The sequence below is a fragment of the Dipodomys spectabilis genome, unplaced genomic scaffold (assembly GCF_019054845.1).
Source record: "Dipodomys spectabilis isolate Male_0828 unplaced genomic scaffold, ASM1905484v1 ptg000043l, whole genome shotgun sequence".
Taxonomy (NCBI): domain Eukaryota; kingdom Metazoa; phylum Chordata; class Mammalia; order Rodentia; family Heteromyidae; genus Dipodomys; species Dipodomys spectabilis.
This window is the reverse complement of record NW_024870720.1, coordinates 28016639-28289075: the sequence shown is the minus strand read 5'-3', so window position 1 is coordinate 28289075 and position 272437 is coordinate 28016639. Positions and strand designations below refer to the sequence as shown.

Here is a 272437-nt window from a genome sequence, read left to right as displayed (position 1 = left end):
AGAGTTGTTTGGTAACTAGCAAAAATCTGGAAATATAAATGTGGTTCAAGTGGTAGAGTGCCAGCCTTTAGTGAAAAAGACTAGCAAGAGTATGAGGCCCTTAATCTAAGCCCCAGTATTGGCACACAGAAGAAAAGCCAACATGATCTAACTTACGAAATAGAAAAGATAATTTTCTTAAATAAATTATAACCTTTGAATTTCCAAGAAAGAATGGGCACTATATTTGCAGTCAGTGGCCATCACTGGCCTTTTTTGGTAAAAGTTCTGCAGCATAAGCAAACACAACAGCCTTCTAACTGAACATAGTTATTTAACGAATTCAAAATTAAGGCCCTTCATCAATCACATAGATTTTCTGTGCATGTTTTTTTCATTTATCAAATGAAAAGAAAAATAATGTCTGTCTATAAACTCCACATTGCCATATTATAGTGTAATAAAATGATAATTCCAAAGCTTAAATTTTAAAAAATCAAATGTATCATGTTGGACTAGGAGCTTTGAAGTGGTGTTTCTATACTTAATGAAGATCCTGTGGGTTGTATGATTGTTTCTAAGAAGTCTGGTATAAGAATTTAACAATCATTGGCATTATACAAATTGGTAACACTTAATCTTTCCCTAACACTGTGTATATGGTGTTTTCATACATGTGTCCTTACTAATGCTTAATAGATAAGAAATTAAAATACTACATACTTAAAATTCAACTCAATTTCTTTTTAAAAATCTTTGAAGCTTTTCTCAAAGTAAGAATTCTTACACTTAATAAGAATTCCTACAGTTTTCTCTGAAAGCTTTTTAGTATTTCTGCATATACAATTTATACCGATAAAACTAAACCACTTAATTATTGATTACTTTTAAATATTCTGTTCTTCAAGCTGTCAAACTTTATGTGTACTCAGTCATCCAAATATTTAAACTAAGGGTTCTAAATATGGCTTAAGTAATCTAGTTTCTAATCAAATACAAAAACAGCTACAATATTTTTAATGTGGTTTCTCATGCTTGTGAGAGAAGTTTAAAAATAGAGTAGTTAAGAAAATTGTTTATCTGGAAAGAATAATGGTGTATTAATCATTTAAAAGAGGAAAAATACTCCAGTTGAAATGCGAGTGTAACTGAGAATTAAACATGAACATTTTCCCTTTGCTCGTTTTCATTCATTTTGACAAAATAGAAAAGGCAAATTTTTGAAGCAAATGAATTATTTCATTGGATACTCTCCCCTTCTTTAACATACCCCAATCATAACCTTTTACTTACTTCGCTCCTCCCAGGGGATTCCTGAAGCTTCTCACAAAGTCCTTCAAACCAGGCTGGCCCATTATCTGGGAATCTTCCTGACCCAGCCCTCCTCATGTCCTCTGTATTATATTTATACACCTCCAATTATATTCTCAGAATTTTACCAGATATTTTCTAGAAATAATCATTTAGCCCATAGTCATTTTAAAATATAGTAAATTAGGATTCCTTTGGAAGGAAAATTGGGGACTGGAAAGTCTTTCCTTGGCATTCTCCTTATAATACATGGACATATGCAGGCACCATCTGTCATAAAGTACTGAAAAGCTTTCTAAAAAATGCAGAAGGGTAGAAAAGTGAAAAGCATTAATAATCAAGCTAACCATTTGAAACGCAATAAACAATCTATTTGTTTATGAAGATATATTTCCTATTAAGAAGAGGGTTGCTCCAAATTTTTTTTATTGTGAAAATATCATACAGAGGGGTTACGATTGTATAAGTAAGGTAGTGAGTACAAGTCTTATCAGGCATTGTTGCCTCCTCCTTTGTTTCCCCTTACCTTCCCTTCCTCTCTCCCCCTCCCTGACCTTCTCACCTCCCCCCCCCAGCTGCTCCTAATTTTATAGCTTTATATAAGTTTTGTCTATATAAATAAAAAGTTGTAATTTAAACATCAATTGTTCTCTGGTCATTCCCATAAGCCATCAATATCTTCAAAATATAAACTAAATAGGAAAAAATAGAGAACTTGTGAGGATTTCATTGGAGCCAGGAAAGGAAATGTTTATGTCACACACTCACACACACATACACAAATACTAGAAGCCAGGGCCAATGGTTAACACTACTCAGGAGGCTGAGATCTGAGGATATTGAGCTATCTAGCGCAGGGACGGCTCTCTCACCATGAGTTCAAGTCCCAAGATTGGCACAGGAAAGAAAACACGCTGGAGAAGCCAACCTGAGAGTCAGTCAGTAGGTAGGTGCTTGTTCTCTCACTGGTCTGTAGGTAGAGAATGTCATGACAGATATCTAAGTAACAACCAACTCAGTCCTGAAACTCCTAGCTTTGTTGGACTTGCAAATCTTCCCAATGAAAGGTGCACAAAATCAGTGGCCAAGGGTTTGAGTTCACATAATAGTAGTATGGTCAAGGAAAATTGGCCACATAAGCAGTCTATTCTGAATTGATCTGCCTATATTGGAATAATAACTTGAGCTGCAAAGGAAGCTAAAAGAATTCTTTCCATTGAATCATTGAGTTGAAGGGTTTTGAGGGAGTTTCAGTGGTCCTGATTCTTGGAACTCAGGTATGTCCTTGTGTGGACACGATATTACTACTGGAAGACATTTTTTTTTTTAAGATGATTCCCTGCATTGATGAGTAGATACAATGGTACACAAATGACATGTGGCTTCAACATGTGGCTTCTCATTGGTGACAGGGTCCACTGTTGCCTTTATTTTACTTCATTTATAACGTTTATAAGTGCTAATAAATACGATGTCTATCATTGCAAAAGCTGATATTCTCACCCTAAAGAAACAGGACTGGGTATATTCTAAACAAAGTTGAACAGCACACCAAAATATATCTCTTCTCTGACACAAAACTTAGATGCAGATGAAGAATTTAAAGATTAAATAAAATAAAAAGATGGGGCTTGGAAGGTGGCTCAGTGGTAGAGCACTTGCCTTGCATGCCTGAGGCCCTGGGTTCGATTCCTCAGCACCACATAAGCAAAAAGAAAAAAGCCGGAAGTGGCACTGTGGCTCGAGTTGTAGAGCACTAGCCTTGAGCTGAAGAGCTGAAGGACAGCGCCCAGGCCCAGAGTTCAGGCCCCATTACCAGACCCCCCACACACACAAAAAAAAAAAAAGAAAGAAAGAAAGTAAGAAAGAAATATCGGCAGAAAGGAAAAATGAAAAGGAGAAGGAGGCATACTGAAGGGTGAAAAACATCAAGGATCATTACAAATCAAGGGCACACACACACACACACACACACACACACACTCACACACAAACACACACGAATAAGGTATAATGAAACCCACCAAACACTGAACAAGGAGGGAAGAATGTGCCTGCGGAGGAGGGAAATCTGTTCAAAGTTCTTTATAAACATGTATGGAAATATTATGATGGAACCTCCTCAAACTACAAGTGTGTGCTTATTGAAAAAATAATTTAAAATAAGTGACTGCACACGTAAAAAAGAGGAACATTTTGTTGGGTTAAAGAAAGACAACTTTCCAAATGACTCCTGTAGCTTCATAGTTTCTTGAGATCACTAGAAAAGTGCCCACCCACATTTTAATGAGACCTGAGATTCTGGTTATTTTTTTAACTAATTGTGTTTCTTTATGAAGTTTGCATATCATTCCATTTCATTGCTATATAACACTATTTTGTGAGGTGAGTTTTCATTTTCACTTTTTTCTTCCTTAACTAATCACTAGTATTAGAATTAATTTCCCAGAATCAGCGTTCATACACAGCTAATATTCAATTTCTTTGAATTAAATGATCGGCCTAATAATTACTTTGGTAGAAAAGAGAATGAGAGAGAGAGAGAACACATTTTCAAGTGATCAATGAAAATCCTATATAAGGTTGAATAAAGTATTTGTATGATGAAATTGTTATGTAAAGGAAGAAGCTATATTGTTACACTTCTAGATTTGTAATTCAAACCTAAATATCTACTTTACCTGATAGGCATTTTTTTTTTAGTTGTGGAGCTTGAACTTAGGTCCTGGGTGCTGTCCCTGAGCTCTCTTGCTCAAAGCTAGTGCTCTGCCATTTTTTTTAAAATAAGTTTTTTATTGTGAGAAATACTGTCCAGAGGGGTTACAATCACATGAGCAAGGTAAGGAGTACATTTCTTATCAAGCATTGTTGCCTTCTCCTTTGTTTCCTTTGTTTTTCCCCCATTATCCCTTCCCTCCCAGCTCCACAACTACATTCTACCCGCCCCCGCCCATTGTTGCAATGAGTCCACCTGTAACCCTATTTAAACAATTTGTTTTTTCCCTTCCGTTCCCCAAATTATACCAACATCAAATACAGTGAAAACAGGGGTTATACCATGGGGGACGGACATACAAAGCAACAACAACAAAAATCACATGGTACCTTATAAATATGTTAGAAACAATAGCAAGAAAGAAAAAAACCACTTGTGTCCTTATCTTGGGGTTCATTTCGCTCTGCCATTTTGAGCCACAGTTCCACTTCCCTGATAGGCAATTTTTTTCTCTATGCCTATACAAATGTATTTTTTTATTGTGAAAATACTGTACAGAGGGGTTACAATTACATGGGCAAGATAATATTTCTTATCAAGCATTGTAGCCTCCTCCTTTGTTTCCCCTTCCCATCCCTTCCCATCCTCCCCCGGCCCCCCCACCCAATCCTCCCCGCTCCCCCCCCCCCCCCACCAAAGTTGTAAAGTTCGATACAAATGTATTTTTAAATGTCAGGTGTAGTGGTCTATAGAACCATCTGAGATCTATAGAGGCAGGAGGATCACAAGTTAAGAAGCAGCATGGATTGTATAGAGAGATTCTGTCAAAAAAGGGAGGGAGGGAGGGAGGGAGGGAAGGAGAAAGGGAGGGCAGGAATTTCGAAGATTCTTATGTTGCACACCAATTTTATGTCCATTTCCACTACTTTGTTTAATCACACACACACACACACACACACACACACCACGTGCCTCTGCTTCTCTGCTTGTCCTATGTCTTAATTCCCTTTAACCCAAAGCTCCCTTGACAAAGGGTCTTTTATCTGTCCTTGCCTCAAGCTAGCTTGAGCCTCTGGAATGTGTTTACTCCACTTAGATTTCCTAACCTTTTACTTCACATTTCTCAATTATTTTCTCTGGAGTTTGAGTCAGGTCAGCGCCAGTTTCTAGCTGCAAACTTGGACACCCAGATCTGCAGACATGAGTCAAACTGGATTAACTTGCCTTGAAGGACCCTTCTGCTTTGAATATCCTGAGGTTCTAAACTTCCTATGGACAGTCATAGAATGAAGCAAAGAGCATACTGAAAAAATTGGGATCCAAGTTTGAGAATTTGCTTATTCCTAAGCTGAGCCAATGCTTCACAGGCATTGCTTGCTTTCTAAATCAGCCTCACACGTCTAAGAAGTTTCCAAATTTTTAAATATTTCATTTAAAAAAATTTAAAAATATTTAAACTCTCCTAAATTTTCCATCATTCTCCATATTTCTGTGTCTTTTATGGTTATCTTCAAATAGTTGTACAAGGGGGCTTCAATTTAACATGCACATTTTTGTATACATCTTGATCAGAGTAACCTTTTTCGTTAGTCGTTTTGTCTCCCACTACCTCTTCCTCTACCAGTCTCATCAAGTTTCCTATTTCCATTTTCACGTAGGTTCATTGGTCATTATGACTGTATTCACCAACCATCCCCCCCATAGTCAACCCATATTGTACTATCTATTCCTCTATTAAAATTATAGAAATTAACCTTTCTACATTTAAAATGAAGACAAATGACTATATTGATCAGTCCAAACTGTTTTTATAGTTGGAAAATTAGCAAAAATTTCACATCAAGAAAGATGGTATCCAAAAGCAAATATCTCCCTTTCATCAACAAGCAAGCTATTTAAGAACAACTGTGTTCATGAAGTTAACAGGGTACAAAGCACAAATAATATACTTATTTTTAAGCTTTTATTCAAGCTTAAAATTCATTATATATATATATATATATGTATGTTTGGTTCTGGGAAAACAAAAGATTTATAAGACATAGACCTAACTTTAAGGAACTCACAGTCTAACAAGGAAAGCAAACATATCAGGAGATAATTATAATGCAATGTTGTAAGTTAGTGTGGAATGCAAGTTAGAAAACAAACCGTCACTAGGAAAATAAACAAGCAATAGGGGATAAATTCTAAATCTAAAGATAACCTCAAGCATGAATTAGATTCATGGGCTCTAACCTCTTTAGCTACTCAACAGACTAAAATTCAAATTTGCATTCATTGAGTTTCTTGGTGCTTAGGAAGGAAGTGGGATAAATATGTAAAGGATTGAAGGATGTAAAGACACAAACATGTGATGAAAGTCAGAAGCAAAGATGTAGGCCCCAATTCAGAGCAGTGTGGACCTTTCTACTTTACAAAAGAAAAAGAAGTATTTAGATTCTCAGGAAAAGCTAAGTATGAGGAAGTAGTCATTTTAATAGTATAAGCCTCACATAAAGATAATATCCCTGTTGAAAACTACAAAACTTCCCAAGGAGATTTCCTACGCCAACTGGCAAAGTTGTTAGAACACCTGAAGGATTTTTTGATTCGAGCAATATATAGTTAACTATATCTATGGGAGTCTGAAAGGACTTTCTTGGGGATGTAGTATGAGTTTATGTAGTTTTGAGTTGAGACTTGTTTCATGAGCAGGAATGATAAGAAAAGAAAATAAAGTAAGAGCTGGGCGCCAGTGGCTCACGCCTGTAATCCTAGCTACTCAGGAGGCTGAGATCTGAGGATTACCGTTCAAAACCAGCCCCGGGAAGGAAAGTCTGTGAGACTCTTATCTCCAATAAACCACTAGAAAACCGGAAGTGGCGTTGTGGCTCAAGCGGTGGTAGAGCGCTTGCCTTGAGCTGAAGAGCACAGGGACAGCACCCAAGCCCAGAGTTCAAGCTCCACAACAAAAAAAAGAAAATAAAGTAAGAAAGGCCTACCTGTAATATTAATCTTCCTTTCTAACCCTTCTCTTGATAACCCCTCATTCCATTTTTCTGTTTTCTATATTCCTGAAATACCTGTCTTAGACCTTCACCAGTAGAAATCTCTTAGGTCACTCTAACACCCACTATTAGCCAACCCTTAGTTTTCTTGTGCCTTTTCTCTGATGCATACCCATGTCAAATTCATTTCTTAACTTATTGGCAAATTCAGGTAGGTGCTGAAGATCACCAAACAATTAGCTCCACAAAATCTGAATTTCTCCTTTATCTCAAGCCCTAGTCTCAATTTCTTCAACACCATTTCTTCCTGTGAACACACTGAACATTCCTAGAAATGGAGACATTTGGAAGAGTCTGCTATTTGTCTGTAGTGTCCTAATGATTGGAATCTCAATCAGGTGACAAAATGGAGAGAAAAAGTCAAAGTAGTCAAAGTAGTGAGTTCATGGCTCTTCAAATCTCACCACTTAAATCCTGTCCCACTGGAACGGAAGATTTGTTGTCTTTGTAAACATCCATTAGGGCATGAACTTTGCTGCTTGAACCTTGTAATCTTTTTTAGCTGTTGAAACACTTCTTTTCCTCTCCTTTTCTGAATCATTGAGGTTGTTAGATAATTGTTTCTTTTTTTCATTTTGATAAATATTATTTTATGTGATCAGAGGCACATAATAATGTATTAAGCCTTTGTGTTTCTCCCCTAAGAATATTCTTTCGTCTCACTGTGTGTGAATGTCTACAGTTACATGTAATTTATCATGTCTCAGTGTATTTTAGATCTAACATTTGCATATGAGAGAAAACATTTGTGTCTCTGAACTTGGCTTGCTTCACTTAACATGATTTGTTCTAGGTCCGTCCATTTCCCTGCAAATGACATAATATTACTCTTTCTAATGGCTGTGTAAAATTCCATCGTGAATAGGCACCACATTTTTAGGATCTAGTCATCTATTGTTGGGCAAGATTGTTGTTTTCTTTTCTATTGAAATTCTATATTTTATATCCTGCATTCTCAACATAACAACTGCTGAACCACACACACCATGTGTTATACTCAGTATGGCTAACTCAATCTTAACACATGCCTTGGACAAAGAAGTCATTCAAAACTTTCACTGATTGTCAGTCTAGTTTGATCAAAAGACACCTGCACCAGGCGCTGGTGCTCATACCTGTAAACGTAGTTACTTTACAGGCTGAGATCTGAGGAACATGGTTCAAAGCCAACTGGGGCAGGAAAGTCCATGAGACTCTTATCTCTAATTAATCATAGAAAAAGCTGGAAGTGGCACCATGGCTAAAGTGGTAGAGCAGTGGCCTTGAGCAAGAGAAATCCAGGGACAGTGCCCAGGCCCTGAGTTCAAACCTGAGGAACAGGGGGGAAAAACAAAGACAACTGAATCCATCTTGTAAGTGGTCCCAAGCAACTTTATATCCTCCTCCACATTTTTCTTTTTTTTCTTATCAGAGTATGATGAAATAAAATGGATGTAGACATGTTAGCAGAAGCTGTCTTACTTAAAACCTAATCAGTTGAAAAGGAAACCAAAAAGCATTGTCACCATCAGGCCTACTGGGGGAGGGGGGGGGGGGTTGGGAGGAATGGAGGTCTCTAAAGAGCCTGGTAAAACATCCCGTTAGCCAGCAACCACATGTTGGTTGGTGCTTACACCATGCTGGCACTTCTTTTCCCTCAGGCCCAAAACTAATCCCAAACCAATTCTAATTTCCATTTATACTTCTTTTCTGTTCATTTTGGAATAGTAAAGGAGATGCTGAAAAGGCTGGGGCATGGTCCAAGTGGTACATCCACATAGAAAAAGAGATGCTAGAGAAGTTCAAATAGGAAAATCTTTCTATGGCTGAACCATGCAAGGTCATTTGTAGTAGACAATTTTTTTCATGGCCATATAGCACATACATGCAGGTATTTCTTGATCAGGTAAAAGCTGACAGCCACACACCATAAATCAACCCATGCACAAAGTATGTGTTGACTCATTATGACTTAAAATGGGGATAAGCCTAGGAACATCAAATATAAAATGTGTCAAGAGCTGGGCGTTGGTGGCTCATGCCTGTAATCCTAACTACTCAGGAGGCTGAGATCTAAGGATCATGGTTGGAAGACAGCCCAGGCAGGAAAATCCATGAGAGTCTTGTCTTCAATAAACTACTGAGAAAAAGCCGGAAATGATGCTGTGGCTCAAATGGTAGAGCACACTAGTCCTGAGCATAAAGAGGCTCAAATTCTAGTGCCCAGGCTCTGAGTTCAAGCTCCAGAACCGGCACACAAAAAAGTGTCAAGAATGGTGAGGGAAAGATATTGGTGACATTCCTTATTCAATAAGAAAACCCTGATATAATCAAGTATTAACATAGTTACTTCTCTTTTTAAACAAGAACATACATACTATACTAAATGATCTGTTTGTAGAGATGATCAGTCAGAGAGAACTGATGGACCGGCCAATTTAAACTTATTTCCTAATACCTTACAACACAACTCCACAATCTCTGTTAGATTAGCCTTGTGTTTTCTTCTACAAGACTGCCCAAAATCTTATTGCCAAAAAAATTCTACAATACCACTAACAATATCTTGATTTCCTACTATCTTTATAACACTTTTCAAGTTAGGTCATGCAGTAAAACTTAATATGTTACAACCAGTAAGGATTTTTTCAGTTTGCAACCTAAAGAAATGATAAATGCTTTAAGGGGTAGATATGTTTAACCCAATTGCAACATTTATACCTTTATCAAAACATTCAATCAGTATGAATCTTTGTTGTTTTAGTTTATTTTTCCCACTGTTGGGGATGGAACCAAGGACCTCATACATGCTAGTCAACTACTGTTTCACTAAGCTACATTCCCAAATCAATTTTTGTTCTAATGTCTCAATTACAAAGGAACTTAATTTAAAATTTTTTACATTTATAATTATTTTAACTGTCTATCTCATAATAGATCCAGGACAGAATCTAGTGTTTTATATTACTTTACCACTTAAGCAACAATCATCAAAAGCCTTATTTTATGTTTTACTAATATTCTTTTCAATTATTGCTTTGCCACTGCTGAAACAGTCTTGGAAAAGTTTAAAAACAAAATTTTTCCAACTCATGCTGTCTTTCTCTGTCAAGAAAGATTAGGCTTGAGCTTGTTTTCACTGCCTTTCAAGCTAATAAGGTTAAATGAAACATCTGTGGAATTTGTTTGAAGACATGATTTCTCAGACAGGAAACTGTTAGGTTAAGCAGAAGTAGGACAAACTGTAATAGTAAATACAAATGCAAGCAGGTAAAGATAGCATGCATCAAAATATCAAGTGCTACAAAAATGTGCATACTTCCAGTAATAATAATCTAGAAGTTTTCTTTTGTGTGTGTGTTTTTTATTGTGAAAATACTGTACAGAGGGGTTACAATTACATAGGCAAGATAATGAGTACATTTCTTATCAAGCATTATAGCCTCCTCCTTTGTTTCCCCTTCCCATCCCATCCTCCCACCCCCCCCCCAATCTAGAAGTTTTCTAAGAGAGAAGATATACAACCACTCTATGAAACTACTGTTGAATGTTGTTATTTCTTTATTATTTATTCATGGAGTTCATTCACATGAATATCTGGTATGTTATACTTTCCACATATTTCTAATCTCTTTTATACACACAACAGGAGATATTGTTATGTTAGGTAAAGAGCACAGATTTGAGAAGAGATTATATTATACAAGTTACCAGTTTCACCACTTACTAACTATGCCTTTATTTTGCTCTCCTGATACTTAAGAATAATATTAATTTATAGGGTGACTATGAGGATTACATTAGTTAATGCACATAAACAGTGTTTAATACCTGTTGATGGAGTAAATTTTTACTCATATTAGCTTTATTTCATGAGAAAAAAACAAGCCAGGTCCAACATTGTGTCTTACTTCCAAAATGTTCCAGGGAAATTATGGTTGTAAGATACTCATGTAAGAGCAGTTAATAAAGCAAAATGACACTTGATTAGCCACCAACTATCCATGTGGAAGAGGAGAAAGTTCTCTGGGTCCAGGTAGTTGGAGATATTACTTAACTTTAGTATCAGGAAAGCAATATGACTTAGCCATTTTATCATCCTCACTACAAGACCAATTCAGTCTTAAGAGAATATAGAAGAATCTTTGGATTGGACTCATCCATAGAGGTCAAATATTAGATTTGATGTACTTTATTTTACAGGGGAAAATATAAAGTTCAGTTACCCAAACCGTATAGAAATGTATCTGATGACCAGGCTTTATTTTAGGTGCTGAAAATACATATTCCTGGACTTAGAGAAGCTTACATTCCAGTGAGGAGCAAACAGAAAATTTATTGGTAAGGTGATATGCAGAGGGGGCTACAGTTATATAAGTAAGGTAATGGTTACATATCTTGTCTAACTTGTTACTCCTTGTTTTTTCTCCTTCTTTCCCTACTCTCACCAACTCCCCCCCATTTTTATATTTTGACAGATAAAAATATTCAACATGAACTTTAGAATCATCTCTAACCATATTTACCGACTTTTACATAAAAAGTAGTTTCCTGTAGAAATCCATCAATGTATTAAAGAATATATGAACAGTTTAAAAGTGTGGTATCAGCTTATCTTCCAAGGCCACTGAGCTGATATTTATCTTGCAGTCCTTTAGCCTAGATAATTTGAAAGTCCAGGCTGATGGCAAATACTTTACAACCCTAATCGACAAAGAGTGAACTATGTCCATTGAAAAGTATACTCTTGACAAATGAATTACAGAAAGTACACACACACACACACACACACACACACACACACACACACACACACAAAAGCCTTCCAAGGACTAATCTAGCTTTGACAGTAATGCTGAGTCTAAAATTTTTTATGAACTGGTGAGTTCTCATAGGTAAAGGGTTAACAAATGAGTCATCATTCTATAATACAGGAGACAGCTCTAGATCTAAAAAGTTTCTATGATAAATACAATGAAATACCACTCACCTAAATATGTTGAGTATCTAATTTAGAGAGACACTTAAAAATCTTTCATTGCAATGTTCCACATGATCTACTGAGCCTATGTTAACACAACAGTGGATAGATTTTGGTAGACAATAATATGATGAAGTAAAACTGTAATGTCGTTTTCTATATATCTGGGAAATCACCTTAACTCTTCCAATATGAATATTCTTTAAAAACTGCAGAAAATTCTATATCATGCACATATTAGAAAAAGCTACTCCAGATATTTTAGGCTTGGTATAGAGAATTCTTTTCCTTTCTAATTTATTGTCAAAGCCCATGAACTAACTACAGGAGTACATGCAGCCTTGATATTTCCACTTCTATATTCCAGCAGAGAAACAACCAAGAATAGTCTGCCTGGCTGTTAGCTTTCCTCTACCATTTACTAGTCTTTGCCATTGGAAAAGTTAACTTTTAGGGATCTCAGTTTCCTCAAGAACAAATTGAGGATATGTATTTGTTCTGAAATTTTACTGATTTACATCTGAACTACTACTAGAAAATATTATACATAACAAGAAGAAAAGATTTCAAGAACATGGCAAGGATGCCTTCACTCAATATTGGTTTTTTGCTTTTCTTATTTTATATATGAAGTCCTTCTTAATATAGTTAAATAAGAAGAATTATACAAATTAGTAGGAAGAAAGAAAAGCATTTGCTTGGCAAATATAATGATGATCATCTACATAGAAAATCCAAAGAATTACAAAAAAAATCTTGGTACTAGTAACAAAGTATAACAAAGTTTCAGTATCCAAGGTTAAATATACAAAATGAAACAAAATAATTCTTAGAATTCAACAATAAACCTGAAGAATTAACCTGAGTAGGCCAAAAACATTCTCATCAAAGAAAATATATTGATGACAAATTAGCTAATGGAAATATATTCTATGTCATATGTCACCAGAGAAATGCAAATTAAAAGAACAATGAGTTATCACTATACACATAGTAGACTGGTCAAAATCCAGAACACTTCCAGAACCCAATGCCAGAAAGTATTATTCAGAGCTACAAGAACTTTCTTCAGGGCTGAGAAGGTGGCTTAGTGGTAGAGTGCTTGCCTAGCATGCATAAAGCCCTGGGTTCGATTCCTCAGTACCACATACCCAGAAAAAGCCACATGTGGCGCTGTGGCTCAAATGGTAGCATGTTAGCCTTGAGAAAAAAGAAGCTCGGGGACAGTGCCCAGGCCCTGAGTTCAAGCCCCAGGACTGGCAAAAAACAAAAAACTTTCATTCATTGATGGTGAAATTGCAAAATGCAGTTTGGTAGTTTCTTACAAAATTAAAGAAACTCTTAACATATTATCTAGAATTCACATACCCTGTAAGTATCCAAAGTAGTAAAAAAAACTTAGGTCTACACAAAAAATTGTATACAGATATCTATAAATACAAAATTTTGTTTACAGATTATGCTTATTCATAATTGCTAAACTTGGAAGCAACCAAAAATGATACATACAGAGACTATTTCTTGGGACTGAAAAGAAATGACAATTAGGCCTAGTAGTTAACGCTTGTAATATCAACTATGTAGGAGAGAGGGAAGAACTGCACTTGCAAGGCCAGCCTTGGGGGAAAATAGTCACCAAGACCTGGTCTTCAAAGTAAGCTGGGTATGGTGTGGTACGTATAGATGGATGGAGATAGGAGGATTTCAGATTGAGTCTCCTGTTTGTGTCCAATCTGAAAAATAAACTAAAGCACAAAAGGGCCTTTCCTAGCCAGCCTGAGGCCATGCTCAAAACCCCATACCAAGAAAAAAAAAGAAAACAAATATTATCAATCCGCAAAAAAAAAATACAAATGCAGATTACTGAGTTTAAGAAACTGGTCTGAAAATGCTATAATACTAGATGACATTCTGGAAAGGCAAAAATCACGTAGTTACATAAAGATCAGTGATGATGAGGGGCTGGTAGGGAGGAAAAGATGAAAAGACAAAATACAGAAATTTTAGATCAGGGAATCTACTCTGTATGTTCTACGATGGTGGATACATGTTATACATTTTCCAAACATACAGAATGAACACCGAGAATGGAACTTAACTAATCCAAACTATGAACTTTGAGAAATAATGAATTGTAGGTATAAGATTATTTGTTGTAACAAAGGCATGACTCTAGCAAAAGATATTAATAATGGAAGACACAATTCATGTGTGGGGACAAAGGTGTGGAAAAACTCTGTACGTTCTCATTTTGCTGTGGGTTTAAAATTGCTATAAAAATAAAGAATACGGGGCTGGGACGGTGGCTCAGTGGTAGAGTGCTTGCTTTGCATGCCTGAGGCCCTGGGTTTGATTCCTTAGCACCACATAAGCAAAAAGCAGGAAGTGGCGCTGTGGCTCAAGTGGTAGAGCGCTAGCCTTGAGCTGAAGAGCTGAGGGACAGCGCCCAGGCCCAGAGTTCAGGCCCCACGACCGAACCCCAAAAAAAAAAATAAAATAAAATAAAGAATACTTTTAAGAAAGGAGAATAACATTTTTGCACAGCTGATGTATTTACAAAGCACATAAATTTCATACATACATGTGTTTAAGTAAACTTAAAAGTAATTATACATTGAAAATGTATTTATGTTTTACAACACAAAATTTTAACAAATTCAAGGATCTAAGACATAACATATGAGGGAAGACAATGATACAAATTAACTATTCAGGATTACTTTTTCTTTCATTTGTAAGTCCTATTACTTTTCTAATCTGATTTACTCTGATAACTTAGAATTGCTACATATCATTCTGCTTCTATTCACTGTTAAGTATATTCATCTGATTTAATAATCTATCTTAAGGGTTGGAAGCATGGCTTAGGTAGTAGAGAGCCAGCCAATGAGCAAAAGCAAGCATTAGATACCAAATTCAAATCTCAGTTTCAGACAGAAGAAGGAGGAGGAGGAGGAGGAGAAGGAGAAGGAAGAAGAAGGAGAAGGAGAAGGAGAAAAGGAGGAGAAGGAGAAGGAGGAGAAGGAGAAGGAGGAGGAGGAGGAGGAGGAGGAGGAGGAGGAGGAGGAGGAGGAGGAGGAGGAGGAGGAGGAGGAGGAGGAGGAGGAGGAGGAGGAGGAGAAGGAGAAGGAGAAGGAGAAAAGGAGGAGGAGGAGGAGGAGGAGAAGGAGAAAAGGAGGAAGAGGAGAAGGAGAAGGAGGAGAGAAGGAGAAGGAGAGAAGGGAGGAGAAGGAGGAGGAGGAGAGAAGGAGAGGAGAAGGAAGAAGGAAGAGGAGGAGGAGGAGGAGGAGAGAGAGGATGAGGAAGAGGAAGGAGAGAGAGGAGAAGAAGAAGAAGAGAAGAGGAGGAGGAGAGGAGAGGAGGAGGAGGAGGAGGAGAGGAGGAGAGGAGAGGAGAGGAAGAGGGAAGAGGAAGAAGGAGGAGGAGGAGGAGGAGGAGGAGGAGGAGGAGGAGGAGGAGGAGGAAGAAGAAGAGGAAGAAGAAGAAGAGGAAGAAGAAGAAGAAGAAGAAGAAGAAGAAGAAGAAGAAGAAGAAGAAGAAGAAGAAGAAGAAGAAGAAGAAGAAGAAGAAGAAGAAGAAGAAGAAGAAGAAGAAGAAGAAGAAGAAGAAGAAGAAGAAGAAGAAGAAGAAGAAGAAGAAGAAGAAGAAGAAGAAGAAGAAGAAGAAGAAGAAGAAGAAGAAGAAGAAGAAGAAGAAGAAGAAGAAGAAGAAGAAGAAGAAGAAGAAGAAGAAGAAGAAGAAGAAGAAGAAGAAGAAGAAGAAGAAGAAGAAGAAGAAGAAAGAAGAAGAAGGAAGAAGAAGGAAGAAGATACCCTAATAAGACTTGAGAGAAATCTTGAAGTCTTTTACAAATACATTATCCTCCTTTGAGGAAGCATTATTATTTCAGTCAATCATTCTAGAAATATTTATTGAGTACCAGGAATTGTGTTAAAGGTAAAAGCAAAATATTTCCTCTCAAAGAACAATGTTTCAATAGAGCCAGCAGGAATTTTTTTCAACAGATAACTTTTACCATGTTTTCATAAAATTCAATGTGTATGGTAAGATTGTAAGGTTCATGTTGATTAAGTTGTCCCAGTTTTCAAATATCTAAAGGAAATTAAAAAGACCAATTAGATTAAATTTGAAATAATTAATTAATTGATTAGTTGACCAATTTATGTTTATAAATCATAAATTTTCTTTGACATAGTCGACTGGCTTTACATTACTTTTTCAATTTCAATATGCTCTCAGTTGTAGATACAGCATTAATTGGATGCTTGTTGGAATGAGAGAAAAGAAAAAGGGATAACTAATTGGATGCTTGTTGGAATGAGAGAAAAGAAAAAGGGATAACGTTAAAAATTAATTGTAATAAGCTTGAAGGACATATGTCTAGACATATATATGTATGTAATGTCAGACCTATTACAATTGATTTTATAAATACATTATGTTGACATATATAGATGTATGTTTAGACATATAGAGACAGAATAATGAAACCTACCAAAAGCTGTTTTAAAATGGGAGGGGGGGAAGGAAAGGGAGGAATGGGAATAGAGGAGGTTGATTTCACTCAAATGCACTGTTTGTAGGTATGGAAATAACACAATGAAACCCCTTCATATTGCAAATGGATGCTAACTCAAAAATAAAACATTACTTAAAAATCAGTTGCAAGAGTTGTTCAGTTTTAGAAATGTTACAATGATAGAATAAATGTGCATCTTAATGAGGTAACTGTGGTATTTTAAAGGTCATCTTTTGAACAGAGCATTTATTTCTACTCAATAAATTTATTTGTGCTATTCAGATGAGTGCAAAGCACATAAATCTGAATAACCTTGTTCTTGTAAATTATTTTTTCTGGGAAAGTCTAGCAAAACAGATGCCTGACTGACTGCTTCAAATAATAAAATAGTCCAACTAAATTGCTTTCAGTATTGGTCAGTTGATTTAAACACCTTCAGGATCATATGGATTTTTTCATATACACTATCATTTCTGAATATAGATCACTGTATTCTAGATCATTGTGTTCTGATAGTTTGGTCTCAAAATTTTTTATAATAAAATTTAGCAAATTATGTATGGAGATGCACAACAAGTTTTCTACTCCGACAGAAAAATGATGGAGCTAATGAACTCAGGATACATTTTAACAGAATTTAAATTAAGACAAAAGATGATGGTCCAAAAACTTGGAAAGGTAAACCAAGAGATATGATAAGAATTGAGCAAAGTATAAATAGTATATTAGACTTAGTTCATTAGATCTATTCACAATATCCATTCCATATAGTTTTTAACAATTAACACTTAAAACTGAAATAATGAAAGAACATACAATAGACCTTTAAAATTATCATCTTAACTCTCTTAGCATAACTCTGAATTACCACAATACTGTAATGAGTTACTGGAATAAGCCATGAAAAATAGAAACTCACAATTCAATATTGAAATGTATAAAATGCTGACTAGACTTCCCAGATGACTATATATGACTATATATATTTAATATATGTATTAAATGTATATACTGAATGTCATATATTAAATATTTGTTCAGCAAATGAGAGAACAGTGAATCAGTTCACACACCAATGTCTTCAATATTTGCATACCATAGTACAACTACATATTTGTGATGCACCATATCTATATAGTTGCTTGATAATCATCAAAATGTTGAATGCTGTATCTGTAATGCTCTTTATTTGTCTTTAATCTTCAAAGACAGATATTTGGCTAGGTTTGATGCTAAAGGTCTGAAATTCCAGTACTTGGGAGGCTGAGGTAGGAAGATTCTGAGTTTGAGGCCAGCCTGAGCAATGTAGCAAGGCCTTACTTATAAAGGAAGGGGAAGAGAAATAGGAAGGAGGAAGAAGAGGAAGAGGAGAGATCTCTGTCATCACAGATAATGGAGCATAAAAAGGGATGTAAAAGTAAACTTTTGTCTGAAGAGTTGAGAAGAGATTCATTTGACCCTATTCAAAGATTGTTAGTTTCAAAGAACTAACACAAAACAAGATAGAAAAAAATATTTTCATAGAAATGTTTCCTAGAAGTAATAGCTATCGCTTAAAACAACACAACTACTATAAACCATCTTTCTACTAGAAATTTTTCTAGAATGCAACACATTCTAGAGGAACACACAATGAAAATTCAAATCAAGCTTGAACTTTACTTGAGTTTTCTTATCCTCTTTGTAGCTTTGGTGAAGTCAGAGCTTACAAATCTCAGCTCAATTTGTTGGATTTGGAGGGGCGGGAGTTACACATGCACACACGTGTGTGCTTGATATTGGGGTTTAAACTCTGGAACTCATGTTCACTAGGCAAGCACTCTACCCCTTGAGCCATGCTACTCAGTTCTAACTTGGTGGATTAGGAAGAGTTACCAGCCAGTATCCAAACACCTAAGAAATATTATCTGTTAAACATAGATGTCAAAATTAAATGTCGTCAAGGCAATATTCTTCCCTGCCAAATGTCTTATTTTTATGGTGGGTGAAAGAATGAAATGAGCAGACAATATGAACAATTATGGTTTGTTTCTACTTTAAAAAATAAAAATGCAAAATCTTTCAGAAATCACAAAAGAAAACTGAGAACCCATCACAGAAAAAGCTGTTAAAGGGGAAACCTGAATAAGAAACCTGAAGGTGTTCATGGGGCACACATCCTTGCATATTAAGCACCTACTAAATGAGTTCTGCTTAGGTTCGACCTCATTGATATATTTTCTTTGAATTATCAGTCTGTTAACTAATGTACAACAGCCATCCACAACTCAACGTTTAGAAGGTAAAATTATTGTTTATTTCTGTTTCAGCAACTATGAGATTAACCAAGAAAGCCTAAACTCAAGTTGACAGATCAAATCACAGTACTGTTGGGCAATTTACAAGTAAATCGCTGAAGATTCCTAGGCCATCTTCAACTGAGTTCAATAAAGGGAATTAAGATTTAGACTCTAAAAAGAACAATCTAAAAATGGTGGTGGATATAGAAAAGCAACCATACAATGTAGCTACCTAGTTTTATGAACTAATAATCTGAAGTAACCTAAAGTGGAAACTATGAGTAACTAAAACTAAAGGTAAACATTAATGATTTGAATGTAGATGGTGGGTCTCTGACTAATACATTTGGACTCCTGCTGAATGAGAGTCAAGGTAATCATTGCTTCTCTAAACAAATCCTGAAGCCCACAGATAGTAACCTTTGAAATTTTAACAGTGCAGAGTTCCGCTGATTGCTTCAGCATACATGCCTCTGATCAGAGAACTTTGAACTGGCCATTTTTGTTTGAAAAACTTGTAGATATTGTATCTCCTTAAGTTAAACAAACCCTTGGACATACACACATGGTGTTTAATGGATGTTATTTCCTAAAATGGAAGATTTCACTGCTAAGAACTTGAATGGAATAGTACAGACCTGACCCCAGACAGAAAAAAAAAATACCCTTATTTCCTCATTTCTGTCACCTACATCTTATATTTTTAAAAAACTCAAAATTTCTGTCAGAAATGATCTTAAGTAATAACTATTTTAAATTAATGTAAAAATCTTATTATATCACAAATACTATAAACTTTATTCTCTTTGCTTTACAATACTTTATTGAAATACAGAGGTGTTCTTAGATGAATTTCTGGTAGGATAACTATTTTCCTATTAAATTTTATTAAAATCTAATATAAGAAAAAAATCTAAGTATTATTAAAATACATTATTCAATAGCGCAGATTTTCATGTTGCTTACCCTGCATTGAAAAACTGTTTTAAAAGCATTTTAATCAGCACATCATTTCATTGGGTAAATTTCTATGTGGTAAAAAGGTGACCTCTTGATAAATTTAAGCCATATAAACTCTAGAGCAAATGGGCTTAACTCCTTTAATTAAATAAGTGAAATTTATTATACATAAATGTTGACAATAGAGTTCAGAATATTAAAAGTATTACTGGGTTGTGATCATTACTATTTATCTTGGAGTAAAATACTAAACAGAAAATAAAGATCTATGCTAAAGAATATTTTAAGAATATTCAGTTATTTTGTCCTTGATAGAGGACTGAAATTTGTTTGTGCTTGCTTTCATTCTAGATCGTTCTCCTTCAGACTAGGTTAAAAGTAAGAAAGTTTAAAATAAAATATTAACAATACAAAAACTGCCTTATTCAAAAGCCCTATGGTAGATAATACTGTGGACGGTGACAATTTAATTGAACTATTATTTCAGAGTTTGAAGTATCCAAATGTCTAAATAATTAATAAAGATATAATATAAAATCAGAGCTATAATCTACACATCTACTTAATACAGGCAATCGTGTGACCAGTCTATAATGTGAAATAATCCCGCACAGTATTATTAAATAGCATTTTTCAATAGCACAGATGTTCATGTTGCTTATTCTGCCAGGAAAACAAATGGTTTTAAAGTATTTTAATCTGGGTGCTATTAGGTGGAGCATGAACTACTCAATTCACCACAGAATCTCATTCTCGGTAGGCTAATTCTCAAAGCTCTGTCACACCTGCCTCAGTTTAGTAGACAGTAAAGTTGTAATCATATTTTAAGCTGCCTTACCTTCTGTCAGAGTCAAGAAAGATTTGGAGAGACCCTCTTAAGAAAACCAAGAAGTCGGTTGGGTTTTTAAGTCTAGAAACATTGATCATTTATAATGTCTTTGAATGTTATGATTAAACTTTTTACTTCTCCGTGTTAAAAAAAAAGTCCTGGCCATTTGGAGGAGTTTCAGGAATCCTAGAGCTCTGTAGACCTCACTTCTGCTCTGACAAAGGAGCCCTGGATTTCAGGGACAAGCTCTGCAGAGGGCAACACAGGATGGAAATGTCATGACGTCATGATGGCATGACGTAAGGCCTTTCCTTCCTGAAAGTCATAAGAACCAACAGTCAGCTTGGTTCTTAACAAGAACTCCAGCTCACTGAGACTCTTCCTAAGTGAAAAATCTATCCATGAGGCCAGCAGGCACATAGATGCCAGATGATGGCATCTATCTGACGACTATTCCACTCAAAAATTTAAAATAGCGGGGCCGGGAAGGTGGCTCAGTGGTAGAGTGTTTGCCTAGTATACATGAAGCCCTGGGTTCGATTCCTCAGTACCACATACACAGAAAAAGCCAAAAGTGGTGCTGTGGCTCAAGCCTTCAGCCAAAGAAGCTCAGGAACAGCGCCCAGGCCCTTAGTTCAAGCCCCAGGACTGGCAAAAAAAATTTTTAAATAGCCCCATTTCTGAGAAAATAAAATCCAAACTGTATTCATTTGTTCTGTGTTCGGTACATGAAAGGAAGCAGCCTGGAAATGAAAGCCTTACAGCACTTGAATCATTTGACGAACTTTAGATGACAAATTGAGCTTGATTTGTCAAGCTTGTTGGTTGGGTTTATTGTTTTACTTTATTTTCATTTTATTTTGTTTTTGCAAAGTGTTTTGTTTTGTTTCTTTTCTTTCTTCCTTTTTATTTTTTTGTCAGTCATGGGGCTTGAACTCTAGGCCTGGGCACTATCCCTTAGCTCTTCAGCTCAAGGCAAGCGTGCTACCACTTGAGCCACAGCACCACTTCCAGTTTTCTAGTGGTTTATTGGAGATAACAGTCTCACAGACTTTGCTGCCCAGGTTGGCTTTGAACCGGGATCCCCAGATCTCAGCCTCCTGAGTAGTTTAGGATTACAGGCGTGAGCCACTAACGCCCGGCTTACTTCATTTTTTTGAGACAGAGTTTTGTAACCTAGTCTGGCCTCAAACTTGCTATGTATCCCAGACTAGCTCACAGTCTTCTTGCCTCCACCATTGGAGTGCTGGAATTAAAGTGTACACCATCATGCCTTACTGCAAGCTCTTTGAAAGAAGCAAAATATGAAATGAAAAGTGCCAAAGGAAGAAGGTTATACACAATTGGTGCTTAATGTATGCTCATCAACAAGCAGGAGATACAGGTTTCAAGTAGATCAAGGAGGTAGGTAGAAAAGATACAAAATGGGCTTGAGAAAGGTTGGAGATCCATCATGTAAAAGGGTGAGCCTTAAGAAAGGCATAGAAAGGTTGCAGATCCAAACATGCTATGACCAAAGGGTAGCTAAGAGGAAATAGTGAACTTAGAGCATGAGCTAGAAGGTAAAGGAAGTAATATCTGCAAAGATGAGTGAACAGAAGTGATTTCTAAGTATCTCCTAAAGGAAAGGAAAGTAGAACTTTGGATTGACAGAACATAATCATTTCTTAAGCGAATATTAGATAATACAGGTAGTTTGCTAAAGGCAGGAAGTGGAAGGCAGAGGCAAATAAACAGATATTGATCTAAAAATATGTACATATTTAACAAGTATCATTTCATATTTTTTCCTATTTTGCTTCCGTATATGTCATCTTCTTCCTAATCATTGCTTCAGGGAAGATTAAAATTGTCATAGCAGAAGCAAAAAGAGAAAAAAAAATGTTAACATCCATCTAACATTGTAGCCTTTCCAAAAGACACAATACTCTGGAAACATTTTTGCTGAGAAAAGTTTTGTTCCTTGTTCATCTACATATGAAAACAAAATTCAATAGTCTTCATCCACAGTGATATTTTTCTTTCTTCTATTCTAGACCTTAGAAAAGTCAGAGAGCACTCTGATTGTAAGGAGCACTCCATTCTACCTATAAATAAAACGGAAAGCCTTTCAAAAGGGACAACTTAGCAAAGCAAAAGAGAAATTCAAAAGCAATGAGAGTGGGCTAAATATATCACTGATGGTATCCTGAGATCTGCTCTCCTATGAATGGGAAGTATGAAGATGAAAATTCACATGTAGGGGCTAAAGAAAAAACCAAAAGTGAGTTCTACACTGCTTCTCAACTTGGAATCTGTAGAAAAACTCACATTGTTCCTATCCCGCTGGGCCAACAAAGGGAGACCCTTGTCAAGCAGAAATAAATACTACTGCTTAATGGCAAGAGAGTTCTCCAACTATGTATGACACTGTGACAAGAAAGTTTAGAATCATATCTACATGAATGACTAAGAGGCATATACTCTGAGCTCACATGCCACTGCATGGGTCTGAAGTTGAGGTAGGACACACCAATAGGGTGAATTCATCTTCCATGTTATGTGAGGATAACTAAATGCAGTCGTATCAAAGCTTCATCTTTGGTCCAAAATGTTGAATTGTGGCATTTCCAGCCACACAGTTTGAACCATCCTCAAAGGATGATACACTGTGTAGATAACACAACTGCAGAACCCTATGGAATAATGAAATTCAGTACTGGAGAATTCAACTCAGGAATACTGGAGAAAAGTTTTAAACATACACTCAAGAACTTAGTACCTATAGCCATGGTAGATTTGGGAAACCAAGTTCTAATCATCCTTTAGGTTAGCCAGATTGGAAAACAGATGAAGTCCTGGTCATCATTCTGGTGGTCATTCTGTCCTGGGACAACATTGCCTTAGGAAAAGAACTTGGTGTTCTAGGCAGGTTGCAGAGAAAGTGGCCCAAACCATTCAGAGGTAACAGTCCTTTTGGCAACAGTTTATCAACAAGTCCAATGTCACAGGGAAAAATCATCCAGAACATTCACAACACATCTTATCCCAAAGAAGCCACCCACACATGTTTGTCTACCTTGTACTGTTCGACAAATCATTACTAATCTTATTGCAGGCTTGTTGACTCTAGCCTTGAAATCCTAACCAGAGAAATCAGAGGTCAACTATCAGCAAGTTAAAGAGCTTACCAAAACCACCCACGGCAGAAACCTAAGGCTGGCATCTCTTCCTTCTGCCTTTCTCACTCTTGTTTCTAAGATTTTTCACAGTACTGTGAACAATTTCTCCTCGTTTCCGTCATTTAAATCTATCTCTAGCACTTATTTCCAAAGAGCAAGAGTTATTAACTTTCCTTTTCTCTTACATGCCTCTTTTATTCACTTGCTTTCAGAGATTTGCTCTCTCTGTTGTCTAAGTATGCTGTCCAAAATTTTTTAAATATCTGGCCATATGAGATGGGAGACCGAATGAAAAATAACCAGTAGTATTTATCATGTTGAAGTCACCACAATGATCATGATCTATAAACTAAGACTAGAGGTGTGGCTCAACTGGAGGAGTACCAACTCTGAATGAAAAAGTCTGACAAGAGTGCAAGGTCCTGAGTTCAAACTCCAGTACTGGCACAAATAAGTAAGTAAGTAAATAAATATAAATTTTTAAAACCACATGCATGATTTCACTATTATTCTAGAGCAGTATATGTCAATCGTTCGTATATCTAAAATTATCAGTGGGTTAAAGAAAGAACTCTTAGTAAAGCATATTCTTTTTGTTGTTGTTTTCTATTTTTGTTGGGATTGTAGCTTGAACCCAGGGCCTGGGAACTGTCCTGAGCTTTTCCACTCAAGGCTAGTACTCTGCCACTTTGAGCCATACCTCCACTTCCGGTTTTTTGAATGGTTAATTTGAGATAAGAGTCTCACTGGGACCTTTCAACCCAGGCTGTCTTTGAACCTTGATCCTCAGATCTCAGCCTTCTGAGTAGCTAGGATTACAGGCATGAGCCACCAACACTGGGCTCTCTTCTTTCTCTCTTTCTCTTTCTTTCTTTCCTTCTTCCTTCCTTCCTTTCTTTCTTCCTTTCTTTCTTTCTTTCTTTCTTTCTTTCTTTCTTTCTTTCTTTCTTTCTTTCTTTCTTTCTTTCTTTCTTTCTTTCTTTCCTTTCTTTCTTCCTTTCTTTCTTTGCTGAGGACAAAACCCATAGTCTGATCCATGCTACATAAGCCTTTACAATTCGGTTATGTGACATCTCTGATCTATCTAAGTTTTTGTAAGTATATCCCGTAATATCCATGCTATCAAAATTGCCTAAATGATGCATTTCTTAAAACAAATTTCTGTTGTTAAGTGTCATATTTTATGTATGACAAATTATTCAGAGTACTAATCCCCTGTAACAAAGAAACTTCAAAATACGGTGGCTTTTAAAGAGTATAAATTTCTTTCCCTTTAATGTTACATCCTGATGTAAGCAGTCTGAGACTACTAGCACAGCTGTACTTTGCCTAATGTTCCTTTCTAGAAAGTCACCAATTGGTTAAACCTAGTCCAAAGACAGACTGGAAATGCAACATTATTTGAGTGTGCCTGCTATAAAACTTGAAGCTTTTAATTAAAGGAGGAAAGGAGAATAAACATTGATAGAGTAATCTCTCCTACAGAGAACTATGATTGGACATGAAGGGAATAATTCTGGAAGACTAATAGTTTCTGGGAAACAGAACTGAATCCCAAAGGTCTAGGTTACAGTATGGCTTATCTATTATTTAGACATTAAGGTATATTATCACTACTCTCAAATGTGCAATAAAAATATTACCTTTTTGTTTTCCACTATTGGTCCTCTCTCTACTGGGTAGTAGAAAAAGGAATCAAAATTTGAATTATATTTATTTCACAATAAGATGTCCTTCCATTAAGGACTCAACTTGAGAACTCAGATTTTGGTTTTGTTTTACTTTATTTAAAAGCCTATTCTTGCTGGGCACAAGCGGCTTCTGCTTGTAAACCCTAACTGCGCAGGAGGCTGACATCTGAGGATCTTGGTTCAAAGGCAAGCAGGCAAATCCATGCAACGCTTAGCTCCGATCAACCACCAAAAAGCTGGAAATGGAGCAGTGGCTCAAGTGGTAGTATACTAGCCTTGAGCAAAACAGCTCAGGGACAGTGTCCAAGCCCTGAGTTCAAGCCCCAAGACCAACTACCACAGCCCTTTTCCACCCCACCCCACGCCCCTCCCCCACACAACTATTCTCAGCTCACTCCCATGCCAGTAGCTTCCCTTGAGCTTCAGGAAGATACACAGAGGGCAAAAGGAGAGGGCTCATGGGAAGTGAGAAGTTGCACTAGTGCTGGTCCTGATAGAGATCCCTGATAAGGGCCTACAGAAGCTTTGCCATCTGTTTCTAATCAGGTGCAAAACTATGCCTGTTCACATTATTTTACCCATTCAACCAAACAGCAGCCTTCCCTAGAGTGGGCGCATCGGCACACTAAAGTGGTGGAAAAAAAACACTCTGTCTTTAGAGTATGATCACTAGAATATACAGTGCCATGTCTTTAACTGCTCTAACAGTCTCTTGAGGACTTTAGCATAAGAGGGAAGGTCAGGACATGTGGCCAGCATTGCTTTCTTGCTTTCTCTCCTTCTCAGTCTCCCGGAGGCATAGTAAGTATATTTAGATTGTCTTCTTTGTTCAAATTGCCCTGTGCCTCAACGAAGATACACATTATCTTTTGCTAAGGATATAATTTCAGTTATGACAGTTATTATCTCAAAGTTAGGAAGAACTTCTATAAATCTTAGTAAGGGGAAAATTGTCAATATTTTTTGATATTGTTCTATCTGCAGTATACTTTTTTCTTCAAGACTTTTAAAATAACTTCTACATCTCATATTATTTTTCTTTCTCCTTATATTCCTTTAGTAAGGCTAACTTCTACCAACAACTGACAAAATATATCAGTCAGGTGACTTAGACTAAGGAGAAAGAAAATACCACTCTTAATATTGAAATATTCAGTGGTATTTTATGGTTTCTCGTTTTAGTTTGACAACTTTCACATAAAAGTCTTTTACAGTTAAAACTTTGCCATGAGGTGACATTGATCAAGATGCATTGTACTCATAAACTAATACGTTGACTTGAAAATCCTTTGTGTAACAACATGAAGATAATAATAACAACCCTTAGCCTTTTTTCAGTGATTTATTATTAATTCACAATAAATCAAAGTATTTGAAATTTTATTTTTTTATTTTTCTCATTTGGACATATAATGCTTATTTTGTTATTGAGTAAAAGGAAATCAGAATGTAAATTATATATTCACTATAAGTATAATGGCATTTTAAAAATAAGTTTGAAAGGTGCACCAACTAGAACATTTTTAGAATTGTACAAGAATTTTCCTCTTGAAGTTTCCCAATATTCTCTAACACTACCATGGCACTTCTAGAGAAAGATATATAGATATAGATTTCTTTTTTGGTGGGTTGTGGTGCTTGAACTCTGGGCCTGGGTGCTGTCCCCCAGCTCTTCAGCTCAAGGCAAGTGCTCGACCACTTGAGCCACAGCGCCACTTCTAGTTTTCTAGTGGTTTATTGGAGATAAGAGTCTCTTGGACTTTCCTGCTTTCAGATCTCAGCTTCCTGAGTAGCTAGGATTACAGGCGGGAGCGACCAGCACCTGGCTAAGAAAGATAATATTTTTTAAAAAAAACAGATTCTACGGATTTTCTTAATATAACTCTCTGATCTCTGGTTTTCATTTCATCTTGTGGTCTTGCCAAATTACAAAGTTTTTCCAATGTTTATCTAGTTACACAATGTATACTAAGATTTCCAGATGGAACTCTTATGAAAAGTTAAAGAAATCTTGTTCCTATTAAATACATTCCATGAAAAAGTTCAAAAGATAAATTAGACAAATGTATTTTGGCAGAGAGAGCAAATACTTTAGAAAACTTAAATCTCATTTTTCTTTCTAGGGGTATATAAGCAAGTTCTGCCACATTATTCAAATGATGAGAAAATTCCACTGGCTGTAAAAAAAAAACAGTTGAACAGGAAGTTACAGAACCTGAGTTCTAATCTCTTTTCTGTTCTAGTTGATGACCTTTTTGTTACCTAACCAAATCAGCTATCATACACAAAACCTAGAGAATATCTGTCTCTCCCACATCACAGACACTACTGCAAGGTAGAGTTGACAACACATTAATATTTTAACATTTTTGGTTTGAAGCAGTGTCTAATTTCTAAAGAAAACTGAATAGTAATGATGGAAAGTGTATTGCTGGCAGCAATATTAAAGAGGTTTAATTAAACTCTAAATCAGAATTAATTAATTAATGAAAAACATAATTTTAGCCGGGCGCTGGTGGCTCACGCCTGTAATCCTAGCTACTCAGGAGGCTGAGATCTGAGGATCGTGGTTCAAAGCCAGCCCGGGCAGGAAAGACCGTGAGACTCCTATCTCCAATAAACCACCAGAAAACCGGAAGTGGCGCTGTAGCTCAAGTGGTAGAGCGCTCGCCTTGAGCTGAAGAGCTGAGGGACAGTGCCCAGGCCCAGAGTTCAAGCCCCATGACCGACAAAAAAAAAAAAGAAAGAAAGAAAAACAGAATTTAAGAAGAAAGTAGCACGTTCAGAAATAATCGATGTAAAGAAGAAGATAAGTTCAAAAACCCCACCAATGATGCAGAAGGAAAGCACAGAAGGTTGCAGAAACATTAACTCTGATTAAACAAAAATACATTAATTAATAGTGTATCGTATGAGACAATAGGCTTTCCTAGATAAGTCCTTTCTTATAGATTTAGAAGATAATTTTCTTTTCTTTTTTTTTTTTTTTTTGGTCAGTCATGGGGCTTGAACTCTGGGCCTGGGCGCTGTCCCTCAGTTCTTCAGCTCAAGACAAGTGCTCTACCACTTGAGCCACAGCACTACTTCCTGTTTTCGGAGAGGTTTATTTGAGATAAGAGTCTCTCGGACTTTCCTGCCTGGGCTGGCTTTGAACCACAATCCTCAGATCTCAGCCTCCTAAGTAGCTAGGAATACAGGTGTGAGCCACCGACGCCCGGCCTGAGAGTATTATCCGATGTAAAAATTCAAAATAATTTGCAGAATCAAGAGATAACTCTCAGAATGGCAGAAAATCTTTGAAAGCTATTTATTGGTTAATATCCAGCATATATAAGAGACTCAAAAAGTTAAAAAAAAATAAAAGAACAAATAACCCAACTGTAAGGGCAGTAGAATTGAAAAGATAGTTCTCAAAAGAAGTAACACAGATGGCTAATAAATTCATGTCGAAATGGTCAACATCATTAGCAGTAAAGGAAATGTAAATCAAAATAACACTGATATTCTTTCCCTATCAGAATGGTAATCATCAAGAAAACAAACAACAATAAATTTTGGTGAGGATGTGGGCAAAAGGAACACTGTTGTTGGGAAAATAAACTAGAGTAATCAGTATGGAAACTAGTATGAGTGACCCTGTTAAGTCACTTTAGGGCATATATCCAAAGGAATGTAAATCAACGTACAAGAAAGATACCTAGGGAGGAGATTATATTTGTGGGCCTGAATTGAACTAATTATCAAATTTTTGTTTGTCATCTAGTATATAGGCTTCTGCAAAGAAAGGTACCCAGTTCTGATAGGGGGGCCAACTCTGTGAGATTTGCTATGGCTGTTATCCACAGACAATTAAATGGCTAATGCACTTCAACTGGTACATATATTATAAAGTAAGAAATGTACAAGTAAACTGGACAGAGTGGCTCAAGTCTATAGTCCCATCTATCCAGGCAGTTGAGATTAAAAGGAGAGCAGTTTGAGGCCAGGCAAGACAAAAAGACTTTATATCAATCAATGAAATTTGGGGCATGGTAGTATACATCTGTCATTCCAGCTAAACAAAAAGAATAAAGATGAGGCCCTTGGTCCAGGCAGGCCTGAGCATAAATGTGAGATTGTATTCAAAAAGTAACTAGAGCTATAAGGGTTAGGGATATGACTCCAGGCCCAGGCACAAGGCTCTGACTTCAAATTCCAGTACCACAACCACCAAAAAAAAAATAAAAACAAACAAGAAACAATGTCATTAATGGAAAAGAAAAGAAAATAGCATAGTAATTTTTTTTTCTTTTACTTCTAGGGATCAGCAATATTTCAAAGTGGGCAGATGGAAAACATTTCAATTTCATAATTTGTAAAAGTGCCTTGGGAGAGCGTAAAGGTGAAGATATTACATATCTAAAGAGAGTGTTTTACCTTTGTGCACCATTAAGTAATCCAAATTATTTTTTGTCAGTCTGCCAATATTGCAACCACCTCTGTCTTTCTTGGAGTTTACCCAGGTTTCTTTGTTCCTGTCATGTCTACTCCATAGCCATGGTGATTTTTTAACATTAACTTCTTCTACCTTTGGACTTCAAAGCATTAATTAATGATAAACATTTCAATAATATTTCCTATGAGAAGAAAATATTCCATAGTGACTGGATATGGGAAATTATAGTATGATGCAAAACTGTATTTACCCAACATTTGTCATGTGCCAAGCACCAGCTTTTATAAGTTTTATGTCATTTTAACCTTCACAGAAAATAAGAAAATTGAATCCGGGCAAGATTAGGTAACTTACCTACTCAAGGCTAGAGAGTTATTTAGAAAATAAGCCCAGGATTCAAATCCAGACCTGACTTAACCACCTGCCTCGTGGTATGCATTAGGAAAGCAGATCACTAAGTCTTACACATGTTGAGGGTTTCCAACTCAACATGTAGCACATGCTGAGAATACAGAGACTACAACCTTTCCAGGTCTCTCTTGTGTCTGTATGTGTATGTGCATACATATTCCAGTATTTTCTGTTTACTATAATTATCTTATAAAATACGAATAAAAATTGTAATCTCTGGTAAAGAAATCAAGAAACAAGGAAAAGCACAAATTGTAAAAACAAAATATTCATGACTAGAGCTCCAATAGAAATGTTCATGACTAGAGCTCCAATAGAAATGTTGGGGGAAAAAAACGGGTTTCTGCTTTCAGAAACGACAGGCCGTGTGACTTAATTCTTACAAATCACCACCAAACAAATAAAACCCAAATACCTATGGAAAACACACTAGAACGAAGGGAAGTGTGAAATCAGAACAAATCATAAAGTTTAAAACATTAAAAAATAGAATAGCGTGATGAATCTTGAAGGTAACAGGAGCCTGCATCTCACACAGAGGACACTCCTACAGCTCCTGGCATTTCTGAGGTGTTACTGAAGAGAGTTCCTGGAGTATATGAAGAAGTTGCAGGCTGGGGCTCATAGCTGCTTCTGCAGCTGATCTGAACAAAATCAAAGCCTATCAAAACCATATCATTCACTCTGATAGTGCACAATATTGTGTCTTTGTACATATATTATACCAATACTAATAATGTACAATATTTCTTTTTTTGTAATACCGGTGCTTGGCTCAGGAGCTCGTACATGCTAGATAGGTGCTAGATCTACCACTTGAGCCATGTCCTTAGCCCAATAATGTACAGTATTTCTAAAAGCAATCTGGAAATACATATCAAGAGTCATAAAAATGTTCATTCCATTTGACATAATACATACTTTGCAATTTACCTGAACAACTCATTCAAATGTGCCCCCAAGATTTATGCTCCCAGAGGTTCATGGCAGTATTGAATTTTGCCTCCGTGCATTAACTCATCTTGGGGAGACAGGATTTTCTTTTTAACCCAGCTTCTTAAGTACATACATAACCAATCATTCTTTCAAAGAATAGCTCAAACCAAACTCCAAACTACTCCTTTTTAAACAAACTAATAACATATAATAAAAATAAAATTAAAGACATAAAATAGAAAGGAAGCAAAGAAAAGAAAACTCAACATCCTATAATGTGCAATAGTTATCTAAAATATTAAACGAGATCAATACACATGAGGATGAAGAACAAATAATTAAACATGAACGAGGATCTTGCCAAAGTCCCATTCTTCAGGAAGCCTTCCAAGACAACCTGTACATAGAGTTCCTGTCCTGTCTGTGAACTCTAATTTTCTCCTGTACTTCCCCCCAATTCATGACTTTTCTAGTTCTCCATAAGATGATGGTTTATTCATTTCTTATTCCCCACCTGATAGCATGATATTTAAGAGACTATCACTTTATATCTCTGTACCTACTCAAAAAGAGATTCATATACCCTATTATGGATCAAGAAAACGTGACACATCTTACAAGACACTATGTTGAAAACAAACTTTACAACTTCAGGTGCAGGGGCTGGGGGAGAGGGAGGAGTTGGGGGGGGAAGGGATGGTAGGGGATAAACAAAGGAGGGGTAACAATGCTCAATAGGAAATGTACTCATTACCTTACTCATGTAACTGTAACCCCTCTGTACAGTATCTTTACAATAATAAATATATAAAGAAGAAAAAAAGAAAATTTGACACATCTATACGATGGAATTTTACTCATCTATCAGAAAGAATAATATTATGTCATTTTCAGGAACTAGATGGACCTAGAAAAAAATTGAGTAAATTATAAGTAAAGTAAGTCAGGCTCAGAGAAACAAATGACACATTTTTTTCTCAAATGCAGAAGCTAGATCTAAAATACAAACGTACATGATAACATATACAGAGTTTTAAGCATATGCACACAAACTGAGTAAAGCATGTCCTATTTAGGGGAAGAGTCCAGTGATGTAACTCTTCTGAACAACTGATGAATTGCTTAGCATAGTAAATCCAGGGCAATGTAAACATTCTTTTAGGGGTCTGGGGCAATGAGAGCAGGGCACAGGAATGGAAGGAGAAAGGATGAGCAAATGCAGTCATTACATCCAATGTACATTATGTAAAAATGGAACTATATAACTCCAGGGTAGGAATAGGAGAGAATTCCAGGGAAGGATGGAAGAGGTGACACTGATCAAAATGCATTGTACTCATAACGACTTATGGAATTGAAACTTCTTTATACAACTACTTGACAATAAAACTTTAAGGAAGAAAAAAAGGATGATTCAGTAAGTACTAATTGAATAAATCAATGATGGAATAAGCATTGATTCAGTAACTCATGAACAAACTCATCTCCATGTGCTCCTCTATCATCTGTTCTGTGCTTCTCTTGTTTCCTTAAACCTACAAGATGTCCCCATTTTGCTTGTCCTGACATATTTTGGTTTTCTAAATCTTCCGGGCAAATTTGTGAACAGTTTAGCATGTGTGTGTGTGTATGTATGTGTGTGTGTGTGTGCGCGCGCGCGCACGTGTGCCCGCATGCATGCCCGCATGGGCATACATACTAGTACACAGGCTTGAATGGAAGGCTTCACACTTTCCCTTGTTTTTTTCACTCATGGTTTTCACTCTACCACTTGAATCATGCCTCCAGTCCAGCTGGTTTGCTGATTAAATGTAATGGAGTCTCAAGGACTTTGATAATCAGGTGGCTTCAAACTTTCATCCTCAGATATGGGGCCTCTAGGACCTTCATCCTCAGATCTGAATCTTATCAGGACCCAGACTCTGCACAATTCAGAATATGACCTGAAAAAGGATATTAGGGTCCTACAGTGTGCTATTGTTTTTAATCCAAAGTTATAATAATAACTATCAAGATGAACTTTTAATGCAGTGTTACTGAGCAGAGAGGCGTTAATAGTTTCATTACAAGAAAGAATTTATGTTTCTGAAAAGATTTCAAATAAACAATAGTTAGAAAATAGCAGAAAACAAATGATCTGTTTTATAACCCAAAACAAGCTATAATGCAGTAAAAACATTATCATAAAACATAAAAACATAACAAAAAGCATAAACATTATAGGCTTACACCTATAATCCTAGCTACTCAAGAGGTTGAAATCTGAGGATCATGGTTCAAAGCCACCCCTGGTAGGAAAGTCCATGAGACTCTTCTCTCCAATTAACTGCCAGAAAACCAAAACTTTGAGCGGTGTGGCTCAAAGTGGTAGAGTTTGAGCCTAAAAGCTCAGTGACAGCACTAAGGCCCTAAGTTCAAGCCCCAAGACTGACAGAAATAAACACATCATCATCATCATCATCATCATCATCATCATCATCGTCATCGTCATCATCATGGTTTTCCCCATAGCATAATTGAATAGTATAATTTTAAAGAAAAATAGGCACAAAGCCAGGTGCTGCTGGTTCATGCCTGAATCCTAGCTACTCAGGAGGCTCAGATCTGAGGATCATAGTTCAAAGCCAGCCCAGGCAGGAAAGTCCATGAGACTCTTCTCTCCAATAAACCACTCAGAAAACAGGAAGTGGTGCTGTGGCTCAAGTGGTAGAGCACTTGCCTTGAACTGAAGAGCTCAAGCTCAGCACCCAAGCTCAGATTTCAAGCCCCAAAACTGACCAAAAAAAAAAGAAGAATAGGCATTAATTATCATTAAATAGTAAATGTCACCATTTTTTTTGTCCATTTTTTATCCTATAATCCCAATGCTTCCGACATTGCTTTTTGTTTTTATTGAATAAATTAATCAGAAGCACTGTAAGCAAAATACAAAATTTGTGAATAAACAAAATGTTTGGATAGACCAAATTACTGGTGTTGTATGAAAATAATAGCCTTTGATAAGGTCTGTTAGGTGCTTCACACATGTGAACTTCAATCCTTTCAGTCCTCAAGGTAGGCTTCAAGGAGGAGGTTAAGTCAAAAAGAAGGAGGTGGGGAGGTGGGATCATCCATGAAGATGAAAGGAGACAGAAAGGTCCAGGCAGAACACTATCACACTGGAGCAATTACAGAGACAAAGCAACAGGATGTAATTCAGGTACTGCAGATTTCTGTACGCAAGGAGAAGTGGAAATTAAAAACAAAGCAGGATTTCATCCTGAAGACCAAAAGAAACCATCATTGCTAAATAGAACTTGTCATTATCTAGTATTTCTTTTTTTTTTTGGGTCCGGTCGTGAGGCCTGAACTCTGGGCCTGGGCGCTGTCTCTCAGCTCTTCAGCTCAAGGCTAGCACTCTACCACTTGAGCCACAGTGCCACTTCCAGCTTTTTTCTTTTTGCTTATGTGGTGCTGAGGAATCGAACCCAGGGCCTCATGCATGCAAGGCTAGCACTCTACCACTGAGCCACCTTCCCAGCCCCTCTAGTATTTCTTTAAAGTGTGTATGGACCAGCAAGATAATTGCCAGACTGCAATAAAGAAAAAGCATGTCTGAGAGTGTCTTCTAAGCCATATTCAGTTCTTATGTTCCCTGGGTCCTGCCATACTACATTTTGTCTTCCCACATTACTGTACAAGACATCATTCTAACAAATGCCTCTTGGGGCTCTATGTGAAATGTTTAGTCGGTCAAGCAGAGCCAAAAGGCATGCATTCTAATCACATTATTTTAAAGTTATATGGGTTTTCTAATGTCCTCACACTGTTTCAGCTCTCATTGGGACAAGAGTACCACCTAGTGTTGAATCACTGGCTCTTCATAGTCCTCCAAATGCTTCCTTTTCACTTGAGCTACTTGTTGAAAAGCTCTTTGAAGTCTCCTCCCAAGAGTAACAAACATGAAAGAGAGCATTTCTTAACATTCCCCCCCCACTCCGCCCCCCCAGAGATAACAGAAAAGGAGCTCAGGGCTTTTTTTCAACACAATGACAGTGATAATGTCTAAATCAGTGGATTGACTGCTTCATCCTGGAAAATGTTTGCAGTCTATGCCCTCTGGACTCGCTAGTATTGGTTTTGTGTTTTTCTAAAATATATGTGTCAAAAAATACAACTGAAATCATGATTTATGAACTGAAATTGGTTAGGGGTAAAACTACTTGCTCCTTCTTAAAGTGGTCCTTACCGATAACAAACTCTAACAAAGGATTCCAATGAGGCGGTTTGAAAGTACATTCCTTGATGTTAAAAAAAGTCTACAAGACTTTGCTGTCAGACTAACAATTTAAACTATTTGAAAGGGTTTATTAGAAAGGAAGCTTTCTCAGGTTGTTGGAGAAGAAATTCTTTGTGCTGATGGATTTCTGATGGATTTTTTTTCTGCTTCCTCCCAGACTGCTCCTGGCTGCAATTACACTTTCCCTTTCCCCTCTTCTGGCTTCATAGTTTTCTCGTGTACATTGCGAAATGAACTCTATATATGTGGCTATTTTCTTAGTCAAAATAGAAGCCATATATTTTAAGAATTGAATTTTTTAATGAAAATGACTTGTATCTATAGTTTTAAAAATATAAAAATAGAAGCCAGTCTTCTGTTATTGACATTTAAGATTCCCAGTGGACCTAGACAATCATTACATAATACAGCTTGACATACTACCCACAATAAGAACTATAATTATTAAGTACTTTGAAGTCTGGAAAAGTGATGATCATTTCAAAACTTACTGCAAAGCCACAAACACTAAGATAACATGATACTGACATAAGGCATCAGTGTAAAAAAAAAAATTGAGACCCACACATTTACAATCTATTGCTTTTTATCAAGAGTACCAAGACCATCCAATAGACTTATCAACAAATTGTGATAAGTTGATAGCCACAGGCAAAATAATGAGATTAGACTTTTATATAACAGCAGATAGAAAAAAAATAATATAAAATGGGCCAAAGACCGAAATGCAATCGCAAAACCTATCCATCCCCTAGAAGAAATCATAGGCATAAACCTTTATGACCATAACTTAGAAAATACTTTCTCAGATGACACAAAAAGACTAGTAACAAGAACGAAACACAAGTTTGTAAAGAGGATTTCATCAAGATGGAAACTTTTCATGAAAAGTTTCTGGGACACCAGTGTTTCATGCCTACAATACTAGCTACAGGAGACACTAAGATTTGGAGGAATGAGGCTCAAGGCGCCAGAAAGAAAAGTCCACTAGATACCATCTCCAAAATAAGTAGCAAAAAGCAGGACTGAAGGCATGGCTCAAGGAGTAAGCACCAGCCTGGCAAGCACAAGGCTGTGTTTAAACCCCAGCATAATAAAAAGAATTAATTTACAAAATTAAAAAGAAAGTGAAAAGGAAAACCACAGAATCCTATGGATAGCAAATTGTATTTCTTTTGTGTATATGTGCCAGTCATAGGACTTGAATTCAGGGCCTTGATGCTTTCCCTGAGTTTTTCTGTTCAAGGCTAGCACTCTACCCACTTGAGCCAGCTTCACTTTTTTTTTTTTTTTTTTTTTTTGGTCGTTAATTGGAGATATGAGTCTCACTGATTTACTGCTCAAGCTGGCTTCAAACCTTAATCCTTAGATCTCAGCCTCCTGAGTAGCTAGGATTACAGGTGTGAAGCACCAGAACCCCAGCAAATCTGATTTCCAATAACAAACTTGTAGATACACTGGTAAAAAAAAATTATTATAACTCAATAACAAAATGACAATTTAAAGGTGGACAAGCCATGTGGCTCATGTCTGTAATCCTAGCTACATAGGAGTTTGTTATTGAGAGAATTGTGGTTCCAGGCCAGTCCAGGCAGAAAAGTCCAAGATACTCCATCTCCCAAGGAAAGCTAGCACCTATGCTCCCTGAAATGATGTGAAGCCTAGAGTATGCAAACAGTGGCTCAGTCATGTGCCCAGGAAGGAAGCAAGACTCTATCTCAAAGATAGCCAGAAAATGAATAAACAGAAAAGAATAACCAGACTAGAGGTGTGGCTCAAGAGGTAGCACAGCAACCTAAAAATACCCTAAATTCAAAAGGCAAAAAAATTAATTAGTTAATTAAAAACACATGTTACTTTACGTGTCAGCTGGGGTTGACTGTCTTATTATAATCTAATCCTTTTATGATATAGGAAGGAACAATTTCTTTGGGAAACTCTAAAGGGAAGCCCTTAGGTACTTCTGATCAAGAATGGAAAACATCACTTCTGTTTCTATTCCACTGGCCATATCAAGCTGTGTGGCAAAACCTGACATCAACAGAGAGCCTGGAAGAATATTTCCACTGGGAAGGACATCATTGGCTACACAGTTAGGCCTGGCATTATAAAAGGGCATTATAAATCTTTTACAAGAAGAATAACAAATATGTAAGAACAATAATTGATTGTCTTTCATTCTTCCATGTTTACAGATGAGATATCAAAGTCTGAAAGAAGAAAAATGATTTACTTGCAGTTCCACAACTAATCAGAGCCAAATCTCTCATACAGAATCACTCTTACTCTCCTCCTATAGCAAGTTGCACCTTTGCTTCAAGAAGTTTGTAAATAAAACAGGAAACGAGTGAGCTAAATTAGCTGTGTAAAACACAGCTAGAAGTTACTATTTCCCCCCTCCCAAAAAAAGAAGTTACTATTTCCAGTTGGTAAGTGTGTGTGTGTGTGTGTGTGTGTGTGTGTGCGCGCGCGCGCGCGCGCGCGCATGCACGTGTGCATGTTATGTGTGCATACATGTGCCCAGGCTAATACTGAGGCTGCAAATCAGGGCCTGATATTATCTCTGGGCCTTTTTGCTCACAGCTGGCCCTCTATTGCTTAAGCCACACCACCAGCTTTGGCTTTTCACGGGTTAATTGGAGATAATTGTCTCATAGATTTGTCTGCCCAGGCTCTTTGCTCTTCAGATATCAGCTTACTTAAGTAGCTAGAATTATAGACATGAACCACTGGTGCCCAAATCAATTGGCAAATTCTAATTTGTGCTACTAATTGATGAATATCAATAACAAGGTACTTAAACAGAAAAGAAAAAAGAAACATTGTCAATCAGAGTATGATTTGTTGTTTTGAAAATGGCAATGTTAATAAAATGGATTAAACTTTAAAATGTGCTACGTCATGTCACACTATAGGTAGCACAGTAGAAGTTGAGCAATATTCTCTCAGTATCTGAAATCTGCGATCTAAAGGAGCAAAGAAGCCACACATATGACTTCAAGGGAGTAAAGTTCCAACATCAGTCTTTTTTTTCATTTACATCTACTTACTAATGTAAATACAATACCAATCAACATTTACAATGAACTATACTGTTCATTAAGTGAAAAGATAGGGAAACAATGGATATAAGAAGTTGGTTTAAAAAAAAATCAATGAAAGACTTCTTTACGTTTCAGTTGACATGCTCATAATCCCAGTTCTCTGGAAATGGATGCAGGAGGATCCTAACTTTCAGGCCAGCCTGGCTACATAATAAGTGGGAGCTAAATCTGTACCTTACAGTGAGACACAATCACAAAAAATGAAACTGAACTGGACATAAAAATCATATGGCTACAATGCTTGATAAGAAATGTACTCATTGTCTTGCCCATGTAATTGTAACCCCTCTGTACAGTATTTTCACAATAAAAAATAAATAAAAACAATTACAAGATTGGAAAAAAAACATATGGCTAAAACCAGTTGTTTAAGGATACAGGTGGACCTGTTGCAACAATGAGAAGTACAAGTTGTCATGTCCAAAACGAACTTTACAACGTTGGTGGGGGGGGGCTGGGGGGGAGGAAGGAGAAGGATTGGGATTAGGGGGGGAGGGGGGAGGCTGGGAAGGGATGTGAAGGGTAAACAAAGGAGGAGGCTGCAATGCTTGGTAAGAAATGTACACATTATCCTGCCCATGTAACTGTAACTCCTCTGTACAGTATGTTCACAAATAAAATTAAATTAAATTAAAAAAAAAAAAAACATATGGCTAAATGAACTTCACAATAAAGATCATTCTATAATGTCTTGTTTATAAATTGCTTGCTATTCATCTTTTATATCAATATCACGTATCTCCTGAACTATACGACAAGTAATTCTGCCAGGAAAAAATAGCAATGAAATATCTATCTGCATAGGGGAAAATGTCCAGGACCGGGTCCACAAATGATTTGCACAAAGTAGCAAGCGGAATTTAGCAGAAGTAATAGGTATACCTAAGGTAGGCCAGAGCTGAGCCACAGATGGCATGTGAAATCCTCAGAAGTTCTTGGAACTAAGCTCTGCTTTGGACAGTCTTATCAAAGGAATACAACTCAAGGGAAAGTGAGATTAATCAGACTATAGTGCTCTCTCATTTTGAAATAAACTGAAAGATAAACTTGAGTCTTCTTTTAAGACTGTCAGTTTTTAAATGCTTAAATAGAGATACAGGTTGATCCATTGTAACAATGAGATGTTCAAGACCTTATGTTGAAAACGAACTTTACAATTTAGGTGGGGAGTTGGGGGGTGGAGTATAGTTGTGAAGGACAGAGGGAAGAGGGGATGGTAGGGGAAAAACAAAGGAGGAGGTAACATTGCTTGATGGGAAATGTACTCATGCCTTGCTCATGTAACTGTAACCCCTCTGTACAGTATTTTTACAATAAAAAATGTATTTAAAAAAAAGACTATCAGGGGGCTGGTAAGGTGGCTCAGTGGTAGAGCACTTGCCTTGCAGGCATGAGGCCCTGCAAAAAAAAAAAAAAAAAGGTGGAAGTGGCGCTGTGGCTCAAGTGGTAGAGCGCTAGCCTTGAGCTGAAGAGCTGAGGGACAGCGCCCAGGCCCAGAGTTCAGGCCCCACAACCGGACCCAAAAAAAAAAGACTGTCAGTTTTGTATACATGATTATTGTACCACCATTATCTTCCTTGATGATCCAGTTCTGTAATAAAGATTTCACAATTCCTACTAATTCAAGTATATATATGTATATATGAGTGTGTATATACGACGAATATAGATACATATATACGTATATATATGTATATGTATATATATATATATATATATATATATACTTTTTTTTTGTTTTTTTTTTTTTTGTTTTTTTGTTTTTTTGGTCTGGTCATGGGGCCTGAACTCTGGGCCTGGGCACTTGCCCTCAGCTCTTCAGCTCAAGGCTAGCGCTCTACCACTTCAGCTACAGCGCCACTTCCAGCTTTTTTCTTTTTGCTTATGTGGTGCTGAGGAATCAAATCCAGGGCCGCATGCATGCAAGGCAAGCACTCTACCACTGAGCCACCTTTCCAGCCCACTATATATATACTCTTAAAACGTATTTCTAGCCAGGTGCTAGTGGCTCTTGCCTGAATCCTAGCTACTCAGGAGGCTGAGATCAAAGAATGGACAATTGAAGCCAGGTTAGGCAGTAAAGTTCATGAGACTTATCTCCAATTAATCACAGAAAAAGCTGGAAGTGGTGCTGTGGCTCAAGTGGTAGAGTGCTAGCCTTAAGCAAAAGGAGCTCAGGCACAGCGCAGGGGCCAGGAGGTCAAGCCCCAGGACTGGCATAAAACAAAAGATATTTCTGCCAGGCACCAGTGGTTCATGCCTGTAATCCTAGCTATTCAGGAGGATCTGAGGATAATGTTTCAAAGCCAGCCTGAGCAGAAAAATCCATAAAACTTTTATCATCATCAATTAATCTCAAAAATGCTAGAAGTGGAGCTGAGGTTCAAGTGGTAAACTTTTGGCATTGAGTGAAAAAGCTCAATGACAGCAGCCAAGCCCTGAGTTCAAGTCTCAGAACAGGCGCACACATACACACACACACACACACACACACAAACACACCACCACCACCACCAAAACATATATTTCTTTTTTTTTTTTTTTTTGCTGGTTGTGGGGCTTGAACTCTGGGCCTGGGCGCTGTCCCTCAGCTCTTCAGTTCAAGGCTACCACTCTACCACTTGAGCCACAGCGCCACTTCCGGCTTTTTCTGCTTACGTGGTACTGAGGAATCAAACCCAGGGCCTCATGCATGCAAGGCAAGCGGTCTTCCACTGAGCCACCTTCCCAGCCCAAAACATATATTTCTAAATAAATCATTTAACATCATCCTTCAGGAGGCTATAGATCAGTAGTAGAGTACCTGGTTAGCATGTGGGAGGCCTTTGGTTTAATCCCTCACACCCCAAAAAATTCTACAAGAAAAATCTTTTTTGTCTAATGTACATTTGTCGTATACTGAATCTTGGTTAATACATAATTTTATTTAATTTAAAATGAACACTGGAAAAGGACAATATAAAGAGGGAAAATTGCCAGCACCGGTGCCTCCACCTGTAATCCCTGTAATCCTAGGTACTCAGGAGGCTGAAATCTGAGGATTGCGGTTCAAAGCCAGCTTGGGCAAGAAAGTCGGTCAGACTCTAATCTCCAATTACCCACCAGAAAATTGGAAGTGGCGCTGTGGCTCAAGTGGTAGAACAATCACCTTGAGCTGAAGAACTCAGGGACAGTGCCCAGGCCCAAAGTTCAAGCGCCATGACCAACCAGGGAAGAGGAGGAGGAGGAGGAGGAGGAGGGGGAGGGGGAGGGGGAGGGGGAGGGGGAGGGGGAGGGGGAGGGGGAGGGGAGGGGGAGGAGGAGGAGGAGGAAGAAGAAGAAGAAGGGAAAATTGTTTATGAATGCCAGTTATAAGTATGGATTTAAGATCCTAAAGTAAGGCTGGGAAGGTGGCTCAGTGGTAGAGCACTTGCCTTGCATGCTCGAGGCCCTGGGTTCGATTCCTCAGCACCACATAAGAAAAAAGGAAGTGGCACTGTGGCTTGTGGTAGAGTGCTAGCCTTGAGCTGAAGAGCTGAGGGACAGGGCCCAGGCCCAGAGTTCAGGCCCCACGACCGGACCCAAAAAAAAAAAAAAAAAGGATCCTAAAGTATTAGCAAACCAACTTTAATGAATGGATATAGAAGTGATTATTTTATTTCAGGAAATCTCAAAATTGGCTCAAACATAAAAAATCAATCTTGTGATCATCCATTGATAAATCAAAGAAAAAGCACGATAATTTTAATGAATGAAAAATGCATTAGAAAAATTCAGCATGTAACTATTTACAAATAGCAAACAAGGACTAGAAGAAAATGTACTTAATAATTTTTATTTGCACTTCCACAAACATCACACTTAATGACATAACTAGCAGAAATGTTTAAAGACATTATACACAGATGACTATTGTGGCCTCTGCGTTCCTATAATATACTGCAACGCTAAAGCAATAAAATCAGAAAAGAAAAATATAAAAGAATTATCAAAACTGAAAGCAATGAAGAATCTGATCCATATTCTTCTCTTTGTCTTCATTTATAGTAATAACAAAAACAGAATCAATCACTACAGCCAACTGTTCTCTTTTTTGGTTCCATTTGTCCAGTGACATGAGTTTTCCAAAGCAGTTAATTAACAATGTTCATTTTCAACACAATTGAACCTTGTGTGTGTCCCAGAAGAAACATGTAATATCCTTTAACCATTAAGTAATGTTTCTCATGTATGTTTTACAAAGTAGTACCTCTTAGACAGTAATACCTTTCACCCAGTTAAAAAAAAATTAAGAGTTTTTTTAGGGAAAAATGTTTTTAAATTTTTATAAACAGGATATTTGGTGCAATTTTAGAAGTACTTCTTCTAGTTGTTACTTCTCAAATCTCTGCTCTCTATCAACAAAACATCCCACATCTTGAAGGCTTCAAACGCTGCAGTCTATTAAACAGGGAAATATGCTTATCTCTCAAGCTTTTCCCACCTACTGAGGTGTTTTCAGTAGAACATTATGATAAACTATAAGGCAGGGTGTCAATTGCAAAGTAAAATCAATTTCTTGGAGACAATGCTGAGAGGGATATTATGACTATGAACAAGAAACTCAAAAATCCCAAAAGAGTAATGTTAGCAAAGTCATGGCAGGCAGAGAAATCCTACTTAAATTCTTTGTAGTTACCTTCTCTCCACCACTTTATAGTATTATAGCAAAGGGACTCCAAAGGTAGTCATCAGGATCCCCACTTCTTTGTATCCGTAGTCTTTTGTTACTTACTGGAGTATAGCTGGGATCTGTGGTTTGCTTCTAATCAATAGACTATGAGGAGTGTGATGGTCATTCATGGTTATATGGGAAAGGTAGACAGCAGTTTCATGATTATATCACGTTATTAAAAAGTGTCCATCATTGCAGCCTGAAGCTAGAGACTTCCCTTACAGATAGGATTTGCTGCAAAATTTATGGCACTCAATTTAAAAGCAATATGTAAAGCCCTTTGTCTACATTCAAACAGCTACAACATAATATGAAAGCCAGTATGAGTCTTATATGCCACAGCATCAAATATATACCCATAAAGACAACTCTGCTTATAGCTTTTATGCAAAAGTGGTAATGTGAAAGAAGACATATCAAGGAACTGTGGGAGGTTTCCAAACAGGAGTGGGAAAAAATGAAGTCCCTAAGTCAGACAACAAACCAAACCATGTGATTAGGCCTAGAATTAGATTCCTCCCTAATGGAATTTCACATAGGAATTTTTTTGTTGTTGTGAAAATACCGTACAGAGGGGTTACAATTCCATGGACAAGATAATGAGTACATTTCTTATCAAGCATTGTTGCCTCCTCCTTTGTTTCCCCTTCCCATCCCGACCCCCTCCCAAAGTTGTAAAGTTCATTTTTCGACATAACGACTTGTACATCTTATTGTTGTAATGGGTCCACCTGTATCCCTATTTAAACGATTTGTTTTTGCCCTTCCCCTCCACAAACTATACCAACATCAAATAGAGTGAAAGTCGGGGTTATACTGTGGGGGAGGGACATACAAAGCAACAAAGAAATCATCTTATAAATATGTTAGAAACAATTGCATGAAAGAAAAAAACATTTAAATACTTATTTTGGGGTTCATTTCACCTAACATTAACTTATCTGACCTTTTCTGCTTGTCTCAGACATATACCAGTTATTGCAAATAAGGGAAACTATGGGACCTATGTTTCTTTGGGCCTGGCTTACTTCACTTAATATAATTTTTTCCAAGTCTTTCCATTTCCTAACAAATGGGGCAATGTCATTCTTTCTGATGGAGGCATAGAATTCCATTGTGTGTGTGTGTGTATATATATATATATATATATATATATATATATATATATATATATATACCACATTTTCTTGATCCATTCATCTACTGAGGGGCATCTGGGTTGGTTCCATATCTTAGCTATGGTAAATAATGCTGCAATAAACATAGCTGTGCTGGTAGCTTTAGTATGGTCTTGTTTGTGATCATTTGGGTAAATGCCCAAAAGCAGGATTGCTGGGTCATAGGGGAGCTCTATGTGGATTCTTCTGAGGAACCTTTATACTACTTTCCAAAGTGGTTGAACAAGTTTATACTCCCACTAACAATGCAGTAGGGTTCCCTTCTGGCCACATCCCCTCCAGCATCTGTTGTGATTAGAGTTCTTGATTATAGCCATTCTAACTGGGGTGAGGTGGTATCTCAATGTTGTTTTGATTTGCATTTCTTTTATGGCTAGAGAGGTTGAGCATTTCTTCATGTGTCTATTGGCCATCCTTCTTTCCTCTTCAGAGAAGTTTCTCTGTAAGTCTTTAGCCCACTTATTTATTGGGCAGTTGTTTCTTTGAGGATTTGTTGTTGGGGGATTTAATTTTTTGAGTTCCAGGTATATTTTAGATATGAGACCCTTGTCTTTTGTATGACGACTGAAGATCTTCTCTCAATCCGTGGGCTTTCTAGATAGGAATTTAATCAGTCCCATAAGGCTTGATAATAGCCTTTAAAAAAAATCCTGTACAGTAAAGTATCTTTGGCTCGCACCTGTAATTATAGCTACTTAGGAGCTGAGATCTGAGGATTGTAGTTCAAAGCCAGCCCAGGTAGAAAAGATTATGAAACTCTAATCTGCAATTAATCATTAAGAAGCTGAAAGTGGGGCTGTAGCTCAAAGTGATAGAAAGCTAGCATTAATTAAAAAAAAAATCCCAAAGACAGCACCCAGGCCCTGAGTACAAGCCCCAGTACCAGCATGTGCGCGCGTGTGCGTGCACATGCGTGCGCACACACACACACACACACACACACACACACACACAATCTGAGCAAAGTATATAGCTAAGCCACACACAGACTCAGGCCTAATAGACACTAAAATATAATAATTTTGTCATGCTTTTTATGTAACAACAAACACTAATGGAGAGCCCAACATAAAAAGTTGATAAGTTCTTGACCTTGGCATTTTCAATGGTGATAGCCCCCAGGACCATTTTCAGGAGTAAAAAACGGATGTTACTAAATTCCATTACTTCCATTCCTTCAAGATTACCATTTTATTTTGAGCCTATTCGAAAAGCAAAGGTGTGGTAACAGAGGCAGCGCTAAGAATTGTCATCCTGTTTATTTGATCATCCAGAGCTTTCTCAGTGGTAAAGACCTTAAAGTGAGCTTCACCTAGGACAATACTTTCAGATTCTGGGTTCAGTAAAAGAGATCTAACCATGTGTCTTATCTGCCAACATTTTTTTCTAAGACCCTGATAATTCTAGTGCTAATAGCCAATAAGCATGCATGAGTGTAGTTTCTTGCCTTGGCCACATTTCCAGATACACTGAAAAGCTATTTGAAATACTCACAATCCTACTCCTTAAAAGGAATTTCTTTCATGGTCCTTACTGGCCAACTCTGAGTTACTTGTAAAGCGAGAGCATTCCACTTTTACCTGGTACCAGTAAATGATATGTATGAATCTATTAAACAAGGTTACATATTTAAGTCATAAGGAAGTCACCATGAGACTATAAATGAGGTTGACAGAAAAACAACAGTGTGGCAAAATAGCTTATTCAGAATGTGAATCATCTGCATATGTCACTTACTCATGCTTCTATATATTTTTTAGACTCAAGTAGTTGAGAGCTAGCCTTGAGCAAAAAATCTTTGGCACAGAGCCCAGGCCCTAAGTCCAAGCCTCAGGATTCACACATATACACACATACACACACCATGCAGAGCCAGGGTCACACTTGTAATCCCAGACAGGAAGCTGAAGTAGGAAGATTATAAGTTTGAGGCCATCCTAGACTACATAAGAGTTCTAGACAGTCTGGACTATCTAGAAAGACCTTGTCTCAGAACAAAGACCGGCAAACTATAAATAAGACAAAAATTAAATGATCTAAGCAGAAAAAGGAAATCCTTTAAAAGATTTTTTTTGTAACTTGTAAAATCATTAGGAGTCCTAGCTATGGGGATTTGCACCAAAAACAATGCCCAAGATCACCTCATGGGAGTTGTCTAATGAGACAAGCAACAGTCCATCTGCCCTGAAGGGGCTCTGTTTACCAAATGCCACCAATTGTACAGCTGACACAACTATACAGGGACCTACATGGTTATCCTGAATTCTATTCTTTTCACGCATTGGGTCCCGATTTGCCAAGATCATCTGCTCACACCCTAGGTGCAAAGAAAGCTGACAAATTAAGCATTTGACATTTCTCCAATCTGTGGTAGTGGAAAGAAGGATCTATCTTCCATCATAATTATACTCATGTCAAATTTCTAAAACAGAAGAAGGCAGATTAGCTCATATACATCTACAATGAATAAGTATTATCCATGATTACAATTATAGGGTACTATGTGTAGCCCATAATTTTCCAATACTACTTATAGAATCTATAAACAAATTTCCACATTTGCAGAAAATGTAGCTTTTTTTTAAACCGAGGCTTGCCTTGAACTGCAAGCTCCCTGATCTCCATTTACCAAGTAGCTGGGATTACAGGCTTAGCCACTGCATTTGGCATGTAGATAAATTTGTAAAAGACTGCCTTTGAGGTCCTTCTGAAGGAGAGGAAGACATTCACATGTGTATGTCATTAGGACATACATTGTACCAGAGGCTCAAATGAATCATGTCCTAGTGCTGACATGGTACGGTTAGAAGAATGGAAATGCCTTCATTAGTAAAGGTGTCAGAGAGAAAAAAATACATAGACTAGGACCCACCAGATCTACAAGAGCACATGATGTAAAGGAGGAAAGGTGCATTCCAAGCAGTACAAACTTTATTTGTAGTTCCTAAAGCTTGTTATAACACAACATTTTTCTTAAAAGTGCCTTTAAAGTATTTGCTGTGCTTGATCTTGATACTAAACAAACAAAAAATACTTTGGGGCAAGAAGACAAATCTCCAGAAAAAAAACTTAAGTTTCAAGGAAACTCATCTTAAACTTCAAACTAAAGTTACAGGAAAAAAAAAAAAGTAAATTTAACATTCAAGTTTTTTTTTTCCTATTCCATTTAAAACTACTATGGTTTAATTATACCTCTGAAAAACATTTTATGGATAAACAAATATAACTTAGACAATCCAATGAGTCCCTTTACTTTAATTAATTAATATGTACAATTAATATATACAAATAAAAATTGTCATCAATGACAAATCATTCATAGAAAACCAATCAATAATGAAGTTTTCTGCCTTAAACAATAAAAATTTGAAAATGTTGCCATCTAGTGGCCTCATAATTTTTAAAAAATTGTGACTCAAACTTTTCCTTGCAAAAGTTTCCTTAGCAATTCTCAAATATATAAATCGTACGCTTGTGACCCCATTTTAAGCAAACATATTCTTGATTTAGATGATCAGCTTTTGAAGTTATTGGCTTCATCATTTATTAGCTGAATGATCAGAGGGAAGGTGCTGCTAATATCTCTGTAAGCTGCATGTAGTAATAACACCTCAACCCTGGAGTTTGAGAAAAATAAAGTTCATTCAAAGTTGTTTAGCATAGCTCTTAACACTGTAGTATATATCTTATAAGTAACAATTATTGTATTACCTAATGTGAAAGAGTTGCAAGATATTTGGCCTGGCAATGGGGTTGACATTTGATTGATATGATGCTTTAAAGGAAGGTAACTTTATTGGCTGTTCTGATTTGAGCATTATGTTTTTTTTAAGTTAGTAGAAATGGTGTTTATAGTACATGGTGGTTGTTATTTAGGTATCAGCTATTAATAACTGGTATTCTCCAACTTTGAATGTTATCAAATCAAACATAATTGCAATGTATTGTGACAATGTTTTTTTTTTAAAGATTGACGGGAAAGTTTATTGGGGTACGCTCCTGAGCGAACTTCCTGGTTAGGATCAGAAAGGTCAAACTGAGTATAGTTGCAGTAGAGCTTTTATAAGCAGGGTATAAGCAGCACTTGTAGTGAGCGGGGACTTGTGGCCCATAGCTTGTTCTGCCAGTTTGAGCGGTCTTAGGCCAGTGCACTCGAAGAATGGTTGACTCAGATGGTGTTTTTGGTAGGGACGTGGTCTTTCTCAGCAGCAGCCTGTTTTCCCCTCATGGCCTGACATTTTTCCTGGCTGCCTACTTCTTCAGCAGCTTGTATTGTCACAATGTTTACAAAGTCCAATTCATGCTTTATTTAATTTCTTAGATACTCTACAAGAAAATACAAATCTGTCTATGATAGCATAGATAGAAGTGGAAGAGAAGTGAGCTTTCACCAGTTAATTAAAAACACTGAGGCTCAATAAGATGCAATCAACTCTAAAACTGTGATGCAGACAAGGAAGAGCTCATCTTCTCTAGTTCTGACATCCTTTGATAGACAGTATTGCTCTGACTTATTTTATTAATCCAGACTATCCTCAGGGCTTAATTTAACTTGATTTTACCTGTCCAATGATGCAGAAATACCCTGATTTTTCCATGCATTTTAAGTGTTATTATAAAGTAATATACAGAGGAGTTACCATTGCATAAGTCAGATAAAGACTACATTTCCTTTTGAACAATTTTACCCCATCCTCCATCTTTCTCTCTCCCAGCTTTTCCTGCCCCATTCCCACACACTAGTTGTTTTCAACATAAGTTCGTTTTCAATATAGTGAGTACCACTGCTGAATTTGTTCACCTTTTCCCCATCATTTCTATGTCCCTTACCCCCACAAAACAGATAAATAAACAAAGAAAACAAAAAAGCAACAAAGAAAAAAACCTCTTGATCCCATTTCCTAGACTTAATTTTGATACATATTATTTTATATAATCACATGCACAAAGATATTGCACTTTTGTGTTCCTTTCCTAAGAATATCCTCCTTTGATCTCACTGGGTATAAATGTCTAGAGACCTGCAGATCTATTAAATTTATCACATCCCAGTGTATATTTTTGAAGAAATGTTCAATATCCCTTGTCATAAAGGAAATGCAAATCAAAACAACATCGATATGCCATCTCACCCCCGTCAGAATGGCCATTATCAAGAAAACTACCAGTTAACAAATTCTAGTGGGTTGTGGCCAAAAGGCAACTCAACTGTTGGTAGGAATGTAAACTTGTTCAACCACTCTGGAAAGAAGTTTCTCAAAAGACTAAACTGAGGTACCCTATGTCCCAGAAATTCCACTCCTGGGCCTTTTTGCAATAAAACATAAACAAGGCCACACAAAAGCTACCAGTACAACCATTTTCACTGCAGCAGTACTTATCATAGCCAAGATATGAAATCCACCCAGATGCCCCTCGATGGATGTATGGATCAAGAAAATGTATGCTTATATACACATACATTCTATTGCCTGTGTGAGTATATTTATATTGTGTGTATACACACATACAATAAAATCGTTATCCATCATAAAGAATAATATTGTACCATTTGTAAGGAAATGAAAGACTTGGAAAAAATCATATTAAGTAAAATAAGCCAGACCCAGAGAACAGGTTGCACCATTTCCCTCATTTGTGGTAGCTAGAATGTGCATATAAATCTACAAGTAAACACACTGGATGGTAGACTGACTTTTTAAAAATTCTTTTGACAAAAATGTCTCTTCTCATCCAGGTACCAGTGGCTCACATCTATAACCCTAGCTATTCAGGAGGCTGAAATATGAGCAGGAAAAGTTCTTGAGACTCTTATTTCCAGTTAACAACCAGAAAACCTAAAATGGTCTCAAAGTGATACAGCATTATCTTTGAGTAGAAATGCTCAGGGACAATGCCCAGGCCCTAAGTTCAAGCCCCAGAACCAACCAAAAAAAGTCTCTTCTGATTTGTACAGATGTGACGACAAAATGTAAGATGGACAATAGAGCTAGTAACAATCTTCACAGTATCCATAGTAGACAGGAGTCAATCTTGAGAGGGAGGAAGCTTGCCACAAGACTATCATAAAAACACCCTTCTTCAAGGTTTTAATTTTAAAAAAAACCTTCAGATATATTCTAAGCTGCAGAATATTATGGACAGATAGATATACACAATGTTTAAACTGGCTCTAGCCAGGAGCTGGTGACTTATGTCTGCAATTCTAGCTCCTTGGGAGGCTAAGATTTCAGAATCATGGTTCAAAACCAACCTAGTCTAGAAAGTACATGAGACTCTTATCTCCAATTAACTACAAAATAAAAGGCTAGAAGTGGAGCTGTTAGCCTTGAAGGAAAAAATATGTCAGCAATAACATCCAGGTTTTGAGTTCCAGCCCCAGAACCAATTCAAATTAAAAAAGAATCAAGTTATTGCCATCTCTTAGTGTGTAAACTTCCCTTCTATACGAATTGGGCCTAGAAACTCACTTCTACCCAATATGATACAGTAAAAGCGATAGGAGTCACTTCTAAAATTACAAGTGAGAATAGTGGCTTCCATCTTGAACATTTTCTTCCTGATTATTTGCTGGCATGTAATTCAGTTACTGTACTGTGAACTGTATCACCTGGCAAGAAACATCACAGGTTGCTGGCAGAGCTTAATCAATCAGCAAATGAAGAAGCCCCAAGTCCAAAAGCACATGAATAATTGGATCTTATCAATCCTGATGCAGATGGTTCATGCCTATAATCCTAGCTACTCAGGAGGCTGAGATCTGAGGATCAAGACTCAAAGCCAGCTTGGGCAGACAAATCCACAAGAATCACATTTCAAATTAACTAGCAAAGATGATGGAAAGTGGTTCAAGTAGTAAAGTACCATCCAAAGCATGAAGTTCTACTGCATGTGTGCACCAACACACACACACACACACACACAATTCTGTCAATAACTACAAGAAAAGCTCAGAAGCAAATAGTCTTTCAAGTAGAAGCTTCAGATAAGGCCCAAGTCTCAGCCAACACTTCATTTCAACCTCATGAAGGACCTTGAGGATGAGGTACTCTTAGACATGATCTGGATCCTTGACTACAGAAATACAAAAATAATAATGCTTGCTATTTTCAGCAATACTACATAATAGTTAATAATTTAAGTAACAAGTAATTGTTATCATTTGTAGCAGCAATAGATATTATTTAATATTTGTAACAACAGTAGATAATTAACAATAATTGTAAATTATAAATCTGCAGCCAATGGACCAGGTCTAGTCTGAGGAAGGATATTGTATGGCCTTAGAGTTAAGAATGGTTTTCATACTTTAAGGAATAGTATTTTCCCATTCATTTATATAATATATGATTATGTTCATGTGTTGTTTGTTTTCTCAATACAGAGAATCAAGCTCAGATCCTAGCCAAGTACTCTGCCATTGAGTTGTAGTGAAAGAAAAAATTTTTTTCTGGTCCTGAGGCTTTTGTTCAAGGCTAGTGCTCTACCATTTGAGCCACAGTGCTACTTTTGGCTTTTTCTTAGTAGGTTATTGGAGATGAGCCTTATAGACTTTCTTTCCCTAGCTGGCTTTGAGCCAGGATCCTCAGATCTCAGCCTCCTAGGTAGCTAGAATTATAGACATGAGCCACTAGTGCCTGCTGAAAGAAAAAAAAATTTAAAAACTAGGTTACAAAATCCCCTTACCCACAAAATATATTCACTACTTTTCTTTTTACAGAAAAAGTTTACTAACTTCTGCAATAAATAATATAGCCATGGCAGAATCAAGAATCAAACAATCACCTTAACTGATTAGGATAAAAAAGTGAAGTTTCTTAGATCAAGTTGATAAATGTCAATTAAAAATTCTACCTTTAAGATCAAAATTCTAACCACAGAAATCAAGATAATAATTGTGTGAAAAGAATGGTCAGCTTTTAGTTGATCTCAGATAAATATAATGTGGGTGGTTAAAATAGTTAATGTAACTGTACATTATAATCATAGTTTTTCTATTTGTATATTTATTACAAAGTAATTCATCAGAGATCACTTTGATTAGTTGACTTTCAATGTTCAATATATTTCCAATTGTCCAAAAATTGGAGGGGATCAAGAGTAGAAAACACTCACTGTGGCACGAGGCCCACTTACATAGCTATCACACCTTCATTTTGAATGTACAGCGTTTGGTTATGTTGCATTGGTTACACACAGATTATCTGCCAACTAGAATTAAAACACTTCCAAAATTAGTATTTATGTTTATAATTTAATTATTATCCAACAATGTATTTAATTAATTGGCATTAAGTATCTTATTACAAAACTCCATATGAACATGATATAGAAATAGTCTTTATTTTCCTGGTTTTTATGAAGTAAACAATTGTCAGCAGAGAAAAATAAATATGACTAGCATGCCTGCCACTATAGTACTCAGTTTCCTTTCCCTGTTTCTGTGGTACTGTACCCATGTATCCATGTCTATTTTAAAGTGTTGCTTTCGTGACAGACCCAATGTTGTGCTTTAGCTTGCCCATATAAAATCGCATAAAAATACTTTTGCCCTTGCTGCAAGGATTCCTGAGTATGATCTCCATATGTAAACCAAGATTGCATAAATGAAAGAGGATGTCTCCCTTTGGAAAGTCAATTAATCAGTTCCATCTACAAGGTGTCATTCACTTTGGTAAATTCCCCGGTGCTCCTTCATCCTTATACAGCGAAGCACCATTTGGTCTCTGTGCCAGGACTGACCTCATTAGGGTAGCCCACAAACAAAATGATTCCCTAATACAATTTGAGGGCTTCGCCCTATAACAGCTTCCACTAAGATAAGGGTGTTGCCAGTGAGTCAGTGTTGAATAGGCATGTCTGTCTTCAAGTTTTCTTCTTATTTATTTATTTATCTAGCTATCTATTTATTTACTGGCAGTATTAGGGTTTGAACTCAGCGCCTTAGTCTTGCTATCAATGAGATCATGCTCGTAGTCCTGCTTTACTTTTTCATTTTTAAAAATAAGGTCTTGTGTTTATTCCCAGGCTTTCCTGGATAGTAAGCTTCCTATTTATGCTTCCCATGTAGCTGTGATGACAGGTATGTATGATTATGCCCAGTCCATTGGCTGAGATATGGTCCTGTGACCTCTATTCCTGGACTAGCATTGAACTACCATCTTGATCTCTGCCTCCCAAATAGCTAGGATTATAGACATGAGCTACTTTGTCCAGTTTGACACATTGTTTCATTAAAAGTGTCAGTAAGTTCATTTGGGTTACAGTTATACAATTTGGACCTGAGAGCCACTTTCTTGCTTTACCCATGATGCAATATGCTTTGATGTTGCTGCCTCCCTCTTGGAAAAAAAGGTTATATTATGCCATATGTTATATTATATACGTTACATTAATATAACATATAGTCATAATCATAGTATGTTAACACAGACTCATACTATATTAAGTATAATCATAACATAATCATATGTTACATCATATCACATATCTTAAAACACACTATGTATTATAGAATACAGTACATTTAATTTTACTTAAGTTAGTAAGCACCTCACTTTTGTGTTCTGTGATTCTTAAATAGCCCCTATAAATAGCAGTATAGTATTCCATTCCACAGTATTCCACTGACTTCTTGCACAATTTATTGCAGTAATTCTCTTTGATCATTGGTCATTTATATTTTCCTCTCCCACCCTATGAAATCATTAATACATATAAATTTTTCTCCTTTGGTAGTTTTCACAAGAATAAACTATGTGTGTTAGAAAGTGAAATGGAGAATATATTGTGCAACTTTTTCTAGTTATTGCCTAATAATTACAAACAGTTGGAGCAATTCATACTGACAGCAGCAAAGACAATTTCAACATGATCTTATCATTGGTCTTCTTTATTTTTCTGAAATATGTGTGGTATATTAATGGGAATAAAATTTCTCTCTTTCTTCCTCTCTCCCTCTCTCTCTTTCTCTCTTTCTTTTTCTCTGTTAATCCAGGTACTGGTGGCTCCCACCTGTAATCTTAGCCACTCAAGAGGCTGAGATCTAAGGATCAAGGTTCAAAGCCAGCCCAGGCAGGAAAGCCCTTGAGACTCTTATCTCCAGTTAGCCACAGAAAATCCGAAAGTGACAGAGCACCAGCCTTGGCTGAAAAAGCTAAGGGACAGTACCCAGGACCTAGATTCAAACCCTCATAGAGGGACAACAAAATCAAGAAAAAAGAAAGAATTAAAGGTAGGCACATAAACAGACATGTGCAGTGGTCCCAGCAGCATTGCACACTATAGGCACAAGGTAGAGCAGCTCAGGTACCCTTGAAAGAAATGAATGCATGAAGGCAATGCACATCCAAGTCAATTTTATAGAGCCTTAAAAGAAAAGAGAGAAATTTCAACACATAATGCCCCAAGGAAAAACCTGAAGACACCATGATGAATGAAATGTCATGCATACACATAAGCAGTGTGTAACTCTGCTTACATGAAGTACCTCCAAGTGCACAAAAAGAAAGCAAAGTTGTGTTCCAGGAGTTGGGATGAGGTGAAATGAGGAGTGTAACTGTCACAGAGATTTCATCGTGTAAGACAAAAAGAGCTCAGATGGTGGTGAAGGCTGCATAAGAAAGAGAATTTACTGAGTGCCACCAAACTGGGTACTTAAACACAGTTAAGATGCTAAGTTATGTTACATTTATTTTACTATCATTAAAAACAAGATTAGGACACAAGTGGTTTTTTCTTTCTTGCTATTGTTTCCAACGTATTTATAAGGTACCACGTGATTTCTTTGTTGCTTTGTATGTCCCTCCCCCATGGTATAACCCGTTTTCACTGTATTTGATGTCGGTATAATTTGTGGAGGGGAAGGGAAAAAACAAATTGTTTAAATACGGATACAGGTGGACCCATTGCAACAATGAGATGTACAAGATGCTATGTCAAAAAATGAACTTAACAAATGAGGAGACAACAATGCTCGATAGGAAATGTCCTCATTACCTTGCTCATGTGATTGTAACCCCTCTGTATAGTTTTTTCAGAATAAAAAACTTATTTAAAAAAAAAAAAGTTGTCGCTGGGCGCTGGTGACTCACCTCTGTAATCCTAGCTACTCAAGAGGCTGAGATCTAAGGATTGCAGTTCAAAGCCAGCCCGGGCAGGAAAGTCTGTGAGACTCTTATCTCCAATAAACCACAGAAAACTGGAAGTGGTGCTGTGGCTCAATTGGTAGAGTGCTACCCTTGAGCTGAAGAGCTGAGAGACAGTGCCCAGGCCCAGAGTTCAAGCCCCACAACTGACAAAAAAAAAAAAGTTACAAAAAATTATTCAGCTCATTTCCAACTATATTTTTAATTGCTAGTAAACCAAACATCGTCTATTTTACTATTAATTTTTTCATTGAGAAAGTAAAATTATATTCTTTATACATTTTTTGAAAACTTGATATTATACCTAGCACTTTATGTAAACTTTGTGTGTATCTGTGTCTATGTGTGTATGCCATAGTACTAGGGCTCAGACCCAGCCTGGGCTCTGTTCTTTAGGGTATTTTTGTTTCTTGTGTTACTCAAGACTGGTGCTCTACCACTTGAGCCACAGCTCCACGACTAGCTTTTTGTAGTTAATTGGAGATGAGAGTCTCACAAACTTTCCTGCCCAACCTGGTTTTGAAACATGATCCTCATATCTCATCCTCCTGAGTATCTAGAATTACAGGCATGAGCTACTGGCACCCAACTTATACGAACTTTCATGATACAAGTTTTTTTCTGTTGACATAAGGCTCACTTTCCCAATTAACTATCTTAGTGTAAATATTCAGATATGTTTCTATGTTTTATAAGCCTCTAAAACTTATATACAGACTATATTTAATTTAGTTGTCACTTTTTGAATAAAATCTTCCTAGTTCACTTCCTCTGATTTAAATATGCTTTAAAATGTTTGGTTTTAGCTGGGTGTCAGCAGTTCACAACTGTAATCAGGAGGTAATCAGGAGGCTGAGATCTAAGGATTGCAGTTTGAAGCCAGCCTGGGCAGGAAAATCTGTGAAACTTTCATCTCCAATTAGCTACCAAAAAAAAAAAAAAAGCCAGAGTGGTGCTGTGGCTCAACTGGTAGAATACTAACCTTGAGCCAAAAATCTCAGGGACAGTACCCAACTCTTTTTTTTTTTTTTTTGGTCTGTCGTGGGGCTTGAACTCTGGGCTTGGGCACTGTCCCTCAGCTCTTCAGCTCAAGGCAAGTGCTCTATCATTTGAGCCACAGGGCCACTTCCAGTTTTCTGGTGGTTTATTGGAGATAAGAGTCTCACAGACTTTCCTGCCCAGGCTGGCTTTGAAACATGATCCTCAGATCTTGGCCTTTTGATTATCTAGGGTTACAGGCATGAGCCACCAGTGCCTGGCCCAAGTCTTGAGTTCAAGCTCAAGCACCAAAAATAAAAATAATAAAAATAAACAAATGTTTTATTTTTCATATTAAAGTAAGTCATTACAGCCCACATCTCACCTCTTCACTATTGCTTAAGAAATATATCCACCATCCTCAACACTGAATCACACCCTACCACTTCCATATACTCACGCATTGAGCTATATGAGCTCCATGGTTTGTTCAAGTGCTCACCAATACTTAAAATGCTTAAAATACTGGTAAAGACTCATATTCAAAACTGTTCTGTATTGGTGCATATCGGAAATCTCAGCTACTTAGGAGGCAGAGGTTGGGAGGATCAGAGTTCAAGCTCAACCTAGGAAAAAGTAAGACCTCATGTGTATGGTGGTATGTATCTACTGTTCCAGCTATGTATGAGTCATCTCATGATCTGAAGCTAGCCCTTGGCCAAAACAGGAGACACTACCTAAAAACAAAGCAAAAATGGCTAGGACCGTGACTTAAAAGCCCTTGGGTTCAAACCTCAGTATTATAAATCTACAAAAGTAATGATAAACTTACTATTTCTGTGTTTTGTTTTACTACATATGGCCTGGCTCTTCCAATCAAGGCATTACAAGACTCCAGGGGTTTTGTTTGTTTGCTTGTTTGGAGTTTTTTGTTTTTTGTGTTGGTCGTGGGGCTTGAACTCTGGGCCTGGGTGCTATCCCTCAGCTCATCAACTCAAGGCAAGTGCTGTACCACTTAAGCCACAATGCCACTTCCAGTTTTCTGGTGGTTAATTGGAGATAAGAGTCCCATAGACTTTTCTAGTCTGGGCTGGCTTTGAACCGTGATCCTCAGATCTCAGCCTCCTTGAGTAGCTAGATTACAGGCTTGAGCCACCAGCACCCAGCTCGTTTTTTTGTTAGTGGTGGTGGTGGGTTGTTGTTTTTTTGTTTTTTTTTGTTTTTACAAAGATAGACAATTACTCTTTAGTTGTTCTAGAGAGTAATTGGCTATCTTTCAAAAATACTAAGCATAACACCTCCACTCACCAGACAAGATTTATGAATTCTAGCATAGTTCTGTGCTTTTATATGTCACATTTTGATTACTTGAATTCTTTTTCATGTTTATCTGCATCTCAGTATCTAATAGTTTCCCCAAAAGTAATACTTCTGTATGTTAAAGTATATTGAAGATGATACGCCTGGGTTGGAAGTGTGACTCAGTTGATAGAGCTCCAGCCAATGAGCGAAAGCGTCGGATACCAAGTCCAAGTTCCGATTTTGGAACTAAAAAAAAAGAAGAGGAAAAGAAATAAAGATGATATTCCTACAAGGATAGTAAATTCTCTGTTAGTTATATCAACTATCAACTATAAAGTTGAAAAGCATAGTGAGTAACAGAGGGAAGAAAGAAGGAACAGGGAGAATGAAAATATAATTTCTCCCATTGCAACAACGAGAATTACAACTTTGGGCGGGGGGGGGGGGGGGGGGGGGGGGGGGGGGGATGGGAACGGATGGGAAGGGGAAACAAAGGAGGAGGCAACAATGCTTGATAAGAAATGTACTCATTATCTTGCCCATGTAATTGTAACCCCTCTGTACAGCATTTTCACAATTAAAAAAAAAAAAGAAAATACAAGTTCTTATACTATGATTCATAGGAACATAAATTGTACTTATTAAATTCATCCTGTTTTCACTTCCAAGATACTACCATTCTTGACAATAAATTCTTTGCTGCATTCCAATCAAGCTTAGACATACTACAATGTAAGGTATGCTTTAGTACATCTTCTAATCCTTATATTCCTAAATTCTAAATGCAAAAATGTATAGATTTAAATATATGCTGCCCAGGGCTACAGAGAAAGTCTTTTCAATTATGTAAAGGCAAGTCTTTTCCTGTTAGTCTAGAATCTTTTGTGTCACTAAAACTCTTAAATTGTCACAATAATCACCAGGGGCATAGTTCATGCACACAAAAAAGGGAAGTGGGAAAATAAATTGCAGAGCAGAAGTTCCCAGTTAGCAACTCTGAAAATAAAAAAGATACACTGGGAAGTGATCAGCTACATTTGTAAGAGGGAGCTATTGGTACAATGTCTCTCTCTTCAGAGTGGACAATGGGCACAGACTGGGAGGTGGGAAAAAAAGAACTGGAAGGTTTTTATACTTTGCTGGGCGTGATGTATTTACATATTCCCTGGTATGCACCCAGAGCAGTCAAATCACTTTGTACCACAATAATTTGTAAATCTTTACCACCCTCCACAAACAAAGTTGAAGGTAAAATTTCACACTTAGAGATTAATAATAGTTTTCCAGTTTTGATAGTTGAGTTAATTGATGGTTTTGTTTATTCCAAAAGGTAGCATTTGTCTTGTGAACACAGAACCAATAGAAAACATGAAAAGTTATAGATTGTCCTTGATGGTTTTAGAATTCGGGATTTAATATTAACTCTAAAACATAATTGAAGAAAAACTTACTAAGAGGGATCTGTCAATATATACATAGAGTTATGTGAGATTTATAACTAAAAATTCTCAGACATGATTTGCCCCTAAATATCGTAAAAGTGGCTTTGAAATCATCTATCTTTGTTAAGATATAAGGTGTCAATATGCCTTAAAATTACCTGAAAAATGTGTGTTTTCTGACTAATCTTAAACTCACTACATGGTCTAGGTTGGCCTCAAACTCAAAATCTTCTTGCTTTGGTCTTTTGAGTGGTGGGATTAGGTAAAGTCATTAGGAGAGAGACCCCATAATCAAATCCTACACATATACACACACGCACTGCCTATTTCTCATGCAATTCCCTGCACTGCCTGAGATGGCCAGCAAGAAGATACATTTCCTCAAACTTGCACCTCCACACCTGTGAGCCAAAACAGACCTTTTTTTTTTGTATATGTTCCAGTCAGGCTTGAATTCAGGGTTTGGTGCTGTCCCTGAGCTATTTTGTGCTCAAGGCTAGCAAACCTTACCACTTTGATTCACTGCTCTGTTTCTGGCTTTTTGGTAGTTAGAGATAAGTTTCACAGACTTTCTTCTTTAAACCACAATCCTCAGATCTCAGCTTCATGAGTAGCAAGGATTATAGGCATAAGCCACCAGTCCCTGACTAGACATCTTTCTTTATGACTTGTCTGGTCTATGGCATTGTGTTATTGGCAGCAGAAAATATACTGACATATACATCAACTAACTTCAAGTTGAAGGTTGATATAGAAAGTACTGATCAAGAATTGTGCAAACTGTCATCAATCTAATCTTTTAGAAGTATTTTCAAAAATGAGTTCCTACTCCTAACCATCTCCAACCTAAACTTCTAAGAATCCTGTGTCTCTATCTCCAGGCCTAATTTTGTTACTCTATTCTCAGTAAACTCAAGTGTTCTTCTTCTATCCCAGTTGGACTTTATTCATTCAGTTAAAATTTGTTGAATGTTTACTTTGTGACAAATATCACACTGGAGTGATAGCACAGGCCCCAGAATCAAGCAGATTATGTTAAAATATGGTTGACCACTTGCTGTGAGAGAACACTTCCATTTGTTTCTGTCTCTTTATCTGTTAAAAAGGGAAAGTATAGTACTATATGCTTATTGAAAAGAGAAAAGGAAATTATAACCTACTAAGTACATAGAACCTTCTTGGCACATAGTTAAGCCTCAAAAAACATTAGATGATGGATGTTATTAGAAAGCTGACGATTTAACAAAAACAAGACAGCAGTAACTGCCATGCGAGAGGAAGAACAGGGTATTATTATGGGAGCTAATAAGGTAACTATATTGTCACAAAAGATTTCCCTGTAGAAGAGGCATTAAAATTGAGCAGAATAAAAACAAGTAGTAATCACCTTTGGTAAGAGAAAGGATGGGTCAAGGCAAAAAGAAGTATACATGGAAAGGCACAGGAATCTTTTACTGTGGTATTCAGAGAAGATGAAATAAATTCAGTAGAGATGAGGAATGAAAGACACAGCCAGAAAAGCAGAGTAGGATCTCAATCAAGAACAACTTGAGGATTTTAAGAAGAATGTCATCTGGCCATACCTGGATTTCAAAGTATATGGCTGCAGAAGAAAGTAGATTGAGAATAGAAATAGCTCATGAGCCTTACAGTCATGACATGTTCTATTCTCCTTCAAAGACCACATAAATATCACATTTTTGTGTAAAAACACTTTATTGCTCAAGCTAATAATACTTCTATTTTACTCTGACAATACTCCTATAAACCCATAATTTCTCCATATGGCTAGTACCTGAGACAAGAAAAATGGGAAAGAGAATTAATCATCTACATTTTTCAAGTATAACACCAAGAAAGACTCTCATAAAGTATAAATGAAAGATTTCTGAAGAAGTAGATTGTGACATGGAGCTTAGTGTTTCATGGAAGTAAGGAATACTCATGAAGTTGACATTCGGGAGCGGGAAAGAATCCAACACTGGGGAGAGTGAGGCCAAGCACATCATGAAACATCCCCCAGCCAGCCTCACTGGAAGCTTTAGACCTAGAATGTTTTCCCTCAATTAGCCATTGGGTATGGTTCTTCACATGCAAATCAGCAATCTCTAAATATGCTGGCAGGTAAATGTGATCAGTGCATATGCCCATCAACAGATCATTACAAAGTCCTTCAATGAGGAGGAAATGAAGTGATTATCACAGTGTACACCTTGCTAGGGTGAGATAGCTTAGATATCCAAAAACCCCAGCCAAGTTCATCACAACGCTTATCAAACTTTACCTATAACCACCTATTCATATCTCCTAGTAAGCATGATCTTCTTTGCAGGAGAAAAATGCATTTTTCAACATACATAGACAAGTGGGAAAAGATAGTTTAAAAAAAAAGGAAGACGAAGAAGAGAAAGATTCCAAATTAATGAGAACCTTTTTTTTTTTTTTGTCAATACTTAAGTTTTGATCTCAGGGCCTTGCCCTTGCTGGCCTTAGAGTAATGTCACTAAGCCATGTCTCCAGCCCTGTTTCTCACGTCGTCATTTTTAGAATAGGGTCTATCCTCCCACCCTAGAACATAGATGAAATCTACTGGCACATGCCACCATGTCTAGCTTTGCTCTGTGGAGGGGCAGTATTGTGCACATTTATGTCCAAGCTGGGCCCATAACATGAACCTCCCATTTTTAGCCTTCCAAATACTTAGGATTACAGGTGTGAGCTATTGTGTCCAGTTACTTTATACCATGTGAGGGAATATATCCAAGCACATAAATTAGACATGTATCTGCTATTACAGAGCTAGTATAACTAACTACAGTTGTAGACTCATAGAGTACTTAGCCTCTCAACACATTGGTCTAGCATTCTGCTGTGTTATGGATCTACTTTACCTGATTTTTCCACTTTTAAGGCACCTATAAAGAATATTTAAGCCAAGTGAGGTGTCTCATAAATATAATCCTGGCTACTTAGGAGGCTGAGGGCTGAAGGACAGTGGTTTGAAGCCAACCTAGATAGAAGAGAGACTTCAGGATTCTATCTCTGAAAATAACTAGCATAAAGTTGACTTGAAGTTATGGCTCAAGTAGTAAAGCACCAGCTGACCAAGTGGGCCAAGCAAATCCCAGTACTGACCCCAAAACTATTTAGAATATTTAGCCTCTTAGTCTATTTAAAACAAGAAAATATTTACTGTGAATCATCAGTTAGCTCCATGATCTATTGTGTAACTGTGACTCAAGATTTTTAAGAAAGGAATGTACTCTATTCTTAGAAGTTTATTATGTTTTTAGAATTACATCGGTTTGCAATTATCTCTCAACCTGCATCGCTCCTTTACTAGGACAAACTCTTAAATTCTACCATGGACTACTGCAACTGAAAAGCTGCAGTATGATACCATCCATCTTCCACGCATTAAACTAACTCAAAGAGAACAAAAAGGTCAAATCCATTTTCTTAAAACATTTATCAGGGAAATGCCCTTCCAGATATACGTGAGAAAATTCAAATATTTGTTGGTTCTCTGTTGGCACTGTCACATGCAGGTGGTCTATAAATTCCCCATAATTCCAATACATCAAAGATTTAGATTATTAAGGCTGCCTGGGTTTTGTCACCTTAGCACTACTATATCATCTTTACTTTTGAGGAAACCCTAACAAATGTATCTTTGAGAACTTTTGAGTTGAATGCCTGTATTGGGTTATGTTGTACAAATTTAGATAATGCTGGAAACTAAATTCCTCACAGTTCTCTCACTGTGTGGTACCAGGTTGGAGATGGCAAAAGAAGAACTGCACAAAATTTGGAGGGCAAAAGTGAAGTAAAAGTCAATGTGATCAGACACGGTGACAAACAGTACAGAATGTTAGCAGACTTTTCTCCCCTACTTACACTCATCATCCCAGCCAATAACCTTACCGGCCAATGATAATCCTAGACCTTCCTCCTTCCACTAGGTCCTTGACTGTGGACTCACTGTATCAGTCAATCTTTTGTCACTGCACCAAATGACTGAGATACACATGTGAAGGAGGGATTTATTTTGGCTCCTGGTTTCAGAGAACTCAGTTCATGGTTACTTGATTCTGGTGTTTTGGTCCTGTACATGGTAAGGCAGAATATTAATATGTGTAACTTGTGGTTGAGCCAAGGAGCTTGCCAACATGGAGGACAGAGAAGGTGGGAAGGAAACAAAATGTATCTGTCAAAGGCAAGCCTCCAGAGTGACCTACTTTCTTTGCACTAAGACATTCCTGAAGGTCTTACCACTTCCCCAAAGCACTAACACGTGGGGAGCAAGCTCTTACACCTGAGATTTTTGAGGAGTATTCCAGATCCAAACAAATAACACCCTTGGACGCAGTAACTATACGAAGATAATAACCTTCCAGAAGTTTCCACAGATCTCAGCACAAGCTTCCCTGTTGCTACTGTTGCACTTACAGTCTCAAGTATTTGGTTACTTGTCTCTCCCTGAAAATTGTGACTTGTCCTTCAGATAAGTATTAATGATTTTTCAGAATCTCCAAATCACCTTCTTCTACATCTTCATTTCCACAGGTTCTACCACATTTAGTAAATCTCTTATTCTGATCATTTTTATAGTGGCTCTGTTTTCCTGACCAGAATATCTTCTCCAGGTGAATAAATTAGAGAAGCAAAATGTCCTGATTTCTTCACTTCAACTTTATTTACACTATTCCATCCATGTCTTTTGCTCATGATAAAGAGAAGCTGTCATGCATTCTATGGAAGAATCCTTGTCATGACCATGCTTCATATCAAGGTGGACTTTGACAGTGCACTTAGTTCTAAAGAAAGTTGTCTATAGTAAATGATTGATTACAGGATATGAAACTGAATGTGTTCACTATAAACATTGTCTCTAAATCCTGGATATATTAACTTGAGATGACTTAAAACTCTCCCATGATCTAGTACAATAGTAAGAGAGCACATTTCAGATAATTTGTCATATACTTCTGGGGAGTCAAATTCCACATCATCTATACAGCAGTACATGTAAGGCAAAAGGAATCTTTAAATTTATTGATGGGCAAGGTTATTAATGCCTGCAAGTCTTTTTTTCAAAGAAGGAGGTAAAAGTGAAAACCTTCATTATGGAGCACTAATAGGAAAACACTTGAGACGGGTAACATTTGAAGGACCACCAGAATTATGTGAAGAATTCAAGTGTTGCTCCACTCAAAATTAAGCCCACACAAATTGGCTCAGTTTCTATCAGAATACTTACCTGGCTGGATGCTGAGATCCATTCAAAACCCTGTGAGAAAAGCTGTTTTTCTTATTTGTTTGTTTGTTTTTCTATCAAAGTGCTTCCTTTCCTTTCTGTCAATCTTGTGAGAGTTGTTTTTCTGAACAGTTCTTGCTTTGGCCAGGTAGCATGGCCCTGATTGATTTATAGTTACATCTTTATCCTGCTACACTTAAGACATCTGGTTACAAGGTCACTAAATTTAGGTGCATCCAGTTCCTGTTCTTTAAGCCACATCCTTTTGCAGATTGTGAGCCTAAGCTCAACCAATTGGAGTAGAGGGGCAGGACCTTCAGGGTTAGGGATAAAAAGGGATGATCACCTGCCTCCTCCTTGTGCTTGCAGTCTGCCAGATTCTTCATAGCCTTCCATGGAAGTAAACTTTGCCTTGTCACGTCCCTTTCAAGCTGGAGTCCTTATTCCTACACCCCAACATCACAAGGCTTATCAAACAACCTTGCATGTCTGGCATGTGTGATCCTAGGATGCCTGGCAATAATTTCATTTGAGTGATTCAAGGATTGTTACATATGTAAATTAATAATTATAATTCAAAAGGACTGGTGACTTAGCTAAAGTAGTTGAGGAAGAGGTGTAAGGCCTTGAGTTAAGTGGAGAGAGGAGGAAGAGAAGGAAGAGAGAGAGAAGAGAAAGAAGCACTAGTAGCTACATAACAAATAAGCCATATGACTTTCACTAACCTGCCAACAGAGAAATAGACCTGATTAACAAAAATGTAGATTTCATTTTCACTGCTTTCCTTTATGCCTGAAACTTAACCACTTTTTCCACAGGTCAATTTCTGGGAAAGAGGCAAAAACAACCTAAAGGAATTACAAACATTGCCTGATATAAAGTTCTTAAGTTTTCTTTCTTCTTCTTTTCTTTTCCTTTGCCGATCCTGGGGTTTGAACTCAGGGCCTGGGTTCTGTCCCTGAGCCTTGGTGATCAGAGCTAGTGCTCTACCACTTGGGCCACAGCATCACTTCCAGCTTTTTCTGTTTATGTAGTACTGCAGATTCGAACGCAGGGCTTCATGCGTGCTAGGCAAGCACTCTACTACTAAGCTATCTTCCCAGCCCCATCATCCATCATTACCCATGCCCTGCAGCAGATGGGCCTTCAATTTCCATGTGTGGCATTATCTAAATCTCTCATGCAGGTTGTCATTTGTTTAAGCCTAACTACCCCAGCAAATCCACTCATTAACTCAACTTCTATACACACACTCATTGTCTGCATCCCGCAAAGAAATTTCCTATGTCTTTCACTGCTTCCTTTGTATGACAAATTATATGGTCATCCAAGCTCTACCTTCCTATTATCATTCTCTTTCAATTCCTTCCTGCAGATCAGTACCCTCTTATTCCCTGTACTTGTCTAAACATTCCCCTATATCTTGAAACTGCTCTGAGCATCTTTCATCTGAAGATACCACTCCCCTAAGCTCCATTTAAGCATATGAGTATTGACAGGTAAAGAAGAAGTACTTATCAGATGGTTTCATTTTCCTAGTAAGAGATGAGGTCATCTTCCAGAATCTTCCAGAAGTGATCAAGTAGATGAAATGTCAAATACTTGCGGAAACTATTATCATATATTTCTAATTCATCAATAAGCCTTATCAACTCATATTACAAAATTCATCTTAATTCCAACCTCTCCTAGCTACTTCACCTATTAAGCTAGTGGTCTACACCTGCAAAGAATCTTTCCTGTAAAATCAGATGATTACTGGTCTTTATTTATCCTTTTGACCTTTTCTGTAAATGAAATAGGACAATCCTTTGAAAACAAATCATAGTACTCTTCTGCTTAATAAACCTCAGTGCATTCCACCTTTAAAAAAATAAAGACAGAAATCTTTATAATAGCCCTCTATGACTAGCAGTTACCTGTTTCTAATGTGGCAAGATATTAACTATAGCTTTCTGAAACAACAGTCTTTTTTTTTTATCTCCTTGAAGCTAACATGACTCAAACATTGTAACAGTAAAGACCATGCCTGATCAAGTTGTAGTGTGTACAAAATACATGTATAACAGAGAAGGGGACATAGCAAGGGCATGTTAAATAAAGGAAAAGTTTAACCTGATGGCCTTCAATAAAAAGGGAGACAATAGACAGCAGACTCTGACTACTCTCACAATAGTATGTGCCACCATTACCAATTTCTAGTGTATACATTATCAAGTTCCTTGATGCACAAAATGGAAGGCTTCCACATTCAGATTTACCCTCCATACATCTCAAATACATTGAAATGCTCCTTGTGCACATGTCCCTAGGACTCTAGTTAGAACCCAGTGCCCTTTTAATTCACTCCAACTGCCAAAAAGAAGGAGCCAAAATACACAATAGAGGGTGATCTGGACTTTGACATTATTATACCTACTCCTGGCACTGCAACTAGTTAGGAGAGCTTTAGTGTGAAACCATGTGAATAACCACTGGTGTGATTCTCTCTTGTAAGGTCCACTGGTTTGGTTGAGGCAGTAATCCATGACCAGAAATGGGGGTAAGGTCCTTAAAGAAGAATAACACAAAATGTTTTGAAGTAGGAATGCTCATTTGTATGGTTTTGGGTTTTTTTGCAAGCCAAGAGTTGGAAATAGAAAACAAGACATCCAAGTCTAGTACAAAGGACAAGAGCAGAACTATAAGTTGGAAATGGAGCTAGAATGGGAAGCCAGATGGACTATGGAGTGAATGGGTGCAAATTTGGAAACAGGGAGGCATGTACACAATAATTATAATAAACAGATCAGGACAGGCAAATGTCTGGGGTCGTAGCCAGGTTTGGCTAATATAACAGAGTTGGAATAGAACCTCCTCCCAGTAAGAATTACTACCATCAAGGCAAGTGCTGGGAAAGCTCCCCATTCTTTGATAGGATAAGCCTGGGGAACCTAAGGAAATCTTCCCTAGCCAGTTCTCTCTAACTTGATCTCCAACATATATTCTCCATATAACTTCATGTGGAAATCACTCCTTTCTCACATTTAGAGGGCTAAATTCTCTAGCTTCATTGTTTTCTTTCTTCACTTTGGCTCTGCACTTTTGTGTTGACATAACCCATGATTTCTTATTTATGGAGAACTCTATAGAGAACTCTTATTAGACTCTAGCGATCTGAAGAGAAGATCACATGAGTGATCAGGTAAGGACTGATCAGACTATGCAGGTAAGAAAATTACCAACAGACTGGGGATTGGGAAGAATCACATCAAAGGATTAGAGGAAACATTATTTGTACTTCCATAATAACTGACATAAAATACAATGAACTCGGGGCTGGGAAGGTGGCTCAGTGGTAGAGCGCTTGCCTTGCATGCCTGAGGCCCTGGGTTCAATTCCCCAGCACCATATAAGCAAAAAGAAAAAAGCCAGAAAGTGGCGCTGTGGCTCAAGTGGTAGAGCGCTAGTCTTAAGCTGAAGAGCTGAGGGACAGCGCCCAGGCCCAGAGTTCAGGCCCCACGACTGGACCCCCCCACCCAAAAAATACAATGAACTCAAGAAACTAACCCCTCCCAAAGCTAATAAATCAATCACTAAAGGGGCAAAGGAGCTAAGGAGCAACTTCTCAGAAGAAGAGGTAAGAATGGCAAAGAAGCACATGAGGAAATGCTCATTATCCCTGGACATCAGGGAAATGCAAGTCAAAACAACCATGAGATATCATCTCACACCATTTAGAATGGTCAACATTATGAATTCTAACAACAGCAAATGTTGGTGTGGATGTAGAGAAAAAGGGACCCTATTGCCCTGTTGGTGGGAATGTAAACTACTACAACCACTCTGGGCAGCAGTCTGGAGATTCCTCAAAAAACAAAACATAAATCTTTCCTACAACCCATCCCAGAATATCACAAGCCAGTATACCATAAAGACACTTGTACATCCATGTTCATTGCTGCACTAGTCACAATAGCCAAATTGTGAAAATAACCCAGATGCCTTCAATAGATGAGTGAATCCAAAACATGTGGAATTTTACACAGGCATTATTGTGTTCTTTTCAGGGAAATGCACAGACCTAGAAAAAAATCATGTTAAGTGAGGTAAGCCAAGCTCAGAGAGACAAACAGCTCATGTTTTCTCTCATATGTAGGAGTTAGATCTAAAATACACTGGGATATGATAACTTACACGGGATTCTAGACACACACACACACACACACACACACACACAGTGAGACAAAAGAGAACATTCTTAGGCGTAGGTGCAATGTCTTTGTGCCTCTTTATATTTACATAAAATAGTACATGTATAGAAATGTTGTTTTTGCTTCCTTTTCTTTCTGTGTGGTTTATTAGTGTGTCTATCTTTTTCAGTTGAGCGGGGACAAACCTGTGTGAAAAGGTAAAAAAAATGCAGCATAGAAGCTCACTGGACAATGGTGAAAGTGAACTATACAACTCACGGGTAGAGATAGGAGGGAGGGACTGGGAGAAAGTGAGGGAAGGTTTAACATGGTATGAAAGGAAATGTATTCATTACACCACTAATTTAATTGTTATCTCTTTGTACATAACCTTAATAATAATAAATTTTTTAATGTAAGATACCAAAAAAAAAAAAACAGAATTGAGATAAAGTCTGATCTTAGCAGTCAACCTAGAATTGTTTATCCAGTGAAAATATCCCTCAAAAACAAAGGTTAAAGATGGGTGTCAGTAGCTCAGGTTTGTAATATCAGCTACTGCAATCCCAGGCAGAGATTTCACTACTGAGGTTCAAAGCAAGATGGGGCAGTAAAGTCCATGAGACTCTTTATCTCCAACTAACTGCCAAAAGGCCAGAAGTGGCCCTCTGGCTCCAGTGTCTTTCAGCTAAAAATGCTCAGGGACATTGCCCAGGCCCTGAGTTTAACCCCTAAGTCAGGTACCACACATGCATGAGCACGCACACGTACACACACAGAAAATACTTTTTTCAGACACAAAGAAAGCTGACTTGCGCTACAAGAAACAGTCTTTTGAGCAAAGTAATAATAATGCCAAGTAGAAACTTGAAATATGTATAAAAAATGGAGACCACCATAATATAGTAGCCAGGTAGGAAAATATATTTTTTAATGATACTAAATTTGTTTTTCCTTGCAGATAGGGCCTATGTAGCCCAGGAAGGCCTTGAATTTGAGAATTTCTAGCCTCAGCCCCTCAAGTGCTGAAATTACAGGTGTGTACCAACAAGCATGGTTGATAATTGACTCCTTAGAGAAACAATCAATGTATTCATAATGTAGTGTTTATGAAAAATGTACAAGTAAATAGAACAAATAGGGAAAGGCTGGGAAATGAAAATGAGACTGCTATATGTTAGAACTTCTTATTATAATTTAAAAAGAATTATAACTTGCTTATAAAGAATCTAAGCAAGAAAATAAAATGGAATAAAAATTACATAAATGTTACAAACAAAAAATTGAAACAAAGGTCAGAAAAAAATAGAGCATTAAACACAAATAGCAATAATTACATTAAATAAAAACAGCTTAAACTCTATCATTTAAAATCCACATATTAAAAGATTAAATAAACAAAAGCAAGACTCAACTATGCTAAACAGATAGGTTATAAGTTAAAGGACAATAAATATGCTATATTGATATTAATCAGAAGAAGTGGTTCATTATATTAAATTAAGATGAAACATATTTCAGATTGTTTTGGGTGAGAGGTATAAAATGGGCAAACTTCTTTAAAGACATAAATTTCTAAAGCTGGAAAAGAAATAGAATGAAAAATAGCTAAGAATGAATAACTAGAAACTTTTAACTGGAAAAGAAATAATTGGAATGAATAACTTATAATAAGTAATTTTAATAATGTATATAAGTTATTAAAAACTTGGACTTACACTTAAAAACTTCTCCAAAATGAAAACAATAAATCCTATAGGGATTTATTCATTCCTTGATAAAGTATTTCAAACACTGAAGCAAGGAACAATATCCTATAGGGATTTATTCATTCCTTGATAAAGTATTTCAAACACTGAAGCAAGGAACAATACCAATTCCACAAAACTTTGAAAAAAAATGGATGAAGAGCAAACATGCCAACTCATTCTCTGAGGACAGAATCAAACAATGATATTATAGTAAAACTGCAAACCAATACATTTCACAAACATATGTGTAATTTTGGCAAATCAAATATAATGCTATATAAAAAGGATAATACAACAAAACCAAATGAGATTTATCTCAGGAATATAAAATTAAATTAATACACCAAAATTGCTCATTAAGTCATAGGTAAGAATTGGCATGGATGCTGGATCCTGGTGAATGAAGAAGAACAAGAGGATGGAACAAATTGGTATTTTCTCTGTGGAAAAGAGAAGGATCAGAATTATGGTCACCTGATGCAAGAGGCCAGAGCAAATTGCCTCACTGCCCACTGGTCTTCAAGAAGTGTCATGTCTTCATACATTAGCACAATTATTCAGTGGTCTCAACTCAATATAAAGGAATATCTCCCAAGAAGGTTAAGCTGTGCAGGGGTATAGCCCTGAAACAAAACAGCATCAATCAAAAATGTGCCAGCTCCAGGTTGTCAGATACCAGAGAATGACAAAAGATAGATAAATGCATCTTCAAGTGCTACAGGGGAAATAAGCTGAGATAGAGCATTATTTACCCAGTGTGACCAGATCCCAGAGTTGGAAAACAATAGAAAAGCCCCAAGGTAGTTATTCCTAAAAACGTCACAGCATATAGTTTGATCATCCAATCAGAGGAACAGAAAGTTCATTTTATAAAAAAGATTTTAAAAGACTTGTTGAGACCACCAGAACAGTTGAAACATAAAACTGACCATCTTGGGAACCCTTGTAAGTAAATTTGACTATTGAAGGGAGAAATTAGAATCATTTGTTATTTCTTACTCCTTACTAAGGGAATTAAAGGAAAACAATTCATTCTGAAATAACTGTGAAAACTTATTTCATATGAATTTGTTTCAAAGGCATGGTTAAAGTACAACCTCACAATCTTGACTGGATCTTGAGACTAAGAAGTTTAGCTATAATGCAAATTGTCTCAAATAGGACTCTGGGCATAAAATAACCTTTTAAGTGCTCATCCCAATTTAACAGATTTGTATTTGGGAATTTTTTTTAAAGTCTTAAAGCCAGATGTTGGTGGCTCATGTCTAAGTTTAAAGCCAAATGCAGGTGGCTCACAACCATAATCCTAGCTATTCAGGAGGCAATCAGAGGAAGGTTCAAAAGCAGCCTGACAGGAAAGTTCATGAGATTCCTTTGTTTAAAAAAAATTAATGGTGGAAGTGGTGCTGTGGCTCAAGTGGTAGAGCGCTAGCTTTGAGCGGAAGAGCTGAGGGACAGCGCCCAGGCCCAGAGTTCAAGTGCCACGACCGAACCAAAAAACAAACAAACAAACTCATCTCACTTTTGGATGGGGAGAGGTATTACGGGGCAGAAAAGGAGATTGTAAAAGTCAGGATAAACCAAAACAAACCATAAAGATAACAAGATGAGCCAACTAGACAGAACCAAAATGCGAACAAAAACAAACAAACATACAAACAAAAAAGGATCAAAAGAAAAAAGAATAAGAACTAAAAGACCAGAAAAAAAGGAAAAAAACAAAAATAAAATAAAAAGAAATAAAAATTAAAATTAAAAAAAGGAAGGAAAAATAAAGAAATAAAGGGGGGAAAAGGAATGAAAAGGAATAAAAAATTAATGGTTATTTTTCCCCATATTTTATTAGTTTTATTTATTGTTTATGTGGTACCAAGGAACAGAACTTAGGGCCTCATGCTTGCTAGGCAAGTCCTCCACCACCAAGCCACATTCCCTGCCCCAGGTTCTTATCTCTATTAACCACTAAAAAGCCAGAAGTAGAGCTGTGGCTCAAATGGTACAGTGTTATCCCTGAGGGAAGAAAAATGTCAGGGACACAGTTCCTGCGTAAATATAATCATTAAATATAACTGGTGTTAACAAAACATTTGTTGACAGGTATATGAGATTTCAAATCTTTATATTTTCCTTTCTAAAGTTGATTTTTTTATATTGTTTTTAGAAAAAATAAAATTGTTGGCTAGTATAAAGATGTCAATCAAGGGGCTGGGAAGGTGGCTCAGTGTAGAGTGCTTGCCTTGCGTGCATGAGGCCCTGTGTTCGATTCCTCAGCACCACATAAGCAGAAAAAGCTGGAAGTGGCACTTTGGCTCAAGTGGTAGGGCGCTAGCCTTAAGCTGAAGAGCTGAGGGACAGTGCTCAGGCCCAGAGTTCAGGCCCCATGACCGACAAAAAAAAAAAAGATGTTAATCAACATTCACACATTGAAGCCAAAGGAGGATACACCTAGGAGTGGATCAGAAAGGTTCAATAGCTATGTGCATATGATCATATAAAATAATATTGTATGAAATGAATTCCAAGAAAAGGAAACAAGATATTTTTTTAAGTTGCTGTTGTTGCTGTATTTGTTTTCTTTTCCTTTTTTTTCTTGTTTGTTAGGGTAAGGGGGGAACAGAAAAGGTGGAACAAAGGGTGAATAAATACAACAGTGGGACTCACTAGACACTATATGGAAAATAAATTGTACATCTTGTGCATGGGGATGAGAGGTAAAAACTGGGAGAGAGCAAGGGAAGAGGAGACAAGGTTCAAAAAGAATGGTACTCATTACCTGATTCATGTAACTTGTAACCTCTCAATATGTCACCTCTACACCAGCAATATTTTAAAAGGAGACATTAGTTTAATTCACTGTAATAAGAGATTAAGAAAGGAAAAATGATTATCCCAATAAATACAAAAAAAATTAAAAATACAAAATTCATACTGAACAGAAGCTTGTAAAACTGGAAAAGAAGGGTTCATCTTCGTTTTTAATTCTATAATAACTTGGAGGATCAAATTCTTTCAGATGATTGTTGTAGGTTTAAAAAACGCAAAAGCTCCTTTCAGGATACTTGTAGATGCTCCTCTCATCATGCCTAGAACCAGGAATTTACAACACCAAGGTTGGCCAGGTCTTTATTTAAGATTTTCTTTTTCTTTTCCATCGGATGTGAGGCTTGAACTCTGGGCCTGGGCGCTGTCCCTGTGCTCTTCAGCTCAAGGCAAGCGCTCTACCGCTTGAGTCACAGCACTACTTCCGGTTTTCTAGTGGTTTGTTGGAGATAAGAGTCTCACGGACTTTCCTGCCCGGGCTGGCTTTGAACCGCCATCCTCAGATCTCAGCTTCCTGAGTAGCTAGGATTACAGGCATGAGCCACCAGCACCCAGCTAAGATTTTCTTTTGGTATAGTTAGGAACAGAAAGCCATTCCAGAAACCGATACTCCTTTCTCATTGCTGCTTTGTGGTTTGCCCAAATTTGCATTCAGAAGCCACTTCATTCTACACATCCGAAGTGTTCATTTAAACAATAGAGATTTCCTAATTCTCATCTGCGGATTCTAGAATTTTTGCTTCCATAAAGCCATCCAGATTAGATAACCAATAATTCTTGGAAGAATATTGGATACAACCACTTCTGCTACTCTATTGGTGAAGGATGGGTCACAGAGAAGAAAATATATTCGAGTTGGACAGCAAGTGCTACAGATAAAAATGGCTTGCATGGGCGGGGAAGGTGGCTCAGTGGTAGAGCGCTTGCCTGGCATGCATGAGGCCCTGGGATTGATTCCTCAGCACCACAGAAAGAGCTGGAAGTGGTGCTGTGGCTCAAGTGGTAAAGCACTAGCCTTGAGCTGAAAAGCTGAGGGACAGCGCCCAGGCCCAGAGTTCAAGCCCCATGACAAAAAAATTAAAATGGCTTGCAGAATTATTTTAGTGGATAGATGAAACAGATTATAAATGAGTTTCCAGGATTAATCATCAAAGCCACACACCTCAGAACAGGGATACCAGGGAAGCTACTGTTTCTACCAAGATCAGGACTATTAACTGATAAATTTAAGGCATAACTGAAGCATGTCTTCAAAACTACTTCCCCTTTGTTACTAGAGGTTTTAGGTGAAAAATTGCAGGCCACCTACAGTCAGAAGGCTTTCTGCCAAATCTTGATGTTGTAAGATTACTTACCCTTTTATATGCTTTGTAATTTTTTGTTGAAGGGAGAATGTGATGTATTGAATAAAAGGAACTAGAGAATGGCAGTGGCAAGGTAGTGAGCAGAAGCGTTCAATAGTCCTATGGTCACGTCTCAGTCTTTTGGTGAGTAAGTAAGCCTGTACTGTGAACTTCCGCCAGTTTTTCAATTGTTGTTCCTTTGGATTTGGGGCATGTTGACCAGAGAGGGTGGAGTAGGTATATTTCTCTTCACTACACAGAAAGCTAGAGTCAATGATATTGCTATATTAATGGGAATAAAATTGTATTCTTTTTTAAAGTTTAGGCAGGCACTGGTGGTTCCTGCATATAATCCTAGCTTCTCAGGAGGCTGAGATCTGAGGATTGCAGTTCCAAGTCAGTTGAAAGTGAAGCTGCAGCCCAAGTGGTAGAGCATTAGCACTAACCTTGAGTAAATAAGCTCATGTACAGAGCCCAGCCCTTGAGTTCAAGTCCTAAAACCAACACACACACACACACACACACACACACACACACACACACACAGAGCATGTTCTGGTATATTTCAGAAATGCTCTCTTTACAACTGGAAATATAAGGGGGATTTGTCTCTTACACTAGAACAGGGCAATTCACAAAAGTGTGGGATACCCCTATGGTTCTTAGGCTTGTCCATTCTGAGTCTCTAGCAATTCATCAATTATAGTTCAGATTTTCCTACCAAACACTGGTTCCCACATAGGCTTTGGCACTTAAAAATCTTTGTCTAGGTGGGGCGCTGGTAGCTCATGCCTGTAATCCCAGTTATTCAGGAGGATGAGATCTGAGGATGGCAGTTCAAAGCCAGCCCAAGCAGGAAAGTCCCTGAGACTCTTATCTCCAATAAACCACCAGGAAACTGGAAGTGGAGCTGAGGCTCAAGTGTTAGAGTGCTTGCCTTGAGCTGAAGAGCTGAGGGACAGCACCCAGGCCCGCAGTTCAAGCCCCATGACCGGAAGAAAAAAAAAAATCTTTGTTTAATTTGAGGTGACAATAGTTTTCTCAGTGAACTCACATCTCTGACAAACCTAAAAGGAGTGTTGACTTTGGTTTTCTCTCTTCTTATTTATTATGAGGATAGAATGACAATTTCTAAGTTCTTTATTTACCAGTCTAGAAACTGCTTGCCTTTTAAAATTCATTGTTATACAGGAAGACAACTAAGTTTACTTGTAATTTACTCTATTTTTTAGGCTAAGTTACATAATATAAAATATTTGCATATTTGTTTCTAGAAAGTATATGGGTGAATTCTTCTGCTTATTTCAAGGGTGTATTATGCTAACTACTGCTTAAATATACTCACACCTATGTATGTTTGTAAAAGCTGTACCCAGTCCCCTAAGTAATGTACAGCATATAGTTCATATCTCACAAAATTTGTGGCATTAATAATAAAGATAACTAATAAAAGAATGAAGGAAATATTTTCTTGCCACGCACTAGTTTCTGATATTACCAGATCACTCCCCAAGTTTCCAGTGCACTTGATTTGTCTTTAGAAAGATACAAGCCAAGAATTATTTCAACTTTTAATGTTATTAAATGTTAACCTACTAACTTGCTCTGAATCTGAACCCTGAAAATGTTGCTTTTGAGGTTTAATTTTAATGTTACAAATAAATCCTTGTATTGAAGTCCCATGCAATAATCACTTTGTTCTCCAGACAAACACCAAACAAATAGAACATAAGATTTAACTGTAGGTCATTTATTTGTTCAGTAATCAAGACTTAATACACCTGGTTTTGTCATAAGTTATCCTTGGTATATTTTATTATCAGATTAGCTTTCTCTGTTACGCAGAAATCTAAATTTTTCTATCTCTTTATTCCAGTCCTATGGCTTGAAATCAGGGACTGGAGGTCTGTCCCTGAGCCTCTCTGTGCTCAAGGCTAGCACTCTACCACTTGATCCACAGCACCACTTCTGGCTTGGTCTGTGTATGTGGTACTGAGGAATCGAACTCAGGGCTTTATGCATGCTAAGCAAACACTCTACCACTAAGCCACATTCCCAGCCCTATTCCATTCTTATTCAACCACTTATACATGTAGGAAAACAATATTGTTTTTTTTGGGGGGAGGGGTGTTGTTGTTGTTTGTGGGGCTTGAACTCTGGGCTTAAGTATTGTCCCTGAGCTCTTCAGGTCAAGGGCAGCATTCTACTACTTGAGCCACAGAGCCATTTCCAATTTTCTAGTGGTTAATTGGAGATAAGAGTCTCATGGACTTTCTTGCTTGGGCTAGCTTTGAAATGCAATCCTGATATCTCATCCTCCTGAGTAGCTAGAATTACAGGCATAAGCCACTAGCACCTGGCTTATAATATTGATTTAATTTTGATCGAAATAAAATTTTCAGTGAAAGAAAATTTATCACAAAAGAGGTATTTATTATCCAAATAATACTTAATTGATCTTGAACTATTTATGCAGAAATTCTGATCTACTAAATTATTTAATAGTTAGTATCTACTTGTATTACATACATTGGCATCTCCACAGCCCTGAATCTTGACTCCTTTTACCTGGCTTTGTTACTAATATAATGGAGTAAGAAAATTGCTAATTTTATAAATTTGTGATCAGAGGGTAACACTAATCACATAATCCTATCATATAAATGTGAACAAAACAAAGAGAATGAGTTTATTTAAGGAAAAGGAGACTAAGGTCATTGGATGAATAAACTTTAGAGAGATCTGATTCCGTAACAGCATCTATGTTAAGAGCATTTCCATTCACTTTCTATGTTTCAGTTCGTTTCACATAGTCAGTCACACACACACACACATTTTACTTTTTTCAAGACTAGGAACCCAACCCAAATCAAAGCACTCTACCACTGTGTCACCACCCCAGCCTACTACTACTTTTTTTTTTTTTTTTTTTTAAGAGCTATTGTACATACTTACCTTTAGTTAAGAATATTCTCTTGGCCAGGTACCAGTGGCTCACACCTGTCATCCTGGCAACTCAGGAGGATGAGATCTGAGGATGGCAGTTAAAGGCAGCCCTGGCATGAATGTCCATGAGATTCTCATCTTCAATTAACTACCAAAAAGACAGAAACAGAGATGTGGCTCAAACCCTGAGTGAAAAAGCTAAGGAACAGCACCCAGGCCCTCATTTTGAGTCCTAGAACCAGCACAGGGAAAAAAAAAACAACCTCTATTTTTCTCCCAAGTACTTCCTACTATAGATCACTGTTAAAAACAAAGGCCTATTGTTGATGTATTTTGCAATCTATTATCTTAGTAAAGTGTGATTGTTTTCCCTCTGTCCTTACCTCAAGGAAGTCCTACTCCTCCAAACAGAATCAAAGTTTCTAGTTCAAGTTTGTAGCAGCAATTTAATGTGTGTGTCTCTCAGATTAGACTCAATTATTAGCTTCAAGCTGTAAGGAATTAAGTGCCTTTCTAGCCATGTTCTCACCTAACACAGGGCCTAGTAGGTATGGCACAAATATTAGGTGAATGACTGAAAAAATCTATTGTTACTGAAAATGAGTTCCCTTCCCATAGCTTAGTACATTCCTTCCCCTCTCCACAACATGCTCTCTTCCTAGGCAACACTAGGCCCATTTAGTAAAGGCAGTTAATAATCACTTCTCTGGGGCAGCTACCACCTTATAAGGCAACAAGAGCCCCTTAGAGTGACCTTCAGGTCTGTGCAGCTGCAGGACCCTTATCTACTATTTGGACAGCAGCCATAAACCCTAGTCTGCCATGATGAAGCCCCTGGCCCACACGTCCACACCAGGGTCTCCCGGTCCTAGCCCCTTCTAGCCCCTCCTAAACATCCTAGGTTATATAGGTCACCTCAGACAATAGCCAGTGCTTCTTCTCATTTCTCCCTTGTGAGAAGGGGTCTTGCCGGCCCCTTTCCCAACAATAAACCTTTCTCTGTTCTCTGTTCCTGGATTCTGCATGGTATTCTGGCAAAGCCCAAATAATCTAACATCTATCCTTTCAGTATAAGAATGGTTAGTTTCAATTCAAATACCAATTTTTTTAATTCACAAAATAACAATAGCAACAACAATAAAAAAGTACAATGACATTAATGTATGAATAAGACAGTATGGGGAATGAAAAATAAAGCATGCTCTCTATAAAGACTATCAAGATTCTAACAACTTTATAACATTATGCCAAAATTGTCTGTTCATATGATAGATTTGGCTACTGGACATTTGTCTTATACTGGATTGACAAGTAGCTCAAAGTACTTAAGTGCTTGGCTAGAAAGTGCAAGATCCTGAATTCAATTCCCAGTTCTAGAAAAAGAAGATCAAGATTCATTACAAATATTAGCATCAAAGATATTTAATGTCCTGAGATAAAGGATAAAAATACATATACATGCATTATATATTGTATATATATATATATATGTATATATATATATATATATATGTACACTTTTTTGTATGCCAGTCCAATCAGAGCCTGAGCCCAGTTCCTAAGTTTTTTGTTTCTTTTCTCTCGAGAGTAGCACTCCATCTACCACTTGAGCCACAGCTCCACTTCAGGCTTTTGGAACTTTCTTGCCTGGATTGGCTTTAAACTATGATTCTAAGATGTCACTTTCCTAAACTGCTAAGATTACAGATGTGAGCAACTGGCGCCTGGCTGGTTTTTGTTTTGCTTTGTTTTTTTAAGTACAATAAACCAAGAGCAGTAATGAATGCCTGTAATCTCAATACGTGCAAAAAAAAAAAAATGAATTCAAGGCCTGGGCTCTATAGTACAATACCTTCTCTCAAAAGCACAAAAAAAAAGCCAGAAAAATAACAAAAGAGAAAAGCATTATAAATAGAGCAGAAGTATTCTCATCCTCTTTTAGAATATACGAGAAAACACTTTGTAAAGGTTGTACTGTTTGTCAATAGTAGCTCTTTCTCATTCATGGAATGATATGTTCTTGTATGCGTGCCTTTTGTATTTTCTTAATGTTTTACAAAGAACACATTGTTTTCTTATTCAGAAACAAATCATTTTCATAAGGGAGAGCACTAAGTTAGGTGGCAATGTGGAGGGAAAACAAAGTAGAGTAGTATTAGAAGCAGAGAGACTGACTACTACAATGGTAAAAGCAGGTAAAAAAATGGTAGAATGCAAATTAAGGCTGTGGCTTTGAGAACAAAATAATTAAAATATAAGAATAAGAAGTAAATAAGATTTAGTTATCTTGAGTCTGTGTAGGTTGTAGATACAGGTGGAGGAAACATGGGCTTACACATGATAATTACCATTGATCATGCTAGACCTCTACCAGTCAGAAATATAGGTTATAGAATCATTATCCTGAAACATGGCTATTAAAACTGAACCTAAATGAGATTCCTTAGGAGTATGCAAAAATGAAAATAAGGCAAAATTTTGAATTGTTAACTCCTGAAGCTTAAAGTCCAGGCAGAATGAAGGCATATTAAATACTTAAGACTTGGTGCCAGTGGTTCACATCTATAATCCTAACTACTTGGGAGGATGAGATGTGAGGATTGCCCTTAGAAACCAGCCATCCTAGGTAGGAAAGTCCAAGAGACTCTTTATCTCCAATAAACTACTGAAAATAAAAAATAAATCCCTAGGTGGAGCTGTACCTCATGTCAGAGCCTAGCCTTGAGCAAAAAACTTAGGGATAGCGTCCAGGTCCTGAGTTCAAGCCCCAGAAGTGGTACAAAAACAAAAAAGACCTTAGTAGGAATGATTGGACATACTAACCAGGTTAACTGGGTTTATTATGTAAACTACAAGATGTTAGTTTCCTGTATGAATTTGGCAATGACACAACTTGCTTCTGGTTTTGCTTTCAGTTACTTCCAGGTCTTTAATAATTGGAAAGGCAGTGACTCCTCTGAATGTTATCTGTCAAGAATGTCTGATTAGACTCTGTCCTCCAACTTTTTAACAAAGCTGTACACAAGTACCTACATGTTGTCCTTGTCAAGCATTGTTAGGAATTAGAGGTATAAATCTGCCTAATCCAGGGGATCAATTGTCAGGCCAGTGTGTGTGTGTGTGTGTGTGTGTGTGTGTGTGTGTGTGTGTGTGTGTGTGTGTGTGTGTGTGTCCTGGGGCTTGAACTCAGGGAGTGTGTGTGTGTGTCCTGGGGTTTGAACTCAGGGAGTGTGTGTGTGTGTGTGTGTGTGTGTGTGTGTGTGTCGGTCCTGGGGCTTGAACTCAGGGACCTGTGCACTGTCTCTGAACTTTTTATGCTCAAGGTTAGCACTCTTAACACTTGAGCCACAGCTTCACTTCAGCTGTTTCAGTAGTTAATTCGATTCTCATGGTTTTTCCTGCCCAGGTTGGCTTTAAACTGAGATCCTCAAATTTCATCTAACAAGTAGGTAGGAGTATAGGAGTGAGCACCTGGCTTTGTTTTTTGTTTGTGATAAAAGTGAACAACATAGCAACCTTATGCTTAATACTAATAAGTGGTATTTTGGCCCCATTTATACCCTTGATTTTAATTCCTAATTGTTAGAAAGCAAAAAAGGCAGAGAGGAAGTATTTTATTAGGACTCCCTTGGAAATAACTGATGTTGAATATCAGAAAAGTTAGGTGAGGTAGGATTGAAAAACAAATCTAGGAATGAAGAAGTAATCATAAGCCATTATATAACTTTAATATACATTTATCTGATTTGGGGAAGGAAGGGGAATAACAAAATGATGAAACAAGGACAAAGGGTGACCCATTGTAACAATACTCACAAGACACTTTAAAACTTGGGGGCAGGGAGTTGGGGAGGAAAGGGGTAGTGGGGAAAAAAGGAGTGGGGAATGTTCAACAAGAAATGTACTCATTACCTTACTCATGTAACTGTAAACCTCTGTACAGCATCTTTACAACATTTTTTAAAGAACATTTCAAATGGGAAAAAATTCAAATAGTCTCTCCACGGAAAGTATTTAGCTCAATGTCTCCATGGCAGTGTTATAGTTTAGTTTGGACATAGTTTGAGTATGTCCTCCAAATGTTTCCTGTATGAGAAGCCTAGTACTCAGAAGGATGGTGTGGACCTGTAAGATTCAGGGCCTGTTAGCTTCTCAGCCTCTAGAGACAGCCATTCAGTTGTCCAGGGAAATATGAGTTTCCGGTTTCTAGTACATAAAGCAAGCTTTTTCATTAGCACCAAGGAATTTGCATCTCATGCACCCCACCTAGACTCACCAGCTTCACATTTCTGGGTATTTCATTTGATACAACTTTATGTACTATTAGCGAGGGATAAAACAAATCTTGTCATTTTGAGATTTCATACTGTCCCAAGTTTGTAGTTTTGAATTTCATATCATTTGAGATCGCTTGGGAAATTCAGTGTTTTGAGTATTATTACAGCTATTCTCCCTGATAATATCTGGTTGAAAGAGCTAAAATGTCATTTTTATGGCATAGCTGGAGTGACATCTGATCTATTTGATGGCTAAATTTGTTGCTGAATGGTCTACTGTTGATGCATGTTGCAAACTATTCTCTCAAAGTGACTTACTTCAGAGGTTGTGTCAAATGTCTTCTTAATAATACCCTTTATTTAAAGGGTGTGTAACACAATTTCTCCCATAGCTTTCTGTTGTCCTTTATTGTGCTATGCCCCTGGCAAACAATTGGGTCATATTATGAACTAAATGTACAAACCCATTCTATGGGAGTAGTTGACAATGTGAGTAGGCCTGGTCTGCTTGAATATATTACCTTTCCATTTCTATATGACTATAGCTGCCAATGTTATACAAACATGCAGGACACAAGCAACAAGTTTCTTGTCTCTGAAATCACACATCTTCCTGAGAGTATCTATTTCTTAACTTTTATGGTTTCAACTCTCAGAGACAAAACTCAGACTTTTGTGTGTGTGATACTGGGTTTGAACTCACAGCCTTGTGAGTGCATTCTACCACTTGAACTATATCTCCAGCCCTGTTTTTTGCTCATACTTTAAAACTGGGTCTTCGTTCCCACTAAGGAGTGAACTGAGCATCCATCCTTTTAGGCTTCTGGTTGTAGTTGGAATCACAGATATATGCTACCATGTTCAGCTTCCCTTCACTGAGATGGAGTCTCAGAGTTTTCTGCCTGGACTGCTGTGTAACAATCTCCTATTCTCAACTTCCCACATAGCTTGCAAAGATAGGTGCACATCACAGTACCCAGCTATGTACTAAGAAGTCTTGTGAACTTTTCTGCCCTGGATCAGACCATGATCTCAGCCTCTCAAGTAGCTAGGATTACAGGAGTGAGGCACTGGCTCCCAGCTTCTCATCCCTTTTATAGTATCACTATTTTTCTGTAATGTTTAAGTCTTACACTCTATATAACCAAAAGAAGAGGTAGCTGATTTTTTATTTCAGTTGGGTACTTGTTTTTTCAATATTTTTAGCCCAAAAAATCGGTGAGGTTCCCTCAAATTAACTGTATTATTACCTTGCCTATTTCTGAGCTCATCGGTATGATTGAAGAGTAGAATATATGGCCAGCCAAGATCATGAGTCCAGTCAGTTAAGTCAAGATTAAACAATGTGATGAACACTTCTGAAGAAAAGGGCAGGTCTGTATTAGTCAAGACAAACTTCAGTGATTTACCACAATAAGCAGCTAATCTCCATGTGAAGACTCAAGTCACTCTTCTCTCTTGTGGCTTTACAATCGTGAACACATAGTTCCAATGTGAGTGTGTTTAGCTGCCTCAAAGTTGGTGAGATTTTGGAAAATTGTTCATGTGGTATTTTCATGAGCCAGCACTGGAACAGAAGTACATTCTCCTACTCGTATTCTGCTAGTTAGAACTTAACTGGTACAACTAACCTCTGTGTACATGTTTGGAAGAGAGGCTGGAAAATACAACATAACTGTGTCTTCAGAATAATCTATCATCTGCAAGACACTCCTGACCACCAAAAACAATTTTATCTCTTTCTTTCATCATAGAACATATACTCCACGGGGAAAAAAAAATCTAAAGTTCTAACTAGTTACTAGGTCAGGTTCAAATAATGTGTAATACTCTTTACTAAGTTCAGATGTGACCAATGAATTAAAATAAGCTATGATCCTTACTACCACGCCAGAACGCTGCATACTCAACACACAGTGGTGGTAGATCAGGAGCAGGAAATTACAATATGTTCTCTCATTTGGATAAAAGAAACGTGTGAGGTACTGTGTTAACAATGCATAATAATGAAATATTGCATTTTATAATGTGTCTCCTCTAAGTAAGTTTTGATGTTAACCCAGTTCTAATCTTTGGGAGAGATTTGTCTATTATTTTGTATGGCCCTTGACACATTACTTTTGCTCATTATTTTTCATGGTCATATCCTATGTAGATACTGAACTGTTAAGCTTAAAATTTTTTTATTATTATCTTTAAGTAGTTGTACAACGAAGTTTCCATCCCACAAAACAGTATATGAATACAAGGTGTCTGATAACATTGTCACCCATCGCTCCTAACCCATTCCTTCTCACTTTTTTTTTAAAAATTGAGATTAGGTGATTACATAAATTTCACATATTTCACAGTATTGTAGAATAGTGATAGTTAAAGTCACAAACACATCTTAACCTTCACAAGGCACATTGTCATTATTATGGTCTATACAGTTTATGAATTCTATGAGCTTTGACAATACAAGTTACTTTTTCCACATCAGATGATGTTTACATTTCTTTCTTTTTGCTTAGTGTAGGCTGTTCCTTCTTTCCCCTCTCATTCCTCCCTTCCCATCGCTGTCTTTGGGTTGCTTAGTTCTTTTTCTTCTATGTCCAGTGCAGCTGATAACTGCTAAGCTTTTATGGTCTACTTCCTACTTATGTATGTAAATCTGGGGTTGAATAGTTGCTCCAGTTTTTTGACACTTGAGCAATATTAGAGTTTTATGGTTTCATTAGTAAACTTCACTCAAAACCTAGTCTTCTAATTTATTTTCTCTATTATTTCCTTTTATCTAGTCTCAATAGACAATCAGCTTTTCAATTATTCCAAGTGAGTTTTACCAATTACTTTGCCTCTGCAAACATAGGTCTCCATCTTCCAAATTAATTTCTCCAGTATCTGTTAAAACATCACTAAGCCAGTGTAAAATATTTTCTTGTCTTAGTAGTAACCAATTTCTGGTACAAATTTTAGGATTAGTTATTGTTGTTCTAACTCCTATAACATAAACTCTCAAATCTCAATTTTCTTTTTTTCAAGAAGTTCAAAAGATTAGTCTAATAGAGGTACCTCTTTCAAGTAGTGTTTTAGCCACTCATATTGTTTCTCCTGACTCTGGTATCTCTAGCATAGTTTTCAGTCACCATGCTTGCTGATATCAAGCTAATGGAGAATAGGAGGACTCCATTAAGCCTGAAAATGAACATATATTTTATTGATGAGAACTCAATCACACTGGGCATAATCACATGAGGAAATTAAATTTAATTTAACTGTGTGTCCTAGAAGAAAATTAATAATTAGTCTCTGCCACACAGTTCTAAAAGGATAACAAATGCCAAAACAAAAACAAAAACAGAATGTCACTTCAGAGGCCTTGGTTATTCTAAAAGCTTTGACTTTATCTTACTAGCCCCAACAAAATCATTTCACTATTATTCAAGATCAAGAACTCATTTTCTTTCAAATAATGGGATTACTTTAGAAAGTTTTTGATATTGGGATACATATACAACACTACAAAGGGCCAATTAACCAATTTTAAGTTAAAAATGAAATGAATACAGAATTTTTTTTTCTCTTTTTTTAAGTCCTGGGGCTTGAATTCAGGGACTGGACACTGTCCCAGAGCTTTTGTGCTCAAGGCTAGTGCTCTACCACTTGAGCCACAGCTCCATTTCTGGCTTCTTTGGTGCTTAATTAGACATGAGAGACTCACAGACTTTCTTGCCTGGGTTGGCTTTTTTGAACTGAGATTCTCAGATCTCAGCCACCTGAGTAGCTAGGATTATAGCTATGAGCTACCGGCACCCTGCAATTATAATCTGTGTGTGTCTATGTTATCCTGGGGCTTGAACTCAGGGCCTGGCACTTTTGCTCAAGAATAGTGCTCTATCACTTCTGGCTTTTTAAATTTTGGGTAGTTTATTGGTGATGAATCTCATGTTTCTGCTAGGAATGGCTTTGAACTGTGATCTTCAGATCTGAGCCTCCTGGGAAGCCACAAGGGCCTAGATTAGGATATGTTTTAAAGAAAATTTGAAGGAATGAAATAGTGAATGTTTGAGAAGAATAAGCTAAGTAACCAGAATTTGCGAGGGATGAAGACAGAAAAAAAATAAACAAAGGAGAAACAGGATGATTGCTATTAGAATATGAGCGGAATTTCTCATTCCTCCGAAATTGACACAAAAAAAAAATGAGGAAATTTCTAGCATTTGGAAAACTGAATTCATGTTTAATGGCTTCAATGTAGTTAAGTGTAAGTAAATCCATATAATAAAATGGGGCTGATAGAGCAAAAGTATTCAACTAGATAGGGAGAGAAGAAATGATATGAAGTGGATGAGAAGGATCCAGAGGAAAGTACAGTATAGAACTTTAAATCTGTGGTGGCTAGATAAATAATTTAGTGTTTTGTTCAACACTGGAACTCGCAGGAAAGGAACCGGCAGGATGATTATAACAATCTGTATGTATATTTACTGTAGCACTTACTATCCAGAGAAGCATCTGGAAAACAGTGGCTTTGATTTTTAGGTTACACAGGATGAATTTTTGTGTGAATGAATTGATTTAGTCATTGCCAATTCTGTGATGGTGCTCTGTAGAGTACTGGCAACTGCCCACATTTCATATGGTATGCCACTGCTAAAAAGAAGAAAAATGCTAAAAAAAAAAAAATACAAGGCACACTCAGCTAAACTTAGAAGTCTTAAAATGGCAACTATGTCATTGAGACATAGTGGTTTTTTTTTTTTTTTTTAATATTGTGCCAGTGCATCTGTCTTTGATGTTTGCTTGGTTTTCCTTGTGCCAATATATGTGTACTCGACCAGCAATGGCTCATTCTGGGTTCAATAAGCTACGTGATCAATCCCAAACGTTCTGCAAAGTTTTTCGGATGTGCAAAATACGATGAACAGGAACAGCATCCCCACCACACTATTCCCTCGTAGGAGCTACACAAAGAGGAGCGTTTACGAGGCTCGCTCCACAGTGTGTGGGCTGGGAGTGGAACCAGCTAGATCGGGGTCAGTGGTCGGCACTGATTTCCACGTTCTCCTAGGAGGTGCGGGCATCCCCCTCATGCACTTTTCTCACTCGGCACACGTGTTCAAAGGCAGGATCAGGAGCCCGCCACTAGTCAGGACTCCAGCTTAGGCGAGGAAGCCTCTTTCCTTAACACGAAGCCATTGCTGAAAACCCAGAACACCCTCGATTTGGCAAGGGGGGAAAAAAAAATGGCCAGGAATAAAACTACGTACCGGACGTCCAGAACCAGGCCCCACCTCCCGGATCTGGCCGGCCCGGCCTCCCGCTACCACACGGCCTCGGGCCCGCGTTTCCGCCCGGGCTCCCACGCGGCCCCACACTCGCTGCTCGGCCGCGGTCTCGCCAGTCTCCGCCCGACGCACTGCGAGACGGCGCGCTCTCAAGGCCTCGGGAGTCCCGGCCTCCGAAAACAAAACAAAAAAATATCTCCCTTTGGACTTTGGGCCACACACACACACACACACAGACACAGACACAGAGACACACGCGCGCGCGCGCCGCCACCGCTGCCGCTCCGGCGACGACTGATGGCGTCACGCGCGCTTCCGCCCGCGGCTGCGTTCTAGTCACAAGTCAGGAAGGAGGAAGGGAGGGCTGCAAGGCTGTGCGTGGGGGAAGTAGCGAGGGAAGAGAAGAACTCTGGGCGTTCGCGGGCTCTCCGGCCGTCCCCGCCACCCCCCCACCCCCCCTCGGAAGCCACCCAGGCACACTTCCTGTCGATTTTTCTAGTTTCTGAGCTGCTGGGTTTTCCGACCGCCCGTCTCGGTCTACGCCTCACTCCCCCCCCTCCCCCGCTTGCTCCCGCACGCTCCCTCCCATCCTCCCTTCCTCCCTCCCTCCCAGCAGCGGGCTCCCCGCCCTTAATATCGCGAGACGAGGTGAGAGCTGGCGGAGCGGCGGCGGCGGCGGCGGCAGTAGAGGTGACCGAGGCGGTGGCGGCGGAGGCGGCACCGAGCGCTGAGTCGGCCTCAGGGAGGCCGAAGTCGCGGTAGAGCGAAGCCCCCACGCCCCTCCCCCGTCCGCGCCCTCCTTCGTTCCCCGGGGATGGAGAAAGCGACGGTTCCGGTGGCGGCGGCGGCGGCGGCTGAGGGAGAAGGGAGCCCCCCGGCGGTGGCGGCGGTGGCGGGCCCCCCCCCGGCGGCGGCGGCGGCGGCGGCGGCGGCCGCGGAGGTCGGCGGCGGCGGCGGCGGCGGTAGCGGCAGCAGCAGCGGCGGCGGCGGCGGCGGCAGCGGGGCCCGCTCGGCCTCGTCTCCTCGTGGGATGGTGCGAGTCTGCGACCTGCTCCTGAAGAAGAAGCCGCCTCAGCAGCAGCAGCAGCAGCAGCACAAGGCCAAGCGCAACCGGACTTGCCGACCCCCCAGCAGCAGCGAAAGCAGCAGCGACAGCGACAACAGCGGCGGCGGTGGAGGCGGCGGCGGCGGCGGCGGAGGCGGCGGCGGCGGCGGCGGCGGCGGCACCAGCAGCAACAACAGCGAGGAAGACGACGACGACGACGACGAGGAAGAAGAGGTTTCTGAGGCAAGGGCCTGGTTTCCAAGGAGGGAGGGAGGAAGGGGCTGTGGAGGATCGAAGAGAGGAGGGGGGGTGCCGAAGGTGGGAGGGAGGGGACGTGCTCTGGGGGGACCCCTCGCTCGGGTCGGTCGGTCTTTTCTCGGTGACCAGGCTTCGACTGCCCCCTTTCTTTCCTCGGCCTGAATGGTGAGGTGTGGAGAGGTGGGGGAGGGTAGCTGACACGTGGGGGTGGGAGGCTTACCGTCCTCGGACTTGGTGAACTGCACGTTACCCCGGGACGGTTCACAAGGTTAAGGATGGGGAGGGCCTTGGTGAGATTCCCTGTTGGCACACCTGAGGGGAGGAGGGTGGTCTCCCCAGGGCCAGTAGAGCCACCTTCCTGGGGCGGAGGCGGGGCTAAATCGGGAGGAGTAAGATAATAGGTAGATGAGTCTCTTGGGGCACAACTAGGCGGGTTCCCCAGTTGTGAGGTGGTGGGGAGCTGTTTTGGAGGAGAGGTAACATGGTAATGGACTCGAAGCTAAGTATCCTGTGTATGTGAGAGACACGTGAGAGAGCTGTACTTTTCCATATTCTTCTGCAGGCTTCCCTCCCCCCCCCCCCCTTTCCTTTTTAATTCTTGTGATTGCTAAAGTCATCTTCACTTCCTCCAGCTTTCAAGGATTTTGGACGAATCCATCGCAGACCCATATACGTTTAAAAATAACTCACTGGATGAAAAATGTATTTGATCCTTACATGTACCTACATGTGCATCTTTGATTACTTCCTTAGGAGTAACTAAACTAGGACCTGTCATTTTCCAAATAAAATCAAGAGCAGCAGAGTGTGCTTTGAGCCTAGACTTGGTTGTGGTGAGTTGGGATAAGGAAGGCCTCTTGATTTGTCCTAGTGATCTGGTTTCATAACTGTTTATAATGTTTCCTGGATTCACAGACAGGCGGCGTTGCAGGACCTTATTCATCAAAAAAAGGCCTTTTAACCCAAAAGCTCAGTGAAACATACATTACTGATCACCAATAATTAGCCTTACTGATTATAAACACTTCCATAACTTTCTTATGCCCTCTGTGAAATGTAAGTTAAAACATTCTTAATCTGAAGAAAGAAGTTGTAATTTAAAGCTTCAAAAGTTGGATAACAGTTGTAACAAAGAACAACTGAATTATCTAGAAGTATCACTTGCTATATTCTCTTCCATAAACAGAACTTAGTGAAAAGCTGCTTTTGTGAAAATGACACTTACTGCTTCAGGTTTTGTTCAAATACAGAAAATACTTTTTAAAGAGTTTCACTTGTTTACTAGTATATGACCAAATTATTTTTTAACCTTCCTTTAAACGAAGTTAACTAGGTAAAGACACTCCCGACTATTATTTCTGTTGGGCTACTGGATTCTCTGGATACGTTTGTATTAATAGATCTTGTATTGGCTTGAATGTTTCAAATAGTCTAGTGCTTAGGTTGTATTTGCAGTTGGGAAGGGAGGGCTGGGGATGTGGCTCAATAGTAAAGAGTTTAACAGCCTCTTGGATCTGTGTTCAATTCCTGGCACCATTAAAAATAAAAACACTTCATCTATTGAAACAATGAAGCAAGACATACAGTGAGATCTTCATCTGTGGTCTATGGTACTTTAAATCATTCCTTTTTATGCTTCTTAGCAGCTTAGAAATATTTTAGAAATAATTTAGGTCATCTTTATTTTTTTGTGCCTGTACCAAGGCTTGAACTCAGGGTGTGAGTGTTGTCTTTTGAGGCTCTACCATTTGAACCACAGCTCCACTTAAGGCTGTTTTTGTTTTGTTTTGGGTTTTTTCTGGGGGGGGGTAATTAGAGATAAGACTCTTGGACTAAGTCTCCCCAATATTCCTTCCTGGCTTTGAACTGGGATTTAGCTAGAATTACAGGCATGAGCCACTAGCCATTGGCTATTTTTAATACAAAGACAAGAATTAGAAGAAATTGGTTGTGCCTAGTAATTAAAGTAGAAATCAAGTCAAAGTTTTAACAGGCTCCTCAAACCAGTACACTTCATTTGTAATTTATTTTCTTAGAAAGGAGCTAGTGAATTCTAATTTTAAATCCAATATATGGAGGTATGGGAAAAATACCAATGATTAAGGTTTTGGATTTCCAACACAATTATCAAGCTCTGGTTTGGAATAAGGTCATAATATTGAATGTAGCATTTCCTGGAATATTCTAAAGCAAGCACAGCCCATTGGGATATGGCTTAATAATTTCTTAAATCATGAATAGCTCAAAATTTGTAGGTACATTAATTTTGTAGGTCACGTTTTCCATAGTAAACAGCAGGAATATGGTACATGTTGACTTTTACCAATTAGGAGAGCCCTATTTGGTTTTTAGTGTGCTTTCCTAGTCTTAAGTTTTCTGCACCATGGAGTAAATTATGCATTCTTCATCTGTTACAAAGATGAGTCAGGAGAAATATGTGCAACAATGCAACCATTAAAATCTATACATGTACCTGATGAAGAATGAACAGGCAGGAGTACAATTTGTCTCTGTACATGCCTCCATTATTTGATGAAAGTAAAGAAATAACCTCATGACTACTGTATCCTGAAGGCTAAATACAGTTGTGCAATGTTTTTCTTAATTACTATTTTCCTGACATGTCAGCAGAAGTTTAACTTTATGGAGTTAGGAAGTCTGTGGTTAAAATCATAGTATATGTAAGAGTTCCCCCCCCCCAATTTATTGTGATAGCCTACACAATTTAAAAATGAAAATGACAGGCTCCTTGAGCCAAAACCTTTCTAGTAAAAATTATTAAAAGGGGTTAAAAAGGAATATGAAAGGTTATGCTTAAACTGAAAAACTGAGGGATGATAAGAATATGTTGTTTTTTTAACAAATGCTAGATGAATATTATTTATATGCTGAAAGAAGAAATATGCCTGTAATCCTAGCTACACAGTAGCTAGGATTGCAGTTCAAAGGCAGGCCAGCCAGGAAAGTTCAGGAGAATCTTATCTCCAATAAACTACCAAAAAAGTCAAAAGTGGAGCCTGTGGCTCAAGTGGTAGAGTAGCAGCCTTGAGCAAAAAAGCTCAAGGACAGCCCAGGCCCTGAGTTCAAGCCCCAGGACTGGCCCTCTTCCCCCCACCCCCCAAAATGTTAAAGAATAGAATGCTTTAGATAATTTTCATAACTTCACATGTACATGGAAGGAAAAGTCAGATCAAGAGCTTTCCACATTCCTATTTCCTTATATTTGACCCCAAACAATAAGATCTAAAGTTGAACATGAAAATTTTTATTTTATTTTTTTGCCAGTCCTGGGGCTTGAACTCAGGGCCTGGGCACTGTCCTTGAGGCTTTCTGTGCTCAAGGCATGCGCTCTACCACTTGAGTCACAGTTCCACTTCCAACTTTTTCTGTTTATGTGGTACTGAGGAATTGAAATCAGGGCTTCATGAATGCTGGTCAAGTACTCTACCACTAAGTCACGTTCCCAGCCCCCCAAAATGAATGATTTTATTGTGGAGAGTGACTGACCAGTAAAGAAAATATTAAAAACATTATACATATCTTTTGAAATTAGTGTGAAAACTTAAATTTCTTATTCAAATATTACAAGAAGTTCAGATCACAAGCTTTACATTTTATTTTAGAAATCACATTGTATTTGATTTTAAACATAAAATGACATTGTTTTCTAAAGCAGAATTCAAGGAGCAGGGGAAGCAATATTACACATGGGACTTTTATGTTCCAACGTAATATTTTTGTTAAAGATGAGTAAAACGTAAATATAGTAGGTGTTAATCAGAATTCCATTTATTTTTACAGGCAACTGACCTGTGGGTTTAAATTAAGGGATAAACTTAACAAAAAGATACTTTTGCAAAGGGACTCAGTAAAGACTTAGTATTGAAAGTAATTGCAAAGCTAGGGAGAGTCTTACAGATATAAAAGGATTGAGAATGAGTAAGAAAGAAAAATTGATGTCAAAAATTAGGCTGTAGCTGGGCACCAGTGGCTTATACCTGTAATCCAAGCTACTCAGGAGGCTGAAGAATCTGAGGATTGTGGTTCAAAGTCAGCCAGGGCAGGAAAATCCACGAAAGATTCTTTTTTGGGGGGGGGGGGGGGGTCCGGTTGTAGGGCCTGAACTCTGGGCCTGGGCGCTGTCCCTCAGCTCTTCAACTCAAGGCTAGTACTCTACCACTTGAGCCACAGCACCACTTCTGGCTTTTTGCTTTTTGCTTATGTGGTGCTGAGGAATCGAACCCAGGACCTCAGGCGTGCAAGGCAAGTGCTCTACCACTGAGCCACCTTCCCAGCCCCTCCACGAAAGATTCTTCTCTCCAATTAACCACCAGGACACGGGAAATGGCACTGTGGCTCAAAGTGGTAGAGCACTAGCCTTAAGCAAAAGAGCTCAGTAACTGACCCAGCCCTGAGCCCAAGCCCCAAGTAATGTCAGGTTAATTTCAAAGTATTGTTTGTTTGTTTGTTTTGGATCCGGTCGAGGGGCCTGAACTCTGGGCCTGGGTGCTGTCCCTCAGCTCTTCAGCTCAAGGCTAGCACTCTACCACTTGAGCCACAGCGCCACTTCGGCTTTTTTTCTTTTTTGCTTATGTGGTGCTGAGGAATCGAACCCAGGGCCTCTGGCATGCAAGGCAAGCACTCTACCACTGAGCCACCTTCCTAGCCCCGTATTGTTTGTTTTTAAATGCAAAAAAAAATGCTAAAACCTGTATTGTAAAGGCAATCAATTTCATATTAGCCCAGAGAAGTTTGCTTGTTCTGTTCCCCTTTTTTTCTTTAATTGATGTTATTTGTAAAGTAGATGTATTGATCTTTGTCTCCTATCCTAACTGTAGGACTTGATTTTTAAAAATCAGTTGAATAATTAATACATAGAAAATATTCAGAATTCAGATAGGAAACTTAAGAAAGAGATAATTTCTTTTTCCTTTCTTGGATCCAAACTCTATAAATAGCTGATACTAGGATTTCAGTATCTTTCTCTTAGGTATAATGTTCTTCCCTTGGTATTAGTGGGAAAGCCAGCTAAATCAAAAGGCTTGGTTGTTGAATGACTGATGAGTGCTTTAAGCCTCCTAGGTATATTTATATTTTATAGGAAGAGCTAACTTAAATTAATCTAGCACCTATAGTATGTAAAGTATAGGTAATGGTTAAGAGCCTGTAATATGGATTTCCTATTCAGCTCCTAGTTCCATCAATTAGTAGCTGACCTTAGGCAAGTTACCACTCTCCTTCAGTTTCCTCATACTTAAGTAATTATAATAGATCCTATTATAGCATTGTTATGAGAGTTAGATGAGTTAATCAGGGTTTTGGGTATTCTCATTTTGTTTTTACTATAACCCTATCTATAGAATTGGTACCATCACGGGCTGGGAAAGTGGCTCAGTGGTAGAGCACTTGCCTTGCATGCCTGAGGCCCTGGGTTCAATTCCTCAGCACCACATAAGCAAAAAGAAAAAAGCCAGAAGTGGCGCTGTGGCTCAAGTGGTAGAGCACTAGCCTTGAGCTGAAGAGTTGAGGGACAGCGCCCAGGCCCAGAGTTCAGGCCCCATGACCGGATCCAAAAAAAAAAAGTAAGAATTGGTACTAACATATTTTACATAGTTCAATAAATGTTTGGAGTTTGTGCTGCTTGCCCACTGTAGTACTATATTGAATAGCATTTTTAAAATACATGGTAGGTAGGTGTGGAAATATCAAGTGAACCCCCTCGTAATATAATTAATACATACTAATAAAATGTGGAAGAAATTATAAATGTACCAATGGGTAAATGTACAAATGAAGTTAAATGGTTGTAAAACAGTCTGCTTTAGAAGTATAAAGATGTGGGGAGAGAACTTTCATTTTACAGGCAAAGGTATTAGCTTAGAAGTATATGAGTGTCATATTGTTAGTGTTAGAACAGGACTTAACCTGGATCTATTTGAGTCAAAACATGTGCATTAGTTCATTTGCTGTTTGTGCTGTATAATAATGAATATAATATCTGTGATGTTGGCTTTTTAGATAATGGCAATATTACAAGTTCATATGATATAGAGGAAGGTACTATTTGGCAGCAGGGCAGCTGTTGAAAACAAATTGACTGCAAGCTTTTCTTGTTCAGAAAAATGCATATTTTTTAAAAAGAAAAGAAACAAAAGTACAAATAAAATATCCGAATTTCCATCTGTACTTAATAATTAACTTGTGTGCCAGTTCTTGCTTGAACTCAGAGCCTTGAGCACTCGTCCCTTAGCTTTTTTGTTGAAGGCTTGCATTCTTACTAGTTGTACCAGAGCTCTTCTGGTTTTTGGTGATTAATTGGAGATGTGTTACAAACTTTCCTGCCTATTCTGGCTTGGAACTATGATCATTAGATATCTCAGCCTCCTGAGTAGCTAGCATTACAATTGTGAGCCACACAAACTTTCCTACCTATTCTGGCTTGGAACTATCATCATTAGATATCTCAGCTTCCTGAGTAGCTAGCATTATAATTGTGAGCCACTGGCACAAAAGTTTTTTTGGTCGGTCCTGGGGCTTAAACTCAGGGCCTATATGTGCTGTTGTCCTTCAAGGCTAGCACTCTACCACTTTGAGTCACAGCTATACTTCTGGTTTTCTAGTGGTTAATTGGAGAAGAGTCTCATGAAATTTCCTGCCTGGGCTGACTTTAAACTGCAAACCTCAGATCTCAGCCTCCTGAGTAGCTACAATTGATTACAGGCATGAGCCACCAATATCTAGCTAAAATAAAAATGAATCTTTATGGACATTTCAATGCTTTTCTGCCTTGTAAGGTTTTTATTTTAATTTTTTTTTAATTTTTAAGTAGTTGTACAAAGAAGTTCCCATTCTACAAAACAGTATATGAATACAAAGTGTCTGATAACATTGTCACCCATTGCTCATAAGGTTTTTATTTTTAAAACTAATTTCTCCTTATTAAACTAAAACCTTTATTTTCCTTTCAAATAGGGATTGTTGGGCTGGGAATGTGGCTTAATGGTAGAGTACTTGCCTAGCATGCATGAAGCCCTGGGTTCAATTCCTCAGTACCACGTAAACAGAAAAAGCTGGGAGTGGGCGCTGTGGCTCAAGTGGTAGAGTGTTAGCCTTGAGCAAAAGAAGCTCAGGGACAGTGCCCAGGTCCTGAGTTTAAGCCCCAGGACTGGCAAAAAAAAAAAAAAAAAAGAATTGCTAACTTGATAGAGTGAATAATCTGAAATAAAACATGATTTTTTTTTCTTTTTCCCCAGCTCCATAGTATATGTGTAGAACTTTTATTAGACATCCAAGAAAGACTGTATGAACTTGTCCCTACTATCTTCAACTTCAGTTGGAGCAGTGATACTGATTTCACTAAGGACCCTATGCTTGTTAGGCAAGATCTCTAACACCTGTTCTCTGTACCCCAAACCCTTATGTTTTTATTTGGTTTTTGATACAGGGCCATTGTGACTTTGTTCAGGTGGGCCTTGAACTCAATCCTGATTAGCTGGCATTAGGGACATCCACATCCACAACAGCTCTTACTTAGATTTAAAATTTGAAGTTGCTGTGAAAAGTAATTTGGTAACTAAGGCCAGTTTGTGAAGTAGGAGGTCCAAGATTGAGCTGTTTGGTAGAACCCTATGCTTGCTATTTCCTCTTTTCTTAAATCTACCTGTTTACATATTATGAACTCTTTAGTCTAAAAGGAAAAAAGCCTTGTCTAGTTCATCTTTATATCTCCCCTGGAATGGTTCTCTGTGCTAGTATTTTTTGTGTGTGCATGCCCACACATGCGTGCCTATAGTGTGCTTGGTCTCAGATATTCCACCATTGGAGCCACACTTCTACTTCTGGCTTTTTGCTGATTAATTGTAGATAAGAGTCTTGACTTGTCTGCCTGTGCTGGTTTTGTACTGTGATTCTCAGATCTCAGCCTTTTGAGTAGCCAAGATTACTAGTGAGAGCCACCAGCACTTAGCTTTGTGATAAGAAGCAAGATATCTAAACATAAATACTCTTTTATTTGCTGCTTACTGTAGTAACTGTTTGGAACCCTTAAATTTTGAGATAACACAAACTGGTTGAAGTTACTTATAGTAGATTCCTGTTTCTCACGTTAGTCTTTTTTTTTTTTCTTTTTTGGTGGTACTGGGGTTTGATCTCAGGGCCTTGTAGTTTTGCTCAGCTTGCTTCCATGGCTCGTGGCTCATGTTGCACTGCTTGAACTATACCTCCAGCCTAGCTTTTTGCTGACATTTGGAAGATGGAGTCTTGTGAACATACCTATCTCATTGACTTCAAATCTTGGGCCTCTGGTCTCAACCTTCTGAGTGGCTAAGATTACAGATGTGAGCCACCAGTGCTTAGCACAGGTTAGCCAATTTTAATCACATCAGCCTAATTGGAGTAGTAAAAGTTTTCAGTGAACCAGGCACCGGTGGCTCATGCTCAGATGGCTGAGTTCTGAGGGTTGAGGTTTGAAGCCAGCCTGGGCAGGAAAGTATGTGAGACTTTTTTTTTTTGGGTCCGGTCATGGGGCCTGAACTCTGGGCCTGGGCGCTGTCCCTCAGCTCTTCAGCTCAAGGCTAGCGCTCTACCACTTGAGCCACAGCACCACTTCCGGCTTTTTTCTTTTCGCTTATGTGGTGCTGAGGAATCGAACCCAGGGCCTCAGGCATGCAAGGCAAGCGCTCTACCACTGAGCCAACTTCCTACCCTGTATGTGAGACTTTTATCTTCACTTAACCACCAGAAAACTGGAAAGTGGTACAGTGGCTCAGAGTGGTAGAATCCTATTCTTGAGTGAAAAAACTTAGGGACAAGCCCTGAGTTCAGGCTTCATTCACCATTGACAAAAAGTTTCTGGTGTTGAATAATCATTAAAACAACATATTTTGACTTCCAGATAATCACTAGACTGTTACATTGCTTGTCTAGAATCTGATGCTGTGCTATACAGTTGACTAGAAACACAGTTTTTTAGTACTTGTTGAGTCAATGTAATTATAATTACATTTATTTTGAAATTTCTATAAAGATAATTTAGAGGATCTTTAAGTTGTTCCACAGTCTCAGATGAAAAGGAATTTTAACTTAACAATTGTGTATGACATAATACATGTTGAGATTACTCCATTTTAGGAAGACTCCAGCATCCATGGTAACTTATACTAATTACTAACTTCTTTTAGGTTTAATCTTTTGAAAAATAATAAGCTTGTAGGGAGTTAAAGGTGTTGTATGAATATGAATAGCCTTTTAGTTCTGTAACCTTACCTGTCTAATAAAGGTAGCCCATCCATTTGGTATTCAGATAGGAGTGCAGTAGTATTCTTCATGACTTTGTGGTGCTTAATTTAACTTTTTTTTCTCTAGAAAATATTATTCATGAGGCAAAAAGAATTCTGGAACAATGTATGTTTCATTTTGTGATTTGAGATTTAAATTAGTGAAAAGGGAAATGGTGAATTTTGTTTTCCCAAGAAGACCATGAAACTTCAGTTTTAATGGATTTAATTGTGCTAGAGGTGTGACTCCTATGGCCTAAGTTCTGGAGCACCTGCTTAGCAAGCCTCAATCCTTCACTTCAGACCTGATTACCACTGACTGGATGGATGGATGGATGGATGGATGGATGGATGGATGGATGGCGACAGGCACATAGTACTATATCATGAAAAAGATGACTAAGAGATGATCTAGAGTGGGACAGTTTAAAAGTAATTGAATTTGGGATAGAATCTATCATTAGAGGAGGATTTTACTTCCTTATATTGTTATTGTGCATTCCTTAATGTTCAAATTAACCAGTTACTCAAACCAAATTAAAACATGAAGAAAATCATGAGGTATACAGATTGTTTTATTTTAATTTGAAAACAAATTCATTTTTCATTTATAGAAATTATTTGAGCATATGCATGGTACTTTTTTTTTTTTTTTTTTTTTTTTTGCTAGTCCTGGGCTTGAAGTAAGTGTCTTGTACTGTTCCTAAGCTTCTTTTGCTCAATACTAGTTGTTCTACCACTTGATCTACAGGGCCACTTCTGACTTTTACAGAGTAGTTTATTGGAGATAAAAATTCACAGACTTCCCTGCCTGAGCTGGCTCCAAACCGTGGATCCTCAGATCTCAGCCTCCTAAGTAGCTAGGATTACAGGAGTGAGCCACCATTGCCTGGCTACCTGGTGCTTTTATGGAACTAGGTTATAGTTGTAGATTTCTAAGAGGAAATTTGTTTTCTTCCTTTTCTCTTTCTCAAAAGACCTATTAGTTGGCCTAATTTAACCTTTCATTGTCCAGTCCCAAGAAATAGAAATAAAAAAGGAAAAAATAGAGCAAATGCCTATCAATTTTCTCTTTTTTAAAAATTTTGAATACTGGGGATAAAACCCAGGGACTCTCCATACTAAGCATGTGTTCTACCATTGAGCTACTCCCAGGACTCTTAAAAAATTATTTGTGTGTGTGTATGTATGCCAGTCCTGGGACTTGAATTCAGGGCTTAAACTGTTTTGCTAAAGACTAGTGCTCTACCACTTGAACCAAAGCTCTACTTGTAGCTTTGGTAATTTTGTAGTTTTGGTAGTTACTTAGAGATAAGAGTCTCACAGACTTTCCTGCCAGACCTGGCTTTGAACTGTGATCCTCAGATCTTAGCCTTCTGAGTAGCTAGGATTATAGGTGTGAGCCACCAGCTCCTGACCTAATTTTTTTTTGGGGGGGGGGGTGGTCCGGTCATGGGGCCTGAACTCTGAGCCTGGGTGCTGTCCCTCAGCTCTTCAGCTCAAGGCTAGCGCTCTACTACTTGAGCCACAGCGCAACTTCCGGCTTTTTTCTTTTTTTTGTTTATGTGGTGCTGAGGAATCGAACCCAGGGCCTCAGGCATACAAGGCAAGCACTCTACCACTGAGCCACCTTCCCAGCCCCCTAAATTTTTGTTGTTGTGGGGCTTGAATTCTAGCCTGGACACTGTCCTTCAGCTCTTCAGCTCAAGGGGAGCACTCTACCACTTGAGCCACAGCGCCACTTCCAGTTTTCTGAGTGGTTTATTGGAGATATGAGTCTCACAGCCTTTCCTGCCTGGGGAGGCTTTGAACTATGATCCTCAGATTTCAGCCTCCTGAGTAGTTAGGATTACAGGTGTGAGCTACCAGCACCCGGCCTAATAATTTTGACCTGAATTTTTCCCACATGGATCATCTCTTATTTTAAAAAATAAAGACTTATTTACTTACTTAAGCCAGATCTTTAGAAAGATTGGTTTCACAAATTTTTGTTAAAAAAAAAAAGTTGGGGGGGATGGGGGGGGGAAGATGGGAAGGGGAAACAAAGGAGGGGCAACAATGCTTGATAAGAAATGTACTCATTATCTTGCCCATGTAATTGTAACTCCTCTGTACAGTATTTTCACAATAAAAAAAAAGTACATTAACTTGATCTATTTTTTTCTTCTCTTTTCTATCACACTAAATATAAAACTTGGGACGAGAGGAGGAAGTATTCCTGTATGTTGTACTAGGTCAGTTGCCAGTTCAGCCTTGGATCATATGATTGTCTCATCTCTGTGTTATGTTTCCATCTTTATGAAATTAATAATGAAAAGTCTTGTTGCAAAGTCTTGAATGTAGCTTTTACTAGTGTGAGACAAATACAAGGATTAATTCTTTAAATTGACAGTTATTGAGTATGTTTGTGTTGCTGTTTTCAATATCTAGTATTCACAACTGTTTCTTCCAGTGAATATGGTATATATTGGAAGTCCTTATACCTGTTAAATACAAGTTAAATGAATTTATTCGTATTGTAGTCAATGAAGCTTCCAAACGACCTTTGCACAGTGATAGAATTTTGTTATCTATCAGACTTTTATTAGTAATTATCACTTAGTGTACTTTTGTAATTATATCAAGTATTGAGAGCTAGTAAAATCACTTAGGAAATGATTAATAGGAATTTGAAGAAAAGATATTTTTCTTAGATTCATAAAATTTAAGTCTTGTTAATGTGAAACTGTCTTGTTAAAAATAAAACTATGAAAATAACTTACTATAAGTAGTTTATTTGGAACACGGTTTAGTTTTTGTTGTCTTAGTGATTTTATTACTATTTACTATGAGATTTATATGTAACTTTTTTTCAGTGTCTTTGACAACCAAATTACATTATAGTAGTTTTCTATTCTCATTTTACCATGAAGTTTGCTAATGGGTCTCTGTATTACTGTACCTGGACATTTATTGAAGGTAGAGATCTGTTACAGTAGGAGAAAGTGAGTTTACATGATGGTGTGCAGTAGAAGAATCTAATATTTTTAAATTGTGTTTTAGATTGTAAATTAATGAATCATTAAGTAGATTGATCCATATTTGCAGAAAATTTGACAAAAAGATCCACAATATATATATATAACCAGTCTTGTTTTTTCATTACTTTTTCATTCTTTACTCTTGGTGTTTATCAGTGAGATTATCATTAAGACTAGGGCTATCACTTAGAAATTTGCCTGCTAAGAAGCGTCACTGAGCATTCTTCAGAGATGTCCCATTTGAAAAGATGACTCTTTGAATAATGTTTATTGACTATAAGAACTAAGGAATGCATTCATACTTAAAAAAGGAAAGAAGGTCTTGTAATATGTAGTGGTTTGTATCTCCCTTTTTCTCCAGTTCTGCCAATAACTTCATGAACATCAAATACTCAGTTTCTTTTCTTGGAGAGGGAATTACAATAGTAATTCTGCTAGTCCATGAGCATGGAGATCTTTCCAACTTCTAGCATCTTCTGTTTCTCCAAGGTTTTGTAGTTTTCACCATCTACTTTCTTCATTTTATTCTTAGGTTTCTAATTCGTTTGAAACTGTTGCAAAGGGGATTGTTTTCCTGATTCACGAGGATGATGATGATGATGATGATGATGATGATGATGATGATGATGATGATGGTGATGATGGTTAGTGTGTATGCTGGTCCTGAGGCTTGAACTCGGCCTGGGCACTGTCCCTGAACTTCTTTTGCTCAAGGCTAGCACTCTTAATACTCAGGCCACAGCACCATTTTCAGCTTTTTCTGAATAGCTTGTTGGAGATGAGTCTCAGGGACTTGCCTGCCTGAGCTAGCTTTAAACTGCAGTCCTTAGATCTCAGCCTCCTCCATAGCTAAGACTACAGGCATGAGCCACCAGTGTCCATCTCTGATTATTTGTATATTTTTCTGTTCATTATTTGCATATTGATTGTTACTGATTTTTGTATGTTGATTTTATACCTCATTACTCTTCCAAAGTGTTTTTTAGATCTACGAAGTTTTATTTGGTTAAGTCTTTGGAGTCTTTTTTTTTCTTCTTTATTGAGATTAAGTGATTACAGATTACATAAATTTCACAAAATTCACAGTATTTTGGGATAGTAGAAGTCACAAATACATTTTAACCTTCACAACGCACATTGTCATTATCATGGTTTATTAAGTTTATGGACTCTACAAACTTTGACAGTACAGCTATTTTTTCCAAATTGGGTGAAATGTACATTTTTTTCCTTTTGCTTAATGTAAGCTGTTCCCTCTTTCTCTCTCATTCCCTCCCTTCCTCAAGAGCGCTTTCATCAATGTCCAGTGCAGCTGTTGGGCCCCTCTGTTGTATTTACTTTTCCTGTTTCCCTCTGATTCTATACCGTCTTCCTAGCTTCCCTCAGATGTGTACATGTATTTATCATGTACACATGGTCAAGAACATGGAGTCATCTAGAAATGATAGGACAAATTGAGAAGAGGTCCTTTGTTTTTTGAGTCCTGTTTACTTTGTCATATCTCCTTGGATTTTGAATTTAACATCTGCATATCAGGGAGACCATGCATATTTTATGTTGATGGACATTTCAGTTTTTTTCATTTGGCATTTTTTATTATATTTGGTATTACAAATATGCTGAAATAAGCTTCATTTACGGTGTTTTTTAAAATTTAATTTTATTGACAGGTGGTTTTTTTTAAACAAAACTATTTCTCTGGAGTGGATGGCTGAGTTAGATTTGATTAGTATTTTCAAGTTTACTGACAGCAAAAGTGGATAATAGTTGGAATGGCTCATGACTGTAATCATAACTACTCAGGAGGCTGAGATCTGGAAGATCGTGTTCAAAGCTAGCCAAGGCAGAAAAGTCCATAAGATTCTATCTCAAGTTAACCAGCAAGCAAGCCAAGTAATTGCAAAGTCCTGAATTCAAACCTAATAATAATTGTGAGAATGCTCCTACATATTACTTAGTTTTATTGATTTAAAAAAAAATCTGTTAAACCCCAAATAGCTGTTTTTGCATTTTTATTTTCCTAATTATTACTAAAATTGAATACATTTTTGTGTTTTTAGCTTGGGTTTGTGAGTTTCCTTACCTTTTATATTTTATTAGGGTTTTCCTTTTTTTTTTTTTTTTTCTGGAGATTTGTTGGTGTTATGTATTATTTAGTTTTAGTTAGTGTGCTAGTCCTGGAGCTTGAACGTGGTGCCTGGGTGCTGTCCCTGAGCTGCTTTTGCTCAAGACTAATACTCTATTACTTTCAGCTTTTGTTTTGAGTAGTTCATTGGAGATGAGAGTCTTAATCAGTCCTGGCTTGTATTGAACCTCATCCTCAGATTTCAGCTTTCTAAGTAGCTAGGATTATAGGCAAGAGTCACCAGTGTCCAGCATTGATGCTATTTATACTTGGGGGTATTCATTGTAGTATTTATTGCATATGTTCTATATTGTTTTTACAATATGGATTGTTTTTTTCCCTAGTAAATTGTATTTTTTGTGACTTATCCAGGCCATTCTCGAATACTTCAACATTCTTAGTACTTTTCTTTTTATACTTCTGTCCTTAGGTTTTCCCAAGGTGTGTGGATCTTTTTGGATATAGTATTTAGTTAATGGTGTCCATTCCATGTGTTTCCATTTCTGCCTCACTACTTGTCTTTTGCTGATTTTGATTCCTCTCACCCAGCTGAGTACACATATTTCTATCAGTTACTACCTTACTGTCCTTCATGGGAGATGAGGATTTGTTTTGAGGGTTTGAACTCAGGGCCTTAGGTGCTTGTGACAAGGCAGACTTACAGCCCTTGTTACTTTTTGTTTTCTAGTCTTCTGTTTTTATATTATCCTTATGCTAGAGATTCTCAAGTTTGTATTTCCAGTTAAACTTTAATTCAAACTTTATACAAACCTTCACATAATCCTCTTTCCTCAAGTGTCAATTTAAGATCCTATCCAGGGGCTGGGAAGGAGGCTCAATGGTAAAGTGCTTGCCTCGTATGTATGAAGCTTTGGGTTCGATTCCTCAGCACCATACAAACAGAAAACGTTAGAAGTGGAGGCTCAAGTGGTACAGTGCTTGCCCTGAGGTAAAGAGCTGAGTGGCAGCACCCAGGCCCAAAGTTCAAACCTCATGACCCACAAAAGAAAAAAGATTCTATTCAGTTAGTTCATATAGCCCTTTATAAACTGTTCAGCCTTTCTTTTAATTTAGTTCAGTGATCCATGAAATATCTTCTTTTTATCCAACCCATAAAATGATGAAAAGAAATAGGACAATTATTATAAAAGCTTCTTTAGAGACGAGAATAGGAAGTATATACCAATATTTGGTCCATATTAATGAAGTCCATTTGGAGTGGGAGTTGCGGTAATCATGTCCTACCTACTGTGTAAGGTCCTTGATTTTTTTTTCCCTCTCTCTCTAAAGGAGGAATGTTCTTTTGACTGTTGTCTGTGTCTTTTACTTTGTTTTTTGGATGATTTGTACTTGTGACCTCACTGACCAAATCTGAAAGTATAGTAGACTTTGGGGGAACTGCATTTAGGGCTGTCATAGCTTCTGACTATTTGTTATAGATTTAGAACTTTCAGGTTTCTTAAAGATTAGTCATTAGTTGGTTTTTAATAGTTCGTTAAGGTAGCTGCCTAGTATGTACAAGGCCCTGGGTTCGATTCCTAGCACTGAAAGGAAACAACAACAACAAAAAGATTCCAGATGGTTATAGTGGTACATGCCTAAAATCCCAGCATTGGAAAGGCAGAGTCAGGAAAATCTGGAGGTAGAGGTCAGCCTGGTCTACATAGTGAGACTTAAAAAAAAAAAAGAGAGAGGGAGTTTTTGATGTTTCTGTTCCTATCAGGACAATAGGTAATAGCTGTGGAGCAAAGATCTTATTTTGTCCTAAATTTTGGAACCTGTTGGTGTATTTTTACTTTTTTTCTATCCTAGATCTGTTCCTCCCTTCCTTACTTTTCCTACCTACGTATTAAGGACATCTAAACAAATAATTTTTGGATGATATCCGTTAAGACCAAAGAAGCAGAACAAGTAGGATACTAATATTTGATGAATAGAAGATAGTATTGAGATTTAGCACAAGGAATTGCCTTATATTATTGTAAGGACTAACTAAGCAAGTCTGACTTCTGTAAGGCAGGTGATTAGGAAGGAAACTTGTAAACAAGCTACTACACTCAGACATAGGCTAAAACTGCTCTCCACAGGCCATCAAGGTTGGAAGATCTAGTGAAGAAAGAAAGATTGTGAGTTCAGATGTTATTTCAAGCCATGTTTTAACTAGAAGCGCTCACTTGACTAGGTCATGGTCACTGGGGATGATCACCTTCAGTTGTATTCAACTGATGAGGGAATTACCTGCAAAATCCTCTCATATTAGTACTTAGGTTAGTAGTTGATTGAATAATTGAGGGAAAGTATTTGTATGCTGCAAAATAGTTTCTCTGCTCCCTTTTTAGTTTAGCCAAACCAAGTTGACACATTAGAAACTATCATAGGTAGAAAAGAATACCTGTTTTTTGCCACTATTTAGCCATTTAAAAAAAGGTGAGGTCATGAAGTTATCTTCTAATATTTAAAACACAAAAGCAGCCTTTTCTAGCCAGAACAGGTACAAATTATTGGACTCTTGTAGGTTAGAGTTTGCCAGTGCTGGGAGAATGCTCCTAGCACTGCATTCAGGACTGTTTTCTGCTTGCCTACTACCTTACTTACAGTTAAATTGATCTTTCTGATTGTTTTTAGCCAGCACACAGTACTAGTCTGAGTTTTTCTAACTGGTTTTCTCAAAGCTATAGATTTAGTAGATAAGTGATGTTCCCTCCCTTTGGTTGTGAGCACATAGCATATACTACAAACGATATTTCCCCAAATAAATGCTTTCTAAGTGGATAGGTCATTAGCTGTCAAGCCTGAGATGTGTTTTCTTGTTGCCCATTCTCTACATCTCATCAAGAGTTTTGGGGAGGGCTGGGAAGGTGGCTCAGTGGTAGAGTGCTTGCCTTGCATGCTCAAGGCCCTGGGTTCAATTCCTCAGCACCACATAAGCAAAAAGAAAAAGCCGGAAGTGGCGCTGTGGCTCAAGTGGTAGAGCACTAGCCTTGAGCTGAAGAGCTGAGGGACAGCGCCCAGGCCCAGAGTTCAGGCCCCACAACCGGACCCAAAAAAAAAAAAAGAGTTTTGGGGAGTTCGTTATGATAGCCCTTCTAAATCAAGGTAATTGATTATACTAATTTAGATGGAATTGAGATGAGTTGCTTGAGCACATTTGTACAGACAGAATTTTTTCTTTTTTTTTTGTTATACTCTAGGTATTATAGTCTTTCCTCTCAGTCATAGATCTAAGCCTTTGTTGTCTTATTACTATACCACTCTTTAAATTATTGTGCCTGGTACTGGAGGAACTAGCCACATATGGCTACTGAGCTCTTGGAGTATAGCTAGAGTCATCTGAAGAACTCAGTTTAAAAAATTTTTCCCTTCCTCACTCCATCCCTCCTTTCTACTGATTTAATTTTAATGACTTGAAATAATCATTCATGACTAGTGCTACCATGTTGGAGAGCACAAGTAGCTATCATCACAAAGTTTTATTGGACAGTTCTTCCTTATGTGTTGACTTTATCTATAAGGTATATAATCTGGCTCATGTCCATGTTTTGTGTACTGAACTATGTTTCACAGACTATGTTTGGAGATGAGGACTTTAAAAAGACAGTTAAGGTTAAGACAGGTCCTGTAAGTAAGCTTTAATCTGACTTGTCAGAGGAAATTTGGACATAGAAATCAAGGGTTAAATTCTAGCTTTACATAATCTTTAAGGCTATCGATGCAGCAGATCTTTGGTATCCACAGCTGCATGGTAATCATTTTCTCCATAAAGCCACCAAGTTTCAGCTAAAGATAGGCTGCCTTTCAACAAACTTACCTTTTCATTTTATCACTTAAATTGTCATTTGAATGTCACGTTATAGGGATTAACATAATTTTTATCTTGCTTTTCTGGCACCATTGTTTTTTGGGAAGCAACTTTTTTCACAAAATTAAGGCAGTTAAGCACTCAGCCATTGTATATAATGATTTAATCCGAACTGATGGTAACTCAGGACAAATAGAGCTTCTCATTAACTGTGCTGTAAAATGTATATGTGTATGAATTAATTTTTTAATTTTTGATTTTTTTAAAATTTGCTTTTTGACTGCACTTGGTCAAAACAATGAAATATATCTAGAAATAGGGCAAACACTGTACAAGATAAAATATCATTCCTGGTTCTTGAAATAATCTTGTCCTGTATTCATTTTTGAACCCAGTCCCTGGGAAAACATGTCCAAGCACTAGATGACTTTTTACACCATGTGGTAGGTGAACTAGGAGAGTATTTCTACTGAACCTCATGGGGTATTTCCCATTGTAAAAGGATTTTTGTTGCTGAAACTGTGGTGGAAGAGTGGAAAGGGAAAACCTAAGACTTCCAAAGTATACCTGTGTCTTTCCACTTCTTTGTTACTACCATCAACTACTGTCTTATGTCTTATATGTAGCCTCCTATTTTGTCTCCTAGCTTTCTATTTTTCACATACTTCATCATGCAATAGCTAGATTGAAAGTTTAAGATACAAATTATTATTTAACTTCTCACTGTCTAGAGTAAAATCTAAGCTCAAAAGATCCTTACAATATGTACAATTTTCTGGCTTGAGGTCTTTTGGATATTCTTCCCTAGGCCTTTGTTTATTCTTTTCCTTTAGGTTTCAGAGTAGATATCTTCCTTCTTCAGCATTGCTGGGAGAAGCTTGCTTCTCTATACCTCTTCCTACTGTTCTTTTTGTTTTCTGCCTGTGATTTTGTAAGTTGAACTGGGCTGAGAAATAGTACCTCTGCTGATTTTTTGGAAAGCCTTATTTAGTACTAAATAATTCTGTGAACTCTTAAGCACTTTTCTTATTATTTAGAAAGAAGTTTGTATAGGGAGGTAGGTTTATAATTATTAATTGAACCTCGTGACATTGCTGTTTTTATATGTCAAAAGTTGTCAAATATCTAATTTCCTATGATTCAACATGTTATGCCTTTGGAAGATAGTATTCCTTGTTGATCTTGTTTGTCAGACTTTGGTGCTCACTGCTGGTCTTCTACTGCTTCAATTATGCTTCCAGTCTGGCATTTTGCTGATTAATTGAAGGTGGAAATTTGCAGATTTTTGTTGAGTCTGGCTTTGAACTTCTGTCTTCCAGGTCTCAGCCTCCCGAATAGTTGAGGTTACAGGTGTCATCCATTTGGACCCAGCTTGTGCATATTTTGATAGGATATGTAGGATAGCAATTTGGAGTAAATTTATATTACTGAATATTCTAATCATGCCTCTTTTTTCAGTCCCTTAATTTTTTTTTGAATAAAATTCTGTAGTTTTCATATCGATCTTACACATGTATTATGGAATTTTTTACAGATTTTTTTACAGGTCTGATTACTGTGAACAGTTCCATATACTTTGACCCCAGCTCTGCTTTGTGCTCAATTTTTTTGGCAAAGGTTCTAGCAAATGTTTCTGCTCTGATCCTTCAGCTCGCTGTCTCCTGAGTAGCTAGGATTACAGACATGAGTCAACAGCATCAGGCTGAATCTTAAAGAAAGATTGTCTATTAAAGTTTAAATATTAGAACACATATAAGAGTTTCTCTTTTATATCTCAAGTATAAACCTTTTAGTGTAAGTACTTCTGGGCTTCTTTTGTGGATTCTTAATACATGTTTTTGTGGCCAGTTTTTTTTTCCAGAAATGAGAATATTATAAAAAAATATCAGATTTTTTTCCATATACCTTTTTTATTGCAAAAATACTGTACAGAGGGGTTATAGTTACATGAGTAGGGTAATGAGTACATTTCCTATCAAGCATTGTTAACTCCTCCTTTGTTTTTCCCCTGCTATCCCTTTCCTCCCCACCTCCCTAGCCCTTCCTCCCCCACCTCCAAAATTGTAAAGTTCAACATAGTGTCTTGTACATCTCATTGTTACAATGGGTCAACCTGTATGCTTATTTAAGCATTTTTGTTATATCCCTTCCCCTCCCCAAATTTTAAAAATATATTTAAGATGCAGGGCACCGATACCAAAAACAGTAAAAACAGGGGTTATACCATGGGGGAAGGACATACAAAAGAAACAAGAGCATCACATTGTGCATTATAAGTATATTAAAAATAGTAATAGCAAGAAAGAAAAACCCACTTGTGTCCCTGTCTTGGGGTTCATTTCGCTTAACATCATCTTATATGGGCATATGTGCATAGAATATTGTAAAAAAAATCCGAGATTTTAAAAAATTAACCTGTATTTGTGTGTGTGTGTGTGTGTGTGTGTGTGTGTGTGTATTCATATGTATATTTACCTTGTTCCTTTAAATAGCTGTAGATGGAGTATTCTTTTATCAGGAGTTATGACTTGTTTCCCAACTTAGAGAATTTTAATTGCACTTGATGTTTTCCATTAAAAACAAAGCTTCAGTTGCTACATTTTGAGATGTGTGTGCATATGTACACACCCATACACACTACATGTACATTTAATTCCATATTATTTTAAGATATATTTCTAGTGGCAAAAATATTAGACTAAAAGTATATGGGTATGTTCCTGTAACTGCCACTTTGTGTGTTAATACCATATTTTTGCAACTACAGTAGTTTTGTAGTGTAGTATTAGATTTAGTTTACTAAGTTGAATGGCACCTTTCAAGCCCTATTGATACATACAGTCTTTCTGGATGTCTAATTGCTATGATTGCATTTTTATAAATATATAGTCTTTCTGGATCTCTAATTGCTATGATTGCATTTTTATAATGGAACAGATTATCTTTCTTCTACAGATGCTTATAACATTTAGCACATTGAGTAATTATGAATAATTGCAATAGTATTTTAGTTAGTATTTATTATGTACCAGGCACAGTTCTAGTTGATAGGTATAGAACAGATAGATATGTTGGTTATTCTTTTCCTGCTTTTTTTTTTTTTTTTGGGTGCTGGTACTAGGTCTTGAAATCTAGGTGTCACACTCATGTAGCTTTTTTTTAATTTAATTTTTATTTTTTATTGTGAAAAAACTGTACAGAGGGGTTACAGAGGGGCAAGATAATGTGAGTATATTTCTTATCAAGCATTGTAGCCTCCTCCTTTTCCCCTTCCCATTCCTTCCCATCCTCTCCCCCCCCCCCCCCCAAAGTTGTAAAGTTCGTTTTCGACATAACAACTTGTACTTCTCATTGTTGCAACGGGTCCACCTGTATTTAAACAACTTGTTTTTCCCCTTCCCCTCCACAAATTATATCGACAACAAATACAGTGAAAGCAGGGGTTATACTGTGGGGGAGGGACATACAAAGCAACAAAGAAATAATCTTATAAATGCTCAAGGCTAGTGCTCTACCACTCGAGCCACAGCTCCATTTCCAGATTTTTGCTGGTTAATTTGGAGATAAGAATCTTAAGGTTTGTTTGCCTGGGCTGATTTTGAACCACTATCCTCAGATCTCAGCCTCCCCAGTAGCTAGGGTTGTAGGTGTGTGCCATCAGTACCCAATGAGGTGTGGTTTTTTGATGCCAGTGTTGGGGCTTAAACTCAGGGCCTTGTTCTCTCATTTAGCTTTTTTATTCAGGGCTGGTATTCTACCATTTGAACCACACCCCTATTTCAGCTTTTTGCTAATTTGTTAGGATATTTCTACAAACTTCGTTTTGGTTTCTTTTTCCTTTTCAAGAACACTGTTTTAGTTGTACATATTTTATTGTTTTATCTGTCTTTCCTCTTTTATTAGAGGAGGCTTCACACTATAAACATTTGGATTTGATTTCAGTCCGTATTTGTATAATGACTTAATTTTTAGGTATTGGTTTGCATTTATCTGCATAGCTTCCTTAGCTATTATGTACACTTCAATAACTTGGTTATTGCCAAGAAAAAGGAAAAGTCTTTTGCTTTTGAAATCCATTTCAGACAGATAGGGGAGGTTTTTGTGGGGGATAAGCGGTAGTTATAGGGATTGACCTCTAGGCCTGGGTGCTGTCCTTGAGCTTTTTTTGCTAAAGGTAAGTTTTCTGGTGATTATAGGAGTCTCACATACATTCTTGCCCTGGCTGGCTTCAAACCATGATCCTCAGATCTTAGCTTACTTAGTAGCTAGGATTACAGGTGTTGAGTCACCCATGCCTATCCCCATTTTTTTAACCTTACCAATGAAGTTGAGTTGAAGATGACTCAATTTTAGAAAGGGGAATCTTAAGGCAGATATACATGAATGACCTGTCATACTCTTTTGCCAAGGTGTCCTGCCAAGTTTAAGTTATATTAACAGCAAAAGCAAAATTAGGACCGCATTGCTAGTAACACCTATGATCTTAGATGTTTGGGCTGGAACCAAGGTGGATTGTGGCTCCTCTGGCAAAAAAGCCTCTTATCTCCAAAATAACCAGCAAAAACCAAGTAAGAGTGTGACTCAAATCACAGAGTGCTAGCAAAGCTAGCATATGACCTTTACTAGTACTACCAGGTTAAAAAGAGAGAGAGAGAGAGAGAGAGAAATAGTTTTTGCTGAATAGTAAGAAATTACAGAAATTTTGAGGTTTATATTTGAATACTTCAGTCCCTTTTTGAATATATAAAAATATATTCAGAGAACAAATATTTTTACCAGCACAAAATTTTATAAGTGCTGTAGCTTAGAGGTAGAAATGCATACTTACTCATGCACAAGGCTCTAGCACCATTTTTCCCCTAAACCATTACTATACTTAGCAGTAATATGACAGATTTTGGATGCATTATGAGATAGCAGATGACTCTTTTAGTCACGTGTTTATTTAATTAACAAATTGCCTTTGTTGTAGCTCTTTCTCTATGCCTGAGAATATTGGCGCAAGGTATGCATTGGCCAAAAAATACTTTTTGTTTCATTGTTTCTGGTCTCTAAGGAAGACATGATAAATAGTATATAAAACATTTATAATTACTCTAGAATAACAATATCTTATTTATTATAAAATAAAAAAACAGGATTCCCAAGGTGCTCAGGAGAAGAGTGCAAAGGCTCTAGGTTTGACCTCCAGTACCAGAAGGGGAAGGGGGGAACACAAAAACTTAACTGGAAAGCTAGAAAACAAGAAATACCCCGGAATAATAGAAAGGAGGCAGAAAAATGAGCAGTTTGGTTGGCTTAAGTTTTAGGAGGCCTCATTCTTAGGAAGTAAAGTATTTCAAGAGGCTCTACTGGGTATGGGAAAATTAAACTCAGTCTTGTTTACTTACACTGGAGGAAGTTTTTTTTGGGGGGGGGGGTGGTTTCGGTCGTGGGGCCTGAACTCTGGGTCTGGGTGCTGTTCCTCAGCTCTTCAGCTCAAGGCTAGTGCTCTACTACTTGAGCCACAGCTCCACTTCCGGCTTTTTTCTTTTTTTGTTTATGTGGTGCTGAGGAATCGAACCCAGAACCTCATGCATGCAAGGCAAGCGCTCTACCACTGAGCCACCTTCCCAGCCCCCACTGGAGGAAGTTTTAAGGAAGAGAAACTTCATTGATGATTTCTAAAATCTTAAAGATGAAGCAATGTATTTGAATAATAGAAATAATTGAGCTAGAAGGTAGGAAATTCAGTTTTCTATTTTCTCTAAGCCAGATCTCAACAATGGAAATTGCTTCGAGAAGCTACCAAATAACAAGCATTACTGTACATAAAAATATATACTAGGTATGTTTTCACAGAAAACGTGCATTTATTATATTAGTTTAAGTTACAAAATTCTGTATTTGAAGCTGCCTTTGGCTTTATTATATAAGTAGGTACCCTTTTTGGGACTTGGTTTCCTGAGCTATACAGTACTATTATCTTGAAAAAGTATAGTATATGATTCTGAGAATAATCTGGGGAGCCAACTGCCTACGTTCATATCCTAGTGTCTCAGCTGAAACGGTTTATCTAGGAAGGATGGAGCAAGATGCTTATTCTCTGTTCCCTATTTCCTGTATCGTTAATTTTAGAAGTAGGCGAATCAAATGAGTTAATTTTTACAAAACAGTTTTAGTGGCATGTAATAAACATAGTATACTTACTAAATTTTTACATAGCTAGGTTGTCTGAGTTTTTTTTTTAATACATTTGTAAAAATAACTATGTTGCCTGGCACAGTAATAGTGTTTCCTTAATTCCAGAAACTGTAGTAGTATACTTTGTATCTATCTCAACTGCACCTAGAATACTTTCTAATCTCAGCATTTATGATGAGTGGCATTACCAGAAAATGAGTATGTCATGGTATCATATATATTTTTTTAGCTAATCATGTCATTAGAATGTTAAATCTTGTTTTTGTATTTACAGATTAGTTTATAGAAAACAAGTTTACTGGGTTTTTTTTATCTGCATTAATTATTCGTTATTCTCAAGTCAACAACTAGCATATGTGCTATATAATCCATTTGCCTGATATTGCACATTTCTAACTTGGCATTATCTTGCCATCTCTTTGCGTCTTTAATATAGCCATTAATCTCACTGCAAGGCTTTACTAACGATAAATTGCTGCGTAACCCACTTCAACCTCTTTTGTTCAGCCAGGAATCCAGACGTGTTAAATAGTTATTTTAAAAATACATATAATTATTTCATTTTTGAAATCTAAAGATTTTTATAATTTGAAATAGTAAAGTAAGAGAGCTTATTCATTGTGTATGTTGAAATTACTTGACAGAAGTTTGCTTTGGAATAGAGCTTCTGTATCTTTAAAAAATACACAGTGAGTCACCCCCTGCTCTTTTGGTAGATGCCTGGCTAGTGAACAGCTAAGCTGCTTTAGGCATGTAATAGAACATTCCATTTCCTGTTCCCTTGCTGACACAGAGGAGTGTTCCTGCTGGCAATGATCTAATCATAGTGCAGTAAGAAACATGGCAGTTTGATAAAACATGGTGGAGACAGCGGCTGAAATGGAAGCATATGTTCTAGAAGATATTCTTGAGGTAGGGTTATGTTTGTAAATGAAATGCAAGTTGAAACCTGAACAAAGAAATCTTATGGAATTATTTTACAGATGAATAGATTAGAGGAGAGAGCAAAGAGAGGCAGAGCATAAAAGCAAGACACGATCAGACCTTTCATGTGAGAGTGTGTCAGTCTAATTCTCATGATTCCTAAAGAAGTCGAGAATTGTTTTATTTAACTTCATGTTTTATAAAATGTAAATATATATTGTAAGGGGAAAAAAGGAAAGGGGGTTAGGTCTTGATTTTAAAAAATAGCTTCTGCTGCTGTTGACCTTTAGATTAACTCATTAGAAGGTGGGGTCTGCAAAGCAGCTTTGAGTAGGTTTAGTATCACCGTCTTAGAGATCATTTACATATTTAAGCTTAAAGCTGTGCTTGTAATTAACTATTAAAAACAACTGGCTATTTTAGCTTAAAACTAAGCCTTTACATTAATTGCTTGATTTAGGTAGTACACTGGTCAGATTTTTTTTTCATTTGACTTTCAATTATGAGATTAAAATGTTTGGAACCTAAAATTTAGGGTGCTAGAGTGGTCCAATAAAAATTTCCTGTATTTTAAGTCATGAGAACTTTAAATCTTTTTTTTTTCTGACTGTGTTTCAGAAAAACCTAATTTGAGTAGAAATCAGTTCAAGGAAATATATGTCAAAGTGAAACCAATTGATTTTGGCCTTAGTTATGGCTTGCTACCAAAATCTGTATTTATACGTACAGATACTTAAGGGGTTTTGCTGTTTATTTTTTTCTCATTAAGAAAAAACATGATTTATGCAGAGATTTAATGGGATGAGTAGAATTCTTTAATATTTTGGCTACTTGGATAATTTCATTAACTATTTCACTGCCTCCAGGAAGAGGTTTCTTTGTAGAGAGAGGGTTTAGAGAAGCTGCAAAGGGAAGCTAGGCGGGGTTAGCAGGAGAAAAAAGCCTATGCGCATTATAAAGTGCTGCATGATCAATGAGCATTTTCTGGAGTCCCTCTGTGTGTGCCTGGAGCTGACATTGCAGCAAGTCTCATGGTTCTGCAGACTGAAAACTGATTCCATTGTATTAGCTACTTTCTTGCAGATATCTACCAATATGTTTTTCTTTTCTTCCTTTTTTCCCTGAAAGCTATTGTGTGAATTGAATTGTGTGATTATTTGCATTCTTTACCTTTTTTTTTTTCTACTAACTTATGTGGCTAGTGAGTTTCTGTAAAAATGTTGTAAAAGTATTTACATAAAAATAATGGTATGCATTTTCAGCAAATGACTTTAGTAATTGCTACCTGTGGTCACAAAATGTTTTTAGGGGGGTACATTTTAGTTAGCATTTCAAAGTTTTTGCTTTAAAGTTTATGCAAGTATCTGTCATAGTTTTTGATAAATTTGTTTGACAGTTTTCTTGGCTGTAGAAATCTTACTCATTTTCTGGTAAAAATTCAGAAACTTGTTTTGTGCTTTGTAATTACAGATTTATAAATGCTAGGTTAAATGTTGATTTTTTTTATTATTTTCATCAAAATTAAGTAATTTTAATTGAAAGATCAAATAATGAGTAACGAATGTTTAGGTTAGGATTTCACATTACCTAATTTGTTCATTGCTACTAGTTATTCAAACAACTTTGTACTTTGATCCTAATTTGGATACTTTATGCCTGTTGCATTGAGATAGTATACAGTTTTCTCTAAAGCATATGATTTGACTTATTATCAGTAATGGGCAGATTCCATGGAATTGAAAGGATTATTTTCCACAATTTTAAGGATTATAATGAAAATTAAAAATGCCAGAGTAAGTGTACTCTGTGACGTGAAATGTATCGTTTTCTTTAAAAAAAAAAAATTTAGTTATTATAAAGATAATGTATAGAGCAGTTATAAGTCAGGTTAGTAGTACTTTTTTTTTTTTTGGACAGTGTCACTCCTTTGCCCTCTTTCTCCCTCTGATTTACCATTTTCTAAAGCACCTGATATTGCAAGTAAATTAGTTTTCTAGAAAAAAAATTAAATTATGACTTTTAAAAAATATTCTAAATGGAATGTTCAACATCCCTAGCCATAAAAGAAATGCAAATCAAAACAACATTGAGATATCACCTCACTCCAGTTAGAACAGCAAAAATCAAGAACTCTAACAACAACAGATGCTGGAGGGGATGTGGACAGAAAGGAACCTTACTTCATTGTTGGTGGGAATGTAAACTTGTTCAACCACTTTGGAAAGCAGTATGGAGGTTCCTCAAAAGACTCCACATAGAGCTCCCCAACGACCCAGCAATCCCACTTTTGGGCATTTACCCAAATGATCACAAACAAGGCCACACTAAAGCTACCAGCACAACTATGTTTATTGCAGCATTATTTACCATAGCTAAGACATGGAACCAACCCAGATGCCCCTCAGTAGATGAATGGATCAAGAAGATGTGGTATATATACACAATGGAATTCTATGCCTCCATCAGAAAGAATGACATTTCCCCATTTGTTAGGAAATGGAAAGGCTTGGAAAAAATTATATTAAGTGAAGTAAGCCAGGCCCAAAGAAACATAGGTCCCATGGTTTCCCTTATTTGCAATATCTAGTATAGGTATGAGTCAAGCGGAAAAAGTCAGATAATGTGATGTTAGGAAAACAAAACCTCAAATATGTATTTTAATGTTTTTGTTTCTTTCATGCATGTGTTTCTAATGCATTTATAAGATTATTTCTTTGTTGCTTTGTATGTCCCTCCCCCACAGTGTAACCCCTGCTTTCACTATATTTGATGTCAGTATAACATGTGGAGGAGACGGGGACAAACAAGTCGTTTAAGGATTCAGGTGGACCTGTTGCAACAATGAGAAGTACAAAATGTCATGTCAAAACCAGCTTTACAATGTCGGTGGGGGGGGGGGAGGGGGGGGTATGATTGGGTGGGAGGGAGGGGGGAGGCTGGGAAGGGAGGTGAAGGGTAAACAAAGGAGGAGGATGCAATGCTTGGTAAGAAATGTATGCATTATCCTGCCCATGTAATTGTAACCCCTCTGTACAGTATGTTCTCAAATAAAATAAAATAAAATTTAAAAAAAAAAATATTCTAAATGGTAATTATAAAGGTATATATGTAGAGCAGTTACAGTTATGTACGTCAGGTAAAGAATACATTTCTTTCTTTCTCCCTTCCTTCCTTCCTTCCTTCCTTCCTTCCTTCCTTCCTTCCTTCCTTCCTTCCTTCCTTCCTTCCTTCCTTCCTTCCTTCCTTCCTTCCTTCCTTCCTTCCTTCCTTCCTCTTTCCTCTTCTTCCTTCTTTCTGTTGTAGGGCTTGAAGTCAGGGCCTGGGCACTATCCCTGAGCCTCTTGTGGTCAAGGCTAGGACTCTACTACTTGAACCACAGTGCCATTTCCAGTTTTTGAGTGGTTAATTGGAGATAAGAATCTCACGGGAGGGACTTTTCTGCTTCACCTGGCTTCAAACCACTTAGCCTCCTGAGTAGGTAGGATTACAGCATGAGCCATTGGCACCCAGCACAAATTTCTTTTTGAACAATGTCACCCTTTCCCTTGCTTTCTCCCTGTTTTGCCCTCCCACCCCCACCCATAAGTTGTGTAGTTCATTTTTAAACAATGTTTAATGAGTACAGCTGCTGCATTTGTTTGCCTTTGTTTCTCCATTTCTGTGTTCCTCTTTACATTCCCAAAGACAGATAGAAAAAGAAAGGAAAAGAAAAACAGAAATGAAGATAAAACCTTGTTTCCATTTCCTGGAGTTCATTTCAATAAATACTATTTTATATGACCAGATACACATAGGCATGTGTTGCCTTTATGTCCCTCTCCTAAGAATATTCTCCTTTGGTCTCACTGTATGTGAATGTCCAGAGTCATGCATAATTCAATTAGAGCTTTTTGCTGGTTAATAATAGATAATAGTCTCATGGATTTTTCTGTCCAGGCTGGCTTCCAACATCAAATTATCAGATCTCAGCTCCCTGAGTAGCTAGAATGTGAGCCATCAACACCCACCATATTCTTTTTTCTAAAAGGGATAATCTTGCATAAATGTCCAATAATAGATAAATATAAAGCTGGACAGTAAAGTTCATTTATATGCCACCTTGTCAACTTACATTGTACCTAATGTCATTGTTCCTATGATTTTCCATGTTTGTGGTTTTGTTTCTTGAACATAGGAAACTTCATTTAGATTCTGCTTATTTACATTAATTTACCATTAAACTCTTTATCTGTCTTGGTTCTTTGAATCATGAATTTTTTAAAGATGCTTTTATTAAATCTTTTTTAAACAAAACTTAAAATTAGTATTAACATTGCTGAGCCCCAGTGATAAACATGGAGGCTGAGATCTTAGAATCATAGTTTGAAACCAGTTTAGGCAGGAACGTTTCTGAGATTCTTATCTCCAATTAACCACCAAATAGCTCACATTGTAGAGTACTAGCCTTGAGGAGAAAAGCTCAGGGACAGTGCTCAGGCCCTGAATTCAAGCCCCATTTCACAAAACAGGGCGGTGGGGGGAAGTAAAATTAGATGAGTGAATATAGTCCAGATCAATTTTCATACTACTGTGGTTTCCCTTTTAAATGGAATTGTCATCTGTCTATCTATCGCTTATCTATCTATATATGATCTCCATATGTATATATATGATGCTTAAAATTATGTATATATACAAATATATTTAACTGGATTTTTAGATATCTTAAACGTTAAGCCAAATATTACGTTTTAAAAATTTATAATAAACTAGTTGATTTGAACTTAAATCATTTTCATCTAGTTATGAAAGGATAATTTGGTAAATCTAATCACTGTTTTCTTCTCTAAACCAAACTAGTCTTTTGTTCTTGTGCCCATACTACTTCTGTCAAATATACTCAGGAAAGGAATATACATGTTAGAAATTAGTGCTTATTATTTTTCCTGAGACATGATTATAATTTTAGAATTTTGATGACTTTTCTCAGTTACAATGGTAATAAATCTTTTTTTTTTTTAATTTTATTTTATTTGTGAACATACTGTACAGAGGGGTTACAATTACATGGGCAGGATAATGCGTACATTTCTTACCAAGCATTGTAGCCTCCTCCTTTGGTTTACCCTTCACATCCCTTCCCAGCCTCCCCCCTTCCCCCAATCCCAATCCTCCCCCGCACCGACGTTGTAAAGCTCGTTTTGGACATGTCAACTTGTACTTCTCATTGTTACAACAGGTCTACCTGTATCCTTAAACAACTGGTTTTTCCCCATCTCCTCCACAAGTTATACTGACATCAAATATAGTGAAAGCAGGGGTTACACTGTGGGCGAGGGACATACAAAGCAACAAAGAGATAATCTTATAAATGCGTTAGAAACACAGGCATGAAAGAAAAAAACATTAAAATACATATCTAAGGGTTCATTTTCTTGACATCACATTATCTGACCTTTTCCGCTTGACTCATACATATACTAGATATTGCAAATAAGGGAAACCATGGGACGTATGTTTCTTTGGGCCTGGCTTACTTCACTTAATATAATTTTTTCCAAGTTTTTCCATTTCCTAACAAATGGGGCAATGTCATTCTTTCTAATGGAGGCATAGAATTCCATTGTGTATATATACCACATTTTCTTGATCCATTCATCTACTGAGGGGCATCTGGGTTGGTTCCATATCTTAGCTATGGTAAATAATGCTGCAATAAACATTGTTGTGCTGGTAGCTTTAGTGTGGTCTTGTTTGTAAACATTTGGGTAAATGCCCAAAAGTGGGATTGCTGGGTCATAGGGGAGTTCTATGTGAAGTCTTTTGAGGAACCTCCATACTGCTTTCCAAAGTGGTTGAACCAGTTTACATTCCCACCAACAATGAAGTAAGGTTCCTTTCTGTCCACATCCCCTCCAGCATCTGTTGTTAGAGTTCTTGATTTTTGCCGTTCTAACTGGGGTGAGGTGATATCTCAATGTTGTTTTGATTTGCATTTCTTTTATGGCTAGGGATGTTGAACATTTCTTCATGTGTCTATTGGCCATCCTTCTTTCTTCTTCAGAGAAGTTTCTCTTTAAGTCTTTCGCCCACTTATTTATTGGGCCGTTGTTTCTTTGAGGATTTGTTGTTGGGGGGTTTAATTTTTTGAGTTCCAAGTATATTTTAGATATGAGACCCTTGTCCGTTGTATGGCTAGTAAAGATCTTCTCCCAATCCGTGGGCTTTCTATTGATCTTGCTAGCTATGTCATTTGCCCTGCAGAAGCTCTGCAACTTTATGCAATCCCATTTGTCCAACCTTTCTTTGATTTGTTGTGTTTCCGGGTCTCTATTCAGAAAATTTCGGCCTGAGCCAAGGAGACCCAGGGTTTCTCCTATTCCATCCTGTAATGTTTTCAGAGTGTCTGCTTTGAGTTCAAGGTCTTTGATCCATTTGGAGTTGATTCTGGTGCAGGGTGATATATAAGGATCTAGCTTTAGTTTTCTACATGTAGTTAACCAATTTTGCCCGCACCACTTACTGAAGAGGCTGTCTTTCTTCCATTCTATGGTTTTAGCTCCCTTATCGAAGATTAGATGGCTATAGGTCTGTAGGTTCATTTCTGGGTTTTCAATTCTATAATGGTAATAAATCTTAATCATACTTTAGTTAAGTATAAACCAGGTGCCTGAGGCTCATACCTATAATCCTCATTACTCTGGAGGCTGAGATCTGAGGTCCTGATCTAAGCCAATTTAGGCAGGAAAATTAGTGAGACTTTTATTCCAATTAAAACTTGCAAAAAACCATAAGTGGAGTTGTGGATCAAATGGTATAGAGCCATCCTGGAGTGAGAAAGCTAAGAGTTAGCGCCCAGGGCCCTGAGTTCACCCCTACTGGTACATAAAGAAAACAATCAGGAAAAAAATCATCCAATTTTTTCCCCTATATCTGACATTTCTGTGTGTGTTTGTGAGAGAGAGAGAGAGAGAGTGTGTGTGTGTGTGTTTAAGGATATTTTTGTTTGTTGTGGGTCCTGGGACTTGAACTTGGCCTGGACACTGTTCCTGAGTTTTTTGCCCACTTGATTCACAGCTCAACTGCCAGCCTTTTTGATACTTAATTGGAGATGAGTGTCTCATAGACTTTCCTGCCTGTTCAGGCTTTGAACCCTGATCCTCAGATCTCATAGTCTCCTGAGTAGCTAGGATTACAGACTTGAGCTGGTACCCAACTCTGGTTGCCTTTTTATGTATGCTTGTTTATTTTATATGTTTATAAATGTGAGGCTGTCAAGAACATCCATTAGATATTATCTTCATATTTTTATCCTTAAGAGTTATTTTTTGATTTACCTGTAAATGCTAATAGTATATGTACTCAAACACACAACATGCATATATGCTTGCATATTCTTTATATACATGTTCCTACTACTATATTATACAATACGGATAGCCTTACTTAAAAATTTTACTTGAAAGAGTGGGCAAAAGTTACAGTACAGCTTTCATGCCAATCTTAGGAGAATAGTAGAAGATAGCTAAAAGACAAATATTGGTAAATAATCTTTGCAAAGAATACCATGTTTTAGTGGAATGTTTAATCATAGACCAAATTTTTTATTATTGTTTCAGTGGTTCTGTGGCTTGAACTCAAGACCCTATGCCTAGAATGCTGGAGCTCTATCATTTGAGCCCCACTTCTACCTCTACTTTTGGCAGGTTAATTGGAGACAGAATTTCTAGGCCTTTTCTATGCCTAGAAATCTATCTTGGTCATCATCCACTATTTGACAGGTAAAAACTTGAGCCTTGAAGATAAAGCAGATTTTTGTGTTAGGCCTCTTGAATTGAGAGATTAAGATCATTCTTATTTTGAGAGTTATGTCTATCTCTGCTTAAATTCTCCTGAGTAGTTGATGATGGGCTTCTCAAATAATCATACATTTTGGCACGTAAATCAAGTATATGAAGTATTTGGTCAAATTTGGATTGCTTTTCATTTTGAAGGCTATTGACTTCATTTTTAGCCTTCTTTGTATCACAGGTACTGCTTTGGTTTTCATTTTAGTCTAGAGAGTTCTTTCTTAGAGACTAGGTCATCTTTATATTTTCTATAAAAATAAAAATTATTTCAGAATAATGTCTATATCTAAAAACTAAGATGTTAATTTTATCTTTCTTTGTTAAGTTAAGTAGCAAAATTGAATAATTTATAATTAAGTTTATAATTTCCTCATGTTTGAATTTATATAAATACATTTATACTCATGTACTATGATATCACACTCTACTTCAGTAATACGAATAAACAATGTATCTGTCTGTCTTTCTACTTTTCCACTTCTCAAAGACTAGTCTTTCTCAGGGTTCCAAAATTCCAAGTGATTGTAGAGATGAACAGTACTATTCCAGTGTTAAATGGTTTTGGTTTTCTTTGTACCTGACTTCATAATTCAGTCTCTGATCTTGACTTTCTCTCTTTCTTTTTCTCTTTCAACTTTGGTGTATGCTGTTTCATCATGATTTCTTTCCCTTTTACAGATTTTCTAGATTTTTTTTTTTTTTTTTTTTTGTCATGGAGCTTGAACTCTGGGCCTAAGCACTGTCACTCAGCTCTTCAGCTCGAGGCTAGTGCTCTACCACTTGAGCTATAGGGCCACTTCCAGTTTTCTGGTGGTTTATTGGAGATACCAGTTTCATGGACTTTCCTGCCTGGGCTGGCTTTGAACCGAGATCCTTAGATCTCAGCCTCCTGAGCAGCTAGGATTACAGGCATGAGGCACCGGCGTCCGGGCTAGATTTTCTAGATTTTAGTCCTCTATTTGCAGTTTAAATTTTGCTGCCAATTTGATTTTATTTCCTTCTTTTCATTTTTTTGGCTTTTTCATCTAACTTGTTTATCCATAGTTGATTCTGACCTAAAATTGGCCCTTGCTCAGCTTTTGTCACATGTAATTTATGTCTTGTTACCATAAGATCATTATAGATGGTCAAATGTAGCTCAGTGGTTGAGTGCTTGCCTAGGATATAGGAGTCCTGAGTTTGATCCCCAGCACCTTACCAATGATAATAGAAATAAATGAATTTGTATGAAGTAATTAAGCAAGCTTGAGAAATTTCTGAATTCATGTATTTTGAAAGAAAATGCTAGTTAAATTTTTTCAATACTAGTTAATAAATTTTTTCATTGCTAGTTAAATTTTTTCAATACAGCACTCTACCAGTAAGCTACGTTCCCAGCCCTTCAATACATGTTACTGGTTAATGTGTTCACATACCTGGAAACTTTAAAAAATTTTTTGTAACCAGGGGTGATAGTATGTGCCTGTAATTTCAGTACTTTGGGGACCTGACTGGATGATAGGAAGTTTGAGACTGGCCTGGGTTACATAGGGACATTCTAAGCTATCCTCATCTGTATATAGAGATGACTCTCTCAGTTTATTTTTTGACAGTACTAGAGTTTGAATTCAAGGCACATGTTTGCAGGCAGGTACTCTACTGCTGAGTCACATCTTCAAGTAAAGCCCTCTCTTTAAAAAGGGAAGACAAATTGTTATAATTGTGCAATATTTTATACCAAGGTATCTTTCAGCCATCTTCCTCATTTTGTTCTTTTTTCTAGTATTCTTTATGATTATACACTTTATTTAATTAAATACCTAAAATATTTAATATCTGCATTTTTCTATTGTTATACAGTGAAGAATTCCTATCTTTTTTGCCTTTGAGAATGTCTTTAGACTTTTCTTGACTTTGATTAGAGAAATATATGATATGAAGTAGAACTAAAAGTCATTTATATTAACATAAGTTAACTCAGGTTACCTATTGATGTTTTAAAGATTATAGGCTTGCTTTGTTTCAAATACTTTTTATTGATAACTTTTTGTGTAGGCTTGCTTGCAACTACAGCTCTATAGATATCCACCGCTAGAGCTGAGATTACATTAGTAGGCTATAATATCCCCTCCACTCCCAATGTCCTGACTTTAGTATAGGCTTTGAGCTTTTTTCTTTCTGATTTACATAGTTTGGAAGTTTACTGTTACTGTTGGCTATCTGGATTATTTATAATTTCACATTTGGGACAGTTTTTATAATATTCTTTGGCCGTTCTCCTTGAAGTATAACTTTATTTTGATGTAATAGTTGTATATTTTTCTGAATATTTGTCAGATTGTTAAACAATTTTTATGAGTTAGTAAAAATATAAGAAAATTACTGTTAAAACAAGAATAGTTTCAGTATTTAATGTTAGTTTCAAGAAGAACCTAGGATTAACCAATATAATTTTTCGTTGCAGATCAACTATTCTAGGTGAAGATAAATATATTTGTAGATGTACTGTCTTGTCAGAAACTTTTTAAGCAGATGAAAAATACAGAAAACATGAAGATGTCTTAGGATCTCTAAATTAAGAGTTTATTAGAGTTAATGTCTTCAGAAATGTGATACCTATTCAGTAAACTTCCACTTACTATCCTGTATAGCTATAACTACAGCAAGAAGACAGAGGAAAATACTGCTTTCATGGAGTTTACATTCTAGTTGGAAAGAATGACAATATACAATTAGAGGAGAAAATAATACTATTGAATATAGTCATTAGTACTACTAATAATTAAAGTTAAAACTAGGGCAGACTAGGGAAGGAGCTGTTGTTCATAGTGACATAAGGTTGAGAAATTTAAGTGGAGAATTGAACTTGAAAAGATCTTAGTGAATTCCAGATAGACAAAACTGTAAAGTTTTTAGGATATGTCCTTACTTTAATTGATATTTTAAAGGATATTGAGAGAATATAAAACTGTTATTCTCAATTATGAGATTTTTTTATTAGCAGTTTGATGAAAAAAAGTGCTGAAACTTATTTAAAAATTTTTTTTTCTGATGCTATTGCATATTGAACTTGGACCTTGGGCTTGCTATACTTCTACCACATGAGCTATTCTTATAGCCCTTTTTGTGCTGGTTAATTTTAAGGTAGGGTCTCAGTGCCCAGGCTGGCCTGGGCTGTGATCTTGTAACTTCTCCATGTTATGGATGGCATATGCTACTGTGTCCAGCCATTATCTTGACATTGTGTGTCACATACACACAAACAAATGTATGTTTTGAGCAGCTTATAGTTGACCTTGTCTTTTTTTTTGGGGGGGGGGGGTCCAGTCGTGGGGACTGAACTCTGGGCCTGGACGCTGTCCCTCAGCTCTTCAGCTCAAGGCTAGCGAGCGCTTTACCACTTGAGCCACAGCACCACTTCTGGCTTTTTCTTTTTGTTTATGTGGTGCTGAGGAATCGAACCCAAGGCCTTGAGCATGCAAGGCAAGCGCTCTACCACCTTCCCAGTCCCTTGACCTTGTCTTAATAGCCATAAAGAACTCCAGAGCAAGGGGTTCACTTCTAATGTCTAGCAAGATTGCTGATGTCTGTTACAATCATAAGGCATAATTTGAGGCTCCAAATGATACGTGTTGTAAGTGGACAATTGTAGAATTTTTTAATACAGATCACTTTTCTATTCTTTTTTTTTCTTTTTTTTTTTTTTTTTAGTATTTTAGGGTATTAGAGGGGCTTGGGTGGGTGGTGTGTGTGTGTGTGTGTGTGTGTGTGTGTGTGTTTAATGATGAACACTTCAAATTCTTGTTTACTTTCTGTATGTTAAAAGTTTTAGGTCATATTCCTTACCTTGGATGTTTAAGGATTATCAGCATTTATTTCATATTTACCAGTTTATCAATAATTTATTTGAGTATCATTAGGAGAAAGGTTGGCTTTAATTTTGTTGGAAGATATTTGATTTAGGCCGGAATACTGATTTTGATGGAATTTCTGTGACTTTTGGTAGAGTTACAATTCACTAACAGCAAGTTATCTTTTCTTGTTTTCCTTGTGATACTTGTTTGTTTATGCATAGAATTTTAGGAAACAGTCAGTTCATTTTTGGCTTTATAAAAGTGGGTTTCATTTGAAGTTTGCATATGAATGTTTCAAATATATTTTACCAGCATACTATATAAAAATTTTGATAAAATTCTTCAGATTTTTTTTGTTGTTGTTGTTGGTCATTCAGACCTATTCTTAAGTGATCTCTATCAACTGAAATAATTGATGGCATTGGTTTTACTTAGTTGATATACATTTATGACATGTATTTTCATTAGAATAGTTTGAGCAGTGTAAAACTTCTTAGTGTGTAGATGTGAATATTGATAATTAAATGAAATTTCATATTCTCATAATAACTTCAAGAAATGGGTCAAAGTTAGTTATATTTTAATAAAACTTTCTAATGTGAGCACCCATTAAATTAGGTAGATGATTGTATATTTCAATCTTAATATCCTTACAGAATACAACACTTTGGCATAAATTTGGAAGTATCTTGACATTATATGTGTATGGGCACCCTCAAGTTTTAAAAAATCTAAATCAAACTGGATTCAAGCCCCTTTTTTAGGCACAAAAAAGTGGAGGGAGGGGACTTGCCTGGAACTGGTGGTTCATGCCTGTAATACCAGCTACTCAGAAAGCTGAGATCTGAGGATCACTGTTTGATGCCAAGTAGGAAAGCCTTACATCTAGTGAACTCCCAAAAAGTCTGAAGTAGAGCTTTGCTCAAGTGGGTGAGTGTTAGTATTGAATTAAAAAAAGGGAGGCTGGGAAGGTGGCTCAGTGGTAGAGTGCTTGCCTTGCATGCCTGAGGCCCTGGGTTCGATTCCTCAGCATCATATAAGCAAAAAGAAAAAATCCGGAAGTGGTGCTGTGGCTCAAGTGGTAGAGTGCTAGCCTTGAGCTGAAGAGCTGAGGGACAGCACCCAGGCCCAGAGTTCAGGCCCCATGACTGGACCCAAAAAAAAAATCTCACAACAGCTGGGTGCTGGTGGCTCAGGCCTGTAATCCTAAACTTGAGATTTTAGGATTGTGGTTCAAAGCTGGCCCAGACAGAAAAGTCAGAAAGACAGAGTTGTGAGACTCTTTTTGGACATTTTCCACATGAAGAAGTAATGAAAGGCCCTGTGCTGGTGGCTCACACCTGTTATTCAGGAAGTTGATCTGAGGATTGTGGTTGGAAGCCAGCCCAGGGAGAAAACCTCCCTCCACTTATCTCCAGCCAACCACTCAAAAACTGGAAGTGGAGCTGTGGCTGAAAGTGGTAGCTCTTATCTTTGAGCCAAAGAGTTCAGGGACAGTGCCCAGTTCAAACCCATAACTACCACCACCCTCCTCCCCCCCAAAATCTCAGAACAGCACCCAGGTTCTGAGTTCAAGTTTCAGGACAGGTGCGCGTACGCACACAGACATGCACGCACACACACAAATAATATATATATATGATTTGAAGTAGTCAAGAGTATTAGACCCATTTAACTGAACAGGAAATAAATGATCCAAAGAGGACAGAGTAAATGAGATAACTATTAGATAATTAAATTACAGAATTCAAATAGCAAGTTGTAAAAACTTAAGAGTTACAGAAAGATACAAATATAGGGCTAGGGAGGTGGCTCAGTGGTAGAGCTCTTGCCTTACATGCCTGAGGCCCTGGGTTCGATTCCTCAGCACCACATAATAAGCAAAAAGAAAAAAAGCTGGAAGTGGTGCTGTGGCTCAAGTGGTAGAGCGCTTGCCTTGAGGTGAAGAGCTGAGGGACAGCGCCCAGGCCCAGAGTTCAGGCCCCACGACTGGACCCTCCTTCCCCCCAAAAAAAAGAAAGATAAAAATATATACATTATGAGAAGCTCATTAAAATTTTAAAAATTTCCATGATGGTTAAAATAAAGAGGTTGTAAGGAAGGAGACTTCCCCCAATGAACCACCAAAATAGACGTGGAGCTGTGACTCAGGTAGTAAGAGCACTAGCCTTGAGCTAAAAACCTTTAGGAACAGAGCCTAGGCCGTGAGTTCAAGCCCCAGGACAGGCATTAAAACAAGGGGCGATAACAAATATGACCAGAGTATATGAATATGAAATCTTCCTCTGTGTACAATTAATGTATACTAGTTTTCAAAAATATTAAGCAGTAAATTAAATAGATACAGATGTGGGAGGAATAACAAAACAGTCATTTTTGCTGTGTGATCCTTAACACCTTTTCTTCCTTTAAGGGTTTTTAAAATCTTAGAATGGCGAATTAATATTTTTCTCTTACTTGAATTTTATTTTTTTATTTTTTGGCAGAGATGAGGACTGAACTCACGGCCTTGCACTTGCCAGGCAAATGCTGTTCCACTGAGCTATATCCCCAACCCACTAACTTGAATTTTTAAGAGATAGTTTACAATTGGCTTTTCTTATTCAATAGTAAATTCTGCAAGCACATTATGTTTCTTTTTCCCTTTTTTCTTTTCCTATTGTTGTTCATATTCATAAACTCTGAAGTCCTGGGGCTTGATTTCTGTGCTTGAGCACTGTCCCTGAGCTTTTGTGTTCAAGACTAGCATTCTACCACTTGAGCCACAGCACCACTTCAAACTTCTTGGTAGTTTATTTGAGATAAAGAGTCTCATGGACTTTGCTGTCCAGACTGGCTTTGAACTGTGATTTTCGGCTCTCAGCCTCCTGGGTAACTAGGATTTACAAGCATGAGCCACTAGCTCCTGACAAGCCCCTCTCCCCCCTTTTTGTGCCTGTACTTGTGCTCTTGCCTGTCTTTTTCTGCTTAAGACTGGCTCTCTACTACTTAAGCTACACTTCTAGCCTTTTGCTGGTTAATTGGAGATAAGAGTCTTTCAGATATGTCTGCCTTGGCTGATTTTGAGCAATGATCTGAAGATTTCAGCCTTCTGAATACCTAGAATTATAAATACGACCCACTGCCTGTACTGTTTTTTGTTACTACAATGAGCAGATATGAAATGTACGTGAACATTACTTCAAGCCCCAGACTAATTTAAACAAATTGTTTAATAAAACCTTGAGAGAAGTCAGGGATCACCTAAGTAAAATTATAGGTGGATTGATAAGTACGATAATGTTTTCTTCTGTTGCCCTCTCTCTCAAAATGTCATAGCAAAATTCCATGAGGCTTTTCGGGCATGAAATGTACTGTATAAAATTAAGAATCTTTCTAATACCTGCGTAGACAAGGCCCCAACAAGCTAAAAGAATTTTGAAAAATATGAATTAAATTATGAATATGAATTAAATTATTAATGAGATAAACAACATAATTGAACAGTGTAGAAAGTCAACAGAAGGTCTTATAATGCATGAGCAATTGACTTTCAGTGGAAAGTTGCAGAAGGAGTTGCAGAAGGAGTTCAATAAAAAAAATGTTTTAAGGTACAGACACAAAAATAGAAGTCAAAATGATTAATTTGTATTTTATACAAATTAAAAGTATTACTTAGAAAGTATTAAGATGCTGAAGGAAAGACAAGCCACTTAAGTGCAAACTAGTTTTCTAATAAAAGATTTGTTCCCCAATATATTACGAATTCTCAGCTAGATACATGTTATCTCATGCCTCTAATCTTGCTAGGCAGGGAGCTAAGATTTGAGATAGCTCAGGCAGAAAAGACTGTAATAGTCCATCTCCAAAATAACCAGCAAACTGAGATCATGGCTAAACTAGTGGGACACCAGCTGTGAACAGAAAATCAAGTTGAGAGCATGAGACTGATTGCAAGCCCCATTACTGGCCAAAAAAAAAAAAGACTCACAACTTGGTAAGGGAAGAAAAATCCAATAAAAGTTGAAGAAAAGATCTTAACATATACTCAAGAAAGAAAATGCCCAGTAAACACAGGAAAAGGTGTTACCCGTTCACTAACCATTAAATGTAAAGCAAAAGTGCCTTGTGATTTTTGTCCTGAAAGAGGAAAAATAATTTCTAGTCTTGATGAGAATTTAAAATAAATAGAAATTCACCACATTTTTGTTAAACAAATGAAAATGGTGAGTCTTGTTTTTCTTTTTGGTGTTGTGTGTGGAGATAGGTTTCACTCTGTATCCTACCTAGGTTGACTTGGAACTTGTGATCTCCCTTCTTCATCCTCCAGTGATAGAATTACAGAAACATGCCAGTATGGCTGTCTTTAATTTGGAATTGTTAGTAGCAGTATTGGGATTTGAACACAGGACCGTGCACTTACTTAGCAGATGTGCTACTGCTAAGACACACCATTAGCCTTTTTTGTTGTTATGTTTGCTGGTAATTTTGAGATGGTTTCTGCTTTTGTCCAGACTGGGATAGTGATTCCGTGATTGTCCTGTTTTATACTTCCTACCATCGCCTGAATGACAAGCATGTACCAATGTACCAGCTGATTTTTTAAGTTTTGAAAAGTTGGATTTTCTTTACCTCTTAATTATTTATTAAAATCAAAGGTAAAATTTTAGACATAGAAAATTTTTCTAAACAATACAGAAGAATATGGAATAATTTAAGAGATGTTACCCTATTGATTTTATTCTTTATCACTAAGTAAATACATTTTATTGCAGGTGACTTTTCAACACCTGTTGTAATATAGAGATCTTTCTGCACCAGTATTTATATATTTACTTGATAAATGTTTTTAAATTTTTTTTATGATACTTTTAGGTGTCAAGGACTAGATCAATGAACAAAATAGTGTCTCTGCTAAAGAGAATTAATTTTCAAGGGAGGACGATAGACAAATTGGAGTGAACCATCACTATTAATCTTTTATGGAAGACAAATGATGCAGGCTAAAGTGAGTGTAATGGTACAGAATGCTACAGTTTGTAATAGTATTGAGATTTAGGTCTTGGTCTGAAGACTATTCTGTGTGGTCTCTTTCTTTTTTCCTTTCCTTCTTATTCCCTCCTTCTTTCTTTCCTTCCTTCCTTCCTTTCTTGGCAGCAGTAGGATTTGATTTTTAGGGTCTTGTGCTTCCTAAGCTGGCTCTTTTATCTCTAAGTCATGCCTCTAGCCTTGATTTTGCCGCTTATTTTTTTTCTTACTTCCTGACTGGGCATGCACCTGAGTTCATTTTCACCTATTAACACATGGAACCTACTTTCTGTAATAAGCTTCGACCACCCAATCCGTCACTTCGTTAAGAAGAGGGGGTCAAGATATGGATTTTTTTTTTTTTGTGCTTGGAAGATCTCAAGACTATGATTCAAACAATCCCATCCTCCCAAGTAGCTAGGATTACAGACATGAGCCTCCTGTAAAATAATAATTATAACTAATACTATTTGCATTGTTTTATTATTATTTTAGTGGCACTGGGATTTGAAGTCAGTCTTGCACTTGTTTATCAGATGCTCTATGACTTAAAATCTTGCCTTAAGCAAGCTTTTACTTCATTCTTAAGCCACTTATTCAATGTGTTTTTTTAACCACTAGTTTATTGATGTAGAGATTATTTCATTTTACTCTAATCACTGTTGTAATAACATCCCTATACACATTTCTTTGCTTATATGTGTAAATACTTTTGTAAATTAAATGCTTGGGATAAAAATTGCATTTTAACTGTTGAAATTTTAGATCTTAGCAAATTTTCTTTCGAAACCTTAAGCATTATGAGCTCAAAGATTAAAAAAATGTTATCTTGTTTTATTACTCTAATCTCACTTTGAACTCAAACATATTACTGGAAATGTGTTTTAGTTATAAATTGCTTACTTAAAATTTTATCCCATGTAGTGTTACTAAAATCCTCAAATTTCTTTGATTCTTTCGTAAATACATTATGTAACTTACAACATTTGCTCTTAGTTGCAATTTTTATTTTGTGACATTTTTGGATCTTTAATTTTTTACTGTTAAAATCTTACTGTTTTTTTCATTCTAAGTCTTCATGAAAGCCTTATTTACATTATTACATTTCAGTCTTAAATTTTCTTCTATTTAGTTTTATTTGTGTTTCTAGTAGATTTTAATTCATCTGGATTTTTTTGGGGGGTTAGGCACCTAATTACTTTTTTTTTCAGCTTTATATCCATTTTCCAAAATTAATGCAGTTTAATGATGTCTTTTTTTTTCCTTACTGACCTGAAAAAAATACAATCTTTATCATATAAGTCCTAAAAATATATAATCTGGATTCAGTACCTTATGGTTTTTGATTATTCTCATTTTATATTATATTTGACATCCAGTAGGAGTTCCCTTCCCATTGTCTTTTTCAAAAAATTTTTTGGCAATTCTTGTTATTTTCTCTTCCAGATGAACTTTAGCGTCAACATGTCAAGTTCCATTAAAAATCCCTTTGGGATTTTGATTGGAAGTGCATTGAATTTACAGATTAATTTGGGGAGAATTGACATCTTTACACTATTGAGTCTTCCCATCCAGGAAAATGGTATGCTTCTCCATTTCTTCAGGTGTTCTTTTATGTCCTTCAGTAATGTTTGCACTTTTTATATGTAGGTCTTAAACACTAAAAAGTTAGGTGTTAGTCTAAAGTACTTTTTTCCGTTTTTGTGAGTTATATCTTCTGCTTTTGTTTATTTTTTTATGGGTATGTTGGAAGGCTACAGTTTTCTTTTTATATTGACCTTACTATTTATTTTAGTTTTCAGTTGGTTCTCTTGAACTTTCTAGAAGGAAAATTACATTTTCTGCAGATGATGTCATTTCCTTTTTCAGATTTTCTTTTTCCCCTTTAGTTTTTTGTTCTGATCTTTTTGAATTGGTTAGTATTTCAGAACTGTTCACTACAATTTCTGATTTGGACATCTTTTTCCTGATTTGAATGAAATAGGCCTAATTTTTTTTCTAAAGTTGTATATACCTTGGATTTCTGATGTTTAATCAAACAAAGTTTCCTTTTGGGCCTAGCAAATATTTTTATGGTAATATTATAATTTAATTTTTATTGTAATTTAATTTTCTGTATTCTTTTCCATTGCAAAGATGAATCGTGAATTAATATATTTACTATCATATTTTAAAATATTTCATTTAACAAAAGTTTAGATCCTGTGTTATGCAGAAGCTGTACACACATTAGTTATTACACTTCTGTTATTTAAAGAGAAGAGATAATAACCAAGTACCAAAAAAAATGAGGCAATTTCCGCTAGTGATAGTATTAATAAAAAGGGAATGAGTAGTATGTTAGAGTAGGTAGAGAGGGGATCCTTTTTTTTTTTTTTCTCTTTTAATTTATATATATTTTTATTGTAAAGATCCTGTACAGAGGGGTTACAGTACATGAGCAAGGTGATGAGTCCATTGGGGAGCCTCATTTTTTGTGGTATCATTTGAGAGGTTAAAATACAAGCTAAGAACGTGAATTGCAGAAAGAATTCCTAGTCCACAGGGCGGGGGTGGGGGGGGGATGGGGTGGTAATCACTGCTTTTACTCGCACTTTCTCTCCCCACTCCTGTCTTTCTCTCTTTTTATGGTACTAGTGTTTGAATCAGGGCCTTATGTTTGATCCCTAGCCCTGTCCCTTTTCTTGCAGATTTTTTTTTTATACTACTGAATTTATTATGTGTTTCATTTGGATTTTTTTAAAAGTAGGGTTGGCTATTCCTGATTGATTAAGGTCTGTTAAAAGGGTTATTTATGATGTTCTAGGGAGGTTTTCCCCTCCGTCTATTTTCTTTGTAATTAAAATAAAATACTATGTTCTTTTTAATAATGCTTCTTATATTAGGTAGAAATCCCTTCTAAGGACCTTTTTATTTAGTGCTGTCTTGCATGGTAGATTGATGGCAAACCTAAAGGTATTTTTTCAGCGTACATATGTGCTGTAGCTTTTTTGGGATTTTTTTTTTTTATGTTTGTTTTAATAACGGTAGAAAAATACCCATTTATCTCTGATCTTTTATAATTTTTAAAGACTTGTTTCATTTTGCTACATTTATCCCCAAAAACCTTGTCTCAGTTTCTTCCTTTCTATTTTTCTCATTATTTACACTGATATATTTGGGTTTGGATTTAAGTCTTTCTTGGGTTCTGATAGTTTTTTTCTCCTAGGAGGTAATGTGCTCATAATTCAAACTTTTATTTGCTTATGGACTATCATCCTTTTATTATTAAAATTTAGATTCTTTTAGCTTCATGAACCAAGATCATAGCTTTGTTATAAACTTTACTATAATTTGAAATTTTGTTTTTTGTTGAAATGTGTGTGTATATGTGTGTGTGTATGTATGTGTACGTGTACATGTGTACGTACTTCAGTCCTGGGGCTTGAACTCTGGGCCTGGGCTCTGTTGCTGAGCTCTGTTGCTCAAGGCTAATAGTGCTCTACTACTTGAGCCACAGCTCCACTTCTGGCTTTTTTGGTAGATTAATGGAGAAGAGTCTTATGGACTTTCCTGATCAGACTGGCTTTGAATTAAGATCCTCAGATCTTAACTTTTTGAGTAGGATTACAGGCATGAGCTACTGGCACTCAGCTTAAGTTTTTAAAATAAAATTTAAAAACTGTATTTCTTTATGTTATTAAGCTTGGTTTTAGTATAAATTTTGGTTCTATTTCTGAGCCTTCTGTATCCAAAATGACTTTTCTTCATTTTCTTAGATAGGTGTTGGGAAAGATTCATATGTTTATCACATTGTTAGGTGCATAAATCAGACATTTACACATTTTCATTTCTTAATAAAATGTCCCTTTTTAAATTCTTTCTCAGTTGATATTAGTAACACATCATTGGAATTGATTTTATTATCTTTATTTGTGCAAAAGAGATACCATCAATAAAACACCCCTTGTCTCTATTTTTAATCTTAAAAAACAAAAGATTTAGGTTTCTTTCTTATAATAGCATATACTTGATTGTTTTTTGCTCTTTGGAGAAAAGTATGTCTTTTTTTTTGTCGGTCATGGGGCTTGAACTCTGGGCCTGAGCACTGTCCCTCAGCCAAGGCTAGTGCTCTACCACTTGAGCTACAGTGCCATTTCTGGTTTTCTGGTGGTTTATTGGAGATACGAGTTTCATGGACTTTCCTGCCCAGGCTGGGTTTGAACCCCGATCCTCAGATCTCAGCCTCCTGAATAGCTAGGATTATAGGTGTGAGCCATCGGTGCCCAGCTAGTGTGTCATTTTTTACTAAAAAGTTTTATACACTTTCGTACTGTCATGTAGGCTTTTAAAAATATTAACAATGAGTATTACAGTGAATATATTGTATTGATGATCTCCACACCTACTTCCCTTGCTTGTGAAACAGCTATATTTTGTTCTGGGTCAGGGCTATGTATGTGTTCTTTTCCTTCCCAATTTGGGAATTAATTTATCTTATCTGAGTTTTCTTCAGTTACTGAATTGAGTTAAACAGCCTTTGTTACTTAAGTACTCTTGTCCCTCAGAATATCAGCTTTGGTATTATTTCAACTCCAGCTTTTGTAGTTTAAAAAGCCAATGTTTTTTAAAAATGTTACAGTGTATGTCTACTTTTCTAATTTTAAGGAATTGTTAACAAATATTTGCAGTGTTAAAGGCCATATTTTACATTTTTGGTTTCTGTATTAAGAGCAGCTTAGTGTTGGCGATTCCAAGAATACCCTTTTCTTGTGTTCATTTCTATTTTTAAAGGAATATTTTCAGTAGGGATAAACTAGTGGTATTTCACAAAATTTTGCTTTTGAAAACAAATATCTTCAGTCATGTTCTCTTTAGTTTTATTTACTTAAATCTCAATACCATGCAGGAAAGTCTGTGAGACATTTATCTCCAGTAAACCATCAGAAAGCCAGAGGTGGAGCTGTGGCTTGAGTGGCAAGCACTAGCTTTAAGTGAAAAAGCTCAGGCACAGTGTGCCCAGGGCTGGCGTATATGTGCTCACACACACATGTGCACACAAATTTTTTTAAATTAAGTATGACAACCTTTGCTTGAAGAAGAGAGCTTCTTTTCCTAGAGCAAGTGTGTAGAATTATGTATTGTTCTAGAAAAAAATTAGTCAAAGATTCAATTAACATTCTGAAAACATACCTTATAATGTGAACTGCTATTAGTATGAAAAACTTGAAGTATTTGAAACATATAGTAAGAGAAGTAAAATATGCCCCTTAGATATACTGGGTTACATGAGCCATATTAATTAATTTCACTTGTTTACAAAAAAAGTTTTAAATCATGTATGTGGGTTTCATTTCCTTCTCTGATATTACTTCCTTTCCTGTTTTGAAAACAGGGTCTCTGTAACACAGCATAGTTTGGGCTGAAGTAACAATTCTCTTCCTCCAATGCCTTCTTAAGTGCTGAAATTACACCCATATACTACTATGCCCAACTCATTCTATTTCTTTTTGTTGTTGGTGATGGTGGTGGTTATGGGGCTTGAATTCTGGGCCTGAGCACTATACCAGTTGAGCCATAGTGCCACTTCCGGTTTTCTGGTGGTTAATTGGAGATAAGAGTTTAATGGACTTTTCTTGTCCTGGCTGGCTTTGAATCATGATCCTCAAATCTCAGCCTTCTGAGTAGCTAGGACTACAGGTGTGAGCCACTGGTGCCTAGCTTGCACTTTCAATCTTAAACAGTGAGTTTAACTAGTGACAACCTGATATAGTTAAATGAAGAATTTAAAGTTAGCTTTACTAAGGTGTTGTGAAAGTTTAAGGTCTTATTACTTTTAACAGTGAATTTTCTAGTAGAAAGTATTCATTAAGTAGTCTTTGTGCTGGATATTTAGAAATTTACCACATTTCTTATTTGTACAGTAAATTTAACCTATGATTTCTAAGGGTCTTAAATTTATCTTCTTTTGCTCTTGAAATTTGATAATTGGTTATACTGTGCAGTCCAGAAGTGGAGTTGTGGCTCAAGTAATAGGACACCAGCTTTCAGCAGAGAAACCAAACTTTCAAACTGAAGTTTGAAAAAAAAAATTTTCAACTGATTTAAGCAGAACATCCTAAATAATTCAAATGTCACTTGTTATTCTTGAAATGCTTATGACTTTATTTTTACCTTGAGAATAAACCTATAACAAATCTCTTTGAAAGTCATTTATACATGTAAGCTACAGAAAATATTTAAAGGGCTAGGCATATAGCTAAGAGGCAGAGTGCTGGTCTCACATGCAGCAAAATCCTGGGTTTCAGCCTCATAACTATAAAGAAAAAATAGTTTAAATTTCTTTTGGGGGGGGGGGTCCGGTCATGGGGTCTGAACTCGGCCTGGGCGCTGTCCCGCAGCTCTTCAGCTCAAGGCTAGCGCTCTACCACTTGAGCTACAGCGCCACTTCTGGCTTTTTTCTGTTTGCTTATGTGGTGCTGAGGAATCGAACCCAGGGCCTCATGCATGCAAGGCAAGCGCTCTTACCACTGAGCCACCTTCCCAGCCCCCAAAATAGTTTAAATTTCTTATTCAGACCATTTAGGATGTCTACATCCAGAACTTTGTTGTGCTTCAAAATGATTTTTTCTATAGAAATTGTAATAACAGGGGGCTGGAAATATGGCTTTAGTGGTAGAGTATTTACCTAGCATGCATGAAAACCTGGGTTCTGTTCCTCAGTACTACATAAACAGAAAAGGCCAGAAGTAGTGCTATGGCTCTAATGGTAGCAAAAAGAATCTTAGGGACAGTGAGTACCAGGCCCTGAGTTCACATCCCATGACTGGTAGGGGAAAAACAGAAATTGTAATAACAAAATTAAGTGGGTAATGCATTTCGGTTTTAATTGGAAGTACTTTGGGATGTGGTAAGAGTTTACTGGTTATTTTATTTTATTTTATTTGCTGGTCCTGGGACTTGAATTCTGTCCTGAGCTGCTTTTGCTCAAGGGTAGCACTCTTCTACCACTTGAGCCACAGCTCCACTTCAGGCTTTTTTGAGTAGTTTATTGGAGATGAGAGTCTCTGCCCAAGCTCACTTCAAACCATGATCCTCAGATCCCAGCCTCCTGAGTAGCTAGGATTACAGGTGTGAACCAACAGCGACAAGCTTAAAACATTATTTTTGAAGGCTTATAAAATTTCATCTCCCTATGTCAGTCTTTCCCCATTCTCTATTTGCATCAAACTGTATTTATATTAAGTATTTCTTGTTGTAGCTGTAGAGCTCAAACCCTTGGCTTGCATTCTAGGAAAGCACTATCACGGGGCTACACTCCTAACCCTCCAGTTGGGAAAAGGATAACTGGTGTTAAAGGAGTTCTTTTTTACTTCCTCTCTGAATTTATATAGCTACTTTAGCCCTTTTTATTAGCTCACATACTTTTATACTCCATTTGTATGCATTCATTAAAGAAAGAACTTTATGGATTATAAGGCTACTTTTTAAATATAAACTGTATTCTGCCAAGTAGTAAACTATTTTTGTACTTAAAATGTTTGCAGTAAATATGATAAATAAATCTGTGAAGAGCTCTTTCCCAGCTCTCTCTTCTCATTCCCAGCTCTTTTTCCCAGCTCTCTCTCTCTTTCCCAGCTCTTTCCCCCGCACCCCAAAAAAAGAAAAACAGAAAAAGAAATCTGTGAAGATAACCTTTTTTTTTTCCATCTGCTACCTAATGTAAAATTTTTCAAGGTCTTCTGTGACTTCTTTAAAATATATCTTTAAATGATATTTGTTATGGTTAACCTTCTTGATACATCAAGGCCTTAGAGAATTTAAAAGAGAAGAATCTCATAAATATAGTTAATCTAGTAAATTTTGACTTCTTTTCAGAGACACTTGAGAAAGTGTTATTAGATGTACATCAGTAATTCTAAGTCCTTGTTTTCTTGGAGTATTGAAAACATTTATGTGTTGAAAAACGCATGCAGAAAGGTTTAGCGATGTTTGAGAAATGTTTGATTAGTTTACACTAGAGGCAACAAAAGTAGTATTCATATCTGTAACTTCATATCCTAATAGTGTCTTTGAAATTACCTCCTTCATTTATCTCCAACTGAGGGTAAGGAAGGGAGAAATAATTCTCTTTGTATTCTTTTCCTGTCTCATTAATTACCCTCTTTCTTTGAAGTTCCCTTTATAGATGTCATAGTCATTAGGGTATACTATATTTTTCTAAGCTATTGAGTTGTGCATATTGCATATTGTAAGAATGGTGAATTTAAAATGAGCTTGCCAACATTCTGGAAACCTATTAAATTTTATTTTGTTGTGCTGCTGAACAACGAACATTTTTATTTGACATATTTATGAAGTATAGTGTGGCAGTTCAGTAAGTATCCATAATATATTATGATCAGATCAGGATAACTTACATCCATCACATCAAACATTAATTCTTGTGTTTGAAATCTCAGGGTCATCCTCTTCTAGTCTGAAATATAGTACTAATTTTCAGCCATAGTTGTCTTATACAGTATAGAACATTAAACATTATTCATTTCTGTAACTGTTTCTGTCTTTTCTGTGGAGAAATTTAGTAAGAAACTATTATTGGCTTGGAAAGAAAATAGAGGATTTGATCACTATATATGCATATATGGAAATACAATAAAGCAATTTAGTACAATTAATATATACCAATTAAAAAAGGAAAAGAAAATAAATGTTTCTATACTTTAAAGATTAAAGTTTAACTTCTTTAGTAAGTCTTTACGAGGCTCAGTGATAATGCAATGTAGCATAGAGGATTTAATGTTAGAAAATAACTTGTAATTGAAAATTAATGCCTCTGTGATTAACTTTTCATTTGACTTTTCATGACTTTTTTTCTGTCACAGAAAATTATACTTCTCTTCCAGTACCATATTCCTTCTTCCATGTGTCTATATGAACACATTGAGCACCCTTGATTTCATTTCTTCTGCAACTTTGTTCGTTTTGCGCTGTATATGTACATATTTGTGGTTGTTGTCGGTCGTGGGTCTTGAACTCTGGGCCTTGGCCCTATCCCTCAGCTCTTCAGCTCAATGCGAGCATTCTACTACTTGAACCACAGCACCACTTCTGGTTTTCTGGTAGTAAATTGGAGATAAGAGTCTCAATGAGTTTCCTGCTTGGGCTGGCTTTAAACCTTGATCCGTAGATGTGAGCTTCCTGAGTAGCTAGGATTACAGGTGTGAGCTACTGATGCCCAGCTTGTTTTATATTTATGTTAGTATTTTTTCCCTTTTGTGTGTGTGCATGTGTGTGTGTATGGTGATTCTAAGGATGAAACACAGCCACTGTATTGCTTGTGGTGTACCTATACCCTAAGCCTATACCCTTGATTTCTACCTTTGATTAATATTTACTTTTCACGTGTTATATTTTTCTGTGTTTATGTTTTTGTTTTTTAAATTTTCTTTTTGTATTCTTTCATTGGATTGGACAACAGCATTTTTTATAAAGTCATTTTAGATTATGTTTCAAAACAGGCTTTTTTTTCTGCTACAACCTGAATCAGATGATTCCTAAGTCAGTTTCCTAAAATATAACTTTATTATTTGACATTCCTAAATTGTAATACTTCAACTAGTTAGCTGTATGATTCTTTTTTGATTGATTGTAGTTAATGTAATTCAGAATTTTATGAAAACTTCTAGATGTTTACAAATACTATTTTCAGAGTGTTCTGTTTCTATTTGAAAACTTATTTACTAGATAGCTTACTTTCAAGGTAAAACAATATACTTTTTTCTTGTTTGTTTTGTACTAATCGTGAACTTGACATGGGCTCAGCTTTTTTGCTCAAGGCTAGCATTCTGTTACTTGAGCCACAGATGTACTTCAGGCATTTTGATGATTAATTGGAAATAGTGTTATGAGTCTTGTGAACTTTCCTGCCCAGGCTGCCTTCGAACTATGATTCTCAGATCTCAGTCTCAAGTACTATAGCTCACTCACAGGAGTGAGCCATGGGCATGAAAAAATGATATAATTTTAATGTTATGAATTTACTGGTAATGCCAATGAAGATCGTTACTTGAGCCCAAGATTTTGATAGACTTGGCAGCATAGTAAAACTCTGTTTCAAAAGCAAACAAATATCTTATATTTGTGAATTGTATTTCTTTTTCTTAAATTTTTTAATTACTTTATTTTTTATTGTGAAAATACTGTACAAAGGAGTTACAATTACATGGGCAAGATAATGAGTACATTTCTTATCAAGCATTGTAGTCTTTTCCTTTGTTTCCCTTTCCCATCCCTTCCCATCCTCCCCCTGCCCCCCCACCCAATCCTCCCACTCCCCCCTCCCCCACCACCAAAGTTGTAAAGTTCGTTTTGGACATAACGACTTGTAGTGATATTTTATATAGTATCAACTGTATATCAACAAAAAGATACATTTTGGGGACTGGGAAGGTGGCTCAATGGTAGAGCACTTGCCTTGCATGCATGAGGCCCTGGGTTCCATTCCTCAGCACCACATAAGCAAAAAGAAAAAAGCTGGAAGTGGCGCTGTGACTCAAGTGGTAGAGCACTAGCCTTGAGCTGAATAGCTGAGGGACAGCGCCCAGGCCCCCACGACTGGACCCCCCCCCCCCCCAAAAAAAAAGATACATTTTGATATCTCCTTGCCAGTATCATTGTAACAGGGAATGGCACAACAGAAATTTTCCCTATTAGAAGTTAGTTTTCTCATTCTGTAAAGTTCTTTTAATTGAATTTGTTTATTTATGGTAATTCTTCTGAATATATAATCTACAGGTCCCTCAAGATCAGAAATATCATTTGAGAGAGAGAGAGAGAGAGAGTATTAGGGTGTTCAAGAGAACAAAACTTTTCATCATTAACCTAAGAAGTTATTGGCCAGTTGTACTGTGTTAACACTTGCACTGACATTTTTGGTCTCTTTGAGCTTTTGCACCAAAATATGCAAAATATACTAGTATTACTGTATTCCTTATTGTCATGCAATTATATTTAAAGAAACAAGCAAGCAAAAACTAGTGTACTTTTAAGAATACCCTTGGTGAAGTAAATAAAAAAGTATAATTTTATAAATGCTCTTAACAATCACTATGTGGTGAGCCAGTCTGTTGTTGGTTTTTTTTTTGGGGGGGGGGCGTTGGTTGTTTTTGTTTTGTTTTGTTTTTTTGTCTGTTGTGAACTGTGGGCCTGGGCACTATGCCAGAGCTCTTCAGATCAAGGCTAGTGGTCCACACTTGAGCCACGGCACCACTTCCGGAAGTCTCATGGAGTTTCCTGCCTGGGCTGGCTTTGAACTGCAATCCTCAGGTCTCAGCTTCCCAAGTAGCTAGGATTACAGGCATGAGCCACTGCTGCTGCCCAGCTCAGCCAGCCATTTTAATGGACTATGTATTGCAATGATAAAATTAAGCTCCCAAGAATTTTATAATTTGTAATTGTTGGGGACTAACATCTAGTGCTTAGGGACTTTTCTGAAGAAAGCAGTGACAATGTTATGGAATGTGGTTTTTTATTATCAAGGTGATGTATAGAGGGGTTACAGTTACCTAAGTACAATAATAAGTACATTTCCTGTTAAACTTGTTAACCCTTCCCTCATCCTTCTCCTACTTCTCTCCCCCACCCCACCCCCCATGGACTGTGGATTTATTGGCAACTGTAACTCAGTTTCTAAAGTTCTTAGGTGATGTCTTAGAGAGAACAGTACTTTAGCAATGAATAAAAAGGTTATGGATCCTGGCGCCAGTGGCACTTACCTGTAATCCTAGCTATTCCAGAGGCTGAGATCTGAGGATCATAGTTCATAGCTAGCCAGGCAACAAAGTCCGTGAGATTATTATGTCCAATAAAGCTACCAAAAAACCAGAAGTGGAGTTGTGGTTCAAGTGACAGAGTGTTAGCATTGAGTATAAAAAGGTCAAGGACAGCGCTCGGGCTTGGAGTTCAAGCCCCAGGGCGGGCGCGCACGCGCGCGCGCGCGCGCGCACACACACACACACACACACACACACACACACAAAGATGAAAGTAAAATGTTTAGAAACTACTCACAGAGTGTTAGAGGAAGGAAGACTGCTGATATAAGTTGTCTATTAAAATAATTTGTTTCATAACCTACCAACTTTCTAACCTCATATATACCTTTCATAGCCACATTACCATGGAAAAGAATATATACATTTTATCTTAAAAAATGAAACTGCAGTTAATGAGTTCTTAAATTTTTGTACAAATTTAATTTTTTTCATTAAATAATAGCCTAGACACTTTGAATTTATTTAGGGTTGCCATTGTATTTATCATTAGTAATAATCATGTTCAATTATTTTTTCTTTCTCCTTTTTTTTCCCCCTTTTTCATTTCCCCTTTCTTTCCTTTCTTCTTTCCTTTTTTTGTTCTTTTTTTTTTCCCCCCTTCAAATTGTGTTTTAGGTGGAGTCTTTCATTTTGGATCAGGATGATTTGGAAAATCCAATGCTGGAAACAGCTTCCAAGTTGCTCTTGTCTGGTACTGCTGATGGCGCAGACCTCAGGACAGTAGATCCAGAAACACAAGCTAGACTAGAAGCTTTACTCGAAGCTGCAGGTACGTCTGTAAACTCTGTAGTAATGAACTGTATGGAAATCTAGTGTCTTGTTACTCATAATGTGTGATCTTATATATTTGGTATGATACTATTCAAAAAAATTAGTTCTTTTCTATAGAATTCCAAGGGAATATTTTATTAAAATACATTTATTTTTTGTTACCAGAGGAAAAGCCACATTCTATTGTATAGTATATCTTAAAGGATTGCTTGCTTAGCTGAGTGTTGGTGGCCTTTAGTCCTAGCTACTTAGAAAGCTGAGATTAGGAGAAATAGAGCTCCAGGCAATCTTGGTCAAATGTTTGAAATGTCCGTTCTCAATCAATACCATGATGACTCATACTTGTCATCCCAGGATGGAAAGCCTAAAATAGGCAGATCCTGTGGTTCAGGTGCTTTCCTAGGCAAAAACAAAATTCATATCTCAAAAAAACTTGGTACCAAAAGAGTTTAATAGTTGGTCTTCTTTATTTGTGAATTCCGTAATTGTGAATTTGTGCACTAGTTAACTTATAGTTGAAATAGTTTTCATAGCTTTTCATGGTGAGGCACAGACGGAAAAATTTGAGTCATCCTATTTTTCCCTGGTAACATGATGCTCTGTCTGCGCTCCTTTTAACTCTCATACTACAGACAAATTTTCTTAAGCAGTCAGTTTAGTGCCACATTTTTCACAATTTCAAGCTTTTTGCTAGTGATTTCAATGTTTGTAACTCTACAGAGTTTAGTGGTACAGTGCTTGTCTGGTAGCATATCTCCTGGAAATCAATCCCAGCACCACAAGAAAAGATAATAACCCCCAAACATGCTGAAAATATTCTGGTGCTTTTCAGTATGGGAAGGCTTTAGTGGGCTTTACTAGGGAAGCATATGTTAGGGGAACATTCAGGAATGAGGTATGGTGCCTTTGTATAGTTAGAGACTTGTGAGTTCAACTAATCCACTAGGATATATTAAGAAATCTAAACAGACACATATGAAACAAAGTTGTTTACTAATGAAATGTGACCAGAGGCTTGCAGTAACATAAGGGAATGGTGGTTTATTATTTACTAATTCAGCAATTTCATAGAATATAACTGCCATGGATACCAATAATTAATTGTATATAGCTGGAGAGTTGGCTCAGTGGTAAAGTTTTTGCCTTGCATGCATGAGGCCATTGATTGAATTCCTCAGTACCACATAAGCAGAAAAAAGCCGTAAGTGGCACTGTGGCTCAAGTGGTAGAGCTCTTAGCTCTTGCCTTGAGCTGAAGAGCTGAGGGACAGTACCCAGGCCCAGAGTTCAGCCCCCACCATCGACCAAAAAAAAAAATGTATACAATCCTCTCTTGTACCCCTAATTTTTGATATAGACTCCTTTTGGAAACTTGCATAGTGAATCATTAAATGTTTTTGGAGTGGATTATATGTATCCCCATAGGAACAGTGTTTTACATCTTGATTAAACATATAATCACTTCTCCCTACTTCACTATTTCTGTTTCACCTCTCTCCCCTTTTCATTTTCTTTCTTTCTTTCTTTTTCTTTCTCTCTCTCTCTCTCCCTCTCCCTTTCCCCCTCCTTCATATTTTTCTTTCATTCTTTTCACTCCTTTCTCTTCCTTTCCCTTCCCTTCCCAGTCCTGGGACTTGAACTCAAGGGCCTGAGCTCTGTCCCTGAGCCTCTCTGTACTCAAAATTAGTGCTCTACCACTTGAACCACACTGCCACTTCCAGCTTTTTCTAAGTAGTTTATTGGAGATGAGAGTCTCACAGACTTTGAACAGGCTTCAAACTGTGATCCTCAGATCTCAGCCTTCTTAGTAGCTAGGATTACAGGTGTGAGCACCTGACTTCATTTTCTTTTCTTTTCCTTTTTTACTGAAAAATTTTACACAACAGTTTAGAATGGAGTCCCCTATCCCACCTGTGTCTTGCTCCCTAATTGTCCCTCTCTGCCTAAGTTCCCCATTCTCTCCTTCCCTGTTTCTGGTCTTTAAAGCTGTCGCCATCTCAGGGTCAGACCAACCTTCTCTCCTTTAACCAGCCTATCCTTCCTGACAGCAGGGCTGAAGGAAAGGAGTAATGGATGGAGGAGGGGACGGGACCAAGAAAAAAAGGTTCACTCACATGTTGGTTGGGGAGAGAATGAGGTCAGCTGCACTGAGGAGCAGATGGAGGGGGCAGTAAGGACTTGGTTTGTCACAGATTCCAGCAAGAATTTGAAAGCAACAAAAGACAAAAGCCCAGAGGTTCCTGGGTTTGGTCCTTTGCAGAAAAGATGTCCTGGTGGGTGGGTGGGGGTGAGGAAGCTGGCTTAGTAGTAGATTACTTGCCTAGCATAGCATGCATGAAGCCCTGCATATGATTCCTCAGTGCCAAAAAATAGGATGTTGGGAAGGATTTTCAGTGGATTCTAGGAAGCAAATGAATCCTCATGTGCTGTGTGGCTTTCTGTGTAATGTTAGTGCCAAACTTAAGTAGGAGTGGAGTGCTGTCATTCACTAACACCTAGATCCAGAGACCCTGGTCTCGAGTCCCAGAACTTTGCCTCAAATTTCCTTTTTCCCACTTCTTCTCATAGAAAAGTTCTTTTCTGGCCCTACTCCCTACCTGGTCTAGTTCCTCTTGGAACAACCATATGCTCCAAATGCTAGCCACTTGGACCCTGAGCCCTGTAGGCAGATGCTCCCAATGAGGCATAGAGAGGTTCCCAGATACAGCCATGGACTCTATTGCCTAGTCCTCACAGAACAATCTCATGTCCCTATCCCAGCCCTTTGCAGCTCTGTACACAGTTTTAAGCTTGGCAAAAGATGAAGATAATATTGTAAAATATAAAAGCTTAACTGTTAAAAAAAAAAAAGGAAGTTTAGAATGGCATGACTCTTTATGTTCACTATCTACCTCCAGTAGATATCAATGTAATTTTTTTTAAATTTTTGAGATAATTTCTTGCTATGTATTCCCACATGGCCTTGAACTAAAAATTCTGCCTCTGTCTCATAAGTTTGAGGGTTAACAGCTAGGATTATAGGCTTGCAGCACCAGGCCTGGCTTTGTACTGTTTTATTTTTTTCTCAGAAGTGATTTATTTGAATCAAGATCCAAACAAGGTTCGCATACTTAAAAATGTTATTTTTCTTTGTGTATTTTAATCATAGTAGTTCCTCCTCTCGTTTTTTGTTGAGGAAACACTCATTTGTTCCCACATTGTGATTTTGCTATTGTACTTCTGTGTGCTGTAGCTTTTAGAAATTACAATGCTGCTGCAGACCATACTACTTTACTTTTTGCAAGAATAGTCACTTGTGCTGTGAATTTCCTTATGTATCATTAGGTGCTATTTCTTTGTTGATTGTTTTGTGAAGAGATTGAGCAATGTTTAGGTATGTAATGTCCTTCTTGATAAAGGATGTGTAGGAGGCAAGTGTTTTGAGAAATTATCTGAAAATAAAGTCTCTCTGTCTCCATGCTTGATAGTTTGATCATGTGTAGACTCCAGACATCATTGTCCTTTAGAATTGGAAATTCCCTCATTGATTTTTTTTTTAAAATCTCTACCACTTTTCACTATTCCTCCCTCCTAAGAGTTCTGACATATATACATACATATATATGTATACGCATATGTATACATATACGTGTGTATCTGTGTGTGTCTGTGTGTGTGCCTGCGCGTGTGTCTGTCCTAGGGCTTGAACTCTAGGCCTGAGCTTTGTCCCTGAGCTGTTGAGCTCAAGCCAAGCACTCTACCACCTGAGGCACAGTGCTACTTCCAGTTTTCTGGTGGTTAGTTGGAGGTAAGAGCCTCATGACTTTCCTGCCCGGGCTGACTTTGAACCATGATCCTCAGATCTCAGCCTCCTCAGTAGCTAGGATTATAGGAGTGAGCTACCGGTGCCCGGCTGGGCAGTCTTTTTCTGTATGTTGTGACAAAAGTGACCAGAAAGCTCATGATTCACATCTTACCAGTTTACCAACCTTTGAACATAGGTTCTTCTTACAAAGACTTGACAGATGCCTAAATGAAGGCTCCTAGTAGTCTCAATCATATACCACATGGAAGAAATAAGATGATTTTTTTTTTTTTTTTTTTTGGAGAGAAGAGGAATTTCCCAAAAGATTCTAGACAGACAACATATATGTCCATTGTTCTATTTCGAGGTTAGATAAGATATACAGATTTAAGTAATGTGAGTTTTGCTTTATTTTCCTTTTTGGGTATGTGCATATTGGAATGAAACTAATATAGGAATTGGCAAATTATCCACGGCGGATGGTAAGGCCTTTGCAGACCCTGAAGTACTCCGGAGGTTGACATCATCTGTCAGTTGTGCGTTGGATGAAGCTGCTGCTGCACTTACCCGTATGAGAGCTGAAAGCACAGCGAATGCAGGGCAGTCGGACAAGTAAGTACTCATTTGCTATGGTTAAAATGAAACAATCTTTCAATAAAAATAGTTAACATGCAGCATGTATTTTATGCTTCACATTGCTACCATCTTAAGATATAATGTTTGATTTTGTTATAATTCCTATTTTGTATATGAGAAATTGAGAGATATATAAATTAATCAGTCACATAAGTGACAAAGGAATAAACCACCATTGTCTGACAACAAGCCTAATTCTGTAGCATTTTACTAATATCTTTAGCTTTATTTTATTTTATTGTTTGTTTTTTGGGCCAATCCTGTCTCTTGAACTCAAGTCCTGAGCATGTCCCTGAGATTTCTTGCTCAAGGCTAGTGCTCTATCACTTGAGCCACATGTACACTTCTGGGTTTTTGTCTTTAATTGGAGATGAGTCTTGCAGATTTTCTTGCCTGCCCTGGTTTTGAACCATGATGCTAAGATCTTAGCCTCCTGAGTAGCTAAGATTATAAGCAGGAGTCATGGGCTCCTGGCTGGCCGCCTGCCCTCCCTCCCTCCCTCCCTCCCTTTCTTCCTTCCTTCTCCTTTCTGTCTTTCTGTCTCTTTCTCTCTTTTCTTCCTTCTTTCTCCCTTTCTTTCTTAACTTACTATAGCTATAATAGAGCGTCCATCTTGCAAGCACAAGGCCCCTGGGTTTAATTCTCAATACAGGCCCTCTCCTTCCCTCCCTTCATTCCTATAAAATGGGTAGATGGCAATAGACAGACAGACAGATAATAAAAACTGATCCAGTTCTTGTTTGTGAATATGAGTCCAAAGCATGTTATTTTCTTATCTCCTGTAATTCATTTGTAGTTAATGACCACTCATTAACTATTTTGTAACTTGATGGTTCAAGTTACAAACTGATAATATGCAATAAATACAACCAACTCATTCATAGGCAAAATTATGGTTACTTGTTGAAAATGAACATAAATTCCAAAGAAGTAACTGAAGAGAGTTATTAATGTGTTAATAATTTTCAGCTCTTATTGGCTTTCTTAGCTATTGAGAAAATGAAAATACTCTTTTATGATTCTACCTTGTTCAGCCATGAGAATAGCTTTGACGTATGGGATCTTTAGCAATGTTAGTGTTTTGTGAACGCCACAGAAGTACCAGTACTTTCCAATAGTAAGATTGTTATATAAGATCAGTAGATGATAATCCCTGTCATGTGTGCAGTTTGTTGTTAGCCAAAACATCTTTGTGTGTACCTATGAATTTAGAGAGAAAATGATATCATTATCATTTTGTGTGGTAGTGTGCTTGCCTTGCATGCATGAGACCCTGAGTTTGATTCTTCAGCACCACATAAGCAAAAAGAAAAAAGTTGGAAGTGGCGCTGTGGCTCAAGTGGTAGAGCGCTAGCCTTGAGCTGAAGAGCTGAGGGACAGCGCCCAGGCCCAGAGTTCAGGCCCCATGACTGGACCCAAACAAACAAAAAAAACTATCTGTTTAAAAGAAGTGTCTTCTTTGTTTTTATGAAACAACTTTTAATCACATAAGAGGTGATGTGAAATTGACAAGTTATGAATTTTCTATTTCTCATAGCTATTTTTAGAGCTGTTGTCTTAGATTTACTTTTTTTTAGTTAATCTTGGGATCTATTCATTAATATTCAGTGTTATACCAGACCTGTAATTTTAGCCACTTAGGAGGCTGAGATCTAAGGATCACAGTTAAAAGCCAGCCGGGGCAGGAAAGTCTGTGGTACTGTTTATCTCTAACAAAGTACTCAAAAAAGCTGGAGATGGCCCTGTGGCTCAAGTGGTACAGCCTTGAGCAAATGAAGTTCAGGGATAGCACCGGGGCCCAGAGAGAGTTCAAGCCCCAGGACCAGCAAAAAAAAAATAAAATAACAATAGAGAGTGCTGAGTCTTAGGACTATTAGTATACTATGAAGAAATTGAGTCATGTAAGAGCCAAACGTCGGGGCTGGGAATGTGGCTTAGTGGTGGAATGCTTGCCTAGCATGCACGAAGCCCTGGATCCTATTCCTCAGTACCACATAAACAAAAAAGGCCAAAAGTGATGCTGTGGCTCAAGTGGTAGAGTGCTAGCCTTGAGCAAAAAAAGCTCAGGGATAGTGCCCAAGACCTGAGTTCAAGCCCCATGACTGGCAAAACAACAACAACAACAAAAAACAAAGAGCCAAACCTATTAATAGTTGAGACTTTAGCCTGATAAAGGGACATTACAATGAAGTGAAATACAATTAAGAACTGTGAGTAACAATATGAAAGTGGAAATGCTAGGGTAGGGCTTGTTTGTATTGGAGAATATGTCAGAAATCCTTATTTTAAAGAGCCATTTAGCAAAGACAGCATCTGTCTTACCAGAGGGACTTGAGGTTGGAGCATATTTAATATATTTGATGAAAAACAAGGCCACTGTACCTAAAGCATAAAGATGAAAGAAGAAGACATCAAGCCTGAGATTAAAAGGGAAAAGACATGATATCCTACCACTGTTTAGACATTGTAAGAGTTTTGGCTTTTCCTATGAGGAGGGTTTAGAGCAGAATAGTGACATGATACACTTGCTTTTCAGTGAGGTATCTTTGGCTGCCTTGTTGAAAGAGCTTGAAGAAGAGCTAAGATGAAAGCAGAGATGTCAGGAAGTGTTGTCATAACCTGGGATAAATGTGATACCTTTAGTCGCTAGTAGTAATAGCGGAGGTAGTAGTGAAACCCCAATTATGGTAGGTGCCTTCAGTAACTGAGGTGACAAGGCCATGTTTCAAAAGGATGATAGAATAGTTGATCATATATTAAATAACGAGATTAGCAGGATCCTCACGTTTAAGTTTAGAGTGAATTTTATCCAAAAGTAAAAAGAACATCTTTATAGTAATAATTTTTGAAGACTTTACTAAAGGACAAAAACAGGTTTTGTTTGTTTCAGTCTAAATTGCTAGTAATGTCCTATTCAGGTGATTCTGCCCTTTTCCTTGCATGGATGTGGGGGGGGGGGGCATGCTCGTACCACACACACACACACAAGCAAACGTGCTGGTCCTAGGGCTTGAACTCAGTGCCTAGATGCTGACCTTGATCTTTTTTTCAAGGCTAGTGCTCTGCCACTTAAGCCACAGCTCTACTTCTGGTGATTGGGTAGTTAATTGGAGATTAGAGTCTTGATGGACTTTTCGGTCTGGGCTGGCTTTGAACTACAAATCTCACATCTCTGCCTCCTTAGTAGCTAGGATTGCAGGCATGAGCTACCAGCTCAACTCACTGACTTTTATATGTAAGAATTTAAACCCAATCAACCTTGAGCTTTCTTGTTATGAAATGTTAAGTTTATTAAATAATCATTCCAGTGTTAGCACTACTGTTAAGATTGATATCAAACTAGTAACATACTGTACAATTTTTATATTATATCCTAAGATTACAATATTCTTCCTCAAATAGCCGCAGTTTGGCAGAAGCCTGTTCAGAAGGAGATGTAAACGCTGTGCGGAAGTTACTCATTGAAGGGCGAAGTGTAAATGAACACACTGAGGAAGGAGAGAGCCTCCTTTGTTTAGCTTGTTCTGCTGGATACTATGAGCTTGCACAGGTTTGTGTTACCATATATAAATTTCAAAATGAGAATCTTAATTAAGGAAATGGTATACTTTTTCAGCCATTTAATTCAACAGGTAGTTTTGTTAGTCAAATACTTTGTATGTTAAATTAACCCTTATGAGTCTTAAGAATGAATGTTACAATTTTTTGATGAAAATATTTTACACTATTCTTTAAACTTTACTTTCTTTTCTAAGGTTTTGTTGGCAATGCATGCAAATGTAGAAGACAGGGGGATCAAAGGTGACATTACACCTTTAATGGCTGCTGCTAATGGAGGACATGTCAAAATTGTGAAGTTGCTGCTAGCTCATAAAGCTGATGTCAACGCACAGTCTTCAACAGGTCACAAGTGTCTTTTTTCAGTTTCAATAAATAGTAACATTCTTCAGTTATAATAGTTTCACATTGTAATGACATTAGTGTGACTTTCACAATTCTCTATTTTTTAGATGTTTTATATATATACATATATATGTACATCTGTATATGAGGTTTGAGGTAAATAGAATATGTTTGAATGAATTTTTTTCCTGTTCTGCTTATCAGGACAATTACTTTGCTTATCAATGCTCTTTTAGGTTAGTTGAAACATGAACTCTCTTGGAAGTTGAGAGCAATGAGTTATAGTACTCAAACCCAAGTTTCCTGTTTTCTAGGGTGAATAGAAAGATAGAAATCAAGGGACTGGTCTGTCATACCTTACTGTTGTTACATTATGACCCATGGGAAAAGAAAGTTATGAAGGCATTGTATAACCTCAGCCCAATAGATTTGTGTAAAAGTTCCTACAGTTGTGTAAAAATAGTTATTTTAATTTCTTTGATGTAAAAGTTATTAGATGTTTTAAATAGCTAAATTATCCAAAATCTTTATTTTAAGAAAGATTGATTTTTCTTCTGAGAGATTTTTGTTATCCACAAGAATTCTTTTTTTTTTTTTTTTTTTGTCGGTCGTGGGGCTTGAACTCTGGGCCTGGGCGCTGTCCCTCAGCTCTTCAGCTCAAGGCAAGCGCTCTACCACTTGAGCTACAGCGCCACTTCCGGTTTTCTGGTGGTTTATTGGAGATAGGAGTCTCACGGTCTCTTCTGCCCGGGCTGGCTTTGAACCGCGATCCTCAGATCTCAGCCTCCTGAGTAGCTAGGATTACAGGCGTGAGCCACCAGCGCCCGGCTAAGAATTCTTTTATGTTTAGTGTACATACCTATAAGCCTAGATATCAGGAAGCTGAAGCAGGAGTTCATGAATAGCCAAGGTTAAATAGTGAGACATGATTCAAAGAGAAAAAAAAGACATCACTGTTAACTAATTATCAAATTAGTGTTGGGCATTTTAGTGAAACCAAAATAAGTATTGTTAAATTTATAGTAATATTTCATATAGGGGCTGGGAAGGTGGCTCAGTGTTAGAGCACTTGCCTTGCATGCATGAGGTCCTGGGTTCGATTCCTAGCACCATATAAGCACAAAGAAAAAAAGCTGGAAGTGGCACTGTGGCCCAAGTGGTAGAGTGCTAGCCTTGAGCTGAAGAGCTGAGGGATAGCACCCAGGCCCAGAGTTCAGGCCCCACGACCGGAGGGCCCCTCCCCCCCCCAAAAAAAAAAAAGTTTAAAAAATATTTCATATATATGGTATATGTATTATATGTAAATAATAAATATATTTTATGTACTTATGTATGAATGATGATTTATTTTTTGCTGTTTGCCAGTGCTGGGACAAGTCTTAGCCTCATGGACTTTTTCAGTTATGAGTGGAATTCTACCACTTAACCCATGCTTCCATTTCTAACTTTCTGTAGGTTAATTGGGCATAAGAATCTTGAAGTTTTGTTTGCCCAGGCTGTCTTCAAACCTTAACCTATACTTGACAGTATTTTTAAATGAAGTTTGTAATTTCTCTGGTTAAAGTTAATGTAGTTTTTTTCTCATTTGTAAACAAGTTCTGTTTTGGGGTAGAATTGTTCCATTCTTTCACAACTCTACAGTTGTATAAAAAGTACATGCAGCCGGGCGCTGGTGGCTTATCCCTGTAATTCTAGCTACTCAGGAGGCTGAGATCTGAGGATCACTGTCAAAGCCAGCCTGGACAGGAACATCCATGAGACTCTTATCTCCAAAAACCACCAGAAAAACAGAAGTGGCACTGTGGCTCAAGTGGTAGAGCGCTCTCCTTAAGCTGAAGAGCTCAGGGACAGTGCCCAAACCCAGAGTTTAAGATCTACAACGCACCAAAAAAAAAAGTACCTGCCTATGTATGTGAATCTTTCAATGTAAATCTTTTAAGGATTACTTTTTTTTTTACAAAACAAAAACCAAACACGCAAAATATTTATTTATATTTATTAGGATTACAGTCTTATCACTCTTCTTAATGTAAAGTAAATGCTGTGGGTGTTTCTGTTGCTTTATGTTGATTTCTCTTTTTGTATTCCTTATTAAAATAGGCAATACAGCATTGACATATGCTTGTGCTGGAGGCTATGTAGATGTTGTAAAGGTGCTCTTGGAATCCGGTGCTAGTATTGAGGACCATAATGAAAATGGTCATACTCCTCTTATGGAAGCTGGAAGTGCTGGACATGTAGAAGTAGCCAGATTGCTGCTAGAAAATGGGGCTGGCATTAATACGCATTCCAATGAATTTAAGGAGAGTGCCCTTACATTAGCATGTTATAAAGGTACAGTATACACTTCTCTAAAGCAAAAGTTTTAAAAACATGAAATTACATTGTTTTGATGTTTTAAAAATCTTGTTTTTTTTAGTTAAGGGTAAGATGGCAATTGTGATATGGAATTGAATGTTTTTATTTTATTTATTATTTTTAAGTAGTTGTAGAAAGGAATTGCTGTTAAACCAAGCAGTTAATGAATAAAAGGGATCTTGATCAATGTCATTCCTTCCAACATTATTACCTTCTCAACTCATTCCCTCACTTTTCTTTTTCTTTTCCTTTTCCTTTTTTTTTTTTTTTTTTGCCAGTGTTTGGGCTTGAACTCAGGGCACTGTCCCTGAGCTTCTTTTGTTCAAGGCTAGCACTGTACCACTTGAGCCACAAAGCCACTTCCAGCTTTTTCTGTTTATGTGATAGGAATTGGGCTTTCATGCATGCTAGGCAAACACTCTACCACTAAGCCACATTCCCAACCCTCACTTTTTCTTTTTTTTTCTTTTTCTTTTTTTTTGGTTCCAGTCGTGGGGCCTGAACTCTGGGCCTGGGCGCTGTCCCTCAGCTCTTCAGTTCAAGGCTAGCACTCTACCACTTGAGTCACAGCACCACTTCCGGCTTTTTTCTTTTTGCTTATGTGGTGCTGAGGAATCGAACCCAGGGACTCATGCATGCAAGGCAAGCGCTCTACCACTGAGCCACCTTCCCAGCCCCTCACTTTTTCTTAATGTATAGGATAAACATTGAAATTTTTACTGCACTCCCTCACTTCTTTATTTTTAATTTAATTTTAAGGGTGATGTACAAAGGGATTACAGTTACAGAAGTAAGGTAATAAGTACATTTGTCAAGCATTATTACCTCCTCCTTCATTTTCTTCTACTTTCTCTCCCTTCCACCAAGTTGTAATGTTCATTTCCAACATTGTTACTTCTCCCTCACTTTTTTTTCTTCATTAGTCTATCCCCCTTCCCTTGACACCCCACTCTATCCCTTTTAAGTACTCCTATCAAAGACCTCTGTGAGGGATGAAATGAAACTATTACAGGAAGGTGTTTGAGAAACATTAGGACTCCTTGGCACGGCAGGAACTTTCAGAGTAAAGGCCCAGAAGCATAGCAAATCAAAGAAAGATTAAAAAAAATAGGACTGCATCAAACTAAAAAGTTTCTACATGGCAAAAGACATAGCTAACAAGCTAAAAATTAGCCTATACAATAGGAGATTTTTGCCAGATGCACATCAGACAGTTCACTATTATACAGAGTATACAGAGAACTTAAAATTTTAACTCCAAGGAATCAATAACCCAATTAATAAATGGGTCATAAGCTAAATATTGTTTTTTAAAAATGTTTATGTTTAATATGCAAATGTTTAAAATACAGAGCCAATATAAATACAGTTGATCCAGTTTTATCAGAAAATTATTTAATTTTAATGAACTAAATTTTGTTGTAGTTTTTCATGTGGGAACATTTTTTCTAGTGCTAAGAGTATATGTGAAAGAAAAAAAGGCCAGCTCACCTGAAACTATGTGTGTGTGTGTGTGTATGTGACATTGGTCAATTGTGGGGCTTGAACTCAGAACCTGGGCACTGTCCTTGAGTTTTTTTGCTTTAGGCTAGCACTCTACCACTTTGAACAACAGCTCCACAGCGGTTAATTGGAGATAATTAACAGCGGTTAATTGGAGATAAGAATCTCATGGACTTTCTCTCACTTGCTGGCTTTGAACTAGGATCCTGAGTATCTAGAATAACAGACTTAAACAACCGGAAACTCTTTTGGACTGGCCAGACAATTACCTAAAAGGATGTCTGGTCTGTGGTATTCTAGATTGTTAAAAAGCAGTCACAGGGTAAACAATTTTCAAATTCTTAGGTTAAAGTGAGGTGTTTTTTATTTATTTATTTATTTTGCTTTATAAAATAAGGAACTTAAAAGAGTTATGCAAATTTTGGTCTGTAGACACTAACTTCATTGTTTCATATCATCTCCAGCTGTACCATATTTGTATCATAAAATAACTGATCATTCTTGACCCCGAGGTATCAAGAAAAAGTTTTAACAGGTACAAAATGTAAAGAAGCAATCGTTCTCAGGGCTAATACATCTTTGCTTGCATAAGACTATATGTGAGTGGCTCCTAAAATTTTGCATCATGGCCTTTAATTTCCTCAGCCTAGACCTAACCTTGTTTGTATTTTGTTCCATTCTAAGACTGCCCAAGACTGTGATATCATTTGAAATAATTTTTGTTAAGAGCATGAGAAAATAATGTTAAATACGTGACTCAAGTTTAAGTTAAATTAAAATAATAACATACTTTAAATGCTTTGATTATTTGATGTTACAGGTTTTTAGATAGGTAATACAGCTGAAGGCCCTTCTCCAACTCTCTTGGTAATTTGGCAAGAGGCTGAGCTTCACTGAGGAGAGTACCATGGTTTATTTAAATGCTTTGTTTATTTGACCCACAAATTTTCCAGTAGGGAACACATCTGAAGATCCTTAACTTCTCCAGCCCTGTTTTGTAATTTGATAAAGGCTGGACTTCATTGAGAGGGGGAGGAGTAAAGCCTGGAATTTGGCTGATTAGATAGTTCTCTCCTCTTTGAACCCAGATATGTCTATATTTTAGTACTGAGTCCTAGCAGGTCAGAGAGCTTTGACTTTGATTCTCCTCACCTCACCTCACCTCAGCTTTTTGAAAATGGCACCTGAGGTTGAGGTTTGCAGGTTTTAAATGCAAGCTGATTTAGGGGAGCTAAACTTTTGGAATGCATCTCTACTACTTCCCAGGATCCATGAAACTCCTCTGCATCTGGTGAGGTTTCCTAGGACCTAGGTTGACGAAGAGATAAGAGAGCTAGCATATGAACTGAATGGAAAACTTACTCAGCTATTTGGAGGTTGAGGATTATAGGTTGAGATGACATAGGAGGTTGGAAAGTAGCTAAAGACCTAGCTCTTATTGAAGTCTTGTTTTAACTGTTTACCTATAACTCCACTGTCTTTCCCTCTCATTTGCATTTGGTTACAAATCGCTTAGTTCATTCCAAATAAAGCTGGGTCAGATAGAGAAGTTTTTTTTTTCTTACATAGTCTTTTTGTAATATATTTTACTCTGCTTTTTTAACCACTGAATATTTGAACTTAAACATAGGGTTTATTTGAAACAATACAGAAGTTGTGTATGTATCTCAGTGAATATATTTCTTTATAGATAAGTAGAAATTAAATTTATATTGTTTCATAAACATGCAGATCCTAATTTACAATAAGTAGATGATTACCCCTGAAAATTACCTTGGTTACTGAAATTTCAAATGTATTTCCTCATAGAAATAGTTTTGAAAACTACCTTATTCTGTGGCGTAAGTAAAATAAGTAGGGCATGCCTATGTTCCTAAAATGTTACAAACAGGGTATTTCAGATGTTCAAACATGGCATCTTTGTTTACCTACAGTAGAGATTATAATGAAGGTCATTTCTTAGGGCAGAAGTACAACTTATTTAAAAGTTTAGGAAGTGGCACTGTAGCTCAAGCGGTGGAGCGCTCGCCTTGAGCTGAAGAGCTGAGGGACAGCGCCCAGCCCCAGAGCTCAAGCCCCATGACCGACCAAAAAAAAAAAGCTTATTTAAAAGTTGTAGCTGGGTTCCCATGACTCATGAGCACCTGTAATCCTAGCTACTCAGGAGCCTGAGATCTGAGGATCACAGTTCAAACCTGGGCATAAAAGTCCCTGTGACTCTTCACTCAAATTAACCACTGAAAAACCAGAAGTGGAGCTGTGGATCAAAGAGTAAAGTACTAGCCTTGGACAAAAGAGCTCAGAGACAGTGCTCAGTCCCTGAGTTCAAGCCCCAAAATTGACCCCCCCCCAAAAAAAAAAAATTGAGGGTAGCTCATAGTTGACTTTAGTATTATGCTTAATATTTAGTCATAAGTAAAGATCACTGTGTTGTAAAAAGATTTTTTAAATGAATTATCTGAGTAATCTTAACACAATTTTGGTTTAGGTCATTTAGAGATGGTGAGATTTCTTTTGGAAGCAGGAGCTGATCAAGAGCATAAAACAGATGAAATGCATACTGCTCTAATGGAGGCTTGCATGGTAAGATTGGTGAAGTATATACATAAAATAATGTTTTTATGTTAAATAGTGAGACAAAAGATTACCATAAACTTATTGTGAAGTGGAACCCTAGTTATCTGAATTACCAATAGTTTTAAGTTTCTTTAAATTAAATATTTTCTAAAGATTTATAATACAAGCTGCAATTCCTTAGCTCTCAATCCTTTGCTGATGTTTTAGTTGGTACAGAAGTGATTTTTTTTAAAAGATTGGTCAGTGACATTAAAGGAACAATGTCTAGAGTATCTATACTATATTATGTACAGTATATACCTCAAACCAATAAGATAAAGGAATATTTGTATAGTAGTTTTTTTTTTTTTTTGGTCGGTCGTGGGGCTTGAACTCTGGGCCTGAGTACTGTCCCTCAGCTCTTCAGCTCAAGGCAAGCACTCTACCACTTGAGCTACAGCGCCACTTCCGGTTTTCTGGTGATTTATTGGAGATAGGAGTCTCACGGTCTCTCCTGCCCGGGCTGGCTTTGAACCGCGATCCTCAGATCTCAGCCTCCGAGTAGCTAGGATTACAGGCGTGAGCCACCAGCGCCCGGCTGTATAGTAGTTTTTGTGGTGCATAATTCCTTCTCTGTGTGGTCTTTGCTGAACCCTGAAGGATTTTTTTTAGAATTGTACCTTAGAATTGTACTTGAGGGTAGATCATAATAGACAAAGATGAGAATAAAACCATAGCTATATTTATGAGAATAACATGTCAAGATTGTAAAAGAACCTAGATGAATTTGTAATTTCTTGTCTCAACTTTAATTCAAAAATTATTATTAAAAGGTTGTTGGATTTAATTTACTGATTTTTAAAGATACTATAAAGTCATCATTTAATAATTGAATTATTTTGTCATAGTCTTTATTATTACCTAAATACTTGTCTTTTTGAGCAAACATAAGTCTTCATCTACAAAGTGAAGATAATACCTTTCTCTTGGGTTCTTGTGAGTACTAAATGAGATAATTTCCGTAAAACACCTAACTGATAATACCATTTTTAACAATTTTCTGTGGTGAGGAAAAGTAGGTATTACTGTTACTCTATCAGAAAATCTATGAATAGAATTTTTTGGTTATTTTTTAATAAGATATGTTATTCTGAAAACCTGCCAAATGTACACTGAAATTAAATTTTGTAAATAAATGAAAGATAGCTGGATGTCATAACACACATATTGGCCTGGGCTGCATAGTGAGTTTCAGGCTAGTCTGGACTATGTAGCAAGGCTCTCTGTTAGGGGAGACGGTATTAGTTGACAAAGTGACCTGGATAATGTAATGAGACAGGTGCAGGTACCTGGCTGGAATAATATGATGTATCTATGAAGTAATAAATAGAAGATAAAGAAGTTTATTTAAAAAATAAATAGAAACGTTTATTGAAGGAAAAATAGAATCGACCACAAGTTCTTGAGGTTACCAGTACTTAAGTAATCTGTGATAAAATTAACTGCATAATAAAATATTGTTTTCTTCAACTGCTAAATGTAGATTTATGCTTATTTAAATGAAGGTTAGTAAACTTGATTGTATAATAATTGAGAAATTTCAGAATTTTCAAGATGTTTTTAATGGGGATTTAATTCTTGTTAATTGCATTATGATTAGGATGGCCACGTTGAAGTAGCTAGGTTACTTCTTGACAGCGGTGCCCAAGTAAACATGCCTGCTGATTCATTTGAGTCACCACTGACTTTGGCTGCCTGTGGTGGGCATGTGGAACTTGCAGCCTTACTTATTGAAAGAGGAGCTAGCCTGGAAGAGGTCAATGATGAAGGTTATACACCTTTAATGGAAGCAGCTCGTGAAGGACATGAAGAAATGGTGGCCTTACTTCTAGGACAAGGTAACCAAATCAGTCAAGACACTAAAGCATAAACCAAACATAAGAGCAAAATTTTTATAAATTTGTTGAATTTGAATATTTTACCACTCTTGTAGATTTGCAGTGAAATGTTGGTATCCAGATTTAGAAAGTAGTTACCATGAACGTGGCTCCCATATTGTTAAACAAAGTCAGATAGACTTTAATATAGCAGAGAAGTGTTATAGGCATGTGTAGTATGAATAACAAAGAGAAGTAAACAGAACTGGACCTGGTGTAGGGGATACCATAAGATCCAATGTTTGTCAAGCTGATAATGTTGAGGGAATTCTTTGAATTCTTACTAATAATAGAACTAAAACGTTTCATACAATAATATGAGAAACACTGCCATAATGACTAATGAGAATGAAAGGCTACTTGTGTGTGCACCTATAATCCCAGTACTTAGGATCTTGATTTTTTTTTGTTTTAGACTACGGTTAGAAACCAGCCTGGTTACATAGTACGACCTGTGTTTAGACAAAAAAGAAAAACAATGAAAAAACAAGACATATAAGAAACTGGGAAAAGTGAAACAATTTACTTGTTAAAATATCTTAAGTCTAGAAATAATTCTCAAACAGTAGAGGTAGTTCTAATTAAAATATATACACATGTGAAATGGTAAAATCCTTTGGTAAACTTATATAGAAACAAAAAAAGAGGATAGAAGAGTAAAATGGGTTCCTTTGTGGTAGTGAGTTACAATTAGAAGGGCAAAAAGTGAATATAGTTGAGGTATTTTGTTTACACCTGAAAATCAGAACAGTGAAGCCTATTGAAATTGTTTTAAGAAGAGGATATTAAGAGAAAGTGAAGAAAAGATAGGAGGTTGGTGAGAGGTGTATTATGTGCTTGTGTAGAAATGTCACAGTGTACAATTAATATATAGTAATAATTTTTAAAACAATTTTTCATATTTGTACAAAATTCAAGAGGAATGACATTGGCTTTTATTTAAAGGCTATCTTGACTAGAATTTGAAAAGCACAGATTTTAGAGCAGATTTCATAGGTTTGAATCTACATAGAAATTTTGTACAAGTTTCTAACCTTTGGCTCCTTTCTAATCTAAGTTTGCTGTTTGAGATGGATTAGAATATAGATAAGTGGATGTATGGGCACATGCGCATATATAAGACAAGCTCTGGCTTGTAACATGGTACAATGCTAAGTGTTAGCTGTGGAGATTATGGTAGTAGAGATGATGGTAATGTTACTGCGGGCAAATTAATTAACCTCATGTTTTTAATTGTACAACTGATAGGCATGACTAGCCAGTGAATGAAAGAGTTAGGCATTGAATTCAAGTTCTGATCTTAGACCAAAAAAAGAACTTAGCTGATAATACCTCAACAATGTATAAAATACTTAGAATATTGCATGACAAATGACAAGAGCTTCTTAGTACTTTTAGTTGTTGTTTGTGGAGCTTGAACTCAGAGCCTGGGTGCTGTCCTTGAGCTCTTATGCTCAAGACTAGCACTTTACTACTTCAAGCCATTGTGCTACTTCTGGTTTTCTGGTGGTTAATTGAAGGAAAGAAAGAGTCTCATGGACTTTCTGGCTTGAGCTGGCTTTGAACTGTGGTCCTCAGATCTCAGCCTCATGAGTAACTGGGAATATAGGCATGAGCCACCAACACTTTACCATATGACTTGTATCTCTGACTAAACAAATATTTTGGCTATGTCATTTAAAATGTGGACTTGTGAATGTGGTTTGATTTTTTTATTAATGGTGTATTTTAAACTTTATTTTAAACCTCTTAAGAATAGGGGACACATTCTTCTTAGTATAGTAATATAACATGATTATGAGATAGTTAATCGTATTTTGTTTATGTCTGAAATAAAATAATGAACATACTTTCATTTGAATCTCTATTTTAGGTGCAAATATCAATGCACAGACAGAAGAAACTCAAGAAACTGCCTTGACTCTAGCTTGCTGCGGAGGTTTTCTGGAAGTGGCAGACTTTCTCATTAAAGCAGGAGCTGATATAGAACTAGGCTGTTCTACCCCTTTAATGGAAGCTGCTCAAGAGGGTCATTTGGAATTAGTTAAATACTTACTAGCTGCGGGTATGTATTTTGTATTTGAGAGTTCTTTTTTCCATGAAGAAAAAAATTTCAATAGTGCAAATTATTCTTTTGGAACTGGTGTGATAGACCGTTCTGAATTATGTGCAGTTTAAATTTCAGTTTCTGTTTGTGATTAATTTTTTTTCTTTTTTTTTTTAAGTTGCTGAAAGCATTCTCTTCCTAGAAATGGATAAGGCTATTTTTATCTAACTTCAGAAAATTTAGATTATCTTCTAGAAGTAGCCTATGTTTATTTATGCTGTATGATTCTCTCATTAAGCATAAAATTTTGCTAACTGCTACAGGAGCTAATGTTCATGCAACAACAGCAACAGGAGATACGGCACTAACATATGCCTGTGAAAATGGTCATACTGATGTAGCAGATGTCTTACTTCAGGCAGGAGCAGATCTGGTAAGCTATTTAGTTTTAAATGTTTTTTCTTGTTTTCTTTGTATTTTTGTCTTTGTTTGCTGAGTTTTGGCTCTTAGTCCTTGCATAAGGTAGGACAAGTGTTCTATGACTAGACTATACCTCCACCCTATTTTTAAAACCTTAATTTTTAAAATTGTTATTTAGCTGAGTGCCAGTGGCTTACTTCTATAATCCTGGCTACTTAAGAAACTTAGATTTTGACTATCTCAGTTCATGGCCAGTCTGGACAGAATACTTTAGAGATTCTCACCTCCAAAATGATCAGCACAAAGCTGGGCTGAAGGTATGGTTAAAATGATAGGATGCCACCCAAGTAAGTGGGAAGCTATAAGTACAGTATTTTTTGCCATTAGTTTTTGTAATGCTATTTTTTTCTACATTGGAAAGAGAAATTTTTCTGTTACACATTTTAATACATATTTTCCTTAAGAATTTTCTTAGCTATTTTAGAAAACTTACTGTATGTTTGCAATGTTAACGATATTAAGAACCTTATTTAGTTTAAAAAGTATTGAAAACAGTCAATAATAGTCCTTTCCCCCTTAATTAAGTTGTAATTTAATAAAGGAAGGTAAAACAGATACTGTGATTAGGTATATAAAATCAATTACATGAAAATGTCATGTCTGTGAAATATACAGCAGCCGAGCATCTGTGGTTCATGCCTATAATCCTAGCTACTCAGGAGGCTGAGATCTGAGAATTGCAGTTCAAAGCCAGCCCTGGCAGGAAACTCCGTGAGACTCTAATCTCCAATAAACCACTCAGAAAACCAGAAGTGGAGCTGTGACTTAAGTGGTAGAGCACTTGTCTTGAGCTGTAGAGCTGAGGGACAGCACCCAGGCCTAGAGTTCAAGCCCCATGACCGACAAAAAAAGAAAGAAATATACAGCAATGTAATAATTACTGGTTGCGTAATTAGTAGCAGTAAACCAAATAGTTTAAAAGAACAATCAAGAATATTTAGCCAGGTGCTTGTGTAATATATAAATTATATACTTAATTTTTGGACATATATATTTATTACTATAAGTCCTAAAGTTTTCTCATAGGATTCACAATTGCTCAATCCTATACATTCTCTTTTTTTTCTATATTCTTTAGAAAACTCTTAATAATTATTTACAATAGTTTTATTATTAACCTTATTGTTCTTAAAGTTGTCTGTAAGGTGAAGGAAATGTTGAACATACAGAAATTTATACCAAATATAAGGAATATTACTTGGATTGGTAAAGGCAAACTAGAATGCCATCCATATATATTACTCCATCTCTGATCTATTTTATAGGGAGAGGAGGAACTACAATATGTATTTAGATTACCACTAAGCCTGGTTACTCCCAATTTTAAATGATTATTTCTGCAAAATGTGTTTTTAATATGATAGACTTTTATAATATATTTCTAAATTGACTTGAAAAAGTGCTGTTTTATGAACTGATTTCAGAAGCTAATATAATTCTTTTGATTTTCATTAAGAACAATTATTCTCCAGCAATGACATATAAATTAAATTTGTATTTTTCCCAAAACAGGAGCATGAATCTGAAGGTGGGAGAACTCCTTTAATGAAAGCTGCAAGAGCTGGTCATGTTTGCACTGTTCAGTTCTTAATTAGTAAAGGTAATATGAAATTACTTTTCTTCCTACTTTTCTTCCTTTCCCCTCCCCTAAAGTCGCTTGTGGCATCTAGAGCTTTGAGGAGAGGTAAAGAAGATAAATGATGGATAGTTGACAATAGTCTTGTAACACAACAGTTGTTATATCAAGTTTTCAATCTTGCTGTAAAATTATTCTACAAATGAAAATTTCTCTTTTTTTAACCTTTTAAGATAGGTATAGTCCATGTTCATGTGTTACAATATTAACTTGACATAGGGATTTTGATATTTCTGTTACTTAGAAATTTGTAGCAGGTTTCTTTTGGCCTAAGACTTTTTTTCTCCATAATTATAGAGAGAGATGGTTATAAATGTATCTCAACAAATGTTCAAAATTGAAATTGTATGATGGCAAAATGCATGAGAATTTTCATTCTTGATAATTCTAGTTTGAATACCAAAGACCTAATGACCTAAGTAAAGTAATTTTTCAGTATGAGTTTATTGCATTCTTAAAACTATCACATTAAAGATTTCACTTTTTTCCTTTTTTTTTTGACAAAACAGTTTGGCTATAAATAACTTTTAGGTTAAAATATATTATTTTATCAAAATCACAAAGGAAACAAATTTATATGAGAATAGTTAAAAATTCTGTTTATACAAAATTACTGGTCATTATTGCAGACATTTTGATCCTTAGTACTTATAAGTATACATTTGTGATACTTTTTTCTTTTTTTTTTTGTACAAAAAATAGAATATTCTTTATTGTTGATAATGTTAAGCTATTGTACAGAATCCTTATTGTGGTGGGAAAATTGAACTTGAACTTTTCTAGGTTTCTTTTTTTTTTTAAGTTCTTTTTTTTTTTTTATTGTGAAAATACTATACAGAGGAGTTACAATTACATGGGCAAGATAATGAGTACATTTCTTATCAAGCATTGTGGCCTCCTCCTTTGTTTCCCCTTCCCATATCCCCCCCCCCCAAGTTTTAAAGTTCGTTTTCGACATAAAGACTTGTACATCTCATTGTTGCAATGGGTCCACCTGTGTAATACTTTGTTTCAAGAGTAGAATAATGTCAAGATGCATTGTATTCATAAACTGATGTTGAGTTGAACCTCCTTTGTACAACTAATTAAAGATAATATAAAATTTAAAAAATGGAGTATTGTATATCGTTACTATCCTCTCTTTTAGGTTTAATTTAATTATTTTGATTTTACTTTCTTCCTGCTATTTTATTTACATTTGGCCCATTACCTAGCACAGTTATCCAAATCAAATATTCCCAGATTACAACAGGGATGGGGGGAGGGGTAGAAAGGAGTTACAAATAAATAATAATTATGATAATTCCTAATGTAAAAAAGAGATGATATTATGCTTGTTTTCTATTCCTTGTTCATTCTTTATATATTTAGCCAATATGAGTAATGTGGCTTAATTTCTGTTGCTTTTAAGCTATCTTTTCTAAAGCAGAACTGAACATGTAAATGAAGTTTTGTACTTTATACATTTTTAATATAGTTGCTTAAGAATAATGCAATTGCTCCCAATTAAAATATAATTATTTTTCTGATACATGAGAGCGTATTTCATTTTTATCTGGGATTAACTTTAGGATAATTCAAAGTGGCTGCTGGCAATTGATAGGGGTTTATTTGAATTTGAGATAGGCTGTGTGTTTGTATTTATTGAAGCTGAGTAAAGGATGTATGGGGCTTCCTTACACTATTCACTTTATGATTTTAAGCAAAAACATTACAGTGATTTTTCTGTCTTTTCTGATTTAGGAGCAAATGTGAATAGAACCACAGCTAATAATGACCATACAGTACTGTCCCTGGCTTGTGCAGGTGGTCATCTAGCAGTCGTAGAACTACTCTTGGCTCATGGGGCAGACCCTACACACCGTTTAAAAGTATGTAACTGAGGTGTTCCAAGCAGCATTATAAATTCATTCCTTCACTCTTAATCCTCACAGAATATCATGTAGAAGTTACATTTTTAATCCATTCTGAGTATTTTTTCCTGTTTTACTATAAAAGTTTTTTTTAACTAAATGCATGTCTATAAGCTAACTTTTTTTCCTCTTTATTCATTCTTTTAGGATGGCTCAACTATGTTGATAGAAGCAGCAAAAGGTGGTCATACAAGTGTTGTTTGCTATCTTTTAGACTATCCTAATAACTTGCTTTCAGCCCCTCCACCAGAAGTCACTCAGTTAACGCCTCCGTCTCATGATTTAAATAGGGTAAGATTCAAACTTAAGCATTTTGTATTATGCCTTCTTTTTCTCTTTTTTGTGTATACTTTATTTGACTAGATTGACTATTTTGGGTTAGAAAATGTATTTTTCTTTATAACTATATAGTGATTACATTTTACAAACATCTGATGTAACATATTTTAGGCTGATACATTTTGCTTTACCTTTTTACTAAGGTCAGTATAGCAACTTGAATTCAAAACTTATTCTCAAAAAGAATGCTATTGCTGTTGCTCAGTGGCAGGGCACATGTTTAGTATGTATAAGGCTGTAGTGTTAAGTTCCTACCACACACAAAAAAAGAATTTTTGATACCAACATATTTTTAGAAAATATGTCATTGTCACATTAAAGACTCCTCAATATATCTATAATGTTTTGTTTTGTTTTGTTTTTTGGTTGGTCATGGGCTTGAACTCTGGGCCTGGGTACTGTCCTTAAGCTCTTCAGCTCAAGATGAGTGTTCATTCTACCACTTGAGCCACAGCGCCACTTCCTTTTTTTTTCCTGGTGGTATATTGGCAGTAAGAGTCTCTTGGACTTTCCTGCCTGAGCTGGCTTTGAACCACGATCCTCAGATCTTAGCCTTCTGAGTAGCCAAGATTACAGGCGTGTGTGAGCCACCAGTGCCCGGCCATAACATTGTTTTTAGCATAGTATTTAATGAATTATGTAGGAAGGGAAGATGTAATCAATGAGTGTCTTTTGTCTTAGGCACCTCGTGTACCAGTTCAAGCACTGCCCATGGTTGTACCACCCCAGGAGCCTGACAAGCCACCTGCCAATGTTGCCACTACTCTTCCCATCAGGAATAAAGGTCAGTTATACTTCTAAAGACTATTTTGTACAATAATTCCCCACACACACACATCCCCAGCTTAAACAAAGCTAGGCAGTTAAAATTATTTTTCCGCCAAAATGAATTTTACAAAGTTGGAATAATTCAAGAATTTCTGACCAGTTAAAAAAAACATGTAATTATGAGTGAAGATAGTTATTGACACTATATGTGCCAGAATTAAAAGTGTTAGCAAGAGAAATTCAAATGCTCATTTTTGATAGAATTCTGGTTATCCATGATTTCCTCTAACAATTTTCATTCATGTTAACCTGGTATTATGGGGTGATATTTTCATAAAATATTTACTTAATCTTGTAGTGATGTAAGACATAAAGATTAACAAGTTGGATCAAATATTAAGTTTTATTTTAAAGTAGCTGGTTTAACATAGATTTTTATATATGAATACCTTTCCTCAACCAATAATTAAAAGTTATTTGAGATGTACTTGTTCATTTCTCTAGAATTCTGAGGTCCATATTTGATTTGTGGATGTTACACCATGCATGTTCTTAAGTATGTCCCGAAACATTATACCTACCAGTTTAAATCTGTTTTTTTAAAGTTTACTTGAAGAACCACTGCAGTTTTTATATTTTGCTTTTGGCTACCTATATTGTTTTACCAACAAAAATACTAAGTTATTTCCACCAACTCCTTTCAGTCACTACTACCAACTTAAAGCCTTGGTACCTTTTTCAATTGGTTGCTAAATCTGTAGCCAGTTCAGTCCATTCGCCTGGCTGTCAGAAGATACAGAGGATGGCATAGTCCAGCATCTCTTCCGGGGAAACTGAATCCCAGTTCTCTATTGGCCAGATAGCTGTGTGGATATGTGAATTTATATCTTAAAACAGTCTTGGAGATGATAGACCCCCTCCCTCCCCCCCAACAAAGACATAAAATTAGTTGGATTTTAATTTCTTGGTACTTCTTAGTAGTTTGGGCACTCTTGGTGTGTATGTGTGTGTGTTAAAAGGACAGACTAGTAAATGTGGAAAAATCTTGACTTAGAGGTCTAAGTTTTCTCTACACCTTAATAATTTAGCATTATTTCTCTGTTCTTATGGTGAGTTTTTACACCTTTATGATCATATGAAATACCTACACATAATTTTAGATTTTACTTTAATTGCACCACTTAGATATCACAGACCTACATCCTTCTATTGTCTAAATTTAGCCATGTGATAATTTTTAAATTATGAAATTGATTTTCAGAGATTACTCTATGCACATAAAATACATACATTTTATATTGATAAAGAAGGTGAATTTGTTTTTAAGTCCTTAAAGGTACATTTTCACCTTCTGTGGATATGATAACTTGGTGCATAACTGTTGGCACTAAACCTCCCAACAGTAACTCTGTAATGAGGATGCCATTCATGTGCACTTCTGAGGGGGTTTCTTTTTCACACAGCTGCTTCTAAACAAAAGTCCAGCAGCCATTTGCCAGCAAACAGCCAGGATGTACAGGGTTACATCACCAATCAGTCTCCAGAGAGCATTGTAGAAGAGGCTCAGGGAAAGTTAACAGAACTGGAACAGAGGATAAAAGAAGCCATAGAAAAGAATGCACAGCTGCAATCCTTGGAACTGGCTCATGCTGACCAACTTACCAAGGAGAAGATCGAGGAACTGAATAAAACAAGGGAGGAACAGATTCAGAAGAAACAAAAGATTCTGGAGGAACTACAGAAAGTAGAACGAGAGTTACAACTGAAAACTCAGCAGCAGCTTAAAAAGCAGTATCTAGAGGTTAAAGCGCAAAGAATTCAACTTCAACAGCAACAGCAACAGTCTTGCCAACATCTGGGACTACTAACTCCTGTTGGGGTTGGAGAGCAGCTTTCGGAGGGAGACTATGCACGGTTACAACAAGTGGATCCTGTTTTGCTTAAAGATGAACCCCAGCAGACTGCTGCTCAGATGGGTTTTGCACCAATCCAGCCTCTGGCGATGCCTCAAGCTTTGCCTCTGGCAGCAGGTCCCTTGCCTCCAGGGTCCATCGCAAACCTTACAGAACTTCAAGGAGTGATAGTTGGACAGCCAGTACTGGGCCAAGCACAGTTGGCAGGGCTGGGGCAAGGAATTCTGACAGAAACACAACAAGGGTTAATGGTAGCCAGCCCTGCTCAGACCCTCAATGACACGCTGGATGACATCATGGCAGGTGGGTTTATATTGTTATGAGCAGGTATCAAATATGATTGCTTAAGGCTAGTAAGAGTGTGCCAGAATTTTTTCCATTACCGAACTTGAGAACTACTTTTGGACTCTTGACTCATATATATCTTTAGAAATATTAGTTCAATCTAAGAAGTCCTCTGATGGATTCAGGTCGAATTAAATATTGGTTCATACAGTACAAGTGACTGAAGCTTTCTGGCTTTGCAGAGTAGTCTGGGATTTTCAGTAGTGAGGTTGATAATTTGCTTTTTACTTTTGCTTTTTTTTTCCCTTTTAAGTTCAGAACTCTGAGATTGAATTTTGGCTTTTTTTACTTCTGTTTTCACACCAATAACCTGGAAAAATGATAGAAGTTCAAGCTCAAAACTAGTAGGACATAACAGGGAGCTTTTTCGTGATCAAAAATACTTTCTGTCCTAATGTACCAGACTTCAGACTTGATGGATACTTAAAAACAGACAAGCAAAAACACCTTTACAACATTAATAAAGTACCAAACCAAGTAGAGTTTCAGTATACTGTAATTCAGTGGTTTATTCCCTGTGAATGTTAATGTGTAGTCTCTAACTGTATTATGGGAAGTTGCGGTCCCTGACAGTATGATAGATGACTTATTTTTGAATATGTGGCCAGAAAAATGTTATTTCGTTGTTATTATTTGTTTCATTGGCAAGAACTATTCATAACGTTGTTTTAATGCTGATAGTTTAGAGTGTTTACTTTCTCTGAATTCTGTAGCAAAAATGGGATAAGATTTCCTAGTTTCATAGGAATGTTATACTGAAAAAAGAATTTGCTTTCTTGAATGAAGGGAAAAGAACAAAGGGAGTAAATAGTTGAATTTTGATCATTTTGTTCTCTATTCCACCTTTTTATTTACTGGTCTGTACTTACATGATTGACTTTTTCTGATTTTTAAATCATTTTGGTATTATGTGTTATGATGAGATTACACATAATAGAATAAGTTAAAGGAAGTAAACTAGTGAGGATTAGTTTATTGCTGTTAGTCTCCCAGACCTAATTTAATATTGCGTCATCAGCACAAATATGTGAAATGAATAATCTGTCCCAATCTTAAGGATCATATAACCACATTAGAAAAAGTTCAGGACTGAGGTGTTGTTCAAGTAGTAGAGGCTCTGAATTTAGCAATCATGAGGCCCTGAATTTCTTGGTACAACCAAGAAAAATAAAGCGCTAATAATTAATGGGAAAAATGCTATAATAATTATATATTGAGGAGTATAAGACTTGCCTATAAATTTGAAAACTGTTTCTGCTTACTGCTAGCTGGTTAAAGAGTAAAATTAAATATTTTCAGATATTCTGTGAACAAATTCTAATTTGACAGTATGATTGTGGCCCATTAACCTAGATCCAAAAAAATAAAAGATTTAAGATAAGTTATGAGTTAAGTTACTCTAGCAGTCAAAGCTACCTAAGGCTGTCTATATAGTTAAATATTACTTACCATTCAAATGAATGGACAGACATTCCATACTGAGTGTTGAATATTTTTTTGATATCCTATTAGAGTTTGCTTGTTGTACTTGAGTATAATTGTCAAAAAGGATTTAGTAGTTATATAGATTTTATGCTGATGAGAATTACCAGAATTTAGTGAAGTAGCTTTTTTGTGAATTTATATACATGCCCAGTCCAAATATCTTTTCTGTATTGATATTTCTGTATGCAACAAAAATTTCAAAGAATATAACTTTTTAGGAAGTATGACAAATGCAATGTGTGTGTGCGTGTGTGCACGTATGCGCGTGCGCACGCATGTGTCTGTGTGTGGTGTGTTTAGGTCCTGTGGGACTACACTCTGTCCCTTAGCTCTTTTGCTCAAGGCTAGTGTTCTACCATTTGAGCCACAGATGAAAGTCTCATAGACTTTCCTGCCTGGGCTCTCTTTGAACCATGATCCTCAGATCTCAGCCTTCTGAGTAGGTAGGATTACAATGTGAGCTACCAGTGCTGACCTAAATGCACTTTTTAAAAAAAATTGTACTCATTAATGTTAAGAAGAAATAGCTAGGAGAAAGTATAGAATTTAAAATGTCTGGGTATCTCTCTACAACTCTGTCTTAGCATTATGTGTATGTCCAAATGACCTTCTTTGGCTTCCCATCCCTCTCCCTCTCTTCTTTTTCTCTTCTGAAGTAGAATTTGCCCTTTCAATTGGCTAATAATCATTTCCAATTTTTTTTTAGTTTTTTAATATGCCATAACCTCATTAGGTTCTCTTCTCCCTTCAGTATACCCTCTTCTTTATACCTTGAGAACACTCATTTATTACTTGTAAGATTTGCCTTTCTAGTACTTAGTTAACAAAAATCTTTATTCTTTCTTGTTTGGCATCCTTGCCAAAGTAAAATTAGATCCCTGTTTAACCTTTTTGAATAACTTGATATTGACCATTTCTCTCTTCTTAACTCAGTGTTAAGACTTTTATGAACTTGTGATTTTTCTATTTCTAAACCTAATCCTAACTCCCGCACGTAAACTGTGTACCCGAGTACTTTCATGTATACAGTTTTCATTTGTTACTTTCCTTAAAAGATTGGAAGTAAGTTGATTTATTTTTTTGATATTTACATATGAAAGAATTTGACCAAAGAAATAGGAAATGAAGAGAAAGATTCTTTTTAGAAGAAATTATTCCAGTTGGACTGTTAATTATAATTTGGTCATTTAACATTAAAGCTCAGAATATTTTTTCACTTATTTCTAGTACCATGAAATAAAAATTAGTGATTCAGATAGGGTTGCTCATTCTACTTAAGCTACTTTTTTATTTAGTATTTCCATTTGTGAAAATCATACTGAAAAGTAATGCACAATCTACTTTGATAGCTATAGTTTTATAAGATTTTGAAATTTATATCTAGAATATGTACATTTGTGTCACTGGATTGCTTTCTTAACACAAAATTAACAAATGGAGTAGTATCAAGATAAAATTAGATGAGCAATTTAATATATTTGGTACATGCCCATTTCTCTCTTTCTGGATCCTCCATAAGGACTCAAAACTGGTTTGTTTTGTTTTTTGTTCTTTTCTTTGTTTTTCCTTTGACTTTTAAGTAAACTTAAAATTGTATGATTATAGAATGTGTGTTGCTATAATGTATAGTGTATGTTTGTGCCCGACCTAAGAATTTATGTGAAGTCAATTTCTTAATTGACAATTGTGTTTTTAATTGTTATGAGTTCAATTTAGTTTTATTTTTGGCAGGATCATAACCTCTTTTGCCTGGTTTCAGATCAAGTTGTCGATCATGATTTTCTGTCTATAGATAACTTTTTTGGTAGCACATTACCATAGTCCTGTTAACCATTCAAAGATTAATGCCTGTACTTTAGTAACATTTTAGCATTACTAATGTTGGGGAAAGGGGAGTGAAGCAATATTCTTTTGTTAACTCCAGAATTGAGTTAACAAAGAATAAAGAATCCTCAGCTGGCCGGGTGCCGGTGGCTCATGCCTGTAATCCTAGCTACTCAGGAGGCTGAGATCTGAGAATCTCGGTTCAAAGCCAACCCGGGCATGAAAGTCTGTGAGACTCTTATCTCCAATAAACCACTCAGAAAATCGGAAGTGGTGCTGTGGCTCAAGTGGTAGAACGCTCGCCTTGAGCTGAAGAGCTGAGGGACAGCGCCCAGGCCCAGAGTTCAAGCCCCTCGACTCAGGGGCAAAAAAAAGAATCCAGCTGAATCTTCATTATATCATATGACACCATCTTGGAATTCTCCCACTTCAAATACAGACCTTAATTAGTCATTACTTAAGTTTACACATTTGGGTGGAAACAATACCATAGCAAAATCCAACCTAGATAAACTAACATCAGTCTGTTTGAAGAAACTTTATGTGTGTATATGTTAATTTCTACCTTGATCTTTTAATTTTGTCCTTATAAGTCAGTGTGATTGCTGGATTGATTGATGAGCATTTTTACCTCCCTCAGAATAATTCATGTGAGGACCAGATTTTTATATTTGAAAAACTGTCACATGAGGACCACAGTGCAGAATATTATCTCTCCGTCATAGGTAGTAAAACAAAAGATGTTCTAAAGAATTGGATTTTGAGGTTCTTCCCACTCAGTGATATTGCTTTCATTACTTGTAAAATAAAAGCCATGAAATTGGCAAGTAAGGAAATTTTCCATACTTCTGATCTTGACTTTTATCTTTTATTCCTTTTCTAATTCAGGAATAAAACCAATATTTTATGCTTATATTTAATTTTAATACATATATTTTTGCTTTTAGTTATTTTGAATTAAAGTTTTATGACTATATTCAAGAGGGAAATCCTAAAAAATTATCCTTCAGATGAATTATTTAGAAAGTAAATTACTCTCAGTACACATAAAGTATTTTCTAATATTTAACAATGTTTCATCCTTATTAAGTACAGTTATTTTGTTCAACAGCAGTCAGTGGAAGAGCATCTGCAATGTCAAACACTCCTACCCACAGTATCGCTGCTTCCATTTCCCAACCACAGACTCCAACTCCAAGTCCTATCATCTCTCCTTCAGCCATGTTACCTATCTACCCTGCCATTGATATTGATGCACAGGTAAGCTCTAAATTCAGGAGAGATGGTTTTTCATTAGAATTAAGTAATTTAAAACATGTTAGACTGCTTTGTCAAATACTTAAACCACAGTTTTAAATTACAATCCACGTTTAAAAAATAAAATGCCTAGAATAGATTATTGACACATTTATGTGATGTATGGTTCCAGGCTTATCAAGTAGTGTTTTCCTTTAAAATTTGGTACAGTTTGAAAGATAAAATAAAACAACTTATAACAACCTGGGCTCTGGTAGCTCATGCCTATAATTTTAGTTGTTCAGGAGAATGTGACTAGAGGATCACAGTTTGAAGCCAGCTTATGTGGAAAAGGCCAAGAAATTCCCATCTTCTCAAAAAACTAGCAAAAAGCTGGACTGGATATATGGATCAGTTTCTAGCTCAACAAATACTAGGACTTGAGTTCAAACCCTGTTACTGGAAAAAAATAGAAGGCATAGTTTAAAATATGTAATGAATTACATATTTAAAAAATGCTCTAACGTTTATGGATTTAATATTTTGTTGTGTTACCATTTTTGAAATTCTGATCTTGATGAGTACACTGTGAAGTCTCCATGTGTATCTGTAAATGAGTTTACTTTGAAATCTCAGGGCAAATTGAGGTTGGAGAGAATAGAATTTGTGTTGTTCTGAAGGCCAGGATGTCTAACTTAAACCACTGAATAAGCAAGGTAAGTATATATATGGCCGTTAGGGCATAGTTTATAGCTTATATACATTTTGTTTTGGGTAGTATCTGCAGTAAGTTGAGAGAGTATATGTTATAAAACTATTAATTTTGAATGTGACCAGGTTTGTATAAGTCTGAATCTCAGAAGGGGGAGGCATTATCATCCTAGAAAGAGCATGTGTTCCTTACTTACTAAAAAGTTTCCTTTTTATTAAAATATTTCTTAAAACTGTGAAAATCATTGTGTTCTTATTTCATAAGTTCAGAAATGTTTATTTTATAAGTGCTAGCTAGAATCATCTAATCTCTAGACTATATATATGTAAAATATATATATATATATATATATATGATATATACACACACACACATATGAGGTCTTTTACTTTGGAGGAAGAGATTATACATTTTGTTTGAATTCACTTTTTATCTCAAATGTAGCAGCAGGGCTGGGAAATAGACTGAGTCTGTAGTTAAACACATTTCTCTAGCCTATCTACCCCATCCCCCCATGAGGTCTCTCTGTGTTGGCCTTAAACTCAAGATCCTTTGGCCTTACTCTTGAATAGGGCCCAGCAAACACCACTCCCATATTTTATAGCTTTTTTTTTTTCTTGAAAGGCATTCATGTCTTGAGCCATGGTTATTTACATTTATTATTGGTAGCATTCTCAAATTAGATTAAACTTAGTATTGAATATAAATTACCCTTTTTTTTTTTTTGCTTTGTGGTTATTACACTAGAAATGCTTTTGTAATTTTTATGAGATAAAGAATGATCCACAAGCAAAATGAAATGCTTCTACTTTATAACTGGTTTTAAAAATAGGCACTAAAGGGGGCTAATATAATGAGAGTAAAAGAACATTGTCAGAATGCATGAAAACACCAAAAATAGAACCTGTTGAAATTGTAGTAGAATGGGGGAAAAGAATGATAAGAGGCGGTGATAGAGCGGGGTTAAGGAGATTGAAATACATAGTACATATATGATACTAAACTTTTTAAAGAAATGAAACTTACATGGACATACTAACTATTCAACAACTAACTCTTAAGAGGAACCAGCTTTTATTTTTTGGTTCCTGGAGAGAGAGAGAGAGAGAGAGAGAGGTATGTGTGTGTGTGTGTGTGTGCATGTGTGTGCTTGTGTGTGCTTGTGCACACATGAATGGATTTGAATTCAAGGCCTTTCACTTGATAAGCAGGAGCTATGCCACTTGTGCCATGCATTCAGCCTAGCCTTTTGTGCTTTTTTTAATAAGGACTCACTTTTTGCCTAGACTGCATTCAACCTATGTACACTTCCCACACAACTAGAAAGTACAGATGTATGTCACTATGCCCAGCTTCTTATTAGTTAGGTTTTTGCAAACTCGTTTGCAGCCTCCCTGCCCCTCCTGCCCTTTTCCTGATCTTAAAGCACCATAGTAGCTGGGATTATAGGCCTACCCCCACCATGCTAAGTTTAGTCTGTAGTTGTAGTCACTGAACTACATAATGTGATGATTTTTTTTTTTTTTTTTTTTTTTGCTTTATAACCTGATTACCAGTATTGCATTTGAATTATATACTGACAAATTACAGAAGCATGACCACTGTCTTTTCTTTTGGATAGTCTTCTTGCTTTGTAGCCCAGTCTACTCACCATTCTGCAGCCTCAGCTAAGTACTGAGATTACTGGTGTCATCATACCCAGCTAGAAATGTAGTACACTCCCCCCCCCCCTTATTTTTTTTTTTTGGTGCTAGTCCTTGGGTTTGAACTCAGGGCCTAAGGGCTTATGCTGCCCTTTATCTTTTTAGTATAAAGCTCTGGTGCTCTACCACTTGAACCACACCTCCATTTCTGGCTCTGTGTATGTGTCTGTGTGTAGTTATTTACAGATAAATGTTACGGATTTTTCTCTGTGTTGGCTTTGAACTGTGATCCCCAGCCTCCTGAATAGCAAGAATTACAAGCATATGTCACCAGCACCCATATTTTCAGAACATAATGTATAGTTTTCAAAATCTATTAGAGAAAAAGAAATGTGAAAATTTGAAGGAATTATTTTGCAAGCTATTTTGTTTTAATTGTTGATAGCAGGGCTCTCATGTTTTAATTTTACATGAATGATAAACTTTAATTAATTACCTCTTGAGTACTGTGTGTATGTGTGTGCATGTGTGTGGTGCATACCTATAATCCCAACACTTGAGAGCCTTCAGCAGTTGATTCCAAGCATAAGTTTTTGCTACTAGGTAAGCAGTTAAGTGGTAGAACACTTAACATACAGAGGCCCTGGACTTGATTTCCCCAGCCACCTGAAGAGATGTAAGAGTTGAATCTTGTGGCTCAAGTGGTAAAGCACCAGTATTGAGTGAAAAAGTAAAACAAGACTGCCAGGTCCTGAGTTCAAGCCCCAGTTTCAGCATGAATTGGGCCACTTTGACTTGATAAGATATGGAAATTATTTCAAAAACTAAACTGTGGAAATGAATTGTTTATATCCACTGAATATAAGAAGACAACAATTGTTCGTGGTCTTTTAAAACTTGTTCAGGCTGGGAGTGTGCCTTAGTGGTAAAGTGGTCGCCTTGGATTTGCTTCCTCAGTACCACATAAACAAAAGGCCAGAAGTGGTTCTGTAGCTTAAGGTTTTATAAGTTCTGAAAGTGTTTTTTGTACTTAGAGACAATAAGGTAAATAGAGTTTACACCGTTTGCTTCATTTCCATTTTTAGTATGTCCATTATTATGTATGACAAATTTCCCTTATATAAAATACATGAAATTTTATGTTGACTTTACATGAAATTATATGTTACCTTCAATAAACAAAGTACTACTTGGACTTTTTCTCCATTTCTATAGGTTTTGCAGTTTTGACGTATGTTCGAATTGCATATGTATGCACTAACAGAGGATATAAGATAGATGAATTGACATTGCAATCACCAAAGTTTGCTGTTTATTTGGACTGTTCGGTGATGTAGATGGAAGACCAGAATTTTATTATCAAGAGAAGCCTTTGTTTTATAGAGCCCATCTCTGTAGCTTACTTATTAGCTTGTGTGGCCATCAGAAGTTTCTTTCTCTCAAAGAACAACTTTATCAGTGATTTAACAAGTCAAGGAAGCCACAGAAAATTAATTAACAATGGTATTTAATATACAAGACATCCTACTTCATATCCTGTGCGCTGGCACGTACCTGATCCTCACATTTGGGAGGCTGGTACAGGAAAATCATGACTGAAACAAATGCTACATAACAAGATTTTCCTCCCCACCCCCAAAAAAGAAATCTGCTTTAAAATACATAAACTGTAGACTATAACCCATCATTTTGGGTAGAATTAAGTAGTTTTATATTGAATATAAATTTGTCACTATTTTGTAATTCAGAATTCATTATAACATGTTATAGTCCACACCATGTTTTTTGCTACTGGGAGCTTAATGTGTACTTTCTTTACAGTTTAACCCTGAGTTTGTAATAAGGCTCTGGGCATCTATCTTCTCCAATCTTCATTCCCTCCCATCCTTTTTTTTTTTGAACAAAAAACAGTTTCTTTACTTTGATAACATAGCTTTTCACAACATAATTTAAGTGGGGGGATTTTTTCCTTTAAGTAGTGCCTTGTATTTTATAAACTTTTTTATATGTTATCTATACTCATATTCAAACATCTAGTTTTTTTTCCTCTACTTTGTCAGTTGTTTTTACTCAAATAGTGTTTCAAGCAATTTATTTTGATATATTGCAAAACACAGTAATATCATCTTGGGAATTGTGTACAAGTGTATTGGATAAAAAGAAGGCTGACTTTAGAGTCTTTATTTGTTTTCCCTTAAAGATGGTCATAACAGTATTTCGTTGTTGTTGATGTTGTCGTCGGTTGTGAGGGCTGAACTCTGGGCCTGGGCATTTTCCCTCAGCTCTAGGATAGCAACCCTACCACTTGAGTCACAGTGTCACTTCCAGCTTTTTTCTGCTTATATGTTGCTGAGGAATCGAACCCAGGGCCTCATGCATTCAAGGCAAGCACTGTTTTGTTTCTAATGTCAGTCTTGGGGCTTGAACTCAGGGCCTGGTCACTATTTAGCTATTTGGCTCAAGGCTAGCACTCTACCACTTGGGCCACAGCTCCACTGCTGGCTTTTAGGTGGTTAATTGGAGGTAAGAGTCTCATAGACTTGCTGTGCTGGTTGACTTTAAACTGCTATCTTCAGATCTCAGGCTCTTGAGTAGTTGGCCTTATGGGTGTGACTCAACCTCTTGAGTAGTTAGGCTTATAAGTGTGAGCCACGGGTGCCCAGCTGAAATTATGATTTCCCATTAATGTAAAATTTTTAACAGACCTACTTACTCTTCAATGCATCGAGGAATTTGGTCTGTTCTCTTCTCTCAGCTTTAAATACTTTTCCTTAGACTCGCATAATACATTGTTTATACTTTTTTCGTAAGTTGAACTAAAATTTGCCTGTACAATAAACTATTAAGCTCCTTGTAACCCAAGCTTATATTAACTTTAATCCAAGAATACACAGCAGAGTACTTTAAATACCAAAAAAATATACTGTCAGTTTGATTTTTTTATTCTATGGATAAAAATAGATTTTACTGACCCACTAGAATAGCTCATTGTTGCCTTTTTTAAAATTTAGAATGTGTCTTTTTTTCTCTCTATTTAAGATTCGTACTACTTTCATAAATTACCCTTTAGACCCTGAAATAGTCTTGGCTCATTAGATTGTATATGTACTAACAGAACATATAAGATCAGTAAATTGACCTAGTAGTCACCAAAGTTTCCTGTTTATTTGGACTGTTCTATGGTATAGATGGAAGACGAGAATTTTTTTTATCAAGAGAAGTCTTTGCTTTATTTTAGAGCCCACCTTTATTACTTACTAGCTTGTGTGGCCATCAGAAATTTATTTCGCTGAGCTTTTGATTCTTTTTTTGTGAAATCAGACACAATAATTTATATATAAACCTGAAATGACAGTCAGATACTGTAACAGTTAGAGTTGTCACTCATTTTAAGTTTCATGTCCTTCTCCGTTGTTGTAGTTGGTGCATCTCTCCCTTGTGGCCATTCCTGATCTCTGCAGTCAGTAGCTCTGCTCTCTGCCAGCCTCTTCTGCAGAGCAGCTTATGCGGTCTCCCTCTTCATCACTGACTAGTAGGCTTTTTCTTATTTCTTGACTCCTTAACAGTTTTGCCTTTTTGTCTTGTTTTTGGTTTTTTATAATAGAATTTTGGGGGTTTTTGTTATTTATATTCTAGGAGGGTTTGCCCCTTCTGTTATATTTATACGTAAATACTATATAAACACAAAAATTATATGTATAATCTTTTATTACTAGCAGTCTTTGAATCTATTATCCCTTACAGTTATTTTCATTCATTCTACTTCACTACCAACTAGTATTTTGTGGGAAAACTTATCACATACAAGTAGAGAATATAGAAATGCATAAGGCATGTTTATTATTTTTCAATGTTTTTAGTCTCCTGACGATTATAGAAAATGAATAGCTGTAGAAATACATATATCAAAAAGAAGGAAGTATTCAGTAGGAAAAAAATAGAGTAGATAAGGATTGAAAAATGACTGTAGTCAACATTTGGGAGGCTAAGGTAGGTAGAAACAAGCAGGAGTTTTGAGTAACATGGATAATTTAAAAGATTTTAGTAACTAAAAATGAGCAAGGCAAAATTAATTTTAAGAATATATTTTCTTTAACTTCATATATACATAGTTTTATTTCATACCAAGCATTTTTCAAGTTACTATTTTTGTGATTTTAGTAGCAAAAATTCCTCATTCCAGAAACCACCTCAGTCTGTCCCAGAGTGGTCAACATGTTAAAAGTATATCTCAGTTTGGATTTACCCTGAAAGTATTCATTTATATATAGATTTGTCTGAATGTACAATGAAAATATCAAGTTCTAGGTATGCTAAAAGTTTTCCATTAAGATTTGCTTATTGAGTTTAATGTATGTTTGTATGTACGTATGTATGTATGTTTGTTTGCTATTTCTGTGGTTTGAATTCCAGTCCCGGTTACTGTTTTTCAGCTCTTCCGTTAAAGACTAGTGTTCTATCACTTGAGCCACAGGTCAATTTCCAGCTTTTTGGTGATTAATGGAAATAAAGAGTCTCAGGACTTTATTGCACAGACTGACTTCAAACCACATTCTCTAGATCTTGTCTTCCTAACTATAGGATAATTAGTATAAACTATCAGTGCCTTGCTTTACACATTATTTTTCTTAATATTTATCACCCTGCTTTTTGTCAAGAATTATAAATCATGTTAATGGTGGTTACTTATGTAAGAGTGCTAAGTATGAAAGAAATTAGATTGCTCCTCAGCATCTAAGATGCATAGTTATAATATGTTAGCACTTAAATTGTAATAGAAAACAATCCTAGTAAATTTAATATTGGTCACTGTCATTAGACAATGCCATCTCTCAATTATGATTACCTTTGAAAGTGTTCCATTTTTCTTATTTATATAATCTTAAATTGTGCGTGCGTGCGTGCATGCGTGCGTGTGTGCGCACGCCTACCAGTCCTGGGGCTTGAACTCTGGGCTTGAATGCTGTCCCTAAGAGAGTTCTACCACTTGAACCACAGCTCCATGTCCTTTTTGGTGTGTGTGGTTAATTGGAGATGTGTCTCACAGACTCTCCTGCCCAGGCTGGCTTCAAACCAGAAACCTCAGGTATAAACCTTCTGAGAAGCAAGACTTTCAGTTAAATTATTTCCCAACAATTTTTTATACCTAGACTTGCTTTTCAACTTTATCAGGTAGGTCTGGAAAAACTAATTTAGCCTCATAGCTGAGGATTGTATATGATATCCTGTTCTTTTTAAGATCTTTCTCCTCTTGCTGGTAGGCCTCCAACTCTTTCTGGGCCTGTGTTCCAGTTCCTGATAATTCATTCAGCGTTTTTGGTTTTGGTGGGTTTTTTCCTCAGGCCTCCAGTAAATTTCTCATGCAGGTATTCTTGGCTGATTAGAATTCACGTAAAGCCTCCATGGGAACCCTCAGCAGATCTCCATAGTACTCTCCTCTGCAGTGCTCTCTTCTTTATTAATCTGTGTCACAAATTCTAGCCAGCATAACCTCTCCAAACTCTTCTTTCACAAGGGATATTTTTTGTCCTCAATTATCGATGTCTTTGACAGCCTATCTGAACACTATCATTTCAAATAATTTGTCTTTTAAAAAGAAAAAGTTATTCAGGTTAGGAAAATATACCTATTCTATAGTATCCTATTAAAGACTAGAGGAAAACATGAGATAGCACACTACTTCTTTTACCTGTATAAGGAAAATAGGATGACATTGTAGGTTATTATCCTTTGTTTTTAATTTTAAGAATTCCTCATACATTTCCAATATTTTATTTGTGATCTTTTAAGGAAAAAAACGTTTGGCTACTATTGAGGCTAGGGAAAGCAGTGAGCCTTACTATTCCAATGTGTTATATAAATCCAAGATGGTGATAAGCATGTATAATCTTAACAGTAAGTGAAGGTTACAGGAGCATCTCAAGTTTTAGGCCATCCTGTGCTAGTCAGTACATCCTTGCTGGGGAAATTAAAAAATCAAGTGCTTGATAAAATAGACTGGTATATATGTGTATGTGTTTAGTATTACCACTTACAATTATTTGTTAAGTTAATCAAAATAATTTTTTACAGACTGAGAGTAATCATGACACTGCTCTAACACTTGCCTGTGCTGGTGGCCATGAGGAACTGGTACAAACACTGCTAGAAAGAGGAGCTAGTATTGAGCACCGAGACAAGAAAGGTATGGCTTGCTCTTTTTTTTTTTTCTGGAATACTTAGGGGACAAAAAATTTATATATTTAGAATTATTACTTAGCTCTGTTTTGATGCTTATTAGATTGGAAAATAATGTTGTTCCTTTGCTTATCATTTTAATGAGAAGATCATTATTTTTCTTTAGGTTTTACTCCACTCATCTTGGCTGCTACAGCTGGTCATGTTGGTGTTGTGGAAATATTGCTGGACAATGGTGCAGACATTGAAGCCCAGTCAGAAAGAACCAAGGACACACCGCTGTCCTTGGCTTGTTCTGGGGGCAGACAGGAGGTAACATTCCCCTTAAGTGTAATTTTGTTTTCTCCCTCTGTTCAGCAAACACATGGTTATATAATTTTTTTTTCTATAGGAACAGTGGCTTGACTACTATCAGACTACTATCTACTAAGAAAAATTATAAGCTACCTTCCCAGAAGAAATCATACATTGTGTAGAATCCTGTTTATCTAAAAGCAGTACCTTCTTGCTAGGCACTGGTGGCTCACATGTATAATCCTGACAATTCAAGAGGCTAAGATCTGAGCAGTTCAAAGCCAGCCTGGGCAGGAAAAGTTGTGAGACATATCTCTACTTAACCACCTAAAAACTTGAAGTGGAGTTTTGGCTCAAAATGGTAGAACACTAGCCTTGAGCACTAAAGCTCAGGAACAGAGTCCTGGTCATAAGTTCAAGCCCTAAAACAAAGAAGTAGCACCTTTTTGGGGGGGGGGGGGGGTCGGATCCGGTCGTGGGGCCTGAACTCTGGACCTGGGCGCTGTCCCTCAGCTCTTCAGCTCAAGGCTAGCGCTCTACCACTTGAGCCACAGTGCCACTTCCAGCTTTTTTCTTTTGCTTATGTGGTGCTGAGGAATTGAACCCAGGGCCTCAGGCATGCAAGGCAAGCGCTCTACCACTGAGCCACCTTCCTAGCCCAGAAGTAGCACCTTCTGTAGGAATTCCTGTTGTTATATTTAGGCTAAGAGAAAGATGAGAACATCCCAAATAGATAGTAAGCTCCTGATGAACAGGACCTGTATTCACTCTTCTTGTTTTAGAAGTTAGACCAACCAGTGTTATCCAATTAGCCCAAGAAATTACAACTTTTTATTTACTTGCATGTCTTCTGGCATTTAATAATTGGCTGGTTAACCTAGTTCTTCCACCTCAGCACATTAGTTTACTCTTTACTACAGGGGCTTACTGTAAAGGCTTTTATTAGTAAACCATTTGTACTGTTCACAGATCTATAGTTTCTCAGTCAGAGAATTACTGAAATTTAGTCTCAGTAAGCACACTGGTCATCCGTCCAGATTAGCTTCCTATTCATTAATTAAAAGGCATTCTTTTTTCCATTCTCTCTTCTCTTTTTCTCTCTTCTCCTCCCCTACCTTTCTCTTTATCATGCCCTAATTTCTCCAAGTATTCCTAGTTCATTAAAACTATGGATACAAATGGGGGAAAAATAGCCTCTTCGATAATTGTATTGGGAAAACTTGGATATCTATATGCAAAAAACTAAAAGTGAATCTGTTTGCCACCATGCACTAATATCTATTATAAGTGGGGCAGGGAGTGGTGCTGTGGCTCAAAGTGGTAGAACACTAACCTTGAGCTGAAGAGCTCAGAGATAGTCCCAAGGTCCTGAGTTCAAGCTCCATGACCAATAAAAATAATAATAATAAGTGGGTCAGAGACCTCAGCGTCAGACCCGAAACTGCAACTACTGCAAGAAAGAGGAGAAAAGAAACATTAGAACTTACAAGTATATGTAAAAACTTCTTGACAAGAGTCTCAGGTGTATGACAGGTAGGAGAGACTTGATAAGTGAGACTAAATCAAAATCATGTTTATGTACGACTAAAGACATAGTTACTAAACCAGAAAGATAGCCAACAGATTGGGAGACAATCTTTACCAGCAATACCAAGGCCTAATATCCAATATTAGCTCAAGAAACTAACCCCTCCCAAACCTAATAAGCCCATCAGTAAATGAGTCAGGGAGCTAAGGAGACTTTTCAGAAGAGGTAAGAATGGCAAAGAAACATATGAGGAAATGCCATTATCATCCCTAGCCATCATTGAAATGCAAATCAAAACAACTCTGAAAGTCCATCTCACCCCAGTTAAGTTGGCCAACACTGTGAATTTGAACAACAACCAATGTTGGCAGGAATGTGGGGAGAAAGGAACCAACTGCACTTCATAGGAATGTAAGCTTATTGTAACCATTCTGGACAGCAATCTGGAGGTTCCTCAAGAAACTAAATGTAGCCTGGTACTGGTGGCTCACGCCTGTAATCCTAGCTACTCAGGAGGCTGAGATGTGAGGATTGCCATTTAAAGCCAGCCCGGGCAGGAAAGTCTGTGAAACTCTTCAATAAACCACCAGAAAAGCAGAAGTGGCTCTGTGGCTCAAGTGGTAGGGTGCTAGCCTTGAGATGAAGAGCTGACAGACAGCGCCCAGAGTTCAAGTCCCATGACTGACCAAAAAAAAAAAAACTAAACATAGGCCTTCCTATGACCCATCCATCCCACTTCTGAACATCATGAGCTAGGATATGATAAAGTTGCCTGTACATCCATGTTTATTGCTGCACTATTCACAATAGCCAAGATAGGGAAACAGCCCAGTGCCTCATAGTAGATGAATGGATCCAAAAATTGTGGTATCTATATACAATGGAATTTTAAAGAGCTGTTAAGAAGAATAAAATAATGTCATTTGCAGGAAAATGTATGGATCTAGAATAAATCATCCTAAGTGAGATAAGCAAAGCTCAGAGAAACAGTACATGTTTTCTCTCATATTGAACTTTAAATCTAAAATACACCGATGTGTGATAAACTATACAGGATTCTAGATACTCAGTGAGCCCAAATAGGATACTCTTTGAAAGAAACACAAAGGTGCATATTAACATAGAAATAATATGTAAAACAAAATGAGCTAAAAGATTTGTAAACAACCCTGACTTTTATTTTTCTCTTAATTTTTTATATTTTTATTTTTTGATGATTGTCTTCCTTATGTATGATGTACTCAAGTATAGGGTTGGGAGAGGGTGAAAAGTGCAGCAGTGAAACTCACTGGTTACTAGTTAAAGTTAGGGGTGGAGATGAGAAGGAGGGATTGGGGAAAAGTAAGGAAACAGAATACCTTGTACATTGGTGCATCACCTCTATACTGACAATAAAGTAAATTAATTAATTTTTAGGAAAGATTATAAGGAAAAAACAAAAACATGGACACACGTTTATACCTCAAAGTTACATATCCTTTCCAACAAAATCAGTTGTTAGAAAAAACATTTTCCATTCATTATCCTAGCTATTCCGCCTTTTACTTTATATCAGTATCCTTCATAAAACATTATACTTAAAATTACTTTGATAAGCCAACTCTGGGAAAATTATAGGAAATGGTGGTTGAGCCTTTTTGCCTAACTCCTCTTCCCTATGGCAATTACAGCACCATAGATAGCACAGTAAGTTTTACTGTACTCTGTTTTTATAAAGGAGTTGTAGAAGGAGGTTTCAGTTCCATAAGTCAGTTTCTGAGTACAATGCATCTTAATGTATTGAACTCTTTATATTGGATTTTTAAATCAGTTAGCTTTAATAGGTTTATTTAAAATAAATTAGGTTTGGGCTGGGAATGTGCCTCAGTGGTAGAGTGCTTGCCTAGCATGCATGAAGCCCTGGGTTCGATTCCTCAGTACCACATAAATAGAAAAGGCCAGTTGTGGCACTATGGCTTAAGGGGTAGAGTGCTAGTCTTGAGCAAAAGAAGCTCAAGGACAGTGCCCAGGCCCTGAGTTCAAGCCCCAGGACTGGCAAAAAAAATTTTTTTTGGATTTTGTTTTGTTTTATTCTTTTTACCCCTATCCTCAGGGCCTGGGCAAGGTCCCTGAGCCTTTGTTCTCAAGGCATTCTGTATATAACACTTGAGCCACATCTCCATTTGCACCCTTTTTTGGTGTGTAATTGGAATCTCACAGATTTTTCTGCCTGGTGTGTCTTCAAATTGTGATCTTAAGAGTTCAGCGTGAGTTGCTATAATTATAGGCATGAGCTGCTGACACCTACAAAATAAACTAGTTTAAAAGAAAGTATTTTAAAAGTTAGAATAATTCTATACAAAAGAATGAAAAATATAATAAAATGTTGCAAGTATAGGAATATACTGAAGTTTGTAGGTTAAAAAATGTTTGGTAGGGCTAGGAAGGTGGTTCAGTGGTAGAGCGCTTGCCTTGCATGCCTTGAGGCCCTGGGTTGGATTCCTCAGCACCACATAAGCAAAAAGAAAAAAGCCGGAAGTGGCACTGTGGCTCAAGTGGTAGAGTGCTAGCCTTGAGCTGAAGAGCTGAGGGACAGCGCCCAGGCCTGGAGTTCAGGTCCCACGACCGGACCCCCCCAAAAAAAATTTTTGCTAAATGATAATGCATATATGTGTGTATACAATATGTGTGTTTATGTATATATATACATATTTGTGTATATATGTACTTTTAATAGTCAAGTTTTGCTTTGGTTATTTCTATAACTTTTGCCACTTACATTTGGAGAAGATATTTTTTATACATAGTTAGATGTACTTGCTTCTAGAAATGTTCTTCAGGAGAGACAACAAAGACCTTCTTTTTTCTGTGTTGTTTGTTTCTAGTCAGTTAAATGCAAAGTGGAGGTAATGGATTCTATACCATACATTAAATAAGAAATTTTAAAGGAAATTGCTTAATTTGATAAATTTCATTTCTAGGATATATTAAGAACAAGATTCCTATCTGTCCAAGAGTAAAGTACATGTGATTGCAAAAGTTGTTTACTATTAAGTAACAGAATTAAAACACCTAGTAAAATACTAGACTGAATTATTTTGCTTCTTTTTTGAAATTTTAAAAGTAAAATTTTGCCTTAACTGAAATTTTGAATCATGTAGTTTGAAATAATACTTGCTTCAAATATAACAAATGTTTAGTTTTGAATCAAAGAAATAAGCTGATTTATTTAATACTTCAGTATCAGTAAGGTGCCATAATTTTTATGAATTGTGTATTGAAAATTGAAAAGCGGATAGAGAATTTAACTTATCATTCCTTACCTATTGTTTGTAAGGCCCCTTGGTGTCATCCCCAGCACCACAAAGCACAATAATAATAAAAGTAAGCAACCAGTGAGGTTATAGCTGGTGCAGAAGTCTTTTAGGTTTATAATTTTGCATATAAAGACTATGTCGTTTTGATACTTTATTAGAGCACATAGTTATTTTAAAGCAATTGGTAAAACTTACAATCTAATGTTAGTATAAAATGATAAGCAGAATTTTAATATTGAATGTTTATTACATGTTTAGGAGAAACTTGTATCTTAGAGATAACTAGAATCAGTTACTGTTTCCTAATTAAATAACTTGAGAAAGCATACATTTGAAATTTAATTTTGTTTTATTTAACAAAAGTAACATACTGCATTTTTTTTGCTTTGTTTTTAAACTTTGCCTAATGAGTTACCTGGCTCTGAAAGCAAAAGGCTATAATAGAAAGTCATAAAGTTGCACATGGCTTTACTGAAACAAGTAAAATTTTCACTGGTATATTAGAAAAGGCATTTATTATTTCTTAGTGTTTTAGAATATATGATTATGAACTAGTGTATAGATCAATCTGAGCCATTCTTAACTTTTCTGTACCTTACTGTAAAGTGACTAATGTACCAATATCTGTGTCGGGGTTATTTTATACATTAACTGCCATAGTATCAAAGAACTAAGAATGGTAAATTAACAACTCCCATAGATGTAGTATGTTACTGATAGGATTTAAGTATGTAATATATATGGAACTTTTTCCCTGAGAGCTTGTTTGGAGATTCTAGCAGAGGAGTGCAGCTACTCGTACACCCTTGACCGAAGACCGGTCCTCCTCTATCGGGGATGGTCGCTCTCTTTGACCAACCATGCACCTTCAGGAGGGACACACATGGAGCGTCAGCCAAATCAACCCTGGTGATCAATGTGGTGACAGATGTCACAGCCAGATCACCCTCACATCCTGAAACTATTTCCTACACTATATGAACATTTTTCATGTGGTTTTAAAGATAGCTGATAGCATTTATATTCTATGTCCAAAAAAAGTTACTGATTAAATGGTTTAAAATTATTTTAAATATATTTCCCCATATAAATAAAAATTGTCCAATATAGTCCTTACAACTGTATGATGGTTAAGGGACATTAATACTAATTCTAAAACAGCATGTCATAATATTTGAAGTCTACATATCTATATATTCTATACATTTTTGGTACAATTCTCAATGAATTTTTTTTTGAGATTCATTCGTAGTCTGTCTCTCCCTCTGTCTCTCTCAGTGTATATTGTGGCTTGTACTATACCCTTGGTATCATTTGAAACTGATTTTATCTAGACAATGAAATAAATATACCAGAAAACAAAGAAAAAAGAGGACTCAGAAATACACATCTTGAAAATTTTTTTTTTGCCATAAAGAAACTGCATTTCTTCCCTTCTTTCCTTCTAGGTGGTGGAGCTATTGTTAGCTCGAGGAGCAAATAAAGAACACAGGAATGTTTCTGATTACACACCCCTCAGCCTGGCTGCTTCTGGTGGCTATGTAAACATCATCAAAATATTACTAAATGCAGGAGCTGAGATTAATTCTAGGCAAGTTTTCTTCTTTTTCAAGGCCTTTGAATAGTAAAGGCCTTCATGTTATATTTATTTGCAGAACACGTTTAGGCTCTTTACAAACTTAGAATCTCATAGTTAGAGCCTTTTAATTTCATTTAAGTTGTGTTGACTTAGAATTGCTACCTTTTTGTGGTATGCAAAGCAGGTATGTCTTAGTATTTTTAATAAATAATACGTGCTTAGTTTTTATCATTATGTCATAAATGCCCATCATAATAATTACCATTTTCTAGTTCAAGTTGGTATGTAGAATGAGATACAGAAAAGTGTCTTAAGATATTTAGAGGGCTTCATAATATCTCAAGCATTGCCTAAAGATAATTAAAGTTAAAAAATCTTAAATTGTAAATTTACCTGGACATGATAAGGCAGAACTAATAATTTTAGTACTTGTGAGCCTGAGACAGGGAAATGTTTGCTTTCAAAACCAGATTAGGCTGCATGCTATGCTTTAGGACAGTCTGGATTATATAAAGAAACCATATTTTGAATGAATTAATAAATGACTCTATATCATCATACAGTTTTTCTATTATAAAGTTGGACTTTTGTTCTCTCTATATCTTCACCCAGAACTGGTAGCAAATTGGGCATTTCTCCATTGATGTTAGCAGCTATGAATGGGCACACTGCTGCTGTTAAGCTTCTCTTGGACATGGGCTCTGACATAAATGCTCAAATAGAAACCAATAGGAACACGGCCTTAACATTAGCTTGCTTCCAAGGAAGAACTGAAGTGGTTAGTCTTCTGCTTGATCGAAAAGCAAACGTTGAACACCGAGCTAAGGTAAAGTCTGAGTTTAACCCATTTTGTTAGTCATCTTTTTGTCACTTGCAAAATAGAGAAAAATGGTTTAAAAGAACAAACGTTTATTTTGGTTCATGATTTCAGAAATTTTAGTTCAGTTGGCTTTGTGAGGCAGAACATGTGGTAGAGTGGAGTAAAACTGATTGATGGCAGTATTAAGAGTGGGGTGGAAACACTTTTGAACATTCACAAAAAGAGGTGGCCCCTTTTGTACTAGTTTCAGTGGCCTATTTCTTGTAGATAGGCTTCATAATAGTTGTGAAATGTTGAACTTATCAGTAGATTAATTACTTTATTGATGAGATTAGAGCCCTCTTGTTTCAGTCATCTTGCAATCAAATATAAAACACATGGTCTGTGGCAGACATTTTAAACTGAAACCATAGCACCCATAGATATGTGACCTGGATGTTTAAAATATGTATTAGGAACATGATAATTATAATTTTATTACTGTATTAATATGTCACCTACATATATAGAAAATGATTTTACATATATATACATATATATATAAATGATGAATTTTAGTGTAAGTTTAATGAAAGCACTTAGAAATAGCCAAGGAACATGTTTTGCAGGTATTAAGAGTTATTAGAGCTGGGCATTAGTGGTTCATGACTATAATCCTAGCTACTCAGGAGGGGGAGATGTAAGAATCATAGTTCAAAGCTAGCCTGTGCAGGAGACTTTTACCTCCAATTAACCACTAGAAAACCAAAAGTGGAGCTATGATTCAAAGTGGTAGAACACTATCCTTGAGCAAAGAAAACCTCAAGGACAATGCCCAAGCCCTAAGTTCAGGTCCCGTGACCAATTTAAAAAAAAAGTTAATCAATTCTAAATGTTCAATGACGACATATAGGATCAGGAAAATATGATATACCTGTCTGTGGTCAAAGTTAAATGAGACAATCTCCTTTCCCAGTCTCTCAATCCATACCTTAGAGACATACCTCTGCTAGGTATAGATTTAGTTAATGAAAACATACAATAACAAAAATAATTTAAAAAATAAAATATTTTTAAAGAAAGAGTTTCTAGCTGGAATAGTTGTGTTACTTTGAAAGAGAAGGGATGGAAACTTAAAGAAGGTTAGTTATATGTCCCATACTTGTATTCAATTGTTTTCACGATAAATATTTACTTGTAATAAATAGTTCTCCTGCACACAAGTTTCAGTAGTGAAATTTAATTGTGAATCTGTAAAAACTATACCACACTGCTTCCTCAGTACCTTATTCATTAATGTTTTGAGTAATTCTAATTTTGCATTTGTTTTTCCTCCTCTCCTTCCCTTCCTCCCTTTTCCAATAAACTTAGACTGGCCTCACACCATTAATGGAAGCTGCTTCTGGTGGATATGCAGAGGTGGGCCGAGTTCTTTTAGATAAAGGTGCTGATGTTAATGCCCCTCCAGTGCCCTCCTCAAGAGATACAGCTTTAACCATAGCAGCAGATAAGGGCCATTATAAATTCTGCGAGCTTCTCATTGGCAGGTATGGTATTACCTATGCTTCCTATATGAACATAGTTACCAGTGGTTACCATTCTCTCTAGATGGTAGTAAGTACTGCATTTTAAGTGTTGCATTAGCTATTTGAACATTTAAACTGTTGTCCTCAATGCTGTCTCCCTCTTAGTTTTTTGTTGTTGTTGTTGTTGTTGTTTTCTTTTTTTGGTCCGGTCGTGGGGCCTGAACTCTGGGCTTGGGCACTGTCCCTCAGCTCTTCAGCTCAAGGCTAGTGCTCTACCACCTGAGCCACAACGCCACTTCCGGCTTTTTTCTTTTTGCTTATGTGGTGCTGAGGAATCGAACCCAGGGCCTCAGGCATGCAAGGCAAGCGCTCTACCACTGGGCCACCTTCCCAGCCCTCCCACTTAGTTTTTATGGAATGCATTACTTTTAAGATTTAAAAGCCTGCCTATAATTTAAACATTATTCTTGCTGGGCGCCAGTGGCATGAGCTACTTAGGAGGCTGAGATCTGAGGATAACAGTTCAAAACCAGCCCGGGCAGGAAAGTCTGTGAGACTCTTATCTCCAATTAACCCAGAAAACCTGAAGTGGCGCTATGGCTCAAGTGGTAAAGCGCTTGCATTGAGCTGAAGAGTTTAGGGACAGCCCCAGGCCCAGAGTTCAAGCCCCATGACCAACCCCCCGCCCCTTCCCCCCCAAAGAAAAACTTTTATTCTTGGTTGTGTTCTTATTCTTTACAGTAATTAAAGCTTTCAGATGACAGTTGTAGAACTGTTTAAGTTTCAGACAAGATTAGGGGTAGTTTATAATTTCATTTACTTGGACACTTGCCAGACTTCTTAAAAAATGCTTTTACTTGTTTGACCTTTTGACTTCAGTATTCTTTAAAAGACCTTTACATTGTGCTGTGAACAATAGTGTTTGGTTCTGACTACTACTATCATAACTACTGTTACTAACATGAGACTTCTAAGAAATCTTGATACCTGTTGAGTATTAAGCCTGCATGTTAATTTTTATCTTTATTGAATATTTTTACATGTTAATAATTGATTTTCATTGCTACCTATATTACCCCATTTAAGACAGCGATGACTGTAATTTATTTTTAGGGGAGCTCATATTGACGTACGTAACAAGAAAGGAAACACTCCTTTGTGGCTAGCAGCAAATGGTGGACATCTTGATGTGGTTCAGTTACTGGTACAAGCAGGTGCAGATGTAGATGCAGCAGATAACCGCAAGATAACTCCTCTTATGGCAGCTTTTAGAAAGGTAATAGTTGCTTATACTCATTTATTTACATCTTCCTATTTTCAGTAGGAAGTACAAAGTACAGTGGTCACCAAAGGCTTTCCTTTTATGAATTCAGTTTTTGTGAATGCTGTAATATGTTAGATGAATACCTTGTTGAGAAAAATAAATGCAAATATTTCAAAAATCTGTATGTACTGCTTACATAGGACATCAGAACTGAGTAAAGCTTAAAAAGGTATTACACTCACAATCTGGTTGCAGTCTTTCACAAAATGTAAATTCGTAATCATTTTAAGTATATTTTTACATTTATCACCACTACAGAGAAAATTTAATTGTTAACTGAAATAGTAGTTGAAAACAGACTCTTCCAGTACTTTTGAACTACTTAAAACAATATAGAAATGTGAGCTTTATGGAACTAAATTAAAGCTTTCTGTAGTGCATAGCACAAGCCTATTGTAATTCAGTGACTTGATTGGTATTTCATTCATATGCAATATCAAATGCTGTTGGAAAAAAGGAAGATGACTTGTTTAGAAAATTCTGAGCTACCCAAGTACTATTTTTTTTTTTTATTCAGTAGTCATCCTTATTCATTTCTAATGTGTACCTTCCTCTGTGCAAGCTAGCTTATCATTGCCCAGTTAATCTTCCTGGTCATCTATGTTAGTATCTATAATGCAATCTTTTTTTCTCAGAGCCACCATAATTTAATATCTGTAGAGCTTACCTCCTATTCTGAATCTTAAATCTTGTTTGTTATTTTTCTTGACCTTTTTTTTTCTCTCATCCCTTTTCTTTTCATCTAGAATACTCATGGCTTTCCTCATTGTTCCAAAATTACTTGTTCTTGAATGATTTAAATCCCCTACACAGTGTTTTCATCCCATTTGAGTTCACATTGAGATCTCTAATCTACAACTCTTACTGAATCCTGTTGAATCTGTTTTCAGTCTGACATTAATGTCTATTTTTCTAGGGTCATGTGAAGGTGGTACGCTACTTAGTCAAAGAAGTCAATCAGTTTCCATCAGATTCTGAATGTATGAGATACATAGCAACAATCACCGATAAGGTAACATATTATAGTTTGTCCTGTAGTGAATACTAAAGAAAGTCTCTGTATGAGCAGTGAAGTATAATTAATACATAGTAACTTCATTTATCTAATACTTGTGAATGTGGTATTCCATCCAGCAGGGATTATTACTTAGCAGACTTTTATTTAATGAGTAGAATCAGTATAATTACTTTATTTGTTAAATAGTACTTGAACTAATTTAATTTTTTCAAAACAAGTGAAGGTGCAAAATACTCTGAGAGGAGCAAGCTTGTGGTGTCTTAATTTCCCAGCATAAAATGAATGTAGCTGTCGAAAACTAACTTTACAACATTGGTGGGGGGGTGGGGGGGAGGCTGGGAAGGGATAGGAAGGGGAAACAAAGGAGGAGGCTACAATGCTTGATAAGAAATGTACTCATCTTGCCCATGTAATTGTAACCCCTCTGTACAGATATTTTCACAATAAAAAAAAAATGAATGTAGCACTTTCAATCATGGACATGCTATAAAAGTTTGGCGTACCATTGGTTTAAGAACAGATTGGGCCGGGCACCAGTGGCTCATGCCTGTAATCTTAGCTACTCAGGAGGCTGAGATCTGAGGCTTGAGGTTCAAAGCCAGTCCAGGAAAATAAGTATTATTTTAATATTTTTGGTATAAAAAATTCTTTTAGTTATGTGTTTTACACTGAAATTTTTAAATATAAGTTTTGAATACAAATATCATCAATGATTGTTTGCTATAAAGTTTTAGTAACAGTGCTTAAATATTTCAGAAATTCTTGCCGAAAAGTACTTTCGAATTTTTTTATGTACCACTTCCAGCTTTTTCTGTGTTTAATTGGTGATAACAGTCTTACAGACTTTCCTGCCTAGGCTGTCTTTGAACCATGATCCTCTGATTTCAGCTTCCTGAGTAGCTAGAATTACAGGCATGAGCCAACAGTACCCAACTTAGAAAAACTTAAATCTATTTTTGTTGTTGGTATTTACTATTTCCTTTTAGCAAGCTAAGCATCAGACACAAAATACTGTAGCTTTGGTTGGCTATATGGTTTCTTATTCAGACTATTGGCATAAATTTTAGTTTCTAAGCACCAGTAAAATGAATATTTAGAATAGCAAAAGTTCTTTGTTGTGTCTATTTTTAAATAAGCATTTAAATTATGTTCTTATATGCACCCTCTTAATGCCTTTCTGTTTTGCCAAAGATCGTTATTACTTAATAAAACTCTTCATGTTTTTAGGAATCTCAATAAATGTGAATTGTTCTTTGAGATTGAAAATGTCTTTAATTTTCATTATAGGAGATGCTAAAGAAGTGTCATCTTTGTATGGAGTCAATAGTCCAAGCCAAAGATAGACAGGCTGCTGAAGCAAACAAAAATGCCAGCATATTGTTAGAGGAGTTAGACTTGGAAAAGGTAAAGATAATTTTTTCATAAGAAAAGTTCACTTTTCCATTGTTTGGTAGTTTAATGTTATTTTCCACTCTAAATGATGTAGATTATCCCTCCATTAAAAGATTTTTCTTGTGATGAAATACACCATGTAGCACTTGACTTGAGATCTTTGTTGAGTTTAATTCCTAACATCAGTTTTAAAAGGGAAAAGGGCATTTTGTTTGTAATCAGCTTGATGAAACTTTACTAATAATAATTAATCTCTTAGTCTTCAGCTAAATCTACAACTATAGGTTTTTAAATTCTAGACCTGATTTAATGTTCTGTCAATGGGTACCATACATACATACCACCATGGCACCAAGTAATAAACTACAATGTTTAATGCATAGGTTGTGCCTTTCTTTCTTTCTTTTCCTTCCTTTCTTTCTTTCCCTTCCTTTCTTTCTTTCCCTTTCTTTTTTCTTTCTTTCCCTTTCTTTCTTTTTCTTTCTTTCTTTCTCTCTTTCTTTCTTTCTTTCTCTCTTTCTTTTCCTTCCTTCCTTCCTTTCTTTCCTTCTTTCTTTCCTCCTTTCTTTCCTCCTTTCCTTCCTTCCTTCCTTCCTTCCTTTCTTTCTTTCTTTTTCTTTGTTTTTCTTTTCTCTCTCTTTCTCTTTTCTTTCGTCTGTAGTGGGGTTTAAACTCTGGACCTGGGCACTGAGCCTGAGCTCTTCAGCTCAAGGTGAGAGCTTTACCACTTGAGCTACAATGTCACTTCCGGTTTTCTGGTGGTTAATTGGACATAAGAGTCCCACAGACTTTCTTTCTGAGCTGGCTTTGAACCGTGGTCCTCATATCTCAGCCTCCTGAATAGCTAAGGTATTATAGGTGTGAGCCACCAACACCCAGCTTTTTTCTTTTTCTTTACTATAGCCTAGATTGGAACTTAGCTTAGACTTCCCATGTGCTAGGATTATAGGCATGCCACCATATCCAATGAGTACTTTTTTTTAATAGTTGACTTCTCCTATACTTTCTTTTTCAGACTGACTAACACATCATTTCCATCTAGTAAAGTACTCCAACCTTTATTTGTTTATGCCGTCTTTTTCTCACTAGCTCTATAATCTAGAACTTAAGGGAATAGAAATCAGCAGGAAAAGAATTGATTTGGCACTATTATGATTGAATCAATTTCCACTGATTCACTTCTCTCCTGTCCTTTCTCTTTACTTTCTTTGCTAGAGATCAAACACATGTTCTTAAGCATGAGAAGGGCTCTAAAACTCTGCTGCACCCTCAACCTTGTTTCAATATTCACTTTAAGTATGTGCATACATGCATGTGCTTGTGTGTGCACATATGTCCATATGTCAGTACTAGGGCAGCTTGAACTCAGGACCTAGTCTTTGTCCCTTAGCTTTTTTGTTCAAGGCTTGCTCTTAACTACTTGAGTCATAGCTTTATTTCTGGCTATTTTCCTGCCAGAGGTGGCTTCAAACCAGGATCCTCAGGTCTCAGCCTCCTGAGTAGCTAGAATTATAAGCATGAGCCCTTACCCCATTTAACATCTTAATACTAGAAAGTATAAGAGCAATGTAAATGACAGAATATTTGTTATCTCATTTATCGTTTGGGGAAAACCAAATCTTAGAGAAGTTAAATAACTTACCTTAACTGGATTATAGTTTATCACTGCTTCCCTGCCAAGAGAATTAAGAGCAATTAAGAAAAAATAAACATTTCCCTACCTCTTTCAGTTTTTCTGCCTTTCCATATCCTTTCAGTAGCCAGACTACCTAACATCAAATAAAATCTTTGTGTTGATACCTTTGATAATCCTATATGACATACACATTTTCTTTTTTTTTTTTTTAAACCAGGGCTGAGAACCGAACCCACGGCCTTGAGCGCGCCAGGCGGGCGCCCTTCCGCTGGGCTAAACCCCCAGCCCCGACATACACATTTTCATTTTGAGATTCATTTGCACTACTAAGTCAGGAAGCAGTTTTACTAACAAATACAAGGTTCTGAATTCAAAATCCTAGTACCATCAAACAAAAAGTGAAAACTGAAATATTGCTAAGTTAGATAAAGACATATATCATACCAACATTTTAAAACAGCTAAAGTTAAAAATCTGTTATGACAACCAAGGATTTTTTTCGTGAATTAGCCTAATGCATTTTTAGTTCCTGTATGATATGCATATCATCACCACTTCTTACTCCTCATTTTTCTTTTATTGTCGTTGTTCTAACCATCTTCTCCATTTTATGCTATTTCTTAAACCTAGAATGTCCCTCATATCCTCCTACTCTTTTTCTGTTCTTTATTCTTTTCATTTTCTAGCATCTTGAGCACTGTATTTTAGTTTTCTTGTCTTTTTTCTATATTAGAATGTGTCACAAAGTAGAGGGTAGAATGCAGTATATACTCAATAAATTTGTTAAAGGTATAAATATTCACATATTGTAAACATACGCTCTTGTGAAAACAAACTGACTTGCCTTCTCTTTCTTAATAACTTACAGATATTAATAGTGATTTTAAATAACTACAGGGTATACCATAGTGAATTTGTTCAAATATTGTCACAATAAATATCTTCTTTGTATTCAGCATTAGATCCTTACAGAATTAGATCCTTAATGTAGGTCAGTATATTTTTAACTTAGTCATGTATGTATGTCATTTTTCTGTGTGTGTGTGTGTGTGTGTGTGTGTGTGTGTGTGTGTGTGTGTGTGTGTGTCTGGGGAGTAAACTCAAGCAATAGTGCTATATAACTAAACTACACCACCAGCTAGTGACTTTTTTAAATTATGAGGAAAATGGATTTTCTTTATGCTTTTAGCTCCAATAATTTATGACCTAGGAATAGTTTTGACCAATCTTCATTGATTTGATTTACCATATTTCTTTGATTGACCTTTATTTGAATTTTTGGTTTATGAAAACTAGAGAACACTTTGCCTTATACTGAATTATTGAGCATTTACTCTGGAAGATATACACCTTCATATAGTAATTCATCTGTCTGAGCTATAAAATCTTAAGTAATTGCTTATTTTATTAGAACATTAACAACCCAATTATATTCTGGGCTACTAGAAACCCTAGCAGAGGTACTTGAAATGTATCTTGGAAGGTAAAGTTCTTTGCCAACCAAGTTTAGCCAAAGCCCTTAGTTCAATTTCAGCATCATCCAAAAAAAAAAAAAAGAAGACCAAATTTCTAACACATTACTATTTGTTCTGTATTTATAATGTGTAGATTTCATTCTATTTTATTAGCCTCCCCTCATCTATACTTTTTTTTTTTTTTTTGCTTATGTGGTGCTGAGGAATCCAACCCAGGGCCTCAGGCATGCAAGGCAAGCGCTCTACCACTGAGCCACCTTCCCAGCCCCTCATCTATACTTTACTGCTTATAACTTTCATAGCCTTTTAGGAGATCTATGAAGGGAATGCTTTTAAGTATACTGGTCCTGTGATCTCGGTTTCAAACATTTCATTCTCTGATGATCATATCCTGTCTTTTCAACTTAACTCCTAGAATTTCACCTCCAACAATTCTACCAACACTGTGCCCCTCAGTGGTAGGATTTTCACACCCCACCCCCACCAGTCTTTGGGATTGAACTCAGGGGTCCTGAGTTTGCTTACAGTGGTGCTCTACCAAGTGAGCCACATCAGCAGTTTTGTGTGTTTTTTTGTTTTGTTTGCTGGTTAATTGGAAATAATAATCTCTCCAATTTGCCTGTCCAGGATGGCTTCAAGCCTTGATCCTCAGGTCAAGATTACAGGATTATAGGTGTTAGACACTGGCTCTTAGTTTGCTTCTTCTTATCTATAGCCTATTAAGTGTCTAGAGAAAAAACTCCCACTTAACTATGAGTATATTACAGGGACCCTTTTCATAATGATCAGCAGTCATATGGTTGGCATTATGTGTTCAGTTATAGATTCCATCTGAATATTTTTGAATATTCAGCCAACTGTAGATTAATAGTACACAGGAAAAAAATTCCATCTGTGCTAAGCTTGTATAGACATTTATTGTTGTCATTCCTAAAGCAATACAGTAGAACTACTAGTTCCATACCATTTGTTTGAATTAGGTTATGTGTAAATATTAAGCCATTTTGTAAAAGGGACTTTGCTTCTGAGAAATTTGATGTCCAGTGGGAGAGAGGTACTAATCCATCCACTCCAGTTTCAGTTGGTTGAGTACTAATTTCCCCTGTCTTCAATGCTGACTAGTAGCTAGAACATTATATTGTTCTAGTTTTGATTCAGTCTCCCATTTTCTCCCTTACTTTTTTTTTTTCTGTTTATATGGTACTGAGGAATCAAACGCAGGGCTTAATGCATTTAAGGCAAGCACTGTATAACACTAAGCCACATTCCAAGTCTATATCCCTTACTTTTTCTTTTTTAATTGTGAAAATACCATACAGAGGAGTTACAATTACATGGGCAAGATAATGAGTACATTTCTATCAAGCATTGTGGCCTCCTCCTTAGTTTCCCCTTCCTAATCCTTCCCATCTCCCCCCCCCTCCCCCATATCTTCCCTTTCCCCTCCCCCCCCCAAAGTTGTAAAGTTTGTTTTATTTTTTTAATTTTGATTTTAATTTTTTATTGTGAAAATACTGTACAGAGGGGTTACAATTACATGGGCAAGATAATGAGTACATTTCTTATTAAGCATTGTAGCAGCCTCTTCCTTTGCTTCCTCTCCCCATCCTCCCCCCCCCCCCCCCCGCCTCCCCCCCCAATCCTTCTCTCCTCCCCCCCCCTCCCCCCCCCCCCCCGTTTTTGACATAACAACTTGTACTTCTCATTGTTGTAATGGGTCCACCTGTATTCCCCTGTATCCCCATTCAAATGACTTGCTTTTCCCCCTCCTCTCCACTCCACAAATTACGCCGACATCAAATACAGTGAAAGCACGGGTCATACTGTGGAATGGAATAGAATTATTTTTTGACATAACAACTTGTCATTGTTGCAATGGGTCCACCTGTATCCCAATTTAAACGATTTGTTTTTTCCCTTCCCCTCCACAAATTATACCAACATCAAATACCGTGAAAGCAGAGGTTATATCGTGGGGGAGGGACATACAAAGCAACAAAGAAATCATCTTATAAGTATGTTAGAAACAATCGCATGAAAGAAAAAACATTTGAATACTTATCTTGGGTTTCCCTTACTTTTAATTGAAGAGATTATTTGCTTACTCAATGGTCATTTTGCTAAGGTCTAATTTGCCTAACTCAAAAGTATATCTCTAGCACAAACTTTTTTCTAAATTCCAGTCTTACATTTCTAACTAGGTACTAAATGTGTTCATTTGATGTCTCATAATTTTTATATCTAAATATGAGCATGACCTCCTGATTTTTACTCGTCTAAGTCCACAACTTTTGTCTTAATAGTTGCAAAAAATCTGAAATCAACTTTAATTTCTCTCTAGTTTCTATTATTAAAAAGTCTTCTGTGCCTGAAGTTGTATATAGAATCCCAACCACTTGTCAGTCTAGTTTCCATCATTAATATAACCTTTTCTATTACCTGACAGAACTATTTCAATCACTACTCACTGCTTGTGCTGTTTGTAGTAGTGATCCTCAACTCATATAAATTAAATTGTATCTTTTTCCCTAAAAATTGCAGTGGATGTTAGGATCTTACTGTAGCCCAACGCTGGCTCTGAACTTATTTTTGCCTCATCATGATTATAGGACAAGTATATACTACCATACTCAGTTAAAGTGAACTTTTGTGTATGTGTGTGTGCTGGCCTTAGGACTTGAACTCAAGTTCAACTGCTGTCCCTGAATTTTTTTGCTCAAGGCTAATGTTGTACCACTTAAGCCATAGCTCTACTTCCTGCTTTTTTGTGGTTTATTGGAGATAAGAATGTCATGTACTTTCCTGCCTGAGCTGTCTTCCTACTGTGATCCTCATATCTCAGCCTGCTTAGTAATTAGGAGTACAGGCATGAGTGACTACTTCCCAGCTCAAGATGAACTTACCCTTGTTACCACCCTAATTGACTAGAATATATCTAATACAGGTTTTTGTCTTACTGCTTTTGTACTCTGATCACTATTTAAAATCAACCCCTCGGGGATGGGAAGGTGGCTCAGTGGTAGAGCGCTTGCCTTGTGTGCATGAGGCCCTGGGTTCTATTCTTCAGCACCACATAAGCAAAAAGAAAAAACCCGGAAGTGGCACTGTGGCTCAAGTGGTAGAGCGCTAGCCTTGAGCTGAAGAGCTAAGGAATAGCACCCAGGCCCACAGTTCAGGCCCCAGGACCGGACCAAAAAAAAAATAAAATAAACCCCTCTCACCTATACCGATACACACATTTACCCTGCATTATTTCCCTATTTTACCTTATACTTGACACCTTGTAGAAACTGACTTAATACACAGTTGGCTCTCCAATTTGGGGGATTTACTTGTGTGGATTCAACCGATTGTGGAAAAAAGTATCCATTATAAAATCCCATTGGTAATCTGCCTTTGCCTCACATTTCCTAACCTATTAATTATCTTCACACATTGGTGGCTTACTCTGTAATCCTAGCTATTCAGGAGGCTGCTGAGGTTTGAGTTACCTCAAGCAGACAAATCCAGTTAACCAGCAAAAAAGCTGTATAGTTCAAGTGGTAAGGCACTAGCCTTAAGCAAAAAAAAAAAAAAAAAAAAGTGAAAGTGTGAGGCCCTTGAGTCTGAGCCCTTGTACCAGCACTAAAAAGCGGGTGGGTGTGGGGCGGGAGGGCCGGACAAAGAGTTTGAGGACATGAAAGATGAAGCCACATTTTTATTTTGCGCTTTTGAAATTTGAAGATATTTTATCATCTATCATACATTAAAACATACTGAATTTATATTTTAGTGCATTTTAATTTGTACTTTATATGTATATGTGAAAATAGAATGATGAGCTCCATTAAGATTATTTTGAACGAAGGGATTTCAGTTCAGCATTATCAATTGTATGTACAGTGAATCTTTATCATTGATATTTCTTCTATCATTTCCTTTCTTACTTCATTCCCACTCATCTCAAAGTTTTCTAATTACAATTTAATATATATGTATATATACGTATGTATAAACATGTACATAGATAGAGAGTTTATGGTTATATTTGGATACCAGTCTTTTCTCCTTTTTCTTAATCTCCACTTCCCTCAAATAAGGCATGTTTCAGCTTCTTGGTATTTTTTTAAACTATTAATTATATAAAGGAATTACACCATATAATCCCACCCCCTGTATACTATACTTTGGTTAGTTGAATTGTGTGTGTGTGTGTGTGTGTGTGTGTGTGTGTGTGTGTGTGTGTGTTACGTTCTCATATTTATATTTTAGGGATTCCTTCCATTTTTGAGAAAAACATGTTTCCTTTGAGCTTGAGTTACTTCACTCAGTATGATGATTTTCAAGGTCCATCAATTTTCCTGTAATAACATAATAATTTTCCAGGTGGATAAAATTCTATTGTGTGTATGCTTAAGTGTGTGTGTGTGTGTATGTGTGTATGTGTATCACATTTTTGCGATTTATCCCTTGGCTGAAGAACACCTGTGCTATTTCTATCACTTGGATTTTATGAACAGTGCTTCAATGAACATGGTTGTATAGGGGCCTTCATTGTATCCTGACTTAACAATCTTTTGGATAAATTCCCAATAGTGTTATCACTAGAGATAGGTAGGGTAATTCTTGGAAGTCAGTATGAGAATCGCTACATAACTAAATAAAAGCCAGACTTTTTCTGAAAAAGTCTGAAGTATGAGTTTGAGAGCATGGCTTCACTAGTTAAAATACTGAGACATTGTTCCATAAACTGAGTATCATTGTTTTGACATATTTAAAGTACATGTAAAATATATTGAATGTTCAGTTGTGAGCAGTAACCAGATTTTAGGGAACTTCTTTTAGAAGACATACTTAGCAGTGTGAAGATAATGTTCCTAGTTTATGATCCATAAACAGTTAAAATAGTTTATTAAGAAATGTTAGCTGGGTGCTCGTGGCTTACGCCTGTAATTCTAGCTACTCAGGAGGCTGAGAGCTGAGGAAAGCCAGCCCAGGCAAGGAAAGCCCATGAGACTCTTACCTCCAATTAACCACCAGAAAACTGGAAGTGGTGCTGTGGCTCAAGTCCGTAGAGTGCTCACCTTGATCTGAAGAGCTGAGGGACAGCACCCAGGCCCCTGGCTTACCAAAACAAAAACAAAACAAAAAACTTTTAGATGTGGTAAGTCACATCTTTATATTACTTAGCAGGCAAAGTAAGAAGATCAGGAATTTAAGATCAGCTTTGGCTACATAGTCAGACCCTGTTTGAAGAAAACAACAAAAACACAGAAGGGCCACATTACTGACTTTAATACATACTTATTTAATAAGTAGAAAAAAATACATAGTTATTCTAAAAGTAAAATTCACTGTGATTTTCCTACCACTCTTGGAGTTCCACCCTTTGAGAATTAATCACTATTAAAGGTTTTCATTTGTATTCACCAAGCCTTATAAGCTGTTTTTCCAACTTCTACAAAGTAATACACTTAAAGGATTTCTTTCCTCTGAAAAATAAGATTAAAGTATTTGTTCTTCATGGTGATGTACACCAGTAACAATGAGGAAGATGAGGCAGGTGGATCACAAGTTAATAGACCAGCCTGAGCTACACCGTTAGCCAGATGCTGATGGCTCATGCCTATAATCTTAGCTACCGGGAGGCTGGATCTGAGGATTCAAAGCCAGCCTAGGCAGGAGAAAATAAAATTCAAGCCTGCCCCTACTTGGAATGTCATTTTTGTAGACTAAATTCTTAGATAGTTTGTAATGTTTATAGAAAGGCTTTCAGTTTTTCTACATGCAAATATATTTATAGCAGTATAAGAAAATTTTCAAATTTGTACTGGTTTGTGATGTCTGTAAAATTTTATCAATGAATGAAAACTGGTATCTTATGATCGGGTATGATACTATACATCTGATTTCCTAGCACTGAGAGGCTGAGCCAGGAAGATCTCAAGTTTGAGGTCAACCCAAGCTTCAAGAAACTATTTCAAAAACCACGGAGTTGGAATGCTGCTCAGTGTAGAGTGCTTGCCTAGCTTGCACAAAGCCCCAAGTTTGATCCCCAGCAGTGAAAAAGAAAAATAAGCAAAACACACTGGTACCTTGTTATTTTTTCCTTCCTTCGTTTTTTTCTTCCTTCCTTTTCCTTCCTTTTCTTCCTTACTTTCTCTCACTTCCTTATTGAGCCCGTGGTCTTGGGCATATACCAATGCTGTCTCATTGATCTGAACCCCTGAAGCCTTTTTAAAATTTTATTTTGAGGGGCTGGGATGGTGGCTCTGAGGTAGAGTGCTTGCCTTGCATGCATGAGGCCCTGGGTTTGATTCCTCAGCAACACATAAGCAAAAAAGAAAAAAAGCCAGAAGTGGCGCTGTGGCTCAAGTGGTAGAGCGCTAACCTTGAGCTGAAGAGCTGAGGGACAGCACCCAGGCCCAGAGTTCAGGCCCCATGACTGGCAAAAAAAAAAAAGGGCTGGGAAGATAGCTCAGTGGTAGAGCGCTTGCCTTGCATGCCTGAGGCCCTGGGTTTGATTCCTCAGCACCACATAAGCAAAAAGAAAAAAGCCGGAAGTGGCGTTGTGGCTTAAGTGGTAGAGCGCTAACCTTGAGCTGAAGAGCTGAGGGACAGCGCCCAGGCCCAGAGTTCAGGCCCCACGACCGGACCCAAAAAAAAAAAAAAAAAAACCCCACACAAAAATTTTTTTATTTTGAGAAAGATTCTCGTTAAAGTTCCAGGCTGACCTGGAACTTGTAATCTTGCTTCAAATTCCTAAGTAGCTATTATGAAAACTGATAATGTGGTACCGTTCCTAACTAACTTGCATTTTTGTATTGACTATAAAACTATATGCAGGAAGTGGCACTGTGGCTCTAATGGTAGAGCGCTTGACTTGAGCTGAAGAGCTTAGGGACAGCATCCAGGCCCAGAAGTCCCACAACTGACCCAATAAACAAAAAAAAGTATATGCATTTATTATTTACTTTATTAAAATTAGATTGTCTCTTTCATCATTACAAACAATTTATTTCAACTGCATTTAACCTCTTTCATACTTATTATCTCAACCTCCTCTTTCTAGACTAGTCCTTTTCAATATTTTATTAGCATGCATGTACATGTAAATTACACAAAATAGTGGATTTTATCACATTTTCATGCATATAGTATACTTCGATTATATTTACCTCCCCATTATATCCTCCACTACCCAATCCCACTGTTACCCTTACTCTAACCAAATAGTCTTCCTATTTTTATCTTTTTAAACATTGATATGATTTAGATATTTTAAAAATAACACCATGATGGTGGGTCTTGAACCTACTAGACAAATGTTCTGAGTTTGAACTACCCTACCCTCCACTGGGTTTTTCAGTTTGAGTCTTGGGGTATGGTAGGACTATTTCGTGTGTTTTTGTCCAGGGCCAACTTCCTATCAGTGGCCTTTTATGGGCTGAGATGGTTTCTTTCTAACTTTCTTTGTTATTTTTGGTTGGTCTTGGGGCTTGAACTTAGGGCTCGGGTGCTGTCCTTGAGCTCTTTTGCTCAAGAAAACTTGAGCCACGGAACTATTTCCGGTTTTCTGGTGGTTAATTAGAGATAAGAGTCTCAGGCATTTTTTTCTGCCTGGTTTGTCTTTGAACCGTGATCCTCTGATCTTAGCCTCCTGAGAAGCCAGGATTATGGGCATGAGCCACAGGCACCCAGCATTCTTGCTATCTGTTTGCCCGAGGTGGCTTGAAATAACAGTCCTCCTGCTCTCTGTTTCCTGTGTACCTGAAATTACAGGTATTAAATATTGTACCTAGCTTCCCCCTCCCCCCCAAAAGAAGAGTACTATCTAGGATGGGTTCGTTACGATCTAGATCAAACAGTAAATTGGAAGTGAATGACTAAATTCATATCATCCTGTTTCCTATATGGTAAAATAATTTGATGTGGTGATTTTTCTTAAGAGTAAATTCCAGTGTTAAGATTGTTTGCTTTTTTACTCTTTAACAGTTAAGAGAAGAAAGCCGAAGGCTGGCTTTGGCTGCCAAAAGAGAAAAGAGAAAGGAGAAAAGACGAAAGAAAAAGGAAGAACAGAGAAGAAAACTAGAAGAAATTGAAGCCAAAAATAAAGAGAACTTTGAACTTCAGGCTGCTCAAGAAAAAGAAAAGCTTAAAGCTGAAGGTATTTTCTCCAGTCAGCTAGTATTCAGAATCTATTTACTTAAACATATGTCACAACATAGAAATAGTTTTAAGTTTTTGATCCTCTGTCAGTGAGGTATTTGTGTGGTAGTTTCGTTTATTAACATTGCCCTAACTTTTTTTTTTGGGGGGGGGGGGAAGGTCTAGTCATGGGGCCTGAACTCTGGACCTGGGCACTGTCCCTCAGCTCTTCAGCTCAAGGCTAGCTCTCTACCACTTGAGCCACAGCACCACTTCCAGCTTTTTTCTTTTTTCTTATGTGGTGCTGAGGAATCGAACCCAGGGCCTCAGGCATGCAAGGCAAGCGCTCTACCACTGAGCCACCTTCCCAGCCCCTGCCCTAACTTTTTGTTTCATTCAGTTTTGTTTTGTTTTGTTTTGTAATATTTTGCTGTGAGATGTACATGTGTTGGAACTTAAGTGTTTTCTCCCTTTTTTTGACTAGCTTGCACATAAAGTGTACATACTGTGTTTGATCACCCCTAAGTACTTGATTGTGTATTTCCTAGAAAAAGAACATTGTTCTTACATAATGTGTGATATTTGATTGTTATTCTTTGTTTTCCAAATTTTTACAAAATATCTGTATAACTGCCCTCAGTATGTCTAAGGGATACAAATCAGTTACATCCACTTTATTAAAAGTGAAGCTGGATGACAGTAGTTCACACCTGTTATCCTAGCTACTCAGAAGGCTGAGATCTGAGGATCAAGGTTGAAAGGGAGGACAGGTAGAAAAGTCCTTGAGACTTTTTTCAATACTACTCAGGAAAGGCTTGCAGTGGTGCTGTGGCTCAAGTGGTAGAGTACTAGCCTTGAGCACAAAGAGGCTTAGGGACAGCACCCAGGCCAAATTCAAGCCCCAGGACTGGCCAAAAAGAAAAAAAGGGAATGGTGTGATGACTGCCGACTTAAAGAAGTAACTCCTGGCTGCATCTTCTCTGTGCCAACCCTCTTCCCCACCCCCAAAAAGCTTAAAGCTAAATATAACTTACTAATTCAGTATTGCTGCTTTTTCAGAAGAGCCTGAAGTCTTGACAGAGCCTCCAAGTGCCACAACCACTACAACCATAGGTATATCAGCAACCTGGACGACTTTGGCAGGTTCCCATGGTAAAAGAAATAATACTATAACTACAACCAGTTCAAAGAGGAAAAACAGGAAAAATAAAATTTCTCCAGAAAATGTTCAAATTATATTTGATGATCCACTACCAATCTCATACAATCAGCCAGAGAAAGTGAATGGAGAGTCCAAGAGCAGCAGTACCAGCGAAAGTGGGGACAGTGATAACATGAGGATTTCCAGCTGCAGTGATGAAAGTAGTAACAGTAACAGCAGCCGGAAGAGTGACAATCATTCACCAGCTGTGGTCACTACCTCTGTGACCAGCAAGAAGCAGCCATCTGTTCTTGTTACATTTCCAAAGGAAGAGAGAAAATCTGTATCTGGCAAGACTTCAGTAAAGTTAGTTTCATTTTTTATTTTTTTACTGTTTTGAGTGTCATAATACTTGGTTGCTGAAAAAATTTTGGTAAAACAAAAGGAGTGTTGTTTGTGCTAAAAAATACACACTTTCAGTTAAACTGTTTTTTACAGTTTATATTAATGAGAAATACGTCTTTTCCTACTGTGTGACTTCCTTGTGGTTATTAAACTAAGCCTAAAAAAAACTATTGATTGTAGTTTAACAGTCTTTATGTATAATTCAACTCTGCTAAATTTACCCAGTTAATAACATCTTAAAATTAAGATTATATGCTAAATATTAAAGAAAGGTTAAAAGTAAAATCCTCATTTGTCCATACTTTTTTAAGATAGTCAATAAAATGATTTCGTACTAGCTAGAATTATAACTCAAGTAGTAGGCCACCTGGCTAATGGCAGGTAGTAAATTACCTTTTTCATTTAAAAATTCTGTTAAATTAGTTCCATATTAATAGACTTTTCTTTCTTTATGTTAAAGATTGTCAGAGACTATTAATGAAGCAACCAGCAATTCTCTTTCCACTTGCACAAAGTCTGGTCCATCTCCCCTTTCCTCTCCAAATGGGAAATTAACAGTAGCAAGTCCTAAGCGTGGGCAGAAGAGGGAAGAAGGATGGAAAGAAGTTGTAAGAAGGTGAATGATTTGATTTATATTTTTATTTGTTTTGTTCCTTTTTTTGTTTTGATGCAGTGTTACTACATTATAAGTACATTACTCCTACTGTTCCCAAAGGTGAAAACAAACTCATAGTTTGGCTGAATCTGGCCAAGAGACAACCTTTCAATATTTCACATGGAAGAAAATACAGTATAAAAGGTTATGAGGAAGTGAGGCTGTGGCTCAAAGTAGTAGAGCACTAGCCTTGAGCAAGAGTTCAGAAATGGCACTCAGGCCCTGTGTTCAAACTCCACAACTGGCCAGAAAAAAATAAATCTGCTTTCATGATCTTTTATTATCTATTATATCTTCAGTTATTTTATTTCTTAAGAGTTTCTAGAAAGTTTATAAAATGGTAAAATTGTAGTCTGAAACAAGTGCTCTATAAAATCCAACTCAATACTGCTGTCAATTCACCAATATACCATATACAGTTTTCTTTAAATATTTTGAATCATCTCTCCCATCTTTACCTAAAACGGTCTCATATACTCTTTTTTTTTTTTGTCGGTCATGGGGCTTGAACTCTGGGCCTGAGTGCATCCATCAGCTCTTCAACTCAAGGCGAGCACTCTACTACGTGAGCCACAGCGCCACTTCCAGTTTTTTGGTGGTTCACAAATGTTCCTGCCGGGGCTGGCTTTGAATAGCAATCTTCAGATCTCAGCCTCCTGAGTAGCTAGGATTACAAGTGTGAGCCACCGGCGCCCAGCTCTCATATACTCTTAATCATTCACAAATCTTTTCTCTGCTGAACTAATTGAAATCATTATCTAACTCGAATAAACTTAGCTTTTGTTTATGCCTTTAATATTTGCATATACCAAGAAATTCTCAACAAACTTGAAAATAATAATCTCTGGCCAATTATTATGTTCTTTTTAGAAGCCCATGGTATTGTGTTGTAGTTTCTATATTTGATATCTGTATCTTACATTTGGCAGTTAACCCAGGTCTGTCATATTCACCATTACTTTAGTGTTTGTGTTAGCATAATGCATATATATGTAGTATGTTCTTTACAGATATGAGGATAATGACAAAGTAAGCAAATAATCTTTTGTTGTTGCTTTTGCCAATAATAGGACTTGAACACAAGGCCTCATACTTTCCCTTAGCTTTTTCTCTCTAGCTGGTTTTCTACCATTTGAGCACTCCCATCTTTGGTGGTTAACTAGAGATAAGAATATTGCAGACTTTCTTGCCTGGCCTGCTTCAAACCACGATCCTCAGATCTCAGCTTCTTGAGTTGCTAAAATTACAGATGTGGGCCATCAGTCTCAGCTATTTGTTTTTCATCTGAACTAAGAGTAGGTAAAAGAGGTTTGTTAATAATTTTCTACTTTGAGAAAAACCTTCAGTATATTCTTTAATGATTTCTTTTTGCTGTTTTGTTTTTGATATGAGATCCTCTGTGATGCTCAAGGCTATTTGCCTACCAAGTACTAGGATTACAGATATGCCCTGCCACACCCTTCTGGTAATTCTTAGTTTAATCATTTATCTTTGTTATCTTTAAACAGGTCAAAGAAAGTATCTGTTCCATCAACTGTGATATCCAGAGTAATTGGAAGAGGAGGCTGTAATATCAATGCTATTCGAGAGTTCACTGGTGCACACATAGACATCGATAAGCAGAAAGACAAGACAGGAGACCGGATAATAACTATAAGGCAACTTCCATCTTTTATTTCCTTCCTGTTTTATTACACTGTAGCTTAAAAATAGCCATTTGAAATGAAAGTATGTATTTAATAGTGTGCTGCATTCAAATGAATATTTTATTGATATATAAAACAATAACCAGGGCTGGGAATGTGGCTTAGTGGTAGAGTGTTTGCCTCACATACATGAATTACTCATTACCACATACAGAAAAGGCCAGAAATAGCACTATGACTCAAGTGGTAGAGTACTAGCCTTGAGCAAAAGAAGCTCAGGGACAGTGCCCAGGCCTGAGTTCAAGCCCCATAGCTGGCAAAAAAACCATAGTATGGCCATTTTTTTGACATTATTGGGATTCTTCACTAAATATGATTACTTTCCCAGAGGGATTTTAATGGTCATCCTACTGATAATTAACTACTAATGGATATATAATATGTGATCAGAATTTAAGATAAAACACTATTCTCTTATTAAATTGTAATGTTTTCTCCTCCCTCCTTTCTTCCTCTCTGCCCCCCTCATTCACCCCACCTCCCATGCTAGGGATAGAACCCAGAACCTTATTCATGCTAGGCAAGCCATCCATTTAACTATATGCCTAATTTCTGTTAGATTATTTGTAGTATTGAACAATTTTATAGTAACATTTAACTTTATGATAATATTATGGATTACTTAAGCTTTAATGTGCAGTGGTTTTTCCAACAATTTGTATTTATATTAGGAAATGTGGATATACTAAGCATTATTGACTATATCTTAAACTGTTTCTTAGTCTTAAGAAAATAATAATGAAATCACTTATTAGGAAAAATAAAGATCACCTAAATTAAGGATATAGCTCAGTGGTAGGGTACTCAGCATATACAGACTCGTAAGTCTAATCTTCAGCACTGCAAAAACAAGGGGTGGGGGATCACCTATCCTCTTCAAAGTACAGTGTTAATTCATAAAACTTTCTTGCATTCTTTTCAGAATACTTAAAAAGAGATTAGCAGATTGCTGTCTAATGTTTATGTTTTATGTTACTAGCAAAAAGAAATTAAGGAGATTAGTCCTAACCTTTTTGTTTTGGTCAACATACAGAGGTGGTACAGAATCAACAAGACAAGCAACTCAATTGATCAATGCTCTGATAAAGGATCCAGACAAAGAAATTGATGAACTTATTCCAAAGAATCGTTTGAAAAGCTCCTCAGCAAATTCCAAAATAGGGTCATCAGCACCTACCACCACTGCTGCTAACAGTTCCTTAATGGGAATTAAAATGACAACTGTAGCTCTGTCATCAACATCTCAAACTGCCACAGCACTTAGTGTGCCTGCAATTTCCTCTGCATCTGCTCACAAAACCATTAAGAACCCAGTGAATAATGTGAGGCCTGGTTTTCCAGTTTCTCTTCCACTTGCATATCCTCCTCCACAGTTTGCACACGCTTTGCTTGCTGCTCAGACTTTCCAGCAGATCCGTCCACCAAGGTTGCCCATGACCCACTTCGGAGGTACTTTTCCACCAGCTCAATCCACGTGGGGTCCTTTTCCTGTCAGGCCTCTGAGCCCTGCCAGAGCTACTAACTCACCTAAGCCTCACATGGTGCCTCGCCATAGCAATCAGAATAGCAGTGGTTCTCAGGTGAATTCAGCAGGTTCTTTAACTTCAAGTCCAACAACTACAACCAGTTCATCAGCTTCAACGGTGCCTGGTACATCTACAAATGGCAGTCCAAGTTCACCTTCTGTCAGAAGGCAACTTTTTGTCACAGTTGTGAAGACATCCAATGCCACAACCACAACAGTCACAACCACAGCAAGCAACAATAGCACTGCACCCACAAATGCCACATATCCTATGCCTACTGCCAAAGAACACTATCCAGTATCATCCCCATCTTCCCCATCACCAACAGCTCAGCCAGGAGGGGTTTCTAGAAATAGCCCTTTGGATTGTGGATCAGCATCTCCAAATAAAGGGGCATCTTCCTCAGAACAGGAAGCAGGTAGTCCACCAGTAGTAGAAACAACAAACAATAGACCTCCAAATAGCAGCAGTTCTTCTGGGAGTTCATCAGTCCATTCTACTCCACAACAACCTCCGGGATCTGTTTCTCAGGAGCCAAGACCACCTCTTCAGCAGTCTCAGGTTCCTTCCCCGGAAGTCAGAATGACTGTTCCTCCTTTAACAACAACAAGTTCTGCTTCAGTGGCGGTGCCTTCTACTGCCCCAGTGACTTACCCTATGCCTCAAACACAAATGGGATGTCCACAGCCTGCTAAAATGGAAACCCCTGCTATTAGACCACCCTCTCACGGCACAGCTGCCCCTCATAAGACCCCAGCTCCAGTGCAAAATTCATCTGTTGCAGTCCTCAGTGTCAATCACATTAAAAGACCTCACAGTGTTCCCTCTTCTGTCCAGCTACCTTCGACCTTAAGTACACAAAGTGCTTGTCAAAATTCAGTACATCCAGCAAATAAGCCTATTGCTCCCAATTTTAGTGCTCCCTTACCATTTGGGCCCTTTAGCACATTATTTGAAAATAACCCTACTTCTGCTCATGCCTTCTGGGGAGGATCTGTTGTTTCATCTCAGTCAACACCAGAATCCATGCTATCAGGAAAATCTTCATATTTGCCAAATTCTGATCCTTTACATCAGTCTGATACTTCCAAAGCTCCAGGTTTTAGACCACCATTACAGAGACCTGCTCCAAGTCCCTCAGGTGGGTTTCTTTTCTGACATTCTGTTCAACATAATCACTTTTGGTTCTTTCTGGTATTTATACTCTCACTGGACATGTAGACAGAGATTTTATTTTGTTTCTGTTGTACTGGTATTAACCCCAATGTTTGATGCATACAAGGCGGGATATCTACAACCAAGCTACATTCTAGCCCAAGATTGTTTGATTCAGTTAAATCATATACAGCTGTATGACCTGTAATTTTGACATTTCTCCTTGACTTTTTTGTTTGTAAAGTAATGAGAAAAATATAGAGCTTACATAGTCATTAGCCATTTGTGCTATTTCAATTTAAATTAACAAATTTAAAAATTAATAGAATTAAGAGTTAATCTTCCAAATAGTCATATGTTAAGTGCCAAATGAGTACTTGTGGCTAATGGCTACCGTGTTGCAAAGCAAAAATGAGTGAGCATTCCCATTATGATAGGAAAGTCTGTTACACAACATTGATTTGTAGAAAGTCTAAAGATCTGATTATAAGCTATTGCTTTTATTTTTACTTTGAAAAATTTTTTTAGATTTACAGAAAAAAAATGTTTCAGCTGCTCCCATATGTAAACATACTACATAAATATAATAATGTATCAAAACTAAGAAGTTAATATTGGTTTCGAAGTGGAGATGTTGCTCAAGTGATAGAGTGCCAGCCTTGACCTGAAGAGTTGAGGCCCAGAGTTCAAGCCCCATGACCAACAAAAAAAGAGAAAGAAATTAATATTGGTACAGTGCTGCGAAGTAGGCTAACTTGTTTTCAATAATGTCTTCCTGTTTCAAGGTCCAGTCCAGTCAAGGTATCCAAGGATAACACATTGCACTTAAAGATAACTTGTTTTAGTATTAGACTGATGCACAAATATAGCACAAGTACGACGACAGAATGAGTAATTGAATCAGAGAGTATGTTGCCTGCAAACCGTAAAATGTTTAATGTTTAGTGTTCCATAGAAAAGTTGCCAGTTTAGATAGAGCATTCTGAGTGTTTGCTTTGGCAAATTGGAAAGATAGAGCATTCTGAGTTGAATTTGTAGTTTAACAAAAGCTCAATGTTACTTTGATCTATTTCTATTATATGTAAAATATTTCTTTTGGAGGAACCTAATTGAGATGGTTATGTATATTTCAGTTGTACAAAGGGATTTAAGTCCCACAAGTCAATTTATAACTACAATGTATCTTGATCAATGCCACCCATTCCCATTGTTATCTCTTGTATTTCCTCAATTATTTTCGAGTATTGAAGCAGTACAGCTGATATAATTTTATTGTAAAATCTTAGTGAATACCAATGCATGGGATTTTGTGCGTGTGCAGGAGCACGCGCCAGTCCTTGAGCTCAGGGCCTTCAAGTACTGTTCTTGAGCTTTTTTGATGCTTAAGGCTAGCACTCTACCATTTGAGCCACAGCCCTACTTCTGGCTTTTTGGTGGTAAAGTGAAGATACGAATGTCACAGAATTTTCCTGCCCAGGTTGGTTTTTAATGTTAAAGATCTCAGCCTCCTAAGTAAGCTAGGATTACAGGCGTGAACAATCAATGCCTAGCTGGAAATTCTTATGATAGTTGTACTTCTTATGATAGTACTAGAATATTTTAGGTTTTACTTTTCCAAAAGTGAAGGCTAAAATTAAGATTTAGAGCCAAGCATGGTGGCATGCATAGTAGCATATACTAGTAATCCCAGCACTGGAAAAGTGGATATGGGAGGAAAGCATTCAGGCCTGATCTACATACTTAGAACCTGTGGCAAAAACAAAAGGATTTGAGGGCTGGGAAGGTGACTCAGTAGTAGAGTGCTTGCCTTGCATGTATGAGGCCCTGGGTTCGATTCTTCAGCACCACTTTAAGGAAAAAGGAAAAAGCTGGAAGTGGCGCTGCGGCTCAAGTGGTAGAGCACTAGCCTTGAGCTGAAGAGCTGAGGGACAGCGCCCAGGCCCAGAGTTCAGGCCCCACGACCAGACCCCAAAAAAAAACAAAAACAAAAGGATTTGAGAAAAAGAACTTGTTTTGTTAGAAGGCATAGAAAATAGCAGAGTTTTTATGTGGGAGGCTTAGAGGGAGGAAATAGACAGTTTGTGTTACACCCCAAGTTAGTGTTTTGAACTTACTTGTCATAATCTACAAAAGGATAGTATTGCCGAATTCAGGTCACTTAGTTAAAAATATTCATTCTTGGTTTTCTTACATAGGAAACATCTCTTGGTCTGGAAATTGGGCTCCAGGTGTAGGTCTAGACTAGCAAGTACAGGGTCCCACTACCACCTCCCAAAAAAAGGAAGTCTCTCTTAATTTTTGCTTAACAAATATTTCTGCTTTTTCATTTTTTATATGTGAACCTTTTCTGGATAATTTTATCATTAATGTTTTGGATTCAGATTTTTTTTAATATGTGGTGGTATGGGAGATTGAACTCTTTGAGTCTTGTACATGCTAAGCAAGCATCTTTAGCCCTTCTTACTTTATTTTGAGACAAGGCCTCAGTAAGTTACCCATTTTGATTCATACTTGCCAACTTGCCTCAACCTCTGTAAGTAGCTTTTTGAGATGGGATTTGACTGCTGCCCAGGTTTATACTATATGCTACCTACACTTGGTTTCAGATCTATTTTTGAAGTTTATATATTTTTGGTCAGTCGTGGGGCTTGAACTCTGGGCCTGGGCGCTGTCCCTCAGCTCTTCAGCTCAAGGTGAACGCTCTACCACTTGAGCCACAGCACCACTTCCGGTTTTCTGAGTGGTTTATTGGGGATAAGAGTCTCATGGATTTTCCTGCCTGGGCTGGCTTTGAACCATGATCCTCAGATCTTAGCCTTCTTAGTAGCAAGGATTATAGGCATGAGCCACTTGCGCCTTGCTTCTTTTTCTTTTTTGAGACAAGGTCTGATTATATAGCCCAACCTGGTATTGAATTGCCAGTCCCACTGCCTCCCAAATGCTGAGATTATAAGCATGTACCACCATGCCAAAGTGGGAGAACTGTTTCTTATAATTGAAATTGTATTGGATGTATTTTGGGCCTCTTAGAATTTCAGTTTTATCTTAATTACTTCTCTTTAGCATAACTAATGATGATAATGGATTTTTTCCATTATAGGTATTGTCAATATGGACTCGCCATATGGTTCTGTCACACCTTCATCCACACATTTGGGAAACTTTGCCTCAAACCTTTCAGGAGGTCAAATGTATGGACCTGGAGCACCTCTCGGAGGGGCACCTGCAGCTGCTAACTTCAACCGACAACATTTTTCCCCACTTAGTTTATTGACTCCATGTTCATCAGCATCAAATGGTGAGTAATAAATATATGAGTCAATCTGAAAGCAGAATTTGAATGTTTCCTTCAAAACAAGTTTTCCTAGTTTAGAATTTTTGAAACAAATTTTATGGGATTCTTTTTTTTGGGGGGTGGGGGGTCTGGTTGTGGGGCCTGAATTCTGGGCCTGGGCACTGTCCCTCAGCTCTTCAGCTCAAGGCTAGCGCTCTACCACTTGAGCCACAGTGCCACTTCTGGCTTTTTTCTTTTTGCATATGTGGTGCTGAGGAATCGAACCCAGGGCCTCATGCATGCAAAGCAAGCACTCTACAACTGAGCCACTTTCCCAGCCCAAATTTTATAGGATTCTAATACTCTGAATAAAATTTGTCATTTTTTTGGTAATCTGTATAATTTCTGAAGATTTTTACCTTTTTTTTTTCTTTGGCTGTGCTTCAGGTTGAACCTTAGGGGCCTTACGCATACATGATAGGCTCATGGTCTACCACTGAGTCACATTGTAAACCTACTCCTATTATTTATATTTGCTTTTAGCTTGAGACTCTACAAGCAGAAAGATTTCTGACTTTACAAAGTATTCTTTTGTCCACCTAAATCTCATCTGCTACATAAACAGCACAAGACGGACTCATCTCAAAGGCAGTATTATGTCCTTTAAAGTATCAGTAATCAACAAGACATATATTTTAAAATGCTGAAGACTTTTAAGCTTCAAGATTTCTTCTAAAAGTGGCAGTATATGTAATAGAGTGAACCTTATTGACAGAATGAAATAGCAAAACATTTAAATATTTGAGAGGCACATGAAAGCACATTGTCAGTTAAAGCATAAGTTGTTTCATACAATATACTATTTATATACTATGTAAGTATTGGAAATATATACCAATAGTAGGAAAAATTAGGGCATTTCTGATTAAAATTATTTGTCTGTGTGTGTGTACATGTGCATGTCCTAGGGCTTAAACTCAGTCTCAAGAATTTTCCTACTTGAGTTGACTTTGAAGTATCATCTCCTGAGTAGCTAGGATTCCAGTTCATTTATCTTTGTGGGTTTTTTTTCTTTTTCTTTTTTCTTTTTTTTGGTTCTAGTTCTGTTCTGAGGCATGGACACTGTCCATGAGCTTTTTCGCTCAAGGCTAGTAATCTACCATTTGAGCCACAGCTCTACTTCCAGATTTTTTTGCTACTTAATTTGAGGTAAGAGTCTCATAGACTTTTTGCCCAGGCTGGGTTTGAACTGGAAGCCTCAGATCTCAGCCTCTTGAGTAGTTAGGTTATAGCCATAGTGCCGGCTGATTTATCTATTTTTGTAAAACGTTTAAAATGTCCTGGTAGTCATAATTGAAGTAAAGAGAATGTAGTTTGACAATATTATATAGCAGCTATTGAATAGAATTTTTTTTTAAATCAAAATGCAAATTTTTACTATGCCTATGATCTGTCCAATCAATCTTGAATTGTCTCTGCCTGGGGTGAAAGAAACAAATACTACATACAAATAAGGTTTTTTTTCTAATTGTGAAAATACCATACAGAGGGGTTAAAATTACATGAGCAAGGTAATGAGTACATTTCTTATCAAGCATTGTTGCCTCCTCCTTTGTTTCCCCTTCCCATCGCCTCCCCTCCTCCCCCCACCAAAGTTGTAAAGTTCGTTTGTTTGACATAGCATCTTGTCCATTTAGCATCTTGCACATTTCATTGTTGCAATGGGTCCACCTGTATCCCTATTTAAACAATTTGTTTGGGGCTGGGAAGGTGGCTCAGTGGTAGAGTGCTTGCCTTGCATGCATGAGGCCCTCTTCAGCACCACATAAGAAGAAAAAGCCAGAAGTTGCCCTGTGGTTCAAGTGGTAGAGTACTAGCCTTGAGCTGAAGAACTGAGAGACAGCGCCCAGGCCCAGAATTCAGGCCCCATGACTGACCCAAAAATAATAATAATAATAATAAACAATTTGTTTTTTCCCTTCCCCTCCCCAAAATAAACCAATATCAAATACGGTGAAAACAGGTTATACCGTGGAGGAGGGACATACAAAGCAACAAAAAAAACCACCTTATAAATATGTTCAAAACTTGGTGCTAGAGATCAGACTCAGTGGCCTCATGAATGGTCTTACCTCTAAGCTCTTCGCAAATAGAACACTTAAACTAAATACAACTTTAAGTAATAGATAGCTATTTCTAGAGATGATAGCAACAATGAGGAATGATAGTTAACTAATGATAGGTGCTAAAGATGGGTATTTTATCATATTTAGAAATCCTCTTTAGGTACAAAAAGATTGAAGCTATTTTAAGATAAGAATAATATAACAGGTCCGCTCAAAGGATACTATGACACTGCTGTATGAAGAATTGCACTTTCCAGCTAGACGATGGTGGCTCACACCTGTAAAGCTCAATTTCTCAAGAGGCTGAGATCTGGGAAGTTGAGGTTCAAAACTAGTCCAGGAAAAACAGTCTGGTAGAGCTCTAGCCATGAACAAGAAAGTGTAGTGCTAATCACTGAGTTCAAGCCCTGGTGCTGGCACCCTACCTCCCAAAAAAGAAAAGAAAGAAAAATGAACTTTCTTAGATATAATTTCTTTGTATCTGACACAATTGTAACTACTCACTTTTTTCATTAATAGCAACTAAATACCACTGTGAGAAAAAGAAAAGATACCTTAGCTAGGTTGCCAGTGGCTTACCTCTGGAATCCTAGCTACTCAGGAAGCTGAGATCTGAGGATTGCAGTTCAAAGCCAGCCTGGGCAAGAAAGTCCATGAGACTCTTATCTCCAGTTAACCACCATAAAACCAAAAGTGGCAGAGCACTAGTCTTGAGCTGAGAGACAGGGCCCAGGCCCGGAGTCCAAGCCCCACGACTGACAGAAACAAAAAAATCTTAGAATTTAGAAGGGGAGAGATTGATCAGAATACATTATATACAAGTCACATTATATACAATGTCACTGTGTCACCCTCCTTTATTTAACTGATATATGATAATTTAAAATGAGAAAGAAGTTAAGTGGAGCACTGGCTTATGGCTATAATATAGAAGGCAGAGTTTAGAGCATCCACAGTTTCATTCCTACCCTTGCTTAAAACTGAGTAGTGGTATCTGCCATTAATTACTCCAGCTATATAGAAAGCATAAACAGTATTCTTGCAGCCTGGGCTACTTAGAGCATAAACATGACAAAAGTCCATCTTACTTGAATGGTGCAAACAACATGGAAGAAAGAAAGGAGACACAAAGTAGTGTTTAAAGCTTAGAACCATTATCAATACTCCTTTTGAAAAAATAATTTTAGCTGGTTATGGTGGTGCACATGAGGTGAGTGCAGAAGGATCTTGAGTTTAAGGCCAGCTTGAAACTAGGCTATTTCAAGACCTCAAAAATATAACAAGATTAGCATGAAGAATCCATTCTTTTTTTTGTCGTGGGGCCTGAAATCTGGGCCTGGGCACTATCCCTGGGCTCTTCAGCTCAAGGCTAGCGCTCTACCACTTGAGCCACAGTGCCTCTTCCAGCTTTTTCTGTTTATATGGTGCTGAGGAATCAAACCCAGGGCCTCATGCATACAAGGCAAGCACTCTATCACTGAGCTACCTTCTCAGCCCCTGAATAATACTTTTTTTTGGGGGGGGGGGGGGTCTGGTTGTGGGGCCTGAACTCTGGGCCTGGGTGCTGTCCCTCAGCTCTTCAGCTCAAGGGTAGCACTCTACCACTTGAGCCACAGGGCCACTTCCGGCTTTTTTCTTATGTGGTGCTGAGGAATTGAACCCAGGGCCTCGAGCATGCAAGGCAAATGCTCTACCACTGAGCCACCTTCCTAGCCCCTGAATAATATTTTTTATGATTCCCTTTCTCCCAAGATTCAAATTTCTCTTCAGTGACAAATGTTCTGGGTGTTTTCTCCTAGTCTTTCTAGAGTTTTTTAAAACTGTCAGTCATTTGGTAGATACATACTTCCCCTTCTTTATTATCTTGACATTTCTTCATAATTAAATTTGGAGTATATTTAGTAAACACAGAAAAAGCACAGTGTAATTTTCTAGCAGAAACATTTTTTTTAACATGAGTCATGTTGCTATTTGAATTTTAACTCTGGATCCTGTTTTCATTTCAAAATTAGAATGATTTTACTGATGTTAGTGAAGCTTAACTTCAGCTTATCTTGAAGTTCCTTCCAAGCACTATATTTTTAATTTTGTATTCTTTTCCTAAAAATTATTCCTTAAAGAAGCAAAAAATAGATCTGCCCCATCCTCTGAAACCTTATTTAGAAGGATCTGATAGCACATGCCTGTAGTCACAGCCTTTCAGAGCTTGAGGGAGGTGGAAGGGGGGATTTGAAGATCACCTTGAGCAACCTATTGAAAGCCTCATTTCTTATGCCTATAATCCTAGCTACTCAGGAGCCTAATACTTGATTTGAAACAACCCATGCAGATAAATCTTCTAGATTCTTCCAAGTAACTGTCAAAAACAGTCAAAGTAAATGCTGTTGAGCATAGAACTACAGTAGATACAGTTTAAGTTTTTCAGCAGTAGAGAATAATTTCTTGATTTACCTTTCTAAGTAGCACGCCAATATATTTCCATTTTGTTCACCAGTAATACTAATGTCAATATAATAAATTACATTTTTTTAGGCACTTGGTGTAATGTAAGCATTTGACATTGACATGTATGCCTCTTAGAACCCTATTTGTGGGTGTTGGGTCAGGGAGTGTGTGTGTGTGTGTGCATGTGTGTGTACGCGTGCACACAGAGGCTTAAATCCAAGGCTTTGTGTTCATGTTTGGCTTTTTTTGGTTCATGGCTAGTGTTCTACTACTTACTTCAGCCATACCTCCACACTGCTGTTTGCTTGTTAAATAGAGATGGAGTTTCATAGACTTCCCTGCCTGGGCTAGCTTTGAATTGTGATCCTCCAGGTATAAATTTCCTGGATAGCTATGGATACAGGCATGAAGAGCCAGCACCTGGCCTGCCTATGGAATTTTCTGGGCCAAATCTCATTACATGTTTATTCTCCACTGACCCTTGCTTATAATATTTTGTAGGGACCCATATCTAACCTCCCTTTTCTCCCTGTTAACTGAACTCAATTCTTGCTCCCTCTAGTCTGATACCATGGGTACTGCCAGGTACTGATAGCTCACACCCTGTAATCCTAATCCTAATCTCAAAAGGCTGAGAGCTGAGGATCACAGGAGGAGCCAGCCAGATCTTGTCTGTCTAGACACACATACACAAACATAAATGTATAAATGGGAAAATTTTATGAAATGATTGGTTCTGGGTCAGTCAGGCATAATCAATAAATTACGGATCTAAAGTTAACAGTTTAAAATTTTAAACTTCCAGGTTCCTTTACCATTTTATGTCTTTAGGTTTAGATGTGCTTAATACTTGTATGTGTGCATGTATGTGTATGCCTATGCTGGGACTTTTTACATGAAATTTAAATTTTGTCATTTGTGGCTTTTTTTTTTCTTTTTTAATAATGTATGAAATTGCTGGGCACCAGTGGCTCACACCTGTAATCCTAGCTACTAAGGAGTCTGAGATCTGAGGATCGCAGTTCAAAGCCAGCCCAGGCAGCAACATCCGTGAAACTCTTATCTCCAATAAACCACTAGAAAACCGGAAGTGGTGCTGTGGCTCCTGGTAGAGCACTCGCCTTGAGCTGAAGAACGCGGGGACAGGGCCCAAGTCTAGAGTTCAAGCCCCAAGACTGACCAAAAAAAAAAAACTATACTGTTCTAATGTGATAGCACATGACTACAATTCCAGTACTTGGAAAGCTTGGGCAAAATTGTTAATTCAAGGCTAGTGTGGGCTGTAAAACAATACTCAATCTCAAAAAATAAATAAAACATAGAAATAAATTAAGGACAAAAGAATTATAAGCTGAAAAAAATCTTGAGGCAAAAAAATTGATGAAGACAAGTGGAAAGGTAACTAAAAATTTTATGAAAGTTTATTTACACTAAACAAACTGATCACTAGAAATGATATGGCTTACTAGGTATGTAGCTTAGTAGTATAGTAGATTGTTTATTGTTTTCTTAGCATGGATACTACTATAAACTTGATCTATAACACTGTGACAACAAAACACCTAGAAATGAGCAATATACAAACAATAATTAACCTAGGCAAAATGCATGTTTCAGTAGTTTAGCAGAAATACTTCGTTTTACAAATATTTTGATAAAGATATACAAAGATTCAAACTATCACAGTTTATCTAGAAGAAACAATACCAAAGTTTGTGAGTCTTGGCTTTTTTTTTTTTTTAAGATATCCTAAAATTGCCCATCTGTCAGAAAATAAAGTATTTTTCTCTAGAAAAAAGAGAATAATCGTTTATTTTCAGAAACATAAAACAAACTTGGTTTTGATGCAAAAAATTTAGATTTCCATTAACAAAGTTTGATAAAATTTGAAGAGGAAAGGCAAAATAGCTTCCTATTACTGTTTTATCAGCATGATTAAGGTTCTGGAAAGTCTTAAACCTCTTTTTTTCCTGGCTGGATTTTCCAAATTTTTCCATCCTTATGTTTTCTTCATTATATCATACCGGAAAAAGAGGAGTTCATACAGAACACAAATTGGGAATTGCTAGTACAGGCAATGATATTTCCTTACTTCCATTTTGTTGTGGTTTACCATGTGTTCGTGGAACTTTAACCAAATTTTAATATGCATAATTTATTGCTTAAACATTTTTTTATTTCAGCTTTTCTCAAGAGATGTCCTCAGAGTTTAAGATTTGTTTTTATAAAACATCATTCTATAGGTAACTTTTATTCTATTGAAATATCTCTTCTCTAGATTCTCCTGCACAGTCAGTATCCTCTGGAGTTCGTGCACCATCTCCCGCCCCATCATCAGTACCTTTAGGGTCAGAAAAGCCCAGCAATGTCTCTCAGGACAGGAAAGTTCCAGTCCCTATTGGAACTGAACGTTCTGCACGTATCAGGCAAACTGGAACTTCAGCTCCATCTGTTATTGGGAGTAATTTGTCTACATCAGTAGGGCACAGTGGCATCTGGTCCTTTGAAGGGATTGGTGGCAATCAAGGTATGATATGGTAGCTTGTTTACTTAAAAGTTAAGTTTATATGTTTATTATCATAAACACTGTTTAGTTCTATAGTTATTTTTTATTGTGCTTTTGTGCTGGCATTTGGATTTGAACTCAGATCCTTTCTTTCTCACTTGGTTTTTTTTTTCTGTTCAAGGTGGTGCTCTACCACTTGAGCAACACCTCCACTTCCTCCATAGTTATTTATAAAGTTCTGTATTTTCATCTCTTTGTTTTGACTAGCTTCTTAAAAATGTGTTTCTATATGATTTCCATTAAATAAGCTACTGCAGGTATGCTCTTTTTCAGTCATCATATTAAGTATTTAATATTTACTTTGAGCATTTTAGGTTTTTATTTTGGTTTGTTTGGTTTAGTCTATTTTTTGTATGTGTTTGTTTTCTTGCTTTTCTACCTGTACTGGGGCTTAATCCAGGTCCCTGACCTCTCACTTAGCTTTCTTGCTCTACTGGCACTTTGCTGGACATAGACATTTCTTCCTAGCCTGGGTTCAAAACTCAATCCTCTACTTTCAAACACTGTTAGTAGCGAGGCTTGCAAACATAAGCCACTGGCACCTGGCTATGTGTTTTCACTATATCTCAGCTTTTGTTTTGTTTATAGTGCTATTTATTAAGCAGTGTGGAAATCTTTAGGGTAATGTTCTATTTTGCTGGCCCTTAATTTTAAATATTTCCAATTTTTGTTTTTGTCTGTCTTTTCCTTTAGATAAAGTAGATTGGTGTAATCCTGGGATGGGAAATCCAATGATTCATAGACCGATGTCTGATCCAGGAGTATTTTCACAACATCAAGCAATAGAGCGAGACAATACAGGAATTGTAACTCCTTCTGGTACATTCCATCAGCATGTTCCTGCAGGATACATGGACTTCCCTAAAGTTGGGGTAATGGTGGTTTAAATATGCAATTTAATTATTTCAAAGAACAGAAAATATGGGTCAAAAATCTAAAATATAAATAGTTATCTCATTTATTTATATAAATAGTTATCTCACTTTTTGTTTGTGGGTTTGAAGTTATTTTGATTTTGTCTTTTGGGCAGTACTGGGACTTGAACTCAGGGTTTCATGCTTCCTAGGCAGGCACTTAATACTGTGCTACTGGTCTTAGAGGACAATTTGGCACTAAATATTTTGGATATACAAGGCTTATTTATAATCTAATGCTAGATAAAATCGTAAGGAAAAAAAATACTCCTTAGGTAACTTACATATTCCAAAAGATGAAATTTTATATATCAGTTTTAAAGCTATTAATCCAATTGGAAAAAGTAAAAAGTGAATCTAAGTAAAAAGCGGATCTTTGTTTTTTTGTTTTCTATTTAAGGGTATGCCTTTTTCTGTGTATGGGAATGCAATGATTCCACCAGTAGCACCTATCCCTGATGGTACTGGAGGACCCATATTTAATGGCCCTCATGCTGCAGACCCCTCTTGGAACTCACTAATAAAGATGGTTTCCAGCTCCACAGAAAACAATGGTCCTCAAACGGTAAGACTGATTATATAGCAAACATTTATGAAATTCAGAAATACAGTTAACTCTTGGTAGCAAGTGCAGCATTTATGAAATACTTGGTAGCAAGATAGTATAAAATAATTTCATGTGGACCTTAGTATTTACTAGTGATACAGTTAAGTGACATTGAGGGTTTTTTTGTTTTTGTTTTTTTGTCAGTCGTGGGGCTTGAACTCTGGGCTTGGGCGCTGTCCCTGCACTCTTCAACTCAAGGCAAGCGCTCTACCGCTTGAGACACAACCCCACTTCCACTTTATTGGAGATAAGAGTCTCATGGACTTTCCTGCCCAGGCTGGCTTTGAACTGCAATCCTCAGATCTCAGCCTTCTGAGTAGCTAGGATTACAGGCATGAGCCACCAGCGCCCGGCTTGAGGTTTATTTTAAAGTATTGTGTTCAAACTATATAGTTAACTGAAAACTTACAGATATGATTATATGTTTACATATTTTAGCTTTACATATTTAGCTTATTTTGGTGTGTTTTAATAGCTTGAATTCACACGCTTCCATAATCATCAAGTAATAACTTTGTAAGAATTGGCAGTTTATCATCTACTTGGAGAACGCAGGTAAAAGAGGTTCAGCCTAATGCTAGAGTGCTTGATTAGTATGGTTTTCAAAGTTCTAGAGTTCTGTCCTTAGCATTATAAAAATGTTTCCCCATCATTTTTTTCCATTATTTCTTACCACAATATTAAGTTAGTTTAAAATAGTGACCCTCATTAGTGTTAAACATTTATTTTAACCAACTACCTGTTAAATATGTATTTAATAAAATGCACATTCTATATTCATAGGTGTGGACTGGACCCTGGGCACCTCACATGAACAGTGTGCATATGAACCAGCTTGGCTGATGAGGATCAACTTGTTAGCCTGCAGATTCCTTTTCATTCAGAGGAAATCACAAGTGGCCAGAAAAAAAAATTTATGCTCCCAAATCATTCTACTGATGTGCTTGACTGAAGTGTGTAGGCTTTTTGCAGAAGAACTTACTAACTGACCTATTTTCTGTGAACATTTGTGACTGCCCAGTCCCCATCATCATCCATTTTACCTTAGTTAGCATTTTTCTTATCCTTTTCTTTATTTTTTTTTTCTTTTTTCTTTTTCTTTCCCTCTTCCCCTTTGGACATAACTTTCTGTTGAAGCTGTTCTTTGGCTGGTTGGTTTTAGTACTGTAAACTGCTTCTGAGCAAACACGGAAATTTAGCAAAATTATGTAAACTTGATCCTGAAGTTTTAGAATGGCAAATAAATGTACAATTGTTTACATAACAGAAAAGGCTAAGCAGAAAGTAAATTTCAATATGTCAGTATAGAGGCTCTACTTTATGTAGACTTAAATTAATGTGAGATATGTACCTTCATATTCAGAAATCTGGATGTTTCCTTCATACATTAAACTATTAATAAGCATAACTTTTCTACTTGTGTAATTTTAAATATAAAGTAAAATAATGATCATTACCAGTAAATGTTTCTCGACAATAGCTTTTAAAACACCCATCCTGCTTTCTTTCAAGTTGGTTTTAGCCAGGCAAACACAGAAGAAATTTCTGACTTTAACATGTTTGTTTTTTTTTCAATTTACCTTTTCATACTTTTAGAACTAACGCACACTTACTCTTTTCTTCTTACCTTTGCCTTTTCTTCTTTACTATACCAATAAAACTCTCTTGGTGATAGTGGAAAAAAAAATTCTATTAAGATTTTCACTGTAACAGCTGCTATAAAAAAAAGATGGAACATCGTCATCCTCACCAGTGGTTTATTCTAATCAAGAATATCTAGACTTTGTGAGAATAAAAATGACACTATAGTTCCCCCCAGTCAGCACATACAAGTTCTTAATATACTGTTAATTATGAAATAATTCATTGTACTATTTTATATTGGATAATATTGATTCTTAACATTGGCTTTCCAGTTATCAAGAGTCAACATAAAAATTTCATTTTTCAGTAATTAGTGGAAAGTATCTTCTTTTTTCAATTTGGAAGTATTCTTGCTCTCTATACTTGTATATTATCAGCGAAAAGGATAAATGGCTCACTTAAACCAATAATACAAGAAAGTTTGCCATTGTCATTAAGACAATTTATGGTAGATACATGAATACACATTAAAATATCAAATTTACATTTAACCTGTTTGTATTTCAGGGCCACACTACACTCAGTGGGATTTATATATTTCATTCACTTGAAACAATAAACCATAATATATCCAAGAAGAGTATGTGTCTTACCCTGTCTCCTGTGGGAAAATTAAATTATATAATTGTATTTGACAGAAACTTAAGCACAAAAGGTGAAGTAATGTATAAGTAAGTGCCTTTTTTAAAGTAAATTACAGCCAGCCATCAGTGGCTCACTCCTGTAATACGAGCTACTCAGGAGGCTTAGATCTGAGAATCATGGTTCAAAGCCAGCCTGGGCAGGAAAGTCCATGAGACTCTTAGCTCCAATAAAACCACCAGTAAACCAGAAGTGGCACTGTGGCCCAAGTGACAAAAACAAATTCCACACTTGAGAGAAACTCCACACTGTTAAACATAAAAAATAACTAAAATTCTGATAACTCATCCAAAGTTGACATGATTCCTGAATATTCAAATAAATGAAGTAATTTCTTGCCTAACATGGCCTGAGTAGAGTAAAAACATTTTGAACATACATCCAGATGTTTGTGAGTAGCACACTCATGACTTAATTTTGGAGGTGATTTTTAAAAAATACATAAATTTGGTTTTCTACCTATGATATGCCCAAGTTTTAAAAACAAGAATTGAAAAGATACAAAGATACCCTGCAAGTTAATCTAGTTGATGCTAAAACTGAGGCAGCAGAATATAGATTGCAATGCCCAAGGTTTTTGGGATCAGACTTGTGAAGTACAAGGCCATGGTTTTAATAGTCTGTTCTAGAAATAGTTTTCAAAATACATTTTTTTATATTTCACATGTAATATAGTTATATTTATTAAACAATAAAAACAATTTTTAGACCAAAAGGTCTTTTCCCCTTTTTTGAAATATACTTATGTAATATACATGTGTAACATGCTATTTTTTCTCTTAAGAAATACTTTTTGAGTTTAAGCCCCAAATATAAGCATACCAGTTATTGTGTAATCTGTTTATACCATCCATTCCACTTTATAGATGATTTGCTATTTCTAACGAAATTTCTATTTCATATCTTTTCAATATGTATTTAAACAAAATATTAACAAAAAGTGATTTTAGTAATTGCACATTTGAAAAAAATATTTCCCAGTATAAATTAAAGTCATTTTGACTAGTAAATAAAAAAAATGTTTAATTTCTAATAGTTGTTCCACTGGGGAAACAAGCATATATTAAATAATTGTCTTGTTTCTCACAATAATACTCCCGTCTTTTGCCTCAAATTACCTATTATTTTATGACATTTTTCATGCTGTATTCACATTAGCAAGTTTTATACAACTAGGTAATGTAACATTGCAATCCTGTGACTCGGTGTTCACTTTGATGACTTTGAGAAACACTCATTCTACAGCCTGATGTAAGCAGCTCAAAAGCTATTGAGAGATTACAGTTTGAAGCCTATCCAGGAAATTACATAAGGCTTCATTTCCAAAGTAAATAGCAAAAAGTCACGCTGAAAGCATGGCTTAGGTGGTAGTATACCAATTGAGCAAGTATGCATGAGACTGGAGTTCAGACTCTGAGATAGACAATAAAAGCAAATATCTGGCATACACAATAAAGAAAATTCCATAATGGGTTTCTTTTCTTCCTATATTACATGCCTTGATTGCATAAGTTTCCATCACTTAAATACAAAGGAGGTATTCTGCTACAGTAGAGTAGTTCAAAACTATAATTGCTGTGTTGTTTCATGCCAGATTTCTACCTTTAAGCGAATTCACACTTGTGAAAAGAAGAGCTAACTTTGTATCTTCAGTTAGAGAAAACGTGTTAAGCAAGACGACAAAGCAAGGTGCTGGTGGCTCTTGCTTGTAATCCTACCTATTGAGGAGGTTAAGACCTGAAGGATTTCAGTTCAAAGCCGGCTAAGGAAAAGTTTACAAGAGTCTAAAGTGATAGGAATATGTCAGAGTACAAGTATGGCTCACATGGTAGAAAAGCAAGCATACCAAGCAAGAGGCTCTTAAGTGTAGAACAATGAAATATGCCCCCCTCCCATAAAACTAATATAAGCTAAGTTTAAACATAAAAGATAAGAAAATCTGATTCCAAAGGATCACTATAACATGAGAATACTTTGTGTCTAATGAATACATGAAATAACCTGTGTTCAGAATTTTGAGTAGTGTCTTCTGTTATAAGAAAAATAATACTGGGCTGGGAAGGTGGCTCAGTGGTAGAGCGCTTGCCTTGCATGCCTGAGGCCCTGGATTCGATTCCTCAGCACCACATAAGCAAAAAGAAAAAAAAGCCGGAAGTGGCGCTGTGGCTTAAGTGGTAGAGCGCTAGCCTTGAGCTGAAGAGCTGAGGGACAGCGCCCAGGCCCAGAGTTCAGGCCCTACGACCGGACCCAAAAAAAAGAAAAAAATAATACTAGAGGACAGAAAAATGGCAGTTTGAGAAAAGTCCACGGGATGGCATACATGTTTCACATCTATGTCCTAACTGCCACCGGAAGCCTAAAACAGGCAGATGATGGTTCAGGAACATGATTGGGAAGGAAGTGAGATCTTGCCACAAAGCCGGACTCATTGCTTGTAGAGCACCTACCTAACATGCAAGTCTGAGTTCAAACCCCAATATTGGGGAAAAAACGAGTGGCAGATGTATAGTCCAGGGAAATTTTAACAATTTGAAGCATTCCTTCTACTGGATGAGTATTCTTTTCACAATTTATAAAGTAAATAAATGGAAAATAGAGTCAGAGAATTAGTTTTGGGAGGGGTGGAGATACACTTGTTTTTGGTGTTACAAGGCCTCAAGCTTGCTAGGCAAGGGAAGGACTTGAGCTATGTCTCCTTTCCCTTTGTTTTTCAGTTAAGTCTCTAACTTCGGTATTGCCCTGGCCAACCTTTGGATTGCAGTTCTTCTACTTGGCCTTCTAGTAGATGGGAATATAGGCATCACTACTACCACAACCAACTTGAGACTGGATCTTGCTGACTCTAGGCTGGGTTCAATCCCTAATCCTACCTCCATCTCTAGAAGCCAGGCTGGGTTTTGTTTGTTTGTTTTGGGGGGTAGTCTATTAGCCCAGGCTAGCCTCAAAATAGTGTGTGCTGCGTGTGTGTGGTGTGTGTATGTGTAGTTTGAGTTCAGGACCATGAACTTGCTAAACAGGTATTATGGAGAGTTATGTCCCTAGGATATCCCTGTTGTCTTTTTGTTATTTTGGCTTTAAACACAGTTATGTCTATAATAACAGTATAAACTTTAAGGAAGTCAAAAATACTAGAGAAAAATACTAGTGTGATACATATTATTAGACACAGAACATAAATAAATATGTAGATTTTCAGTCTGTTTTCTATTTGGAGTTTTGTTTTTATGAGGTCTTTTGTATGTGTGTGGGTGTGCGTTTATGCATGTCAGTACCGGTGCTTGAACTCAGGGCCTCTCAATCTCATTTGGTTCTTCTCTCAAGGCTAGTGCTCTACACTTGAGCCATACCTTCACTTTCAGATAAGAGTCTTGAGTACTTAAGTGTCCAAGCTGGCTTTGAGCGTTTATCCTCAGATCTCTGTCTCTTGAGTAGCTAGGATTATAAATTACTGTTACCTGGCAAACAAAGTCTATGTAGTCCAGGGTAACTTGGAACTTTTAATACTCCTCTCTTAGCCTCTAGAGTGCTGGAATTGCAAGCACCACCATAAAATGGTGCCCAGCTTATTCATTTGCCAAGTGTTAGAGTTGACAAATCCTTTTAGCTTGCATAATTATTTCTATGGTCATTTGTACTGTACTCAAAAGATCACAATGCTGGTTGTACACATTAGTGACACAACAATTTACAAGTAGTCCCCTAACATTCTGTATAGATAACAAATTCTGATCAGTCTATGGCTCTAAAGGTGTGTTCATAACCACAGATGATAGTAACACATTTAATAAGATATAGAACCTTCTACCTTAGTTTCCTGTGTGCTTTGGTCATAGCTGTGCTCTGCCACACCCAGCTGAGAATATCTTTTTAATGAGAATGTAATACTTGGCAATACATAGAAAAGATTTACTTAGTTGGGTGTAGTAGTGCAGACTCAGGAGCTGAGGCTGGAGGATTCTTCAGAGTTCGAGCCTACTTCAATCCAGTCTCAAAAGAAAGATAAGATGGATATATACCAGCTGAAAGTCTCAATCCCAATTTCTTATAAAGGCTGGGAAGATGACTCAGTAGTAGAGTGCTTGCCTTGCATGCATGAGGCCTTGAGTTCGATTTCTAAGGCACCACATAAGAAGAAAAGGCTGGAAGTGGCGTTGTGGCTCAAGTGGTAGAGCACTAGCCTTGAGCTGAAGAGAGACAGCACCCAGGCCCAGAGATCAGGCCCCATGACCAGCAAAACAAACAAACCAATTTCTTATAAAGATTTACAGAATTAATTCTTAAGGATTTGACAAGTAACTTGAAAACGTTTTCTTTAGGCTTTATTAACAAATATACAAATACAGATTTTTGGGGGGAGGGTAGAGGTTTTGAGGATTGAAATTCAAGGCTTGTACTTACTACACAAGTACTTTTCCTTGTATGCCATGCTTCAGACCTGGATGGGCGGGGAAGGTGGGGGTTATTTACTCATTTTAAGAGATAGGAGGCTCACAATGCTACCCAGACTGATCCTAAACTCCTGGGCTCAACGGAACACTCTTAACTAATCATCACTGGGACTGCAGATTGCACAACACCTAGCACCAGCTTTTCTCTTTTTTCTCCCCCTTCCTTTCTCTTTTTATTAGTGTATATTAATTGTGCAAAGAGGTTCTATTGTGATGTTTCCATACAAAAACACAACATGCTTTAATAAAGTTCACCCACTCAAGAAAAGATTTATTTTGACTCAGCATAAAGATGAATTTATTCTTGCAGTGATGAGGACTTATCCAAATACTTTGTATGCCAGGCAAGCATTCTACCACTGAGCTACAGACTGCAACACCCAACATAACAAGTGCTGGTGGCTTATGCCTGAAATTCTATTCAGGATGCTGAGATCTGAGGACTGTGGTTCAAAGCCAATCTAGGTAGGAAAGTCCATGGGATTTATCTTCAATTAACCACGAAAAGGCTCAAACTAGAGTGGTGGCTCAAGTGGAAGAGCATATCCTTGAGTAAAACAAGCTTAGGGACAAGTATCCAGGCCCTGAGTTCAAGCCCCAGGACCAGAAAAAAAGTTCTCTTCTGTAAGAGGGTAACCACAAAGGCTCCCTAGTTCTCTCTCAAAAAAAAAAAAAAAAAAATGCAGAAACAATTCACTTCTTCCCCTGGCTTTTAAGCAAAGAAATCCCCATTTAAAGTTAAACTCAGGTGGATGTCGGTGGCTCATGCCTGCAATCCTAGCTAAGAAGGAGGCTGAGATTTGAGGATCACAGTTCAAAGCCAGCCATGAAAGGAAAGCCAGGCAGAAAAGACCATGAAACACTTACCTCCAGTAAACCACCAGAAAAACAGAAGTGTCTCTGTGGCTCAAGTGGTAGAGTGCTAGGCTTGAGCTAAAGAACTGAGGGACAGTGCCCAGGCCCAGAGTTCAAGCCCCAAGACTGACAAACAAACAAACTCTAGGGCAGATGGTGGTTCACACCTATAATCCCAGCTACTCAGAGAGGTAGGGGATGGAGATTTGGGACCCACCCAGGCAGAAACTTAACTGAGATACCTCCACTGTCACAATCTATAATCTAAGCCTGATAGCTCTCAATGTGGGAGGCATAAGTAGGAGAACTTTGGTCAGAGGCTGGCCCCAAGCAAAAATGGGAATCTCTATCTAGAAAATAAGGCATGAGCTCTTGACTTCAATCCCCAGGTCCACTAAAATTAATTAAAGTGAAATTGATCTCTAGGCATGGCTCAAATGGTGGGACACACGCCTAGTGAGTTCAAACCCCATTACCACAAACAATAAAAATGAATTCATTCCACTTTAAATTAGTAGACAATAGGAACTGGTTATTAAGGAAAATATTGTTAGGCTATTTCCTTTAGAAAACTCTGTACAGAGGGTGCATACTGTATGAGTGTTCCTTGTTTAAACATTTTAAAACTCATGTATGGATTTATCATCAGGTTTTTTTGTTTTGTTTTGTTTTTGTGTTTGTACTGGGGCTTAAACTCAGGGCCTGGTTGCTGTCCCTAACTTTTATGCTCAAGGCTAGCTAGCAATCTACCACTTGAGCATGGCTCTACTTTTGGCTTTTTGGTGGGTAACTGGAGATAAGAATTTTGCAGACTTTTCTGCCAGAGCTGGCTTTGAACTTTGGCCCTCAAGTCTCAGCTTCCTAAGTAGCTAGGATGACAAATGTGAGCCACAAGTGGTCCAAGTGATCCACATGATCAATTTTGAAAGTAGATGACTTCTAGAATCCAGAGAAAAGGGACTTTGGTATTCTTAGTTAGCTAAACAGTGAAACAGAATTGTAGCTTCAGTTTGACTTTACCCAGTGGATGTCTGGGAGGCTTCTCCTCTTCCTCTTCCCCTTCTCTTCTTCCTCTCTTTTTCATTAACTCTTCACTTAATCAGAAGACATCAAATATCCAGAATGAACAAACAAAAACATGGCTGGATTCAAAGTGCAAAAAGCAAAGAAACTACAAGACCTTAAAAGAAAGACAGGTCAGAGTACAGTGGTCCCTGTAGCGTCCACATGCACGAAAAAGAAGAATATTTCTGTCTGTCCTAGTTGCAGGGATCTTTTGTAACTCTTTTTTTTTCTCTTGGGGGAAGGGAATGGTACTAGTTTTATGGTTTGAACTCAGTGCCTGGGCACTGTCCCTGAGCTTCTTTGCTCAAGGCTAACATTCTATCAGTTAAGCCACAGCTTCACTTTCAAATTGGTTTTGGCAGTTACTTGGAGATAAGAGTCTATGGATTTTCCAGCCCTGGTTGGCTTTGAACTGCAAACCTTAGATCTCAGCATCCTGAGTAGGTAAGAGTTCAGTTATAAGCCATAGGTGCTCATCCCTTTGTGACATTTCTGATACGGGAAACACCTCTTGCCCAGAAAGTCCCAGGAAGATGGCTGTAGTTTGGGGCCACCCTACCTGCTTCCGTCTTCCTTGAGTTGCCACTGTAGCCAACTCGTCTCAAGCTCAGGCAGACTCACTACTTGGTAGCAACTTGGTCCTCACCAGCCAACCCACCTGTCAGAGGCCAAGAAAGTGCCTCCTAGTATGATCTGTAGACTTGCAGCAGCAATTTCTGGTAAGTCATTGCAAATCCAAATTATCATCATAGCCCAGACTTACTGAGTCCAAAACTCTGCAAATGGAATCTAGGGTTCTATGTTTGAAAATCCTCAGAAGATTCTGAGGCTAGTACTGCTGGGGGAAAAAAATACGTGCTTCACTAAGTTCTTGACATTTTTTTTTTTTTGCTTTATTTTTGAGACAAGGTTATTTCATGTGCTTCAGGATGTCTCCTGCTGTGGACCATCCCTGTTCTTTTAATTATCTGTGAGACAATAATTTGATCAAATGTTTCAAGCTCTATGTGTTTACAACTCAAGTATCTTAGCAGGAGTGGTAACAGATCACACACACACACACACACACACACACACACACACACACGCCTCACCATACAAGGCCCTTCAGTGAGAAAACTCCTCCATGTCGTTCTAATGTATTTGCTATGGCCAGGAGCACAAAAGTGAACTAGTCAATGCGGTTTCGGCATGCGGCTTTTAAGTGCTCGTGTCCGGGCTTTTAAAATATATAGGCTCCCTGATAAGTGGATGCTAAATCCAAAAATGTTAGGTGATACGACAAAACTAACAGGACTTAAGAAACAAAGAACTCCCGCTCATCTGGTTGAACCACTACTAAATATCCTCATGCTGCTGATCACAAATATGGTATATAACATGTGAACCCTGTTATATATTACAGACTGTGGTAGACAATTTGCTCCAGGGAAGTTAGAATGAACTTGTGACTTTGAAATTATGTAATCACTTAATCACAATCAAAAAAAAAAAAGAACCTCGGGGAAGGGAGGGAGGGAGGGGATGGTAGGGGGAAAACAATGGAGGGGGTAACAATGTTCAAGAGGAAGTGTACTCATTACCTCACTCATGTAACTGTAACCCTCTGTATAGTATCTTTACAATAAAAAAAAGAAAAAGAAAAAAAAATAAAATATATAGGATGTGAATACAATACGGTCTCCAAAAGTCGGCACTGCCAATGACACAGTAACAGGTGCGTTCCCAGACGACGCCTGCTACTACAGTAACTCAGAATGTGAAGGGAAAGCTCTGCAGATGGCCTAAAGCTACTACCCAGAAAACGAGCCAATGACGTTTTTCTCTTCAGCTGAACCTTAAAGCCACGTACCCATCCAGTCCGGTCTGGGTCCTAAAAGGTGGTGATCAAGCCTTGGCACTGGCCAGACACCTGCTCGCGGCCCCGCCACGCGCTGACTGCATGCAGGACGCCCGCACCGCGCATCTGCACTTCCGGCCTGCGCTCCGAGAAGCCCCGGTCCCCGCGGCGGAAAGTTCGCGGCGTCTGCCGCGGGACTACGCAGCGCCGCGTGGGAGGGGCGGGCCTTCCTCAGATCTTTCGTCATCTCTAGTGCGACACGACGTCACCCGCTGGCCTGGGAAGATGAAGGGGCTAGCGGCGCGCCGGGCGTGCGCGCGCACGCACGTGCACGTGCGTCCGCACGTACTGGGCGAGCCGGCGCCGGACGCAGGCGCGTAGCGTCGCGAGTGGTGCGGTGCCGGTTTCCTCTCGGCGTGGGAGTCCGGCGAGGCCTCGGTCCCTCCACCCCGGCGCAGACCATGCTGTGCCGCCTGCGCGCACGGTGGCCTCGATCGCTGCGGCCGACCTCCCAGCTGCGCATTGCCGGCTCGTGGCGTCCGCCGGCCCCCGCGAGCTGCGCCCAGCCCCGGCCTCCCACGATGGGGGTGGCCGCGTCCGTGTCGGCGGTGGCCCCGGGCGGCGTGGGCGGCTGGTACGAGGCCCTGGCAGAGTCGACTCCCGTGCGGGCGGCGGAGGACGTGCTGCTGGGCGCGCACGCCGCCCTGGGCCTTCCCTGGTGGGGCAGCATCCTGCTCACCACCGCGACCCTGCGTGGCGCCGTCACGCTGCCCCTGGCCGCCTATCAGCAGTACATCCTGGCCAAGGTGAGGGGCGGCGCGCGCGGCCGCCCTCGCGGCGGCGGAGGAAGGCGGCCGCAGCTGCAGCCCGCGTGCGCGGTGCTGATCGGCCCGGCCAGATGTGTTAAATAAGAGATGGCGATTACCTGTCATGTGTCCCATCGGATTTGTGCTCCGAGCACATGTACTGAGTAGACTTGCCTGTGTGTGTGGGAGCGGGGGGAGGGGGTACTGGGGATTGAAGTGAGGTCCTTGCTGCAGTGTCATTTCAAGTCAGGCCTGGCTCTTGATTGAGTCCAGGTTAGCAGAAGAAAATTGTGTGAGACACCCTGTCATGTTACCATCTTCAAAGTTTTTAAGAGGGCCTGCAGCATCTTTTTGCCCCCAAAGTTAGTTCATCTGGTCGTTTTCTGACTAGAAGGAAACTACCAACCTAGCAGTTTGCAAACTTGATTTCTCCTCCTGGCCCTCCCACCTGCATGCAGCCTTTGTGTCTGGGTAGCTAAGGTCACTTGATCTTTTAGAGCATCGTTTTATGTTCTGTGGAATCAGAAAAGCGGTGACTTGCCCTGCCTATTTTAACAGCGGTAGATTGAATTTTAAAGTGCTTTGGAGAAAATGATGTAGATTATTCAAATGCCAGATGTCACAGCAGTAAGAAGACGGAACTACTTTGCAGAAAGAATATAGGGCGAGGAATAAGTGGAGTTGTCACATACTAAAGCATATTAATAGAGTAACTTTCTCTGAGAAAAGCTCAGAGCAAACTTGTAATCCCATGATCCTGTGAAGTAGGTGCAGTTAAGTAAGATGCAGTATTAAGTAATACGCTGCACCACACAGGTATACAAGCTGGAATATGGGTTTGTGACTGAGACAATATTAAATAAGTTAACTTGTGCTTTATTACTTTGATCATACTTCCAGCCTGGCTTTTTGCTGGTTACATTGGAGATGGAGTCCCACAGAATTGTTTTTATTTATTGTCGGTGGTGGAGCTTGAACTCTGAGCTTGAGTGCTGTCCCTGAGCTCTTTTGCTAGCATTCTACCATTGTGAGCCTCAGAGCCACTTCCAGTTTCCTGGTAGTTAATTGGAGATAAGAATCTCATGGACTTTGCTGCCCAGGCTGGCTTTGATCCTCAAATCTCAGCTTCCTGAATAGCTAGGATACAGGTGTGAGCCATCAGCACCTGGCTCCCAGACTGTTTTGGGGCTTCAGACCTCAATATCATCTCGAGCAGCTGAGATTACAGGTGTGAGCCACAGGTGAAAGTTAACATTTATGCTTACTTCCTTCCCTGTCCCCCTACTCCCACTTGGTATTGAACTCAGATCACTTGAGTTCTACAATTTGAGCAATGCTCCCTAATCCATAGATAGCCTTTTCCAAGCTGATCTTTTTTTTTTTTTGCTTATGTGGTGCTGAAAAATCGAACCCAGGGCCTCAGGCATGCAAGGCAAGCGCACTACCACTGAGCCACCTTCCCAGCCCCCCAAGCTGATCTTGAACTTGAAATCCTCCTACCTCTGCCTTCACTTCCGGAGTAGATGGTGTTGCAGACATGTGTCACTGTGCTGCGCTTAGACTCATAGTTTTTTGGTCTACAAACTACATTTTCAAATAAGAGAATGTAAGTAAAATTAAGAGTGGTTGTGAATAAAGATCCTTTATGTGCTTAAAAAAACTACTTTTTCTTTAGTTAGGTGGAAAATTTGCAACCAGAAATAAAGAACATTGCCAGACATCTTAACCAAGAAATTGCAGTTCATGCAAGGCAGTTGGGATGGTCCAAAAGAGTGAGCAAGTAAGTAGTTTCATATAAGACCATGAATGTGTGTGTATATGTGTATGCATGTGCCCACACGTGTGTGGTGTCAAAGATGATGTTCATTACAGGTTTGGATGCTCTGTAGATTGAACAGGAAAGTACTTCTTTCATTTGTTCATATTTCAACAGGTTACCCTATGACATGGTAGTTCATACATTGGCCTGAAAGCAAAGAAATGGAGGAAAAAACCTATTTTGTGGGTGGTATACATATGCATACATGTGCTGGTACCAAGGCTTGAGCTCAGCCGCACTTGGATAGCCAACGTGCTGTGCATTCAGTCATTATCTAGAGCAGTTATTCACATAACTTTTGTTTTTTTCTGTTTTGTTTGTTCGTTTTTTTGTCAGTCATGGGGCCTGAACTCTGGGCCTGGGCATTCTCCCTCAGCTCTTCAGCTCAAGGCTAGCATTTTACCACTAGAGCCACAGTACCACTTCCAGCCTTTTCTGTTTATGGGGTACTGAGGAATCAAACCTAGGGCCTCATGCATGAGAGGCAAGCATTCTACCACTGAGCCACCTTCCCAGCCCATCACGTAGCTTTTTTAAGATAATCCTATCCAGTGGTGCTACCTGTGGACACCACAGTTATTACTGGGAATTTATTGGTCCTGCATCATCAGTTAGCCTACACTCTTATTTGGTTGGTTCCCCCAATTTTTAGACTATGACTTGGTAGTTACCAGCATGAGGAAAAAAATACAAAATGTTTTGAACAAATATATATTAAATATGCTGTTATATATTATTATGTAAGTACAAACCTGCTAATCTTTTGAGGGTTTTTTGTTGTTTGGCTTTTTGAGAAGAAAAATGTAGCCCAGGCTGATCTTAAATTCTTGATCCTCCTGCTTTCTGAGTGTTGAGATTATAGGCATGTCCTACCTTTTATGAATATGAGCTTATGTCACTCCTTAGGGCTTAAAAAAAATATCCTGACATTTAAAAAGAAAAGTTGTGATAGTTTAATGTTGTTATTTGGTAAAAGTTAACAAGCCTCTGATTTTGCAATCTTACCATTCAAAAGAAATCTGAAAACTGTAGGCATAAACCAAAAGAAAAGACTGATAACAATTCACCTGGATAATCAGCAGCCTTGATAAAACTGTGGACCATGCTTCTACAGAACTAGAAAGATGGTTACCCAGAGGGCTTTCTAGGAACATGGCTCCATTTTCATATCCTGAAGAGTAAAATGGCATAGAGACACTCTGATATAGAAATCTGATTTATTTGTGTCATCCAGGGACCAGAATATGCAGGTGTCTTAAAGAGATGTAAAGATAAAAATAGAAGAATAGAAGGACCTAGAATATCTGTGTACTATCTTAATTCAGTAATTTGATTAACTTTAGCAAAACAGTTGATGGTTTGGCCCACCTTATACACAATGTATGATTCAAGAGACTTAAAAATTGAGACCCAATATTTGAACCAACTTGCATGGTGGTACACACCTGTAATCCCAGCCCTCAGGAGGCAGAAGGATATCAAGTTTGAAGTTAACCAGAACTTCATAAATACCCTGTCTCACAAACAGCCACAGAAAAACCAGCACTTGCCCTCAAGGAGACTTTAGAAAGTAAAACTTAAGAACAGACTAATGTAGCAAATAGAAAAACAAATGAAGAAAATCTTCATGAGAAAGTGTGTCGGAAGATATTGGGCACTTTGGTGGTCCAGTAGCACATACAGTACAAAATTATATAACTACAAAGGATATATTTTGAGAGCAAGTGATCGTGTTTGCTGGACTACAGAGTTGAGTAAAATATGCTTTTAGCTTTTGTATTTCGGATTTAATTGTATTCATACCATGTCAGTTCTGAAATTTTTTTCTGTTAAAGCCTAATTGGCCAAAGATAGGTGGCAGAGCCGATTATCAAATTATTGTCTAGTTATATATTATTCTGTATTAGTTTTGACAAGGGTTTATTTCCCCTTATGCAGCTCCTTAACGTGAACTATGACAATAAAACTTACAGGAGTCCAGATCTTTTAATCAGTAACCACAGAATGGGTGTGATTGTGCTTTAGGGATCAATGAGTACTCAGCAAAGTGACATTTTCTCTTTTGCCTTGTCCCTGTGCCCTTCATCCAGGCTCACTTACCTAAAGAATATGAGGAGGCTGGTTTCAGAGCTGTATGTTCGGGATAACTGCCACCCTTTCAAAGCCACTGTGCTGGTCTGGATTCAGCTACCAATGTGGATCTTCGTGTCTGTTGCCCTCAGGAATTTTTGCATAGGGGCGGCACATTCAGAAGGTACCCTTTTCCCAAATAAGTTCTCTAACATTGTCCTTTGAAAGGAGAAAATATCATAGCTTTCATAAGTGTTATTTACTGCCTTCTGTAAGTATAAGCAGATTTCCTATATTGAGGGGAAAAAATCGTTTTGAACAACAAATTGCATTGTGAATAAAAATAATTAAGTAGAACCAATGTACTTTATTAGTGTGCAGGACAACTTCTTGGAATTTTTAGACTACTTACGTGTTACATTCCCTCTACTGTGTTTAGGAGTTCTAACGTTTATATTACAAAACTCTCCACAGGCATTTCTGTTCAGGAGCAGTTAGCTTCTGGTGGGGTCCTGTGGTTTCCTGACCTCACAGCACTGGATTCCACTTGGATTCTGCCTGTCTCTGTAGGTGTCATCAACTTATTAATCGTGGAGGTCAGTGTTTTTATATGAGACTACTTTGCCATTTAATCCAGTAGGGTTTTGTTGCTGCCACTGTACATAACTATACATATACATATATTTCAGATAAGTGGAGAGCACTCTGAACAGTAATTGGGACTACTTGGTTTCCTGCTTGGTTTCTTTTTTTTTTTTGCAGTCCTGGGGCTTGAACTCAGGGCCTGGGTGCTGCCCTTGAGGTTTTTTGCTCAAGGCTAGCACTCTACCACTTGAGCCGTACGTAGCTTCGCTTCTAGCTTTCTTAATAGTTAATTGGAGATAGTTAATTGATTTTGCTGCCCTGGCTAGCTTTGAACCATGATCCTCAGTTCTTGGTCTCTTGAATAGATAAGATTATACGCATGAGCTCCTGGTTCCCAGGTGTCCTACATGAATTTAGTTTTATGATTTGTTTTTGATAAAGGTGGTAATTAAGATGGTAATAATAGTTTTGGGTTTTTTATTTGTTATCTGTATACATGTGTCTAATATGTGAATTTGTAGGTAGGGTTAGAAAGAGTCAGTATTATTACCATTGTCTTTTTCATTTTTTCTTTTTTCTTTTTTTTTTTGCTGGTTGTGGGGCTTGAACTCGGGGCCTGGCCACTGTCCCTCAGCTCTTCAGCTTAAAGCTAGCGCTCTACCACTTGAGCCACAGTGCCACTTCCAGCTTTTTCTGCTTATATGGTGCTGAGGAATCAAACCCAGGGCCTCATGCTGCAAGGCAAGCGCTCTACCACTGAGCCACCTTCCCAGCCCCTCACTGCCGTTGTCTTGGTACATGACTTTAGAATAGACAGTGTCTTTCTTTATAATATAAAATAGAAATGCATAATACAAGCCTTACCTCAGTCACCTATCCATTATCTCATGCTGCCTTACTCAATGGTTTAGGGAAGGCATGCTTATGACTTCATAGAGAGCTATTCTCAGACTTTGAGTAGAACATATGCTAAGTTACTAGAAACTTCAGAAATTATTTACTTCCATTGAGAGCTCTCTTTATATCCTCTGATCCCTGTTTTGAAAATCATATACTCCTTGTTTTTTCATAGGTGGATGCTTTGGTTAGAAGTCATGTTGTTTACCAGTTCCTTGTTTGACATGAAGATTTCCATTTCCAAACCCAGCATTGGTGGCTCACACTTGTAATCCTAGCTACTCAGGAAGTTGAGATCTGTAGATCAAGATTTAAAGACAGCCAAGGCAGACAAATCCCAGAGATTCTTATCTTCTTATTCTCCAATTAACCAGCAAAAAGCTGGAACTGAAAGTTTGCTTCACTCAAGTGATAGACTGTGAGCCATGAGTAAAAGTGAGAGTGCAAATCCCTGAGTTTTCAAGCCCCAGTACTGGCACATACAAACATGAAAAATAAATTCCATTTCCCACCAGAATCTAGCTGGGTACAACCTATGGTTTTTGAGTGATGATTTCTTTCTTTCTTTTTTTTTTTTTGTCAGTCCTGGGGCTCCAACTCAGGGCCTGGGCACTGTCCCTGCCTTCTTTTCTCAAGGCTAACATTCTTGAGCCACAGCGCCACTTCTGGCTTTTTCTGTGTATATGATACTGAGGAATTGAACCCAGGGCTTTGTCCATGCTAGGCAAGAACTCTACCACTAAGCCACGTTCCCAGCCCACAATCATTCTTTTTTTTTTTTGTCAGTCGTGGGGCCAGAACTGTGGGCCTGGGCGCTGTCCCTCAGCTCTTCAGCTTAAAGCTAGCGCTCTACCACTTGAGCCACAGCGCCACTTCCTGCTTTTTCTGCTTACATGGTGCTGAGGAATTGAACCCAGGGCTTCATGCTTGCAAGGCAAGCACTCTACCACTGAGCCACCTTCCCAGTAATTCTTATTTAGTACCTATCTTCTAGTGACCCTTCAAATTTCACTTAAGAATTTGCATAATGAGATAAGTCATGTAAATTATCAGTGCTTTGTTTTTAATCAGTATCTTCCACATATTCAGCAAGACTGAAAAACTAAGCATTCATTTTAATGCTTGTCTGATTAATACGCATTTTAATGATCATTATGTGTGTGTATGTCTTTTCAGATCTTTGCTCTGCAAAAAAGTGGAATGTCCCCTTTTCAGATGTATATCACACATTTTGTGCGTGTTGTATCGGTATTGATGATTCCAGTTGCTGCAGCAGTACCTTCAGTGAGTCATCACTAGCCTTGTAGATACGTGTGCTGAGTTGCCTCCTTTCTTGCCTTAGACTGGCTGGGAGCCTGCCTCTTCCTTTAGGTTTCGTCCTACTGATTGTAGTTTTTCATACTAACTCATCTGCCAAATAATACTTGAACAGTTCTTGGAATTGGCTAATTTTCTTTAAAGTGAATGTTTTTAAACTCTGCTATCAGACTGCCTCAACTTGCACTATACCTGAATATAATATTTGCCTATGGATAGATTACTTGATACATAGAACTTTTTCTTCCTGTATAGAAAAAAAGGAACAAAAACATGCGCTAAGGTTCATATGGGTTCGTGTATGTTATTTTATCTTGTGTTGCTTTTAAATTCTCTTTATATGTAATTAAACTTTTTGGTAGAAGTAGAAAATGAAGTAGTTCTGTTTGTAGTCTTTTGTATATTTCTCACAGACATTGTAGATGTGATTAAGAGGACAGAAGCTGAGACAGATTTGTCTCTGTCTTAATCAAAACCAAGATGTTGGCCCTAACAGTATAATTTAATTCTTGCCAGTAGTTGTGGTTATATGAAATACCTTACATTACTTGTGTTAGGAATTTTAAGCAGGATATTTTTGGCATCATATGTATTTTTCTGCTGTCACCTGAACATAATAGACTGTCATTAACAGCAAAAATAATAATTTGTCATCTCTGAAGTAGATATCTGAGAATCAGTGAATTAATACCAAGTTTCTAATACCTTGTTAGTGTAGAACAATAGAGATTCACTGCATTTCTGGAGAGAAGCAATACAGTTACAGCTGAAGGCACCCCCAGATGAAATAAAATAGGAGCAATGAAGCTTCAATGAACAGTTAGGTTCAGAATTAGTAACAGATCTGTTTGGATCTGCTGTGCCAACTCCATGTAGTTGTCAGAGGCTGTCCAATTGCTCTCTGTCCCCACATCCACAGCACTGTTCTAGTGACTGCTGGAGCTTGTATTGCAGGAATAGTAAAGGATGCTTTAAGTGTAGACATTTCCTTTTAAAGAACGTTGACAGAAGTGTGTTCTCATCCTAGTTCTTTGGCCATACCTACTCAGAAGAAGCTGGGAAGGATTTGTGCACGTTTCTATACTTGTTTTTTTTCTTTGTTTCTTCGTTTTTTTTTTTTTTTGGGGGGGGGGGGGCTGGTCATAGGACCTGAACTCTGGGCCTGACCTTTAGCTCTTCAGCTCAAGGCTAGCGCTTTACCACTTGAGCCACAGCACCACTTCCGGCTTTTTTCTTTTTGCTTATGTGGTGCTGAGGAATCGAACCCAGAGCCTCAGGCATGCAAGGCAAGCGCTCTACCACTGATCCACCTTCAAAGCCCCTCTTTCTTTTAAAAGATAGCAATACTAAATAAAATGAGAAATTTTTTTTGGAGACTGTGTCTTGATTTCTTTTTTTTTTTTTTTTTTGGGTCCAGTCGTGGGGCCTGAACTCTGGGCTTGGGCACTGTCCTTCAGCTCTTCAGCTCAAGGCTAGCGCTCTACCACTTGAGCCACAGCGCCACTTCCGGCTTTTTTTTCTTTTTGCTTATGTGATGCTCGGGAATCGAACCCAGGGCCTCATGCATGCAAGGCAAGCGCTCTACCACTGAGCCACCTTCCCAGCCTTGATTTCTAACTCAGGCTGGTTTCAAACACAGTTCTTCTGCCTCCATTTTCCAAGTGTTGGGATTATAGCCGTGTACTAGCATCCTTGGCTTAGGATTTTGTTTCTAAAAATGCGAAGGATTCATAATTAAATGGCAGCTTCTGGTCACTAAGGCTGTACTTATATATTTTCTTGCTTGATTGCTAAGTCAGATGATGATGATGATGACTGGCATTTACTCACCAGTGACCATTTTTCCTCATATACCTCTCTCAACAATACAGTGATCTGTAGTCATGTTAGGGAAGAGGAAACTGGGGTACAGATAGATTAAACACTCTATCCTAGGTTACTTAGCTACTTTGACAACATCCAGGCAGTTAGGCAACTACTTTGACAACATCTAGCTAGTTTGTTTGTCTTCTTCTTCTTCTTTTTATATTGTGAAAATACCGTACAGAGGGGTTACAGTTACATGGGCAAGGTAATGAGTACATTTCTCTTTTTTTAGGGGGTCCAGTCGTGGGGCCTGAATTCTGGGCCTGGGCGCTGTCCCTCAGCTCGTCAGCTCAAGGCTAGCGCTCTACCACTTAAGCCACAGAGCCACTTCCGGCTTTTTTCATTTTTGCTTTATGTGGTGCTGAGGAATCGAACCCAGGGCCTCAGGCATGCAAGGCAAAGCGCTCTACCACTGAGCCATCTTCCCAGCCCCATGAGTACATTTCTTTATCTAGCATTGTTGTCTACTCCTTTGTTTCCCCTTCCCATCCCTTCCCATCTCCCCTCCCCCCTCCCTCTTTTTTTTTTTTTGGTCTGTCGTGGGGCTGGGCCTGGGCCTGGGCCTAGGCCTAGGACTGTCCCTGAGCTCTTCAGCTCAAGGCTAGCACTCTACCACAAGCCACAGTGCCACTTCCTGTTTTCTGATGGTTAATTGGAGATAACAGTCTCACGGACTTTCCTGCCAAGGCTGGCTTTGAACTGCAATACTCAGATCTCAGTCTCCTGAGTAGCTAGGATTACAGGTGTGAGCCACCGGCGCCTAGCTTCAAATACAGGTTCTTAATGTAGGCTGTGGCTTTCATCTGTGCTTTTATCTCATTTATTCTTTACAGCAAGTATAGTTACTTTCCCACTTTATAGATGAGGAAACTAAAACAGAAAGCAAATTTATGCAAAGCCAGATAATAGCAAATTAGATTCAGACTCAGGCAGCTTGACTCAAGAAACTTGACTCTCTAATCTTACGGTTTTGCCTTTGGAACCTGACTTCCTGATACACACATACACACAGTGAGAGTATGTTGGAAAATGAGGTCTAGGGATACTAAGGTTTCCATGGTAAATGGACTCATTCCTAGTATTCCACCTGCATTACAATCAGCTTCTCAGGAGATAGGAGGAGGGAAAATGTGCTTAATTGCCACACAAGAGGTGAGCTTTTTCTTGGTCTCTGCCATCTACTTGCCTTTTTCCTTTCAACATACATCACTGCTTATTAGATCCCTCACAGGTATCTAGTAGCTGCATAGGTCTTGCTCATTCCCCATATACTTGTATTTACAGTGTTTTCATTGTCTGCTTAACTAGCTTTTGATATCCTTGAAGAATGGACCATGCTAACATTCTCATCTTCTCTTTTAGTCAGTTGCTCTCTACTGGTTCTGCTCCAGCTTCATGGGCCTCTCACAGAATTTGCTGCTGCGTTCTCCTGGATTTCGCCAACTTTGCCGAATACCACCGACAAAGTCAGACTCAGACACACCTTATAAAGACCTCTTTGCTGCCTTTTATGCCAAGTTCATTTCAAGAAAATGACCTGTTTTTCAGTCATTTTGAAATAATTGCAACTATCACCATCACTGTAATGTATCAGATTTAGGTATTATTTAATTTACCTTTTTTAAAAATCATGAACTTCATAAAGTACTATTCGCTTAGCTATAAAATCCAAGTATATCTGACAGCATCCTAGTCTTTTAGTACTAGAAATGTAGTATGTTTAATTCTTTTTTTTTTTTTTTTTTGGTCGGTTGTGGGGCCTGAACTCTGGGCCTGGGTACTGTCCTTCAGTTCTCTACCACTTGAGCCACAGCACCACTTCCAGTTTTTTCTGCTTATGTGGTGCTGAGGAATTGAACCCAGGGCCTCATGCACGCAAGGCAAGCACTCTACCACTAAGCCACCTTCCCAGCCCCATATGTTTAATTCTAAAAGTGTAAAAATGTATGTTTCTGTTTATAAAATCACAGCTCATTCAAGGTGCTGGTACTTGGGAAGACAGAATTAGATACCAAATGTTAAATTGTGCTAAATAGTATAGCACATCATTTTTTTGTAAAATAATAGGGTCCAGTGAAGTGATTTGTAATTTTTTGTATTGAAGGATGGTTATAGACTTTGAGCATGTCATAAAGGGCTGTGTGTGGCTTTGTCCTCATCAAAATTCTGAGCCTCACAGTCTGAGGACCCTCCCTGACACCCAGTTGTCCTGTGGCAACTCTTAGTTAAGAAATCCAGTGAATGCTGAATTAATGTGTAGCTGGAAAAAATATATTAGAAATACATGCAGTAAGCTGCTTTGTGCTAATGAGAGCCTGTAATCCCAGTTGCCTCGAAACTGGAGTAGGGAGACTACTTGATCATAGATGTTTTGGACCAGCTTTGGTAACATAGTAAGACCCTGTCTTAAAAGAAAGGATAGGAATAAAATAAAAACAAGGATATATAATTTGTGCATAAACATAACTACTACGATGTTTCCTATCCTGTTCTGAAAGAATGTAAAATGGTATATATTCCCTTCCTCTAATTTAAGAACTCTAGAATACAGAATATAACTCCATATACTGCTAGAGCCCAAAGTAGAAAATTTTAAGCATTTAGTCAAACACAATAAAACCAAGGTCAACTTCTTATAATAGAGGTGGTTTTAGTTTGTTTTCTGGTGTGTATGCCAGTACTCGGGATTGAATTGAAAACAACATGCTCTTGCTTTGCTTTGCTTTTTTTTTTTTTGGTCAGTTGTGGGGCTTGGGTGCTATCCCTGAGCTCTTCAGCTCAAGGTAGTGCTCTACTACTTGAGCCACAGCACCACTTCCAGTTTTCTGGTGGTTAATTGGAGAAATGAGTTTCAAGGAGTTTTCCTGCCCAGGCTGGCTTTGAACTGCAATCCTCAGATCTCAGGCTAGGATTATAGGTGTGAGCAACTGGCGCCCAGCTCTTGTTTGGGTTTTTCACTCAAGGTGGGCCCTCTAGGTTTTTTTTTTTTTTTTTAGTTTTTTTTTTTTTTTTTTTTGGGTCCGGTCGTGGGGCCTGAACTCTGGGCCTGGGCACTGTCCCTCAGCTCTTCAGCTCAAGGCTAGCACTCTACCACTTGAGCCACAGCGCCACTTCCGGCTTTTTTTCTTTTTGCTTATGTGGTGCTGAGGAATCGAATCCAGGGCCTCAGGCATGCAAGGCAAGCGCTCTACCACTGAGCCACCTTCCCAGCCCGCCCTCTAGTTTTTTAACTATACCTCTACTTCTGACTTTTTGCTAGTTAATTGGAGATAAGCGTCTCTTGGATTTGTCTGCTCAGGCTGACTTCAAACCAGGATCCTCAGATCTCAACCTCCTAAATAGCTAAAATTATAGGCCACTGGTGTCTGGATGTGGAGGTGATTTTAACTATTGTTTATTTAAGTTCTGTAGAATGCTTATAGGAAAATTGGACAGGTGATAGATTCATAACTTCTATTATTTGCTTATTTCATTTGGAGAGGTGATAAAATTAATTGTAATTCAAAATACATTCTTAATTAAGTTTGAGGCTGGATGCGTTGTGCATACCTATAATCCTACCTATTAAGGAACCTTGGGGTTCAAAGCCAGCTCAGGGATCTGAGAGACTTAATCTCCAGTTAACTAGCAAAAAGATGGACTGAAAGTGTTGTTAAAGTGGTAGAGCACCAGCCAAGTGAGAATGTGTGGCTGAGTTTAAAGCCCTAGTACTGGTATTAAAAAAAAAAACCAAAAGAAGAAATAATAAATTTGATAGGCATTTGAGAAAATTTTAGGTTTTTATTGAGAAAATTGTAACTTTTATTGTTAGAATAGACCTGAATCTGAGAAACCCTGTAATCTGTCTTACTGTTTACAATAAAATAAAAACTAAAGTGTATGTAGACATTTCTTTGAGTGATGTATGTTAACTTTTTTTTTTTTTTTTTGCCCTTCATGGACCTGAACTCTGGGCCTAGGCACTGTCCCTCAGCTCTTTAGCTCAAGGTGAGTGCTCTACCGCTTGAGCCACAGCGCCACTTCCGGCTTTTTCTGTTTATGTGGTGCTGAGGAATCAAACCCAGGGCCTCAGGCATGCAAGGCAAGCACTCTACCACTGAGCCACCTTCCCAGCCCTGTATGTTAACTCTTAATTGGTCATCTTAATGAATTTATGAACTTTTTCATAAATATTAAGCCAGGTGCCAGTGGCTCATACCTGTAATCCTAGCTATTCAGGAGGATGAGATCTTTCTTACCTAATAGCCCAGCTGGGAAAGTCCATGAAACTGTTATCCACAATTCACCACCAAAAAGCCGATAGTGGAGCTGTAGCTCAAGTGGTAGAGCACTAGCCTTGAACAAAAAAGCTCAGGAACAGCCCCCAGGCCCTGAGTTCAAGTCCCAGGACCTGCACACATATATAAGAATTAACAATACAGCGTAGAATTCGATGGTCACATGAGCACAGCTTACTGAGAGTGTGGAGCTGGGTGAAGGCAGCTGATTTTCAGGTTTTGGTGTGTGACTGCAGTTGAGACGCTGCTTTCCAGTCACAGTGAGGGAACTGAAACTTGAGACAGTCAGTCCTTTTTATTTGTGGGTTTTGTATTTGCGAACTGCCTTCTTGTTAAAATTTATTCATTTTCTCCAAATGAGTACTTGCAGTGTTGTCAAGGTCATTTAGTGAAACATTCAAGCCACCCCAATCACATTCTTAGTGGAGTTCAAACTAGTTAAGACTTGCTTCAGTTCCTGCACTGTGTGCGCTTTTCACACTCAGTGTAGTACTGGATTTTTTTCATTTCTTGGCTTTTTTGCTGGGATTTTGCTGTTTAAAATGGCCGCCAAATGTCCTCCACAGTGTTGTATCTAATATTTCTAAACATAAAAGGATTGAGGTACTAGGTGCTGGTGGCTCAGGTCTGAGGATCACGGTTCAAAGCCAGCTCAGGCAGGAAAGTCCGTGAGACTCTTCATCTCCAATTAACCACCAGAAAACTGGAAGTGGCACTGTGGCTCAAGTGGTAGAGCATTCACCTTGAGCTGAAGAGCTCAGGGACAGTGCCCAGGTGCAGAAGTTCAAGTCCCTGCCGCCCCTCCTTCCCCCCCCCCCCACACACAAAAGGACTGATGTGCCTTAAGGAGAGAAGAAATAAATACGTGCAAATTACCATGTGTTGGCAGAGTCCAATTTATTATCATGTGTTGACAAAAATGTGAAGCTTTGCAAGCACCCGACTTTGGAGCGATGATTCATTGTTCACTGATTTTGTTTTGTTGATGTGAATAAAGAGATACGACTATGCAAATGCGTTTTGACTTAAGATGAAGTTACATCTTGATAGACCAGGTTGAAAACAGCCTTAGTCAGGAACCCACACATCTGAGGTTAAGCAGATAGCACAGGGCCCCTGGTTGCCAAGGTGATGGGAAAATCTACTGTGCAGTTACCAGGGTCACTTGTTAAACCAGATTCATCTACAGGAATGCATTCTCTGACTTTCAAACATTTGCAGTCACCAAATGGGGACCGATGAAGATGCTGATAAAATTCCTGGGACCAGACAAACTGCCAAGAAATCCCTTACCAAGAAGAAGCAAGGGGCTGGTGGAAGCAGAGCTCCTACCCACTGCCCATACGTGATGCCCAGCACCTCGGGAGCATGCTCACAGCCTTCCAGCAGACTTGGGCATGCACAGATACACATCTGTGACTGCTGTCATGGTGTATTTATTTGGCTGCTGGATGAGGTCTGGCAGTCCCGTCATGGTGGTGGCATTTCTTTGCTCTTGCCACCAGCTTCATGACTCCCAGTTTGCTTTGTTGTTTTTTTTTGCCAGCAACAGTTGTTTATTATGATTATCATGTACTGCACATGACTCTTACTATTACAGGACTGGTGCACAGTAACTATGTTGACACCAGCATTGCTACAACACAACGAATTTCACTAGAGATGTTTTGACAGCTATGAGCTCCTTAGATGCATTTTTCATCTCATTATCATCTGTGGCACCCCTGTTGGATGTTTGGTCTCGTGTTAGACAAAATGTAATGTGACTGTTACTGGAAGAGGCGGTTGGTGTAGGGGCAGATGAGAGGAGGGGGCTCAGGGCCACCCTCTCAGTGCATCTTTGGGGCCTGACTCAGGGCTGCTAAGGACTTCTAGTGCCACTGAGTAAGCTCCAAAGGCACAGGGGAGTCTTATCACACCTAGGGGAAATTCAAATCCACATGCTGTTATGACTTCTTCCTGGGGTCTTTGTGAGTGTGTGTGTGCACGCATGCCAGTACGGAGACTTGAACTTGAGGCTTGTGTTCTCACTGGCAGCTTTTTTATTCCTGGCTGGCTGTCTACCTCAAGCCATTCCTCTTTCCAGCTTTTTGCTGGGTAATTAGAGACAAGAGTTTTGAGATTTTTGTCTGTCTCTGCTGACTTTGAACTGGGATCCTTGGATCTCAGCCACCACCTGAGTGGCCAGTAGTGCCTGGTAGGGTCTTAAAAGTCCAAACACCAGGAAGTATATGCCACTAGTGTTCAAATTTCTGGCATTTTAAAATCCATTGGAAATTTGCCAGGTGCAAATTACAGGCTCACACCTGTAATCCTAGTCAGCCTCCTGTTCAGGAGGCTGAGATCCAAGGATCATGGTTCAAAGCCAGCCCAGGCAGGAAAGTCCATGAGACTCTTGTCCCCAATTAACCACTAGAAAACCAGAAGTGGCACTGTGGCTCAAGAGATAGAACATTAGCCTTGAGCTGAAGAGCTGAGGGACAGCGCCCAGGCCCAGAGTTCAAGCCCCATAACGGACAAAAAAAATAGAAAATTTAAAATTCACTGGCATTTTAAATTTCACAGGCCAAAGGGCCTATCGATGGAATAGATACAAACCATACTGCAGTTAATATATAAGCACAGAATACATAAACTAAAGGCTTTTTTCTTTTTCTCATTTAGATCTCCCAAGGTAGAAGGTAGTAGAACCAATTCAAGAGCCTCTCCTGACCTAGAGAGAAAAGACTCCTGTCCTTTGCGTTATGATAGCTTGAAGAGACAAGACAGGTTCATCTGGGACTTTATAATCGGCAGCATACAAAAATATCTTCAGCACAAAAGCTTTTTCACTCAGGCCAAAGTGTACAATGGCAAAAAATTGACTAGTGACAACCAGGTTAGCCCTATAAGGTGGAAGGACCACAATGAGGAACAGGAAAGAGTATAGGACCATGGAACAGCAGAGAAGCAGAGGGAGCAGGCTATCCTCTAGAATATTCGGAATAGGCAGACATATCTGATGTCCTTTTTGCTGGTCTGGATCCTACAGAATTTGATCTTTGAAAAGACTGAGAATTCTGCCTTGAGGCTGGACTTCTCAATCTAGTAGTTTGTAAATTGGTCACATCATATTCCAAAGAATGCAACTTAGGCATGAGCTTGTGAGAATAAACAACTTGATGTAGACCTTATGTCTGCTGTCCTGTCTGGGGGGAAAGGAAGATCTTGTCATTTGGGCAGAGAATCCTTTTCCAGAGAGAGAAGACCCTGTGTTTAATTGAAACCTTAGACCTGGGTTTCTGACCCATGAACCAGGCACATTTGAGGAACGCTTTCAAAATCCTACTACCGGAGAAGGCCAGTGTAGTGCACACATTGCAGCTCCCACACAATACCTCTGTTCTTCCTATCATCTGTCTTGAGGTATCCCTCATGCACTGGGAGTCTCCTCTAATGGAGTCTGCGATTGTGCAAAGGGAATCTTGAAAAGATCGGGCAGCAAATAAAGTACCTTTATAAAAGTAGAAGACAATAGCTGGAATAAGTTTTGTCTAAATATAAAGCCTGTAAGTACATATTCTGACAACATTTGAACCATCTTTCTCTTCTCTCTCCCTCCTCTCCCCTCTCTCCTCTTTTTTCCTCTCTCAACTCTCCCCTCCCTTCTTCTCCCCTCTCTCCCCTTCCCTTTTCCCCCCTCTCCTCTTTCCTCTCTTCTTTTTCTACTCCCCTCTCTCCTCTCTCCCCTCTCTCTCCTCTCTTCTACTCTCTCCTCTTTCCTTTCTCCTCTCCTTTCTTCCCTCTCCCCCATCTCTCTCCACTCTTCTCTCTCGTTTCCTCTCTCATGCTGATCCTGGGGCTTGATCTCAGAGCCTGCGAGCAGTCCCTGAGCCTTTTTTTTTTTTAACAAGGATAGCACTCTACCACTTGAGTCACAGCTCTACTTCTGCTTAATTAGAGATAAGAGTCTCATGAACTTTCCTGCTTGGGCTGATAGCGAACCTCAGCCCTCAGATGTCAGCCTCCTGAGTAGGATTACAGGGGTGGGCCACCAGCACTCAGCCAGCACCCGGCTTGGTCATTGAAGTCATCTTTCTAACAAGGGACAAACAAGCCAAACCCTGCCCTGAGTTGAGGTAGAATTGGTGAACCCTCATAACCTCTAAGAGGGAAAAAAAATAGAGTAGAGATGCAAGTGAGAAGCTGCTAGGGAAAGGTAGCACCTGGCACTTAGCCACACCAGGGGCAGCACCTGGAGGAAACGTGAAAGCAAGTGAGGTGGGGCCTAGCTGAGCTGCTAGAAAGTTAATATTGGATGAGGAAAAGGAAGCAGAGTCCAAACAGTAGAAAAAGTCTCCCAGAGCAGAGAAAACCCTGGGCCTGGAGCTGAAGAGTGATGAGGGGGATGAGGGTGAAGGAGATGGCTCTCACCTGAGGCAGACAGGCATGTCAGATCTGAGTCACCGAGTCCCACGCAGAAATGACCTGAGTGAGAAAGGAGGGCAGGGAACTCCAAGTAAGAGCAAAGGGTGGAACGCAGCAACAGCATAGTGAGTTCCAACCCCAAACAGCAGGAAGGGAGTTACCAAGGGGGTGACACTGATCAAGATGCATTGTAAACTTGTAACGTGGGACTAAAACCCCATGTGCAACTATGTAAAGATAATTACAAAATTGTTTTAAAAGTCAATGCTGGACCACTTTGGAAAGCAGTCTGGAGGGTCCTTAGAAAGCTAAAGATTGACCTCCCTTACGACCCAGTCATACCACTTCTAGGGATCTACCCTGAACAACAGGAACCAATATACAAGGACAAGTGCACCTCCATGTTTATTGCAGCACTGTTCACAATAGCCAGGATATGGAAACAACCCAGATGACCCACCACAGATGAATGGATCCAAAAATTGTGGTATCTATACACAATGGAATATTATGCAGCCATTAGAAATGACAAATTAATGGCATTTGCAGGGAAATGGATGGAGCTAGAAGGAATCATGTTGAGCGAGGTAAGCCAAGAGCAAAGAGACAAAGGGTACATGGTCTCCCTGATAAGTGGATGCTAAATCCAAAATGTTAGGTGATACGACAAAATTAACAGGACTTAAGAAACAAAGAACTTCCACTCATCTGGTCAAACCACTACTAAATATCCCCATGCTGCTGATCACATGTATGGTGTATATGTGTACACCCTTATATGTTATAGACTGTGCTAGACAATTTGCTCCAGGAAAGTTAGAATGAACTTGTGACTTTAAATGAGCATCATTATTCCACAATACTGTGAAATTTGGGAAATTATGTAATCACTTAATCACAATAAAAAAAAAAAGAACCTCAGGGAAGGTAGGGAGGGAAGGGATGGTAGGGGGAAAACAATGGAGCGGGTAATAATGCTCAATAGGAAGTGTACTCATTACCTTACTCATGTAACTGTAACCCTCTGTATAGTATCTTTACAATAAAAAATTTAAAAAAAAGTCAATGCTGGGTAAGCACTGGTCACTCCTTGTAATCCTAGCAATTTAAGAGGCTGAGATCTGAAGGTCCTGCCTGATAGCCAGCCCAGGTAGATGAATCCCCAAAGACTTCTCTCTCTCTCTCTCTAGTTAACCAGCAAGAAGCTGGATCAAATGATGAAGTATCAGACTTAGGAGAATAAAGCTAACAGCACCCAGGCTCTGAGCTCAAGACCTAGTACTGGCACAAAAAAACTCCATTGTAAACTAGTCTTTGTGTCTGGTGAGAAAATTCAGGTAAGACTCAAAACAGTGAAAATGGCAGGAATGTTTCATAGGAAAGGAATTCACTTCCAATAGATTGAAAGCAGGTCATCTCTAGGGAGTGAATGATCTGAAAACCATAGCAGAATAATTTAGACTGTTGGCTCTCATTGTAAATTTGACTCAGGTAAAAATCACTCCTGCTATTTTTTAATTATGACTAGAATTAAAAACTAAAATTATTCACTAATAGAAGCTAATTATGAAACTAATTTCCATTTTTTAATAATTCAAAAAGTTCTAAACATGTATGAGTAATAGCTAAACACAAGGCTGGGAAATTCCCAATGACAGGAAAAAAACCCTAAGTACAATTGTTCTTATTTTTGCCTTTATAATGGTGAACATGAAAAATTAGTTGGAGGACAATATTTTTTACCAAGTTTCATACTGGAATTGAAATTATATTCTAATAACTTAATATTGTAAGAATGAAATAATACAAGAAGAATTAACATTTTTAGCCAGAGATCCTGAATGCAAATCTTTTACTTATAATTATGTGATCCATTCTTATTTGGATGATTTCATAATTGCAAAATGAAATCATGGAGTATTTTGGACACAGCCCTGTTTAAATGTTTTACATCATCTCAAAGTGGAGTTGACACCTCTCCTTTTTTTCTTACCAGTCCTGGGGCTTGATCTCAGGGCCTGGGCAGTCTCTCAGCTTCTTTTGCCCAAGGTTAGCACTCAACCATTTGAGCCACAGTGCCACTTCTGGCTTTTTCTGTTTATATGATATGGAGGAATTGAACCCAGGGCTTCATGCATGGTAGGCAAGCACTCTACCACTAAGCTATATCCCCAGCCCTTGGACACCTCTCTTCTAAGGAGCTGAAAGCCATACTACTCTAAAAGCTTCTAATGGTCAGTTGCCAAATGCAGCAAAGTAAACAGAAACAAACCAATCAAAATGATCTGCAGGTGAGTACCAACTTAACCACAGAGAGGTTGCTATGGACTGAAAAAAGTAGAATCAAAAGTAAGAGGAATTAGACAATTTTGAACTTCAGTAATTGCTATTATTGATACTACAGTGCTATTTTTTGGAACATTTCCAATTTTAGGTAAATAACCACGTTCATTGTTTGTATTTAATTTATGCTGCATGACAGATTCCTTTATGCTACCTACACTACCAAGAAAAAATTACGGAAGACAATCTATAGAACTGTAGGCTCAAGCTATAGTGCTGCCGAGACAACAATGAAAAACAACAATGAAATCCCAAAATACAAAACCTAAAAAAAAGCATTCTGAGCCAGGCACCAGAGGCTCAAGCCTGTAATCTTAGCTACTCAGGAAGCTGAGATGTTGGGATCATGGTTCAAAGCTAGCCTGGGCAGAAAAGTCCATGAGACTCTATTCCTTAATTACCTACCAAAAAGCTGGAAATGGATCTGTGACTCAAATGGCAGAGCACTAGCCTTGAATAAAAAAAAAAATAGCTCAGAGACAGAGTCTAGGCTGTGAGTTCAAGCCCCCAGACTGACATTAAAAAAAACAACCAAACTCATTTTGAGTTGGTCTTAGTTAATTTATATCCCAAAAACCTGGCGATTAAAAAAGGTGAAGAAAATTCCCAAATGTTTTCAATCAAGCAGGTGAAAAAACACACCACCTTCCTCTACAAGCCTTGCTAGTTCTCAGAACGCTTTTCTTTTGCTTTGGTGTAACTGGAACACGAGAAGAGGTTGACAATGGGGTCCTACGAAGAGTCAGAAACAGAACCAAGTTTCCTCGTGTTCTGCCCCAGACTGCCTCCCTTACTGCCCAGATCCAGGTAAGCTCTACCACAGCAGCATGGCCTTCATTGTCTAGTCCTGTGCCGCTGATTTTGTTTTAGAAAATGAGGATTTCTGGATGTTTGGAAACAAAAACAAGGATGGGAAAACCTGAAATCAAAGGAAAAATAAATGTTCCAGGAAAGTAGCCACAGGGGTTGCTGTAGCTCAGGCAATACTAAAGAAATGTATATACTGTTGAAGACCTCTGCTTTTGCATTATGAGATTTCACAGGCATGCATTTTTCTTTTCGTCTCTAATGAGGCAATTATATTTGTTTTGCCTAAGGAATTGAGAAAACAGTATTGTTTAACTTGGTTTTAATTTTGGTGGTCTGGGGTAGCTCTGTAGGAGAGCTAAAAATTGAATCTATCAAACCAATTAATTGCAGCTACATTTCTGAATGTCTCAACTTTGTATAATTAAAACTTAGGGGAATATTCTAATTATAACCTCAGGCTTCCTGGATTTCCTGTGAAGGATGGATATTTTTGAGAGTGGGAGAATTAAAAATATAAAATCTATAATCTGTGGGAGAAAATTTATAACTTCATATTCCATGCTCTTAAATTCGTCTCATGGGTTATACAGGTGAGACATTCTTGTAAAATTTATTATAGAAGCTTTGGTTGAGTTGGTGAGTTAGAATCTTTTCTGTCAAAGTGGTTTGGGACAAAGGGTGAACCGATTCAACAGTGATACTCACTAGACACTAGATCAGAAATGAACTTTACAACTTGGGGAGCGGGGGAAGGTGTGGTGTGTGTGGGGGGGGACAGGAGAAAATGAGGGAAGGGATAACACTGTTCAAAAAGCAATGAACTTGGGGCTGGGAAGGTGGCTCAGTGGTAGAGCGCTTGCCTTGCATGCCTGAGGCCCTGGGTTCGATTCCTCAGCACCACATAAGCAAAAAGAAAAAAGCTGAAGTGGCGCTGTGGCTCAAGTGGTAAAGCGCTAACCTTGAGCTGAAGAGCTGAGGGACAGTGCCCAGGCCCAGAGTTCAGGCCCCATGACTGGACCCCCCCCCCCCCCCCCCCCCGCCCAAAAAAAATAAGCAATGAACTCATTACCTTACTTCTGGAACTGTAACCCCTCTGTTCATCACCTGTACAATAAAATTTAAATTAAAAAAATTTGGCCAGGTTTCCTGGTTTGGGTTGATATCTTGGATCAACTTTTAACCCCTTTCAAACTAGCCAATTGTTCAAGACTGTGAACTCTTGGAAGGCGGGGCAGTAACAAAAGACGGATAAAACCTGTTGACTGCCACCAGGTGCATGCTCATACTTGTTTTCTTGTTAGTAGTACTTTTTTTTTTTTTTTTGGTAAGGTGTGTGCCAGTTCTGGGGCTTGGACTCAGGGTCTGGGCTCTATCACTGAGCATCTTTTGCTGAAGACTGGTACTCTACCACTTGAGCCATAATGCAACTTCTGGCTTTTGGTGGTTAGAGGTAAGAGTCTTGTGGATTTTGTTAAGACTGGCATTGAACTGTATTCCTCAGATCTCAGTCTTGAGTAGCTAAGATTTCAGGCATGAGCTACCAGGACCTGGCAGTACCGTGTTATTCTACAGTAGTAAACTTTGCCTTGTTGAATTCATCTTGAGTTGGTGTCCTTATTCATACTCAACATTCCAAACCTTGAGACATTTCCAACGAGCTGAAGCTAATAATACAAGTATTCTAGTTGGGAGTAAAAATTAACAACAACAAAAAAAAACAAAGTGGCAATCATAACTCAGCACAGACTTTAAAATGGAATATTTTCTCCATCTTCTCACCTCTCTCCCCAAAACCTTTTAGAAGAACTCTGTGACGTGTGTGTGTGTGTGTGTGAGATAGTGTTATTTTACTTAAAATACACTGTGTCTCATCCGTACAGTCTATATTTGCAAATCCATCTGCTCACTAAAATGTATTTGTAATCCCCAACTTAGTGCTTTTTTGTGATCATTAGCAGGCAAACATTGATCTTTTAAAAATATTCTATTTTTGTCAGTCATGGGGCTTGAACTCTGGGCCTAAACACTATCCCTCAGCTCTTCAGCTCAAGGATAGCACTCTACCACTTGAGCCACAGTGCCACTTCCAGTTTTCTGGTGATTAATTGGAGATATAAGTCTCACAGACTTTCCTGCCCGGGCTGGCTTTGAACCATGATCCTCAGATCTCAGCCTCCTGAGTAGCTAGGATTACAGGCATGAGCCACCGGTGTCCGGCATCTTTTCTCTTTTTATTTAGTTATTTACTTCTTTGCTGCTGGTCCTACAGCTTGAACTCAGGGCCCTTTCCTGAGTCCCTGAGCCCTTTCACTCAAAGCTGGCACCTCTACCAGAAGCTATGCTTCTGGCTTTTAGATGGTTAATTGGAGAGAAGTCTCACCAATTTCTGCCTAGGCTGGCTTTGAACCGTGATCCTTACATCTCAGCCTCCTCAGTAGCTAGGATTACAAGTGTGAGCCACCGATGCCTAGCTCATTGTTCTGTTTTTACACATGCAAGTAAAGTGCTTGGACCATATTCATCCTCATTCATCCTGTCCATTGGCCCTCCCCACTCCAGTGAGTACCAGTCCCTTCAACAGGACCTATTTTCATTCATTCTTTTTTAGTGTATTAATTGTACTAAGGGGTTTACACCTCAGCATTTCTTATGGACATGTGCTATATTTTGCTCTGAATAACCCCACTGTAGTATTTTCAAGTGAAGGCTCACCAGGAGCTATTATAGATTCCCTGGACTTTTCTGTTTACTTCCTTCCATGTAAGTGGACCAGAAATGTTAACTAATGGGACAGTGAGATGGTCTAGCCTGACAATGAGACACGCCATGCACAAGTGCACGTCTTCATCTGATCTCATCTTAACTGGTCATCCTGATAGCATTGGAATTTGAACTCTTACCTAAGCTGACTGAAACGAGATGCAGACTTCTGCTGGATGCCTCTAGGTGGCGCCTGAGGGCTGTGAACGAACTGGGCAGCGTTGCCAGGAGGAAGCAGAGGCAGAGGCAGAGGCAGAGGCAGAGGCAGGGGCAGGGCACTGTAAAAGACTAGCTCTGTCCATCTCCTTTACAACCCTTAAGAAAAGAGAAACAGTGGCTTGTAGTGTAGTGTAGTGTGTGTGTGTGTGTGTGTGTGTGTGTGTGTGTGTGTGTGTGTGTGTTTCCTGCTTTCCAAACTCTGTTGAGGAGGCAGTGTTAAAAACCCAACAGTAGTTCTTTCTTTTTCCTTTTTTTCTTCTTCTAGTTTGTTTTCTTCTCTCTAGGTTTCATGAATATGACATTAAGAAGAGGGTGAAATCTTATGGGGACATTTAACATTTTTAGATGCTCGTCACTAGCCGTTCATGTTTTCAGGAGTGATACCATGGCTGTTGCATGTGGAAATGACAATATTAAGATTTGTGCTTAAAATCCTGATGTTCTCTGAATGCTGCGCACAACCCATCTGTCCCTTGCCCTTTATGTTTTAGCTCTAGTTAGAGAAACTGCACTGTTTTGTCAGGATTAACCTGTCTGCACAAGTATTTCCCAAATTGGCCATATGTGGTTTTAGGTTTGAGTCCAGTGGAATTGATGTGCTTGCCTAGATCTTCATCAAGAAGGCAGGGAAACTTTAAAATTATTGTTTTGACTGTTTTCGGAGGAACCAGTACTGAGGATTGAAACCAGGCTCTTCTGATGCTAGACAAGTACTTTTTATCACTTGAGTGACATCTTCAGTCTTTTTAAATTTAGTTGTTCAGATCAACTCTTACACTTTCTCCTAGGCCAAGCTTGGACCACAATCCTCTTCCTCTCCCCTCTCATATAGCTGAGATTCAGGTGAGGGCTACTACACCTGGCTTGTTAGGAGAGAAGTTTTAATAACTTTTGTGCAGGCTGATTTCAAACTACGATCTTCTCATTCCTAACTTCCAAGTAGCTGGGTTAAAGATCTTATCACCATGTCTATCTAAAGTGTTTAGTCTAATAGATTTCATTATGGCATTCAATATATACATGTATATAATATAAGTGATCATATTCAACCCAACTCCCACTCCTGTTCCTCCTCCTTCCTCCTGCTGCTCCTCTTCTACTTTCTTCTCCCTCCATTCCCTTCCCTCCTCGGCACGTCCTGTTTCAGTACTAACGTTTGAACTCAAGACTTTCTGGATCTTGTACTTGCTAGGCAGGGACACCACTTGAGCCATTCATTCGTCAGCCCTTTCGTGGTGTGTGTGTGTGTGTGTGTGTGTGTGTGTGTGTGTGTGTGTGTGTGTGTGTGTGTACAAACGCACTCCAGTCCCAGAGATTGAACTCAGGGCCTGAGGGCTGTCCCTGAGCTTTTATTGCCAAAGGCTAGTACCCTACTACTTGAGCCACAGCGCCACTTCCAGCATTTTCTGAATGGTATGTTAGAGATAGGCCTTTCTTGCCTGGGCAGGCTTCAAACTATAATCCTCAGATCTCAGCCTTCTGAATAGCTAGGATTACAGATGTGCCTGGTTTAGTAACTTAATTTTATGTAAAATTCTAACCTATCCATTTCACCATAGACAAATGAATTCTCTAAAGGTGTTGGTGTTTCTAATGAAAATCTATGTGTTTACTAAAATGACCACCAGAGGGCGCTCAACACTATCAGATGATCATTCAGCCTCTAGCAAAATTCCAGTAAGTTGGCATTCTGTAATTCTATCTTTCTCTCAGTTTAACTTTTTTTTTTCTTCTGCACAATGGGTCTGTTAGGTTTTTAAAAAGAGGTAGCCGAGTAAAAACTGCACCTGCACGCACGTGGTATTCAGGTAAGCGGTAGGTTTATTCAGTAGACCTGCTGGGACCAGGCAAGGTTGGCACTCCACGTGGCTGAGAAAGGCCTGGCAATGAGAGAGAGCTGGGAAAGAGAGGAAAGAGCTAGAAAAGAGCAGAGAGAGGGGTAAGAACAGTAGCACTCACGTGGTATTCAGGTATTCAGAAGACCTGCTGGGACCAGGCAAGGTTGGCACTCCACGTGGCTGGGAAAGAGAGAGGAAAGAGCTAGAGCAGAGAGAGAGCAGAGAGAGAGCTAGAAAAGAAGAGCAAGAGCAAGAGAGCTAGAAGAGCAAGAGCTAGAAACGAACAGAGAGAGAAAAAAAGAGGAAAGAGCTAGAAAAGAAGAGCAAGAGCAAGAGAGCTAGAAAAGAAGAGCAAGAGCAAGAGAGCTAGAAAAGAAGAGCAAGAGCAAGCTCAAGAGCTAGAAAGGAACAGAGAGAAAAAGAGAGAGTCTGGGCCTGGGCTAGCCCTTATCTAGGGTATGGGCGGGGAAAGGTGTGGCCACATCAAATTCAGATGTGACCTCAGCGGATGCAGATGTGACCTCTTCCAGGTGTCCCAGTTGCCTAGGTAACGCAGGTACTGGGTGGAGACTTTGCTGCCAGGAGGGTGGAGTCTGCTTGCCATCCAGGGGCGGACCTTACATTCCAGCCTTTTAATAATCATGAAATAGGGCGAGGATTCTCTCTGGCTACTTCCTGCTGACAAGGGGCGTCGACAATAGGGGTAAGAGGCTGGAATTTGGTCTCCTCCCAGAGAAGGCAGTGAGCAGCAGCTGTCCCTTGGTGGTGTGAGTCCTTAGGTGAAGTCTGGAGAAGTCTCATGAGCATTGAGGGGCTGGAAAAAAAAATACTAGAGAGCAAATAAATGGCAAGAGGAAGGACTTGAGCTGAAAATGTTGTTAGAAACGTCCCTAGCTACTTCTGGCATCAGGCGACTAGGTGGAGAAGTCAGGTGACAAAGGCAAGAATCTAAATTCCTGTCCAGTTAATAGGTACACAGGTATGGACACTAGATGGGCAGGTTTCTTACTTCTACTGACCTCCCGGCTCAGGTTAATTTTGAAAGGGCAGGCACAAAGTAGCTGATGTGACATTATCTCCTCTTACTCTTCTCCATGTTCCCTTGTTCCCCAGACTGGCTGAGTCTAGGTGCTCATTGCTGGGATGGCTTGTCCCAGTTGGTATTCAAGATTTGAACTCAAGGCCTGGGCACTGTCCCAGAGCACTTCTGCTCAAGGCTAGCACTGAAACACTTTGAGTTATAGTACCACTAGTATTTAAGGAGGTTTGAACTCAAGGCCTGGGCACTGTCCCTGAGCACTTCTGCTCAAGGCTAGCACTGAACCACTTTGAGTTATAGTACCACTTGCAGAGTTTAGCTGGGAGATGGAGTCTTAGGGATTTTTCAGCCTGGGCTGGCTTTGAACTGCAGTCTTTGCCTCAAAAGCCCTTTATTATTTCCAATTAAAGCAACAAGGAGATCAAGTAGAATAAGTAGAGCTTACCTGGTTCTTATCAAGAATTGACCAACAAATATTCTGCAATGACAAAACTCATTAGATGTGATGAGAATTTTAGCATAGGTATGCCCAGTATTTTAGTACCATGTAGTCAGTAGTAGAATACACAACACAGAACAAAAAAGGCAAAACTCAAAACCTAAAATTTTGACGTTTAGACATCTTTGCTAACAAAGCACATTAGATGGTTGGGCCTCAGTTACCAGGGCCTGTGAAAAGAGCAACTTGTTAGCAAGGCACCTTAGAATAGATGGAGTAGTAAACTTAGTGGAAGGTTAAGGGTCAGATGGGGCCAAACCCTTAACCCACCACGTGGCCAAGATGGCGAATTCAAGATGGCGAATTTCTGAAAGAATGCAAAGAAAGCCTGAATAGATTAAGCCTACATTGGCTAGCCTTTGAGAGGGAACCTAGAGGGCGGTCCCTGGGACCCAGCCTGCATCGCACTCTTCAAGGCACAAGCCAAAAAGTTGTAGAAAAAAAAGGGTAGAAACTTGCCCATGAATGGCAGAGAGCAAAGAGAGCCCGAAAGTAAACAGACTTCTGATCATTTACCATTGCACTAGCAAAAACTGTACTTCTGAGAATGGCATAAAAATGAGGCTCTCTGGCTTTCCAGGGAGCGCAGGAGACATTTCAAAGGGGTTTCACGGCTCAGCTGTGATTCGTAGCACCCCATTAAATGAGTAGAGTCAGTCTGGTGAGTGAAGGAGAGCTGACCAGGCAGAAGCGGCGTCCCGACTTCCCCCAGAGCCCTCTAGAGAGAAATGGCCAAGCCCCCAAAACCAAGCGTCCTCGGCTTCAGAGGTGACCGGCCTTTCAGCTAAAGGCCGTAGGAGCTCTCTGGCGTGGCGCCACGTCTGGACAGAGACTGAGTAACAGAGAGCCGTAGAGTAGTTTCACTCACCAGAGTAGAGAAGTGGTGTGGACGTGGATGTGAAGGCAGCAATGGTATCGATGCACTGATTCCGCCACAGACAGACTGGTTCGCAAAAGGCCGTCAGAACTGTGGGTATTCCTCAGAGCAAAAAGGGAAGAACAAAAAAAGAAAAAAGAGGAAAAAACAGAAATCCCAGCTTTCCTGACTATAAGCCTTTATCCGAGTCACGGCACCATTTATGTTAGGTTTTTAAAAAGAGGTAGCCGAGTAAAAACTGCACCTGCACGCACGTGGTATTCAGGTAAGCGGTAGGTTTATTCAGTAGACCTGCTGGGACCAGGCAAGGTTGGCACTCCACGTGGCTGAGAAAGGCCTGGCAATGAGAGAGAGCTGGGAAAGAGAGGAAAGAGCTAGAAAAGAGCAGAGAGAGGGGTAAGAACAGTAGCACTCACGTGGTATTCAGGTATTCAGAAGACCTGCTGGGACCAGGCAAGGTTGGCACTCCACGTGGCTGGGAAAGAGAGAGGAAAGAGCTAGAGCAGAGAGAGAGCAGAGAGAGAGCTAGAAAAGAAGAGCAAGAGCAAGAGAGCTAGAAGAGCAAGAGCTAGAAACGAACAGAGAGAGAAAAAAAGAGGAAAGAGCTAGAAAAGAAGAGCAAGAGCAAGAGAGCTAGAAAAGAAGAGCAAGAGCAAGAGAGCTAGAAAAGAAGAGCAAGAGCAAGCTCAAGAGCTAGAAAGGAACAGAGAGAAAAAGAGAGAGTCTGGGCCTGGGCTAGCCCTTATCTAGGGTATGGGCGGGGAAAGGTGTGGCCACATCAAATTCAGATGTGACCTCAGCGGATGCAGATGTGACCTCTTCCAGGTGTCCCAGTTGCCTAGGTAACGCAGGTACTGGGTGGAGACTTTGCTGCCAGGAGGGTGGAGTCTGCTTGCCATCCAGGGGCGGACCTTACAGGGTCCACTAGGCAAATAACTTGCTTCCTTAACATGCATTGACTTCCAACACTTTAATAAGATTCTATGGAAAATAAATAGCTCTTTTACAAGATTAGACTACCTAAATTACGTGACAGTAAACTTGCTTGTTACCTTGACTGTTGCTTTTTGGAACAACCTTTTTAGAGCTTTTCATGCAGGAGACACGGGTTACCAAGCTGTGAGAATGTCCTTGACCCCTATCTCCACTTCTCTCATTTTAAATCAGTTCTAGACCAACTTTTACAGCCAAACTTAAGTTCTGTTTTCCTTAATAAAACATTCTTTGCCTCTTGGCTTCTCCAAAGTCTTGATTCTAAACTCACATAACATATTCCTCTCTCCTGAGTCCTGTACTGCCTAATAATACTGTGAACATTTTCAATTATTCCTCTAACATGCTAAGACAGGTATCTTTTCAAATATTTTTGATTTCAAGAATAAATTTCCCGAAATGTATGAAGTACAGAAATATTTTTTCTTCATGCCTGCTGAGATGCAAATATTATGTGGACATTTGTTTATGTGTCTACTTAAAACTTGTTTGTTTTTTTAACCAAATAGTCTGAATTATTAGTCAGAAATTGTTTATGACTGGGTGCTGGTGGCTCACACTTGCAATCTAGCTACTAAGGAGACTTAGATCTGAGGATCCTGATTCAAAACCAGCCTGAGCAGAAAAGTGTATAAGACTCTTTAATTAACTATCTAAAAACCAGACATGGAGTGGTGGCTCAAGTGGTAGAGCCTTGATTTATTTTGAGACGGCTGTTGTCCACACAACACAACCTTCTTTTCCAGTTAAACTTGCTCATAATAATAGCTGGATCATCAACCTGACAGGAGGGACAGACATCCATCCAGCCTTTTCCCTAGGCCACTTTGTTCCAAGTATTGGGGAATTCCACTCCTCAAGATGGCCTGCATTCAAACGCCAATGGCTTCTCCTTGTGTTCCCCGGGGTTGCCTCTCTCACCTTTGGCCTGGAGGATTGCCTCCCCTCAAGTTCTACCTGTGCACTCCATCATCACAGGCTTTTTTTTTTTTTTTTCCTCATCATGGGCTTCCTCATATCCTACTGGCTTTTGCAGTTAAGTGAACTGCTCACCAGTAAAACTGGGTATAAGGTCTATCATTGGAGATAGTCAGTTGCCTTTCAGTTACTGTGACAAGAATGTCTGGGAAAGGCATGGTGGAGTAAAGATTTATTTGGGCTCATAGTTTCAGAGGTTTCCATTTGGGGTCGGCTTACTCCATAGTGGTGGGCCAACAACAAAAGAGGGAATTTATGCACAAGGAGGCCAGGGAGTAAAGTTGCTTACTTCCTGGGGAGAGGTAATGCAGGGGAGATAAACATAAGCTCTTCATGGCCTCCAGGGGCTTACTTCTCCCAACTAGGCCCCGCCTCTAAGCTTTCCACCACATCCCCATAGCGCCCCCTCCTGGGAACTCTGTCTTTGCAGCACATGGGTCTGTGGGGGGCAGTCTAGCTCCAAACCCAGAATAACAGCTTTCAATTTCTTTCACAATTGCTGTTCATGTTTGATATCTTTCTTTTCTTTTTGGATGGTCCTGGGGTTGAACTCAGGGCCTACCACTTGAGCCACATCTCCAGTCTTGTTTTTTGCTGGTTATTTTGGAGATGGAGTCTAGCAGGCTTTTCTGCCTGGGTTGGTCTGAGGAACTGTGTTCATCAAAGTCCCAGCCTTCTGAGTAGCTTGATGTTATAGGCATGAGCCACTGGCATCTAGCTATGTTTGATATTTTTCTTCAGTGAGTTTTGAGTATGTTTTTCTTGTCTGTGTTTTGTTTTGATAATGTTTTGTAATCTATTAGCAGGAACTTGTACATGGTAATTATCTCTTGTGAAATCCTTGTCTCTAGGATTTAAGCATGATGCCACAGAAGCAGAATTGGAAGACTTTTTTTCCCCCTAAACTGGCACTTGAACTCAGAACCTTGAGCTTGCTAGGCAAGTGCTTTGCTAGTTAAGCCATTCTCCAAACAATTTTTTTCCTGTTCATTCTTTTTCCTATATAGTCTCATACTTTTTTGGCCAGGCTGGGTCCAGACTCTATTCCTCTTATCTATTCCTTCTCCATAGCTGAGATTGCAGATGTCAACATCACTCCTGGTTTATTAATTGAGATGGAGATCATAATAACTTTTAACTTCTCTGGTCTTGGATTATAATCCTCTGGATCTCTGCCTTTTGAGTAGCTGGAATTACAAATGTGAGCCACTATGCCTGACCGGTATTGGAAAGTTATATGAAAAACTGAAATTGGACTATCCTTATTTCCCTTCTCTCATGGATTAAAAAAAAATTACCCCTGGGAAACTGAATTATTGGTCAGAAATGGTAATGTATTACTGGGTGCTGGTGGCTCATATCTGCAATAGGCTGGGACCTGAGGATTCTGGCTCAAATCTAGCTTGAGCAGGAAAGTCTGTGAAACTCATATCTCCAGTTAACATACAAAATGCTGACACTGGAGCTATGGCTCAAGAGGTAAAGCACTAAGCCTTGAGCAAAACAAACAAAGGACAATGCCTAGGCTCTAAGTTCAAGCCCTAGGACTCATACAATATAGAAAAGAAAGTGTATTACTTGTTTGCCTAATTGTAGACTTTTGTTCCCAGTTTCTATTTGTAACCTAGTTTGATTTTCCTGAGAATGAATGACCACTTTTCTTAAAAATCTCTTTCTCTGTCAGTCATGAGGCTTGAACTCTGGGCCTGGGCACTGTCCCTCAGCTCTTCAGCTCAAGGTTAGTGCTTTACCACTTCAGCCACACCACTTCTGGTCTTCTAGTGGTTAATTGGTGATAAGAGTCTCATGCACTTTCCTGCTCAGGCTGGCTTTGATCCTGAGATCTCAATCTCCTGAGTAGCTAGGATTACAGGTATGAGCCACCAGCACAGCACCCGGCTAACTCTCTCTAACTTTACCTATAGATAAGACCCTGATAGGTCCATCCAGGCCCCCAGTCAGATAACAGCAGGTATATTTGAGACTCAGGGTATAAGCTGTCAAGTTGAAGTCTTCTTTATACACATTGGATCTCATTAATTAAATTTTGGACCAGTGGGCAGAACAGAAGGAAGATGCATATAGGTAAGAATTCATAGGGACTCTATATAGGAAAGAATTTTTAATGATCTTTTACTACATGGAAATGGGCTTCTTTGAATGGTGGTACCCTCCCATCTCTGGATGTATCTGTACATAGATCGAGTTTTCACTTAGCACATGTTCCTGGGGTGATTCCAGGCCTTGAGTGAAGCAATTCCTCAAGCTGGTGTTCTGTGTTGAGATGCCTACGATTAGGCTTCCTTATATCTCCCACAGTTCACTGAGTGAACCAGTCAAATGTATTAGACCAAAAATAACGTACAAGAAGATTTCATTGGTAGGAAGCAGAAAAATGGGCATACAGCGTGAATCTGGTGTAGATGAGGGCCCTGGGGCAGCCAAACAAATTCTACCACTGACATGAATATATCTCATTGTAGCCATGACTGGGGCTTCCATGAACGGAGTGTCTACACTGTGACAGTCCCTAGTAAGCAGTTTGTTTGATGTTTTATTTACGCTTTGTTGATCGTTCCTTACATCAGTTGTCTGATGTACGGAACTGGTGCTCCATTCCTAAAGATTTGGAACTTGGGTAAAGTAGTCCATCTTAAAGGCTGTGTATGCAGACAGAGTATAGGAATGCTTAGACATGATCTTAATCATGAAAATGGGTAGGAAGGGTTTGGGATGGCTGGATTCTTAAGCCAGTCACCTAGAACTAAAGGCCATGTGTGCTGTAAAAATATTTTTCTCCATGCCCACGAAGAAGTAGTCATTGGGAAGCACGTTAAATTGCCCATCCAAGCTGGAGGGCTTCATACACAGCTGGATGAGGAATCCAGCCCAAGGCTGATGTGACCTTCTATTTCTATTATAACTCACCATCTTTGAAGTCTGAGGAGTGATGTTTCAGAAGCCTGAGGAGGAACAAAGGGGAAACAACAAATATTTAATTACTTAACAGAGCATTCACACAGCAGGGGTCTATTGTGAATACATTACACCCCAGAGGTTTTGTACATGGTAAAGACTATGTTGTATGTTGGCAGATGACCTGGGTTTAGTACCAGGCTGTATCACTTACTAGCTATTTGAGTGTGAGCAAATTGCTTTGCTGTGCTTCAGGTTCTTCATTTGTGAAGTATAGATTAATTTGCTTATGACTATAGCAAATAGTTATTGTGGGCTTCCTCTATGCTGAGCACTGTTTTAGGGTCTGCAAATGCTGCAGTGGGCAAAGTACTTTCTCTCTGTCTCTCTCTCTCTCTCTCTCTCTCTTTCTCTCTGGATCTGAGCATGGCCCTTGAGCTTTTTAAACTCAAGACTAGTGCCCCACCACTTGAGCCCTGGCTCTTTGGTGGTTAGTTGGAGATAAGTGTCTCACAGACTTCCCTGCTTGGTCTGTCTTTGAACCATGATCCTCGATCTCAGCTTCCTGAGTAGCTAAGATTATAGGCACGAACCACCAGCACTCAGAAGTATCTGATCTTTGACTTAGTTTTACTTGGAGCCATTTGAGCTCCTTTTTTCCCCTCAAAATCAAACTTGAGTTGCTACTGGCCATTGTTTCTTCACAGTTCTTCTGCCCTTTCCCTGGGACTCATTATGCTCACACTAGTAGCTTTGTAGTTTCTTGCAGGTGTCTGAAGCTCTATTCATTTTCTTAGTATTTTCCTCCTTTTTTGTGTATGAAATCTCACGTGGCTATCTGTTATTTCCTGCCAGTTCTCTCATGAGAGAGGGGTAGGGAGGGGCATTGAGATGGGAGGGTACACAGAAAGCTTCTTTTAGAGGTGATATTTGAGACCTAACTCAGACAAATTTGTGAAGAAAAACATGCATGAAGATGACTAATTTTACTGAAGAAGTAGAAGCACAGGAAAGGCTGGAAAGGTAGAGGGGAGCAGAACATGATAAGAAGGCTTGAATTTTCCTCTAATTGGCAATTGGACAGTTTTGACTAGGACATGTTGGGATCTGATTTAGACTTTTACAAAAGTATCTATAATGACTGGAGAGTAGCAGATCCTCATGGAGTAAGATTGGAGGCAAGTGGACCACTAAGGAGGATGTTGCAAAATTCCAGATTAGTCAGGGTGATGGCTTGGGCTGGGGGCAGAGGGCAAAGGTGATGTGAAGAAGTTAGTGGTGGAATGTCTTTGGAGAGGCTGATAGCACGTGCTGATAAGATGGGATGTGGACAGTGGAGTAAAGACAGAGATCAAATGATTCCTAGATGTCATCAACAGGATGGAAACTGGCAGCACTGGGCTGAGTTGGGGCATGATTTGGGTAGGAGCAGCCTAGAAAACTGGATAGGGAGGTGAGAAGAAATAATATTGTTTAAAGAAATGTGAAGAGACATGAAATGAATTTCGAAGCTTAGCCAGTTTTGTCGAGTTGAATAGTCAGAAGCCTCTCTTCTTATCCCCTTGTTCTTCCTGTAGAAATGCTTGGATAGATTTCTATTTGAGCAATGAGAAATGAACTTATTCTTTTCAATACAGTTTTTAGAAGGTTGCTGCTGCTGGTGTGTGTGTGTGTGTGTGTGTGTGTGTGTGTGTGTGTGTGTGTGTGTGTGTGTGTGTGTGTGTGTGTGTGTGTGTGTTTCTAAGTTGCAACCCTAGTACATTTTTTAAACCTTGGTATTGAGACAGAAAGAGATTTCCTTGGGCTGGGAAGGTGGCTCAGTGGTAGAGTGCTTGCCTTGCATGCCTGAGGCCCTGGGTTCAATTCCTCAGCACCACATAAGAAAAAAGCTGGAAGTGGCGCTGTGGCTCAAGTGGTAGAGCGCTAGCCTTGAGCTGAAGAGCTGAGGGACAGCGCCCAGGCCCAGAGTTCAGGCCCATGACCAAAAACAAAAACAAAAAAACACCAAAAAAAGAAAAGAAAGAGATTTCCTCTATTTATAACAGACACACATATATGCTGATACACAAAAGTTGTACATATTTATGGGGGGACAATGTGGTTTTATTGGTACGGAGGTTTTGGTACTGGAGCTTTGTTTTTTCATGCAAGGCTGGCCTTCTACCACTTGAGCCACAGCTCTACTTCCTGAGGATTTTTGCTTGTTTGTTGTTTTAGTGGTTCATTGGAGGTAAGAGTCTCACAAACTTTTCTGCCTGGGCTGGCTTTGAACCTTGATCCTCAGATCTCAGCCTCACAAGTAGTTAGGATTACAAGTGTGAGCCACTAGCACCCAGCTTGTGATTTCTTTAAATTAATATATGTGTTAGTTTTACAAGGAGGGTTTCATGGTGGCATTTCGGTCTGTGCGTGCATCCATGCATCCCTTCCATCCATCCATCACTTCTCTGTTTCTTAAACAATTTGAATAGATTTTGGTGTTCTGTTTTTAAACCCCTTCAATCATATCTAGATTGTTAGTCCTCAACCTTCTCACTAATACCTCCCTCCCAACAGAGCCTGCTTATATTGTTATTCAAATTTTTTATCATGTATTATTTATACTAAGGGGTTTCACTATGGTATCTATGTGATGTTTTTACACACACACATTGTAAAATATTCAAATCAGGGTAAATATATTTATCTCCTGAAACTTCTATTACTTCCTCTCTCTCTCTCTCTCTCTCTCTCTCTCTCTCTCTCTCTCTCTTCTGTGGTTGTGGGGTTTGAACTCAGGGCCTGGGTGCTATACCTGAGCTCTTTTGCTCAAGGCTAGTACTCTACCACTTTGAACCACAGTGGTACTTCTGGTTATTGAGTAATTAATTGGAGATAAAAGTCTCATGGGGACTTTTCTGCTGGGGCTGGCTTCATACTGAAATCCTCAGATCTCAGCCTCCTGAGAAGCTAGGACTACAGGCATGAGCCACCAGTGCCTGTCCTTTTATATTACTTGTTCAAGTTTTTGGTCCATCTTTATAATCATCCTACTGTGATACTTATTTCTTCTGTAAAGGTAAGGTCTTGAAAACTTTTCTGCCTGGGCTGGCCTTGAACTATAATGACTACAGGTGTGAGATGCTAGTGAAAGTTTGACTCTTAATACTTGGTCATGGTCAAGTATCTATTTGTTAAAGATGGTGGCATACTCTCAGGTTGAATTGTAGGTCTTGCTTGGAAGTATAAATTGGAGAAAGGGTCTCATTCTTCCCAGGGGTGTCAGTAAAGCAGGCATTTGATAGGAATTCCTGTTCCCACCTGAGTGTCCAGATGTGCAGCACAAATTAATGTTCTAATTGTGGAAGGCTTTGTTTACTTATTATTATTTTTTAAAAACCACTTCTGGTTGCACTAAAACCTTCTACGTCTGCAAAGGAATCATTACTATTTAGGCAGAACTGAATTTCTTTGTGGAGAAATGGGAGGGCTTAATTATAATTTTAACACATATTGGCATGCTTAGAGCAATTCAGAAGGAAGTCAGAGAATTTTGAGAATTCAAGCCAGAATACTTACTCCATCTTAATAAAGTTGTGACTTGATGTTTATTTTACCAGAAAAATATTCCCATAAGTACCAAGTAATTGGGCTTTATTCTATAGCCCGAAGGCCAATATCCTGAACTTGGTGAAACCAACTGAAAAAGCGAATTCCAAAGATGGAATTTCTCCATGGAAAATGTGTTGCTTACTGCCCGTGGTATTCACACCTAAGGCCTGTTGGCTGCTGTTCTCTGGCTGGCTGACACAGACACAGGCATGGTGGTACATAAAGGCAGTTGCTATGGAGACCTGAA

The 272437-nt window shown here is 37.9% G+C and overlaps 2 protein-coding genes and 1 long non-coding RNA gene across 5 annotated transcripts; 2 read left to right on the top strand and 1 right to left on the bottom strand.

Annotated features, from left to right (window-relative positions):
• Positions 1–57862: 57862 nt before the first annotated feature.
• LOC122106595 lies at positions 57863–73373 on the bottom strand. The gene is made up of 3 exons (XR_006147219.1): positions 73314–73373; positions 71015–71163; positions 57863–58164 (listed from the first exon to the last, which is right to left on the bottom strand). It is a non-coding gene; the product is annotated as an uncharacterized LOC122106595 (long non-coding RNA).
• Positions 73374–87795: 14422 nt separating this feature from the next.
• Ankrd17 (ankyrin repeat domain 17) lies at positions 87796–227011 on the top strand. Of its 2 annotated transcripts, XM_042678388.1 has the most exons (34): positions 87796–88484; positions 142926–143079; positions 147320–147476; positions 150903–151050; positions 151256–151403; positions 153504–153737; positions 157753–157847; positions 159481–159718; positions 161631–161822; positions 162128–162237; positions 163797–163884; positions 165664–165791; positions 165981–166124; positions 166854–166956; positions 168404–169156; positions 173619–173767; positions 182171–182282; positions 182442–182587; positions 188842–188984; positions 189585–189798; positions 191143–191318; positions 192411–192573; positions 193538–193633; positions 194927–195043; positions 206117–206288; positions 207329–207776; positions 208276–208431; positions 209979–210128; positions 211210–212843; positions 215958–216155; positions 222981–223229; positions 223962–224140; positions 224583–224747; positions 225573–227011. In XM_042678388.1, exons 1-34 carry the CDS (start codon positions 88011–88013, stop codon positions 225630–225632), a joined length of 7893 nt encoding a protein of 2630 aa, XP_042534322.1. In that variant the 5' UTR covers positions 87796–88010; the 3' UTR covers positions 225633–227011. The 2 variants fall into 2 exon arrangements, with proteins under 2 accessions (XP_042534322.1, XP_042534323.1); XM_042678389.1 differs by lacking the exon at positions 168404–169156 and having other exon boundaries at positions 87798–88484.
• Positions 227012–235689: 8678 nt separating this feature from the next.
• On the top strand, positions 235690–246359 carry LOC122106693 (cytochrome c oxidase assembly protein COX18, mitochondrial). Of its 2 annotated transcripts, none has more exons than XM_042678171.1 (6): positions 235690–236089; positions 237769–237869; positions 239999–240162; positions 240453–240574; positions 242637–242744; positions 246006–246359. In XM_042678171.1, exons 1-6 carry the CDS (start codon positions 235745–235747, stop codon positions 246177–246179), a joined length of 1014 nt encoding a protein of 337 aa, XP_042534105.1. In that variant the 5' UTR covers positions 235690–235744; the 3' UTR covers positions 246180–246359. The 2 variants fall into 2 exon arrangements, with proteins under 2 accessions (XP_042534105.1, XP_042534106.1); XM_042678172.1 differs by having other exon boundaries at positions 236004–236089; positions 237765–237869; positions 246006–246358.
• Positions 246360–272437: the final 26078 nt, after the last annotated feature.

Bases quoted from the DNA above. Each gene is read 5' to 3' on its own strand.
- Ankrd17 (XM_042678388.1), top strand. From the start codon at position 88,011: ATGGAGAAAGCGACGGTTCCGGTGGCGGCGGCGGCGGCGGCTGAGGGA. The intron at 195,044-206,116 runs GTAAAGATAATT...ACTCTTTAACAG, and splicing joins AGGAGTTAGACTTGGAAAAG to TTAAGAGAAGAAAGCCGAAG. The intron at 224,141-224,582 runs GTAATGGTGGTT...TTTCTATTTAAG, and splicing joins TGGACTTCCCTAAAGTTGGG to GGTATGCCTTTTTCTGTGTA.
- LOC122106693 (XM_042678171.1), top strand. From the start codon at position 235,745: ATGCTGTGCCGCCTGCGCGCACGGTGGCCTCGATCGCTGCGGCCGACC. The intron at 237,870-239,998 runs GTAAGTAGTTTC...CCCTTCATCCAG, and splicing joins TGGTCCAAAAGAGTGAGCAA to GCTCACTTACCTAAAGAATA. The intron at 240,163-240,452 runs GTACCCTTTTCC...AACTCTCCACAG, and splicing joins AGGGGCGGCACATTCAGAAG to GCATTTCTGTTCAGGAGCAG.